This window comes from Ailuropoda melanoleuca, chromosome 3 (assembly GCF_002007445.2).
Source record: "Ailuropoda melanoleuca isolate Jingjing chromosome 3, ASM200744v2, whole genome shotgun sequence".
In the NCBI taxonomy this organism is placed as follows: Eukaryota; Metazoa; Chordata; class Mammalia; order Carnivora; family Ursidae; genus Ailuropoda; species Ailuropoda melanoleuca.
In genome coordinates, this window is record NC_048220.1 from 16462296 (window position 1) to 16750653 (window position 288358).

A 288358-nucleotide genomic window follows, 5' to 3' on the forward strand; every position below is an offset into this window, starting at 1 on the left:
ACATGAAGTTTGAGATGTTTATTTAAAATGGGAACAGTCAGGGGGGAGTTATGAGATTTAACAGTCATCAGCATATGATATTATTTAAAGCCTAGATAATATCCTATAAATATCATATCATATAAATATTATTTAACAGCTGGATAATATCACCTAGAGGATGTGTACAGATAGAAAAGAGTATCAGGGACTAAGCCCACTGACTCCACATTGATGCTGTCCTTTTCCTCTTTCAATAAGACTGTAGTGGTTGTGAAAAAATATGATGCCATTAAGATCAATATTGGTGAGAATAATAATATTCCATACGGTACTGCAAAAAATAATTAAGGGGGGGTCGCCTGGGTGGCACAGCGGTTGGGCGTCTGCCTTCGGCTCAGGGCGTGATCCGGGCGTTATGGGATTGAGCCCCATATCAGGCTCCTCCGCTATGAGACTGCTTCTTCCTCTCCCACTCCCCCTGCCTGTGTTCCCTCTCTTGCTGGCTGTCTCTATCTCTGTCAAATAAATAAATAAAATCTTTAAAAAAAAAAAAATAAGGGGGGAGCTGCTGAGTGGCTCAGTTGGTTAAGCAACTAACTCTTGATTTTAGCTCAGGTCATGATCTGGGAGTCATGAGATCGAGCCCCCACATCAGGCTCTGCACTGGGTGTGGTGCCTGCTTAAGATTCTCTCTCTCCCTCTCCCTGTGCCCCTCCCCCCTCACGCTCACACACAAGAGTTCTCTCTCTCTCTTTCTCAAAAAGAAAAAAAAAGAAAGAAGGAATACATAAAATATCTAAGTGTTTGACACAGAGCAGACAATCAAGAAAACATGATATTTTTTTTCCTATTTCCTTCCTGGGTAAAAAGTGGACTCGGCAGTAAATTCCAGTGGAACCAAAATCTTTCTATTAGTTCAGATGTCTTTACAGTCACAGGAAGTCATGAGAATCATCTGCCTCCACATTTCCAAAATGAGATTCTTCCTTTAGGGTCTCAAGAGGTTTCCCGGATCTCTATTAAGCCTGAATTAATAACGTTGAGAAGATTTCTTGAATGCAAACCTTCACAAAGGTCTCTAAGGGACAAACCTTGTATGCAGCATTTCCCGACTTTCACGCAGGCTAGAGGAATTGTCCACAGACCACAGTTTAGGAAAGCACTAACTGACCCCATGCGCACATTTTATAGATGAGAAAACCGAGCACAATGGGGGAAAAAAATCACTTGGCCTGGAGCTCATTGTTATAAAACATACTGTTACTAAGAAACTGTTTGCCCCAACTTTCCCATCTGAGTGCCTATTCCTGCTATTTTCCTTAAAGCTGAGTTAATGAGGGGTCAACAATAGGTTTTCAGGTTGATAAGATGCCTATGGTAGGCCTCAAGTTCCTTCCTGGAGCTGAAGGGCTCACACGTGGTTTACGAGAACTGGCCTAAGAATCACTATTGTCACATAGCCATAATATGAAGAGGGAGACAGATTTTCGATTTTTTTCTAAAGTACAAACTATTACTATATTTAAGGCTTTGCTTCCAGTCATGTGTGTGACTTTGGATCTAACCACATCTTGTCAAATCTCTGAACTTCCATTTATCTGGCTGTTAATAGTAAGGGCAGTAAAATGAGAGTTAATATTTGCCAAAGCTGTGGCCCATAACACAACGTTTCTAAATCACAGAAACTACCGCCAACAATGACCAAAAGAACTTTGGACTAACTTTCTCAAAAGCGATTATCTTCCCCATCACCATTTTGCAGGAAAGAAAATTAGAGTACACAAATACTAAACCCTTAGTGGGTCAGAGGGCGTAATGTGTGAGGCATGAGGCAGGGTTGGAGGTCAGCTTTGTGGCTGCTGCCCCTTCAATGCAAAGCCCTCTGGTGTAGCTGATAAAAGGGTCGAAGAAGGAGTTCCGTAAAAAGAGCCAAGGAAAGCGAATGGTGGGTACGGCTGTCAGCTGCTCCTTGGGGCCAAACAGGAGAGTGGGAGCACTGTCCCAGAGGGTGGGTAGGATGGTTTGGGGATGTCATGGCAACAGTTTGTAGGTCTACCAACTACACTTTGAGATCTTTAAAAGACGTCATCTACCTGATTTCAAGACTTTTTTTTTTAATTTCTAATGATAATAGCCTTCTGAAGTGTATGGGACTATTATCCCGGGAAGATTCCACGGCACTCCCTAAGTTCCCCACTATCACTTACTGAAACTGAAGACACTCTCAAAGTACATTCATTTAGCTCAACCAACTGACAACAGTTAAAATATAATAGCCCCTGGGAGGAGCTACAACTATCTTATTCCATTAGTATTATGAATATAGGATGTGAAGCATTTAGCTATGACTGCATAACCATATCAAAACATATGGGTTTAAAAAACTATTGTTTTGGGATGCCTGGGTGAGGCAGTTGATTAAGTGCCTGACTCTTGGTTTCGGCTCAAGCCATGATCTCAGGGTCCTGGGATCAATCCCCACTTCCAGCTCCACGCTCAGCGTGGAGTCTGAGATTCTCTCTTTCTCTCCCCCACCCTCTGCCCCTTCTGCTCTTGTGCTCTCTCTCTCTAAGTAAATAAATAAATCTTTTTTTAAAATATTGTTTCTCCAGAGGCTACAGGTTGGCAGGTAGTTCTACTGATCTAGTCTAGTCAGATTTTTGTGTGGGCTCAGTCTGTGGTAGACGGCCAGTCCACTGGGAGCCAAGTGTTTCATGATGGGTAGAATGACTCAGCTCCTCTCCATGTGGCCGCACATGGAACGTGCCCCAAAGTCAGACATGTTGTCATCATGACCAGAGGGAAGCCAGAGAGGTATCAGAAACACACAAGGCTTTTTTGCGGTCTAAACTCAGAATCGTCGCATCATCACTTCCGCCGCATTGTACTGGCCAAAGCAAGTCAGAAGACCAGCCCAGGTTACAGTGGGCAGGACCTACAAGGACAAGGAATACGGATAGAGGCCATTAAACTGAGATCATTGATGCCTTCAATCTAACACAGGGTGGAAGGGGAAAATTTGATTCAAAGAATAGAAAAGGGAGAATAGAGAATAAAAGCTATCTGACTTCTTAATAAACTCATGCCTGGAAATCTCATTCTGTTATTGAACCTCAAACTCAAACAAATTGGACTCTTCCTTGTCATTTGTAAATCTTCGTCTCAGTTTTTCCTATGCAAGTAAATCATCTCCACAGATTTTGTTTTACAATGGTCACAGATTAAAATTCATTAAGTACTTAAAAATATTTTATCACTTGAGTTTAGCCCAATGATTTTGTTTGGATATTTGTTTGATACAGAGTAAAACAAAAAAACCTTTAATGTCCTTTTTTTATGCTTCTAATTAATGAGGAACTTTGGTATTTGCATTAGAGATATGGTGAAACACCTAAAAAAAAGAGAATAAAAAAGATCAACTTCGCTGTGAAAGAGTCTTCTCTAGTATGACAGATTTATCATCAGTCAATATTTATTGAACCCCCACCATGAGCAAAGAACCATGGCGAATACAGTACAAAACACATTTCTTTAAAAGTATATTCTGAAAAAAATAAAGAAAAATAAAAGTATCTTCTGATTATAGAAAGCGCAGATGGGGCAGGGGTGATAAAAACATTGATAATACTGTTTAACAATGAATATCAAAGCTGTTGTGTTGGGCATTTTGCTCGTTTGGTTGGTTTGTTTTTTGTTTGTTTTAAAGATTTTATTTATTTATTTGGCAGAAAGAGAACACAAGCAGGGGGAGGGGCAGAGGGAGAAGAAGGCTTCCCACTGAGCAGAGAGCCCGAGGTGGGGCTCGGATCCCAGGAATCCGGGATCATGACCTGAGCTGAAGGCAGATGCTTCACTGACTGAGCCCCCAAGGAGCCCTGGCATGTTTAACTTAACGAATGTATAGTCATACAAACAGGAGGAAGCTGAAGCCCATTGAGGGAGAAAGAGGGCAGAATCTCTAAGGGAGCACAAACTCACTATCTTCTAAAGGGAGGAAAGACAACAAGACCGGAATACGACATAGGTCCTCATGAGGTAGGGGTCAATGTAAGTGACCCCATACCAGCATCAAGATAAGATGAAGCTATTGAGGGAGTTATTAGGAGTCACATAGAATGTCGCTGCGGTATTTGCTCAACCACACATGTGTGTTTCAGGTGTGGCTGATCATATCCTTCTGAGCAGAGTCTGAAAGAGAAACCTTCTGTCCTAACACCTAATACAGTGAGGCAAGAGCAGGCCACTTGGCTGAAAGGGCTCTCATTGGCTAGATCAGGAGTAAACTCCAAGTTCCTTCCTGGTACTCCCCAGAGTTTCTCGAAGATCAGGTGGCCTCTAAAAGATGTGGAAAAGGCAGCAGGCCCTGCCAGCAAAGAGGAGCATCCAGCAGACCTTTCAAGCACAGATCATGTCCTACAAGAGCTTGCTCCAGAGGAGGGAAGTGAAGCCAACAGACCCAGACCCAGAATTGTAAGTGTCAGGTCTCAGACCTGGGGGAAAAAATAGGTGAGAAGGAAGTGTTGCCTCTTTGTATATAAAAGGACCTTTAACATCTCAAGGACAGAAAGCCTCCCAGCAGGGGAGGTCTTGGTTGCCCACTGGGAGCATTTTCCTTCTTTATCATCAAAGGCTTGAGAAAAAACAAAAGTGATCCCACACGCTTTAGGAACCTAGCACCTATTAATCTAGGATGCAACTGTATTTTGCTTATAGGGTTACTGCATAGACAACTGTCAAGGTTTGAGGGTTTTCATGTTATTCAAGCTGAAGAAAGAGAACTTAAGCAGAGGGGGACAATAAGCAAAGCTAGGAAAGCCTTGAAAAGCATGGCTATGATCCAGGACTCAGTTTGCTCAAGAGAACTCAGTATTTTTCCAGTGAAGGGAAAATGGGATTGAAAGCAAGAAAGAAAAGAAAGAAAGAAGGAGGAGGGAGAGCACCGAATCCTAACCACGAGACCACCAGGGAGCATTGGAATGAAGGAAGGAAGGAAGGAAGGAAGGAAGGAAGGAAGGAAGGAAGGAAGGAAGGAAAGAAGGAAAAAAGGAGAAAAAATACAATTAAAAACAAGAAAAAAGAAAGAAAATGGGATTATAACACACTTGCGCTGTCCTGTCACACTTACCGTGTCAACCTGTAAGTTTTGGTTTTAAGTTCCTTTTAATCTAGAAAGATAGGTTTGGTTTTGGGTTAGATTTCTTTGACTTCCTTGTAAGCCTGAACGATGTCTGAGGCTTTTGGTCTTTTGACTTCTGCTTTGTTTTCTACTTTAAATTTAGCAAAACCTCTCGCAGAGCACCAATTACATGTAGAGGAATTTAATTTTTTTAAAAATTCCTCAGGAGTTCCAGCTATAATTGCTTTAAAATCCCTCAAAGAGTCCTGTCTTAAAAAGAAAGAGAATTTTATGGGAAGGTTGTTAGGCTCAGCTCAGACCTAGAGCAATAAAGAGAAAGCCTCCAGAAACCCATTTAAAGGCATCACCATGGGTACACACAAACACTGTGAAGACAAACACTGTTCCTGAGATGTGACGGGAACAGAAAACATAATATAAAATGTAAATGGATTGAGGAGACAAGAAACCATGTGCTTTACTTTACTTTACTTCCAGGAGACTGTGTGTAATAATGGAAAGACACAGGGCTTCGGATTCCACAAACCCGCCCTAAATTTCAGTTCCAAAACCATTTCACTCAATGTGTGGGCTAGGAAAAGAGACAATGTGTTTTTTGGTTTTTTTTTTTAAGATTTTATTTATTTATTTGACAGAGATAGAGAGAGCCAGCAAGAGAGGGAACACAAGCAGGGGGAGTGGGAGAGGAAAAAGCAGGCTCATAGCGGAGGAGCCTGATGTGGGGCTCAATCCCATAACGCCAGGATCACGCCCTGAGCCGAAGGCAGACGCTTGACCGCTGTGCCACCCAGGCGCCCCAAGAGACAATGTTTCTTGACTTTGGTTATCTTATCTACAAAATGGTGAGAAATATGCCTATTCCCTAGCCTTATTAAGAGGGCTAAGTAAGAAACTTAACAATGATTCAATTCCCTTCCAGTCTTTATCCTCTGTCCCTGAAAACTCAACAAAAACACTAGAACACAGTTTCTCAAATAAACAGTCTATGCGTCTCCGCAGCCATCAAGAGATAGTTCAGTCCAATCACCAAACTCTACCTTAATTTACAGCGTTTTCATGGGTGTGTCAGGCAGAGGTAGAATTCAAACTCTGGTTTACCAGCAATCTCAAAATGACATCTGAGCTGTCTGGGCTAAACGGTCACTGTGCCTGCAGAGGAGATGGTAAGCATCCGGATCTGCATTTGAGTCTCAGCCTTGCACTCACAAGCTAGGAGACACGAGATGAGTTCATTAAACTCTCTGAGCCGCAGCCTTCGTCTCTGCAAAATGAGGACAGTAACTCCCTTCCAGACTCACTTCCAGCACTGCACACAAGCATGTGAGGAAGGCGAACACTGTCACCACAAATGTGGTGGCCTCTCAAAGACTCTGCCCCCAAAACCAAAAAACAAACAAAACAAAACAAAAAGCTGCCCACTGGTCACCCAACTGGGTCACCTTCTGCATTGTTTGATAACTAGTAGGGAATATTTTTATTTCTTAGCCATGTGCATTTTTTCTTCCACACATTGCACTCTTATGACCCAACTCGTATCTTCAAAGAGCCTATGAGCTCAATTCTCAAGACCAAACTATTACAGATAGCACTGTCTCCATCACCTTCCGAAGTCGGCCCAGTCTCACCGCTCTGCACTGTTTTAAAACCTTGCAGAATGAATGGTAAATTGAAGACATGTAATCAACAGTAACACAGAAATGCATTAGCATAGGAATCTCTGTATCTTTGCCTGTCCTTACGTGATGGTAATTCATGCTCTTCCAAATGCCTGAAGGTTCTGTAGGGAGGCATCATTATTAGTGTTCTTTGTTATTGTCTTTGTTTCAAACAGGTGAAATAAACAACCATCTAAAATACATGATGTCAGGATTATCAAGAACGATAGCGGGAAGATACTAAAACTCTGGCCCTGGACTTACTTAGAAATGCATAAGAAAGATAAAAGTCCATGTCTTCAAAAGGAACAGTGATGACCAAATTCACCAAAGGAGAATAAGTCGCTACTTATATTGTTAAAATTAATCAGTTAGCTAGAAATAAATCCTAATGTTCGTGGTCAATTCATTTTCAACAAAGGGGGCAAGACAATTTAATGAGAAAAGAACAGTCTTTTCAATAAGCGTGCCAGCAAAAACTGGCAAGAGTCAAGTACCAGGACAATGTACAAAAGAGTGAACTTGGACCCTACCTCACAACACACATTAGAATCCACACAAAGTAGATCCAAGACCTTATGCTTACATACATGTGAAAACCATAGTACTATTAGAAGGAAACGGAGGAAAGCTTCATGACCTCAGGTGAGGCAATTATTTCTTAGGTATGACACCAAAAGTGATAAAAGAGAAGATTGATAAATTGGACTTCATCAGAATTAAAACCTTTGTGCTTCAAAAGACACTATCAAGAAAGTGAACAGATAACCTACAGAATGGGAGAAGATATTTGCAAATCACATTTCTGAATAGAGACTTATATCCAGAATATATAAAGGATACAACTCAATAATAAAAAGACAACCCAGTTTGAAAATGGGCAAAGGATCTGAATCAGTTTTTCTCTAAAACAGATAAGCAAATGGCCACCAAGCACAGAAAAGATGCTCAACATCATTAGTCATTAGGAAAATGCAAATCAAAAACATAATGAGATACCAGTTCACATCCACCAGAAGGGCTATAACCAAAGAGGAAAAAAAAATAGTTAAATGTTGGCAAGGCATATGGAGCAACTGGGACCCTCCTCTATTGCTGATTGGAATGCAACATGGTGCAGCCACTTTTGGCAGTTCCTCAAAAAGTAAACATAGCAATTTCACTCCTAGTTATTTAACCAAGACCACTGTGGACCCAAAATCTATACACAAATTTCCATAGCAGCATTATTCATAATAGCTAAAAACTGGAAACAATCCAAATATGCACCGAATGAAACATGAACCCATACAATGTGGCATATCCATACAATGGAATATTATTTGGTCATAAAAGGGAAGTACTGATACATATTACAACATGGATGAAACTTGAAAACATGCTAGGCGAGGGGGTGCCTGGCTGGCTTAGGCGGCAAAGCGTGCAACTCTTGATCTCGGGGTCATGAGTTCAATTCCCACATTGGGTGTGGAGCCTACTTAAAAAACAAAACAGGGGCGCCTGGGCGGCACAGTGGTTAAGCGTCTGCCTTCGGCTCAGGGCGTGATCCCGGGGTCCTGGGATCGAGCCCCACATCAGGCTCCTCCGCTATGAGCCTGCTTCTTCCTCTCCCACTCGCCCTGCTTGTGTTCCCTCTCTTGCTGGCTGTCTCTATCTCTGTCAAATAAATAAATAAAATTTTAAAACAAAAACAAAAAATCAAAAGCCTGCTAGGTTAAAAAAAACAGTTACAAAAGATCACATATAGTATGATCCCATTTATCTGACATATCCAGAATAGATGCTTTCTGCCTCTATCTGCAATGTTGCATCCATAGACACAGAAAGCAGTGATTGCCCAGGGCAGAGGAGCTGGGAGGTAGGAGGAGGGAGGGTCACTGCCAATGGGTACAAGGTTTCTTTTTGAAGCAATAAAAATATTCTAAAATGAGACGATGGTGGTGGTTGCATACGTCTGTAAATATACTAAAAACCACTTAGTTATACACATTAAAAAGGTGGACTTTATGTTATATAAATTCTATCTTAAGCTGTTTTTTAAATCTTCAAAAACAGTTACTTTAACTAAGACCCTCTGATTTTATTATAAATGTTGGTAACAATAATTATAACAGCTTACTGAGTGCTTATTATGTGCCAGGCAATATTCAAAACCTTTACAAGTACTAATTCACTTTTCTGACAAACCTGTTAGGCAAATACCATTATTATCCCCATTTGACAGATTAGAAAACTAAAGCTATTAAGCAGCATCTAAGAATTCAAACAGAGAGAGTCTGTGTTTTTAAATAAAATATGGACCTGGCCCTGTAATCCAACAGCAAAATATGGGGAGGAAATCCCTGAAATTCAGAGAGTTGGGGAAATTTTAAAATATTATAAACGACAAGGTCGCCTGACTGGCTCAGTCCGTGGAGCGTGCAACTCTTGATCTCGGGGTTATGAGTTCAAACTGCATATTGGGTGTAGAGATTACTTAAATTTTTAAAAAAATTTTTAAGGGACACCTGGGTGGCTCAGTCGGTTAAGTGTCTGCCTTCAGCTCAGGTCATGATCCCAGGGTCCTGGGATCAAGTCCCACAACAGGCTCCCTGATCAGCAGGGAGTCCACTTCTCCCTCTGCCTCTGCTGCTCCCCCTGCTTGTGCTCTCTCTCCCTTTCTCTGACAAATAAATAAATAAAATCTTTAAAAAAAAAACTTTAAAATAAAATATTATAACAAACGACAGAGCCTAAGAGGGTTAATGACTAAGCGAAAAATAATTTTGTGGGGGGATGTTACTTCATACAATAGCAGTGGAAAATGAAAGGCTATAGATGACATGGCCATGGCCATCTCTTTTCCTATAGGAAAATAATATTAAACACAGGTGGGCCGTTGCTAGGAATCCCTGAGGAGGGAATGGGTACAGCAGCGTGGCAAGAACGGAAGCCAGACTAGCAGGCTAGAAGCGAAGACAGAGTCAGGAGAGCAGCCCTTCCTCCGGCACTGATAATTCATGTGGCCTTCGGTAGGTCACCTGACCCCTCTGGACACAAATGATAGATCTCTACCATGAATCATCCTCAACTGACACTTCCGAAAGCATCTGTGTGTTTTAAAATCTCAGCATCTAGCTCCTAGTTTCTAGACGGTTTCAAAAACATCTTGTCCAGCGTAATGCTTACTCTCTAACAAATCTTTCTCAAATTGGTTTCATGCAAGTCTCAAAGAAATTCTGTGTGTTTCTATGTCAACTCCTCCAGCCCCTAGGGCTCCGCGGGTGGGGAGGGAACTGAGATGTGTCTGTGTGTTCCTCACTTTGAATGGAAAGGCCCCTTGAAAATTATAAACACGTAGTTAGTAAATGTCGGCTCTATTTCCAGGATTACTAAGCTATTTTGACAATCCTTTGGACTAAAACATAATTTTGATAATGCTAACAGTGTTAATTGTGATTATCTCTGGAGGCTGAGGATTATAGGGGTTTTCTTAATTTTCTTTTTTATATTTTGTGTATTTTGTCTTATAAACAAAAAAAGTGTATTTTAAAAAGCTATGGCCCAACATTATGAACGTAGTTAATGGCATTAAACTGTGCACTCCAAAACAATTACGATATTATGTATATTTTACCACGATAAAAATCTCCCCAAAAAATCCATTATGGAGACACTAAAAATAATACAATGTTCAAATATTTCTCTGGAAATAATTATCAATTTGTATAAAATCAAACAAGGCAGAATAGACAAAAACTATGCAATAGGTCTGAAGATATTGATATTTAAATCGAGGAACACAGTTTCTTCAATCTGGTAACTCTGGAGCCAAATTCATACGTTTTGCCAAATACTGCAGCTGGGATGTCTGAATGTCCACAGTGGTGTGAGGAAGCCAGCTCCTACAAGCTCACAAGAGTTAACTATCAGCATCTCTTCCCAACGCCATACTCAATGTCGCCATGTTGGTAGCTTAAAATCAGCCATGGTGGGAGCATTTATACTCTGGAACTTGGCAAATGCTACAAACCCAAGCTTTGTTTTTCCTAGAAAATCAGCTTACCAGCACATTGTTGTTTAAATAAAAATGTAAATAGAAATATATACTAACAGAAAGTCAATGATTTCAACTCATTTTATAAATTTATTTTTTTTTAAGATTTTATTTATTTATTCGACAGAGATAGAGACAGCCAGCGAGAGAGGGAACACAAGCAAGGGAGTGGGAGAGGAAGAAGCAGGCTCATAGCAGAAGAGCCTGATGTGGGGCTCGATCCCATAACGCCGGGATCACGCCCTGAGCCGACGGCAGACGTTTAACCGCTGTGCCACCCAGGCGTCCCAACATTTTATAAATTTAAATACAGTTAGGAGCAGTGAAAAACATGTCCAAGTCAATGGCAGGGCAGGAATAGGAATCTGGGTTTCCAAATTTCTTTCCCTTACATCATAAAGACCAAATACCCAAGGACAAAGGTTGCCTTAAATTTGATACTGCCGTGTTCACTAGGACTGCAAGATCAATTTTCTCATCTTTCTGGGGGAGAAACTCCCTCCAAAGTCACCAAATGCTGCAGATAGTAATGGCTTTCTGTCAAAAGCTATACGTCACCTCTCTGCATCCTCTCAGACAAGAGCTCATGACTTCAGAGGAGGAATTAACCTCCTTTCCAACTGTGATCATGGACGCCACAGACCAAAGGAGCTTGACGAAGGAGGAAGGGGCTTGAGATAAGATCTAGTTCACTAGTTAGACTGAGCATTCCAGTCTGCTGGTGGAGCCGTTAGCACCAATGTCAACACGCCACGGGCACAAATTGTTCATACTTGAGCTTTCTCTGAGACGAGGTCTTCCACAAGCCACATGCAGGCACACAGCTGACATCACATTCAGAAAAGGAAATTATATCTTTCGATTATATTACAATAAGACTCCACTCAACTTTAGTGAAGCTATGACCAGGTCAAATCATAATCTTCCTTCTCCTCCTCCTCATCAATGTATTTTCTACATGCTGACTACATACAGGCTTCATGCTGGAACTGTGCATATCATCCGGTTCTCACCTTTGAGATGGATACCATTATTATTACCATTTTTCCAGAGCTCTGGAACCTTTCTAATGTAACACAGCAAGGAAATAATGGAGCCACCCTTCCAATGCAGACAACCCACCCCCCGAAGCCACATTCTAAATCACTCTAGAAATGTGCATACATTCATAATACACCCAATATACCATCATTCCATGAGGAACTTGGAATCTCCAGGTAACTTCACCAGAACACACACTTGTTTGCCCAAATGGCAGCAGCATGTGCTACGAGTATAAAACTAATTATATCAACACTAACCTGAACACAGCATAATACATCAGATAAATCTTAAAGCACAAATTCCTGTAACATTGCTTAATTGTAGAGGAAATTTCGTGTATTTTTAAGTGGAAATTTACATTCCGTGCCCCTGGGAAGCTCAGTTTTGAAGCTCTGTTTTTTATCTGGTGTTTTCAGTTTGGTCTTGTGCCTCAACATCCCATTCCCACATGTCTAGGAGGAGGAAGAAGATATACAGGCATGAGTTCCCCACCCCTTACCTAACTGAACACCAGCAGGCATATCAGGTCCATATTTGTGGACTTCAGAATGGCTGGATATAATAACCAAAGATTATCATCATTGCACAAGACTAAATTCCTAGAACTACGGACCTCATTTCCCTGAAGAAAGAAAAAAATTGTAGGGCACCTGGGTGGCTCAGTCAGTGAAGCATCTGCCTTCGGTTCAGGCTATGATCCCAGGGTCCTGGGATCAAGCCCCACATTGGGCTCCCTGCTCAGTGGGGAGCCTGCTTCTCCCTCTCCCTATGCCTGCCGCTCTGCCTACTTGTGCACTCTCTCTGTATCAAATAAATAAAATCTTTAAAAATTTTTTTAAAAAAAGAAAAAAAAATTCTTGCAGTGAAACTTAAGAGAGTCGGGTTTAAGGAGCTAGAGCTACAGAAGACTTTCAACATCATGCAGGCTGGGGGTTTAAAACCCAAAAACATATTTTGAGAACCCAGTGAATCAAAGCAGGCGGAATGAGCAATGGGGAGGGTTGAGGACAGACGCAGACTGCAGAGATCAGCCCTGCCACAAGGGGGCACTACTACTTAGTATCAGTCAACTATCACCACACGGATCCTATTTTTCAGGCAAGGTCAGATAACAATGTTTTATATGAAATGTTTAAGAAATTTCTTAATATGAAACATGGCAAAGGCCAAACAGAAGCTGTCAGCAAGCCAATTCTAGCCTAATATCTTTCATTCGGTAGAAGAGAAAAAAGTCCAGAGACATTAACTCAACTTACCAGGTGAGATCGCCCAAATTCATTGTTCTGCTTTTCTAGGTCACAAGTTCTTTTACAATCTCTACTTATAAAGATATAACATGTGACTTACTGGAGAGTATCAGCAAAATGAGACATTTGAATCCTTGGTGGTCTTGCTTTAAACTGCTTGCTAATTGTCAATTTCTGTCTTGTTTGGTTTCCATAATCTCAGTTTCCACGGGAGGAGATAATAAGGTCTCTTCTATCTTTATTTTAGTTGTATTCTACTTATTATCATTTTTTTGCCAGTGTGTATGCTCTTTTTATAGCTACATTTATATAAATGTCCTACTCCAGTTGTTTATCTTTGATCGCCTGGCCTTTGTTTTAATCTTAACCCACAAAAATGAAAGCTGCCGCAAAGGCTAGGAGTGCCTTGAGCAGAGGCCACATCTAAACAGTTGAGGGGGTCAAACAGTGGTAGTTCGGGGCCTGTTGATGTGGATTGCTGCCCAGCAGTCAACTGCCATTAATCTTAAAAATAACGCATCAGAAGTCACATTTTTCTTTCTGTGGTCGTGTGCCTACAGAACTTCATTCCTGTTTGAACATAAGGTGCAAAACTAGCAAACTTTGAAACATTTAGCACCGGCAGCTCCTATCGGAGGGGGCAAGGCACACAGCTGGATCCTGTTCCTGAACAGGCTTGGGTTGCCCGTCCCACCAGCCTCTGGCCACTTAAAACCTGAAAGTCCCTGATTGATGACGACATTGAATGTCTTTTTGTGTGTCTGTTGGCCATCTGGATGTCTTCTTTGGAGAAATGTTTGTTCCTGTCTTCTGCCCATTTTTTATTTGGATTATTTGGTTTTTTGGTGTTGACTTTTATAAGTTCTTTATAACTGGTGGTTACCAGAGGGGAGCTAAGTGGGGGGAACGGAAGAGATAGGTGAAGGGGATTAAGAATATACTTGTTATGATATGAGCAGAGTAAGGTAAAAAACAAAAAAATCGTTGAATCTCTATATTGTACACCTGAAACTAATACAACGCTGTATGTTAACTACTGGAATTTAAAACAACTTGAAAGTCTCTGGGGAGAACATACACACTGCCCCTTTCTACCCCCTTCTGCTGGCTTCTATCCCCACCTCACAGTCCTACTTACCTTTCTGGCTCTTGAAGGTATTTGAGTTCATGACCCCTGGTCTAGACTTTCAGCAAACCTCATGTTGACACAATTTCTTATGATTGGGGATGAACTCAGCATCGTACAAAAGAGTTCAGTCAGTACTGTTTCAACGGCTTCAGAGTGCTTCCCATAGACTGGGAACTGCCGCCTCAGTGAAATAATCCTATCAGATGATTGCAGTCATTTTCAGCTTTCAAAGCATCATGCACACGGCCATGAAATTCAGCATTCATCTGTTTATTACTCTTACCTGTAAGATAAAGCTTGACCTAGCCACTGGCATTCGGGGTCCTTCATCATCCAGCCTCTACCTGAATGTTCAAAGCTACTACGTTCTTTGCCAACACAAAGTCTCCACTTACACACACACACCTGGCCTGTGTACTTACTCGCTCGTGGACTCCCCTCCTTTCCTTCTCTGCTTTTCCAACCTCTCCTCACTCTTCAGAGTTTAACTCGAACTCCACCTTTTCCTGTAGGCTTTTCTAAATCATCCCGGATTCAAAAGATCTCGCCTCCTTTTAAATGTAAATATAGTCTCACTTCTGTTTAAATGCTCAATAAATGTTTGGTGAATGAATGAATGAATTCCAGCATGACAGCATTCTTAGGGCCACTTAATTATGGCCAAGTTGCTTAACCTTTTTAAGGTACAGTTTCATCATCTGCAAAAATGTGGTTTGGGCAAGAGACCAAGATAGTGTTTTGAAATTACCTAGCAGAGAAGCTACAGAGTCAAAAGATATTAGGCAGTACAAAGACTGGAGAAGTACTAGCCTCATTTACTGCCTCCCTCCATCCTGCGTTGTGAATTAACTTTTCCATTATGTGTAGTGTCTCTTCCTAGCTACATTATTGGATCAAGGACCCATTGCTTAAATTTTTTTTCTGTCACTCACTGTGGCTAGCACAGAGTTTTGTTAACAAGATATTGTTGATTAATCAATAGCTTCTCTATTGAAAAATATGTCCAAAGATAGTCTGGTAACACTGGAATTCCCTCCTTTAGAGAAATTCTCTCCTAAATTAAGCATTGCCCCAGCTAAAATCCAAGCCTGCTTGGGAGATAGTAACAAATTATGTTGTATTAGTTATTAATATATGCGCTGGTTAGACTTTTTGTTTACAAGTAAGAAGCAGAAACTAGCTTGCAGATTGTTGCTAGTATGCGAAGTATGATATGGTTTTAACTCAACACTTTAGTAGAACTTACTTTATTTAATGTCTTTCCAACATAACTGCAACATAGAAATAAGGGGGACAAGAGAAATACAGATACGGCACTATCAAGGACAAGGAGTGAAGCGGGATGCAGTGTGGCATCAGAATTGTGGCAAGACGGCACCAGGAAGCACAGTGACCGGCTGTCGAAGTTTGCCTCGAGCTAAGAAGTTCCAAAGATGCAAGGCATTCAGGGCTAAAACCAGAAAATCCTGGACAAACTGGGATAAGTTGGTCATTCTATTAGGAACCACTAATTTCCCACCAAAAGACACACTTCCCCCAATTCCAAAAGTGCACTTGGAGTCAGTACCGCACGCCCAGCAGCACAAACCCGAGTCTGGCTGGTTATCAGCTGGTTAGAGCAAAGAGATCACAAGGCCAAGGTTGAAGGTTTGATTTCCCAGGAAACTTTGCTCTCTTCCACAGACAGAGTGGGTGCGCTTCACTTAAGCCAGCCATCCTCCAATGTCACTGACCAATCACAGGGGAACAAGGAGAGAGAAAGCGCAGCTACTTTGGACCAGATCCTTCGCCGCTCCTAGTAACGCTGGTGGAGGGACGCTGATGTCTTCCTGGGGCATCAACACTGAGTCATTGAAAAATGTCACATAAAGAAACTCACCTTCTGAACTTCCTGCTTAAATGCGTTTGAAGTAACAATAATACATAGCCGAATCTCCTAGATTTCGTTCTAATATTGTGAGACAGGGCTGGCAGGCAGCAAGTTCAGCAGGTTGGGGATCACCTGCCGTGACAGCACCAGAAAGCAGCGAAGATGGAGCTGGAACCCTCTCCTCCTAGAGATTATTTGTTTGTCTTTGTGGTGGTGGTGGCGGTGGCTGTGATAGAGGTCACAGCTGCCTGTAACCCAGCAAAATACACGACCTGGACGTTGAGCTTGACTTTGTACATTTCCCTTCCCTGAGAATTCCAGAACTCTTCAGGTCCCAAGAACTACGCGGGACATCCAGAAAGCTCTTGTGCGTCTTGCCCCACGTCAGCCATGGCGTGCTTGTGGGCTGATTGTTTTCCTGCATGTGTAAAGGCTTTATAAAGCCCACCCCCATTCTCCACTCTGTTGCTCAGCCCCAGGGGGTCCAAGAAAAGCAACCCCCTTTTAACATTGAGATGGTGCAACTTTCTGCACCTCACTCTTTCACGTCTTTACCTTCCCAGAGACATTTCTGCCTAAATCCACAGTGTCGCGTGGTGTTCGTATTAGTACACTGGGAGCTGCATTTCCCAAACATGTTATTTTTCCTTTAGAACGAGTGTGGGTAGGATGAAAACCACTCTGTGTCATACCTACATGTTACTCATTAACTGACTTAAAAAAAAAAAAAACCAGCTTCGGCTAGATTAGGAGTCATGTGAAGAAAGAGTTTCCTGCAATGTGGGAATGGAGCAAAGCTAAAACGCAGAGTTTTTCACATGATTGGGGGGGATTCAGAAAGGAGCCTTTGAGCTTCTTTCCTGACTTGGCGATCGACCCGTGCACCATGGCGAAGAAAAGTCTGTCTCCCAGCGACACGGTGTTCCGGTTTGACATTCCGGGTAGCCCAAGAAAGGCAGGCACCGAGGCCCCACACAGCTCCACAGACAGTCCCGGCTCTGTGTTTCTCAGGTGGGTACATCCCGTGTGTCGCCCTGGTGGCCTCAGCCACCTGACCGTTGTTCTTTGGAGAGCTCTGTCCTCATCCCTGGAGGCTGCAATTGGCCAGGGGGAAGGAGAAGGCACAGCCTAGGCATTTGGGCCAGTGCATTTGAAGAGGGGTACATAGCAAAGAAAGTGACTTGCTGAGCAAATCGAACTATTACCACTATTAAGGGAAAATAATGGTTAGCGCCTTCTTTAGGATTTTTTTTAGTACTGGATGACTGCCCAACTCTGCCATTCTTTTATTCTTGATCACTTTCGGGTTCATAAGAAATGAAGTCAAATAGTTAAGCCAAAAACCTTACTTGGGTGTTGGAATTACCTTTGTTATTATCAAAAGCATAAATGTGAGGGCTTTCTAAATTAATTATCAAAATAGTATTAGCTGTATTGTGGGTTCAACTATTTATTGTACGGTGGTTTAGGGCAGCTTTGGCCTGATTGAGAACACACTCTTAGCTGTAAGTTTTAATATCTATATAAACTCACTCTGATAATTACATATTTTTTTAAATTTTTATTTATTTATTTGAGAGAGAGAGAGCACAATTAGGGGGAGCAACAGGCAGAGGGAGAGGGAGAAGCAGGCTCCCTGCTCAGCAGGAATGATGCAGGGCTCAATCCCAGGACCCTGAGATCATGACCGGAGCCAAAGGCAGACACTTCACCGACTGAGCCACCCAGGCGCCCTGACAATTACATATTTTTAATGAAAATTCATGTTATCAGCTCTTCATTCATTTTGGCCTCCTAATAATTCTCTAGGAACTTACATAATGTAGAAATCAAATCCAAGTGGAAATCAATTACAAGAGAAAGTTTCTCACCCAACTTTGATGTAAACTTCAAGGTTACTCCATGTGGACCTCCAAGTGGAGGCAGAGGAATGACCTCCACGTGGGAAGTTTACTTCAACACAACACCGTAGCCGGAAAGTTGATCATTTGTTTTGTGTTTTCATCATTTTAAATCATTTATACAAAAAGGTGCTCCTCAAAGTGATAGCTTTTAAAAATTAAATGGAAACCAAGAAATCCCATTTCATTTAACTGTGTTTGCATAGCAGAATGTCAGGTTATAAAAACAAGTGAAATAATTTTAAAAAGAAGTTTTGGGGACAAAGAGTCTGAATTTATGCAAAATGTTGCATAATACCTCTATTTTTAGGTTAGGTTAGTTTATCCATCCATCATGAAAACGAATCTATCTGACTTGAATTGTCTGAGCAAAAGCACAACTCCTATGACTGAAAATGTAAAACCACTGTATTATTCCTATATTTTGCTGAATTTCGAATGTTTCTCAAATATTTTGTCTGCTTAATCCACCTCTTCTGTAGATAATGCCAACTCTTCTAGGAGCTCAAGTTCTAATCAGGAAAAACGAAATTAGAATACAAAACAAACAAATATTTAACATATATAAAATACAGAAAGTATAATTTAAATAAACATATATTATTTAAATAAATTTAAATAAATAGAATAAAAATAAAATAAAAACCTGCATCAACCTAAATTCAAGCCTCTTTCAAAAACAGCCCAAGCCTATTTTACCTGCCTATTAGAATATTCAATATCAAATGTCTATATTAGTATCTATAAATGGTTTTTTTAATGTGTATTGGAACCCACCTAAAAACATTACATGTATCTCCAAACAGTCTGAGCATTGCAGGACTTTTAGTTTGGTTGAAAAATCTACTTAATGTATTATATATTAAATCATTCAAAATAATTCATGGAAGCATTAGGCACATGTTGGTTAATTATTTGAGGTAAAAAATGAGACCAGGTACATACTTCCTTTTACTTTCTAAATAAATACTAAGAATTTATGTGGCTGATGTGGTATCCCATTATCATTTCCCAAACCAGAAGTAATAAAATATACTCTGAGATCAACAAACCACTTCAAATAGGCACAGATACAATTTATGCAGTGCTCTTATCAATCATTCAACAAGGATTTATTGAGTGACTATATTAAGCCAGGCTATGTGGAACACACAGTGGGTACATTCACAAGCAAGACAGACCTAGTCTCTGCCCTCAGAGAAGTTATTAGTTTAACTTCAGAGACAGGCTAAATTTACGTATGCATGAATAGACACACCCACATATACATAATTCTTACATTAACATTTATAAGCATGGGAAACAATTCCAAGGCTGAGAAAGAGAACCAGATAGGGAATACTAACTTAGATGAGATGGCAAGTGAAGGACCCTTTAAGGAAGTGATAATTCAGCTGTATTAAAGGAAGAGAAAAGAGCCAACCATGGAATGACCTTGGAAAGGACACGTTGCCCTGGGCGGGGGAGGATCTTACATCTTGAGGAACCCCAGGGAGAGTGGCATCTGATGAAACTGGAGAAGGGTTTTAAAATTCTCACTTAACTGCACTGGGAAACCACTGGGTGGTTTAGAATAGGGGAGTATCACATGTGTTGTTCCCTTTAGAAGGGCATTCTGGCCCCTTTCTGGGTGATTTCCAGGTTTCTGCTCAGCTGAGCAATACTGCATCTTGCCCACATCTCCCTGGGAGCTTGGATATGCCTGTAAGGTATGGACCCAGCAGGGGCATTACTGGGTCACAGATTACAGGCTCGATTAACCCTGCTCATGATGTCAACTTGTGTTCCAAACTGTTGTGTCATTTAAGCTCCTACCCTCAACTATTCTGCTGCCTACACAACATTGGCATTATCTGACTTTTTAATTGTTTCTAGTCCAGAAGCTGTGCAATTGCATCTCGATGGGGTTTTAATGTTCGTTTCCCTTATTAATACAAAAGGAGCATCTTTTCAACATGTTTATTGATTATTTTCATTTCCTCTTCTATAAAATACCTGCTTATGGATTTATGACCCTTTGGGGCAGAAGGCGGGCAGGAAAATGGGTTACTATCTTTCTCTTATTTTTAGATAGTTTTAAAAACACTCCGGATACTAATTTTTTGTTAGTTATATGTGGTGTAAGTATTTTATTCCAGCATATGATTTGTCTGTTCTCATTCTCTATCATACCCAAATTCTTATTTTTAATTTATCAATGCCTTTACCAATTCATCCATTTCCCTACCTCCCTCCCCTCTGGCAACTGTCACTTTGCTCTCTGATTCTGTAAGCCCATTTCTGTTTTGTTTTCTTCATTTTGTTTTTTAGAATGGACATACAAGTGAAAAACTATGGTATTTGTCTTTCTCTGTCAGACTTCTCTCTCTTAGCACAATACTCTCTAGGTCCATCCACGTTGCCACGAATGGCAAGATTTCATTTTTTTTAATGGCTAGGTAATATTGTGCTGTATGTGTGTGTGTGCGCCGTATCTTCTTTATCCATTCATCTAATCATCATCCATCTATTGATAGACATTTAGTTTGTTTCCATACTTTGGCTTTTGTAAATAATGCTGCAATGAACAGAGACATGCATACATCTTTTCAAATTAGCATTTTTGTTTTCTTTGGATAAATACCTAGAAGTGGAATTGCTGGATCTTACAGTAGTTCTACTTTAAATTTTTTGAGGAACCTCCACACTGTTTTCACTAGTGGATGCACCAATTTACATTCCTACCAAGAATGCACAGGGTTCCCTTTTTCCCACATCCTTGCTAACACTTCTTATTTCTTATCTTTTTGATATTAGCCATTCTAACAGACACGATTATCTCATTGTAGTTTTGATTTGCATTTCCCTGATGATCAGTGATGTTGAGCATCTTTTCATGTGTCTGTTGGCCATCTGTATGTCTTCTTTAGAAAGATGTCTATTCAGGTGCTCTGCCCATTTTTTAATGGGGTTGTGTGTTTTTTCTGTTATTGAGTTGTATGAGCTCTTTATATATGTTGGATGTTAACCTCTTGTCAGATATGTAATTTGTGAATATCTCCTCCTATTCAGTAGGTTGCCTTTTCATTTTGTTGATGGTTTCCTTTGCTGTGCAGAAGTTTTTTTAGTTTGATGTAGTCCCATTTGTTTGTTTTTTGCTTTTGTTGTCCTTGACTGAGGAGAAAAATCAAAGGAGAAAAAAAAAAGATCCAAAAAGATGAGGCAGCACTAAGCTTGAATGTGGGACCAGGGTGGGACTAGCCCAGGCCTCCTTAGACTCCTTCAGTGCTCTGGTTTGGGGATCACCCCAGGCTGCAGTCAACAATGACCATGGCAGGTCCAAGGTAGCCCTGTAGTCACACTCATGATGCCTCCACCCAGTGGTCCCACTGATTCTGTTTCTGTTCATCTACTGTCGCAGCTGCCACCAGTGAACGTCAGAAGAAATGTTGGTCCTTCTTCTCTCCTCTCCCAACAGCCTTGATATTTCTTAGCCACACCCACTTCTCCCGCTAGTAGGGAAAGAACAGAGCACTTTTTGGTGCGTCAAGAGGAGGAACACGTATTATGACCCATTTTCACTAGATAAGCCCATCATCCCAGCTCCTGTTCACTGGCGTTGTAGAAATAGGGTTATATTTAGAACCTGGAGGGAGCTGATTTCTGGGAAATGGGTTTCCTTCTCTAGGAGAAGGGATGAGGAGGTAACAGTCAAAGAGAACAGGACTGTATTAAGAGAATATAGTAGTAGTAGTCGTCCTAATGTCCTAAGTGTGGAGTGGGTATTTCAGTGAATGGCGTACCTCTATTCTTAGTGGGCAAGGTTCACCGGCAGGACCTGGGAACTCTGTTGAGCCTCAGAGGAGAGCGAAGAGCAGGTTGTCAGAAAGCAATGAGATGATGAATTACCCCAGGATGTAGTGAAATGGGGCTTGGAAGTTAGAATGAGGAGGTACAGTACACAGGAATAGACATCTCTGATAGGAGAGTCAGAATTTTCCCAGCAGGAAAGAACAGAACTCCCCAGCAGCTAACCTGGCCAGGAGAGAACGGACCTGCAGTCTCTTTCCCAAACCTCGCCAGACACTTCCCCACAGTCTACATATACCAAGCACTCAACAGTCTCTCAATACACATGTTCTATTCTCACACCAGACTTTTGAACATGCTGGGAGCCCCCCCCCCCCTTGACTGCCTCAAAAATTCCTGCTCATCTTTCATGATGCACCTCCAGAAAGGTCTACTCTAACATCTGGGGAGACTTACTACCTCCACCCCTCAGAAGTAGTTGCCTTTTTTTATTTCTTGGCACTTTATCCAATATTAACCACTTATCAGAATAGACTGTCAGAAGGGGTACATTTATTACAACATCAGTGAAGTTTAAGCTTCCACCCTCACTTAGACAAGCCCTTTCCAAGGCCCTGGGAGTGCCTGTAGCAAGCTCTTCACATAGTCATACCTTTCAGTAAACCTTTCAAACAATATATTAACTACAATTATGACTGCTCTCTCTCTTTACTCCAATGTTCTCTCTGTCACACTTGCCCTCCTGTCCGGTGGGCAAGGGATTTTTTGACATTACGAGATAAGGGGAAGTTGTTTGGAGATACATTTAATTTGGGATTGCTGGAATTTGTCTATGTGATTTGTCATGTGTGTGTAAATTATTGCTAGCCAACCTGGCTTCCTGGAATATTCCCACCACCCATAAAGGGCCAGAGATGATATCATGATAGGAATACGTCCTCCCGGTACCCGTTATCAGCAGTATATAGGCAGTGAAAGAAAAACAAGACTGGAAATGTATAGGACCAGAAGCTAGTTTCTGGTAAATTCTTCCAGTCATCTGATGTGTAAATTTTAAGTGGTGGACTCTGTCCTCATTAATGCCAACACAAAACAGAAGTTCTCTTCTGTTAGGACCATAAACTCGATAATGCAGCTGATATCATTTTAAGTACACCAAAGGTTTTTTTTTTTTTCTTCTTCTTCTTCTTTAGTGGTAATTGCATGATTTATCAGAATTTCTGTGTTTATGGGACACAAACCCAAGGTAATACTAAAAACAGCCACTGCCTTTGTGAGTGTGTCACATAATAGATCACATCTTAGTATGACATTATTAAGAGGAGGTTAGAATACAAAAGAAAATATCAATAAAAATTAAGTTTTTCTAGAGAAAAGGCTAAATTATCTCTTTATTGAAAACATTACAAATCTGTTGCCATGTGAAGACATTAATGAGTATCTTCTAAAAATTATAAGGAAGTATCACATAGTGTATCAGGCAGTTAGGTCATAAGAGTGTTAAATTACTTCTCTGAATTGGGAGATGTTTGTGGAATTTGTTGGCTTTTTCAAATTAATAATTTGATTTTTTTTCTGCATTCTAAAGATTTTATTTATTTATTTGTCAGAGGGAGAGCACAAGCAGGGGTAGAGGCAGGCAGAGGGAGAAGCAGGCTCCCCACTGAGCAAGGAGCCTCATGTGGCTCTCGGTCTTAGGACCCTGGGATCATGACCTGAGCTGAAGGCAGATGCTTAACCGACTGAGCCACCCAGGTGCCCCTTCTTTCTGCTCTAAATAAATATTCACTTTTGTATCTAATTTCTTATTCATAATGTTTCTTAAAGAAGACCCTAAAGTTGTATTCGCTTCAGGACCACAAAACCTGGATCTGCCCCTGATTCTAACTACCTCTGTACCTGCGTTCTCCAACAGATCAGAGCTTCTCTTATCTGTAGATGTTGACACAGGCTATGTACTTGTAGTGCTAAGCGAAGGTATGGAGGTGATTCCCTGGGAATGAGTCCCTGAGTGGAAGGCGTGCTGGCTTATAAGTAACCGCCTGTTAGAAGTTTCCCATTTGGGGCAATTTTGAACATATTTATAGAAAAACTAAGTTTATAAAAATGTTTCTCATCAGTGTTCAGTTCATTAAATATTTCACAACACCCAAACTTGTTTTTAAAAAACAATTTAAAAAATTAATAACCTATGTTTAAGCTCTGACTCACTTTTTAAATGATGTTTTCAAAAGTCGTGAAGATCTATTTCAGATGAGCTTACCTTTAAGTCGCTGCTTTCATTAAAAGCTTTTTATCATAACAGGTTTTTTAAAAAATCAATCAGGTTCATTTACATCCATTTCTCCCACACACACACACACCGTTCCGCCATGTCTAACGTTAAGCCAGGGAAGTGAGTGTACCTGCGTTGCAAGTTCCAGGAGTTGCCTCCATGGGTAACTATGTGGAGTTTCAAGACGGCAAATTGGCCATGCCTGCCAAGAAGTACAGGAGTGATGAATGAGGGCTTCTTTATAGCCAACAGCACTAACATAACCTCTGCTGTTTGCACAGTGGCTTACTCATGGGAACTTTTTACAGATGTGACCTTACTCACCTTAGTGGCTTTTTGCTATGGTGGATGGATTACGATAGTTACTCTCTATAGTGCTTAGATAATGATGAAAAGAACAGAAAAAGGAAAAGAAGTTTTCTGCTGTGGCTGTATGATAAAATTAAGCTAATGAAATTAGGTCAGGTAGTGAATGCCCAGCCAGACAGGTGGCCAAAAAGGCATTATCCAACTTCATTGACCAATTGATTCACCTCGAGGGGCTTCAAATTATGTGGGCTATTTCCAAAAAAAAAATCAAATCCATCTTCAAGGGTCATTTAATTCAGTTCCTTCAGCCCACCCAGGGTAACTTTTACAACCTCAGAGCGGCACTGGTTTTGGAAGTAGGCATGTGACTCTCTTTGAAAGAACAAAGTTAAGGAGACCAACCTGGAATTCTCTATTCTATATTGACCCATGCTGTGATTCTGTGGGTTTTGGTTAAATTTATTGGTAAAAAAGACAAGGGTATTTGTCCTAGATACTTTTCAGGAGCGGTGAAAGAACAAGTATGATGGGTCATTTCATTTAACAAACAGTTATGGGATACTTTCTACAATCTCTGTATAGAGATATCTTACATGGAAGACTGCCTGGTGTGTATCTGGTAGATAATATTCAACAAGATAATACATAAAGTTCTTGGGAGCACAGCAAAGGTTCTAATGAGGTTATTATAAGGCAGTAGGGATGATGCACAGAGGAATCATAGTATATTCACTCACCACCTAGAACTGTTAGAGGCGAGAAATACGTCCTTTCCTCTCTATCAATAGCATGTGGCACAGAGAAGAAACTCTATAAAGAGAAGAGAGCCTTGCAAAGTAAATAAATGGCTGCAAACCCAGCTCCAATTTCTGTTGGTGAAGGACACACCTGCAGGCTACGATACAAGGAAGGCAATGTGCATGTATTATGAAGATTAAATTATTAGCTTAACTCTCCAAACTATAATTTCCCTCAGCATGTTTACGGCTGATCCCCACATTGCAAAACTTACATCTAGGAATAACTGCACATTTCAAGCGCTTAGTGCCACAAAATAAACCTTACCTAATATGAAAAACTAACGGCTGTCAGGACTCTCCTGGGAGGAGGAAAAAAAAAAAAAAACCCTATTTCATTACTTCCAATAAACCTGCAGGGCAGAACAATGTGCCATGAATAAGCCTCACTCCAAACATGCTCCTGTGAAAGGGAAATAAAACCAGAAGCAGGAATGGTGAAGTCATACCAGTGTGTGCATTTATCTCCCAGACTTGTCCTTTGGACACTGGGAAATACGGGCTGTGACCCCGCTGGCCTCCCTGCTCCAGGAAGCCTCCACTCCAGGCATGCACACTAGTCCTGCCTTTGAACCTTCTGATCTGACCACAACCCTCTGGCAGAGTAAATTCTGTATGGTCCTTCAGATGGGACCAGACATCCCTGCCTTCGGAAAGCCTCCCTTGACACCTTTTTCTGGGCTATGTGTTATCTTTTGTTTACTTCCATGACAGCATTTATCACACGCCGCATTACTCTTGTTATGTTTGTCTTTCTTTTTTCACTTTGCTGCTGCCTTGTTTCTAACCAACCATTCAGCAAAGTTCCTGGCACAAAACAGACAACAATAAATGTCAGATGGTGCTGGGCGACAGAGCAGTGAAGAGCTCCCCTGAGATGACAGGCAAAGCTGATCCTTGCTGGGGTGCTGCTGACCTGGCCCCAGGAAGGCCGGGGCTCAGAGGAACAGTGAGGGCACACAAGGGAGGAACCGGCTCGGCAGGAAAGCAGCTAGACGCAAAGTCAAAGGTTGGATCAGACCTTCTGGCTCACTGTCCTGGACCCTCTCGCTGTTCTACAGTGATTTATTATTAGATCTGAACTAGCACTGTTTTATCCTTGCAACTGGGAAAAGAGAGGGAAAGAATTACAAGGAGCCACTAAAGCTGAGATTTCTGTTTCCATAAATTGAAGTGCAAACTTGATTTTAACTCATTTTCACATTGAATTTAGTTTACAAATAAACGTGAGTACTGTAAAATTGAATTAAGCTCAATATAAAAGAAAAAAGAACGTAACAAAACATCAGTTTTTAATTTAATGAATAATCCCTCATGCACGCCACATGCTTTCCTAACCTCCATGCCCCTGTGCTCGCTCTCTCTGCCTAGAATACCATCTCCCTCCAACAGGACTAGATCAACAAGTGTTTCTTGTGCCGCACGTCACTAGAAATCCAGCGGTGACTACACCAAGAGTGGTCCCTGTTCTTACGCTGCTTTCATTGGACGAAGTCACATATGAACAGGGTTTTGAGCATCTTGCGTAGAGGAGGACAGGGCACAGTTAAACAGAGCAAAGGGTGTCAACCCAGACTCCAGGCCATAAAGCAATGGCAAAGGAGACACAGTTCCCAGCACGAAAAGGAAAGGGTGATTCTGTGACATCATAAGGTGTTAGCTAACACTACTGCAGTAATCACATTGCAATACAGAAGTGTCTCAGGTGAACAGGTTGTGCACTTCCAATTTACACAATGTTATCTGTCAATTATATCTCAGTAAAAATAATAATATTTAAAAAAAAAAAAAAGAAACGAAAGATAGGAGGTGAGCTGAGCATGAGGCAAGGGGGCGGCAAAGGGAGAAAGAGCTAGAACCCAACATTGAAGAAATAGCATTTTGCTACTCTCTGGGGAAGAGAAAAATGTATTTCAAACTGTTGACAGAACCCTGCAATCTGGAGCACACAGGGCGAGGGAGAATCAGAGGAAAGGATGCAGAGCCCAGACACACTTTCCTCAAAGAGTAAAAATGAAACTCAGAAGCTTAATCTTGTCCCAAGTTCCAACAAAATAAAATGCCCTCCAGAAATAATACTATCCCCATGTCTCTCCCTGTCAGAGATAGTATCCAGTCGATACGAACCTTGAGGCAGCAGTTACCGTCTCCCCATGCCACCTTTAGAGAACAAAAGATATTCATTTCTCCTTTTTGGCTGTGCCTCCCCATCAGCCCCCAAGCTCTGCCCGCTGACCCTTGCGTGATTCCACGCCACCCAACATCCAAAGGCAAATCCAACTCCAATCTAGTCGTTTGTGTGAACGTGAAGTCAACCAGGAGGCTCACTCCAAAGGGAGGACGATTGGCCAACAAAGGCTGTGTGAGTTACCAAGTGCCTCACAGCACGTTACACCAAAACGTTGCCTCTTAAAACCATAAGCATTTACTATCTCACACAGTCTATCTGTGGATTTTGAATCTGGAAGTGAAGAGCTTGGTGATTCTAGCTCAGGGACCCCGGTGAGGTTGCAGTCAGCCATCAACCACAGTTGCCATTATCCAAAGGCTTGCTTGACTGGGGCTGGGGGGTGCATTTCCAAGTGACTCACTCACACACCTGGTGGGTGTGTGTCTGCAAGAGGCTTCAGTTCCTCTCCAACTGGAAAATGGGTTATTTACAACATGGCAGCTGGCTTCCCCCAGAAGCCAGAGCGAGTAATTCATGAGACAGGACCGTGTGACACAATGTCCTTTATGACCCAGTTCCTGAAATACACCATTTTTGCAGTATCTTGTTGGTGAAACAGGTCAGCCTGTGTATTCAGTATGGAAGGGTACAATTCAAGGGTGATAATACCAAGAGAAGGAGATCATTTCGAGCTGTCTTGGGGGCTGGTGACCACAGAGCTATGCAGGTGACACCAAGGTTGCCACGTATTTCTAATCTGAAGGCCGTATATGCTGGAAGGACAGCTTAGAGTTGCACAGGCCTGTGTTTGTTTGGTTTGGTTTGGTTTGGTTTGGTTTGCACAGGTTTGTATTTGATCACAATGCTGGCATGTGCTGTGTTACCTTAGTCCAGTTACCTGAACTTTCTAAACCTCAGCTTTCTCATGTGTAAGATAGAAAAATAACACCTACGTCTGAGGACTGTTTTGAGGATTAGGTGTGGAGAGCCTATAGGCTGGCCAATACAGAGCACTTGAGAATGGTTAACTGTTAACAGTTACTAAGTAAACTAAATATTACCATATAGCAACACAGTTGGAAGTCCTTACCCACACAACCCTGTATCAACTCCAAGGGTTTGCTTCCATTTGTTTCTTTATATTTGTTTCTCATATGTTCTTTTATAACTTATGAATGACTTAAAGGTAAACCCAGGTGGGGGCAGTGTATAAAGCTAAAAAACACATATTTCTGTTTATATATTTGAAAAGAAGTAGAAACCACGAAAACTTTAAGATCTAAACTGGAGCCAAACAGCTGTCAGGCTATTGCATTTTTCCCAGATGGCTGAAGTCCATACTATAATGACCTTAAAGAAATACGGACAAAAGGTAAGGGCGGGGAGGGAAGTATTGCACTCAGTAATTTTCTTAAAATTACAGTTTTTCTGGAGGGAAAAAAGGTGATTATTTCTAGAGAAAAACACAAGTTCTAGTGGTTAAGTTGTGTCTCATGTCAAAATGAAACGTTTTTTCAACAGGGCTACTTGTTTATAAGGTTAAAGTATATTCTTTACTCAGAAATTTGAGAGTTTGGGTTTTGCCTTTGATGCAAATTTCTCCACCCTTAGCTTCTTCCCCAGTAAAATAAGAGTAAAGACACTATGAGAAGAAGCTTCGTCATGTGTGTACTCAGAATATTAACTCTCTAAATTCATGCACCAAAAGTTTAAGTGGAAAGAGCCCAGGCTTGGCCCCTACGTTCCTCTGTGACCCAGAACAAATCACTGACCCTCTCCTTTTCCTCATCTCACAAAATGGAGAAACCCACCAGTAAAAGGATTTTTCCAGACAATGGAGAAGTTAAGAGGGGGGAGGGGATGAAATGAGGTGAGGTAAATAGATATATAGAGAGAAAGGTAGATATATAGAGAGAGGTAGATATATAGATATTAATTATAAGCTCTTTCCGGAGGGAAAAAAGCGAAGAATTCTTTTCTGGGAATCCTTTATTCTTACGGTATCTAAAATTTATTTTAGTTGCTATCTGAAGTGGCGGATTTACCACAAAGCTAATGAAGCTGAACTTTCAGGGCTGATCACCTGAATTAACCTCTTCTAATTCAATATTCTCTGTCTGCACCTAATTTTCACATTTTTTTTCTTAAAGGAGTCCCCCATATCCTATAAGCTGCAGGCCCTACAAAATTGAATCTTCCCCAGTTGCTGCTGGTTTTTGTTTTTTTGTTTATGATTTTATTTATTTATTTGACAAAGAGAAAGACAGCCAGCGAGAGAGGGAACACAAGCAGTGGGAGTGGGAGAGGAAGAAGCAGGCTCCCAGCAGAGCAGGGAGCCCGATGCAGGGCTTGATCCCAGGACCCTGGGATCACGCCCCGAGCCAAATACAGACGCTTAATGACTGAGCCACCCAGGCGCCCCATGAATCTTCCCCAGTTGCTGCTGTTAATATAAATACACATTTTTCAACCAAGATCAATTTTCTAATATTATCATTGGTGTCTCATCATTATCAGTAAATGAGATAATATCCTACTAACAGCTTAACAAATCTATACCAGAAGCTACTACTAGAGTATGAATGGGTATTTCCAAAATGACTGATTTCTGAAATAGATGGAAATAAAATTGTATTCCCTACAAGTATATATTATTTTTCAGAACATTCATATTGTCGTTTATACAGGATGATCACATCACATAGACCATATAATTCATGAACCCCATATACTAGAGTACGTAACATATTTAGCGTAGGATTTAATTTTAGTATGAAACATACAGGTGGTAGTATCTTTATTTTCCTTCTCAAAAGAAAAGAAAACTAGTATCGAATTTTTTATTTATCTACGTTATTATATCCCACATTTTGGGGGGTTGAAGAAGTATAGATTCCAGAAATTCAAACGTTGCTGCACCAACACGAATTCCTGTCTGAGCCAAGAAGTAGCACAGGACAGTAGTCAAGAACAGCACCTCCACGGGGCGCCTGGGTGGCTCTGCCAGCGAGTTTTGATTCTGGGTTTCAGCCCAGGTCATGATCTCAGGTCCTGAGATCCAGCCCCACTTTGGGCTCTGCTCAGCTCAGCTCAGAGCAGGCCCGTCCCTTTCCCTCCCTTCACTTGCGTGCACACACACTCTCTCCTTCAAATACAGAAAAAAATAAAATCTGAAAGAAAGAAAAAAAAGCTTCATTTAAATGTCTCACGGCATGGGATTATTATGTGTTTTTATTCCAAAAAGGGTTTTTAATATTTGCTAAGGTGTCCACATTAGGAAATATAATTATGAATTAAAAAGCATATCTCTATTGGAAGGTGCTTCCTTTGTCAGCCTGTAGGAGAGCTGACTGAGAAGTTGACTTGACTTTGAACTTTCAACAATATCTGGGTTTACAATAATAAAACAGAGTGTGTTTTATTGTGGCCCTAAACCAGTCTGTACCTGTGGACACTAAATGATTGGGTCATTAACATGTAAGTTCTGAGGTAATATTATATAAACATGGTAAATATTTAATGGAAATACCAAGCCATCTTTCTTAAAGTCTTATTTCTGAATGGTAGGGAAGGAGTTTTGTTAATTTCCTTATAATTCTATCAATAGCCCTTAATTAATGATAACTAAGAGAAAAGTACACATTGTGATGAAACATTCAGTCATGCTGATACCAGTTTTTTGTCTCTTCTTTGGATCCCAAAAAACAAAAACATTGTTTATTTTTTAATTCAAAAAAAATAAAATTTTCCTACTATGTGCCTATCAGGTTTTTCCATGATTCCAGAGGCTATATAACCATAAGCAAACCTACAGTTTAATGTAACTTTTGCAGCCTTTCAAAAATGCATAGTTAAGAGCTCGGTGATAACCATAGTTCTACTAGGTAATTCTTAACATGGGCCAGCCTTGGTCCCACCATCCTGTCATAAAAATGACAATAACTTAACATTTATTATATGCCTCCTGTACCAGGTACAGTACTAAGCCCTTTTCACAAATCAGCTAATTGAAACTTCACAATAACCTTATGAAATAGGAACTATTATTACTGCATTTCCCAGGTAGAAAACAGAGGTTTAAAAAAAAATGAAGCACTTAATTCCAACAATGCAAGAGTTGGATTCAATCTTAAGACAGACTCTAAATCCCACATTCTTCCTACTTCACTGTACTCCAGCTCTTGTAACCCTTAATCTCTTTCCTTCGTGGAGTAACAGAATTGGGCTAATGGATGCAGACATTCTAAAGTAACTGCGGTGCTTAACATCTGATGTGAGAGTTAGATGTGACACCAAAAGCAGAAGCCGCAAAAGAAATAATAAATAAACTGGACCTCATCAAAGTCAAATACAAAACTCACCAACAAGAAAGTGAAAGACAATCCACAGAATGGACAAAAATATTTGCAAATCATGTGGCTGATAAAGGTCTAGTATCCAGACTATACAAAGATTTCTTACAACTCATTAATGAAAAGATGGGTGGCTCAGTCAGTTAAGCCTCTGACTCTTGATCTCAGCTCAGGTCTTGATCTCGGGGTCATGAGTTCAGGCCCCACATTGGGCACCATGCTGGGTGTGCAGCCTACTTTAAATAAACAAACAAACAAACAAACACACAAACAAACAAATGCAAAGGATATGAATAGTTTTTTTTCTTCCAAAGACATGTAAATGGCCAATAAGATGCAATATGGTGTTCCACATTAGTCATAACGAAAAAGAGAGGTAAAACAACAATGAGAGAAAAAAACCCATAATGAAGTACGACTTCACAATTACCAGAATGACCATACTCAAAAAGACAGAAAATGACAAATGTTGGCAAGCCTGTAGAGGAATTGGAACCCTTCTACAAAGTTGGTGGAAATGTAAAATGGTGGGACCATTTTGGAAAACAGTTTAGCAGTTCCTCAAAAAGTTAAACACAGAGTTACAATATGACGCAGCAATTCCACTCCTTAGTATATAACCAGAATTAAAAACCCATGACCATGTGAAAACCTACATGGATATCATAATAGCCATCAAGTGGAAACAACACAAATGTCCATCTACTGATGTATAAAATGTGGCTTAACCACAGAAAGGAATATTAATTGGATAAAAGAAAAAAGGAATGAAGTACTATTCTATGCCACAATATGAATGAAAGAAACTAGTCACAAAAGGCCACATGATCCCATTTTTTTTAGAAGATTTTATTTATTTATTTGAGAGAGAGAGGGAGCTCAAGAGAGAGCATGAGCCGGGGGGAGGGGCTGAGGGAGAAGCAGGCTCCCCACTGAACACAGAGCCCAACATGGGGTTCAATCCCAAGACCCTGGGATCATGACCTGAGCTGAAGGCAGACGTAACCGAATGAGCCACCCAGGCATGTCCACATGGTTCCGTTTAAATAAAATGTCCAGAATAGGCAAATCCACAGAGATAGAAATAGATCTGTAGTTCCCAGGGGCTAGAAGAGAGTACAATGAGATTGACTACTAATGGTTATAAGGCTTCTTTTTTGTAGTGATGAAAATGTTCTGGGGGCACCTGGGTGGCGCAGTCGTTAAGCGTCTGCCTTCAGCTCAGGGCGTGATCCCAGCGTTCTGGGATCGAGCCCCACATCAGGCTCCTCCGCTAGGAGCCTGCTTCTTCCTCTCCCACTCCCCCTGCTTGTGTTCCCTCTCTCGCTGGCTGTCTCTGTCAAATAAATAAAATCGTCAAAAAAAAAAAAATAGAAAGAAAATGTTCTGGAATTAGTGGTGATAGTTGCACAACTCTGAACCATTGAATTGGAGACTTTGAAAGAGTAAATTTCATGGTATATGAATTACGTCTCAACAAAGCTGTTATTAAAAAAAAAGCTAATGAAAGATAAATCATTCCTTTTTCTTAAAACTCATGTTCTGTAAGTACAAAGCATAAACATAATTTTTCCATGACTGACAAATTGGCCTCTTGATTTTCAAAAGGAATGACACATTTTTATTGAACTAGATATTCTATATCAATATTTTCTTTATTCACTATTTAACTTTTTTTTAAGATTTTATTTATTCTTCAGAGAGAGAGAGAGCATGTATGCACTGTGTGAGGGGCAGAGGGAAAGGGAGAGAAAGAATCCCAAGCAGACTCCCCACTGAGCACAGAGCCCAACACAGGGCTCGATCTCACCACCCTGAGATTGTGACCTGAGCCAAAATCAAGAGTCAGACGCTTAACGACTAAGCCACAGGTGCCCCTAAGATTTTATTTTTTTTAAGTAATCTCTACCCCCAACGTGTGCCTTAAACTCACAATCCTGAGCTCAGGAATCGCACACAACATTTAACTTCCCGAAAACCTTTCCCTTTCATCTTTGCACTGAAACTGTGCCAGATTAAGGTAAGGGTGTGAGAAAATAAGTTAATAATAAGAAAGGGTTTGTGTCAGGGGTCCACGAGACCACCCCACACTGAGAGATTCACTAGGCGCACTCACAGAACTCAGCATACAGTAGTACACAAGGCTAAGATTTACAACAGTGACACAGTAAACGGGGTCATAATGGAAAAAGGTGCAGGCGGAGTCTGGGGGATCCATGTATAAGCTTCCTTATGCCCTTTCCGTCCCATCAAGAGTCACAGAGAATAAATACCCTCTTCCCCCAGCAAAGAAAATTTAACAACAGATGTACAATGTTTCTGACCACAGAAGCCCTTCAGAGAGGTGAGATCCACAGTGCTTATTGGGGGCTGGTCACATAGGTACCCTCCAACTGTAATCTCCCGGAAGGAAAGCAGATGTTGAGCACAAATCATATTGCTTGCACAGCGTAGGCCCAATGAGCCACTTTTATCAGCCTGGGAAAAGTGGGAATGCCCCCAAAACCTAAGTTCCAAAGCACCAAGCTTGCAAACACGTCTTTCCAAAAAGACCTGTGTCAGGACTGCTACGGTAACTCTGTTCTGCACAGGGGTGGAAAACCAGGACCTCAAAACCACCATCCAATGAAACACAGATTCTTGAGGGAAAGACAAAGAGGACTAAGAGGTGCTGGAAGGGTTAGCAGGGTTAGCAGGGATTCAAGGCCAAGGGGACACCGTAAGTTTTGGCTCCTAGATCACAAGTCTACCCACATCCATGACCTGAGAAAAATTGGACTGGTTCAGGGAATAGCCTTAGAGCCAGTTGGGTCTGATCGCTTTGAAGCGATCCCAGGATTTTCTAGCCTCACTCCTAGCTCCTACCACCATCATGGCCTTCCACTCTATGGTCCTCCGGGTGAAGGCACCGCCCCCCCACCCAGTGCTTTCCTGGAATCGGTCTGTCTTTCACAGGAGAGATAAAAGGACACAGAAATGAAGTGCAAAGGTCTCTGACCTTTGCCTTCCACCTGTGGTATTCAAGAAAGAATTCTCACAGATGTACAGATGTTGAAATGGCTTATCACCAAGAACAGAGTTCATGAAACACTTACCAGCCCAGCTGTACCTGTAGCCCAGATGTAAAGGTCACAGAGGCAACACTGAGAAATAACCCTGAACAGGAGGGACTTTGTGTCATCCTCTTCTCTACTGCAAATGCTTAGTAAGAATTTATCTCACAGAAGACTGGAAGGGTCTACCTGCTGTCTCAACTCTTTTGGACAAACCACAGATCGAGTAGAATATATTTGAAAAATAAAGTGGAAGGGACGTCTTTTGTTTTCCCTAGAATATATTTCTGTTACATAAGAATTGTTTAACTTTGACCAGTGAGTTACAAAATGCATCATTACGGGGCAGGATTCAAAGTGCATGCCATGCACGGAAACAGTTTAGGCTTCGGCGGCTGCTTGGAATTTCTAAGACTTTCTACTTTCTCTGTACCTTTCTCTTTTATCACGGGTTCCTCATTTTCCTTTTACTTCTTCCACCCACCAGTCTCCTTCTCTTTTCCACTTCCCATCATTCCCATCTCCCCCAACAATTAGAAACTGTAATTTCGAAGGTTCAACTATCTGCAGCCAGTTGTTTTCTTTGGCAATTTTATTTCTCTGATTACCCAGATGTAAGACAGTATCTCACTAACAGATGATTTCTAATAAAAAAATTCCTGCAGGTGAGCATATGCGTGTACCTGCACCTTCCACATTCATATTTTTTTTAACTGGTACCTTCCATAAATATTAAAGTTCGTGAATATCAGTAAATTCTTTTTTGCTAAGTTGTACTTTTAGCCCTATGACAAAACAGACAGTAAATTCATATTTAGCAACTGCCTTTCAAAATCTTCAACGCTCTGCCTTTAAGATCAGGCAGCTACATAGGAAAATCAGAGTTTCCCAGAATCAGACTGGGTAGCCCTGATGATTGGCTTGACAGAGAGGGAGGAAACATTCCTGGCAGAGATCAGTCACCCAGGGAGGGACCCTGCATCTAACTATCCACGTTTAATCTTCACAGAGAGTCAAATTGTCTTGAATCTAAGAAAGTCCACTTAGATACAAGACACAATAGATGAACCATTATCAGGTGAGCCTGTCCCCAAGATAATAATAGCCTTCCCTTTCATTTGCAGGCCATTGAGCCAGGGTTTTACTAGGACAAAAAGAGAAGTTTTCTCTGAAAAGCTGAAAAAATTGCTTCCTCCAAAAAATTAAAAAGTTAATTTGATATCAAATAGCATAAGTAGACTTTAGGATAGGTAACTATCCTGTGTGTGTCAGGCCCTCCCTGAACCATCGTGGGGTTCTATGGAAAGGTGATAATCTGGAGCATACTCAGAGATCCGAGAGCATGAGCAAACATGCAGATCTATGTCAGCTGTGCAAGAACTAGGACTATTACTTTGCAGAAGCAAGGCTCAGAAGCCAGGTGGGGAGAGTAGGGCATGAGGGTCAACTCAGATATTTAAAGGTTTGTCATGTGGTCAGTATACATGGCCTGTGGGGCTAAAAAGGAACACCTAAGAGAGATGACATTCCAGTCATTATAAAGGAGAACTCGGAACAATCAGAATTCCTAAGGATGAACTGGGCTGCTCTGAATGGTAATGAGTTCCCTGTAGCCAGAGGTATTCAAGCCTTTGATAGATTAATTCAACATTCTGCTCCTTTATCAAGTGTTCACTCTAGAGGCTCAACACTGGCTACACAGATGTGAATGAAATGGTTATGATTCCTGCTCTTATCCAACGGAGAGTCTGGTGAGGTGATTTGCTAAGCGGTAGACTGTTGAGGGAATTGCTAGAGAAAACTCAAACATACAACCAGATAAGATTTGTCAGGTTTTTCTCAATCTCAGGAAACATTCCAGGAAACAAAGCCATAGGTTTTTCTACATTTGAAGAGTCCCAAATGTAGAATGAGCCAGCCAGATTAATAACTCTTAGCTATGGAACAGTTTACAGCTAGCTTAAAGAATATTTGGGAGACTGCTGAGATTAGGGCTTTAAACTTTTGACTGTGGGTCTCCAAAGTACCTTAAGGAAGAAGCCTCAAATCCATTTTCCTAAAGAGAGCTCTTAGAATCATCCTTTGACTCTTGGTGACAGTTCTTATGACTTAGAGTTACGTATGCTTTACGGTTAGAAGATAGCTGGCTTTCGGAAAAATAGAATGATGGTATTTTATAATTAGAAACGTAACATAAGGCTGGTATACACTCAAGAAACAGATGAAAAAGGATTCTTTTTAATGGTTTGTATTTATTCTCAGAATTAATTCCTTAACACACAATGCTGATTAAGTACAATCTAGTCTTGCCTATTAGTTATAATTAATGAAGTTCATTTTCTAATCACTTTGGTAATCAACACATTTCAAGATAAGATCATTTTACCTTAATCTTAATTTCACAACTACGATCTTAGACTGGATCACATGATGATTTGGAAAGATAACCTGCTGTAGCAACAAGGCTCCTTCGGGTTTGCCTAACTTGACCAGGGGGCAGAGGTGAGAAGCTCCGGGAAAATTCCAGGAACTTCACTTTAGTGAACCTCTCAGAATATCTCCAGGCAACACAGGATTCACAAACAATTCTTCACGGAAAATAAACTGGCACTAACAAAAGCTCCTTTCACTTCTATTTTTTTTGTAAGCTTTTTTTAAATACTAAAATTAATCCAAAAAAACCTATTAGCAAATTATGTATTAATCTATGCTAGAATGCTAAAAGTTTAAAAAACAAGAAAAGAACAAGGTCAGGGACTGAAAAGTCATAAGCAGCAGGAAAGAACTTGTTACTCAGCTTCTAGAACAAGAGGGAATGTTTTATAGAAACTTCTAGATACAGACCTGTTATACCTAGTACTTAAAGAGAAAGATTTACTATCAAAAAGAACCATGATACTTTACATTATTATACAGTTTTTTTAATTTTATTTTATTATATTATGTTAATCACCATACAGTACATCCCCAGATTCCGATGTAAAGTTTGATGCCATTAGTTGCGTATAACACCCAGTGCACCATGCAATACGTGCCCTCCTTACTACCCATCACCAGTCTATCCCATTCCCCCACCCCCTCCCCTCTGAAGTCTTCAGTTTGTTTCTCATAGTCCATAGTCTCTCATGTTTCATTCCCCCTTCTGATTACCCCCCTTTTCTTTATCCCTTTCTTCCCCTACCGATCATCCTAGTTCTTATGTTCCATAGATGAGAGAAATCATATGATAATTGTCTTTCTCTGCTTGACTTATTTCACTTAGCATTATCTCCTCCAGTGCCGTCCATGTTGCAGCAAATGTTGAGAATTCGTTCTTTCTGATAGCTGAGTAATATTCCATTGTATATATGGACCACAGCTTCTTAATCCAGTCATCTGTTGAAGGGCATCTCGGCTCCTTCCATGATTTGGCTATTGTGGACAATGCAGCTATGAACATTGGGGTGCATATGGCCCTTCTCTTTACTACGTCTGTATCTTTGGGGTAAACACCCAGTAGTGCAATGGCTGGGTCATAGGGTAGTTCAATTTTTAACTTTTTAAGGGACCTCCACACTGTTTTCCAGAGTGGCTGTACCAACTTGCATTCCCACCAACAATGTAGGAGGGATCCCCTTTCTCCACATCCTCTCCAACAATTGTTGTTTCTTGCCTTGTCTATCTTTGCCATTCTAACTGGCGTAAGGTGGTATCTCAGTGTGGTTTTGATTTGAATTTCCCTGATGGCTAATGATTTTGAACATTTTTTCATGTGTCTGTTAGCCATTTGTATGTCTTCATTGGAAAAGTGTCTGTTCATATCTTCTGCCCATTTTATGATTTGTTTATTTGTTTCTCGTGTATTGAGTTTGAGAAGTTCTTTGTAGATCTTGGATACCAGTCCTTTATCTGTGGTGTCCTTTGCAAATATATTCTCCCATTCCGTGGGCTGTCTCTTAGTTTTTTTGACTGTTTCCTTGGCTGTGCAGAAGCTCTTTATCCTGATAAAGTCCCATAAGTTCATTTTATCTTTTATTTCTCTTGCCTTTGGCGATGTGTCGTGAAAAAGGTTGCTCTGGCCGATGTCATAGAAGTTGTTGCCTATGTTCTCCTCTAGAATTTTGATGGATTCCTGTCTCACATTGAGGTCTTTCATCCATTTGGAGTTTATTTTTGTGTATGGTGTGAGAGAGTGGTCAAGTTTCATTCTTTTGCATGTAGCTGTCCAATTTTCCCAGCACCATTTATTGAAGAGACTGTCTTTTTTCCACCGGATGTTTTTTCCTGCTTTATCAAAGATTAGTTGCCCAAAGAGCCGAGGGTCCATTTCTGGGTTCTCTATTCTGTTCCATTGGTCGATGTGTCTGTTTTTGTGCCAGTACCATGCTGTCTTTGTGATCACAGCTTTGTAGTACAGCTCGAAATCCGGCATTGTGATGCCCCCAGCTTTGTTTTTCCTTTTCAACAGTTCCTTGGAGATTCGGGGCCTTTTCTGGTTCCATACAAATTTAAGGACTATTTGTTCCAGTTCTTTGAAAAATGTCCTCGGTATTTTGATCGGGATAGCATTGAAAGTGTAGATTGCTCTGGGTAGTATGGACATTTTAACTATGTTAATTCTTCCAATCCATGAGCATGGAATATTTTTCCATCTTTTTATGTCTTCCTCAATATCTTTCAAAAGTGATCTATAGTTTCTAGGATATAGGTCCTTTACGTCTCTGGTTAAGTTAATTCCAAGGTAACGTATGGTTTTTGGTGTTATTGTAAATGGGATGGATTCCCTAATTTCTCTTTCTTCAGTCTCGTTATTCGTGTATAGAAATGCAACTGATTTCTGGGCATTGATTTTGTATCCTGCCACCTTACTGAATTGTTCTATAACTTCTAATAGTTTGGGAGTGGATTCCTTTGGGTTTTCCATATAGAGTATCATGTCATCTGCAAAGAGAGACAGTTTGACTTCTTCTTTGCCGATTTGGATACCTTTGATCCCTTTTTGTCTTCTGATTGCTGTTGCAAGGACTTCTAGTACTATGTTGAATAATAGTGGCGAGAGTGGGCATCCTTGTCGTGTTCCTGATCTTAAGGGAAAGGCTTCCAGCTTTTCCCCATTGAGAATAATGCTTGCAGTAGGCTTTTCATAGATGGCTTTTATGAGATTGAGAAATGTACCCTCTATTCCTACACTCTGAAGGGTTTTAATCAGGAAAGGATGCTGTATTTTGTCAAATGCTTTTTCTGCATCAATTGAGAGGATCATATGGTTCTTGAGTCTTTTCTTGTTGATATGATGTATCACATTGATTGATTTGCGAGTGTTGAACCATGCTTGCATCCCAGGTATGAATCCCACTTGGTCATGATGGATAATCCTTTTAATGTACTGTTGGATTCTATTAGCAAGGATCTTGTTGAGGATTTTGGCATCCATATTCATTAGAGAAATCGGTCTGTAATTCTCCTTTTTGAGGGGGTCTTTGCCTGGTTTGGGGATCAAGGTAATATTAGCCTCATAGAATGAGTTTGGTAGCTTTCCTTCTGTTTCTATTTTTTGAAATAGCTTTAGGAGAATAGGTATTATTTCTTCTTTGAATGTTTGGTAGAATTCCCCAGGAAAACCGTCTGGGCCTGGAGTTTTATTATTTGGAAGGTTGTTTATCACTGACTCAATTTCTTCATAGTTAATTGGCCTATTTAAGAAATCTATTTCTTCCTGTTTCAGTCTTGGTAGTTTATAGGTTTCCAGGAAGGCCTCCATCTCTTCCAGATTGTTTAGTTTTTTGGCATATAGCTGTTGATAAAAGTTTCTAATAATCCTTGCAATTTCAATGGTGCTGGTCGTGACCTCTCCCTTTTCAGTCATAATTTTAATAATCTCAGTCCTTTCTCTTTGTTTTTGGACAAGTTTTGCCAGTGGTCTGTCAATTTTATGGATTCTCTCAAAGAACCAGCTTCTAGTCCTGTTGATCTGCTGTACTGTGCTCCTGGTTTCTAATTCATTGATTTCTGCTCTAATCTTGGTCAACTCCTTCCTTGTCAGTGGGTTAGGCCTGTCCCTCTGTTGCTGTTCCAGTTTCTTGAGGTGAGAATATAGAAACTGCATTTTAGATTTTTCTATTCTTTTGAGTGAGGCTTGGATGGCTATGTATTTCCCCCTTAGGACTGCCTTTGCAGTATCCCATAGGTTTTGGACCGTTGTGTATTCATTCTCGTTGGTCTCCATAAATTGTTTAATTTGTTTTTTGATTTCCTGGTTTATCGAGTCATTCTTGAGCAGGATGGTTCTTAGCCTCCAAGTGTTTGAGTTTCTTCCAGGTTTTTCCTTGTGGTTGAGTTCCAATTTCAGAGCGTTGTGGTCTGAGAATATGCAGGGGATAATTTCAATCTTTTGGTATTGGCTGAGACCTGTTTTGTGTCCCAGAGCATGATCTATTCTTGAGAATGTTCCATGGGCATTTGAATAGAATGAGTATTCTTTGGTTCTGGGGTGTAGTGTTCTATATATATCTATGAGGTCCAACTCGTCGAGTATGGCATTCAAAGCCTTTGATTCTTTGCTTAGTTTTTGCCAGGGTGTTCTGTCTATTTCTGATAGTGGGGTGTTGAGGTCCCCTACTATTACTGTGTTCTTATCTATATGTCTCTTTATTTTGGTTAAGAGTTGGCTTGTGTATCTTGCTGCTCCCCTGTTGGGGGCATATATATTAATAATTGTCATATCCACTTGTTGAATACTTCCTTTAAGAATAATATAGTGCCCTTCTGTATCTCTCTCTATGGCCTCTAGTTTAAAATCCAGTCTATCTGATATGAGAATTGCTACTCCAGCTTTCTTTTGAGGTCCATTTGCGTGGAAGATGGTACTCCATCCCCTTACTCTAAGTCTGAATGCATCTTTGGGTTCAAAATGAGTCTCTTGTAGACAGCAAATGGATGGGTCATGTCTTTTTATCCAATCTGCAACCCTGTGGCGTTTTATGGGAGAGTTTAAGCCATTTAGATTGATAGAGATTATTGACAGATATGATTTTAATGATGCCATTTCTCTTTAAAGTCTTTGTATCGGTTGTGACTTGCTGCTCTGTATCACTCTTGGGGCCTTTTTACCTTTATAGAGCCCCCCTTAATATCTCCTGTAGGGCTGGTTTCGTGGTTACGAAATTGGTTAATGATTGGCGATTTTGGAACGTCTTTATTTCTCCATCAATTCTGAATGACAGCTTTGCTGGATAAAGGATCCTTGGCTGCATGTTTTTCTCTGAAAGAGCTTTAAAAATGCCCCCCCAAGCCTTTCTCTCATTCCAGGTCTCTGTAGACAGGTCTGACGTAATCCTGATACCTTTGCCTTGGTACGTGAGAAATTTCTTTGCCCTGGCCGCTTTCAATACTGTATCCTTGGATCTAATATTTGCGAATTGCACTATGACATGCCGTGGCGTAGGTTTGTCCTGGTTGAGCTTGGATGGGGTCCTCTCTGCCTCTTGGACACGAATGCTTGTTTCCCTTGCTAGATTAGGGAAGTTTTCAGCTACAATTTGTTCAAATATCTCTTCTAGACCTCTGTTTTTCTCCACCCCTTCAGGGATGCCGATGATTCTGACATTGGATCGTTTCATAGAGTCAGTAATCTCCCGTAATCTACATTCGTGGGCGTGGATTTTTTTAAGACCAGCTTCTATTTTCGTTTTTTCTTCTACTAACCCATCCTCCAATTCGCTAACGCGTTCCTCTGCCTCGGTGACCCTGGCCGTCAGAGCCTCTAGTTTTGACTGCATTTGGCTCATAGAATTTTTAATTTCTGTCAGATTCGCTCTCATTTCTGCCCTTAGGGATTCTATATTCTCAGCAACGCTTTCTCTGATGCTTTTTTCAAGTTTACTCATCATCTTGACCATTGTTGCTCTGAATTCCATTTCTGATAATTGGGATACATCCATATGTATTAATTCTGTGGCCGAGGCCAATTCTGTGGCAGAGGCCACAGACTCATTATCTTTTCTTTGCTGGGGGGGACTTCTCCTTCTCGTCATTCTGATGAAGAGAGATTGCAGGGTTGTCCAGAGCCCAAGTGTTGACTGGGACCCAGGCCGTGCGCCCTTGTTTTATAGAGATCTTAGGGATGTGGGCTTCTTCCTTAAAGAGTTTATTTATTTATTTGAGAGAGAGAGAGACAGTCAGCAAGAAAGGGAACCCAAGCAGAGGAGTGGGAGAGGAAGAAGCAGGTTCCCGGTGGAGAAGCCCGATGAAGGACTCCTTACGGAGCGTTGTGATCACACCCTAATCCGAAGACAGGTGCTTGGTGACTGCGCCACTCAGGCGCTCCGGGTTGTGGGCTTCTTGATTTTTCAGCCTGCCTTCTGGGGGAGGGGCCTGCCTGCAGGTACTCAGAAAACCCTGTTTGGGTAGAGTCTCTGTGTCCCTTGCGAGGGGGGATGGGGATGGGCACCCTGTGAGCCGGTATTTCCGGGCTTTTGTTCTCTGGCGGCTTTCCCTGGCGGTTTGCTATGCCTCTTCTGAGAGAGCAGCAGCGGCTGAAATTCAGCCTCTGTCTCAGAACAGAGGGATCGCGGATCGTTCTCCACTGATGTTCTGGCCACTTTAACTCTGTTTCTGTTGGTGCTGCTCAACCCTGCAGCATCCCGGGCTGTGCGCCCCACACCCGGCGTCCCAGCCCTCACTTCCAGGGCCGGCACGTCTCTGTCCTTTGTGTTTCCAACCCCGCCCGCCGCCAGCCGCCCCGCGCGGGCTCCCGGAGCTCCCCGTCTCAGTCTGGTGTCTCACGGGTGCTGACCGCGAGTCCGCCTGCTCCCCCGTGCAGGTGGCCCTCCAGCCGCCAGCCGCCCCGCGGACGCTCCCGGAGCTCCCGGTCTCAGCCTCGATCCAGTGAGCACACCGGAGCTCCGGAGCTCCGTGAGATGCTTGGTGGTGCACGCTCCCGGCTCACGGACTCAGTCTGCCGTTTCCAGAGTGCGGGTCCGCGGTCCGCCCGCTCCCCGGTGCAGGTGGCCCGCCAGCCGCCCTGCGCGCGCGCTCCTGGAGCTCGCGTTCTAAGTCTGTTGTCTCGCGGGTGCCGTCCGCGAGTCCGCCTGCTCCCCCGTGCAGGTGGCCCGCCAACCGCCAGCCGTCCCGCGTGCGCTCCCGGAGCTCCCTTCTCAGTCTGCTGTTTCCAGAGTGCGGGTCCTCGGTCTGTCCGCTCCCCCGTGCAGGTGGCTACCGCTTCCCGGCGCCCTGACACGGCGGCTCCCTCCCCCTTCTGTTTAGCTTCCGATATCTGTGCGCGGTTTCACGGCTCCCCGCTTCGTACCTCGATACTCAGCGCTGGAGATGTTCATTTGTAGAGATCCATATGTATCTTCCTGCGTCTCAGGCTGATTCTGTGGATGTTCCTGCTGGTCTGGTACCTATCCAGCTCAACTCAGGGGACCGGCTCTATTATACAGTTTTCTAACCATATTCTTGAGCAGACCATATCTCTGCTGCTGGTTAGGCTCAGACAATTAAATACTGAGATAACCCTATGACCCCTAGTCATACACACGTGTGCACAGGATCACAAATGAATAAATCACAGAAGTAAGATAATAAGGATCATGGGGCTAACAGTAAATTGGCAAGTTTTCAGTTCATTGCTAGGCTTTCAAATTCTAGTAAGCCACTGGATGGCTTACTTAGCTGAGGGTCACTATTTACTAATAGGGGAACCAGGCAGAGAGAAAATCAAAAGTGTAGGTGGGGTCCTTGAATCAGTGTTCAGGCCCAACCCTGTCCCAGCATCGACCCCCTCCTCCAGTCTTTTCCCTTGCATCTTACCCTTTCCTCTATCCATGGGGCTTCTGCCGACACGTCCATGGGGGCTCCAGGCCACCCATGGGCCTTCCTATTGCCCCTCCCCAAGGGGAAAGAAGTCTTCTCTCCTAGTATGACAGTTCTTTCGGCCAACTGAGAAAGCCTGGTTTCATGAATGAAGAGGCCCACAAATAAGAAATTTACAGCTAATGAACCTAAGAGTTGGCTGAACCAGAAAGTGCTGATAAATAGCAGAGAGAAAGATATTCTCAGCCATCTGGTCAAAGGAGGTGATTCTCCCCTAACCCTAGAACCCATCCAACATGCTGAGACTAGGACAACCTTCCTTGTTTTCTTCTTTGAGGCATAATCTCTATAGTATTACAGGCCCACAATCTACTACCAGTGAATCTGAGATAGAACGAGCTCTGAAAGCCACACGACTTTTATAACGTTGCTAGTAAAGCCTGAACTCAAGTGATATGAGACTCTTAGCCACATATATTTGTCTCAGGTAGTGGGAATAATCACACGTTTAGCTGAAGAAATCTTACCCGATTGAATCACAAGCTGGGAATATTTTGTAACGTGCAGCATATGTGTCATATTACTTTCCTAAAATCCAAAAATCTCTCTGTATCCAAAACAGATCTGGCCCCACCGGTTTTGGATCGAGGCCTAGGGATCTGTAGTAGCTTCAAAATTAATTCCAGAGTTTTCTTTCACTATTTCTCTCAGGGGCTTGAATGAATTATACAGGATATTGTGGCTAAAAGGAAAAGGTCACATACAGAAATTAGAAGTCCTCAAAATTTAGTGGGGAATTTAATGGGAAGAGGGTACTTTTAGAGAGCCAGGGGTGGAGTCTTCCCCAAAGCCCTAGAGAAGACAATATTTGCCCCTTAGTAGTCTCTTCTCTTTGTCTACCTTTGGCTAATATTCACCCAGGAAGGAGAGACCATCGAGGGAAATCCATTCCTGAATTCAGTGGGGAGCTCACCGTACGGTAAGAACTGCCTTCACTATACAAACAAGTTTTTAAATGATTTGATTCCCTCACTAAGCCAGAAAAGCTTGCTTATGGAGTAGCAAACACAATAGAATCCACAATAGGAATAAGCTCACTTTTATGAGCCAGTCTTGGAATCCAAATTCTCTTTACGTTACTCCTCACATGAGAAAATGTTTTCTGCATACAAAATGCCACGTAGCACACAATCCACTTCCAAGTTGCATACTAGCTGTAATATGTAGTGTTCTTCTAAGCATCATCACTTGTCCAAGAAATATTTATGGGGCACTTACAACAGGTTCTAGGAATAGAAGGTTCAACAGGAGACAATGAACCAGTCCTCACACTGTTCAGACACTAGGGAGAGAGATGAGAGGGGGAGAAATGTAATACAGATTAAAGTAAACCCCTCTCAATGTAAAACCAAATACCCAATAAAGTCACAGTTTTCTAGTTGTAATTCTATACATCCAAAGTCTCCTATGATGAGTTTCATCTTACTAAAAAGCAGCTGCATATTTTCGGATACAGAGAGTTGGACACACTAAAAGTTTCACACTGAGTAACATAAAAGTCTCCAAACCTTCACAAGTGTAAGAAACGTTCTAATTACAGATATTTATCCTCCAAGTTCTGCTAGTAAGAAAGAAGCCACCCGGAAAAGAACAATTTACAAAGACTCAATAGGATAAAAGCACCATTTTCCAAAAGTGAGACACGGAACACTATTTGAATCTTAAAACAATAGTGCTGAAGTTCGTCATTAAAAAAAAAAAAGTCCCAACTTTGCCAAAAGAAGATGGAATATTAATGTCTGATCTGATAGCTGCAGCCCACATTTTTAGAAAACCTGTCTCAAGATTCTGCATATCAACCTTCTGAAAACAATAGTCTAGCACTATTGAAATGTCAAGGCTAAATTTTCTAAGTGGAAACCAAAAAATAACAGCTACTTTCCCTGAAATCAGGAAATCCCAGTATCCCACAATACATCCCAAGGAAACAAAGCCTTGGACTTACACGCATTCTTTTCATGATAGCGCTATTTGGTAGAGGGCATGTGTGAAGGGAAGCAAAAAGAGCAAAGGCCTTACCTCTCTGCAAGGCAGCTCCCGGGGGCGGGGAGGGGGGTGGCTGAAGGCAGGAATGCCAATAGAAATAGGAAGCTGTAGGTAGAAAGCAGATAGAAGAATTACGTGCTTGTTACCTTAATCCAGATTGCATCAACCACGTAATGCTAAGGACAGAAAGTCAGTCTATACTTGATGTTAATCCCCTAAAGGAACAACAAAGAAATAACTAAGTCTTGAAATGACTCAAGGGCATGTGCAACTCCCTCCCTACTTTCAGATTTCTAAATGCAATGAGAAATCCCAGGGGATGGAAATACCAGCCTGGAAAGCAATAATCAGGATCCTCAAGAGTAGCAGAATAAGGTCTGGGAGGTGTGGATTCTGTACTTGATGAGTTCTTTCACTGGGGAAATTTGGACAATGTGGAAAATTTGGAAGGTCATTAACTAGGAAAGTGAAATCACTCGAGTAGGCCTTTGTTCAGTGTCTCAAATTATGAGATACTAATCTGGGCACCGAAGGAAGAATTACAAAGATGTGCAACACATCACGTCCATCTCCTTGGGGAGGTAAGCCTCTACACATATAACCATAAATTGAGTATCATGCGGCATAATAACAAAAGCTAATTTTTAATACACACAAGACATCCATTACATGCCATACCCTATTCTAAAGGGGTTTCCATGTTTTATTTCATTTAATTATCACAACCACTCTGTGAGACAGATACTATTATTCTGTTATTTTACAGTGAGAAAACTGAAGCTCAGAGAGGTTGAGTAAACTTACCTAATGTCACACAGCTTCTAAGTGGTATATCAGTAATTTAAACCCAGGCTCCAGATGTCACTTACTCCTGCCCACCACACAGTATAGCATGCAAAGGATTCTAATTCTGTCTGTGGTGAATTATGCGGACAGGATGAGGTAGGGATGTGGGGAGAGAAGGGGGAATGAGGAAAGGGCAACTGAGTTGCGTGGTACCTCGATGAACACGATATGACCTCCCGCAAAATAACCAGGTCCCGTAGACCTGGTTTCCTTATCTCCGAGCAAGACTGATGAGCTTCTCTCTAAGGTCCCTTTGAATCTTTTAATCACTTCAGAACTCAATGTGTCACCTCCTGTGACATCACCAGAGACCTACAAAAGAGCAAGCTTTGGAAGAAAACCAGTGAGCAACAGCTATGTGACATTAGGAGAGTTGTGCACCTTTCTGAATCTTAGTTTCCTTCATTGATACGATGAGATAATCTTCATAAAGTCGTTGTAGAGGTTCAGTAATTTAGACTCAGTGCCTGGCACATGGGGGCACTAGGTTAAATTTAGTCTCTACTTCCCCCTTCCTTTTTCTTTAATTGCATAAAGATCTCAGCTCTTGAACTCTCTTAACCCTTAGATGAGGGACTTGGATGTGCAGCTGGCTACACCCTTTGGAGGGAGATTAAAAAAATAAAAGATAGGATATTTGAGGTTCTCAAATGTTTTCCAAAATATCTGCAAGGTTTTAATTTACAGTGCATCCATTTTATATTAAAACATTTGTCCTTCTCTTGATCTCTTTCATTACACAACTTAACTACCTTAGTGAACAGTCACGTGATAAACTGGAAACCAAGAGGTGAAGACGCGTACTATTTATAAGCCATGATTCATATGGCCTAGGAAGCTTTCAACATTCCTTAAGTCACACAAAAGTGCATAGTTAAAAGGATGAAAAACTAGGGGCGCCTGGGTAGCGCAGTTGTTAAGCGTCTGCCTTCGGCTCAGGGCGTGATCCCGGTGTTCTGGGATCGAGTCCCACATCGGGCTCCTCCGCTGAGAGCCTGCTTCTTCCTCTCCCACTCCCCCTGCTGTGTTCTCTCTCTCGCTGGCTGTCTCTCTGTCACATAAATAAATANAAAAAAAAACTTTAAAAAAAAAAAAAAAAAAAAAAAGGATGAAAAACTTTATAATGTTACACACTGAAACACGAATGGAAGTGGGTAATAAAGTCTTATCTAAAAACACCTGCCATAATTTGAAGTTTTATTATCAAAGATTAAATAAAGATAGAGATCATGAGGCATAGCCACAGAAAAGAATAGACAGATACCATATTGATAGCCAAGAGAAAAAAAGAGTATATAAGCAGATGTTTTGTTTCTTCTTTCATTAACTCAGAACACATTTTTTTTTAAAGATTTTATTTATTTATTTGACAGAGATAGAGACAGCCAGCGAGAGAGGGAACACAAGCAGGGGTAGTGGGAGAGGAAGAAGCAGGCCCATAGCGGAGGACGTGGGGCTCGATCCCACAATGCTGGGATCACGCCCTGAGCCGAAGGCAGACACCCAACCACTGTGCCACCCAGGCGCCCCCAGAACACATTTTTTTTAATCAGCGCTGGCTCGAGATTTGAGACTTTTCCTCCCTTTTTACTTCTTTTTAATTAAGGTTTAACTTACATATGTTAAAGTATACCAATGTCAAGTGTACATTCAGTTAATTTTTACATATGTATACACTGATGTAACCATCTCCCAGATCAATATATAGAACATTTCCAGTACCCCTGAACGTTCCCCACCCCCTTTTCAGATACCAAAAGGTAACATCTATCCACGCTTTTAAATACAGTACCGTAACAAAAAGAGGCAATAATCAATGAAAAAGTAAAGTAATTTGTGTCTTCTGGTATGTGCTAGAGTTTTTCATTGCAAAGACTACTCGTGGGCAGTGTAGTAACCAAGAGATACTCAAGGCTCTAAGGAATTCACTCACTGGATAATAAACTGAAAACCACAGCCTGGGACGTTCTTACTCTGAAAGAGTCAAATGACCCATTTCTTTCTTCTGGAGGAAAATGATTAAAGAAATCATTGGGAGAATTAAGCCAGACTGCAAACTCCGTGTCAATATGAATGACTCATAAGTGACTCAAATTCTGCTTGGTGGTTATAGCCAAGCCAAGATAGGTGATAACCATGAGTCAGTTAGGACCAAACTCTTGATTGGATCATGAAGTGCACAGCGATGCCTCTGATTTGACATCAAAGGAGCATGAACTTTGAGTTGTTTTCTAACTGTGATAATCTGACATTCTTGCATACATTTCTTTTTTGCAATACATTTCTTTTCAAATTTTTTATTTAAATCCTAGTTAGTTAACATACAGTGCAATATTGCTTTCAGGAATAGAATTCAGTGGTTCATCACTTACATTTAAAACCCAGTGCTCATCCTAAGTGACCTCCTTACTACCCATCACTCATTTAACCCATCCTCCCACCCATCTCCCCTCTAGCATCCCTCAGTTTGTTCTCTGTCGTTTAGAGTCTCTTATGGTTTGTTTCTGTCTCACCTTTTTTCATTTTCCCCCTGCCCAAATGTTCACCTGTTTTGTTTTTTAAGTTCCACATATGAGTGAAATAATATGGTATTTGTCTTTCTCTGATGGACTTATTTCCACTTGGCATAATACACTCTAGCTGTATTCACATCATTGCAAATGGCAAGATTTCATTCTTTTTGCTGGCTGAGTAACAGTCCACTGTACACATATAGCACATCTGCTTTATCCATCAGTCGATGGACATTTAGGCTCTTTTCATAGTTTGGTTACTGTTGATGCTGCTATAAACATTGGAATGTATGTACCCCTTCAAATCTGTACTTTTGTATCTTTTGGGTAAATACCTAGTGGTGCAATTGCAGGAATGTAGGGTAGTTCTACTTTTAACTTCTTGAGGAAGCTCCATACTGTTTTTCAGAATGGCTGCACCAGTTTGCATTCCCACAAACACTGCAAGAGGGCTCCCCTTTCTCTGCATCCTCGCCAACACCTGTTGTTTCTTGTGTTGTTAATTTTAGCCATTCTGAGAGGGGTGAGGTGGTATCTCCCGGTGGGTTTGATTTGTATTTCCCTGATGATGAGTGATGCTGAGGATCGTTTCATGTGTCTGTTGGCCATCTGCATGTCTTCTTTGGAAAAATGTCTATTCATATCTTCTGCCCATTTCTTAACTGGATTATTTGTTTTTTGGGTGTTGAGTTTGATATGTTTTTCATAGATTTTGGATACTAACCCTTTACTAGATATGTCATTTGAAAATATCTTCTCCCATTCCCTAGGCTGCCTTTTAGTTTTGTTGATTGTTTCCTTCGCTATGCAGAAGCTTTTTATCTTGATGAAGTCCCAATAGTCCATTTTTGCTTTTGTTTTCCTTGCCTCCAATGACGTGTTAGTAAGAAGTTGCTACGGCCAAGGTCAAATAGGTTGCTGCCTGTGTTCTCCTCTAGGATTTTTATGGTTTCCTGTCTCAAATTTAGGTCTTTCATCCACTTTGAATTTATTTTTGTGTATGGTGTAAGTAAGTGGTCCAGTTTCATTCCTCTGCATGTTGCTGTCCAGTTTCCCCAACATCATTTGTTGAAGAGGCTGTCTTTCTTCCACTGGATATTCTTTCCTGCTTTGTTGGAGATTAGTTGGCCATAGAGTTGTGGGTTAATTTCTGGGTTTTCCATTCTGTTCCATTGATCTGTGTCTGTTTTTGTGCCAGTACCATACCGTCTTGATGATTACAGCTTCAAAATGTGGCTGGAAGTCTGGCATAGTGATGACTCCAGCTTTGCCTCCCCCGCCCCCACCTCCCACTCAGGATTGCTTTGGCTATTCAGGGTCTTTCATGGTGTCATACAAATTTTTGGATTGTTTGTTCTAGGGCTGCAAAAAAATGCTGGTGGTACTTTGACAGGAATTGCATTAAATGTGTAGATTGCTTTGGTTGTATAGACGTTTTAACAATGTTTGTTCTTCCAACCCATGAGCGTGGAATGCTTTTCCATTTCTTTGTGTCCTCTTCGATTTCTTTCATAAATGTTCCATAGTTTTCAGTGTACAGATCTTTCACTTCTTTGGGTAGGTTTATTCCTAGGTATCTTAGGGTTTTTGGTGCAATTGTAAATGGGGTCGATTACTTCATTTCTTTTTCTGCTGCTACATTATTGTAAAATAGAAATGCAACAGATTTCTGTACATTGAGTTTATATCCTGTGACTTTGGTGAATTCACATATAAGTTCTAGCAATTTTTTGGGGGAGTCTTTCAGGTTTTCTACAGAGTATCATGTCATTCACAAATAGTGAGAGTTTGACTTCTTCCTTGCAATTTGGATGCCTCTTATTTCTTTTTGTTGTCTGATTGCTGAGGCTAAGACTTCCAGTACTCTGTTAAATAACAATGGTAAGAGTGGACATCCCTGTCTTGTTCCTGATCTTGGAGGAAAAGCTCTGTTTTTCCCCACTGAGGATAATATTAGCTCTGGGTCTTTTCTATATGGCCTTTATGATGTTGAGGTAAGTTCCATCTATCCCTACTTTGTTGAGGCTAAGAAGGCATGCTGTATTTTGTTAAATGCTTCTTTTTTTTTTTTTGCATCTACGGAGAGGATTATATGGTCCTTATCCTTTCTTTTATTAATGTGGTGTATCATGTTAACTGATTTGTGAATATTGAACCATCTATGCAACCCATACATAAATCCCACTTGACTGTATTGAATAATTCTTTTAACGTGCTGTTGGATTCAATTGGCTAGTACCTCGTTGAGAATTTTTGCACCCATGTTCATCAGGGATATTGGCCAGTAATTCTCCTTTTTTAGTGGGGTCTCTGTCTGGTTTTGGAATCAAGGTAATGCTGGACTCATAGAAGGACTTTGGATGTTTTCCTTCCATTTCTATTTTTTGGAACAGTTTGAGAAGAAGAGGTATTAACTTTTTTTTAAATGTCTGGTAGAATTCCCCTGGGAGACCATCTGGCTCTGGACTTCAGTTTTTTGGGATATATTTAATTACTGATTCACTTTCTTTGCTGGTTAGGGGTCTGTTCAAATTTCTTCCTGTTTCAGCTTTGGTAGTCTGTAGGTTTCTAGGAATTTGTCCATTTCTTCCAGATTGCACAGTTTGCCGGCATATAATTTTTCACAGTATTCTCTTATAATTGTATCTATTTCTGTGCTGTTGGTTGTGATTACTCCTCTTTCATTCATGATTTTATTTAGTTGGGTGCTTTCTCTTTTCTTTTTGGTAAGTCTGGCCAGGGCTTTATAGATTTTATTAATTCTTTCAAAGAACTTGCTCTTAGTTTCATTGATCTGTTTTTTTTTTAAGATTTTATTTATTTATTTGAAAGAGTGAGCGAAAGAGAGAACATGAGCGGGGGGAGGACCAGAGGGAGGAGCAGAGGGCGAGGGAGAAGCATACTCCCCAGTGAGCAGGGACCCAACATGGGGCTTGATCCCAGGACTCTGGGATCATGACCTGAGCTGAATGAAGGCTTACACCACCCAGGCGTCCCACCATTGATCTGTTCCACTGATTTGTTTTTTGTTTGTTTGTTTCTATATTGTTTATTTCTCCTCTAATCTTTATTATTTCCCTTCTTCTGCTGGCCTTAGGCTTTATTTGCTTTTCCTTTTCTAGCTCCCGTAGGTATAAGGGTAGGCTGTGTATTTGCGACTTTTCTTGTTCCTTGAGGTAGACCTGTGTTGGTATATACTTCCCTCTTAGGACCACCTTTGTTGCATCCCAAAGGTTTTGGACTGTTATGCTTTCATTTTCACTGGCTCCTGTTTACTTTTTATTTCTTCTTTAATATCCTGGTTAACCCGTTCGTTATTTAGTAGGATGTTCTTTAACCGCCACGTATTTGTGGTCTTTCCAAATTTTTTCTTGTGTTTGACTTCAAGTTTCATAGCATTGTGGTCTGAAAATATTTTTTGCAACGCGTTTGTTCTGGTAACTTTGAGGTCACTTAGTAGAAGTTGGGAATACAATGAGTGACAGAGGGTACTCGACTGGGCAGCAAGGCAATCAGATCCAAGAGTTTGGTTCACGCTTAATCTAAGCACCTGAACTAATACAATATTTTAATTTGGTCAAACTATAGATGGACGGTCAATAAGTGTTCCAAACAGGGACACCTTTAACAGGGGACCCTACTATAAATACACCATAATAGTGGGACTAAATAAGGACTCTCAGGCAAATGAGAATGTACCATCACCCTAACTATCACAAGCCTCCATAAGCCTCAGAGTTCATATTGATTACCTCTTAATTCCAATGACTTCTTTACCATTAAACTAAAGCTCTTATGGTGGCAAAGACATTTGAGAGAGGAAAAAACCCAGGGCACACGAGAGATTACAGATGAGATCTAGCCAAGTAAACATATCAATGTCACTGATCTAAGGATGGAGTCTCAGCTTCTGATACAAGGATATCAGCTTGAAGAGGGTTGAGGACTCAGGGGAGAATAGATATTACACCTTCGACAGCTTTAGTAATGCCTTCTCGCATATGACATAATACTCCACACACTGTGGGTTGTCATTAAATAATCAGGGCTGATGATCTAAGGAAAGGCAGTAGCCCCCATTTGTTAAAATATTATTCTGGTCAATAATAACATGATGATGATAATCAATAATTTAAATGAACTGAGTGTTTACTAGGTACCTGGCATACTTTACTAATTGCTTTACATGCATTAGCTTTCTAAATTTCCCAGTGATCCTATAACTTCGATACTACTGCTATTCCCGTTTTTCACCCCAGATGAGGAAATGGAGGTTTACAGGAGGTAAGCCAGGTGTCCAAGGTAGTCAAGTACACATGAGGACTCTTAGATCAGTCAGGATCTCAATCACTTGACCTCACCTCATCCCTGCTCCTCCCCTCCCGGGACTCTTTGCTGCAGGACAATTCCCTGAAGGAGCTCCAATAAGGGGGTTTGTTTACTGAAAGGACAGCATGGACAACCCCTCAGACAGAAGGGGCAGAAGAGAAAATGCTGTAGGACTGCATGAGCAGTGCATCTGAGAGGCCAGGAATCAGACCACTGCCACCAGCTCTCACCTCCTGTTTCTTTGTAGTATCTACGCCTAATTTATACATGTTCTCAAAATCTGGAGGCTTGGCATTCTATAGGACCAAGCATTTCCAACGTCTGTATCCCTCTCTAATGTGTGTTTTCCTAAAGAGCTTATTGTTTATTTTTGTGATAAAAAAGAAAGATGAACTTTTGTTTCTTGGACTACTACTAAAAATAGAAAATAGATTCTGATTTTAATCAGCCTGGGATCATAACACAGAGGGAAACAGTCTGTTTTCATCTGGTGGGCTTTTAAAGGTAGAAGCCCATACAAAGAAGCAGAAAGCCCTACAGGAAGGTGGTAAATGCACTTAGTTTCCCAAGTGAATAGACTTGACTAATTACTCTCGCCTCATGAAATGTATTTAAGTGTCATTTCACGATAGGTACTTCCAACATTTCTGTGTAAAAAAGTTTTTCCCCCTTCACTCTTTTAGTCTCTATAAGACAGACAGTGATACAGCTGTAACCATGAAGTCTAGAGCCCTTCCCTTGAGGCCAGCATTCTCTTACTTCAATGCTGTATTCCATTAATAGATGCACATTCCAACACAAAGCACAGTGCCTGGACTAGAGCCCAGTTCTGACTTCCAGCCTAGAGCCTTCTCAACAAGTTGTGCGGATATGTAACGGGGCTAGGTGGGGAGTGGGTATGACTTGTGTGTAACCCAAAACAGAAGAATGTGAAGCGTCCCATGGCCATCCCCTGCCCCTTTCCACCATCTGACACCCAAGTGTCTGCTTGTGATATACAAATGTGGTAGGTTTTGACTCAAGTTCTGGGTATGTATATTTTGTAAATAACCATTTACTGAACTCTTTCCCAGTGGACTATGAACTCACTTATAGCACATAGGTGCTTATTTATTTTTACATCTCCATCACGCAGAATATAGCTTGGTACATGAAAGGCACCAAAAAAAATATTGGTAGGAAATAAAGAAGGAAGGAAGGAAAGAAAAAAGGAAGGAAGAAAGGAAGGAAGGAAGGGCACAGTTTACCTCAAATGAAGGGTCTATTTATAAAATTCAAACAAAAGCAAAGTAAAGCTGTGGTTACTTGAGGGAAATAGAAAAACTTTCTTATTTGCCTGAGGTGTTTTCTGCATTCGCTCCTCCCCTGTTCCTCTTTTGCTATCTTTTTTGTTAAATGATTCTTTAAAAGGAATAATATTAGAAAACAAATTGGAAGAAAGGATAACAAAATTCTAACAGGAATTGTCAGAAAGGAATAATAACATGAAAGTATGTAAAAAGGAATGAAAATTTTAAAAAACAATAAAAAGTGTGCAATAAAGAAAAAAATGTAACATGCAGAAACTCCTTGAATAATTAAAGCAGTATTAACTGCTTCCAAACTGTGTATTTTTATTATTATTATTATTTATTTTATTTATTCGACAGAGATAGAGACAGCCAGCGAGAGAGAGAACACAAGCAGGGAGAGTGGGAGAGGAAGAAGCAGGCTCATAGCAGAAGAGCCTGATGTGGGGCTCGATCCCATAACGCCAGGATCACGCCCTGAGCCGAAGGCAGACGCTTAACCGCTGTGCCACCCAGGCGTCCCCCAAACTGTGTATTAATTGCACCATGCAGAATGCATCGTCAGAACATCTCACAGGGAGGAAAAGAGAGCACGCAAAACCAAGGTGCAAGGAAAGAGAAGGGCCAGTCCTCCTAAGCATGGCATGATCATTAGTTCCCAAAACAAGGAAAGGAAGTTGCTGTATGAATGTTTCTCTAAGAAAACATGAAAGATTCCCTAACTTTAAACCACTGCCTGTGGATGATAAACAGTGATTCTTGGACTTACTTCGGAGCCAGACCATCTGGGAGTCTTGGGACCTCTCTGATCCGTTTGAAACACTTGCAGTCAACTAGCAGACAAGTGATAAGTGACGTGAACTACTTTTCTGTTTTTAGTTGGGGGTTTGAGGTAGGAGGAATTTGAGTTAAATTTCGTTTTTTCATTCACTCTCTTTTTTCCCTGCAAATTGCAAAAAAAAAAAAAAAAAAAAAAGAAAGGGAAAAAGAAAGACTGATGCTACTGAACAATAGAACATCTCAGGTCACCTAGAGTTCCAGAAGATCATGGTTGAGCAACATTGGTTCAAACAACTATGCTATGATTCCTTCATTCATTCAACACATATTTACTGAGCATCTAATAGGAACCAGGTACTGTGGATAGAGTGGCAGACACAACACACAAGTCCATTGTTTTAGGGAACATTCCAAACTTCTGGGAGAGGACAGATAATAAACAAACGGACAGAGAAAATAATATCTATGAGACCATCTCCCACCAACCTCCTCTTCCCTCCTTTTACTCCAGGCACAGTAGAGAACAAGGGCCTCCCTGCTGTCCCTAGAATGGGCTGAGCTCAGACTTGCCTTGACACCTTTACCCATGTTCTCCCCACTGGCTGCCAAGCTTTGTACCCAGACTTCACATGGCTCCCTCCTTCCCCTCCTTCCAATCTGACACATCACCTCTCAAAGAGGCTTGCCTAGACTTCCTGTGTATAATAGACCTCCTTCGTTCTCCACTGTTTTCTATTTTATTTTGTTTGTATCTTTATGTGCTTACATTTCTCATTTTCAGTTCCTCCACTAGAATGCAAGACCCACGAGCACCATGGGTCTTGCCTGTATTGTTCACTTGTATATCTCATGTGTTTAGAACAGTGCTGCTAGAAGTGCCCATTTATCCACATCCACATGGACAAAGCATCTAAAGTCAGAGGGCCTCATCTATTATCCGCACTGTGGTAGCTGGTGTCCAGAGACAGTCCCCAGGGAACTGAACTCCTGCTATTCACACCTTGAATGTGGGCTGGCCCTGTGGCATACCCTTGACCATGAGAAAGCAGCAGAGGTGAAGCTGCCTGACATCCAAGGTTATCCCATAAAAAGCCTTGCAGATTCCCCCTTAGCATTATAGAACACACGCTCTAGAGGAAGCCAGCCACCAAGTAAGAAGTTTAAGTATACTGAGATGGCCATGTTGTAAGGAAGCCCAAGCTGGCCGTGTGGTAGGCCATGGAGGGAGATAAAATGCTCAGCGAGTCCGTACCTGCTCCGGGCATCCCAGCTGAAACAACAGACGTGGGAGCACACCTGTAGCTTAACTGAGTCTTCAGATGGTGCTCCAGCCCTGGGCACCATCTGACAGCAACTGCATGAAAGACCCTTAGTGAGTACCATGCAGTGAGATCCCCATCTGCCCCGCCCCCCAAACCATGAGCAGAAATAATAAATTATTGTTTTAAGCCACAAGCTTTGAGGTACTTAGTTATGCATTGGCCATTTCTCAAAATACGGGTGCTAAGCTTGGTTGGCACGTCATCCCTAGAGAGAGGAAAAGAATACTTCAAATTTCCCCATCTGCAGTTTAACCTGACTTGGGAAATACTGGTTTACAGCCATTCTATGTGTTTTTTTTAATATTATTTTGAAAAGCATACAGAGTAGGAGATTCCATGCCCTATTATAGATTCCCACTGCAATGTTTAATGGCTATACTCATCAGGAAATTATCCTTCATCTCAGTAAAGTTCCCCTTCACATAATGCTTCTCAACTTTCATTCTTAAAACATGTTTTAAAAGTCTTAAAATCAAATTCTTCAGTGTCCCCATACGGCTCACTTCTGAACTCTGTTTTCCCATTTTCTCCTTTGGATATTGAACTTCAGTTGAAAACAGGAACGGTCTGATGAGTACTCATGAAATTCTTTGACTTAGGACACTGACACATTGAATATTATGCATCATTAAATGATTACAGGTTACACCTTGCTAAGAGCATCAACCACCTTCTTAAACACGTCATCAGACAACAGGCACAAAATCCCAGGCATGTGATGACACCTGATGTGTACCTATATTGGCTAATAAGTACATAGCCTGCCACGTGTTATAAATTAGGCAATCATTTGACCATACATTGCACCATTATCTCCACTCAAATCTCCAAGCTCATGTTTAAACTCTACCCCTGAGACTATGGGCAGATGTACAGTGTATCTGATCAATGTGAAAAAGAGACCAACTTTGATCAATATTCCAAGCTGTTCAGTAGAAGTCTCCTACCTCCTGAAAGGTGATGGATTAGGCATTTTCTACTGCACCTGGTTCGGTAACTGGAAAGAGTAACAGCTAGAACACCTCTTTGATATTAGGAACAAGAAATGATGTTCCCAGAGGCTAGAAGGAAGAAAAGTAAAGGGTCTTTTACTAGAGAAAATCAAAGAGCCCCCTAAAATATATTGTAGACATAATTCCACGTCTCAATTTTGTCATACTACAGTGAAATCCCCTAATGTTGGCCGCTGCTGCCTTTTAAATATTGCATTCCATTTTACTGTATAATAGCCCCATGAATAAACAAATTAGGAAGCAGTCTGACAATGTCTTTTAAATGCAGGCAAATGTCACTAAGTAAAATAATATAGTTTACTTGCTCCTTTTTTTTAAGATTTTATTTATTTATTTATTTATTTGACAGAGAGAGAAAGCACAAGCAGGGGGAACAGCAGGCAGAGGGAGAGGGAGAAGCAGACTCCCCGCTGAGTGGGGAGTCCAATGTGGGGCTCGATCCCAGGACCCTGGGATCATGACCTCTGCTAAAGGCAGATGCTTACCTGACTGAGTCACCCAGTGCCCCTTACTTACTCCTTTCTAATTCCTCCCCACTGTAGGAAAGGACTCTGTGCTATTTTCTTCACCTGCCCCTACACCCATCCTCCTCTCCTCGTTTCTCACTTAAGACCACATTTATTTCACACACTACAGAAAAGTTCCAGGGCACTCATTAATTGAGCTGTAAGCCCATGTCAAGGAAGTTTTGAACACTTGTCCTTATTCATGCATCCAAAGGGGTCTGACTGAGGTTTCTCAAAAGGTTAAACACGTAACTACCATCTGACCAGCAATTCCACTCCTAGTTATTTACCCAAAAGAATTCAAAGCAGGGGGTCAGACAGACATTTGTACATCAATGTTTACAATAGCATTATTCACAAGAGCCACTAGGTAGAAACAGCCCAAGTATTCATCAACAGGTGAACAGATCAACAAATGTGGAATATACATACAATGGAATATTATTCAGCCATAAAAAAGAATGAAGTACTGAGATATGCTACAGCTTGGATGGACCTTGAAAACATTATATGTAGTGATACAAGCCAGACACAGCAGGAAAAATATTATAGGACTGTATTTGCATGAAGTATCCAGAACAGACAAATTCATAGACACACAAAGTAGAATAGAGGTTACCAGGGACAGGGAATAGGGGAGGAGAGGTTATTGTTGAATGGATATAGAGTTGATATTGGGTATGACAAAAGTTTTGGGCATAGGCGTAATTGTTATGCATATTGTGATTACATTTAATGCCACTGAATTGTACATCTAAAGAAGGCTAAAATGATAAATATTCTGTTATGTATATTTTATTGCAATAAAAAAGAAAAAACTTGGGGGCAAAAACTGAGCTCTCCTTTGAGCTGTAGCAGGTGCTGTTAGGAAGATACCCGACATTTAGGGAAAGAGTCACTACCCAGAATTTACGAGCATGTTCATCTGTTTTGTTTCTTAAATTCCACATATTCGTGAAATCATATGATATTTGTCTTTCTCTGACTCATTTTGCTTAGCATAATACCCTCTAGTTCCATCCATGTCATTGCAAATGGCAAGATTCCATTCTTTTTGATGGCTAGGTAATATTCCCGTGTGTGTGTGTGTGTGTGTGTGTGTGTGTGTGTGTGTGTGTGTGTATACCACATCTTCTTTACTCATTCATCTGTTGATGGACATCTGGGCTCTTTCCATACTTTGGCTATTGTGAACATTGCTGCTATAAACACTGGGGTGCATGTATCCCAATAAATAAAAATTTTTTAAAAAATAGGGAAGAGAGAGCACAACCTATCAGGCCAACTCTCATGGAATTTACATAAACATATTTCTTTTACTTTTATTTTTCAAGTGTCAACAGAATCAATTTTGGCACAAGCAGGCTACAAAAAGATGCTTTTGTTCTCTTCAGACTAATCATATAGCTAATAAATGGAGAGGGAAAAAGAAAACTTTGGAAGGGACTTGATCCCCCAAATATTTGCAGTTATCTGAAAGGGTAGTTGTTTTCTTTTACACACACCACACATACTCACATATGCATACGTACATGTAAACACTACCGTTCGGTAGTCTTAATTATTCTGAAACCTAAAATCAATTTTACAAGAAAAATGAAGGACTTACAGCCCCAGACAGAGCAGAGAGCTACTGGTTTTTTCCCCAGCCAAGTCATGAGCTACCGTTGTCCCTTGTCATTGCTTTAAAGTAAATTTGGGTTTCCAATAAGGAGGGTTTACACCACTCTTACTCTCAACTACTTTGTAGAAAAGTAGAAAACCACCAACACATACTCTACTTGGGATAATCAGGGCATGTTTGGAATAATACCTGGAACACGGTAGCTCTCAAAAATCTATGAAATAAATGATGCTTGAAATGCAAAACTTCAGACGGACTCACCACGTCCAAACCTCACCAAAAAGCTGGCAGAAGAGGCATTCAGTTTACTGGGCGGGGGCGCAGTCCCTGCGGACTTGCTAAGGAGGTTTTGATAAATGCCTCCCCACTCCCACCCCCGCCCGGGGAAGGGTTAACCCCACAACCACTGGACACAACCACGTCTCACCACCTTTGTCACTGAACTGACGTATTGTTGAAGCCCCGACGGAGCAGTCCCCAGTGAGGCAACATCCTGTTTGAATAATTTAGGCCAGGACCCAGGCCAGCCCACACAGCGCATCTGTGCGGGAGAGCGCCTCGCTCCGTCGCAACCATTTCCTGGAGCTGCAGCGGGCCGCCCTTTTTCCAAACCCCAGGGTTACACAGTCGGGGAGGGAACCAGCCCCACTTACCGGGAGGCTAAATCTACGGAGCCTAGTCAGGCAACTGTTTCACCTGCGTGGCCAATTAGCTTCCTCGGCCCCGCCGGACTAGTTCAACAGGTTTGCTTGCGCGCGGCCCGGGCCTCCCGGGTTGGGGCAGGAGGCTGTCACTTGGCTTCGACCCTCCCCTTCCCTCCCCGGCTCGCACGCCGGCGCCGACCAATCGCTGCCGGCCGGACGTGTCCAGGTTGGCGGCCCCGCCGCGCCGCGCCGGCCTGTGCGCCGGGCGCCCGAGCGCGCGGGGGAGGGCGCGGGGAAGGCGCGGTTCGCAGGGCCTGCGCCCGGATCACTGGCAGCCGCGAGGGGACGCCTGAAGGTGCCCTCCGCACGCGGCCCCGATGACCGAACTACAGCAAGATGTGGAAGACACGAAGCCTGCCAAAGTGCTCGCGAAGAGAGAGGGCAAAGTTGGCTCAGCCCAGTGAGTATGCTCCGCGGGGACCCAGCCCCGGCGGCCGGAGCGCGCTGCCCAAACGTCTCTGCCGGGGACCGGTTTGGAGTGGAACTTGACCGTGGACAGGCCGCCCCGTGGCTTGAATTCTTTCGGTGGCGCCCGGTCTCTCTTTTTTTCTCCCTCCGATGCTGTGTTAGAGAAAAAGGCAGGGCAGCGTTTCAGGAATGTACTGCAGCTTGCAGTCCGGTGGGGATGTGAAGGGTTGGAGCCGAAAGCACGAGTGGAGGGTTCCCATTCCCTAGGGAGGTGTGGGGCAAGCATTCAGATCTCGAAGCCAGGTCAGGAAACAGCGCGACGTTTATTTCTGTTGCCCTACTTCTTCGTGACGTGTGTGAAGATGAAGTTGCCTCATAGGTGTCATCTGGTCTTTACCTTCACGGTGATGTGTGTTTCGTCATTTGATTCAGAGCTTGAGGGTGTCCTTCTCCTATCGCCTTCACTGTTTCCCCTAAAGAAAGGGGAAAAGCAGTGGAAGAATGAAATATGCTTTATCTTTTGCCTCAAAGACTGTCTGACTTTGCTTGGGAACTTGACACAAACTTGTTAAACACTTTTTTTTTTTGAGAGAGAGAGAGATGGTGTAGGAGTGGGGTGGGGGAGCACAACGGATATATTATAATATAAAGCACTTCAAATATTGGGTTGTGACTACCCTCTTAAAAGATTCATGTTCATAATAGGATTTGCACATTGTTGGGCCTATAAAGGCTTCTGGTTTCAGAAACTGAAAACTGAAATATTTGGATCACAAGGATTAGCTTCCTATAATAAAACTAATTTATCTTCCCCTGTACTACTTTTTTTTTAATCCAAAAGTATTATTTCCACGATTGTTATTCCCATTCTTCTTTGAAAAAGGAAAGGAATCTTTCAGTATTCGCTTTTCTATATCACTGTAACTTTAAGTGGTACTAAGATAAATACATAAATTGTTAAGATGAATAAATAAGCCCATTTTTTTTTTGGTACCAACCTGTTGGGGGTACCTAAAAAATAGTTAAAATTGTATCTCCTTCATTATTTCAGCATTTACTCATTTTTTTTATACCACGGCCTGTTTCCACATTAAGACTTGGGTTTATAAAGGTATCTTCCATCTGTGTATCAAAGTTTGGGCTGAAGTTTTGGAAAAAGAATAGCTTTTATTAGCTGCTATGATTTGTTATTTCAAAGGCTTTGGTCATATTCTCTTCCAGTGTCTGCTTTCCTTGGCTACCCTTTCTTCTGCCCCTCCAGCTTTGTCAACTTAAGCTGATACTCTTTCCTCTTCGGTGATAGATAACAGATGATAGAGGGGAAAAAATCGCGTAGGTAGAACCCTCACAAAATGATTTTGTTTTCTTAGCCCAAAATAAAATCCTAACTCTATTCTAATCATTCAAGCCCAAGAAAAAGGTAAACTAGCAAAGGACATCTATGTCCTTTGCCCTTAATCTTTCTTTTATATGCTTCTCGTAAAAAGAGGTACTGTGGCATTCTTAAGCAGCCCTTGATGGATGTTTGAGGTGACAGGAGTGTTAAGGGGCACAAACAAAGCTGGAGGCCAGGACTTGTGAACCCCTAGTCCAGAAGTCAGCCCCCCAGGCGGTGTTAAGTTCCAGTTACACAAAGCAGAATGATTTAAGTCCACCCAACGGCTCCTAAATTTTTACAACTTCACATTCCCAACAGTCTGCTCAGTTAAGGAGATCGTTTTAGTAGATGGAGAAAGTCTGTTATCTGTTTAGATGAATTCTCTAAACTTAAAACTCTTCAGATGTTGGGGAAATAATTTTATAGAAGATAATCATAACCATATTGAAGCAGAAGGCCCCAAACAGCCAGACCTTCATCTGGAACAGCTAGTTTCACAAATTCATTTCAGTTCCACAAATGTTAGAATACCTACTATTGGCTCCATGATGGTGAAGAATACAGAATGAAGGTGGTGTGGTATCTGCCCTTCTGGAACCCAAGAGCCGTGTTGAGGAGAGGCATACATATAGATAGAAATAGGGGCACCTGAGTGGCTCAGTCATTAAGTGTCTGCCTTCGGCTCGGGGCGTGATCCCAGAGTCCTGGGATCGAGTCCCACATCAGGCTCCTCCGCTATGAGCCTGCTTCTTCCTCTCCTACTCCCCTTGCCTATGTTCCCTCTCTCACTGGCTGTCTCTCTCTCTGTCAAATAAATAAATAAAATTCTTTTTTAATAAAAGATATAGATAGATATAGATATCTACATATATCTATACCTATTGCTATAGTTCAGAGGACGTTGGTATCCGTGGCCACATTCAACACATAAACAAGATACCACTAGAAAAAGTTTGGCCTATAACTGAATCTTCTCCACAGTACGGATGTTTGCCCATTTGGCAGTCTTTGTTAAATTTTTCTTGGTTTATGGAGATTTTTGTTTGTTTTGTTTTGTTTTGTTTGTTACAAAGTGGTAATTTCCAGGCCTGCTGAAGTCACTTCTGAGTCAATCGAAGACTTTAGACACTCTCCACTTTGTGAGCTTTTGAACTTACAGAATAAGAGTGATTTTAAGAGGGAGGTACATAGATACATTATCAGTGTTATATGTATTGTGATAATTGCATGTTCGAAATCATTTGAGGAGCACAATTTTGATGCTTAGAAACCCAGTCTAACTTCTTTATTTTGAACTTTGTAACTTAGATTAATTATCACTAACCTCAGAGTCATTGGAGTCCAAGTGTCCCGATGGACGTTTTCTTCTCAAGTATTAGAATGGCTTGCTTTTCCTACACAGCCCTCATCACCTGGAACCCAGCCTCGTAATTAATAATAGCTGGCATTTATGAGAATCCTTGCTTTGTGACAGGCAGTGTGCTCAGCACTTCACGTTCATTTTCGTATCGAATTAGGCAGATACTGTGATCTCCATTTTTACAAATAATAAGAACATGGAAGGTCTGAGAAGTTAAGCAACTAGGCAGAGACCCAGTTAATAGAGAACAACTCAAATTCAAGGCCAGGACTGCTCACCCTAGAGCCTGAACTTGAATACTTTAGCCCTACTTCTGTACTCCAGAATTTATGACAGCCCTCCATGACCTCCTCTCCTTTGTTAAGAAGTTCAGGCCTTTCATAATCTGAGCACATGTAGGCCGTTTCAACCTTATTCCTAAATACTAACGTGCACGTCTTTTATAGCTAAACAATTGCTCTAGCGGCCCTGTACTTAGGAGGTGATGATGCAGAAGGATAAAGAACAGGTGTGCCAAATGTACTGCTGGGAGAGATTCCCTTCATTCTCTCCTTCTCACCGCTTGTCCCTTTGCTCAAGCAATTCCCTCTCTTCGCTTCAGTATACTTCTACAAATCAACTCAAAATTTCTTCCATTAAAGCCTTTCCTTGTCCCTGGCCATACTTAGCTCTCCCTTATATGGGCTCACCTTGCATGTATGTGATCAACCCCAGAGAATTTAGCTGCCACTATTACTGCTGTTAATTAACAGTTAATGTTTATTGAGCATTTATTATGTACAAAGTACTATTTTGTTAACAGATATTAACTCACACTCTAGTGCAGGGTATATTAGTTAACCTTAAATTGATTTTTTCTTACTGAACTTCTCAGAGGGCCCGACAAATAATGTCTTCCGATAACCATCTGTTAGTGAGGGAGGGAGGCTGAGACGCCAGCCCCCTAATTAAGGTATATAATATACTTGTAACTGACATTCTGCTTGACTATCTCCAGGGAAATGTTACTCTTCTAAAATTTCTTAATCAAATTTTCTATCCGTAGCAGTTAGAATTTTTAGGTACATTGACTTGCCTGAGAATTGTGACTTATTCATCTTTGCGTTAGCAGTGAGGTGAGGCTGCAGATTTACTCTACCAAAATGCATAGTTGACTTAAAAATATTCCCTTTATTTTTTTTTTTAATTTTATTTATTTATTTGTCAGAGAGAGAGAGAGCAAGCGGCAGGCAGAGGGAGAAGCAGTCTCCCTGCTGAGCAAGGAGTCTAAATGGGGGACTTGATCCCAGGACTCTGGAATCATGACCTGAGCCTAAGGCAGACACTTAACCGACTGAGCCACCCAAGCATCCCCCAAAATCCCATTCTTACCAAGATTTGTTAATTTAGCTGCATATTTCCTTTTGAAATCCTAGTTTTCCCCTTTCAGTACTTTTTTCATTCTGAATATTATGTTCCCCATATATAGACATTTCTAACAAGCCTAACTTTTTTGACACACATTTTCTGAGATACACTTTTATTTCATAAACTCTCTTGTGGATCTGATTTAAGTTATTTTCAATGAATTGCAGAAAGTATCTAAAATGACTGATATATTTCTGGGCAAAAGTTATCTTGATTCATATTTTAAGTAATGAATTTTATCATATATAGTGTATTTATACGCAATTTTAATTTTTAACGTACTTTAATAATTTGAGATCTAAGAATTCTAGACATATATTCAACTCAATATATATGGAGAAAGAGAGGATGGATGTGGACAACATAAACATTTACCTTAAAAGGAAATTCTTGTATTAGCAAGAAGTAATAATGATTTTAGGGACATATTTGACATTAGTGAATTCAAGTAAAAATAAGTGACCTGCCTTGAGAGCATTTATGATGCAAACAGAAGAGGGGTTGAAGTTAAGAATTGATCTAGCATTGGAAGCAAGAGGAGCAAAGACAAATAATGTTTGAGGATAGCTTGATTTGTTAGTGTTTGCTTAATTCTAAACTTCCAAAGTGCTCATTTAGAGGAAAAAAAAAATCTCCGTATTGTATATTACCTATGTATTATCTATCTTTCTGTGTTTGTATGTGTGTGTCCACGTTTTTCTAAAATTCTAATTTCCAGGTCACCAGTTCTGACAGATGATCTGATGTACTTTTTAATAGAAATTTTGGAATAGGAAGAAAAAATTTTAACATTAGAAACTATTAAAATTGTATTAAAGTGAAACAGTTGGAGAAGTTTGTAAAGATGGAGAAAGATTAAACAGTGTGCTGGTCTAAAGTATTTTGGGAAAGGAATTTAATGAATCAAATCAGTCCTCTGGCTAGAGGGTACTACCCTAGGAAATCGCTGATTTATCACGGTAGTTCATAAAGATGTTGAGATGGAGGCTCGGGCCTACTTTACAATAAAAAAAATAGAGCAATGATTTAAAAAGAAATCCTAGTGCAACCTACGCATGTATCACAATTTTGAAAAAGAAATTTTTTTTAAATTGATGCAGAAAAAAAAAAAAAGGCTCTAGGAAACAAAGATTTGAAATCTGATTTTCCTGTCTCCTGAAGTGTGACCCTGGCCAGTTACTTAGCACCACTTAGTCTCCCTTTCATCATCTGTAAAGGGGAATGCTTCAGTCAGCTGTTTCTTAGATGCTTGCTTTCGTGTTTGAATGAAAAATGTAAGAAATTCACTTTACCTAGTGTTGACATTGTGAGCTCTCAGTAACTATAGCTATGTTCATCTTCGCTGTTGAAGGTGTGGGACTTGCTGTGGAGTGGGGGGTGAGGGAGGGAGGCTGACGTAAGAGGTAATTAAATTAGTCAAAATTCGGGGCGCCTGGGTGGCACAGCGGTTGAGCGCCTGCCTTCGGCTCAGGGTGTGATCCCAGCGTTGTGGGATCGAGCCCCACATCAGGCTCCTCCGCTATAAGCCTGCTTCTTCCTCTCCCACTCCCCCTGCTTGTGTTCCCTCTCTCGCTGGCTGTCTCTATCTCTGTCAAATAAATAAATAAAATCTTTAAAAAATAATAATAAATAATTAGTCAAAATTCAACAGGCCTGACTCTGACAGTCGCATGCCCCTGTGTTGTAGTCAGTGAGCCTCTTTTATATCGGCTAGACCTTGAGGACACTCGGGACGGCCCCTGAGCAGTCCCATGAAACCAACATGGCACCTTGGTTTTTAGTTTATGCTAAGAGGATCTCCTATCGTAACTGTTTAGTGACCTGCCAGCTTATTTAAATATTGCTTATTGCTTTGGTGTTATCCCACCTGTCATCCAGGACTGTTATCTAGGAGCCTTTGATTTTCACATCCTGCTTCCTGGCACTGAATTTTATCTCGTGACTCCTCATCTTTAAACTGCTGATTGTTTTTCATTTGCTATACTCCAGTAGAACTCTCCCTCACCATCTTTCTAATTCTTTAAATGCTCAGCTCTAGGCATTTCACACGTTTTCAAATTACATAAAGCAGAGGTCCTCGAGAGAGACTCCTCCACGGTCACCTTAATGACTGTTCTTTCTCCTTAAAGGGAAGCGGGTGTTTTTATCTGAACTTAAATTTGATTATTTACTCCTAGCAGAGAAGCAGAACCAACTTAAACTGCATTCCGTAAGGGAAACTAAATTGTATGCTGTCATTAGTCACTCCGTGTCCCATGCAGAATGGGACATGATGTCTCAAGAGGCAGATTATTTTTTTTATCTCAATAAACTTGAGATATATATAATGTATCATAAAATTTTCCCATTTCCAGTGTACAATTCAGTAACTTTACTGAGTGGTACACCATTGGCATACCTGGCTTTAGAGCATTTTCACCACCCCCCCATAAGATTCCTTAGGCCCATTTATATTTAATCCCCATTCCCACCTAGCCCCAGGTAACCACTTGTCTACTTTCTGTTTCTACAAATTTGCCTTTTCTGGGCATTTCATATAAATGGAATCATATAATATGTGGTTTCTTTCTCTTTTTTTTTTCCCCCAAGATTTATTTATTTATTTACTTATTTATTTGAGAGAGAGAGAGTCAGTGAGAGAGAGCACAAGCCAGGAGGAGAGGCAGAGGGAGATGGAGAAGCAGCCTCCCCACTGAGCAGGGAGCCTGATGCAGGGCTCGACCTTAGGACCCTGAGATCATGACCTGAGCTGAAGGCAGGTGTTGGACTGAGCCATCCAGGGACCCCAATATGTGGTTTCTTGTATCTGCCTTCCTTCAGATCAGGTTTTTGAAGTTCATCTGTGAACCTCATGTCAGCAGTTGATTCCGTTTTTTGCTGAATAGTATTCCACTATATGGATATACCACATTTTGTCTGACTCTTCATTTGTTCATGAGCGTTTAGCTTGTCTCCACTTGTTGGTTATTATGAATAATGCTATGAATATTTGCATGCAAGTCCTTGTGTGGACATATGCTATTAATTCTCTTGAGTGTATACCTAGGAGTGGAATTGCTGGGTCATATCGTAATTCTGTGTTTAACTTTGGGACGAACTGGCAGACTTTTTCCAAAGCAGCTACACCATTTGATGTTTCTCCTAGCAATGTATGAGGGCCCATGGTTTAGATTTAAGAGAAAATGCTTTCACAGTGCAGGGAAACAAGATTGTTAGCACTTTAAAGGTAGATGGGTGGCTTATACTTTGTAACATAATGAATATCTGTTGATTGCTAACTAAGGAACATTCATACTTAGGATTTTGAAAACTCCTCCAAACTGCAATGTTATCAAAGATGTGAACAGAGTTACAATGTTAACAAAGATAACTCCGCCTGTCGTACTTGGGTACATTTTTTACAATCTCTTAAAATTTTGCATGTAACGTTTATCACTGTTGTTTTATGACAGAGTAGTACAAAGAAGAAATTTTAAAACTGGACCATAATCTCCCCCATCTGTGTTGACATATTTTAAAGCAATATGTGTATAGTGTTAGAAAAATAAAACAATGTAAGCTGTGTACAAAATGAAAAGTGAGAGCTTTGTTACATGTCCTTGTGTCAAACAAAGGTAACTGCTTGCTGAGGTTGTTGTTTTGTTCTTTCCCTGTTGGCACTTAAGGCCAGAATCAAGTTTTTTATTGGTTTGATTTGTTTGAGAACATCCGCCTCCCAGCATGCATGTAAGTATGTTGGACTTGGTAAAACTAAAGACCGTGGGAGGATTCAGAGTTACCATACTCTACTTGGAAAGCATACCACACGAGCTCCGTGAATGGCGGACGGTATTCTCATAAGGCACTGTTTTCTCCAACTTCTTTGCAAAATGGTCATCTGTACCAGTAAAGTGGCCTCCTTGGTTTTAGCAATGAAGGATAAATAAATCCATCAGAACGTGCCTTTCTTGAGTGGACCTTAGCAACATGGTGTTAGGTGGAGGGTCTGATGTCTGACCATGCCATCCTCCAGTTATCAATTCATCTTCTCATCTCTTCTCTTCCCCTCTCCTAAATGAGGGACCCTAAACAGGCCCCTGATGAGATGAGGTAGCAATACCTGGGCCGCCATGTGAACAACTAGATGGACGTCAGAGTGGTGATGAGATGGGTTTAAAAGAGAAGAGATCGAGCAGAGAAGTGGAAATGTGAAGGTGGCGACAAGGAGTAAGGAGATGGGGAAAGAAGAAAGAGAAACCGAGGAGGGATATCGAGTTACATGGAAAAGAGAAAAAACGATGATATACCATCAATGTGTGCGATCTTCTACTTGTTTCCTGGTAGATGTTTCTCCTCCTCTCTCCATATGCTGTTCTGTAGCCTGTTAGTAAAGTCACTGGCACTGTGATGGGTAGCAGACATGCCTCTTCTTCTCTTCTGGAGATACTGAGCTGTGTATAAATGTTGGTGATCTCTTTAAGTCCCTATATATCAGGTTTATGATTATACCCGTGTTTGTTGTAGATTTTTCAAATTATGTCTTCCATCTTATGCAGTGAGTTAAACACTGGGAAGAACCTGAGACATAGGCTAAATTTTGTGTCATTTGCTATTAAGGATTATTACCTGAAAGGCAGTGATCTTGGAATCCTACAAATTATTTTGAAACCCCTAAGGTGTAGTGCCGTAAAGGGTGTATTGCGAGTTGAGTTGCTGTAGGTTAACAGTGATGAAAAACTAATTCATCATGACAGTTTTTATTATCACAGTGTTGTTTCTATAATTCTTTGGAAAATAGCACCTCATTTGATCCTAACTTAGCTTAAATTATGCTACATAACATATAATGTCTTCTGAGAGCTTATAGGAAACACCAAGAAGATTTTCCTTTCCTCTTATAATAAAGTCCGTAGTATATAAACTTAGACTAGTTTTGAGATGAAGCTCGTAGGTTTCTGACACTTGTTCTTGATTTGATCACAATCTTTTCTAAAAATTTTACAAAGAATTACAACACTTTTGTTGACGTCAGATACTAAAATCTCAAAACATCAGACTTTTCATCAGCACCTGAAATGAGAGAATAATCAGTGGCATCTGAACTGGGAGAAAGGCAATATGTAACAACTGATAATGACCGGAGAGATTTGCTTATGTTCTCAACTGACATTGACTAAGTAGTGGTGTATGTGAGTCGCCATATTGGATGTCGTGGCAGTCACCAAATGAGGAATGGAAGGCCTTTGTCCTTAAGGAAAATAAGAGCAGAGGAAAGGAATATTTTGAAATTAGAGCTTGTTTTCGAAGAAAAAATGAGGTAGCTTCAGAAAATATACATCATTCAGAGTGCTTTTACATATATACATGTGATGAGGCAGGTAGTTTTCATCACATGTTATGCCTAACAGAGACTCAGTGATTTACCCAAGATCATAACAGCTCTTAAAGTGTTGAAGCCAAAATTCAAATGCCCTAGCATTCTAATCTGAACCAGCCCCCTTAGATCGTTACTTACACAAATAACCTCAGTAGATTTAGGAAAAGTAAAGACAGAGAAGGCAGAGTACCTCCATGAAGTGTTTCTGATCCCTGAGTTGATCTCTTAACGTTGGTTGGTGTGTTTTCTCACCTCTAAATCCAAGATTCCCTTCCATTTGACACTTCTAACATTGAAAGGATTTCTAATGTTATGTAGAGGACAGGGTGGAGGGAGCACCTTGAGCTAACTCTGGGGCACTGGGACTTTCTTTGTGTGTTGTCAGACACAGGTATCCCTCTCTGGCTCCTTCTCAGACCTGACCACAGGGAACTTGATCATTGCAGTTTCAATTTTATACCGTGATTTGTGCAGCAGTCATTCCTAGCTTCCAGTTATTAAAAACCGTGGTTGGGTTCTTTGCATAAGCACAGAGTGTTTCTACAAAGTAATGTGACTGCTTTGTTGTAAAAACGTGTGAATGTTGTCTCTTTAAAAGTAGTCACCAAAGGAACCCAAGAACTTTTCCAAAAATGCTGCAATTGCACAAAACCTTTTTGAAACTCTTCTTAAAGAGTTACTTTCAAAGCCTGGAGCCCATTCTTTGAATAGTCATAAGGTTGGCAAATCCTCGTCCTTTGAGAATGAATTCAGTTTCTGGAAACAACCTGAAGCCAAATGTGGTGAATAAGGTGGATAAGAATAATTTAAATACCTTTAAACCAATCTTGGATAGGATCATTTTTGATCCTAAAATAAACTGACTATGAAATAATAAGACCGAGTTTCTAGTGATATTTATGAACTAGTTTCTATATTTCCAAGTTCAGGTTATTATTTTGTAACCTCATTATGAAAACAGAAAAATGTTACAGTTATTATTCTGACCTAAAGTCATTTTTCGTTTATAATATACCCAGGTAGGTGTTAGACATATCATAAGTATTAAAAAATACATTGAGTATGCAGATGTAACATGTGATAGCTTTTCATTGAAGTGTATTCCATATGCATTTGGGAAAACAATTTCTGAAAAACTTGCCCTGAGTTTTGACGGTTAAGTAAGCGAAGTTCAGGTGTCACAATCTTCTTGTATTATCTTGTCCTTCATTACAGATTAAGGGCATTTGTGTGTGCATTACATTTTTTTCCGGCCCTTTCTCCGTATCAGAGCTTGACACCAGATGGACTTTTTTCACATATGCAAGGTATCACTCCTGACTTTTTCACAGGATGGCTATCAATTATCAGCGTGAAGCTTTCCACTTTTGTCTAAGTGTCACCTGTTAGTTAACATCTGTGAGATGATTGATCTACTACTACCTGTTAAGTCCTAGAGCCTTCTTAAACACAAGCATATTTTCTTGTTACCGGCTTTTGGTCCAAATGGATTTATTAGCATAGCAGTTTTATCTGAGTTCGATTTTAGTGCTACAAGTTTGGTAACTCATATGTGCTTTGTCTCCGCTCTTCTCTAATCCACTGGAATTCAAAAAACATTTCCCTACGGCTTTCTGTCTGCTGGGCATACAAGGCTAAATGACATGTGTGCATTCGCCTTAGGAGCTCACAGTCTGGGGAGAAGAGAGTGGGAATATGGATGTACACACATAACTAATACCATGTGATAAAAATTTCACAGTAGTTGTCTACTGCTGATGGGAACAGAGATGTAGGCAATTTCTTTTCCTTGAGGCGAGCTGAGGTAAGAAGTGATGTTGAAGTGTGGTTGAAGGGCAGTAAAGAATTTGGCCTCAGCTGAAGGGAGAAAATTATTCCAGGCAGAAGGAAGAACCATGATAGGTTGCTTGAGAGTTCACACTCATGTTTTTGATGTGTACATAAGGGTCTCCTGCGACTCGAATGGTGCAGGCCAAGAGAACTAGGAAGAGCAGACTGGGGGCAGAACTGGAGCCCCCATTGAGAATGCTCTTCCTTGCTTTGTTCTCTGTCTTCACTTTCAGCTTTGGCTCTGCTACTGATTCTTTGGAACTTTAGGGAAGTCATTCACTCTGGTCTTCACTCTCCTCCTCTGTGAAGAAGGAGGGCTGAATGACCTGATTTGTTCAGTTCTTTCCAACCTTAAGAGGAAGAGTCTTTGCAGAAACTGCCCTACTTCTCGGCACTCTTCTGTAGCCTTGGTGTAAAGAAGTCTATCAGACTGAACAAACCAAGGAAAGCTTTTTGAGTATGAATAGAACCCTTGCTTTCTTACTTGGTGTTATGCTTTTTTATTTTTTTTCTTTCCTTTCCCTAGGTAAACTTACACCTGGTTAAGGCAGAATTGCCATGGAACATACCTAAATTGTCCTCTCACAAATTTGTAGATACTTATCAGCATTCATGTTGCATTCAGACATCCTTTCTTTGCCCTTTGGCTGCAGCTGACAGGGTCACAATGCCTTCTGGACCAGTTATAGAAGAAATGTCAAATCAAGTAACTTAATGTCAAACCTATAACACACATGCAACCAAGCTTCTTACCAGTATAATTGCAAACTTCCCAGCTATAGTTCAGGTCTGAAAATAATGGTATATTGCACGTAATACAGATGACAATTTAAGGTTAAAAGACCTTTTTCCTCAGAAATGAAGTCAGGGATATTTGCTTATCACTTCAACTTAATAATTATTTTAGCATTTAAAACCACTTTATATGAAGGGAGGGTAGAAGGGGGAATGAACCACAAGAGACTATGGACTCTGGGAAACAAACTGAGGGCTTCAGAGGGGAGGGTGGTAGGGGATCGGGATAGGCCGGTGATGGGTATTAAGGAAGGCACGTATTGGATGGAGCACTGAGTGTTATATGCAAACAATCATGGAACACTACATTAAAAACTAAGGATGTACTGTATGGTGACTAACATAACATAACAAAAAATTTTTAAAAATTAAAAATTAAAGCACTTTATTTTTTTAAAGGACTTTTATTTACCCTAGTAGTTGAATTTAACACACATATTCTGAGGACTTACTATTTTTAGGGACTGTACTGTCCACCTTAAAAGTAAAATAACCAGTTCTTTTACCATCAGAATGGGTTTACTGGGGAACAGCAGAGAAATTGCAGTCTGGAACACACAAGCTATAGCAAAAGCCACAGGCAAGTCCAGATAACAAAGGTAAGGAATGCTGTTTTATAGAGAAAAAGGGGGAGTTGGGAGGGACTGTTATAAACAAAAAGGCCATTGGTGTAAACTGGGAATTTGAAGTGTAGGGGCTTTTCGTTGGCTGAGGGGCTACAATCTCTCATTGGCTGGGCTGTTGCCATGTGAAGAGAAAATCTTCCTTCCTCCTGTGGTGGTTAGTACAGTAGGCTTTTTCCTTTTGGGAATGCAAAGTCTGTCTCTTTCTGTTGAGTCTGCAAAGTGGGGCAACTAGTGTTAGAAACTTGAGCTTCCCGCCTTCTGGCCTCTGGACTCCATTTTCCATGAGATTTCCTTTATTCAGTTTCACAGTACTGGGTTATAAGTATATTAGGTTGTATTAGTCATGGACCCTGCCCTCCAGAGCAGATTTCACTCTAATTTGAGCAATATCTTAATATGACTTTAAATATGAATTTCAATCTATTGTGATAAGTAAGAATATGTACAAGTTATTTTTAAGAGAATAGCAGAAGGAGAAAGTAACCCAGTGTGAAGACTGAGTAAATAAAGTAAATCATAAGAATGGTTGGAATTTTCCAATGGAGAGTAGAATAGAGTTCCAAAGAGAGAGCCTAGGAATGAGTTTATGTTACAGTGAAGGACAAAAGAAGAGGCCACAGAGGTGATCGAAAAATAAATGGCACAGCAGAAAACAAAGCAATAATAATATTAAAGGCATGGAATAGAATTGTGACAAAATGATCAAGGGAAGGAGAATCTCAAGACATAGCAGGGACAGGTGCTGCCAATAGCAGCATTAAGAGAACTCCTGAAGGGCCCTTGGCATTTAACAACACAGAGATCACCAGGGAACTCTGCCAGAGAAATTTTAGTGGAGCATTGAAAGTGGAGGCCAGACTGTCATGATTTGGGTTAGTGGGAAATGAAGAAGCCGACACAGCGTGGGTGGGCTATAGCTTCAAGAGACTCCACTGAGAAATGAAGGAAGGGGAGGGAGGTAACTAGAGGAAGTGAGGTCAAAGGAAAACGTTGTGTGTGTGTGTGTGTGCAATATAAATTCTAGTTAAAATACAGAGTAAGGTTTTGAACACACAAGGTTTATGCAAACAAAGATATTAGAACTTTATTTTGATAAAAATAGAAAGATAATGACCATCCTGGGGCAGTGACATGATCAAAACTGGGCTTTTGTTGCCACAGCTGTTTATGACTGAAGCTCAACCAAGACTGAGCATCGAAGAATCATGTAGATTCAGAAGCAGGGCCTGTGATTGGGAACCGAGGGCTTAATGTGATGGGCTCAGAGATGAGCCTTTCTTTATCTCAGCTTCATCATGGGTGATAGGTCCGTTTATTTTTTTATTTAAATTCAATTAACTAACATATAGTGTAGTATTAGTTTCAGAGGTAGAGTTAGTTCAGTGATTCATCAGTCTTATATAATACCCAGTGCTCATGACATCACATGCCTTCCTTAGTGTCCACCACCCAGTAACCCCTTTTCACCACTCTCCTCCCCTCCAGCAACCCTCAGTTTATTTCCTATGGTTAAAAGTTGTCTCTCCTATGGTTTGTCTCCCTCTCTGATTTCCTCTTGTTCTAATTTTCCCCTCCCTTCCATTATGAGCCTGTGTTTCATTTCTTACCACATATGAGTGAGATCATAGGATAATTGTCTTTCTCTGACTGGCCTATTTTACTTAGCATAATACCCTCTAGGTCCATCCACATCGTTGCAAACAACAAGATTTCAATTTTTTGATGGCTGAGTAATATTCCATTGTGTGTGTGTGTGTGTGTGTGTGTGTGTGTGTGTATATATATATACACATACCACATACCACATCTTCTTTATCCATTCTTCTGTTGGTGGACATCTGGGCTCGTTCCATAGTTTGGCTATTGTGGACATTGCTGTTATGAACATTGGGATGCAGGAGCCCCTTCAGATCACTACATTTGTATCCTTGGGGTAAATACCTAGTAGTGCAATTGCTGGGTCATAGGGTAGCTCTATTTTCAACTTTCTGAGGAACCTCCGTACTGTTTCCAGAGTGGCTCTCTGCACCAGCTCGCATTCCCACCAACAGTTTAGGAGGGTTCTCCCTTCTCCGCATCCTCACCAACATCTGTCTTTTCCTGACTTGTTAATTTTAGCCATTCTAACTGGTGTGAGGTGGTGTCTCATTGTAGTTTTGATTTGTATTTCCCTGATGCTGAGTGATGTTGAGCATTTTTTCATGTGTCTGTTGGCCATTTGTAGGTCTTCTTTGGAGAAGTGTCTGTTCATGTCTTCTGCCCATTTCTTCATTGGATTATTTGTTTTTTGGGTGTTGAGTTTGATAAGTTCTTTATAGATTTTGGGGACTAGCCATTTATCTGATAAAACATTTGCAAATATCTTTTCCCATTCTGTCTGTTGTCTTTTGGTTTTGTCTCCCTCTCTGTTTCCTTTGCTGTACAAAAGCTTTTTATCTTGTTGAAGTCCTAATAGTTCATTTTTGCCTTTGTTTCCCTTGCCTTTGGAGATGTATCTAACAGATGCTGCTACAACCAAGGTCTCAGAGCTTGCTGCCTGTGTTCTCCTCCAGGATTTTGATGGATTCCTGTCTCACCTTTAGGTCTTTCATCCATTTTGAATTTAATTTTGTGTATGGTGTAAGGAAATGGCCCAGTTTCATTCTTTTGCATGTGGCTGTCCAGTTTTCCCAACACCATTTGTTGAAGAGACTGTCCTTTTTCCATTGGATATTTTTTCCTGTTTTGTCAAATATTAGTTGACCTTGGAGCTGAGGGTCCATTTCTGGGCTCTGTTCTATTGATCCATGTGTATGTTTTGTGCCAGTACCATACTGTCTTGATGATTACAGCTTTGTAGTAGAGCTTGAGGTCCGAAATTGTGATGCCACCAGCTTTGGTTTTCTTTTTCAACATTCCTTTGGCTATTACGGGTCTTTTCTGATTCCATACAAATTTTAGGATTACTTATTCCAGCTCTGTGAACAAGTTGATGGTATTTTGATGGGGATTGCATTGAATGGGTAGATTGCTGTGGGTAGCATAGACATTTTAACAATGTTTATTCTTCCAATCTATGAGCATGGAACATTTTTCCATTTCCTGTGTCCTCCTCAGTTTCTTTCATAAGTATTCTATAGTTTTCTGAGTACAGATTCTTTGCCTCTTTGGTTAGATTTATTCGTAGGTATCTTAATTGTTTTGGGTGCAATTGTAAATGGGATCGACTCCTTAATTTCTCTTTCTTCTGTCTCATTGTTATTATATAGAAATGCAACAGATTTCTGTACATTGATTTTGTATCCCACCACATCGCTGAATTCCTGTATGAATTCTAGCAGTTTTGGGGTGGAGTATCATGTCATCTGCAAAGAGTGAGAGTTTGACTTCTTTGCTGATTCGGATACCTTTTATTTCTTTTTGTTGTCTGTTGAGGCTAGGACTTCTAGTACTGTGTTGAACAACAGTGGTGATAGTGGACATCCCTGTCGTGTTCCTGACCTTAGGGGAAAGGCTCTCAGTTTTTCTCCATTGAGAATGGTATTTGCTGCGGGTCTTTCGTATATGCCTTTTGTGATATTGAGGTATGTTCCCTCTCTCCCTACACTGGAGAGTTTTAATCAAGAAAGGATACTGTACTTTGTCAAATGCTTTTTCTGCATCTTTTGAGAAGATTTTGTGGTTCTTGTCCTTTCTTTTATTAATGTAGTGTATTACATTGATTGATTTGTGAATGCTGAACCACCCTTGCAGCCCAGGAATAAATCCTACTTGGTCCTGGTAAATAATCCTTTTAACGTACTGTTAGATCCTATTAGCTAGTATCTTGGTGAGGATTTTGGCATCCATGATCATCAGTCATATTGGTGTGTAATTCGTTTTGGTGGGGTCCTTGTCTGGTTTTGGGATCAAGGTAATGCTGTCCTCATAGAATGAGTTTGGAAGTTTTCCTTCCATTTCTGTGTTTTGAAACAGATTCTGAAGAATAACTATTCTTCTTTAAATGTTTGGTAGAATTCCCCTGGGAAGCCATCTGTCCCTGGACTCTTGTTTGTTGGGAGATTTTTGATGACTGCTTCAATTTCCTTGCTGATTATGTTCAGGTTTTCTGTTTCTTCCTGGTTCAGTTTTGGTAGTTTATACATCTCCAGGAATGCATCCATTTCTTCCAGATTGCCTAATTTGTTGCCATATAGTTGCTCATAATATGTTCTTATGATTATGTTTCTTTGGTGTTGATTGTGAACTGTCCTCTTCCATTCATGATTTTATTTATGTGGCTCCTTTCTCTTTTCTTTTTGATAAGTCTGGCCAGGAGTTTATCAATATTATTAAATCTTTTGGAGAACCAGCTCCTATTTTTTGGATCTGTTCTGCTGTTCTTTTGGTTTCCGTTTCATTGATTTCTGCTCTAATCTTTATTAATTCTCTTCTCCTGCTGGGTTTAGGCTTTATTTGCTATTCTTTCTCCAGCTCCTTTAGGTGTAAAGTTAGGTTGTGTATTTGAGACCTTTCTTTTTTCTTGAGAAAGGCTTGTATTGCTATGTACTTCCCTCTTAAGACCACCTTTGCTGCATCCCAAAGGTTTTGAACAGTTGTGTTTTCATTTTCGTTTGTTTCCATGATTTTTTAAAAAAATTCTCCTTTAATTTCCTGGTTGACTCTCATTCTTTAGTAGGATGCCCTTTAACCTCCATGTATTTGAGTTCTTTCCAAATTTCCTCTTGTGATTGAGTTCAAGTCTCAAGACATTGTGGTCTGAAAATATGCAGAGAATGATCCCAGTCTTTTGGTACCAGTTGAGACCTGAGTTGTGACCCAGTATGTAATGTCTTCTGGAGAATGATCCATGTGCACCTAGAAGAATGTGTATTCTGTTGCTTTGGGATGGAATGCTCTGAATATATCTGTGAAGTCCATTTGGTGCAGTTGTTATTCAAAGTCCTTGTTTGCTTGCTGATCTTCTGCTTAGATGATCTGTGCATTGCAGTGGGGCACATTAAAGTCCCCTACTATTATTGTATTATTATCAATGTGTTTCTTTGATTTTGCTATTAATTGGTTTATATAATTGGCTGCTCCCATGTTAGAGGCATAGATATTTACAATTGTTAGATCTTGTTGGACCCTATAATTATGAAATAGTGTCCTTTCTCATCTCTTATTACAGTCTTTGGTTTAAAATCTAATTTGTCTGATATAAAGATTGCCACCCCCTTTTCTTTTGATGTCCTAATGGACCTGTTTACACCTCTACAAATAGAAAAGCGACCACTTCCTGCAAGAATGACAAGATGGAAAAACTCACCTCAAAAAAGAGAACAAGAGGCACTACTGACTGCCAGGGACCTAATCAGTATGGACATAAGTTGTCAGAACTAGAGTTCAGAATAACAATATAAAGATACTAGCGGGCTTGATAAATGGTTTTCCACTCCCTCACTTTCAATCTGGAGGTGTCTTTAGTCTAAAATGAGTCTCTTGCAGACAGCATATTGATGGATCTTACTTTTTTATCCAATCTGATACCCTGTGTCTTTTGATTGGGGCATTTAGCTAATTTACATTCAGAGTACCTATTGAAAGTTATGAAGTTAGTGCCATTGGATTACCTGTAAAGTCACTGTTTTTGTATATTGTCTCTGTTCCTTTCTTGTCTATGTTACTTTTGGGCTCTTTCTTCGCTTAAAGGATACCCTTTAATATTTCTTGTGGGGCTGATTTAGTGATCACAAATTCTTTCAGTTTCTGTTTGTCTTGGAAGCTTTTTATCTCTCTTTCTATTTTGAATGACATCCTTGCTGGATAAAGCATTCTTGGATGCATATTTTTCTCATTTAGCACCCTGAATATATCAGGCCAGTCCTTTCTGACCTGCCAGGTCTCAGTGGGTAGGTCTGCTGCCAGTCTAATGTTTCTACCCTTGTAGATTACAGACCTCTTGTCCTGAGCTGCTTTCAGGATTTTCTGTTTGTCTCTGAGATTTGCAAGCTTCACTATTATATGTCAAAGTGTTGACCTATTTTTATTGATTTTGAGAGGGGTTCTCTGTCCCTCCTGGATTTGAATGCCTGTTTCCTTCCCCAGATTAGGGAAGTTCTCTATTATAGTTTGCTCCAATATACCTTCTGTGTGCCTCTCTCTCTCTCTCTCTCTCTCTCTCTCTCTCCCCTTCCTCTTCTGGGATCCCAGTTATTCTAATATTGTTTCACTTTATGGTATCACTTATCTTTCAGATTCTCCCCTCATGATAAAATAGTTGTCTCTCTTTTTCTCAGCTTCTTTATTCTTCATCATTTTGTCTTTTGTATCACTAATTCTCTCTTCTGCCTCATTTATCCTAGCAGTTAGAGCCTCCATTTTTTATTGCTTCTCATTAATAGCCTTTTTTATTTCAACTTGATTAGATTTTAGTTCTTTTATTTCTCCAGAAAGGGATTCTCTAGCATCTTCTATGCTTTTTTCAAGTTCATCTAGTATCTCTACATTTGTTACTCTGAACTCTAGTTCCCACAACTTATATCCATACTGATTAGGTCCCTGACAGTTAGTAGTGCCTCTTGTTCTCTTTTTTGAGGTGAGTTTTTCCATCTTGTCATTCTTACAGAAAGTGGTCACTTTTCTATTTGTAGAGGTGCATCTATTCATTCCTTAGATCTCTGATTGAGTTTGCAGGTGTTCGGAATTCAGCTATCTAGCTGGATTCCTGGGACCAGACAAAACTATGGTCTTCTCCTCTGCCATCTTGGACTCTTCTCATAGATTTGGTTTTTAAATGAGAGAGCTTTGTGAGGTTGTACATAAACTTGCAGAAAGCCAGCAGAAAGGGGAAGGGTGAAGATGTAGCACAAAGGTGGACTGATAGAACAAGCCCAGAGGTGTGGGAACATGGGCTTGAACGTCACTAGGAGAGAGCCCTTGTCTTCTGAAACTGGGGGAACACACAGATGCGGTAGATGCAGGTACACACCATTGTAGGTCAGGGGAACACACTGGCGGCGCTCCCATGAATACTTCAGTTTTCCGTTCTCCTAGCTAAGTAGTGATGTGCCCCCTTTCTTCCAGAGGGTGGGTTGTGTGTGGCTAGGGGCTTGGCAGCATGGAGAGTGTTTAGAAAGCAAGCTGAGGAAATAGGTAGGGAGGATGGCCAAGGGCTGCCAATGGGCCTGGTCTCACCATCTAGGGTTGAGAAAGTAAAAAGGCTGATATTGAGCTGATGTTGTGGTGTTGATGCTGGCAGAAGGACTGGCATACCTGGAAACTGAGGGTGAATCTGTCACAGAGGTGGTCTGCCCTGCTTTCAGGAAATAAGTCCAGAAGGCATTGATCAGCTTAGGAGAACATGGAATATCAAAGACTGTTATCTGTGTCTGACGCCAAAAAGTACCGGGTGGGAGTGGTGACAGGCGGGAACTAGGAGGATAGAAGATCACAGGCAGACAGCAAGAGAGAGCATTTTTATATGGAGCAATCTGAGCAATGATTTAATGGAGTTAATGCCAAGTGGTCAGATGCCATTCACATGGACAATGAAGGATCCAAGTTTCAAAGTTCTCAAGAAAAGGAAGTGGTCCATATGTTGAAGGATGCAGGCAATAAGGAACATTAAATGCAACTCTGTCAAGACGAACCCACAGAAGGTTGGACTTTCTGTATGCTGAGTAGAGGTGAAAATGAACTTTAATTTTTAAACTAAAGTGAACTCACACAGTTAGAAACAAGAGTAGTCAATAGGTTAACTGGTCATCAGACAATATTTTAAAATCAATTACCTTTCTTACCAACAGTCACAAATTTAAAAAACAAATTGGAGGAAAATGTACAAACCACAAGAAATATGAAATAACCAGAAGTAAATTTAAGAGGACTTAAAAACAATGCAACTACTACAGGAGACAATTAATGGAGAGGTTTACCTTCTTTGAAAGGAAAGAAAAACTTAACATCGTAAAGATAGTTGTGTTCCTTTAATTTTACATTCAAACAGAATTTCAGTGACACTCTGCAACGTTACAGACAGAATCTAAAATTCCTCTCAAAGAGTAAGCATGTAAGAATATCCAGGCTAACTCTGGAAAACAGTGTGGAGGTCCGTTTAAAGTTAAAAATTGAGCTACCCTGTGATCCAGCCATTGCACTACTGGGTGTTTACCCCAAAGATACAGACGTAGTGAAGAGAAGGGATATGCACCCCAGTGTTCATAGCAGCAATGTCCACAATAGCTAAATCGTGGAAGGAGCCGAGATGCCCTTCAACGGATGACTGGATTAAAAAGTTGTGGTCCATATATACAATGGAATATTACTCAGCTATCAGAAAGAATGAATTCTCAACGTTTGCTGCAACATGGACGGCACTGGAGGAGATAAATTCTCAAGCTCTAGGATTTAACTGTAGCACATCTAATCTCTTAACTCCTGATCTCATCGCCAACCACCTTCTTTATTTTATTTTTTTTTATTTATTTGAGAGAGAGAGGGAAAGAGGAAGAGCAAGCACAAGTGGGGGGAGGGGCAGAGGGAGAGGGGGAAGCAGACTCCCCACTAAGGACAACCACCTTCTTTAACTGAATATTTACATCACTCAAAATTTTGAAACAAACCCCGTCAAAACCCTATTTAAAATGTATTTTCCAAGGTGTATTCAAATTTATGGGTTATAAAACATAGAGATTTTCCTATGAGCCTTGTACTAAAAATTCCTCCCTAAACATTTACTTGAAATTGGCTCTGGTTTAAGACATTGAGCAGAACTCGTGTCCCACAATCCAGTGGGGTCCCTTTTCTCCTTTTTTTAAAATAGTTTAAACAAATTAACATATGTGATTAGAACAAGCTCACAGTAATAACCTTGACCACCACAGATCATAGCAAAAAATAAAACAAAAATCATGAGTAATTTTACCTCCAAAAGAAAATTCAAACATGGTTTGTATTTCACGTTTGGATAGTGCATTTAACTAATACAGAAACTTCATTCTTGAAGGTACCATTACATACTCATCATTAATGGGGATTATTTTTCTAGGAGTACTAGCTTGTGCTGATAAATTTAGCACTTTTTGCTAACCCGCATTATAAGATCACTGCAAGAAAGAATCAAAACTAACCAATTTGCTTCTCACTTGGCCTAATAATCTTTGGCTTGGTTTCCATTCGCCCCAGTAGTTCCAAGATTTTAGTGGGCATAAGACTTAAGTCTTAAAATGGCCACCTGGGTGGCTCAGTAGGTTAGGCATCGGACTCTTGATTTCGGCTCAGGTCATGATCTCAGGGTGTTGAGATCGAGCCCCACTGAAGGCTCCACACTCAGCATGGAACCTGCTTAAGATCTTCTCTCTCCCTCTCCCTCTGCCTCTCCCCCACCCCTCCCTCTTAAAAAAAAAGAAAAAGAAAAGAAAAACGGTTTGTGGTAGGTTTAAGTATGTTCATTTTTACAGCCCACCCACCATCTCCCAGGTGGTTCTGACATAGAAAGTGCTTAGCCCCACTTTCAGGACCACTCATTTATGGAGTTCACAGACAGATCTTACCAGAAACCATATGGCTCAAGCCTACCCAAAATGACCTGTCACGGAAGAGAAGAAGGTGCTTCAGCTTTATTTGTATTTTCTGTCCTGGTTTTGGTAAGTGTTGTTTCATTCTGTGTGTTCATGTCTTAAGCCAGGCTCCCGTTAATTAGTAAGAAAACAGGGCCCCCCAGGCATAAGCTTGAGGCTGCAGAGTCTGCTCACACTCTTTCACATCTTCCTCCTCCTCTGTCTCCAAAGACACCCTGTACTTGGTCACCTACTGCTTCGCACCCTCTGTAAAACCAGTTTTCTCTCATCCGTGGTGGGAAGACACCGCCAGTGACTTCAGGAGTTGGTGGTGTGACTTCATAAGGGTAAAAGAGAGAGATGCCTTCCAGTAGCCCCACCCCAGTTCTGGCTTACATGTTCAGAGATGGTTCCCAAGAAATATAGGGGAGCATAATAGGGTGGCAGTTGGAGGAGCAAGCAGGAATGGTGGGAAGGAGATTCAGGTGTGCTACAAAAGACGGGCTGCCCATTTTCTCCCATGATTGAGCCAACTATACTGTGCAGGGAGCTGCTTTTAAAACAAGCTAGGCTTCAGCTTAGAAAAGACATTTCCTCAGCATTCTTTCTAAGATAACCTGACAGTTTAGTATCTGAAGCTGTTCAAGGAGAGGGTAGGAATTACTGTTACATGAAAGGTCTTTCTCATGGACAGGATTCTAAGGTTCTAAGAATTGGCAAGAACTTCTTGCAAAGATAAGGGGGCGGTTGTCATGTGTAGCATATATATATAATTGGCAAAGTCTGAGAACTGAATACCTTTGAGAGAGAGCTGATCTTTGCACCTAGAATGCCATATTTTGTTTCAAACCCGCATACTGCTTGCTTTTTAGATGCTTACTTTCTATCCCTTTCCTGTGCCCAGGAGGGCTGACCTAACCCTGCCAATTCTCAAAGGCCAATGAGTGCATCTGTGGGAAAGCCCAGACAACCTCAAGTACCAGCACCGCCCAAGGCCTCACTGACAAATAATGTTGAAGGGCCAGAGGAAATGGGTGGTTGTGCTGTCACATCCCCATGTGTGTCTGCTGAGCAGCAGGTTTCTCTCAGGAAAATCCTTGGGTTTTGAAAGGCAGGTTTGGGGGTGTTGGAGAGGAGCAGGCAGGAACAGATGTGGTACTAATATCCCACCTACTGTCATGGTGGCTCATCCATTTAGATACAGTCTGCTCACGATGATAACCAGCTTCTTGTTGGCCCGTGTAATTCCACATCTCTTTTCCTTCATCCCCAAGAAGACCTAATTTGGCCCAGGTGTTGAGATTAGGGACTATTTCTGTTTCTTCTCCCCAGAATATCCAGAGCAGCTAGGCCCCCAAGAAAAGAGACCCCAGCACATGGAAATACCAGAGGGTTAGCTCCTGTTGCCAAGCTGGTGACAACCATGTGGATTAATGCAGGGAATGTGAACTCTTCCAAGTCCCGTACTGGATACTCTGAATATCTAGCATGTGTCCAGAGATGATTTAGTTCACTGTAACCCTAAGTACTGCAGAGGAAGAAAATAATTTTCCTTCTACTCTTCTGAGCTCTTAGCTGAGATTTCCATAATAAAAGGTAGATTCACAAGAGAAGAACATTATTAACACGTTTGCCCTATGTATATGTGGGAGCTACCCAGGGAAAAATGAGTAACTCAGAGAGGTGGCTTTAAACTCAGTATTAAATTCCATATTTATAGGGAGAAGAGAGGGAGGACGTGGGCCTCTCAGGGAGAGTAAATGATTTTTATGAAAGATGAAGGGCCTGAAGAAGAATAGGCAAGAGGTATGACAATTTCTGACCATTTGTCTGGGTGGGTGTGGTGGCAACTTCTAGTCTACTCTTTTGTGATGAGTCAGTCCTTCATGGTTGATGAAACTCCCAGGAAATTCCTTCTGGGAGAATCTGTCTTAAGGCAGGGAAGGGGTGTTCAGAGAAAGCCTATCCATGCATTTGCTCTCCTTCAAATGCCTACAGGTCAAAATAGCCCACACACCGAAATGGCATCTTTTGGGGAGACATGTCCTGCTACTCTTCAATAATAATACATAATGTTAATACGTTCCCTGAATAAGAGCTAGATTTCACTTATTTTTTTAAAAGATTTTATTTATTTGTGAGAGCTAGAGAGAGCGCGAGTGGGGGGAGGGGCAGAGGGAGAAGGAGAAGCAGACTTCCCACTGAGCGGAGAGCCCCATACAGGGCTCCATCTCAGGACCCCAAGATCATGAGCTGAGCCAAAGTCAGACACTTAACTGACTGAGCCACCCAGGTGCCCCTCACTTATTTTTTTAATCAGTTACAATTGTTAATCCTTTTTGGGTTTGATATTGGTATTGTATTTATCTTTTTTATTTATTGAACTTCTAGCATGCATACTGCAATGATTATAGATGCAGTGATAACGTAAGGATTTGCTTCAAAATAAACGGGAGCTGGGAGGAGAAGAGATAGATGAAACGAGATTGGCCAAGAGTAAATAATCATTCTTTTGTCTACGTTGTATGTATCATAAAACTCATAATTGGAAATTTTTCTAATCATTTATGAAAATAAGTGGGAACTTTTAATTACTCAGTTAGCTGTGATGTAAACTAAGTATTAATCCCCAAAAGTAGACCAGCCTTAGTTTTTCTAATGAGATCTATGACAGATCTTCAAACGTTGTCACTATTCTATGAACATCACCAGGCTTCATTGGTCAAATAGAAAATGCATACACTACCCTAATGAGCTTTACCCCAAATTCTTAAAAATGGAAAATAAAAAAAATCTAAATTCAAGTATGATAGGACAGAGAGCAGCTCTGTGCCGTGCAGCTCTGTAGTCCATGCTGTGGGAGCGGGGACCTGGTGTGGAGGCAAGAAAGCCAGAGTCTCATTCAGGCACTGAAATGTGATAAACAATCTTTATGAAGATGCCCCTCCCAGAAACCACGCATTGGGCTGCTCTTAGGAAGCCACAGATCCGGGAATAGAGTCTTTTCCTTGAGCCTTACCCATTGCAGAGGTATAAAATGAAATAAAAAGCAACCTTGTGTTCTTTGGGTTTCTTGGAATCTGCAATATCTAAGCATTGCCCTTTAGACTCTTAAAAAAACAAAACCAACAACGGTGTGATGGCCCCTCCCAACAGCAATGATGAGCTCATATGGGCTTAGTAAGGCTGACTCTCCTACCTTTCACCCAGTTTCCTGGGAAGAAACAGTAAAGCTTCCTCAATGGAGATGTTCCTTCTTGACCCACAGTATTTGCTGTGTCCCTTTGTCAGATCTTTGCCTGGAAGAATTGGAAGGGCAGGCCACTGCCTCACTAAAGCTGCCCGTGACCAGTTTGGTCCAAGTTTGCCAGAACAGGATCCACCCTCTAGTAGAAAATTTCTCTGGCCTTTCCCATGCCAGTCTTCCCAAGTCCAGGAATCCCCAGTGAAGTACATCCCTTCCTGTTGCTATTTATGCTGTCTGGTGTAGCCAGAAAGGGCTCTGGGCTAGAAATCAGAATGCCTGGCCTCTAGTGCTGAGTTGAGGAACATGAAGTACTCAAGGGAAACGAGTAGAACCCTTTCCCCCAAGGGGTACAGAAAACCCTGGACCCTGCCCTCCAGGGGCTTATGATCCAAGGAGAAAAAGGCAAGTGAACTGTAGGCATTCATAATTTTAAGACAAACCCCCCATTAAAGCATGCAGTTGCCATGGCAGACCTACCTTATAGAGTACTGGGAAGGAACATTCTGAAAAGGAGGGTCAGTCCTCTAGGCACACAAGGCACTGGGCAAGCTTCCCTATAGGACGATGGCCAGCCAGAGCTAAATCTTGGAAGATAACCAGTGCTTGCCAGGGCCAGGAAAGATGTCTTAGGCAGCCCAAGCACGCAATTGGGGCAACATGATGGAAAGTTAAAAGCCAAAGAGGGAGGTTCCAAATTGCACAGGGCCTCCTTAATTCATCTTCAGCTGCATCCCGTAGGCATTGGAGAACCGGAAGGATTTCAGTGGGATGTGGGTGAGAAGATAATGTAATTATCCTATTTGGGTTTTTCCCAGATCACAGCATAAAATGATCTAATATATAGACAGAAGGTGTTAGATGGAGGAAGTGTCTCTCAGAGCTCAGATGAGGTAGGGAGGTACAGTGGTCCAGGCAGAAGACCTTGAGGATCCCGGCAAAGCCAGCAGAACTGGGAAAAAACAGGGTGGGGGCATAACTGGAGAATATTAAGGAGGTAAATTCCACAGGTCTTGGGGTCTGAATGAGTTTGGTGGGAAACAGGTAGTCAATGTATGGGAGTAATGGAGGTTCTAGGCACTCAGATTACTGTGTGTCAGTCCCTCGGTGCTCTTGTTTAGGTTCCTTACTCGTGACGTGGATAACAGGTGTCATACATACTCTCCTTGTTCAGGTTGTCACGAGCAGTGGGATGGTCTCATGCATGGTATGGGTGTGCGTGCTCTTTGCAAACAGCCATGCAAATTTAAAGTCATTTGGAACATCCAGTACAAAGGGGTGGCAAGGGAGAGGGAGGAGGCAGAGAACAGGTGTTTGGCCAAGCAGTGTATTTTCAGCACAGGTAGAGAAAATGCATATTTGTGGTGGGAGAAATTAAGAACAGGAAATAAGGATGTCAGATGTAAGATCTGTTAAAATGTATTTAGGGGCACCCGGGTGTCTCAGTCGGTTGAGCATCCAACCCTTGATCTCAGCTCGGGTCTGGATCTCAGGTACTTGAGTTTAAAAAAAAAAAACCTATTTAGGCTTACTGCTTATATTTTCTTGGAAGAGGTACTAATTTTCATGATAAATTACACTAATTCTAATTCTTCTATCCTGTGCAAGTTACTTATCTTTAAAATACTGGGATAAACATTTCTTCTCAACAACATATATTGATACATACATATATTGATACATGTAATAATCATGATATATCATGTATTTGATTAGATCACGATATTGACAAAATGATACATGCTATATTGTTTATATCACATGTGATATATTATGATATAAATATCAATAATTCTCTGACAATAATACATATAAAACACAGGGATAGATTCCAGGGGAGAAAAACAAAGATAAGAGACAGTTAATGGGTTTACTTTTGTGAGCAGGTTACATTAATACTTTTGAATCTTACAACTCAAAATAACCAAAAAAGTACTCTTTTATAATTTTTTGCCATAGGATAACATGAACTGTTCTTTGCTTAAGTATCTAGTTTCAAAGCGTTTTAATTAAACCAAAGCGTAGAGAAAACTGTTTTCTGTAATGTATGGATACTGCATTTTTAAAAAGTGACAGAGGAGCCTGGCTGGTGCGGTGGGTTAAGCATCCAAGTCTTGATTTCCTCTCAGGTTATGATCTGAGGGTCATGAGATGGAGCCCAGGGAGTGGGGGTGGCACTCTGTGCTCTGCGGGAGTCCGCTTCTCTCGCTCTCCCCCGCCCCTCCCCTTACTCACATGCTCTCTCACCCTCTCTCTTTCTAAAATAAATAAATCTTTTTAAAAATTAATTTATAAATAAATAACATAAAAAGTGACAGTGCCTTTCTTGTCTAGTGGTTGAGTCCCATTAATTTTCATTAGAAAGAAATCCTGAGTCTTAGTAATACAAAGCATTTAAGCAAAGAGAATGTCCTCATGCATTGATGACATCCAAGGGGCCCATGCCCGCTTGGATCACCGGGGGCAATGTGGCAGGAAGTGTGGAGCCGACTTCTGGAAATTCCTATAGGGCATAGCCCGGGAACATCCTGAGCTGTCTGCACACACATGCTGTTCTGAGCCATGAGATCAGAGGACGGAAGCCTGAGAATGTAGCACTGCCCAGTTCGAGTGGGGGGAACGGAGGAGAGACAGTTTTCTGGAGCTCTCTTCGGTGCTATGTTGGAGTCTTGAGGCAACTTTTACCTCTGCTGCAATGGCCATGTACCTGGGTCTTTCAGCTCTCGGGCTTTTGATGTTTTTTGTTTTTTTTTAAAAATCTGCATAGACCAGAAAGTGTTCCAGGAAATGAAGGGTGTAAGAGGAAAGAAAGCCCTTTAGTCATCACAGATGACAGCCAGGGTGGCAGGAGACAGCTCCTATCTCCTGTCTCTGTCTCCGGTGCTTCAAGTCCAAATGCCTCCTCCAGCAGCTGAGGGCCTGTTTCCACGGACACAGTAGGGGCTCCCTCAAAACAAGAACAAACACTGCTCTTCGAGTCAGCTTCCAGTCGCCCTGAGTTGGGGGTGGGTTTTTTTTTTTAATTTTATTTTAAATGTTACTGTGCTATTAATAGGTAAAATATTCCCTTCTGGTTAACTGCATGTATTTCTGGCATGATACATTCCCTCTCTCTCCAGAATAAAAGTTACTCTCATGCATGGTAACAAGAGAAATGAAACTTTACTTCAGGAAGCACTGGTATTCACATAAAGACATTTTCTGCCCATGTCGTTTATTAGGGAGGTCCTACTTGGGGGTGGGGGGTCTGCCTTTTCCCCTTTCTCTCTAACCGCCTGGTCCTCTAGCTTCTCTTTGCTGGAAGAGTGCCTATAAATATAGACTCCCCCACATTCCTCTTGTCCAGAACCCATCTATCAGAGGACAGAATGTCATTTTCTCAGTAGTATCATTTTTTAAAATATTTTATTTATTTTAGAGAGAGAGTGTGTGTGTGTGAGTGGGGGTCAGAGGGAGGGAGAGGGGGAGAGAAAGAGAGAGAATCTCAAGCAGACTCCCTGCTGAGCACAGAGCCGGTCTCACCGGCTTCAATCTCATGACCGTGAGATCATGACCTGAGCCGAAATTAAGAGTCAGACGCTCAACCGACTGAGCCATCCAGGCGTCCCCCAGGAATATCATTTTCAAAAAGTTGTGCCTCATTTTAGGGCAGTATCCTGTTATTTTCTCAAAATCTTGAGGCTCCTCTGTTCAGCAGCACCTTTCTGCCTTGGCCACTTGATTTTTTATGATTCCACTCACCTCTCAGGCTCTTCTGCTAAAGACACCTTCTCTTTGGAACTCCTCATATCCATGGTCATTGTTCGTTTCTCTTTCCTCGCACACTGTAATGTTTTATGACTTCTGCCTGAAGTCTTTATCCTCCCAATTTTGTACTATCCTTTGTCCTCTTTTCCTTTAAAATGTGGTTCCAAATTGATACTCTGTGATGGAACCCCACACAGGCATTAACATCTTTATTCTGGGTTTTAATGAGGTTGATAGAACAATGGGTTTCTTTTTTTTTTTTAATGTGTGCCAGTTGTCTTTATTTGAAGTGTAAATCTGCTGAGAGCAGAAACTGTCCTTAAGTATTTGTTCTTCCCTTCTTCCTGGCCGTGTTCAGGATGTGATAGGTTCAAAGACTATGCATGTGGCCCTTTATCTTGGATATCAGATCTCTTTTGGTATAGAGGTGTTTAAAATTGTGTCCCTCCCCAAAGCTCATTGAAAGAACTTCTTAATTTTTCTTAAATTCTAGCATTCCTGCTCTGGGCAATAAGCACATTTATGGATTTGAGTAGTTACAAGTCCAACTTATGTAAAACAGCTTTGCTTTTATCATTCAGAATTGCTTATAATTACAAATGGCTATTTTATCATGTGGCATGTTCTTTTTCTGTATTATGGCCTGTAAATACATTCCCAATGATCCAATTGCTCTCCATAATCCAGGTTTTAATTTAGTTATTTCTCAAGTACCTGAAGTCCTTTCTGATCTTATTGAATATTTTTGATATTTTTTAGTATTTTCCATAATAGCTTAAGATTTGTTAATATTGTACTTTCTCTAAGTATTTTTTTCCTGAATTTCATACCCTTTTCTTTTGTATTCCTATCTTTCTGTTTTGCTAGGCTTTTCATTCTGCTTTTAAAATTTATTTCTTCCCCAAACACATCCTTCATACCAATGCTTTAATAAATGTCCTCGAATATATCTTAGGTACATGAAAATGGTTTATTCTGACATTTAGCAATTGCTGGTACAGGACAACTTCAAAAAAGGAGTGGAGATAGAAATACAAAAACTATTTAAAGTCCTTGCCCCTGAGAAAATCATGTTCTTGTTTAAAGGAGCTGTATTAAACTTATTTTTAGAAATTTTGGTAGCACGGAGCAATGCAACATAGAAAATACTGTTTACATGCTGAGGGTGTAAATAACCAAAGGGAATTCACCGTCAGCAGCCTCAATTTGCCCTTCCTGGAAATTGGCAAAGTCAATTGCTGTCTCCTTGATGTATTTTTCTTGTCATTTTATTTTGTCGTTTTCCATTTGTGCTTGGCCTCAGAGTACCCCTACTGAGAAGTTACTTAGTTTGATTATAATTTTCCTTGAGATCGTTTCTTCCAACAGCAAAGTCAGTCTGAGTTGTCACAGGGTTTCACATTATCGCTCACCTAATTAATGATCAGTGTGAGGAGTAAGTCTGTACACAGTGCTGATTCAGTATAAGGGAAAGTGGAAAGACGACTTTTTCTCCCCTCTCACACCTTCAACATGGCCCCCGTCCGCTAGAAGTTGTAAGGCACACCTGGGAAGGAGTATAGGATATAGGCTGAAAGAAAATGTAAGCCCACGCTCCTTTTTATTTTTATTTTTTTATTTATTTATTTTTTAAATTTCTTTATTCTACAGAGATAGAGACAGCCAGCGAGAGAGGGAACACAAGCAGGGGGAGCGGGAGAGTAAGAAGCAGACTCATAGAGGAAGAGCCTGATGTGGGGCTCGATCCCATAACGCCGGGATCACGCCCTGAGCCGAAGGCAGACGCTTAACCGCTGTGCCACCCAGGCGCCCCCCACGCTCCTTTTTAAAATGCTGATTGTCGGGGCGCCTGGGTGGCACAGCAGTTGGGTGTCTGCCTTCAGCTCAGGGCGTGATCCCGGCGTTATGGGATCGAGCCCCACGTCAGGCTCCTCTGCTATGAGCCTGCTTCTTCCTCTCCCACTCCCCCTGCTTGTGTTCCCTCTCTCGCTGGCTGTCTCTATCTCTGTCGAATAAACAAATAAAATCTTTAAAAATAAAATAAAATAGAATAAAATAAAATGCTGATTGTTGGGGCACCTGTCTGGCTCAGTCAGTAGAAATGTGACTCTGTATCTCCGGGTTGTGAGTTGAAGCCCCACATTGGGTGTAGAGATGACTTAAAAAAAAAAAAATGCTGATTTTTGTCCTGTACTACAAATATACTCAAGGTTGTCTGGTCCGTAAGTATTAATTGCACAATTTCGTATTTCCAGACACTGAAGCTAAAGAGATAGGAGCCAGTATCAGAAAGGTCTATAATTAGACATGCCCAGGGCATGGAACAGTGTGTCCTTGTGGGGAGTTGGGAAGAAGCAGAGAGGATGGTCCAGGCTAGAGCCAGTACACAAAGGGAGGATGGAACACGATGTAAGCGAGGCCACGGGGAGTTGACCAACATGGCTGGAACGCAGAACTCTTTTTGAAAAGTAGAGGAACACGGCAAAACTCTGGCAGGTCTTGGCTCATATTCAGACACCACAATCCGAGGCCCAATAGAAAGCCATTGTTGGTTCTGGAGCAGTGACGTGACGCAATGGAGGCGGTGTCCCGGGAGGATGAATTGGGCATTGATAGCCTGGGCGACTTGCAGAGGGAGACCCCGAGATGACTGCTGTGTGTTCAGAGGTTGAAGGGAAAGGTCTGCAGCTGCAGCTCTTCTGCACTCGTGACTTCATCTTGAAGCAGGGACAAAAGCCCTTTCGGGGTTTTTTTTTTCTTCTTTTTTTGTAAACATAAGCTGGTTTGAGTTGGGTTTCTGTCCCTTCCGAATCAGAATCCTGACAATTAAATGCTTTTTGGAATTGAGTCACTTAGGCTTCGAAAGCAAAGCAGAGATGTGGGCAAACGGAATGAGGAGAAGGTAGAAAGGTGGGAGTGACTGACGTGATGGGTCCTGGGACATACGCTTGTCCATTGGAATGCGAGCAGAAGGAAGCTCTGTGGGACCAGTCTAAAGAGGTGTGTTGGGGCCCGTTGGTGGCCCATGGTGAGCCATTCCTCCATGCCTGGGATTGCAGCAAAAGCTCGAGCTGTTGCTCTTGGCTCTAGCCATGTGCTTGGGGCTCAGCAGAAAGAGTTTCCAGCTGGCAGGACTTCTCCTCTGCAGTCGGATACTCTTTTTGCTGTTGTTCTTTTGGGTTCTTTGAGTTTCTTAGATACAGCTTTCTCACGATATGTTAGATTTCTATTGCTCACAATAGACGTCTGTTATATCTAAAACTAGGTTTGCAAAAACCCTCCCACCCAACTACATTTCCTCTTGCGTTCCCTGTAGTTGTTGATGGCAGTCCTATCTTCTCTGTCCCCCAGATAACCTTGGGGGTATCTTGGATGTTGCTCTCCATTGCTTGCTTTCTTCTCTCTTTTGTTGTTACCGCTGGATTCATCCTCCTGTGCGGTCTCGTGCTTCTTGCCATCGCACTCAGCTCCCCACCCCCACCCTGTATGTGTCTGCTGATGTAGTGTAATCGCCCCAAAGTCCGTAGCTCTTTAGACCCTCATGATGGCAGTGTGGGAAAAGATGGGCACTTAATTCCCTGCCACTTCATTCCTTCTGCTTAAAAATGTTTCATTTATCCCTGCTGCCAACCCAATGAAATCTAAAAGCAGCTTGCTCTCATTAGGAATCAAACTTTCCAACAACGTAATTTGCCACTTCTTTCTGCTGCCTATACGCCAGAGAAAACCAGACTGCTAGATTTCCTTGCGCATGTATGACTCTTCCTTGTCTGCCTGTTTTTGTTACTGCCTTTCCTTGTATTTCTGGTAACCTTTTAGTATCTCTACAAGTCTAAGTTGTATGTATCCAGCTCAAACACCGATCCTTCCCCCATGATGGTTGCACAAATACAGTGTCTCCCTGGGTAGAGGGGTGGCAGAGATGACTACAGTGTGGTAATGGAAGGGTTTGATTTTCTCCATCCAAAGGAACGGATTTATTTTTTTAGTTATTTTTATTTATTTACAACACAAATAGAAATATAATTTACACTTCTGGTTTCTTGTACTGAAATGTATTTCTGACAGCTAAATGAGAAAAGAAATATTGCTCTCCCCATACATGCACACGATGTCATGCTGATTTCCTCCACAAATGTTCCCTGATTCTCTTCTTCACAATTAGATTTCTGAATTCCCAAGGCACTTTGTGTATGGTCGACATCCCTTATAACCTGTGCTTTATTTAGGTGCTAAAATAAAACTCCCGGTAGAGGCGACAGCCCTGGAGAGGGCAGCATCTACCAGTATGTTCTACACATTGCAGGAACTCAAACATCTGAAGACAGCAAATCCACCTATTTTTATGATCCGTGCTATATTTTACATCTTCTTTCTAAGGATGATAACATGTTTTTAAATGTTCACAAAATAATACAGTGCATTAAAATTTATAGTGAACTCAGTTCCACCTCTCCCATTCTCCATCTGCCTCCCCAGTAGCTTCTTCTAACTGTGCCTGATTTTAGTGGCAGTGGTTACTTCATTATCTATAAAAATGTTTGCATCCTGCTCTTTCTTATTAATTTTAAACCTTATCTCTTCACTTACTGTTTTTTTTTAAAGATTTTATTTTATTTATTCGACAGAAATAGAGACAGCCAGCGAGAGAGGGAACCACAAGCAGGGGGAGTGGGAGAGGAAGAAGCAGGCTCACAGCGAAGGAGCCCGATGCGGGGCTCGATCCCACAATGCTGGGATCACGCCCTGAGCCGAAGGCAGACGCTTAACCGCTGTGCCACCCAGGCGCCCCTTCACTTCCTGTTTTGATGGAACATAAGAGTCAACTCAAACTAACTCCCTGCCTCCCTCTGCCTACTCCTAATATTACATAGGCAGATTCCTCTAAGTCCTGCTTTCTCTCTTATCTCTTTAAAGAATACATCAGCCTACATTTGGTGAACAGCCAGTGCACAGATTTTCTCGTGAGAGCTTGAGGCTGTGGTTGGAGGGAAATGAGTGAGGGGGTCAGGAGCTGAGGAGGGGTGGACAAGACAGGTCACCAGGTGCCTTGTAAGCCACTGAGGACTTGGACTCAGGGAGAATTGAGGAGTCCAGGAAGGTTTCCCTTGCCATAATACTGTGATCCATTTCATGGGTGCCACCTTCTCTCTCTGAAGATATTCATTAGAAGGCTTTGGGGTTTTGTTTTTCTTGTTTGCTCGTTTGTCTTAAGTTTTCTTCTGTTCTCTGAAGTCAGTTTCCTAAGGATTTTACTTTCCTGTTGGTTTATCTCAATCTTTTCATTAAGACTTCAGACTTTCTTCAAGGGTCTGGCAATCCTTTGTTGCCATTTCATGTTTCAGAAAGAGGGACAAGAGAGCTCTTCTGGGGTCTATGGAAGGACATGGGTAGTCGATTGGCACCTAGCCTGGGGATTACTGATTCCGCATGGGAGGATGAGAAGGATTTACTGTAGGGCTCCACCCTCCATACTGGGTACCCTGGTTTTCTCCACATAAGTTGGCTCTGTCTTTTCACCAACAACCGTTCTGATATTTTACCCCCGTGGCTAAGTGTCTGCTTGCCTGATAATGGGTCTAATGATGGGGGCTAGGGTGAAGAGGAGGCAAAAATCTCTTACTCACATACACCTTTAATTTAATCTAATGTATTCATCAACTTCTTAGTCTTTCTCCTATAGCACCTCATTGGACTTTGACAGACCAGATTACTGTTCTCATATCTTCCACTGATGCCCATATTCTAACTATAGCTTCTTTACTTTGCTACATGAGTTAATACTGTACTTTCTACTTCCCATATTTCAGAAATTTGGGAACTGACTCTTCTGTTGATGGTTTCCCTCCATGATTATAAGCAGGAGTATTACTTCTTTTATACTTATTTTAATGGGCCTTGGAAAGGAGAGACAAACATTTGTGCTCCATTCCTCTCTCTAGAACTAGAAACCTGTCAGGTTTCATTAAAGGTTTTGCTGAAACCAAAGAATGCTATGTTTTTGGCATTTTTTTCCGTACCTGCCAGTAAGCCTATCCAAAAAAAAAAAAAAAAAAAGGTTAGTTTGTCATTGACATTTTATTTTAATGTTAGGCCAACCCCTAATATCCACTTAACTTCTGATTATTTAACATCATTTATTTAAAAAGTCAGTTCTGGAATATTGCGAGAATCAGTGATATAGTTGTGATAAGAAGTGTTGCTCTTGAATGTTTCAATCAACAGCCCAATAGAAAAATTGGCAAAATGTGCATACAAACAGCTAAATCACAAAACAGAAATTTTAAAATACATAAAAATACACTCAACCTTATTCATAGAGAACAGTAAATCAAGACTAAAATGGATTTTTTTTTTTTTTTGCCTCTCACATTTGCAAAGATCAAAAATTTAACACTAGTCTTCATTAAAAGTATTCTTGTTATTTTACGTGCCAGGTAATCTGCTAGGGACTTGGAAAAAAAAATTTTTTTGTTTAACACTTTATTATTAAGAATGTGTAAACACTGCTTTGTATTGTGGGTGTGGGTTACAAAACCTCTACTGAGGGCAATTTGGCAATAACTATAAGTTTTTTTAATTGTGTATGTTTTGACACAGGTGTTCCATTTCCAGGAAATTATCCTATGGATATACTGACACACAAAATAAATATACAAGGACATTTGTTGCAGTGTTATTTGTATTTGTAGTAAGACTGAAATCCACCTGAATGTCCATCAAGAAGGAACTGGCTAAATTATAATTTATCCATTTCAATGGAACTCTATGCAATCATGAAAAAGAATGAGGAAGCTCTGTGTCTACTGATAGGGAAAGAGCACCAAGATATATAGTAAGTAAAAAGGGAAAAAAAAGCAAGCTGTATGATAGCATGCTATCATTTGTGCTTAGTACCTACACTCATGTGTACACAGAATCTTGCTGGAATGACACACAGGAGCTAGGAACAGTAGTGGGTACCTCTTTGGAGACAAACAGGGCCACCATGAAACAGGGATAGAAGGGAGATTTGTTTTTTGATTTGTAACTTTTTAACTGAAGTACAGTTGATACACTGTTACCTGAGTGGCAGGTGTACAACATAGTAATTCTGCAGGTCTGTACCTTATCCTGCGATCAGCAAGCATAGTTACCATACAATATTACAGTACCATCGACTATAGTCCCTATGTTGTACCTTATTTATTCCATAACTGTAAGCCTGTATCTCCCACTCCCCTACATCCATGGTGCCCATCTTCCTACCCCTACCCTCTGGCAGCTATCAGTTTGTTCCCTGTATTTATGGGTCTCTTTCTGCTTTTTGTTTGTATTTATTCCTTTGTTTTGTTTTTTAGATTCCAAATATAAGTGAAATCATAAGGTATTTGTCTTTCTCTGACTTATTTCACTTAGCATAACAGCCTCTGGGTCCATCCATGTTATGAAAAATATCAAGGTCTCGTTCTTTTTAACGGCTGTTTAATATTCCATTGTGTGTATAGACGGCGTCTTCTTTATTCCTTCATTTATCCGTAAGTGCTTGGACCACTTCCATAGCTTGGCTATTGTAAGTAATGCTGCCGTGAACATAGGAGTGCAAATATCTTTTCAGATTTGTATTTTTGTTTTCTTTGGGTAAATACCCAGAAGTGGAATTACTGGGTTGTGTGGTATTTCTATTTTTAATTTTTTAAGGAGCCTCCACACTGTTTTCCACAGCAGCTGTCCCAAATTACATTCCTTCCAACAATGCGTGAGGGTTCCCTTTTCTCCACATCCTCACCAACGCTTGTTATTTCTTGTCTTTTTGAGTCTTAGCCATTCTGAGGTATGAGATGGTATCTCATTGTGGTTTGGATTTGCATTTCCCTGATGAGTGCTGATGATTAGACACATCTTTTCATGTGTCTGTTGCCCATCTGTATATCTTCTTTGGGAAAAACGTTTATTCGGGTCCTTTGCCCATTTTCTAGTCAGATTATTTGTTTTTTGGTATCATGTGAATTCTATACATATTTTGGTTATTAACCCCTTACTGGAGATATCATTTGCACATAGCTTCTTGCATTCAGTAGGTTGCCTTTTCGTTTTGTTGGTGGTTTCCTACACTGTGTAAAGGCTTTTTATTTTGGTGTAGTCCCCATAGTTTGTTTTTGCTTTTGTTTCCTTTGCCCAAGGAGACATATCTAGAAGAATGTTGCTAAGATCAATGTCAAAGAGATTATTCACTATGTTTTCTTCTACAAGCGTTATGGTTTCAGGTCTCACATTTAAGTCTTTAATCCATTTTGAGGTTTTTTTTTTTTTAAGATTTTTATTTATTTGAGAGAGAGAGAGAGAGAGAGAGCTCACATAAATGGGGGAGGGACAGAGAGAGAGAGGAAGAAGCAGACTCCCCGCTGAGCAGGGAGCCTGACATGGGGCTCTATCCCAGAACCCTGGGATCATGACCTGAGCTGAAGGCAGATGCTTACCGATTGAGCCACCCAGGTGCCCCTGAATTTATATTAGTGTATGGTGTAAGAAAGTGGTCCAGTTTTTGCAGCACCATTTATTGAAGAGACTGTCTTTTCCCCATTGTACATTCTTGCTTCCTTTGTCATAGATTAATTGGCCATATAAGTGTGGGTTTATTTCTGGGCTCTCTATTCTGTTCCATTGATCTGTGTGTCTGTTTTGGGGCCAGTACCATACTGTCTTGATGACTACAGCATTGCAGTATATCTTGAAATTTGGGATTACGATACCTCCAGCTTTGTTCTTTGTCAAGGTTGCTTTGGGTATTTGGGGTCTTTTCTGGTTCCATGCAAATTTTAGGATTATTTGTTCTAGTTTTGTGAAAAATGCTGTAGGTATTTTGAAAGGGATTGCACTGTGTAGATTGCTTTGTCCATACTAAGGCTATTGTAACAATATTCTTTCAATCCATGAGCACAGGCTGTCTTTCCATCTGTTTGTGTCCTCTTTGATTTCTTTCATCAGTGGTTTATAGTTTTCAGAGTTGGATTTGTAACTTTTGAATTGGGTACTTCTGCTTCTAGTACTTATTCAGAAATGAATATGTAGATAGATACATAAAATCTAAACTTTCTAGACAAAGATCTGTATCAAAAGTGTAAATGAAAGACTTTTTTCTGGCTTACAAAAATCTAGATTGGGAGATTTCGCATTTACTTTGCAGTTGGAGAGGCTGAGGGATCTTCCAGAGGCCCTGGTCTCCATCACCACCTCCTGCACCTTTGTGCTGCATTCTGCAGCCTTCTTATGGTTACCATGATGTCTCAATTTGTACTATGGCTGCTGCCCAGCCACTCCCAGAGCCCTCCTCTGTCCTTGTAGTCCATCTCTTTGTTCCCTCGTAGTGCCGCCCATGCCTGCCAGCCAGCCTTGAAGCCACTAAGCAAGCAACACATCAAAAACAAGGGTTTGATGGGGTTGCCTGGGTGGCTCAGTTGGTTAAGTGTCTGACCCTTGATTTTGGCTCAGGACATGATCTCTGCGTTGTGAGATCGAGCCCCCACTGGGGTCTGTACTCAGCAGTGAGTCTGCTTCAGATTCTCTCTCTCCTTCTCCCCCACCACCCTCCCCTCAAATAAATAAATCTTAAAAAAAATAAATAGCAAGAGTTTGGTGCCCTAGGTCTTGGCTTGCCCAGGTGTACCCTAGTTTCCAGTATAGGGTTTTAGCACAACACTGTATTGTGACAGACCTGGACTTAATCACGATAGTCCCATTTCCAGGATTTGATCCCCTTGAGATCTTCTGGTGAAACATAGCCTATCTTCAAGTCACTTCCAAACCTTGTTGGTCAAGACTGTGGTTTCAGCATACGGTGATCAGGGACTTTTTTTTTAAGTGATGATGGATTTAAAACTACCCTCATCCATACTACCATAAGGGAGTTGGTGACATTTTCTATGCTTTAGCTTAGACTGATTTAACTTGAAGGTCGACTCAAACGCAGGGATCCACCACTGTGATTAGGAAGGAACACAACTACCTGGACTGAACCATAGGAGGCACTTGTTTTCATTTACCTGAGACGCCATTTAATCACTCACCTGAGATGCAACTTAATCATCATTCTGCCCAATAGCTACTTACCTTGACTTGCTTGGGATGATGGCTGAGTACAGCTCATTCTCAAAATGAGGGACACAGCGCCTCAGAGATGAATGGGACAGGAGAAAGGAGACCTGAGTTTACCTTAAACTCAGAGAGACTCTTTCCAGGAGGAGTATAAGAATTCTAATTCTGAAAAATTGTGAAATCTGAATCATCTTGTCAGATTAATAAGGTCTGGGAACTGACTCATATTGCACTCTCAATAGGGATTGTCCAACCTGTTCTTTATTTATAGATTGTGTAACAGTGTGGGACAGTGTCTTCTGAAACCAGCACTTCCTAGCTGGTAATAAAAATGCATTCCCCCAAACGGTAACATCAGGCTTGGTTGGTATAGGCAGGACAGTCTCACTGCTCTGGAGTTCCTACTGAAAAGCTTTCAGGGCCCACAAGTGATACTTGTGTTGGGTTGGAGATGGGAGAAGAAATAACTTGCCAAGGCTGAGTGAAGGTTAATCGTATGTTTCCAGCATCTGGTTCTTCTGACCATACTTAAAACTGTCAGTCACTTATCTGTGTCACCTGCCCAGCTCAGCGTCCTGCCCTGCCAGCAGGGACCCTTCCAGTAAACATTTGTTGGAAGAGGAAGGTTGTAACACCTGCCATTAGGGTCTCCACTAGCGGCCCTGCAGAACCATCCCGATCCCCTCCCACACTCGGCCAGTCTTTGCTGTTTGGATTCCGTACAGTTTCAGTCCACTGCCACAACACCTCAGGGGGGATGGGTGCTTGTGGGAGTGAACTCTCCTGTGTCAGGAATTCACTTGCTTGAGTTTCCGTGGCATCTTTTTTTTTTTTTTTAAGATTTTATTTATTTGAGGGGCGCCTGGGTGGCTCAGCCATCAAGCGTCTGCCTTCGGCTCAGGGTGAGATCCCAGGGTCCTGGGACCGAGCCCCGCATTGGGCTCCCTGTTCCGCTGGGAGCCTGCTGCTTTCCTCCCCCACTCCCCCTGCTCATGTTCCCTCTCACTGGCTGTCTCTCTCTCTCTCTGTCAAATAAATAAATAAAATCTTTAAAAAAAAAAAAAGAAAGAAAAAGACTTGAGAGGGGGAGCAGGGTAATTGGGGAGTTGGGGAGGGGCAGAGGGAGAAGCAGGCTCCCCACTAATCAGGGAGGCCAATGCGGGGCCCTATCCCAGATGCTTAACCGCCTGAGCCACCCAGGTGCCCCCCGTGACATCAAGTCGACAAAACTCTAAAACTGAATCAGCCCCTACATGAATTTCACTTCCTGTGTGAGACACAGCAGAACAAATCCCACATCAGTCAACACGTATGAATGACCACTAGGAGCCAAATGCGGAGCTGAGCGCCGTGGAAAAACACAGACACTCCCTGTTTGTAAGGAAGTTAGTCGAGGAGTTGGATAAATACGACATTTGCTGAGCTAGGGGGACCTTAGCTCTGCCAGGCCCTGTAGCAGTGGGGCTACGTCCAAACAGAGGGGCAGGTTTCGGTGAGCGCTGCTCGGTGGGAGGGCCCGTTCTCGGTCCACAGGGGTGCTGTGCGGGAGAGCAGGGGCCGCGCGGCTCAGTAAATACATGAATAAATGCTGAGGGTCCACACACACTTACTCTCCTTACGGAACGAGGGCCTCACAAGTGGATTCCCGTCTGATGCTTTTGAAGAATGGGAATAATGTGTGTATCTTGGGGAAGACGGGTAGACGGAGGGGTGCTCTGAAGCCCCTTCACCGTTCTAAAATTCTCTGAGTCTATGGACTCCACTTGATCCTAAAATTAAATAAAATGGTCTACTTCAAACCAAAGCAGTGATTTCCTAGTAATATTGCAAAGACTTCCATGTGCCTTTTATCACCTAACGCAATTCCGTTACAAACTGAGCTCTTTTCTCGATCGTATGTAAGTGCTTTTGAGTACTTTGTGAATTGAAGAAGTGGAAGGTTGGGGAAGGTTTATGTACTAAGAGAAGAGAAATGCTAACTACGATGTAAGAACATGCACCATCTGTCGGGATTGTTAATTGGCTACCTTGTCAGATACACTCGATCTTGATTTTGACACGACTGCAGTCTTACTGGAATGGGCTGGAACTGTCACACACTGTGAAAAGTGGTAAGCAAGCAACCACAAAGCTTCAGCTAACCACTAACATTTCCTGCCTGTGCAGTCATGTGCAGGTGAAGACACCAAACGGTGGTAAATTAGGATTCCTATCAGCCAGACTGTCATAGCAATGCTATCCTAGTATGTTTTCCTGTATGTTCGGCAGCCCTGTCTCATGAATTCTGTGCTTTGCAGGCTTGCATGGAAGAAGGTCTACTCCATGTAAAATACCATGCAATCTCCCTTCCCATGTTCCTGTCCCTCCTCTTTCTTTCCCAAATTGGAATTCGTGTCCCCGGTCCCTAAGATTGAGGAAGCTCAGCTCCTGCATCCACCCCACCAGTTACCTCCATTTGTTAGCGGTGCCGTGTGCAGAGCCTTCTGACTTGCTTTCTCCTCGGTCAGCCTGAGGTCACCAGGTCAGCCTGAGTTTTCTAAAAGCCTGTTGATGATGATTATATACCAGCACTCACCTAGACCCTGTGGTCAGTATAAAAATCCCTAAGACCCTCACCCCACCCTGGAGCTCTCCCGCTGAAGAGCTAATGAGGGGGGTAGATGGAGGGACAGGTGGTTGGAGGCATGGGGTGGGTGGATGGCAGGGGAAAGAGAGAGAGGATATGAGGATGGGTGTGTACCCAGAGGCCTCCTCGACGGACAGACCTAAGCTTGAATCCCAACTCAGACAGATGCTGGTTGTGGAACTTGGGCAAGATGGGTGATATCTGAGAGCCTGAGATTCCAGATCTGTTAAGAGGGGGTGTAATAATTCCTACCCAGCCTGGGTGGCTGTGAAGATTAGAGACTGTAAATGGCTTAGAGAAGTGCGTGGTTAAAATATCAACAACCCAAAGTGGGACCTATATATAACTACAACAGTGGGTGGTAAATGACACAAGAGAAATGCAAACAAAGGGGTGGGGGCTCGCAGCAGGAAGGCTCACACCTGGCAGAAGGCCATGCGTGAGCGTGTGTGCGGAGCACGTGTGTACACGGGCCCTCCCACCTCCGGGTGATCTGTCGCCCCAGCACGCAGCCGGCAGAGCTGAGCAGTCCGGGGCCCAAGGGCGCACACCTGGGAGCCACCCATTTCCCACAGATTCCGACGTTTACCTGCTGCAGCAGGCATGTCCTGGAGCTCATGCCCTTGAGAGGCCAGCTGAGAGGTGGCAGAATGGAGATCTGGAAAGGGCACAGCCGTCCGGATTGACTTCAGCCTGCTATGGGGATTGAACATCATTCCCTTCTCCAGAAACCAAGGTGTTTTCATCGTTTTTCCTTCCACGCCCTTCCCCGGATGTCTAAGGTCAAGCGTTCTTCTCTCTTCTCCAGCTCAGAAGCTGAGAATGGTGTGGAGGAGAAAAAGAAGATCTGCAAGTCGCCAACAGTCCAGTCCCCAACCCCGTCCAGCGAGACCGAGTCCCCAGACCAGAAGAGAATCATTTCCTTGCGGTGAGTCCTCACGGTGACGCTTTGTTCTTTTTGGGCCTTTGGGGAGGAGGGGTTACTGGGAGGAGCCCGTGCTTCTAGTTTAGTGGTGGTGGTGGTGAAGAGTCAGGATCTCCTGTAGGCAAGTAAACCTCCGAGAAAGAAGTGGGGTGTCTGTCTTGATATCCAGGCACTGATGTTTGCCTTCCTGTCTCATCTCGTGTGGGCAGCATCTTTCCTCCTTCCTGCCCCAGCCGACTCCAGAACGTCTGCCCCTTGCTTCAGGGACGGATCTTGCTACCTGATAGAGCCAGGACAGCCCCCTGTCTGGCACAGACTTCCGAAGCACCTGGAAAGGCTGGCCAGGGAGCCCATGGGGCCCGCCCAGGTTGGAGGGCCTTTGCATGTGCACACCTGCTGTCTCGCTTTCCTGGCAGCCACGAAAAAGCCAAGAGGATCCCTGCCTGGGATCCCCGGGCAGGCTGTGCCAGTCTCGGGGGGCCACCGGCTTCCTGGGGGCTGGTGCTGGGAGACAGCGGTAGTTTGGTCATGAGCCTGGGAGGGGACAGGCAGTTTTGAGAGGAGCCACAGTCCCCGGCACTCTCAGAGACTCTAGTGACGGGCTTCCTTTCACACAGAAGGAAGTAGGAACTTCAAGTTGCTTTTTTTTGCCCTGAAAAGACAATGGCTCTACCCATGGTCAGTTACGGGGAAGTGTGGCCAGAGTTCTGTACGGAGCAGTGGAGGGATTGTTCTCCTTTCTCCGCCGTTACTAGAACTGTCAGAACTGCACCTTCAGGGTCTTCTGGCCTCGGCTGAAGGGTAATTAAGTAACTCCTGCTTTTCCCTTTCCTTCCTGGCTACCCAGCCCATTCCTTCTCTCCAAATCCTTACTTCCTTCAAGATCAAGCGTAAGTCTCATCTGTCTCCCCCAGATTTTTCTTTCCTGTCGCTTCTAGTTCTCTCATCATCGATTCTGCATGGCTGGCTTGACACATCTCACATTTAACCCTCCTTTCTAGAGCCATTTCCTGTCTGAGCATCTCGCCTCACTCACCACAGGAGTCTCTGGGCAAAGGCACAAAGCACGGCCTTTCTTGAATCTTTCCCCATTATTGGCAGGCTCCAGCGGGCACTTTAAAAAGCTGGTTTGACTCCGCCTCCCCCAGGCTTCAGATGAGAATAACACACTCATCGTGAGAGCATGCTTGTTAAACGGTGTGGGCGTGTCATCTGTGTGGTCACAGAGAGCCCCACGCTTGCTTTACTGCTCTGTTCTCGCTGTCTGGAAATTCCTAATTTTTGAATAAGAGGCCCGACGTTTTCATTTTGCACTGGGCTTTCCATCCAGCTCATAGTCACCTGTGAGAAAAGAGAGTACCAGAGTTCAGAAGAAACAAAGATAGCAGTCCTGTGTCAGTCAGCACCCCTCCCACCCCTTTCACAGAGCCCTGTGCCATGCAGACAAGTCCGTTCTGCTTGTGGCTCTTGAATTCATCAAGGATAGAGCTGCCCTCCTTGTCACACCTGCTTACAGTCCTTCAAGAAGTCATTGCCTTGGCAATTCCATTAATGTTTACTAACGTGAATCAGTAGAGGTGATTAAATCAGGTAACTGGATAGTATAAATAGGCAATTTGATATTTGTAAAAATAATTTTATTTTTGAGTACAGTGTTTACTGATAATTTCAAAGAAAAAAGTAATCTCTAGAATTCAAAAGGAATTTACATCTGTGAATAGGTTCAGTGGTCAGTAGCTAAATCCAGATCTTCACCTGTGGGTAGGGCAACATGGACCCAAACTGTTGGGGCTGGCAGATAGCCTGTCTTTTCATAACTGAGAGACCCAGAGTCTAAAATCTGACTTCAGTCATTTCTGTCTGCATCATGCCCTCATACCACCTGAATTACTCAAGACTCTTACATCTGCTTTGAACCAAATAGTAGTTTTAACTGAGCTTTCTAAGGAATCATATTGTGGAATCATGGATTTCATGTGCCATTTTTCCCAACAATCAAAAAACTACCTAATTGCATCCTAAAACTCAACCATATATAGACTTCTAAAAATTATCCATGCGTTCCACTTTGAAATGCTTCTGTGTGTCTGTAGGGCTGCAAACAGGTGCAAATTCACACATGGACTCAAACGGAGAGCCAGGACCAGAATCACCTTAGAAACACATGCGGGAGCTCTGCCCTCTGTCCTTACTAGAATCAAGGAAGACTTAACTTTCAAACACATTCTTCATTTTTATCCTGATTTTACTTCTGTTCTCCCCACTCTGGGATGTTTTCTCTCTCTTTTCCTCGTACCCACCTCCTTCTCATCCTCTGAGGCCCAGTGTATTAAACCCACATTGTGCTATCAGTCTCTCCTCTTCTCCTCTCTCCTGTTGGACTTAGTGTCTCTATTCCTCCTCCTAACACCCATGGTATGTATTATGTTGTGCTAAATCTTGTACTCCCTTTTTAAAAAGATGTCTGATGAATTCACAGGGTCTTTGAGGATAAAGTCTCTCTTGTGTGCCTTATGGCTTTAATACAATGCCCTCCTCAATTAACACATGTTAAATAGTAATAGAATTCTGGAACAAAAAATATTCTTTGATCGAACTATAGCTGTAGTTTTGTTGTAATAATTTGCCTATACGACTCTTCTTTTATTGCTTAAAATATGTTTGAGATGGTATAATGACCTTCAAAATTCAGCTGATACTTCTCCCTTCGACAAGTCCACATTTCTGCAGTTTGAGGTTGCAGCCTGGTGAAACCATCCCGGTCTCCTATACGCTATACTCTGTAAATGCTCCTGGAGTATTAGGAGTGATCACTGAGGTCAAGAAGGGAAAAACAAATGTCAGGTTTTCTCGTGAGATGGTATAATAATCCAGATTTATTACAATGCAGTTAATGAGTAGCATAAAAAATTCATCTTACAGACTGCCTTGATTCTCTTTCCTCAGGTCAAAATCCAGTTTTGATGGTGCCTCTTTAGCAAGCGATAAGAATGACTGTAAAACAGAAAGCAAAAATGAATCTAAGATGGACAGGAAAAAGTATTCATCTTCCAGCCAGGTAACTTGGGACGGCGGTGTGTGTGTCATGTCAAGGTGGAGGCCCTAAACCCGACTGCCTCTTCCTGCTGGTCGGGACTCACATAGGCAGAGATGCTACGTAGAGAATCTGGAAGAAAAAACAGGATGCAGTTCCTTCAGTTGATTTTTAATCAATATCGTATTTCACCACTGACGTTTCAGTATATCCTGGCCGGTGGTGAGTTCCATGCTGTGACCCCTAGCTCCGACAAGCACCCTGAGGCAGGGACCCACACCGTGAAGTGCTGGTCGAATAATTAGCCGAGCCCAGGAGAGCTGTGATAGCCTTGCACTGAAATTAGAATCTGATTCGGCACCCGTATGAAGAGAAGGCACACGGAGGGGGGCAACCTGTGAACAGGGTCATTATTCTCATCCAGGAGTAGTTTAGTTTTGCTCTAAAACACACCCAGATGGTGTCAAAGCCCAGTTCTGTGTCTTAGAGTGTGGCATACTTACTGGGGTCAGTGGTTTAAGGTCGTTATTGACACTTTACCCCTAAATACTTGAATACGTGTTTCTTAAGAACTAGAACAACCAAAAAAAAAAAAAAAAAAAAAAAAAAAACCCTGGACACACACAAGAAATGCAACTAAATAGTAAATATACAAAAATATTAATATAAAATCCATTTCAGATTTCCATAATTGTCGCAGTAGTGGATGCCTTTATAAATGTTTTTTGCTCCCCCCTCTCTAGAATCCAGTCAGGAGGCATGAATTACATTTATCTGTCGCTTTTAATATAGATCATTCCCACCACTTTTTTTTTTTTGCCTTTTATTGTATTCACATTTTTGAAGACTCCATGTTCCAGGTTTTTTGTTTTATGGACTTTTTTTTTCTTTTGGGCCCAGGTTTTTTGTTTTTGTTTTAAGATTTTTTATTGATTTATTTGTCAGAGAGAGTGAGCTCAAGTAGGGGGAGAGACAGAGAGAGAAGCAGGCTCCCTGCAGGGAGCCCCATGTGGGACTCGATCAGAGGACCCTGGGATCATGACCTGAGCCGAAGGCAGACGCTTAACTGACTGAACCACCCAGACGTCCCTGGCCCTGATTATTTTTAAATCAACTCATGGCAGCTGATTCTCACTGTAGCCATTAAAAACAAAAACAAAAAACGCAAGAAATCTGAGGAAAGCGCCCACGGACTATCTAGCTTTACTCCAGGTAACATTCCAGATGCAGAATGTACTTTTTCGGAAGCAGCATGAGGTGACCTACTTTACGTGAGGCGTTCGTAAAATAGCTGACTTGGGACCGTCTTTGATCTGCGTGACCTTTCTAAACTCTTCCTTAGAGCAATACTAGGGCCATTTCTGCCACTGAGACCACTCCTAGTTTGGATAATAAAACATGGAGGGCCTGCTTGTACTGTCTCTCGGTTCTGTTCACAAGACTTTATCAAAAGCATCCTGTCAGGCAGAGGTCTTGTGGAAGGAGGACCAGTTCTACCTCTTCGCTGTGTGGCGCCAGTTCAGTGACTCAGTTTCCCTGAGGCACACTGTCCAGACCCATGGAATGGGGACATGAGTTCCCCAGGTTATTTTGAGGATGGTATTTGTGAAGGCAGTTTACCAAATGGAAATTGCTGGCTGTCCATTGTTGTCACAGCTGTCTAAACACATGCCTTCTCCCGCCCTCGAGAGTTACCTCCCCCGACACTGGCTAAGGAAGTGCCCTCCCAACAAAAGTAGTGAGAGTGACAATACCAGCTGGTGGGTCTTTAGGTGAATTGTCCCATGTGAGCCGTATGGCAGCCCTCCGAGGCAGGTAGCGTATTTGCCCTCTGGTACAGAGGAGGAACCCGAGGCTCTAGGAGCCTTGGCCACAATCACACACCAAAGGACAGGTGTAGCCAAGACTTGAACTCAGGTTTGTCTGACCCTTTAGCCACTGCCGTCCCCTGAGAGCCCTTGTATCTGTAATGCCCTGGGATCTGCTGCCTTCCCTGCTGAGATCGCTTGGAGTTTCATGTCATTTTTATTAGGGGACATCCTCGTCGAGCCCCCTGGGCAGAACGGTGACCACCAGCTGCAGTGTGGTCACAGATGTCTGTCCCCCCAGCAAGTTACTAATTCTTGTTGGAAAATGAAACCTTTGTGCCCTGCCCACTCTGAAGGGTTGTGCTGAAGACTGTAAGATCAGAGAAAAGGAATTCCTAAAGAGACTGTATTGAGGGAGGGGAAATTTATTGTGTAATTAATTAATTTATTTATTTTAAAGATTTATTTATCTTAAAGATTTATTTATTTGAGAGAGAGGGCACATGAGCAGGGGTAGGGGCAGAGGCAGAGGAGGAGAGAGAGAGAAAATCCACAAGCAGACTCCCAAATGAGCGCAGATCCCTCCTCGGGGCTCCATCCCAGGACCCTGAGATCATGACCTGAGCCAAAATCAAGGGTCGGACGCTTGATGGACTGAGCCACTAGGCGCTCCTTGTTATGTAATTTAAATTGAAGTTAAAGTGTGCACTGTTTCATCCACCAATGTGAGCAGTGACGCCGTGTTGTGTTCTCATTGTAGTACAAGGCAAATATGCACTTCCACAAGTTGTTCCTTGATGTCCCAACTGAGGAACCACTGAGGCAAAGTAAGTTCTGGCCTGTTTGACTTATTTGAAAAGATGCTTATTGGTTTGGGGGTAGAAAGCGGGCTCCGTCTCGGGGCTGAAGCCCCCAAAGGAACAAATTTTTTGAGGGTCCTGATGTAACAGTGGTGCCAGCTTCATTCAGCTTTGACCAGGCACCTTGAAGGAGAGTAGAATGGGACATGACGGGGAACCCCCCGAGATGATTCCCAAATGATCGCCTCACCTTCTGTATTGACTGCTGAAATGCCCTGTGTGGGGGTTGTCCTGAGATTTAAGAAAACGAGACTGGAGGAAGAGAGAACACTGGAAAGGCTGAAAGGAAGCGCAGATCCTAGTTCACAGACGTGTCTATCCCTGTATGATGTGAGGTGCAATGATCACCCCCAAACATCCTGCCCAGCATGCCACTGAAAACCTACTCTGCTCCGCTTAGTTTCATTAGGACCAGGGTTCCATTCGGGCCTCTCAGTACACCCATGTTAAGCAGGAGGCTGGATTCCTGCCATGATGGCCTAAACATGTGGGTCACAGGCTCTTCCCACACTGAGACCATCAATTTCAAAAGGAGTCATTAGTGACAGTCCCAGGGTAGAATGGGCAGGAGTGCCATCATGAGCTCAAGGTGACACACCTTCCTAAACAGGAGATTTTGAAATTCCATTCTGGAACTCTCGTTTGCAGTGATAGACTTGCCTCGCCGTTTTGTTTTTTACACTAAAGCGTGTAAGACTTTGAATTAAAAAACAAACTCTCATCCCCATAGCTTTACGCCATGAAAGATGGCTGACAAAGAGGTGAAATATCTTTTGAGTATGAGTGTTTTGTCTCTGCCAATCCTGAGCCAACCACATGTTTACAATAATTTTTATTTCATATGAAAATTCTCAGCGCTCTTAAACCTATGTCTGTTTTCCCAGGTTTTACCTGTGCTCTACAGAAAGAGATACTATACCAGGGGAAGCTCTTTGTATCAGAAAACTGGATTTGTTTTCATTCCAAGGTCTTTGGAAAAGACACTAAGGTTGGTATAATTTTTTAAAAGAAAGCTATGCACTTTATTCTATGTTGTGAATATCACTTGTTTGAAGCGTAGCTATGTTGATATTTACTCTTATTATACCTTTTTATCTTTATTTCCCTTATCATAGTTGCAAATATTACAGGATCTAAATGCCTCTAAGTGACACTAACTTCCCTTTTTCCCCAAAGATCACTCTCAGTTTATTTCCTTATATACATAGATCTCTCCCACAGCCCTACGCTAAATCCTTTCTACCCAGATGTCACCAGAGCACTCTCAAAGTTGTCCATTTGGAGAGCATGCCATAATTTGTTTCAAAGACATATATTAAACTGGAGACCTTTTTTTTAAAATAAATACCGATTTTTACACCATGTTCCTATCACTTACATCAGACAAGTAGAAAAACAGGCTTAAATATAAGCCAGCTATTAGAGCTCACTTTGTCCCATCACCAGCACCAAATGAGCATGAATTGGAACATTTAAGGCCTGGTCTGAGAGTCACACATCCACATTCCCCAGTGGACAATGATTGACAAGTTCTCATTCTCATTAAACAGACTTGGGGGAGCACAGGCCCAAGACACCTGAGCTGTTAAGTATGACAGCCTGGAGGAATTGGCAGTTTTCCCAAGCCACTGCCTTCCAAAGCAAGGACCTTGGGACTGTGTCATAAGAAGGAAAAAGATAATTCCATCCCACTGACATTGTTTCCCTTTGACCTCCAGTGTCACACCACAGCTCATTCAGGCCACCAGAACAAGGAGTCCAAGAAACTCCTTCTTAGGTCTGCATGACCTAATGAGTTTTTTAATCCTTCTGATTCATGATTGTGAATAAGCAGCTTTTATATTCATGAAGTCGCTGACTGAAAACTTTTTGTTTTGAGTGGTAGTTATGTTTTATTTAAATATTCTCCCTAAAGCCCCTGGCAATCTTTTAGATAATGACTTTGTAACAAATACAATGGAAATTCTTGATTTTGTTGGTGATGGGTCAGCCGACTAGCACGTTGTTCTTTGGGTCAGACACGTTATTTTAATGTTGTTCTGTAATTATGTAGAGTTATGTTTAGACAAACATATTTTGATGAATAGTATCACCTCAATCAGTATAACGCAAAGCAACATTAAGCAGTATTTCACCGTATTTCTAGACTTCTCAGTTATAAGAATTGTCCATGGAGTAGGGAAGGGTTTGGGTAGCAGGGATCTCCAGTTCAATATGTTAAGATGATTCTCAGGAATTTACAGCCAACGCCTCCTACCGAAGCAGCAGGGTTGGAGATATTAGTGAACAAAGAATGAGTCTTTGTTAAGGGATGGGGGGAAATTCTAAAACTCAGTAAGTGCACTTTGAAGCTAATATGATTCTAGCAATGGTTTTAAAATCCATCATCTACCTAAGAGAGAACTGACCAGACCAAAAAAGGGAAAGAGAGTGGCATAACACACTGGTTTTTTTAAAGACGTAACATGGTGGGGTTGCTTTTGCATCTGCAATAGCTAATCCAAGAGACGAGACAAAAAATTTTTGGGGCGGAGACCTAACAACTGTGAGAGTGACTTGTATGCTTCTTCCCCCCTGAGGATGGTGTCGGGGAGGTTGGGGCCTTAGACCTGTGGCAGAATTTCCGTACTGCCAACAGAACTGGGTCCAACATGATCCCACATGAACCAAAGGCAATTCGAACAATGAATTCACTCCAGGAAGGGAAATATTCTAAGCACCCTACCCTGGAAAAATAATAACAAAGTGCAGCTTTAATGTAATCAGGACCTTTTGGTCAGTGTGACAGCATTTTCAGATGCTGTAAAATTAGATCCCATCTCGGCTCAAATTGAAAAATGATTTATGCTGTATTTCTCATATGTGGTCTGGTTGTGATTTAATACTTACGAAGAGGTTGACTGAAAACTTCTTACGAGTGTTCCATGCCTTAGATTAAGAAAAAAACCAAGTCCTTAGCCCCTAGTCTCTGTGTGTTTGTGTTGTCACTCAGAAACAAAATTAGACTCTTTTTTATATCATCATCCATCTTGGTAGACCTTAATTTTCCCCCTAAAGTTATCCCAATGTATAACTTCTGAGTTATTTCCTACAGTTTGAAATTTGGGGCAGTAGAGTTCTTTGGCAAAATAGCTTTTAGGAAATGTCTCATTCAGATTAGCCCCTCATTCTTCCATAGCCTTCGTATCTGGAACGCGGAGGGGCAGTAGAACATCTCCGTCTCATAAACCTCTATATATGGAAATGCAAGTGTTTGGAATAAAAGCTCATATTTCTTCCTTCAAGATGGCAGTACTAACTTAAGGCCCTCCTCTTCCCCACTGACCTTGTTGCTCTCGTTTAGAACATGTAAAGCGTTTTTACAAAATAAATGTTCAAGGGAGTGTGTGTTCCTGTGGAGGGAGTCAGGTCATTTTACCGTGGACGTGTGTGACTCTGTTTTCCAGGATCAAAGTGATAGGATCCATTTCTCTTTGAAACCTGGCTTGGGGGGATATAACAAAACTACTGGAACATCTATTCTTTGTGTTATCTGGTACAGGTTTGTAATACATTGTATGAAAAAGAACCCACATTTTGGATTGGATTTGGATACAAATTCCATCACTGTAACCTATTTATGACCTTGGACAAGTCACCTACCTCTCTAAACACATGTCCTAATCTCTTAGAATATGTACTTCATAGGACTATCCTAATTAAATGACATTCTCATCTGTTGTAATTCTTTATTGTTTGAACCAGAAAAGAAGTTAGAGTTCTTTTATTTCACCCATCTTCTTTTTATGAGACGAACGAGGAAATGAATGACTTTTTTTTTTTTAATATGTAACACTTCATGAATTTGCATTCATCCTTGTGCAGGGGCCATGCTAATCTTCTCTGTATCATTCCAATTTTAGTATATGTCCTGCCAAAGTAAGCACAATACATCACTTTCTTAATGAGTGCTAGGCATTTTCCATATGTTACCTCACTTAATCCACAGAAAATCCTGGGAAGCAGGGAAGATTATCTCCATTTTACAGTCAGGAAACTGATGCATAGAAAGGGTAGCATGTAAGTTTGAGTAGTTCACGTAGATAGTGCGGACCATATAAAGTAAAACAGCCAGTTGTTTTATCAGCAAAATGGGTTTATTCAGGAATAGGAGAGAAATCGCAGTTTGAGCCATGCAAGCTCTGGCAACCCAAAGGCAAGTTGACATGAAGGAGAGAAATGTTAAATTACAGAGAAAAGGAGGAAGTTGGGTGGGGTTGCTTTGGAAAACAGTCCATTGGAGAGAAGTGAGCGTTCAGACCTTCTCATTGGCTGAGCTTGTTGCTGGGTGAGGAGAAAGCCTGCCTTCCTCCCGCTGGGGTGAGTAGTCCAGGGCTTCTTCCTGTTGGGGTCTGCAACTGAGGAGCAGAGGTGGTGCATGAGAACGCCCCCTTCTGGCCTCCAGATGCCATTTTAAATGAGGTTTCCTTCATTCACTTTCCAGAACTGAGAATTCAGGTCCCAGACTTTCTGTCCAGTGGTGGGTCCACTACAGCAGTGCCAGTCAATGTTTTCCCTACTCGCATGTGCCTTAGAGGAGAGCGGGGTGTGCAGGCATTAGCCCTAAATGGAAGACCACAAGCACACAATTTCCTTAGAGCCCTGGGCCTATCTTTAAGATGACTGCATTTTGCGTTCACTACCTTGTCTCAAGATAAAGGTTTCTCGCCAAGCCCTCGAGTAGAATTGACGATGCAGATTTACTGTCTGGCTTTGGAAACAGAACTTTGAGGAGACTCGCTTTTCTTCCTGGAGGCTGGAGAGCTCACTGATGGTTTTGATTTTGTCGTTAAACTTTAAAATTTTTTTTTTCCTTCAACATGAAGATTTGAAGTCGTGTTCAGTGAAGCCTGAACCCGTGTGAACTGGTTCTGTTTCAGATCTCTATTCCGGCGTTCTCAGTCACCCTAATAAAGAAAACCAAAACTGCCCTCCTGGTGCCAAATGCCCTGATTATAGCGACAGTCACGGACCGGGTGAGTCGGCCTCGCAGCCAGAGCACCTTCACTTTGTCCTGTTTGTGTATCGTTTCCTCTCACAATGTGCTTGATTCTAATATAATTGTTGACAATTTTGTATTTCCTGCTGACTTAATTCTACTTGCTCGACCAAGGTCAAAAACAAAATTCTTTCCCAACTTCCCTTTCCCTTTTATCTCTTAGAAGAGGCTAAACTGATATATTGAGTTTAATATCTAAAACCACCACCACCACATTGTGGAGGGGGTGAGGCAGGTGAGTCTGAAGAGTCTCTGGGGGTGGGGTGGCCACCCTCCCCAGAACCTTACTTAATGGTCCCTCTCCAGAGCCGTCCCAAATACATCAACCCGGTGCTTGCCCTGCATGGTCAGCTCAAGGACCAGTTCCTAGCCCCTCTTTGCTTCCAGCTTCTTTAAGTACCGTTCTTCTATGTAGAAATTCTAGAGCTGCTCCTTACTGTTGGGCTGCCCCACACACATGCAATATTTGCATTGAGAGTGGTGTTTATTTCAGTTAGGCCAGAAGGAGGGAATGGAATAGTTCAGTTACTCATTTCTCACTTGAAAGTAATTTTTTAAGAGTTTACCTACTATTTCTATAAAAGCCTAAAAGGGGCATTCCATTTCTAACCCTAGTGGATAATTTGAAGAGGGAAGGAGGGTGGAGGAAAGATAAAAGAGAATATTCTGATGAGGTAGTAAATAGGTTAATATTTGGGGGGAAAAATAGTTTTAATACTAATGGCTAACAAGCATTAAGTGCTTCTCCCCAGGCATAATGCTAAATGCTTTCCTTCTGTTTTCACATTGATTTCACACTGCCAACTAGAAGGGGTAGGTGTTGTTAACTGAAGCCAAGGGTTGCTTGAGTGTCCGACTCTTGATTTCAGCTCAGGTCATGATCTCAGGGTCATGGGATTGAGCCCCACATTGGGCTCTGCACTCAGCACGGAATCTGCTTGAGATTTTCTCTCCTTTGCCCCTCCCCCTATTCACGTACTCTGTCTAAATAAATAAATAAAATCTTCACCAAAAAGAAAAAAAAAACTGAAGCCAAGAGTGGTTGAGCAGTTTGCCAGTGTCACCCACTTCTAAGTAGCAGAGCCAGAACTAGCAACTAGGCCTAATGGCAGAACCCACCGTGTTAATTACTTCGGGATACGAACTTGCTGGGAAAGCCTATCAAGTGCTCTCGTCAATGAGTGAACGGGATAATCACAAACTTCTGGAAAGGGGCTCTGTAAAGATTCTGTGGCTCAATCAGATGGAGAAAGAGTGAGTTTTAATATTTTCTTAACGTACTGTTCTTGGTAAAATCGTTTTTCCTTATGTCCTGTGTCTCCAAATTCCTTGTCTAGTCTGATTTCACTTCTTTCCCATTGCTTACGTATATGCATCCACTGGAAGATCTCCATATTTGTACAAGGGAGAATGTGGAAGTGGCTTGAAAAAGAACGAGCCTGTGAAAGCCTCTGGGAAATTCTTAGTGGAAATCTAGGTCAGAACAGAGAAAGAGGACCCTTGGGAATTGTTAAATACTTTAAAAGAAAAGGGGGTGTGGGGAACAAGCTTTAAAGAGGATCTAGCCAATGTCAATAGCCTTTTTTTAATTATTATTATTATTATTATTATTTTTAAGCCTGCCTGTGTTTGGGACATCCATGTCAGTGTATTAGAGCCTTCACATTACTCTCTGTTGCTTTATTAGGGGTTTGAGGGTTTTGTTGCCGTTGTGGGGGAAGAGGTTTGTGATTCCAGAAATGGATTTTAAAAAAATGTGTGGGTGAATGAGACTTTAAGACCAAAGAACAGCCTCCATCATTTGGAAAGGAAAAAAAAATAGATACAGATAAACTGTGCACTCTGAACGCTCACTTCTTTCCAGGCAGTATTGCTAATACTGACTGTCTTGCTTTTCAGTACATATTTGTCTCCTTACTCTCCAGAGATTCTACTTACAAGCTACTGAAATCTGTGTGTGGACATTTAGAAGTGAGTCCAACCTCCTTGAACCTCATTTGCTGTCTCTCCTTTGTATTTCCTCTGGTTTCTTAGTTGATCTGGTTTTTCATTTTGTCACATTAATTTCAGAACACGAGCGTCGGGAACAGTCCCAACCCGTCTTCTCTTGAAAACAGTTTCCGGGCAGACTGCCCTTCATCTCTGCCTCTGGTGAGTTGCCTGTGTAACTATCTAAATGAAACAGAAAGGGAACGTGTCCCACAGTGACCCTTCTCCTTACACCAGGATCAGGGGACGGAAGGCGTACAGGACCTTACTATCTGAGGTAAAATTTGAAGACACAGGGCATTTCTGTGCTGAAGAAGAGGGGCCATAGGAGGCCATACGTTTTTTTCAAGTAACTAAAGAGCCATCCTACAAAAGAAACAGGATAGTGGGCTGTCTGGGAGAGTGAGTGGTCAGTGGAGGTGTTTGTAAAATCTTGCTGTCTTTGTTTGTCAGTGTTGTTCTAGCGGGATTCACCAGTCTCTTTGGGCAGGGGGATGATCCATCCCCACGAATCGTTGACTGTCTTCTATGTTCCAGGCACTGTGCTAGTGTATGCTGTAAGGACACCAAGGAAAAAACTAGTTCTTGCCTTCGGAGACTTTATAGCTTAGTAGAAAAGAGGAATACCCAGAAATCACTGTAAAAGAAGAACTCTTTAGTGACCAAGTGAAAGATTTTTTTTTTCCCCTTTAGATTTTGTTGACTATATAATAAATCTCCAGGGGAAAGTAGTTCCCCCCGTTTGTACAAGATTTATACCTATGATGCTATAACGTTGGCCTGAGAGAGTCCTAGCTGTATTTATTCGTTATTTCCAAACTGATTACTATTAAAGGTTGGAATACCTTAGGTGCAATGGTATGAGCCCGTGGTTTTAACATCTAAAAATCTTTTTGAGAGGTGTTAAATAGTACAAGGATTGAAAACATGTACCCATAAAAAGTTGCCCAAGAATGTTCACAGCTGTCACGCTTGGGTGGCTTAGTCGGTTAAGTGTCTGCCTTCAGCTCTGTTTGTGATCTCAGGATCTCGGCATCGAGTCCCACATCGGGCTCCCTGCTCAGTGGGGAGTCTGCTTCTCCCTCTCCGAGCCCAATCTCTCTCTCTCTCCCTCAGGTGAATGGATAAAATTTAAAAAAAAAAAAAAAGTTCATAGCTGCACTGTTCGTAATAGCCAAAAAATAGAAACAATTTTAATATCCATCATCTGCTGAATGGATCAATAAAATGTAGTATGTCCATACAACAGAGTATTATTTGACCATATAGAGGAAGGAGTACTGACACATACAACATGGAAGAACCTTGAAAACATGACGCTAAGCAAAAGCAGCCAGACACACAAGGCCACATATGGTACAGTTCCATTTATATGAAATGTTCCAGACAAACCGATAGGGAAAGTAGATGAATGGTTGCTAAGGAATGGGAGGGTAGGAGGGAGGAATTAGGAGTGACTGCTAATAGGCAAAGAGTTTCACTTTGGGGGTGGGGGAAATGTTCTGAAATAAGACAGTGGTGATGGCTGCAGGACATTGCGATTATTCTAAAAACCACTAAATTTTATGCTTTAAATGATGACTTTTATATTACATGAATTTTATCTCAATTAAAAATAAATACCCTGGGGGGAAACAGTAGTGGGAAGTAGTACAAAATAAAAGCAAACACATATGACTTGGAATCCAGCAAACTTGGTTTCAAATCTGGGTTCCACCCAGCTGAGTTATGCCATCAGACAAGCTCTGTAACTGCTGTGACTTAGTTTCTTCATCCAGCAAAATGCCAACCTCCTGATGCGGCCACGAAGATTAAGTGCAGTCATCTGTCTAAGGAGTTTTGCATACTGCCTGATCCATGATAGGCATTTAGTCAATACTTATTAAATCGAAAAGACTTGAATTCTTCAACTTTCTATCCCCTATAGACTCTTGCATAAAATTGAAATGAATTATTGAAATGATCAAAAGATAGCTAGTATAAGACACCTGTGGTCCCTTCAGTTCTTAAGCATTTGGAGGAAACAAGTGGGAAATAAAGTAAAACAACAGTGCCTTTTCCCCACTGATCACCCCTCGGCCTCCCTCTGTAATTCGAAAGTGATAGCCGGACTCTCTTTTAATTTGATTGGGGGGAAGCTAAAACTTTGCTTTCAGTGTCTAATTTGTTAAAGCCATTTTTCCTTTCATTTCCAATACCTTTTTTAAACTATGATTTAAAGAATACCTTCACATTTAAAACATGGACTTAGAAAACTGGGCATCTGTTTTTTTCTCGTATACATCTGTGTCGATCACTTTTTCTCATTACACAATGCTAATGAGACTTTTCCAGTTTGACCCTGGAAACTTTTCAGTCATCAGCAGTTCTTTTTCTAGACATCTGTTGTTTCAAACAATTTGGCCACTGTTGACAAAATTTTAATTGCCCAGAAAAATCTGTTTCGATCACCAGATACTCCCATCTGTTGGGGAAATCCCAGTGGTACGGGATAATCCTCCCTTCTTTTTCATTATTTTATAGGTGAGGCCTAAGTGAAAGGGCTGGGGGTTACAGAGGCCTGTCTGTTTAACGTGGGGAATGGGACTCTGTATTCTTCCTTGTTTCCCTTTAGGATTTCAACGATGAATTCTCAGATCTGGATGGAGTAGTTCGACAAAGAAGGCAAGACATGGAAGGATACAGCAGCTCCGGGTCTCAGACTCCTGAATCAGAGAACTCTCGAGGTCTGAGAAATTTCTGTGTTAACTAAAATGTAATGCTCCAAACATCCTCATCTCACCCCTATAAGACAAAACAAAACCAATAAAAACCACCTTGTCGATTAACTAAGAAGGGATGAATTAACAACAATTGAGAAGGGACTCTGGAGAGAGGGTAGTCTGAAAGTTTCAGGGAAAGGAATCGTCTACTTGGTAAAAAGAAAAAAAATTTTCTCTTTATAATACACATTTAATAAATATCTCTTAAATTGACACCATGTTAGAGTGGTTCAAAGAGAAAAACACAAAATGTTGGGTTGCTTTTGTTTTTTACCTCTTCTTACAGCCCTATTATTCACTGTTCTAGCTGAATGGTCCCCATGAGTCAGTGGGCAAAGGACAGACTGTCCTTCTACCATTTTCTTACTTGCTTAAGCATTGAATTTCAATACCTAACCATTGAACCAGCTTTTGAGAAGATCCATTTATATTCTCAGCCATTATGCATGTTGTGAGATTGACTGGCTTTGTGGTTGATGCTGTGTTTTTAAATGCTTTGGGAAGAAAACTTAGCATGCCCCATTTTGGCTTGATAGATTTTCATGTGACAGAATCCCAGACAGTTCTGAATGTCTCCAAGGGAGAAACAAAACCAACTCGGGCGGATGCCCATGTGAACAGAGTGCCTGAAGGAAAAGCCAAGAGTCTCCCTGTCCATGGTAAGGAACTGAATGTCTTGGGTAAAGGGGATGGTGGCAGATATGCTTGTAACTTGTAAAGGGCGCTCATATTTCAGGGCCACCTGGGTGGCTCAGTCAGTTAAGCGTCCCACTCTTGGTTTTGGCTCAGGTCATGATCTCAGGGTCCTGGGATCAATCCACGCATCAGGGTCCGTACTCAGCATTGAGTCTGCTTAGGATTCTGATTCTCTCTCTCCCTCTCCCTCTGTCCCTCCCTCTACTTGTGCTCTCTCTCTCACAATAAATAAAATCTTCAATAAAAAATAAAAGGCCCTCATATTTCACTTTATGACTGCCTTTCATATTCCCTCTCCTCCCTTCCTACTGTAGGTCTTTGTTCTGTGCATATTAATTCATGTACTCATTCACCAAACAATAGCCAGTTCTGTGCTTTATTGTGAGGGATACAAAGGTGAACAGCCTTTCTGGAGGTCCCTTCAATGTTTTTAATATTTTGAGATTGTTATTCACAAATTGGTGATAAAACTCAAATTTTTAAATTGTTGCTTATTTAGTAAGTATTCTAATAGCTGTTTACCAATTATACTGGTAAGAGAGCAAGGACAGACACCTGGAAGGCTTCAGTCAATGTTTTCTTCAATGTCTATTATCCGGGAATAAAGACCTCTTTCAAGTACCTCTTCCCCGTAGGGACTTTGCTGGATGGAAGGAATGTGTTGTAGTTTTAAAACTGTTTTTCCCCCCACAACAGGTCAGTCAGAAACCATTGGAGTCTTACACAAAGTCAAGTCTCAGACATGTACAACTCTCCACCATATTCTTATATTTTACGCAGTCGTGTAAGTAGATGAATTGACTATGAGTGACTTAAGAAAATCATTCAGTTCTCTAAAAGAATAATCTGATGATTCCAACCATCATTCATTGTAAATCTCAGTTGTCTCTCATGTGACCCACATCTTTCCTTTGACAATTTTTGTCTCCTATTCCAAATTTTTTTTTCCTTAGGCTTAGGTCACATTTTCCTGTTCATCCCCTTATTTAAATAAATAGAAGAGAGGAAGGAAGACCAAAATGGGCCAATTCCAGCAGGACTAAATTCTGAGTGGATACTATTAGTAAGAAAACTGTTCTGTGAATGATGAAGCACCTTTGGCCTCACTATTTATTTTCTCATCTATCCCATGTCCTCTGGACAGAGGCCAAAACAACTTTAAGACATTCCCCCTTAGTTTCCAGGCTTTAACCAGTTTTTCTGAAAAACGGCTGACCCAGTTCTAGGCTGTTCCTTACTACCACGGAGGATGTGCCCAGTTTTGTTTCCAGATAAAGAAGGGAACTTGTGAGTCACCAGAGAACAAGGCTGGGGCCTCACTAGCCAGGCCCTCTAGGAAGGGACACAGCACCACACGGGGGAAGGAGCACAGGCTTGGTAATCCACCTTGGGCATGGCCTTGAGAAACTCTAATAGAATGGCCATTGTTTGTAAACCGAGGAACCTGGGCCAGAAATTTTAAATCCCGTTCTGTCTCTCAAGTTTTGTCACAAGCCATCCACCTGTTGAAAAAAGACCTTTTTCAAGTCCCTTTGGCAAGTTAATTTTGGAGAATATCTTCCCTTAAAGGTACAACACTGGCTCTAAGTTGATGGTTTCATGAACGTCAGTTCATGAGCTTACTGAGAATTTCTCTTTGATCCCTTTCCAGTGTCTGTGCACTAATCATCTCGACCTTCTACATGAGATACAGAATTAATACTCTGGAAGAGAGGCTGGGGTCACTGACCTCCATTGTGGACACGCATCATCATGAGTAAGACGATTCCCTGCCCTGCCGTCATCTGCTTGCTACGGAGACTAGTCTAATACCGGGCACGGACCCCCCTTTTTAGCAAACATGAGTTGAGGTTACGTTCTGCGTGAGACATTTTGTGAAGCGTATCTGTGGGAAGTAAGGGGGTAGGTGGGAGGGTCCTAGAAATGAAGGCTGTGACTCTGAACTGTTCTTGATAGAGTGTTGCCAGTTTATCAAGAAACAAGCCTGACTTTACATTATCTTGTTCTGGTAGCCTAAGACTCAGTTGTGACCTTGGCCCATTTTTTAAAATATACCAGTTTATCTTAGTAAAAGGGCAGTGGGTGAAGACGTTAATAGAAAAGAAGCAGTTGAAGTAACGCAGCTCATTGATCATGTATTAACTCTATATTAACGCATACATTGATGAGACTCTTGACCGCTTTTAAGGTCTCTGTGACTAGTAATCAGCTGAATGCATCTGTCAGGATTTCCATCACAGTCGTTTTTAACATGCCTGACCTAATTAAACCCATTCAGACAAAGAGCTCCCTTCTTCAAATCCATATACATAAGGATTTTGATCCATTACCTAAAAAGTAAAATAAATTACTCCATGTTACAAAGCACACTTTTAACCCAAGTTCTTTTTTTTAAAGGCGTTAGGGTTTTGTTGTGTTTTGTTTTGTTTATTTAAATAATCTCTGCACCCAAGGTGGGGCTCGAACTCACGACCCTGAGGTCAAGAGTCTACATTCTCTTCTAACTCAGGCAGCCAGGTGCCTAACCCAAGTTCCTAAAGTAGAGATACTGGTTTACAGAGCTTGTACCACGTGCTGGAGACTCAATTTCCTACAGTTTCAGCTGCTGTAGGACTCCGGTGGGCTCCGGGGAAGAGCCCACGCCATAAAGAGTTCAAAGAGTAAATAATGACCACCTCTGTTAGATTAGAAGACAAGCGCAGATACCTGGGCATGGCAAGTCTCAAAAAAAAAAAAAAAAAAACTACAAAAGTCTCACACTTCAGCAGCAGTTTGACTAAAGACGTTCCTACACATTCTGAAACTTCCTGGGTAAATGCTCCCTCCTCCTCTAAAAAAATAAGTCTGTGACTAAGAAGAGCAATAATTCTTGCCCATTTCTGCTCTGGTGGGGACAGCGAGGATCTGAGGTGAACAAGAGGTCTAAGCAGCCATGTGCTTGAGCGGAATTGCCTGATTTTTTTGTGTGTGGAAGCCAAGGCACAACACGGCCACTTCCACAAAAAGAGCTTAAGAGACGTCCAGCTGAGTTTTTAAGATACAGTCCTCACTGTCCAGTCGGGAGCGGTGGCATTAGCACAGGGCCTTTCCAACGTTAACAAGGGAAATGCTCACGCTCGACAAACCGAGGTTTCTGTTCAGATAAATTTAAAATGCATGCATCCCACTTCCTTTGCCACTCCTGCCCACAGTCATTTTTCTCTTTGTTCTTACAGACAGACAGCACCATCCGGCCTGGGGTCACAAGTACAGTTGAACGTGGAGGTCCTCTGCCAAGAGCTGACGGCTAACATAATGAAATTAGAAAAGGTGACTCATTTATTCCTGGGTTGGGGCAGGAGCTGTAGTGCCTGCTGATGGCCTGAGAGCAGGGGTTACGCACGCAAACACCTTTGCGGGTACAGCAAGCAGCCTCCATGACCAAACCCAGCCAGGGGATGTCACAGTAAATGGGAAAGAGGTTTTTTTGTTTTGTTTTTTTTTTTTGGTTCCACCAGGAAATAGGTTTCAACCTCATCTCCTTGTGGGTGTGTCTTTGGCTTTTCCTCCTTAGTGAGAAGTATTTCTCTCTACCACAAGGGCCTGGCGACCGGTGACCGCTGACACAGGGCCCAGCAGATGGACACAGCAGGGAGTGTCCTTACCACAGAGTGTGGCCGACTCCACCCAGGCTGACATGTTGCCATACGTGAAATACTGTGTTCATTCTCTGTTAGAACCCTGCCAGATGGATGTCGCTTTTCTGTCTGACAGAGGAGGAGTCCAGGTTTCCAAGTAACTCACTCAAGGAGACATGCAGAGCAAGTTGGCAGATCTGGAATCTGAACCAGCTCTGATTCCGGAGTTGTGTTCGCGGCTTCTCACCATCCAACCTGAGGCTTTGCCAGTAAAGCCACTGATGTACTTTACCCTCTTCAGAGCATCTAACAGTAGGGCCATTTTCGAGCAAATCTGTCCCGAAGCCTGTGTCATTCTCCAAAGCCAGGAGGAGGGCGGACAGGAAAATGGGCACAGGAGAAACGGCCCAGAATCAAACCTGATTAACATTTCTTTACTTCTCCTTCCCGTATGTCAGTCTTTTCCATCTGGTGGTCTGTTTTGGCCCTAAACCTTCAGGAAAGGTTTCAAATGCAGGGTTCAGTTTAGACCGTTACCACGAATGCCCAGCATTCGATGGCTCTCTCCCTACCAGTGCAGTCATGCTTACTTGGTAAGAAACGTGAAATACAAATGAGCCAAATGAGGTTGGTTTTGATAGACTAAATGATAGTTCGCGTTCAGCTACTCAAGTACTGAGAGCCAAGGAGTTTCCAAAGTTCAGTTCTAAACCTGTCCACGGCAGACAGACTGCTGCCCCCGTCCTGTGCATTCCGGAGCCCAGCTCTTTGGCTAGGAGGCCTGCAGTACCAACAGCAGCCTCGGCCCCGAAGCAGTAGCAGTAAAACGTGGAGTCAGGGCCCCAGTGCCTATGTCGAAGTTCTAAAAAGTTGGAAGTTGCACACACTGCTCCAGGGACTCTGCGTAAACAACCCTGTACCGTCTGCCAGGTCTGCCCCGCGCCGCAGAGGCCGTCTGGGGCCGTGTGGCACAGCCTCGGGGTGCAGCAGCAGCTGCCCTGCCCCCCCCAATTTTACTTTTGGGTTTCTGTCTTTGAAGGTGTGTTTCAGATGTTTTGGTCATCAGTGCTTTGTGTGATCTCTTTTTCTTCCTTCCCACGCCTGCTTTGCTGCTCGTCTTTGGTCCTGTGGGATAGGCAGGAAAGAGAGGACGGAGGAACAAGGTGGGGATGAAGGCAATGCCTTTTACGGGTCATGAAGGTAAATGCTTATTTTCTGAGCACCACAAATGGCATTCGTGGTGGAGCAGAGAAGCAGAAGCGAGACCTCTCCCTCCTCTGCCACCTCGTGGCTGTGTGGCTGGTCTGGTTTCATGACCTCCCAGTTCCACGTGTGGAACCTTCTCTGCGTGGCAGTGGAGTGTGGTGAAGGGCAGCACACATGAAGCTCCCGGCACAGACATATTAGATCTTTTCCTCCTCGCCGACCGTGTGTGCCTGCGGGACACCACACACTGTTCTACAAAAATATGCATTTATTATCAGTCTGTGGAATGTCTGACTCTTGGTTTCAGCTCAGGCCGTGAGATCGAGCCCTGCATGGGGCTCCGTGCTCAGTGGGGAGTCTGCTTGAGATTCTCTCTCTCCCTCTGCCCCTCCCCCAACTCACGCTCATACCCTCTCTCTCCAAAAAAAAAAAAAAATAGATATAAATAAAGATACAATCTTTCTTTTGTTCCATGGGGTTCACAGGATTGCTTTTTGAGAATTCCTTGCTCAGAATTCTTGGAAGTTCACTTAACAAACATCTACTGAGCACGTCTAATGCCCAACACTGTACTGTTGTCTTGAGATCCAAAGATACGTCCTGGACCCTGGGCCTGTGAAACTCGGTCTTCTGGGAAATGGGCAGTATCTAGCAGGAGTGTTAAACACTGATGGATCGAATCAGACACCACATGACACACAGGCTTTGTAAGGATCAGTTTCCCGTTATCTGCATTTAGGTCACACTTGGTGCTGCCAAGCTTTTGTTCTTTTCCTTCCATCTGATTTCTCTTGTCTCTCCAGACGTTTTCATCTTTGTGCCACTCTTTGTTTTTAGCCTTTTTTTTTTTTCAAAGTGGATTATCAACAGAGTTCGATTCCATTAAGCAGCATTTGCCTGATCTAAACTGAACCCCGGGGGTCGCTTCTCATTCAAGGTAGAACAGATTAATCTCAAACATCATACAGGTCATGGCAAACAGACCCTTGATAAACTCCCTTCTCTTTAACAACAGGAACCTCTCTTTCATTATTTCCAGATACAGAACAACCTACAAAAGCTGCTTGAGAACGGTGACTGACAGACGGGAGAGCTCAGGCCAACACGACACCTCGCGCTTCCCTTCGAAGAAGGTGCTCCCCTAGGCGTTCTGGTGGGGCGCTCCCTGCTGGCCAGAGGAGCGAGCAGCCCGGCATCCCCGGCCATGTTTGCACGTGGAGGTCTCCAGCTCAGGAAGGGGGAGAGGGGGAGTAATTCCGGTTCCTGTGCAATAAACACTGACCCTGTCTCTCTGAGGAAGTTTTCAGTGCTGCTGCCTGAACAAAACAGACCCATCTCTGGAGGTCTCAGGAAGGGCCTGGTGGACACTCTCTCTCAGATGATTGTGGTTCCACAGTTCTCATGACTGTGTCAGCAAACACACTCCACTCCGTGCCTTTTTAGTCCTTTCCGTGCTCCTTTTCTCTCCTTTACACCCCTCTGAACCAACCTTCGAAGTAAGGGAGAGATCCTGTGCCAAAAACTTGATACGGTCCTTTCAAGAATTAGCCCTGACTCTCCAAAAACAGACTTGCCTCAAACAACACCAGCATTTTTTCTTTTCGCCCTTCTGCTGTTCTGTTCTGCTTTAAATCACCCTGTGTATCTTCTCAATTCAGTACGGGCAAGAATATCACAAAGCAGATTAAAAACATCCTGTTTATGTTCTGTTTTGTTCCTGTGACTAACACTTAATTGGACTGAGCGTCAGCCACCCCAGATCAAGAATCTATAACACATGCGACTGAATTACTAAATTAAACTTACTCTGAAACCAAAACTAATCTTTAAACCAAAAAGTACAGTATGATTTGATACTGGATGGAAAACACCGATTTTTTAAGTTTATAGGTGGACTGTGTTAGTTTTGAAACAGGATGCCTCTGTGGAATGCTGAGACCCCTCTCAACGTGGCCAATGCATGCTTCCCTCTTTTGCTGACTAAAAGAAGTAACTGGTGGTTTCCTAACTTCTATTTACCATATGGGTTGGCTGGTTTTTATTAATAATTATTTAGGTACCATAAGATCTGTAATATAAATGATATTCTGTTTCTACTGGCAATGCATTTTATAATCATTTCTATGAAATGTATTTTGTTTAATCAGATAAGCTAATAAATGAATTGGTTACATCATTTGTATTTGTCAGCCTGCTGGACCAGAACTGTGCCTGGTGCACCCCCCTGGCTTTTAATAAATACTCATTGGTTACAACGCCCTGCTAACACTGTGTTTTGTCAGTTTGTAAACGCTTTCAACTAAGACAACATGGCCTTTTTAACTGCTGCTCACCTCCTCTCTACTTCCAACTCACCCATATTTCTTTCCTCCTGAGGACTCATTTCAAAACTCAAAAATGATTTAGATTCTGGGGTTGCACTGATACAAGGGGGAAAAAAATGAACTTTGAAATCAGAAAAATGATGCTTTATTCCTGGGCCCACATTTTATGAGTTGTGTGACCTGAAGATTTTGGGGCATTTTCTCCCATTTTATTTACGTGACAAAGTACCAGCATAAAGTGTCTTTGGGATGATCAAATGTGATGATGTCTCTAGAACACATCAGTGTCACGCAAGGAGTACACTCTCATAACAAGGGCCAAATTCGTTATTTTTAGAAATGTTCTTGGGTCTGACATTCCAGTTTCATAAAAGCTCTATGTCAGTATAGTCCAAACCCATTAGGGATTCAAGAATGGGTAAGCCACCTATACAGACAAATTTTAGAACATGAAAAGCTTTAAAAGGTTCAAATTTCACAGCAAAGGAAACAAACCTAAAAGACAACCTTCAAAATAGAAGATATTTGCGAATGACACATTCAATAAAGAGCTAGTATCTAAAAAGATATAAAGAACTTATACCCCCAAAACACAAATAATCCATTTAAATGGGAAGACATGCAGATGGCCAAGAGACACAGGAAAAGATGCTCAACATCACTGATCATCAGGAAAATGCAAATAAAACGAAAATGAGACATCACCTCACACATGTCAGAATGGCTAAAATCAAAAACACAAGAAATAAGTGTTGATGAGGATGTGTAGAAAAAAGAATGCTTCTGCACTGTTGGTGGGAATGCAAACTGGTACAGCCACTCTAGAGAACAGTATGGAGGTTCCTCAAAAAGTTAAAAATACAACTACCCTGTGATTCAGGAATCGCACTATTGCATATTTACCCAAAGGATACAAAACACTAATTCAAAGGGATACATGCACCCCTATTTGTAGCAGCATTATTTACAATAGACAAATTATGGCAGCAGCCCAAGTGTCCACTGACAGATGAAGAAGTGATTATATTTATATATATATTATAAATACATAATATTTAATGATATATATTTAATATTAATATATTTTATATAAATATATATTTAATAATAAAATATATAATATATAAATATGTATAATTGTGTGTATACATAACAATGGAATATTTTTCAGCCATAAGAATGAAATCTTGCCATTTGCTATGACATGGACAGAGCTAGAGGGAATTATGCTAAGCAAAATAAGTCAGATAAAACCGTATGACTTCACTCATATATGGAATTTAAGAAATAAAAGAACAAAGGAGAAAAAAAACAGAGAGACAAACCAAGGAAAAGACTCTTAACTCTAGGGGAGCCTGGGTGGCTCAGTGTAAAGCGTCTGCCTTTGGCTCAGGGCATGATTCCAGGGTCCTGGGATCGAGCCCCACATTGGGCTCCCTGCTCTGCTGGGAGCCTGCTGCTTCCTCTCTGACTCCCCCTGCTTGTGTTCCCTCTCTTGCTGGCTGTCTCCCTCTCTGTCAAATAAATAAATAATCTAAAAAAAAAAAAAAGCCTCTTAACTCTAGAGAACAAACTGATGGTTACCAGAGGGGAGGTGGGGGGGTGGGGGATGGGTGACATAGGTGAGGAGGATTAGAGTACACTTACCGAAAAAATAAAATAAAAGGCTTGAATTTCAGGAATTAGTTATCTGCTCTCTAGGAATTTATCCTGAAGCAATAAGCAGAAATCTAATCTAAGATTTATATGCAAGAATATTCTTTAAAGACTTATGACAAAATTTTAGAGATTCTAAATATTCAATAGAACAATTAAATGACATAACTATTTAGAACTGTATTGCTGAAGAATGGCATTAAAAATACCATTAAAAAGGGAGGCACAAAACTATACGATACGGGGGCGCCTGGGTGGCACAGCGGTTAAGCGTCTGCCTTCTGCTCAGGGCGTGATCCCGGCGTTATGGGTTCGAGCCCCACATCAGGCTCCGCTGCTGTGAGCCTGCTTCTTCCTCTCCCACTCCCCCTGCTTGTGTTCCCTCTCTCGCTGGCTGTCTCTATCTCTGTCAAATAAATAAATAAATAAATAAAATCTTTTAAAAAAAAATAAACTATACGATATGATCCCAATTTTATGAAGAAATTCCTACATATATGCGTATACACACATATATGTACATACAAAGCACACACATTTTCTGTATTCTCTAAATTTGGTACAATGAGCACTTACTACCTTTTTTTTTTTAATTTTATTTTATTATATTATGTTAATCACCATACAGTACATCCCCAGATTCCGATGTAAAGTTTGACTTCATTAGTGCGTATAACACCCAGTGCACCATGCAATACGTGCCCTCCTTACTACCCATCACCAGTCTATCCCCTTCCCCCACCCCCTCCCCTCTGAAGTCTTCAGTTTGTTTCTCATAGTCCATAGTCTCTCATGTTTCATTCCCCCTTCTGATTACCCCCCTTTTCTTTATCCCTTTCTTCCCCTACCGATCCTCCTAGTTCTTATGTTCCATAGATGAGAGAAATCATATGATAATTGTCTTTCTCTGCTTGACTTATTTCACTTAGCATTATCTCCTCCAGTGCCGTCCATGTTGCAGCAAATGTTGAGAATTCGTTCTTTCTGATAGCTGAGTAATATTCCATTGTATATATGGACCACAGCTTCTTAATCCAGTCATCTGTTGAAGGGCATCTCGGCTCCTTCCATGATTTGGCTATTGTGGACAATGCAGCTATGAACATTGGGGTGCATATGGCCCTTCTCTTTACTACGTCTGTATCTTTGGGGTAAACACCCAGTAGTGCAATGGCTGGGTCATAGGGTAGTTCAATTTTTAACTTTTTAAGGGACCTCCACACTGTTTTCCAGAGTGGCTGTACCAACTTGCATTCCCACCAACAATGTAGGAGGGATCCCCTTTCTCCACATCCTCTCCAACAATTGTTGTTTCTTGCCTTGTCTATCTTTGCCATTCTAACTGGCGTAAGGTGGTATCTCAGTGTGGTTTTGATTTGAATTTCCCTGATGGCTAATGATTTTGAACATTTTTTCATGTGTCTGTTAGCCATTTGTATGTCTTCATTGGAAAAGTGTCTGTTCATATCTTCTGCCCATTTTATGATTTGTTTATTTGTTTCTCGTGTATTGAGTTTGAGAAGTTCTTTGTAGATCTTGGATACCAGTCCTTTATCTGTGGTGTCCTTTGCAAATATATTCTCCCATTCCGTGGGCTGTCTCTTAGTTTTTTTGACTGTTTCCTTGGCTGTGCAAAGCGTCCAACTCTTGATTTCAGCTTAGGTAATATCTCAGGATCATGGGATCAAGCCCTGCATCAGGCTCCACGCTCACAGGGAATCTGCCCGAGACTCTCTCTCCCTCTTCCTTTGCCCCTCCCCCACTCTCTCTCTAAAATAAATAAATAAATCTTCAAAATAAAATAAAATGTCAAAGATTGAAGATAAAAAGAGAATTATAAAAGCAGCAAGAGAGAAGCAACTATTTATGTACAAGGGAAACCCCATAAGGCTATCAGCTGATGTTGCAACAGAAACTTGGGGGATCAGAAGACAGCGATAATGATATATTCAAAGTGCTGAAAGGAAGAAACCACAACCAAAAATACTCTACCTGGCAAAATTATCATTCACAATGTAAGGAGAAATACAGTGTTCCCCAGAAAAGATAAGTTAAAGGAGCTCTTCACCACTAAACTGGCCTTATAAGAAATGTTAAAGGAACTTGTTTAAGTGGAAAAGAAAAGACCATGTTTAGAAGAAAATTATGAAAGGAAAAAATTTCATGAGTAAAAGCAAACACACAGTAAAAGTAATAGACCAATCACTTACAAGGCCAGTATGATGGTTAAAAGACAAAAGTAGTAAAATCAAATATATCTAAAAAAATTACTTAAGGGGATTCATAAAAGATGTAAAATATGGGGGATGGGGAGTATAAATGAAGTTCTTCAGAACATGTCTGGGGGTACCTGGGTGGGTCAGTCAGTTGGGTCCAACTCTTGATTTTGGCTCAGGTCATGATCTCAGAGTTGTGAGATTGAGCTCCATGTTGTAGACTGAACTCCACGTGAGCCTGCTTGAGATTGTCTTTCTCCCTCTCCCTCTGCCCCTCCCCACTCACATACCTCTCTCTCTCATTAAAAAAAAAAAAAATGTGTCTGAATTTAAGTGACCATCAACTTGATATAGACTGTTATATGCTTGAGATGTTATATATGAACTTCATGGTAACCACAAACCAAAGACCTATAATACACACACACACACACACACACACACACACACACACAAAGAAAGCCAAGCATAACAAAACAGAAAGTCGATCACAAGGAAAGAGAGCAAGAGAAGAAAGGAATAGAGAAGAACCACAAAAGCAACCAGAAAACAATTAACAAAATGGCCATAATACCTATCAATAATTACTTTAAACGTAAATGGTTTAAGTGCTCCAATCAAAAGTCCTAGTGTAATGAAATACAAAAAGAAGACCTACCTACATGCTGCCTACAAGAAATGAACTTCAGACCTAAAGACACATATGGACCGAAAGTGAAGGGATGGAAGAAAATATTCCATACAAATGAAAGAAGAAAAAAAAAAGTTAGGAAAGCAATACTTGTATCAGATGAGATAGATTAAAAATGCTGTAATAAAAGACAAAGAAGGGTATTACATAATGATAAAGGGATCATTCTAACAAGATGATAAAACAATTAAGAATATCCATACACCCAACAATGGAACACCTAAATACATAAATAATAAGAGACACAAAGGGAGACATTGACAGTAATACAGTAATAGTAGGGGACTTTAACATCCTGCTTACATCAATGGATAGATTATCCAGGAAGAAAATCAGTAAGAAAACAGTGTCTCTATACAACACATTAAACCAGATAAACTTAACAGATATATACAGAACATTCCTTCCCAAATCAACAGAATATACACTCTTTTCAAGTGTATATGGAACATTCTCCAGGACAGATCACACATGAGGCCACAAAACAAGTCTCAATAAATTTAATGAGACTGAAATAATATCAGGCACATTTTTTCTGACCACAACATTATGAAACTAGAAATGAATTACAAGAAAAATTGGAAATTAGAAAAAAACCCACAAACACCTGGAGGCTAAATAACATGCTGTTAAATGACTAATGGATCAATAAAGAAATTAAAGAGGAAATAAAATACATGGACAGAAATGAAAACACAATGGTCCAAAATCTTGGGGGCACAGCTAAAGCAGTTCTAAGAGGGAAACTTATAGCAATAGAGGCCTTTCTCAAGAAACAAAAAAAGTCTCAACCAATCTAGCCTCACATGTAAAAAAGGAAGAAGAAGCACAAAGTTAGTAGAAGAAAGGAAATAAAGATTAGAGCAGAAATAAAGGACACAGACACTAAAAAAAAAAAAAATATATAGAAAAGATCAATGAAACCAAGAGCTAGTTCTTTGAAAACTACTACAAAAAATTGCATGCCAACAAATTGGACAACCTAGAAGAGACAGATAAATTCCTAGAAACATACCATCTTTTAAAATTGAATCTGGAAGAAATAGGAAATCTGAACAGACTAATTTCTAGTAATGAAATTGAATCAGTAATCAACAAACTCCCAACAAACAAAAGTCCAGGACCAGATGGATTCACAGGTGAATTCTACCAAACATTTAAAGAAGAGCTAACAGCATTCTCAAGCTATTCCAAAATACAGAAGAGGAAGGAAAGCTTTCAAATACATTATAAGAAGACAGCATTACCTTCATACCAAAACCAAAAACACTACAAAAACAGAAAACTATGAGCCAAAATTACTGATGGTAGACGCAAAAATCTTCAACAAAATATTAGCAAACTGCATAAAACAATACATTAAAAGTATCATTCACACAATCAAGTGAGATTTATTCTGGCGATGTAAGGATAGTTCACTATCTGTAAATCAATCAATATGATATGCCACATTAACAAAATGAAGGACAGAAATCATATGAGCATTTCAATAAATGCAGACAAGGCATCTGACAAAAATCTGACATCATTCATGACCAAAAAAAAAACCTCTCAAAAAATTGGGTTTTGAGGAAACATACCTCAACAACAAAAAAATCAGCATATATGAAAAACCCACAAATAACATCATACTCAGTGATGAAAAACTGAGAGCTTTTCCCCTAAGGTCAGGAGTAAGACAAGGATACCCACTTCACCACTTCTATTCAACATAGTACTGGAAGTCCAAGCCACAGCAATCAGAAAAGATAAAGAAATAAAAGGAGTCCATACTGGTAAAGAAGAAGTAAAGTGTCATTATTTTCAGGTGACATGATACTATACACAGAAAACACTCAACCAAAAAACTGCTAACAGTAAATTTAGTAAAGTTGTAAAATACAAAATCAATATACAGAAATCTGTTGCATTTCTATACACTAATAATGAAGCAGTGAAAGAAAAATTAAGAAAACGATTACATTTAAAATTACACCAACAAGAATAAAATACCTGGGAATAAACTTAAACACACAGGTGAAAGTCTTCTACTCTGAAAATTATAAAACACTGATGAGAGAAATTAAAGACAACATAAACAAATGGAAAGATATCCCATGCTCACGGACTGGAAGAATTAATACTGTTAAAATGTCAATACTACCCAAAGCTATCTACATATTCAAGCCAATCCCTATCAAAATACTACCAGCATTTTTCTCAGAACTAGAACAATACTAAAATTTGTATGGAACCACAAAAGAACCCACATACATAACCAAATCAACATTGAGAAAGAACAACAAAACTGGAGGTATCATAATTCCAAACTTCAGGATTATTATAGTACTATAATTATCAAAACAGTATGGCTCAGGAACAAAAACAGACACATAGAGCAATGGAACAGAATAGACAGCCCAGAAATAAACATACACTTATATGGTCAATTAACCTATGATTAAAGTGGCCAGAATATACAATGGGGAAAAGATGGTCTCTTCAATAAATGGTGCTGGGAAAACTGGATGGCTACACATGAAAGAATAAAACTAGATCACTTTCTAACACCATACACAAAAATAAACTTAAAATAGATGAAAGACGTAAACTTGAGACTTAAAGCCATAAAATTCCTAGAAGAAAATAAGTCAATAATCTCTTTGGCACTGATCTTAGCAACATGTTTCTAGATAATGGCTCCTCGGGCAAGGGAAACAAAAGCAAAAACAAACTATTGGGACTACATCAACATTAAAAGCGTTTGCTCAGTGAAGGAAACCAGCAACAAAACAAAAAGGCAACCTACTGAATGGAAGAAGCTATTTGCAAATGACATACTGGATAAAGGGTCGCTATCCAAAATACGTAAAGAACTTACACAACTCAACACCAAAAACTCCCACATAACCTGATCAAAAATGAGCAAGGACCTGAAAGGACATTTTTCTAAAGAAGATGTACAAACATCCAATGGACACATGAGAAGATGTCTAATCATCATTAATAATCAGGGAATTACCAATCAAAACCACAATGAGGTATCACTTGACACCTGTCAGAATGGCTACTACTAAAGCCACAAGAGACAACAAGTGTTGGTGAGGATGTGGAGGAAAGGGAACCCTCATGCACTGTTGCTGGGAATATAAATTGGTGCAGCCACGACAGAATAGTATGGAAGTTCCTTTAAAAAAAGAAAATTAAAAATAGACATAGTATATATTGCAGCAAATTCCACTACTGAGTATTTACCCAAAGAAAACTGAAACACTAATTTGAAAAGATACATGCACCCCTATGTTTATTGCAGCGTTATTTACAACAGCCAAGACAGGGAAGCCACCCAAGTGATCACTGATAGATGAACAGATAAAGAACATGAATGGCCCTAGATGGTATGGTGTTAAGTGAAGTCCGTCAGAGAAAGACAAATACTATGATTTTACTTACATGTGGAATCTAAAAAACAAAATAAATCAACAAAAGAAGCAGAAAGAAACCCACAGGACAAAATGGTGGTTGCCAAAGAGGGGAGGTATGGGGAGATGAGCAAAAAAGAGTGAAGGGGAGGGGAAGTACAGACTTCTAGTTATGGAATGAGTAAACCACAGGGAGGAGACGTACAGCACAGGGTATGAAGTCAACAGCATGGTAATTCCATTGTATGGTGACAGATGGCAGCGACACCCGTGGTGAGCACAGCCGAATTTACAGCGTCTGCTTTTCACCTCCTAGAGAGCCATTACAGGGCTAATTCTACCTTGTAGGGAAGTATTTCCTCAAAGAACAGTTTATTTTTTTCCCTCCAAGAACATTTTAAAAAGCAGCAAAGAGATGTTTGATGTTCAACTGCTTAGTGAAAAAATGCGGGTGCAAAATCACATGACAACATCTAAGTAAAAATATTCAGCCATATGGACAAATCCTTGGAAGGGAATACCAAGTCATGAAAATACTTGCTTTTGTTAAGAAGATGAAACTGTCCATTGCAGAACAGTTTCTTTGAATATTGCTGTTATTTGATAATTAAAGAAGATAATTTTTTAAATGCTAAGTTTCCTAACTTGAAAAAAGCACAGATCTGACGGTTGTCACTGGTTCTTATAGTTTCTCTTATTTCTTTATATTTCTAACCACTTTATATAGTCTATCTTCACACACACACACACACACACACACACACACACACACTGTTCACCTTATCAATAATCCCAAGTATGTGGTAATGAAAAGTGGGAGGGGAAGATGGCCCTTGCTTGCCATACACAAAACCACTATCTCAATGGATCTTGGTGTCTTTAAAAATAATATATACATATACACACACATATATATATACACACACACATATATATATATACATATACACCTAGTTTTCGTTTACTACAAACAAAACTGCCATGAATATTCCTGTACAAGCCTCCATATGGGCATGCATTTTATTTCTCTTGGCTAGGCACCTAGCAGTGGAACGGCTGGGTCAGATAGAAGGTATACGCTTCACTGGTTAGGAAACTGCCAAACTCGTTTGGAAGTGCACTATCTGACATTCCCACCCGCGGTGCATGAAAGGGCCAGTTCCTGGGCATCCTCTCCAACACTTGATATGACCCGTCGTCACAACTGCGGACTTTCTATTATCCGTGTACTGTGGTACCTCATTGCAGCTCTACTTCTCATCTTCCCAATGACTACAGATGATGTACATCTTTTCACGTGTTACTTGATACCATCCGTGTATCTTCTTTGGTGAAGTCTGTTCAAATCTTCTGTCCATTTTTATAGAACCGTTTTCTTATTATTGAGCTTTGACGTTTCATTATATATTTTGGATTCAAGTCCTTTATGAGATACATGATTTGCCACTGTTTTCTTCCAGACTGTGGTTTATCTTTTCCTTCTTTTTTTTTTTTTTAAAGATTTTATTTGATAAAGAGAGAGAGTATGTGCACAAGCAGGGGGAGGGGCAGAGGGAAAAGCAGACACCCCGCTGAGCAGGGAGCCCGCTTGGGGCTTGATCCTGGGACTCTAGGACTCTGGGATCATGACCCAAGAAAGGCAAATGCCCGACTGAACCACCCAGGCACCCCTATCTTTTCCTTCTCTTAATGCCTTTTAAAGAGAGATTCTCTACCTGCCAGGGCTCTGCTCTGTGAACTCTACCGACCTGGGCCGACTCCCAGATCCATTTCAGCAGCTCGTTTCTGGCTAGGTTCTCCTCCTGCCACCACAACCTGAAAACTGTCTCCAGGCAGGGAGCCGGACCAAAAGTAGGGCTCACCTCTCTTGTCTCCCTCCTCTCAGGCATGACTGTCCTTCATTACCTGCTTTCCAGAGTCTTTAAAACCATTGTTCCTATAATTTGTCAGGATTGTTTGGTTGTTTCAAGTGTTAAAATCAAAAACAAATGGTGACCAGCCCTGAAAATTCCCTGAGTCAACAAAACCAGTTTAGTCACACAGGCAAAGCGTAACTGAGCTTTTTTTGCAAGACTAACTTCACCTGGATCATTTCTTGTATATACCTCTGAAAATCAGAGGCACAACTTGACCTGTTTCCCAAGGTTGATAAGAAATAACCACTGACCAATTCCCTATTCCTTAAGAAAATTCTAACTTTATAACCAATCACTGTGAAGAAAAAACAGTCACTGCCTTCTCACCACATAACTTTAAATACTTTATAACACCTGAGCCTCATTTCATGTTTAGTCTGAGCACTCCAGGTTTCAGTCTTTCTGGTGTAGGCACAAATAAATTTTTACTTGTAACTACTTTAGTGACACAATGGTTTTACTTCGGCCATTGCTCAACGTTTGACACTGATGAGAAGTCAAATCTCGACCCTGTTAAGTCCATCTTGGAAAGAAATGGAAGGCCCACACCAGAGAACACCCTATCCCAAGGACTATGAAGCAGGTTTAAAGAACTGTCAACTTGGTAACAGAAAAGGGAGACGGAACACCAAGACAGCACACGGGTAGCAAACCTAGGCTCTGGGGAATAAGAGCAAAGTGGCTGAAACCATTATAAAGCTTGGACGCTCAGGAGGGGCTCCAGGGAGCTGAAAGTCAGCCATCTGAGGAAGGGGCACACGGGTGGCACTCATGGCTCAGAGGGGCACAGGGAGGCTGGTTCTGCAAATGTGGGGACAACTGCAAAGTGGGTTCAGCAGCTGCTGTAGAAACCAACTGCCACCGTCGGGGTGAAGAAGTGAAAATGAGGTGACACTGGCACAGAAAGAAGTCAAGGTCTCAGGAGCAAACAGGAAGGAGCAGTCCCTTCTTCCAGCCTCATGGCTCTCGCTAGTGCCTCCTATCAGCTGACTCTAACGCAGAGGGGCTGGAGACACAGAAATGGCTTCTAGAAGTTTCGACGCCAGCACCACAAAGCATAATCTAGAAGGGCAGGTTTCGTGCCGAGGGACCACAGCTTCATGACTGGCTACTAGCCACCCGTCTGGCTCCTCAGGAGCCATGCACGCTGTTCTATGCAGACGTGGGCGCCCGCGCAAGAAACTCAACTGCGGGTTCGCGGACAAGGCGCAACTAGACTTGACATGGAGAAGACATCCTTGCCCTTACCTGAAAACGATGCGACGCCAGGTCCCAACCTGCGCGGGGTCCGTCTCGTCGGTAGGGCGACTCCGGCGAGCTGCGGGCCGACCCGGCCTCCAAAAAGCGCCGCCGCCGGGAGCTTCCTGCTCCCCGGTACCCAGGTGTGGGCAATTCCTCGCGATCAAAGACTGGAAAGGCAGGGGGCCCTGGCTCTGCTCTTCGTGGGAGCACAGAGGCGCCCAGTTGCAATGCCCCCCGCACTGAGGCCGAACTTGTCCTCTTTCACCCCTTCTCCAAGGAAGAAGGGGTGCAGGCCCCAGTCACGTAGATGAGCGGGCAGCGATGCGGGCAGAGTCGGAGAGGCTGGAGGAGGAGTCTCGAGGGCCAGGAAGGCAGGAGGAGGAAGAGGAAGGAGGACCTGCTCTCGAGGATCTGCGTCCAGCCTCAGAGCCCATCAGCCAGAGCCTGCCCCTCTGGAGGGCTACCGGGACAGGTGGAGTGCACAGGTGCTTTACGGAATTCCGTGACACATCCAACACCTGCCAGGTACACCTGAAGCGGGCAGAGGAAATCTTGCACCTGGGCCTCTCTAACTCCTGCCCTGAGCGGGACTGGGCCCTTCCCCAGGACTCCAGCTCCCCCACTGCCCGCCACTGCCTTGCCCCTGTCTCCTGGTCTTATCACTCCAGGGGGACATTTCTGTGTGTAATTAGACCAAACGGGGGGGGGGGGGGGGGGGAAAAAAAANGGAGAGAGAAAATAATGAATTCAAAGCTCCCTTTAACAATAATGAGTTCCTTTTAAATGATTCGAAGTAATTAATATTATTTTTATTAATTATTCCTCACATTTGGTCACAGCCCCATCAGAACAGTCTGTTCCTTAATGACTATATTCTAAACTTAGCCTCCAGCAAATCTTAAATAAAATATTAAAGGGAAGGATGAGAGAAACGAAAGAAAAAATCTGTTACTATATACACATTTATGCTAATGTACCATACAGATATGTTTGTACACACACAAGGCAAGAAAGAAAATATGCATAGCTGCTAGTCTTCATTTCTGTAAATAATCACAAAGATATTTTTATAACCTCCTTTCACTACCCATTTCATTTTTTCTCTGCCTTCATAAAGAACCACAGCTGTTCACTATTCTTTATGAGGTTAGGTGATCTAAATCTCTATTCTTAAAGGATCTCAATTCCCAGAACCTTTTTTTTCCCCTTCGTTTTTTGTTGTTGCTGTGGTGGTTGCCTGTTGGTTCAATGGTGTTAGTAGACCAAAATGGGTATTTGGCAGTGTTCACTTCCAGGTCAATGAAAACAGGTGTCCCTTGGGAACCACAATTTCCAAACCAGCAGAGCTCAACACTGGAGAGAGAAAAGGCAAGAGCTCCATACGTGAGTTATTGTAATAGCGAAAGGAGCCACTTCTATCTCCCACCTGGGTTGGGAGGCTACAGGAGAGACACACATACATGGACTTTTACTTCAGAGCGTCCGCTGCATGCTTTAACATAAAATCCCCATGCTTTCAGGGTGTCTCTCCTAATGGGGAGCCTAACAGGGTCTTCAGCAAGGCCACACCATGAATTAAGCCAGCAGCTCTGACTAATGGAGTATGTGGTTAAAACAAAACAAAACAAAAAAACCAGTGGATTCAATGGACACTAGCCCTCTGCTGAAAGTCTTTTGCTGAAAATGAGCTGAAATGAGCTTCCCAATCAGAAGTGTTATGGTGTGGAATCACCCTGACAGTGAATAAAGCAGAACCATTATGGGAAAGGAAGGCAGGTCAATATTGAGAACACCTATCTATTCCAAAGAAGACAAATCTCTTTGCCCTCTGTGCGGGAAGAGATCCACACGAAGAAGAGTTTTGCCAGCAAGGGGCTGGCTGGTCTGCAGGGGAACGAGGTTACATCCAACGCTGGTGCCAGGCTAGGTCTGCAGCGTGTCAACCACGGTGAAGGAAAGTTCGTGTGACTGAACCCAGAAAAAAAAAAACTTAACGATATCAATATTCTCTATTTTTATTTTTAAGATTTTATTTATTTATTAGAGAGAGATAGAGACAGCCAGCGAGAGAGGGAACACAAGCAGGGGGAGTGGGAGAGGAAGAAGCAGGCTCTTAGCAGAGGAGCCTGATGTGGGGCTCGATCCCAGAACGCCAGGATCACGCCCTGAGCCAAAGGCAGACGCTTAACCGCTGTGCCACCCAGGCGCCCCTCAATATTCTCTATTTTTAAAGATTAAAATTTGAATGTGTTATTTTAGATTGAACACAGGATAAGGATTCTAGCCCTCAGAGCTACCCTTCCAAAAAAAAAAAAAAAAGAGAGAGATTTACAGGCTCCAATCTGCCTCCCCATCGGCAATGGACTTGTTAAAATGCCATTTATTAAGTGAAAGCTCAGTTAGGAAGCCAGTCAGAGCCAGTCGGCTGGCAGGGGAGGGGTGTGGAGGAATTTCCTAGATTGCTAGGCATTCAATAGTTCTACAGACTTCAGGAGAGCACAGCAGTGCATGAACAATTGCGTTTCTTCCACTACACATCCCCGCATTTTTAAGGCTATAGCAGATTTCCGTTCAAGGGTTAAACTCACCCACAGGAAATTAAGCCGTTTTGTGCTACACTAAGAACAACGGTCACATGGTAACGCTGGGACTCTGACACGGCTGATCCGTGTAACGTTGCGTGGAGGCTGTGATGTGCTGTCGGCTTTACAGACAAACATATTGTGACCAATTTGTTTGCCCGGCAGTTGTTCCAGAGAGGTCGTTTACTGACAGCAGAAAATTGAAGGCAGAGTACTGATTGGACCATCAAACCCGAGTGTCTGCTCAAGTCAATAAAACGCTGTGTAAATCCAGGAGGCACCATGGAGTGAAGAAAATGAAATAACAAGGAGGAAGAGGGATTAACTCATAAGGAAATGTGAGATTTCTACCTGCCTCGCCCTGTCCAACACTGATCTAGTGGGCTCGACCCCGTCAAGGCATCCCTGCCCAGCAGCTCACGGACAGAATCCTACTGGCAATCTTGGCAAAAAGAAGTCAATCAAGCTTTGGGTCAACATACACCTCCTTTTGCTGCCACTGTTTAACTCTTGAAAAACCTTCAGAGAGATTTGCAATTGTATTTTACATCCTTTTGCATGCTTAAGGAGCCGTGTATGATTTTCAGGCTTTCCTCGAACACTATTTTCTGTGATGCCGCCACACAAAATCCAGCGTAAGGCTGGTCTGTCTTGAAGGCCTGTGACCCTACTGCACCAACGGACTTGTGAATGGTGTTTCGGAAGAAAGTGACACTACGGATGGACTTTCTGAGGGGCCTGAGCCCCCTCCAGGTTCCTGAGTTTTTCCCCTTGTACTTTCAAGTTCAGGAATAATTCATTTCCAAGAATAAACAATGTGAAAACAGGTCTGTAACAACTGTAAGCCTTCTCAAGCAATGGAATCGTTCCTCCTTTTAAGGGGCAGAATGTGAAATTAGGTAGGAATCCAAATCCTATGTCAAGCTGCCCTCTCCAGAAGATGATTCTTTGCAACATAGCCTCCCCTGACTTAGCCAGGGAAGGAAAGAACATGACTGGGTCCAATCAGAACTAAAGTGTCCCCCACCCCCCAGAAAAGAGAACTGAAGTCACCCATTTTTATATGGAGCCTAAGGGTAGGTTAAAAGTTTTAAATACCATCTGTGGAAATGATGGTGAACAGGAAGTAAGGGAACCTGAAAAGCCCCTGAAGCTATAAAATGGCACAGACGTTCAATATGGTGACATCAAGGAAGCTGCATTAGTATTGAGATGGGGACCCGTGAGGGCTTGAAGAGATTTGTGTGAAAGGCGGTCTGTCAGCTTCCTATCTGGTTCCCTTCCAAGTAAATATTCCCATGTTACCACACCTGCTACTGAGGTGAGCACAAAGAACCAGGAACACGGTCTTCCTGGAAAAAGAGGAGGTGTATCTCTATCTAAATCAATATTTTTACAGTCTTTTGTTTGGGTACCATCAGGCTTTTTACAAATGAAAGACTTCCTGGCATGTGGGTAAATATTAATAAATCAACCTGTGACGTTTCTAAAGGACAAAACATGTTGCTCCCATCCTCTGCTTCCAACTTCACAAACAGCACCTGAGATGCTGAGGTTAAATAATTTTCTGGTGGCCAAGCAGCCAGCACTGAGCAGAGGGGACTTGCTGTAGAAGGTTTTGCTTCCTTTCAAATCTGGGAGCTTACCGTGTGGATGTTTTTGTTCACACACACCTGTACTGGTTTGAGGAGATGAATGGGTGGAAGTTAGCGCTCCCTCCCAGGAATATGGTTTTCATCACCGAGCTAGGATCCTATAAACACTTTATTTCACATTTGATGGTATTATTTATATTTGTTATTTGGCACTACTAATGAACACACCCTCAAACAGTATAACTAGACACTGTTAATTCCCTGATGAGACCCTAATTTAGTCAGCGGGGACAACACTGCCCCCGGTTGAAACACTTGGAAGCATTAGCTGCTCATTTTCCTAGGAATTAAGCTGCATCTACCTTTCAAGCTGTCATGGGGACCCTGCTCCCTAACCTTGTCTCGTCCTGGAGAAAACACAGGCCTGCCTCAACACACCTTCCGGAATTTGATGAAGCTGAGACCATGGGCCTCACTCTGAGGAGGAATTTCTTGATTTGGCTTCCAGTCAGTAACTATGCACTTTCCCAGGGATTAACTCACATTAACTCACATGATGCTGATTTTAACAGCATCGGCCGCCCCCCACCCCAAAACAGTGCGGTCCAAGGAATGCCTACAACAGAACCCTTGGGAGGGAGATGTTCGTTGAAACAGATCCCGAGATCTTTATCAAAGCTCCTGAAATCTCTAGAGCTGGGAGTAGGAATCTAGCGTCACTCACTTACTCCAGTCATATATTAAAGCCAAACTGACCCTGGTTGGACACCATGAGGTGAAAGCGCATTCAATGCAAGCAAAATCCAAGTCCAGGGGTTCTAAGCAGTAGGAAACGGCAGCCAATGTTGCATTCAGCTCAGGTCAGTTCCTGAATTCCTTTAGGCCATCCCATATTCCTTTTCAGGGCTGAGGATGTGACCCAGCACTTGCCTTTACGGTTACCCAATACACTGGTTATGCCTACTGCTGATTTATTTATGGCAAGACAGATATCTAAACCACCAACAGTACAGAGCAGGAAAAAGAATGTTCATTGAGGGATGTCAGAGGACATCTCCAACCACAAATTTCCCTGATGTAAACTCACTAGCGCACGTCGCAAGCAGAGCCTGAGCGGAGAGCATCTCCAGAGGTAAGGAGATGTTTGTTTCCAAACCAAAGGAAGAGGTCCTCAAAATACCACATTGTTGGCTCCCAGGATGGGGAGCCTCTCAGGGCCTAGTGGGTGAATCACATCAACTTGTGCTCCTTTGTCCTCCTGAGGAGATACAAATACAGTGGTGGTGAAGTTTAAATTTAAATACACTACATCCGCATCAAGGATATTTCTTGGTGTACGGACGTGTGAGGAATCCCGAGACGCGTGCTCTTCTGAACAGAAATGAGAACGCATGGAAACAGGAAATCAGCCTCACAACGGGGAGGGGCCTCAGAGAAAAAGGACTCAGACTTTTCTGACTGCTCTCCATCTGAGGGGACTAAGTCCCCCACAGCCTGCCCACCTCAGCCTTTCCAACTTCCCATGGGGGAAAAAAGCTTGGCAACGAATGAAGAGAGGAACAAATCAGTCAAAACGGTAATAATGGAAAAATTACGCAAGACAGTTACCAAAAGAAAACCATAATGATGATTTTACAAATGCATCATTTAATACAAAAATATCAACATCTCCAGATCACGGCCATCATTCACAGCATGATGCTTCTGAGAGTAAAAGGTGGTTTCACCAGGACAGAGGGTGTAAACGGCAACTGTCCCAGGACATCCAGGACGTATGGTCACCCAAGTGATCACACGCCAACATATCCTTCCAGAAAAGTAGGGGTATTCCCAGTATCCGGTACTTACTCGGTAGAGACGCTGCAACATCACTGGTGGTAAAATACTGCAAGTAAAGCCTTGGAATTCTCTAGCAATAGGTTGATTCTAGTGCCCATTCATATGACAGTTTTGGTCTTCTTGCACCTTAGAGATCTGTCAACCTGACTTCACTCCATGAGGGTCCATATCTGCAGCTCTCATCTCTCATGTCATTTGATTCCAAATATTTCTTTTTTTTTAAAAAAGATTTTATTTATTTATTTGACAGAGATAGAGACAGCCAGCGAGAGCGGGTACACAAGCAGGGGGAGTGGGAGAGGAAGAAGCAGGCTCATAGCAGAGGAGCCTGATGTGGGGCTCGATCCCATAAATCCAGGATCACGCCCTGAGCCGAAGGCAGACGCTTAACCGCTGTGCCACCCAGGCGCCCCTGGTTCCAAATATTTCTTGTATTTATTTCAGTTCTTTGTATTTTTTTATTTATTTTTAAGTTTCTTTTTTCCTTCCAAATTTTTATTTAAATTCTAGTTAGTTAACATGGAGTGTAATATTGGTTTCTGGAGTAGAATTCACTGATTCATCACTTACATACAACACCCAGTGCTCAACACAAGTGCCTTCCTTAATGCCCATCACCCATCTAGCCCATCAACCCTCTGTTTGTTCTCTATTGTTAAGAGTCTCTCTCAGTTTGCCTCCCAGTCTCTTTTCGTCTGTTTTGTTTCCTAAAATCCACACAGGAGTGAAATCATATGGTATCTGTCTTTCTTTAAATTTGAGTTCTTTTTAAATCTAAGATTTATTTAGTAATGTTATTTGGTTTCCAACATACGAGATGTTTAAGTTATTCTTCTGTTACTGATTTCTAATTGTACTGACAAGTATGGTCAGATAACATACTCTGGATGATATTGTTCCTTCTCGAATTTATTAAAGTACCCTATATGGCATAGTGTATTATATTAGAATTTGCCATAGAAACGGAACCGATAGGATATATCGAGATACGTAAGTAGAAAGTAATTAGAGGAATTGGCTCATGCAATTATAGAGGCTGTGAAGTCTCATACTATGCCATCTCCAAGCTGGACAACCAAAAAAGCCTGAGGTATACTTCAGTCTGAGTTTAAAAACCTGGGAATATGGAGCTCTGATGTCCAAGGGCAGGAGAAGATGGCTTTCACAGCTCAAAAACAGAGAACAACTTTGCCCCTTCTCCCCCTTTTTGTTCTATTTGGCCCCACAGGGCTGGATGTCTACCCACACTGGTGAAGGAGATCTTCACTTGAATCTACTGACTCAAATGCTACCCTCTTCCTAAGACACCATCACAGACACGCTCAGGTATCTGGGCAGCTCTTAACCCATTCAGACTGACACATAAAATTAACCATTATATGTGTGGTTTGTTGTGTTTTTCTTTAGTATTAGCTTTGCTCTAAAAGAATGCATTTTTTTGTTTGATAGGTTTACTGTCCCCATTTTTTACTTCTTTGTGGTACTTGTGCTGCCAGTTCTGGGTCCTGGACACCACTGTCTTCATCAGTTTCCTCAAAAGATCCAATGTAAGTTCCTAAATATACAGATTTACCTGTGAAGTGAGAAGTCCAGGGGAGAGCATTTATCATACACCATCCAGCCTTGGGCTATCACACTGCTCTCCCACCTGCCCCCTCTCAATCGCTCCGAGTCTCCCTTTTGCCAAGGTCCTTGCTCGCACCATGTGACCTTCGCAGGAAGCAGCCCCTCCAGCCAGCCAGCGTTCCCAGCCTGCAGGCCTACCTTCTGTCCCTGAGGGGGCTTTTCCATGCACTGCCTCCACAGAGATGAAGCCCTCCCTACAAAGGATTTGCTTACCAGCTGCAAAGGGAGTAAGACTGTCTTCACAGATTGTGCCAAGGGATGGTAACTCAAATATCCCATTTGTATGTGAACTGGAGAACTTAGTTCTTAAACAGACCAAAAGAGATTACAATATGCCATCCCAAAATATGTCATTTGGACATAAGAATCATTTTGAGCTGCAGGCTGGAGTCCCTGAAATCCCTTACCTACTTAAAAGCGGAGCTTCCCAAAAGAACTCAGTTTGTCATTAATACCCTCCCTGAGAAGATCTCTAAATTATCACACCCAAACAAGGCATTGTCACAGAACAGCACATCTCTATCTAGTTCCCTAAGGGCCTCTTTATCTTTCCAGAAAGTCATTTGCCAGAACTGCCTTTTCTTCCACTCCTTTTTTCCTACTAAGTTAGGTATATAAGACTCCAGTCTAACTGTTTCTTTGGGGTCTTCATTTCTTTTCTGTGAAGTCTTTCATACACGTAAAATTACTAACATAGTATATTATAATTAATTATATAATTATAATTATGTTATATGTTATAATTATATATCATTAATACCTATATTTTTTTCTCTTGTTAATCTGCTCTTTGTCAATTTAATTCACATACCACAATTACTGAAACTAAGAGAGTAGAGGAAAAATTTTCCTTCCTCTTAAATATCAGGTAAAGTCCATAAAAATTTGTGCTCATCCATTAGAATGACAATAAGAAGAATTTTCCATTTTTAGAGCAGACCCGGCCCAACCAAAGGACCTTGATATTCTTGATATTCCCAGGAGTTCTGGGAGAAGAGATGCACCCATGAAGACAATATTCCCAAACCTGGTGACTTGTGAGTTCAAAGGCAAAGTTATCAAGTGTTCAGAGTATGGATTCTGGAACCCAACTCTCTAGACTCAAAATTTTTCTCCCGCTTACTAATAGTGAGGTTTGGCCAAGTTTCCTATCTTTCTAAGCATTAGTCCCATCACCTGCAATGGGGATAATGACTCACAATTCTGTGAATTTGTGGGGAGGAGTCAATGAGATAATGAGCACAATGATGCAGTAATAGTGTCACCAAGTACTGGGTGCTGATGTGCTGATGGCATAATGGGAAGAGAACCTGAGCCTCACCTACCAGAATGCTGTTCATATACTTCTCCCTTTTTTATTGTTTAACTTGTTTAAGGATCGCTTGTCTCAGAGATAAGCACTGTCATAAATGAATGGAATTAACAACAAATTTGCAGTTTCTCCTTATGAGGGACAAATCATATGAACATTCCTCCTCATACAATAGTAACAGGAACTTGTTACACAGCCCTTTTTTATACAATTTGCCTTCAAGCTACAAAAAAAAAAAATTGGTTAAAAAAATGGAGGCACGTATTAGTATTACCATTTTACAGACGAGGAAGGCAAAGTCCAAGCTAAGGGACTTGCCCAAGGGATTAAACTGCAGAGAAAAGCACTAGAATCAGGTTTTCTAATTCAAAATCCCAGCCTCTTCTTACCACACTCTATGCCTTAGGAATGTGTTCTAAATCCAGAGTATAATACTAAGAAAAATCTCATCATTAGTAGGGGAAAAAAAACTAACTCCAAAGACACCCCAAAATAATCAGAGACTACATGTTATATCACATCTCATTAACCATCAAACATATCACAGACTATTAATGGACAAGATGAATACAACCATTCTTTAACTCAGTTTGCAATTTTGTTAAACATAACAGAAGCTTGAGAATTTACATTTTGCCTCAGGTGATGCAAACCTTCCCCAGAAACTTTGAAATATATTTGATTTTGATCTTGTTGGAAGGACTCGCCTTTGCTTGAGAGCAGAATGTTTTGCTCAACTGCCTTTCAAAACCCGTTTAGCACTATGATCCTAAGACTTCGTGGAGACATGAAGTTTAGGTTCAATTGCAGGACCAGTATTTGTGATTGTAGGGGCCAGAGGCAGGCTGCCCCAGTAGGTACTCCTTTGGCATATTATTTTAAATAAAAGTTATACAACAAGGATCCTCATAACCTCCTCTGTCCCCCTGAAAGCAGGAAGTCAGTCTCCCACATGAAAGGTACCTTCCTGTACCAGGAGGTAAAGAAACATGCTTATCACCAGAGATGGGAAATTTAGAACCAAGACGGCTGTTTAAACAACCCTGATTATTTTTTTTTTTACTGACCTACTACCACAGCTCAAATTCTGTTTAGAGTTCCTTACTAACTGAAGCTCTCAAAGTGAAGTTTTTTCTGTCCTGTCAACTCCTCACAGATTTATTGTCTCTTTGTCTAAAAGGTATAAAAACCGCCCACCTGATCATTTCTTTAGGTCTCAATTTCATTGCTGGGCCTCTGTAAGAATATAAAATCTTGGTTTTTGCTCATGTTAATCTGTCTCACATCAATTCAATTCTTAGTCCACCCAGAAGACCTTGAAGGGTAGACAGAGATTTTTCCTCTGCTTCTGATTATATTTTTGCCACGGGTAATTTTCCTCTACCTTCAAGGTTCTTCTGGCTGGTCTATGAATTAAACTGACATAAGATGGATAAACAGGCAAAAAATCAAATGGAATTACACATGCACAGGGAATCCACATAAACATGGGAGATTTCAAAGACAGTCAGGCAAAATGAGGTTTATATGTCAATCTGGACTGAGGAAGGGAGGGTATAGGTCTGATGCTATAAAGAGAAGGAAGACAATTTGCAGGAATAAAGCCTAAATGTTTTGTAAACATTTACTGGGCCATCCAAAAACAAAGAGATAGAGAGAGGACTTTGATCAAGCAGACACTGCTAGAGGTTCCTTCTGTCTACCATACCTAGTTCATATTATACTATAGCTATCTATGGTGATAGCTTCTTTCCTGGAGAAGATTCTCTATCTAGGTTTTTTTTTATTTTTATTTTTTTAAAGATTTTATTTATTTATTTGACAGAGAGCCAGACAGCCAGTGAGAGAGGGAACACAAGCAGGGGAAGTGGGAGAGGAAGAAGCAGGCTTCCCAGTGGAGCAGGGAGCCTGACGCAGGGCTCAATCCCAGGACCCTGGGATCACGCCCTGAGCTGAAGGCAGACGCTGAACAACTGAGCCACCCGGGTGCCCCTATCTAGGTTCTTTAAGACAGTTGAGGTGGAAGTGAAAGGTTCTTCCTAAGCCTGCTCTTGCTTAAAAAGAATCAGCTTAAAATAATCCACATGCCAAAGAGACACATTTTGAAGTGGCAAATTTTGCTCCCCCTCATTTGCACCAATGTAGGAAGTTTAATGCATATGGAAGTTTGCTATTATTAAGGCGGGGGGGGGGGACAAATTCATTACAAAGTCTTCTTTGCTGAAAAATAATTGATGTTCACATAGTATTTTGAAATTACTATTTTCTGGGTCTTAGGGAAATGTAAATCAATTAAAGTATTACTGTTACTGAGAATCTCATATGACTCTGGTCCTAAAACAAGATTTAAACATCCAGATTCTATTCCAAGTGTCCAAGGCATTTTGTTTTGAGCTTAAAAATTCTCTCCTCCTCAGTAACAATGAAATGCCTCGTCTGTCCCATTGGTCTCTACTCCTACATAATTCAGTTACATCACCTCTGTTATCCAGATCAAAGCTCCAGAATTCTCAAGCAACCAGACTACTTCAGAACCTAATAGTTCAAAGGAAAAGCAAGCAAGAACTAGTGATAAAAAAAAGAATAGGAAAACAATTAAAAAGAGAAACAGACCAAAGAAAAACTTGAAGCACAACTTCTGGAGGCTTGCCAGAGGGAAAAGAACATTCTGGTTTTCTGATGACCAGGCCTGGCTCTTTGTACAAGGCCATAAGACAATGGGGAAACAGAAGATGGTAAGAAATAAAGCAGAGGAGGGGCGCCTTGGTGGCTCAGTTGATTAAGCATCTGCCTTAGGCTCGGGTCATGATCTTGGGAACTGGGATCCAGTCCCAATGAGCGGGGGGGGGGGGGGGGGGGGGGGTGTCCCCACTCAGCAGGAAGCCTGCTTCTCCCTCTCCCTCTGCCCCTCCCCCCTACTTGTGCATGCACTTTCTGTCTCTCCCAAATAAGTAAATAAAACCTTAAAAAAAAAAAAAAAGCAGAGGAAAGAAGAAACAGGCAGTAACGAAGAAAGAGCGATGGGCAGGGAGCTAAGAGAGCAGAGCCCCTCTGCTGACAGGGTCACCCTCTCTGCGTGGGTTACTCAAGCTTCACCACCTGCAACAGACCACTCTGTGTCGGGGAGATGACCTGTACCTGGCACACAGCCTGGAGCCCAACCGGTCCCCACGGCCACCTCAACAGCAAGGCTACGAGACCCAAGGAGAACACATTCAGTACCCATCACACCCTCTGACTTTGATAAAAACCACTAATTATCGAGCACTTAGTATGTGCCAAGCCAGCTCTAATTACATCTTTTAGTGATTCAATTCTACCTCAGAGGTGGGTACAATGATTAGCACCCTCAGATGCCAAGACGGGAATTAAATGTCCTCTAATTTTTGGCCAGATAAAATATGAGTCTACTAAAAGTTAAGGTATACCTTTCAAAGAAATTGATTTGTCGTTTATCTTAAACCCCCATCTAACTGGACACTGTGATGTTTATTTGTTGCTTAACCTGACAACCCTATTATCAGGGGAACTGCTGATAATGAGGGATAAGAGGGAGGGAGCTGGATTCAACTGCGAGAGTCCTGAGACCATGATGCCATGTGAGGCCAGGGAGGAGACAGGCAGCAGGTTGGCTGGAAACATCACAAAGGGACAGTGAGGCAAAGCCATCAAAGAGTCCACAAGCCACAGCAGTAAATAAAGGAGCTTCGTGTGGCCCAGGATTGGATCCACCTTAATATCCCCGCCACACTGAATAGGCTAGGAGCCACACTGAATAGGCTAGGAACAGCCGCAGGGGCCTGGCCTCAGGGAACCCCAAGGACAGGTATCAGAGCACAGGGCCTGGGGCCCTTGGTCAATTATAGCTGAAGGTTAGCAAAGCACATCTTAATGGACACCACACCCTCACAATTCATTTTATAGTCAGTGAAACGGAGTCACGGAGAAGTAAAGTAATTTATCTGAAGTCAGGGCTAATTAGTACAGCAGCCAGGATTTGATGCTCTGATTCCAGAAGCCTCACTGAAGCCTCGCTAGGCTCCTCCTAAGTCCACACTTTTTGCAAGTTTAGAAACTATCTGACACTCACGACTGTGTATTTAACAAACAGCCACATGTTCACTTGGTGTACAGTGTTGAAGGGAAGGAAGGCTAGACAGTTTAAACAGATGTTCACCAAAGCACAGTATGTTGACAGACTACCAAAATTAGGAGATCCATTCCCAAGCCTAGCTAAGTACAGAGCAATGTGAAAAGAGTACAGAGCCAGGGGCACCTGGGTGGCTCAGTCTGTTAAGTGTCCGCCTCTTGATTTTGGCTCAGGTCATATCTCAGGGTCATGATCTCAGGGTCGTGAGATCCAGCCCAGGGCTCCATGCTCAGTGGGGATTCTGCCTCTTTCACTCTCTCTCCCTTTGCCCCTCCCCCACCACCGCTCATGCTCTCTGAAATAAATAAAACTTTAAAAAATTACATAGTCAGAATGATTCTTGGGCCCACAGTGTGTGGTCATTAAGATTATTACTATTTCTTTTCAATAGCACAGCACCGGTAAACTCTATTTCATTAGGTCCCTCAATTGTAGAATGCCTGCACTATGTTTCCATTTTCTGGCACCAAGCAAGCCCGATGTGTGGATGAGATGCCAGGTAAACAATCCCGTATCACTGGTTGAGGCTTTTCTTAACAGGCTTGGAAATACATCTCAACACCTTAAGTTTAATTTCCTACAAAGAAACAATTCCAGAAAACATTCGCTTTTTCAGAGAAGGGACTAGAGAACTGAAAGCCTAGGGAACAAAAGCTGCCTGAGGCCATCCAACAGGCTTCAGAGGCTGACCCACGTCCTTCTGGGAGCAGCTGGAGGTTTAGGCGGGGACGCCTAGCCCCTGCATGAAGACAGTGACCTCAGCTAATTCTTGAAGAGGTCAGGACCTGTGCAAGCAGCACCTGCTGTCCTGGAACTGACGACCCAAGGGACCGAAGTCACTTCTAATCTCAACCCCACACACAGGAATGGCAGGGGCCCAAACTTCCCATTTCTGAATCATCTCCTAGGAATAAATCCATTACACTGTTCAAGATTTGTAAGACCAGTCAAAAACACCCTGGACTTTTGTAATGATGATTTGCAGTGTATTGGGCATGGCCTCTAAGTTATTCCTACTAAAGAGGTCCTATGTTTTGAGAAGCCCCTCAGGGAAGAAAATCCACACACCGACTTCCACCCATCCATTCAAATGCTGCACCATGACAACCCACGGGGGAATCTTAGAGCTTCCCTACATCCTCAGTCACAGAGGGTCATTTTCTTGTCCTCTCTGTGGACCTTAGACTTGCTTAATAAAACTTCCTCCCTTCCCAGGTGACAGAGGACCAGGAAACAGCTTAAATGTGAAAAAAAATCCATTAACTGCAATAACCTATTTGTATGAGATTTTCCCTCCTCATGATAATTTAGGAAAACAACTGCTAAGTATAATGGCCCCAAATCTCCCAAGTATCAGGCCGGTCTGAAATGGCAGTGTACGTTGCCCGCCCCCATACACACACATACACACACTAATCATAGAATGTTCTAGGCGCATGGGATGAGAGCCGGAACCAGTTATCACATCTGCTCTTTGAATTTTACCATAAAGTGGATCGAGTGGGGAATTCCAGTTGGGTGGGGACTGAAGGTGGTTTTTCCCTCAGATTGGGTGTGAGGATGCAGGGGTGTTTTCTCATCAGTCTCACCAAGCAATGTTTTCCAGTGCACAAACCTGAAAAGAAATTTCTCTTCTTTGGGGCCTGTGCAAATTCTGGGAAAGTACCCAAGCATAAGCTGGCCCCTGGGCTTGTTTTCTTTCTTTGCTTTGTCTTGGGGAAGCCTGTCCTCAAATACCACCCAACATATGCCAAACCACGTTTATTGTACTTGTCTCTCAAAACCTTGTCTTTTTCACTTGAGCCTATGAGATGGATCTGTCGGGACCAGATATGGTGACTGTCAGTGTTGCAACTAGAAATAACTCAAGTCCCAGCACTGGCATGTGCTATATTCCCTCACCGATTATCAAGGAAAAATACTGATGAGGGCCAAAAATAGCACAGTGATTAAAAACAAACAATCTCTCCAAATGCCCCACAGAAGGGCAGAGGAGCGTATGAATTTCTTGGAGAAATCAGAGTGTGGCTCTGGTTGAACACCGAGTTTTGTGAGACTCGGAAGAAATTAAGAGCAGATAGATAATGTGATTCTAAGGTGTTACAATTTATTTATTTTTTAAAAGATTTTATTTATTTATTCGACAGAAATAGAGACAGCCAGCTAGAGAGGGAACACAAGCAGGGGGAGTGGGAGAGGAAGAAGCAGGCTCATAGCAGAGGAGCCTGACGTGGGGCTTGATCCCATAACGCTGGGATCACGCCCTGAGCCGAAGGCAGACTCTTAGCCGCTGTGCCACCCAGGCGCCCCAAGGTGTTAAAATTTAATGATGTTGGCACTGTGCACAAATTTGATTTTTATCCTCTGCCTGGGCTTCAGAGTAACAAAAAAATATTTTCCTAGAAGGAAAATGCCCATTCGTGGGTTTTACTCAGTCCCAGGGACCTACTTTCATAGCTGTGTATACCAGCAAGTGGCAGTGTCCCTTTTCCTAATTTATATTACATCAGCAGGAACAGATAGCCTAGTCTTCTCTCTCACAAAGGCAATGAGACAGCAAGGAACAGGCAAGCTTACCCAGGTAAGGACACATGTGCGTCACAGACTACACACCCCAAATCTGTGTGTTGATAATGAAGAAAAAACAAGTGACAATGACCACGCGCACAGAATTACTCCATTTTTGTTCCTAAAATTACGTGTATAATTAATAATTACATGGGATACAATTCCAGCTCTCTTCCAAGCCCTATGGAAATGTGCACCTCACTAGAGGCCAACCGCCCTGGCCTCCTGTTCCTCCTCCTGGAAAGTCAGTCAAACGTGCCAGCCTCCTTCCTGCTAGAGGGGAGGAGAGACTTCCCCTCGGTGCTCTCGGGTTCTGTGGCTAGGGCCTAGGAATTGAACTGGCAGGAGAAAAAGCATATAGATTTTTCTCATGTTACTATCTCTCCAAGGCACGGGCAGTTACCCACACAGAAGTGAAAATCCCAAAAAAACATTTAGACCCGAAGGCTCATATATCACATTAGCAAAGAGCAATAAACTGTGGAGATGTGACAAGATAAAGGCAAGGTGGCTTGGGGCTGAACGCAGTGACGTGTGGCAAGGTGACCGGTATCTACATGAGGGAAACTACCACCAACTATGGCTTGTTGTCCTCAGGTATTTGTGTGTAGACTCATCTCACAGTGACTCCCTGTGTGTAATGGTAAGAATGTGCTCCTCTTCCTGGTACGAGGGCACCTGTCCTGCAGGAGATCTACACTCTACTTTTAGGCACAAAGCGGGAAGTCCAAGAGCCCTTCCTGCATCTGCTCTTTCTCAAGTGCATTTTGCTGTAAATATTCAACATGCTGAAGAAGGCTTTTCTGGGGAGGCACGTTCTGATCCCCCTCACCACGCTGACTTTACCTCTGCCAAGACACTCGGCAATTTGTATCACTGGCTACTTGACCACTCTCATCTCTCCGGAAACATCTTCTCCTCAACAAGGCCCTTCCTGACCTCCCTGTCTAAGTGAGCCTATTCCTCCTTCCGCTTTCACACCAGAATTCTACCCGCTCTTTTTTTAATGGCACTTTGTGCCACACTCAATGTGTGGCCGAAGTACTTGTTGATGAACTTGTTTATTGACTTTGGCCTCCTCTAGACTGAGGGCAAAGACTACATCTACTTGTTGTCCAAACCAGCCCAGCACTTAGCACAGTGCCTGGACAGAGAGGGTGCTCCATCAATGTTTGTTAAATAAACGAGCACAGAGAGGTAAGGACAAACACCCAAGTGTTAACCGTGCTTCTCTCCAGGTGCTGAAATCCTGGCTGCCAGATTTTTTTTCTGCCTGTGTGTACTTTTTTTTCCCCCAATGCCTCGCTTCCATTCTAAGAAAATAATTTATTCATCCATTTCTTAATATTAACAACATACTAAAATGCTTTTTTAATTTTAAGGGGCCACACCATTATATAGAAGCTCAAGGCTTTTTAACAGCTCCACAATAAAAGGCGGCTCATTTCTGCAGCGATGACTTGCTTCTCAACTTGACCAAGGAGGTTACTACACTGAATCCTAAGTGAAGGGGCAGTGAGTATTCGTGAAAAGATCACAGGCTTCAGGTTCAGCGAGATCCAGGTTCCCATAATGCCTCCTCTAGCTCTCAGCTCTGGACATGTGGACAAATGATCTCTACTCTCTGAGCCTTATTTCCTTATTTACAAATTATTCTTTTAAAAAAATCCATTTTCAGCTTTATATATAATATTTCATTTCTCATAACATTTATGGTCACAGTTCTAAATTAACTCCTCATGAAAACTAAAACCTCACGTGTAGGTTGAGCCAAATAAACTGCCAATATTTTACCTTTTTTTTTTTAATGTAAAAACAAAATGGCAATTTCCCATGATTCAACATAATGGGTGTTTTTCAACCTGAGGGCTCCGGAGGACACCTAACACTTTGTGAACTGTGCAGCCGGCCGATGCAGTGTCCAAACCACTGAGCTTCCCCCAAATGGCCCAACCTGACAGGACCTTCTGCATTTTGACCCCTACTAGTTCAAAGTGCATGGGCATTTGAGAGCAAAATTTCTTATTTTAATGTCCCGTGACTCCAACTAGAACTTTTATCAAGTTCCCAATTTCATAAATGCCTAGGTTTAATAAGAATTCCTATAGGAAAAAAAAAGTAGTATTCACTTAACAATGAAGGCAAAGAATATTTTCATAAAGCCATGGCTCACAGACTTGAGTTATAGCTCATTAATGGCCCCTCGCCCCACCATCTGCACGTCCTCCACAGCCACCACTCCTTTGAAAAGAAGGTAAGCGGAACAAGGTTTAGACAACCAACGTGTATAGGAAAGAACTGGTTTAAGAAGGAAACATGCCCTGGCAAGGAAGTGCTTATTCATGTGATGTAAGTTAAACGAGACAATAAAGAAATTTAGATCTTTAAAGGAAACAGGAAAAAGAAACTGACTCCAGCGACATCAAAATAATAAGGGAGGGGCAGCAGGCTGGCTCTGTGGGTAGAGCATGCAACTCTCGATCATGAGGTTTTGAGTTCAAGCCCCACATTGGGCATGATGCCTGCTTAAAAAAAAGGAAACAGTAGTAATAGGGGAAATTTTTTTTAAAAAAAATGCAATCGGCTGCCTTTTCCTTACGTCTAAGAGTGAAACAAAATACCAAGCTGGGCACAGCAAACTTCCTGCTCTGTTGTTGCCAGTTATCTGTGCACACGTACTTTCCACCTACCGGAACACATTAAATATATCAATGTGGGTTTTTTTTGTTTTTGTTTTTTTAAAGATTTTATTTATTTGAGAGGGAGAGAGAGCATGAACAGGGGAACAGGGACAGGGAGAGGCAGGCTCCCCCCTGAGCAAGGAGCCCAATGTGGGACTCGATCCCAGGACTCTGGGATCATGACCTGAGCTGAAGGCAGATGCTTAACCGACTAAGCCACCCAGGCATCCCTATATCAACATTTTAATGTACTAATCTGTTAATATTTCTAAGTCAAGGAGTGAGACAGGATGAGAGGACATGTTCCACATTTGTGAGCAGACAGATATGAAATAAACTGGCCAAGAAAAGCACCTCAGCTAAGGCTGTCATAAGATTCTGAACACCTGAAACCAGCATAGTTTTCTATGGTCGTCCCAGCTAGATTTAGATTTTTAATCCCAACTGCCCCTGGTCCTCAAAAATGCAAATGTTAAACCGACATATCTTTTATGATTAGGCGTGGCTACATGTAACAGACAAAAACACCAAAATTACAGTAGCATGAACAGGATAGAAGGTTCTCTCTCCGCCTTGGAAAAGCCCAAGGGCTGGCCATCCAGAGGTGGTAATCTGCTTCTAGAAGTCCTCAGAAACCCAGTCTATTTTTTTCACAGGCCACATCCCACAGCAAAGAGCTGGGAAGATGCTGTCTTTACTCCAGGTAGCCACATACCCACTGTATTAGGAGAGAACGGATGGCGGAGTTGGAAATGAGGCTTCTCTACCACAACCAAATTTTACCAAACAATGAAAGGAATGAGACTATGCCATCCCAAAATATGCCACTTCAGCATAAAAATGACTTTGAGCTGAATGCAAGTGAGAAAAAGTAGACAAAGGGAAAGCTTTCCACCTTCCCCCAATCCGCCTAAAAGTATAAACTTCCCTTGTAAAGGTATCCCCCTCTCTTGAACCTGGGAGAGAACTTTATAACCAGACATGGAGAAAGTGCTGAAAGAGTCTGCATATAGCTTACTACTTAACTTTAGCTTCCATTAGTTTCCTCCATATGTTCACCTTTCCACAGTCTACCACCCTGAAAAACCCAAGCCCCTTTTCCTTTGTCTTGTCATTTCTCTATAATTTATCGCCCTTTGTTAAAATAGTATGTAAGCCCCCAAGTTCAACCACTTCTTTGGGTCTTTACTTCATTTGTAGAAGGCATCTGTGTATGTAAAAATTAAAAGATTAATAACAAAAATAATTTGTATTCCTTTTCTCTTGTCAATCTATCTTTTTTTCAGTTTGACTCATAGGCCCCAATTAATGAACCTAAGAGGGTAGAGTAAAATTTTTTTCTTCTCCTACACATATAAAAAGAAGCCAAAACCTCTGTAAAGCACCTATTTATTTGCTTATTCAAAAAACATTTACTGATTCCATGCTGTGTACCATGAATCTCATTAGATACAGGAGAGAGAAGGAGCTAGACAAGATCTTGAATAAGCCAGACAAGGTCTTGACCTCAGAGAACTTTCGTTTACTGAGGGAAACAGACAGTTGAGAACAACAATGCATAGTAATTGATGGGGGCAAAAAAAGAGAGAAGTCAATCTGGCTTCGGGGTGTACATCCTCATAAAAAGTTTTCCATAATCTTCCTTATTTTTAAGGGATACTCACAGAAGAAAAAACAATGAACCAGAAGTAGACTTTGTAAGTCCAAGAAGAATCCTAAAGCGAATTTCCTGTAATGGTTATTTGAGTATGAGTCACACTGTGGCTGGTACTACGCTCCTTGATGGTGAACAGAGGTCAGCCAGGGAGTCTTCGCTGGAGGGAACAGTTGGACCAGTAAGAAAGCCCCTTTTCTTTCTGTAAGCTCCTAAAAATTCAAGCCCTTCAAGTCATTTAGGCAACTCTGAGGGAACAATTAGGCTTTTGCCCACTTCAGAGAAATCATGTTACAGAGAAGCATCCTGTTGGGGGGAAGAGGAAATGACACACTGACGAGGTTATTTATAAAGATGCAAGACAATGACAACTCCAGCCACTTAGCCTGAGAGGCACATAGGCGGTAAAATCTCAATGGTGGGGCACTTGCCCTCTTGTGGTGTGGAAGTTCTCGAAGGCCAAAGTGGAGAGAGCTCCTGGGAAGGCCAAACCACCTGCAGCCAGTGTGGCTGTGTTTTCTGTAAGCAAGAATAAAACAAAATCCCTGAAGGGGGAACGGAGGCAGTGTGATCATGAGAAAGTCATCGCTGAACGTGCAGAGGTCAAAAAATACAAATGGGGAATGAGGCTGGGAGGCCCTCAACTTACCTGAGCTCACAGAAAACACTAGAATGATGTCATTTACTTGGTAGCTGAGGAGAATGGCAGAGGGAGGCAGAGTCGAGAAAGCGTCTTTCTTTGACTCTTTGCAAAAAGCAAACAATGAGAATAAAAATTCACTAAGTCATTTGATGCAGCATCAACAGCCCAGAGGCTATAGAAAATGTCCTGATACTTTTTCTTTAAAGGTTCTTTTTCATCTCAGGAGATTAAAATCATTTGATCACTCTGCTTTGGGTATCTGGAGTCAGGATTTAAACCACCATGGAAACACTGCAATGATTATGCCTCATTTTATAAGTTGGAACAGGTCATTACTACAAGGCAAGAAAAAAAAATTCAGTGACTCATCTTGATTATTGATTATTTCTAAAACAGTTTGTTGTATTTTAACATTAAGGCTGTTACTACTGAGGGATATGAGTATCTGATTCTCCAAGCTGCAGTACAAAATACAACACGATGCGTCCCTGAGACACGGTGCCCCTCGTGTTATCCCCAGAAAAGATACGGCAATGTGACACCCAGGCTCTGAAAAAGGACAGAGGCAAAGCTCCTCTCACACACACGGTCTGAGATTGTGTGCAAAGCTCACCTTCCTAGCTCACAGCGGAATGTCCTCAGGTTGACCGCACACTTAAATGACACACTGTTAAATACAAACTATCTCCTCATTCCACGCAGGGAATTTCCACAGCTAAAAACCAACCAAGTGCATATGAGTTCACCAGCTCAAACCAGGTCAAAAGCAGAGACGATCAGTTTTATGGTGTGTGACTCACAGTAATCCAACATCGGATGAGTTCAAGCCACGTTCCCTGGGCTGCCGCACCCATCAGAGGCAGCTCTGGAGATCCTACCACGACGGCCTGGCCCAGCCTGAGGTGTTGCTGACTGTACACCTGAGACGTCTCCACCTCGCCAGACAGGGAACTACTCTGAAGCCCAGGTCCTGAACCTGACAAAGAGGGCCCCAGCCCCCCAGACCATGTGCTCTCCCCCAACCCTGTCTGCTGCAGGAATGACCTTTTGATCAGGGTGACCCTGCCTTAACTAAATCCATGCCCCTGGGTCAGCCCAGGCCTAGACAACTCCCACACAGAATGCAGAGAGTTCTACCACTTCTATCAATATCATCCTTCTATTAGACTGCACACACAATTTTCCTATTTGACACTGCATTTGTATTTCATCGTAGTGCTGGGAAAAGCAGCCTGGTAGGAAGATCATACCCATTTTATGGAGGATAGTGGGTCTTAGAAGAGATGTGGATTTCCCAGCATCACATGGCCCAGAGCTGGGAATTTAATCCAGCCCTTCGGAAAGCCCCAGTGCGATGGGTTAAGAATCCGCTGAGCCACAGAGCAGAAAATGGAGCAAAGAGGCCACACTAGCGGAAGCTCACGTCCTGATTTCTGGGTTCTCTTGGATTTCCCACTTCTCTTTTACCAGCACCACCTTCTCCCAGGATTTGCGCTTTCCCTTCAGCCGGTGTTGCCACAGGGTTTCCCAGCCACCTCTGCCAACCCTGGCTCCACTGTCCCATCTGTCCAAGCTTCTCCGTCCCACCTCCCGCTCTTTCTTGAACGACTTCGAAAGTTTCCTCATCAGCTGCTTTGGGAAGCTCACCACCTTCACTTTTTACTAAGGGAGAAATAACGGAAAGCTCTCAGGGATGGAGACAGAATCTAAACGGGTTCTTAACTGGCCGATTAGCCACATAAAGCAAAATGACATGCGACAGAGGATATTCCAGACAGTAGGCAGAGGGGATTATTTTTAATAAATACAGAGTTGGAAGGTGTTACTTTTCCAGTATCCCTTCTGTCCTCTCTCAACATAATGCCACACCCAAATTCTGACTGGATTCACGGCTCCCAAGAATAAAGGTCTGGGGGCGCCTGGCTGGCTCAGTCAGTAGAGCATGCAACCTTTGATCTCAGGGCTGTGAGTTAAAGGGTAACAATTACTTAAAAAAAAAAAAAAAAGAATTAAAGGTTTGTTTCTCAACCTCTCATTGGTGTGTCTGCTGTGTGATTAAGTTCTGCTTCTGTAATGTGAGTGGAGGTGACATGTGCAACTTCTGGGTCACATGGTTCAACGGAAGAGCGCCTTCCTGGCCCCTTCCCGATGTATACGAGATGAAGTATGAGGTGGCAATGACCCACCTTTCAGTACATGGAACAAGGCCTCAGGCCTGGACACCGTGGGTCACTGACCCACTCTGGACTATTTACACCCGAACTCTTAAATCAGAGAAACTATTTTGTCTAGCCTTTCCTCTTTGTAGTCTCTGTTCAAGGAGCTAATATCCTAGTCCCGACTTAAGTCTATGTACTGCTCCACTCTTGGTAGAAAACCTGTGCTTAGCCAAGAAGGACTTTTTGAAGTATGCCTCATTCATCACAGTTGAAAGAATAAAGCCACTGAGGCCCTGGGCTGGAAGGAAATGTGAGAAGCCGGCTAAGATCACAGTTGCAGCCATCTGTGGAGAATTACAGTGCACCACCTACACTTTCAGAAATTTCAATTTGATTTTTATAAAAGCTAAATTCTAAACAAAACAGGAACCGGCCCAATTTTGGCCGAGGCTCCAGATCTCGAGAGCAGATTTCGTCCAGCTCATTCACTTCACACACAAGACAGGGCCAGAGAGATCAGGGGTTTCTCAGAGCCTTCACCCCACTAGAAAGAAAGCAGTGCCGAGATTCGAGCGTTCCACCTCCCAGACCCCTACCTCCCTGTATGACCAGCTGAAGCCCCAGGCATCTCTGCTCCCTGGTAGGCAGGGTGGGGGGCACCCAAATACCATTTGGAATTGTTCTCAAAATTGCACATGTAAGGAAAGGTCAAGTCCTCTTTGTCTCTTCCTCAACAGTGCAATCCTAAAGCCATTAGATGGCTAAGAGGGACATCCTCATGTGGGAGCAGTTGTGGATGGCAGTCTGAGGCTAAGCTGGGTGAGGAAGACGTCCATGGTGGGGGTAAGCCCAGCACCCTGAGAACCAGGATGAAGTGAGCAGGGCATCCTTCAGTGAATGGGAGATTAGTGAAACCAAACAGAACAAGGATCAAGGGTACCGGGAGGCAGGTTTCTGACTATAGACAAGAGAAGCAAATCCTGGAAGGGCAAAAATTGAACAACCACTGTGATGCTGGACCAGACGTGAAGTTCTGCTGTGGCCTCATGGTCGTCCGTATGCAGTAAGGTTGTATACATGTGTATTTCCCAACTCTGCCCACTGTGAGGACCTCACAGCACTGGAATCTTCATGTTGATACATCTCGGCTTCTAAATAGGTTTCTTGACTAACAGGAATCAGGGCTCTTCAGAGAAAATGGCTCATTCCTGGGTTGGGGCAGTTAAGTACAAAAACCATCCCAGGGTGCCTGAGTGGCTCAGTCGTTAAGCGTCTGCCTTAGGCTCAGGGCGTGATCCCACGGTCCTGGGATCGAGCCCCCACATCAGGCTCCCTGCTCCCTGCTCCGCTGGGAGAGCCTGCTCCTTCCTCTCCCACTCCTCCCGCTTGTGTTCCCTCTCTTGCTGGCTGTCAAAGAAATAAATAAAATCTTTAAAACAAAACAAAACAAAACAAAACCACCCCGAACATCTTGCTCCAAAAAGAAAGCAAGGGCTCAAAGAAGAATGAGAACATATCAAAAGAAAACAGAAGCCAGTTTCACAGGAATCGTGTTGGCCAAATCAGGTATCAAAGTTTATTCTGAGCATGTAACTTACTGGCTGAAACAGGAAAACATAAGAACATTATCATATAAATAATAAAATCTGAGGCAAAACAGGCCATGTAGGTAGTTTCAAAGTACCTCCCCACGAAAGACATTCATTTACAAAGGAGAAATGATTTTACAATGGAGAAAGCCAGCAGACATCACCCTATGAGAGCGACATTAATATCCTCAGTAATGGACAAATGGCAACCACCCACCACCTAGCAAGATGCAACAAGGCGAACACAGCATCGCTTCTGTGATTGTTCTGCTCTACCGCAAAAAAATTTTTTTTAAAGATTTTATTTGAGAGAGACAGCACAAGCATGAGCAGGGGGAGAGGCAGAGGGAGAAGTAGGCTCCCCCGCTGAACACGGAGTCGCATGCAGGGCTCGATTCCGTGACCCTGAGATCATGCCCTGAGTGAGCCAAAGGCAAACACTTAACCCACTGAGCCACCCAGGCATCCCTTAGAACACAAATCTTAAACCTGAACCTACTCATGAGCAAACACCAAGTTCAGGGGCATTCTACCAAGTAAGCTGTAATTCCTGAAGTGTCATGGTTGGGGCGCCTGGGTGGCTCAGTGGGCTGTCTGCCTTCGGCTCAGGTCATGATCTCAGGGTCCCAGAATCAAGCCCCACGTGGGGCTCTCTTCTCAGTGGGGAGTCTGCTTTCTCCCTCTGCTCTCCCTCTCTCTCAAATAAATAAATGAAGTATTAAAAAAAATAAATAGAAGTGTCATGGTCATAAAAGTGAAGAAAAAAGAACAACACAGCTCCTTTTGGTATAAAGGACATTACTGATACAAGGGGCTAAAGTTGAACGGGATCTGAGAATAAGATGTAACGTATGGATAAATCCCTGATTTTGATGGCGTATGACAGTTACGTAGGACACTGTCCTCATTTGTAGGAAATACTCAAGGATTCAGGGCGATGGGAGCGGTCAACTACATACTCTCAAACAGTGAAGGGGAAAGAAGTTCTTTGTACTGCACTCCATTTTGAAGTTTGTTGTATCAAAATAAAAAATATAGAAAATTATAGAAGAAAAAATGAAGGGACAGCGATTAAAAAGAGAGGTAGGCAAGGAAGGAGAGACTAATTTTAGATGACTCATCACTAGAGCACTAACTCTGAAGCCAGGCCGCTTGGGTTCAAATTTCAGCCCCACTGTTTATCAGCTGGTTGACTTGGGATAAGTTACTCAACCTCTCTGTTCGTCTACTACCTTGTTAATAAAATGAGGGTTATCACAGAACCTAATTCACGACTTGTTAGGAAAATTAAATGGGTTTCTATTTGTTAAGTGCTGTAAAAGTGCCTGGAACATAGTATCATAAAAGTTAAGTAAAACAAATAAAATGTCCCCTGGGTTGTTCCAACGGGAGTAAACTCACACGTATGCTCCACGAGGGACAGGGAGAGTAGATGGAAAGTAAAACAACTCAATAATGTTGTTTTAACTTAAAAGACACTCATCTGCAATTTACAGCCCAATACTATTTTTTTGCTGACACTCTGGGGCTTAGATTTTACCCAAAGTCATCCATCCACGGAACTCAGGTGATCTGTGTCGTTAGCAAACCAGAGGTAGGAAATGCGGATTACCAGTGGTGCTGGAACGTAAAGCACTCCATAAAAGCAGGGCATGGTGCTTAGCACATCTGTCTGCAGAGTAGAAAACCTCTTCCATGGTGACCTCCTGGATACCACAGTCAACAGAACTCCCTTCCCTGCGAAACTCAGGCGCTTGCTCTGAGCAGCAGCGCCACCTACAGCTCAACACCGTAAAGACAACTCCATAATACCGGAGTCCTGGCCAAATATCCCCAACTCTAGCGTTGAGGGGCTAAAAGACATTCAACCAGCTAAAAGCAAATGTACAGTAGTGATAGGATCTGTGTTTTCATTTTCAAACCTAATCCACCTTACAAAGTAAACAGTCTATGTAATAACTTACACATAAGGAAGGGGAAATCTCATTTACAGCTCAATTTTAAAATATAGGAATAAACTTAAAAGACACATGAAATGCATTATGAACCTTTACGAGGAGTCATGAATATAGGATCAAATCAACAGATATATAATGAGATCAAAAACAATCTGAGTACTATGAATTAGTTCTCTCCTAATTTATTTATAAATTTAATATAATTCCAATGAAAATCCCCCCAGAACTTCCCTTTTCAAAAACCTGAAATATGCTTCTACATTTCTTTTAGGGAAATATGGAGAACACTCTAATAACAATAGTCAATATCTATGGAGCCCTCATCATGTACCAGGCAGAGTTACTTTTGTAATTTTTCTTGTCTTCTTTAAAATTGTGGCAGGTATTATTACCACCCTGTGGAGTGAAATGTATTGTTTTAGCAGACCAGCACCCACATTTCATTCTCAGGATAATTCATTATTTCCAAATCCAGGGAATTATGCTCCCTTGGTTTCAGCATCTGCATATTTAATACACTTGTCCTGCTCTTCCTTTAAACAACGAGCAGGAAAAATACCTGACAGGCAAAGGACCCATACCAGGCCAACCACCTTCTGCTTCAAGATTTTCATTTTTAGGGGCGTCTGGGTGGCACAGCAGTTAAGCATCTGCCTTCGGCTCAGGGCATGACCCCGGCGTTACGGGATCGAGCCCCACATCAGGCTCCTCCGCTATGAGCCTGCTTCTTCCTCTCCCACTCCCCCTGCTTGTGTTCCCTCTCTTGCTGGCTGTCTCTATCTCTGTCGAATAAATAAATAAAATCTTTGAAAAAAAAAAAGATTTTCATTTTTAGTAAAGGAAATAAAAGGCCTAAAAACAGCTGAAGTTCATTCATTCTAGCAGAATGACAAGGTAGTTCATTACTACCTGCTTTCTAGCTAGGTCCAGGGAATAAGGAACTAAGGGAGGTGACAAAACCAGGAAGCATCAACACAATGCCATTCACACCGGGAGAAGGGCGGGCAAGAAAACGCAATGATGAGGGCAGACTCCTGTGTCACCACAGCAGAGGGGACACCTGACAAGCTCTGTAGTCACAGAAAGAAGATTAAAGTCACTGACAAGTTAACTACCAAAGGCTGGCAGGGAGGGAGTGAGGAAATGGATACTCTGACCTCTGTGCTTTGACGTTCTACCACTGACCAAACACAATCAAAAACCAGAACACAAAGCAAGCCCAGGTGAAGGAGTCCAGAGGTCACCCCTGAAAGACACACTGGGGAAGAAATGTTGGAAAATGAACCTGCGGGAGCCAAGCGAGTACGACTACCTTTCCAATTTTTGCTAAAGGCAAACTTGTTTTCTGCAGCTTCCAACAAAGCAGCCAAACCAGTAGACCCCAAATTACAGTTAAGAGAATGAAGTTCAAATAGGTTAGCTGCTTCCTGAAGGTCAAACGGGTAATCTGTACAGGACTCTAAAAATAAAACAAAAAACTTTAGTAACAGGAATTTAAAGGCCTGGGCCATAGCAAGAATTGGGTATCTGGGTGGCTCAGTCCACTACACGTCAGACTCTTGATTTCAGCTCAGGTCATGACCTCAGGGTTGAGATCAAGCCCCACCTTGATTTCTGTGCTGGGTGGGGAGCCTGCTTGAGATTCTCTCTCCCTCTCCCTCTGCCCCTGCCTCCACTCTCCCCTTCTAAAATTAGATAAAAGCCACAAGAATCAAATCAGTCCAGTACCCATGTGTGTATGCCCAACCACATATATAACCAATCCCTGAATCAGAATATGCAACCTACAGACCAATCTTGGTATCCATAAGAATGCATCATACTATAAAAGGCATCAGTGAAGACAGGGAAATTCAGTCATCACATCTGGGCTGCGGGGGTATTAAATATTTCAAGGGGAAATCAATTTACATCAAATCATAACATACACCCTAAGGCCAAATGGATTAAAGACCAACAGCCAATCCCGGAAAACACTTATGGGCCTTTCCAATGGAAAAAATAAATAGTCTATTTTTAATCCAGAACCCTGTATCAAATCTTCCATTCAATGTGGGGACAAAGCCCTTTCCTTCAGAAGACTCTGCAAAAAATACCTCGGAAACCACCAGTCAGGAAGCTTCTGCAGGGTATGCTCCAGCAGGACTAGAGTATAAAGCAGTCAGAAGAAATACAAGAGTGCCAGGAAGCACGTCTCTCTAATGTAGAAGAGCAAAGGAAAGGGAAATTCACAGATGTCACTCGTATGCTAGCAAAGAGCAGCCAGTCTCACTGCAGTAGAGGACAAAGACCACTGGGACAGGGGATTCCAGGGAACATAAAAACAGCTTCCTGAGTAACTGGAAAATATTAACAGGCATGTGACAGGATCCAGGCATTTAGAAATAATTAGTAATGGTCTATTTTTTGAAATGTCCAGAATAGGCAAATCCCAAGACAGAAAGCAGACTGGTGGTTGCCAGGGACTGGAGAATAGGGCAAAAAGGGGAGTATTGCTCAGGGAGTATGGGGTTTCCTCTGGGGGTGACAAAAATGTTCTGGGACTAGACAGTGGGTGATCGCTGCACCAATGAGTGAACGTACCAGATGCCACTGAGCTGCACACTTTAAAATGCTTATGCTGTATTTTACCACAATAAGAAAAAAAATAGATGAACAATTTAAGCAGTGAGGGCAATTACAACCTCCAGGAAAAAGAAAAGTACACATGATTTTAAAGTCGGATTTGTTGCCTTTTGCATAGTCATAATTAAGTCATGACTAGACTCAACTAGATGCTGTGGTGTGAACAGATGAGAGGAATGGAGGAAAAGAGGCTTTATGTTTGGGGAAGCGCTAATAAGAAAGTTAATCCTCAATGCACTGAGAACTCTGCATTCACTATTTAAACTGATTTACTGAAAAACAGCAGTAGGAACTTATTACTTAGGAAAAGGTGGTCAGGGGCGCCTGGGTAGCACAGTCATTGGGCGTCTGCCTTCGGCTCAGGGCGTGATCCCGGTGTTCTGGGATCGAGCCCCACATTGGGCTTCTCCGCTGGGAGCCTGCTTCTTCCTCTCCCACTCCCCCTGCTTGTGTTCCCTCTCTCGCTGGCTGTCTCTCTGTCAAATAAATAAAGTAAAATTAAAAAAAAAAAAAAAAGAGGTGGTCAGCAACAGTAGAAAAGGTGAGGGAGGTCACTTCAGTAAGTAGGGGGCAGATCAGGAGGGAACAGGAATAGTGTTTTAAGCATTCTAAGCCTGCTGTATTTTTAACTGTGTACCAAGTATGACTTTTTTACAAAAATATGCTTTAAAAAAAAAAAGCAGAGGAAAACTTTATAACCTAACTTTCTAAACTTAAATTGGAAAAATTAGAAAAGATCAATAGATTTGGGGCATCTGGCTGGCTCAGCTGGTAGAGCATGTGACTCTTGATCTTGGGGTTGTGAAGTTCGAGCCCCACACTGGGTGTACAGGCTACTAAAAATCTTTAAAAAAAAAAAATCAATTGATTTGATTGCATGAGAAGTCCAAACTTCAGAATATCAGAATCTATCAACACTTTCTAGGACTGAAGAATAACATCTTGGCACCTAATGTCATCACACTTCCCCTAAAGAACCTTTAAGGCCAACAAACATCTAGGAAAAAACCAAACATAAGCAGTTAAGTGAGAGAGGGGATAAGTATGAAAAGGGTAGATACCGCAGATAGTTACCAGTGCAAATGTCTACAGCAAACAGGCGAGTAAAGTTAGAGGGAAGCAACAAGAGAAAGATCTGAAGCACTAGGGAAGGGCGGAAGAGCAAGGACATGGAGGATACGGACTCCTCAGTCCATTCAGCCTTCCCAGGGACAAAGAACGCCACAAGAATGATATCTGCTTGCAGAGCAGGGTAAGAGAGGAGTGAAAAAACAGCACCCCTGTTTCCTTTGAGAAAACTGCCCCATCTCCATTATGTGAGGTCTTCGTCGTGAGTGCCTGCCTCCCAAAATGGTGGCCAGGTCAAACAAGTTTTCCAATGCCTGCCTCTGGAACTACAAGGGTCAGGATCCTAGGATCAGCCGGTGGGATGCTTTCGAGACTGGAGAAGTACAGCAAGATGCTAAGACACTTAGGGTTCACTGCAGTGGTGGAAGCTGGCATGCTGACCACAGCCTCTTGTCCACAGTGGGGGCTGGGAAATGGCAGTATGGCTACAGTACCAGATGCAAGCAGTCAGGAGGGGCTCCACGGAGACAGTCACCACGAAGCAGTACAGGGCCCCTAGCACCTTAGAACACACGACCCTAACAATACAAACAAACGTGCATTTCAACTTCCTTCGTTAAAAATACTAATAAGCAACGTTTATTTGTTGAGTCACTAAAAAAGAACAAAGAGGGACAATTTAAGTGCAAAATTTTTTAATAAGCATTATGACAAAAATTTGCCCTCGTAACTGTTAGAAACATATATAGAAAAATTACAAATTAGTTTCCAAAAAAGCGTTTAGAATCAGTTTTACTCAATTTCTATACGTTAAGACTAGATCTGCCAGTCACCCCAGCATGCTAGAAAATTGGCCACCGTATCATGGCTTTAACAGATACACGGGAGGATGGAAAGCCTCCTTAAAAACCTAAAAGAGAAAAATTACAAATGTAAAAAATTTTAAGTTAAAACAAACACTGAAAGAGCTTATATTTTAGAATATTTGTTTAAAAATAATATGCTGGGAAAACCCAGGATGTAAGGAAATATTTCAATCAAAAATCACCTTGCACAATTTCACTAAATAATGGCCTATCAGTATGTGATTCCTAAAAGTGTTTTAAATGGTGCTTTACTTTCTTCACATAGTAATACAGTCCCTAAGACAGAGCTAAACATTTAAACATTGTGATTGAAAATTAAAAAAAAAAAAAAGGGGGGGGCAAAACAAAGCCACAGCAAGACTTTTAAAGTTAATGCCCAAACTGCATGATTTTCTTAAGCAACTACTTATTTTAAAATAAGAACAGATATTTCAATACAGCATAATCCAGTCTATTACGAACTTTAAAATATGGGGAAAATTTCGTTTTCAGCAGGATCATTTCATGAGATGTTTCAAGGTTACCTAGGTTAATACGAAACATCCAAGTGTGCGTGTGTGTGCCGGGTGTGGGGGTGGAGGTAAAATATGGGGAAAATTTCGTTTTCAGCAGGATCATTTCATGAGATGTTTCAAGGTTACCTAGGTTAATATGAAACATCCAAGTGTGCGTGTGTGTGCCGGGTGTGGGGGTGGAGGGAAAGGGGTCTGGAAATGCACGATTCGAAGCACCTCATTCTCCAACATCATTTTCTTTTTTGTGGATTTTAATTTTTTATCAAAGTTATACATTCTCCAATCAAATAGTTTTCTAAGATATGTTCTGAAAACAGCCATCCCTCCCATCTCCACACATGACCTCCCATTTGCCCTCCTGAAACAATGTGCTGCTTTCAGAATTTACCTATCTCCAGCAACCTTTGGTACTATTTCTTACTTCTGTAATTTTAGGCATTACTGATTTTCCACTAGAGAACAGTAACTGTTGACCTCTTTGATGTAACCCCGAATTTTTCCTGCCAACATGCTCTCAACAGGTCACCTATCACTAGCATTTTGCTTCATTAATGTTCAAGGTTGACAACAGCATGCCTTGGTAAGCACTAGCCCCAGCTACGCCATGGCACATATGAATACCTTTCCCACCCTGATACATTTTTAACTGCTTCGTTTTATCATTTGCTTCCTTCTCTGTCGTAACTCAACATACTCTTTGCCAGTCGTCCAAATCCCTGCACACATCCTGATGCATCCGACTGTCTACAAACGTCATCTTGGAAGGCTTCTGCCCAGGTCTAACACAGCCGGGCAGGACACACTGCCAGGAAGACAGGAGACCTTCAAGAGCCAATGTGGGCCCCACAGGCAACCTTGGGCTGACCCACTCCAAAGGCTGTTTCCCAAGAGGAGGCAGCAGATTCTCAGCCACCAACAAGTGAATTTTCCTCCTTTCACAAAAGCCACATGCTGCCACACACAGTGGTCATTCTCCCCGAACAAATCCAAGGGCAACTGCACAAATGTAAGAGCTATGAAGAAAATGGTCTACGGTTGTGTAAGAAACCCAGACACACTTTCCATAGACATGGGCAGGGTCCTTGGCAGGTGCAAAACCTATGTCCACCACGCCTATCTTTTCTGTGGTGACACAAAGCCAATATGAGCAAGAGAGGCCATAATGGTGATGAAGACCCTCTCAGTCATTTCATACAGAGCGAGTCATTCCACATGGATGTTGTGCTAATCTACAAGCAAGAACACACACACTCCCTGCAAACACACGCCAGAGGCTAATGTGAGTCAATACTCACTATGGCAAACTTTACTCACACTCTGGAGATGTTCCTGCATCTCCCGAGAAGACTATTTTATTCTCCATTCTATTCTGTTTTTTCCAATTACCTCCTATTGCATCTACTCTCTTCTTCCCAATTATAAAAAAAAATTCTTGAACTCAGGAATTACTAGTAACAAAAGAGTCATCCTATCTATCTTTTACTAAATAGGGCTATGTCATGACAATTAAGCTTTATTTTTTAAAAAAATTAAGTCTCCTGATTTACGTGGGGCCTCAGGCTTAAGAGGCTAGCCACTGTCATAATCAAAATGATGCATTTATTCAGGTCAAGTCTTAATTTTCTTTGTCTTCTTCAGAAGAAAGAGTTGCAAGAATGCCTATAAGATCTGAAGTAACGTCAATTTATTGTCACCTTTACTGAAACTTGATTCCTTGAGCCAGAGGAAGGTCCTTACTGTAGTTGATGGTACTAGAGGGAGGGAAAAAAAAAAAATTCAGTGAAGGGCAGAACATACATAACATAGAATATTTTATGCCAGTAAGAAAAGCTAGCATATCTGTATACGTAACATCTGTATATGTCTAAGATATAAGTTGGTAAAGAAAAAAAATTAGTATACAGAACAAGGTTAGTACAGATCCAGTTTTATAAAAGAGAAAAGACAAAGGAAAAGACACAGAAATCTGGAAAAAGACCTATCAAATATGTTATTCATAGTCTTCAGGGTGCACGAATAGGGGGATCTGCTCTAGATGTCAGGTGCGCAAAAAAGTGAAAGGAACTTTCCTGACTTCAAAGAAGAGGAATCAGGGAAAAAACAAAACAAAACCCACAACAAAGAATGGGAACCGGGAAAATATGCCTGTGTCTGGGACTTAAGGCACGCCAGGAGCACCTCAGAATTTCCAGACAGACCTCAAGTCACTGAGGCTCTAAGGCGTTGCGGTTGAGAATCCACCCAAGGTTACAGGGGTAATGAGAAGCAAAAAATGAGACCAAGATGAGTGTCCTTCGATCCCCAACCTGTGTTCTTCCTATAACATAGTTATCATATGGGCCTGACCCACATACTGTTTTAATACACTTGGGTAAAAATATTTCTATTAAAGGAAAAACAGCATACAAGTGGGGAGCCTGAGTGGCTCAGTCGGTTAAGTGTCCAACTCTTGATTTCGGCTCAGGTCATGATCTCGGGGTCATGAGATCCAGCCCTGCGTGGGACTCTGCACTCAGCAGGGGTCAGCTTGAGATTCTCTCTCTCCTCCTCCCTTTGCTCCTCCCCCAGCTTGTGTACCCTCTAATAAAAAAAAAATATTAAAAACGAAACAAAACAAAACCCCAAAACAGCATACAAGTAAAAGAACCAACTCCTAGGAAAATTCTCCCTGAAGCAGGCTCCTGCACCAGCCACCCGGTGAACGAGCTGATGCATCGTCAAGAGCCATGCTCACTCCTCTGGCCCGCAGGGGCCCTGCACACCTCCCCTCTGCCTCTGCTCTGCGTCTGCAAGAGTGGTGGCCGCACCCAAGGAGCAAATTGCAAGTACAGCTTCTCCCACTCCCTCCTTCTGGTTCACCCTCCCATGTCCTGCTCTTCTGCTGTCTCCAGACAGAAACCACGACCAAGACTGTTTCACAGTCAAGTCCTGGGCACTAGCTGAGGTGGGACAAGGGGGAGAAAAGTAACAGTACAGGACGGATGCTCTGGGAGGGGCAGCGGCACTTCGTCACAAAACCAAACAGAAGTGAAGCTGTACAAAGGCAGAGCACACAGAACAGCGGAAAAGCACATTCCAATGGCTTAAAGCTCAAGCCCCCCCTCCCAAAGCCTTTTCTTACCAAGTGGATCTTCTCATGTATTGTTTCCAGGCATCGCTACCGGACTCCCGGCCACCTCCAGTGTGCTTTTCTCCTCCTACAGAAATACACAAGCAGCTCACATAACATGAGTGGTTCCTCTGGGGGCAGCTCCTACATGCTAGCACGGAAAGACGCACACCAAAAGGAGACCGGAGCTACCTGACCAATAAGTTCACGTTTAGCTCAGAGTATCTCCTCTACAAACCAGAAAGACCAAATAAACAGGAAAAAAGAACTATGAGGGGGGAAAAAAAACACAAAAGGAATAAGGAGGCAACAAATTTGTCAGAAGCAGAAGAAAACCAACCTCACCATTACACCAGATTGAGATGGGGACACCTCTAGGCGGTGGAAATGTAATTTTATTTTCTCATTTAAGCTTAGCTATACATAATTTTCAGCAATATATACACACTTTTATAATATTCTGAAATGTTATATTAATGTGCTTATATTAATAAGAAGGTAATGATTCCTTAAAACAAGAAAAGGATACTATATACAAGCATACCATCAAAGTTCAAGAAGTAAGTCTTGGTAGTGTTTTTAGTAGCAGCACAAGAGAAAACACTTAACAGAAGAGCTAGAAGAAAAATCTGAGAGGTGCCTGGCTGGCTCAGTCAGTGGAATATACGACTCCTGATCTCGGGACTGTGAGTTGAAGCCCCATACTGGGGCTAGAGATTACTTAAAAATAAAATCCTAGGGGCACCTAGATGACTCAGTCAGTTAAGCATCTGACTTCTGATTTTGGCTCAGGTCATGATCTCAAGGTGGTGAGACCAAGCCCTGTGTTGGGCTCTGCACTCATCGGGGAGTCTCCTTGAGATTCTCTCTCCCTCTCCCTCTCACCCAGCACACATGTGCCCTCTCTCTTCTCTCTAAAATAAATAATCTTTAAAAAGATTAAATTTTAAAAATCTTAACAAAAAAATCTGAGGAACTCTCCCATATTAAAAAAAAAAAACAAAGAAACAAAACAGATGGAAAATAGGAGGGGAAAGATAACAAAATCAGACAATTCTTCAAGAGATAACACTCAAATAATAGTCCCAGTAATGAGAAAAAGAGAAAAACTGGGGCGCCTGACTGGCTCAGTTGGTAAAGTACATTGACTTTTTTTTTTAAAGATTTTATTTATTTATTTGACAGAGATAGAGACAGCCAGCGAGAGAGGGAACACAAGCAGGGGGAGTGGGAGAGGAAGAAGCAGGCTCATAGCGGAGGAGCCTGATGTGGGGCTCGATCCCATAACGGCGGGATCACGCCCTGAGCCGAAGGCAGACGCTTAACCGCTGTGCCACCCAGGCGCCCCAGCACGTTGACTCTTGATCTCAGGGTTTTAAGTTCAAGCCGAATATTGGGTGCAGAGATTACTCTGGGGGGGGGTGCCTCGGTGGCTCAGTCGATTAAGTGTGTGACTCTTGGTTTCAGCGGCTCAGGTCATGATCTCAGGGTCGTGCTATGGAGCCCCAAGTCAGGCTCAGCATGGAGTCTGAGATTCTCGCTCTCCCTCTCCCTACGCCCCTCCCCCTCCACATTCTTTCTCTGAACAAAAGCTTAAAAAAGGGGGGGGGTAAGAAAAAATGACGGGAAAAAAATTGTCAAAAAACCACGCTACCAAAACAGAACTGGCAAAAACACCCAGGCACTGAAAACTATGAGCCCCAATACTCTCAAGTTAGTCACTGGCCCAACGTCCAAGAAAAATTTTTTACAAAGATCTCCACTGACATATATAGGAGACCCGAAGTTTTTCGACGTAGGAGAAAAAGAAAGATCGGAAATTGAAGTGGACTGGGCTCTTCAACCACAATACCAGAAACCATAATGCAAATGAGTAACAACTTTCAGGAGGAAAAATTATCGCAAACCGTGCAGGAACGGCACAGCAGGTCTGCTTGCAATGTCGCTGCATGTGGGAACTCGGCTGCTAAATAGTTCCCTGTATGGATATAAAACTTCCCCAAATGATAGAAGTCTCTGCTGGGCGTCAGCTGTTTTGGTACAATGTGGTTTATGTTAAACACCTGCATTCCGGCAGGGAGTCTGGAGTTTTGGTAGATGCCAGGGAAAGGAGGCCCAGGTGACCAGCCCCCACAAAAGCCTTGGATGCTGAGCCTCTCCTGAGTGTTCCTGGTAGGGGACATTTCACGGATGGTGTCCCAATCCGCTGACGGAAGAACGAAGCAGACCCCATGTGACTCTGAGGGGGAGAACACTGAGAAGCCTGGCTGGGTGCTCTGGTTTCCTCTTTGCCTCACCGAGCATGGTAACATCACACCACGCACACAGAAAGAGGAGGGAGGTTTAAGAAGGTTCATCTATGCTAACAGAGGGTCAACAAATAACGTCTAAATTGAAGAACAGACTTTGAACAACTGAAGGAGGGGCGCCCGGCTGGCTCAATCGGTAGAACACGGGGCTCTGGATCTCAGCGCTGGGAGTTCCAGCCCCACGATGGACAGAGAGATGACTCAAAACTGATAAATAAAAAATTAATTCAAAAGTAAATTTATTTTTTTTCTTTTAGTAATCTCAAAATAGTTGCCTCTGGGAATGAAGCCGGAGGAGGAAAGTGGGAGAACCCCCTTTCCCATTTAAAAATTAACCTGTGCAGGCTCCAAGGAAGAGTCTGGTACACAAAGCAGCGAGGGCTACAAACAGGGGATAAAGGGCCGCAGGGGGACAGACGGACACTGGTGCACACAGGTCACGCAACAGTGCAGCGCAGGGTGAGCCTGAAGAGCAGGAACCTTGCATCAAAGTCGGCACAGTGAATCTAAGTGCAGCAAACACTGGTCGAAAACACTAAGAAGTGCCTTGAATTATTTCAACTGTTGGAAGTACGAATGCATGTGTGTCCTGCTCCACACAGACAGAAGTATATGTAAGTAATAAATCATATTGTAAGTAAGTTATATAGTAAGTATATTGTAAGTAAGTAACCAAGATAATCTGTTTTCACTATCGCTCGTTTTTAATTGTAATGCTTCATACACCATTGCTGGTTGGGATGGCTTAAACAAAAAGAAACTATTACTCAATTGAAGCATTAAGAACTCAAAGCTCATTGAGAGAAAATACAAGCAGAACCCAGTGGGAAAAAACCAACTTAGTATTTTATCTAAAATAAAAGCTAATGTTTAACACTTAACCACACCCCTTTAAAACTAAAAACCAGAATTTTTCGTGTGACAGAATTTGGCTTATCCCTAAAGTCACGGGTTAATATTCTTTGGGTTGGAGACCGTCCCCCCAGGAAAGAGATGCCACCATTTCAAGGGTCATATCTTAGGCTAAGGGCCGCAGCTCAACTGTGATGCTGCGTTTGAGAATAAAAAGTCGGATTTTGGACAATCTGAATATGGCACATAAGCTCCTCTCAAGCATGTTAGACCAGATTCTTACTAGGTTCTGTTATTTCAGTTTCTTGGTCTAACTTTCTAAAAGCTGCTCCTCCTTTTCTTTTGCCGCCTGAACCGTGTCTCCTCCCCAAATACCTATGCTGAAAACCTAACTTCCAATACTTAGAATATGGCTGTATTTGGCAAAAGGACCTTTAAGGAGGTAATGATGGTTGAATGAAGTCATAAGCCAAAAAAAGAAGTCATAAAGGTACAGCCCTATAACAACAGGACTGGTGTCCTCCTAGGAAGGGAAGAGGCACCAGGGGTGTATGAGAAGGCACAGACGAAAGGCCTCATAATGACTGCAAGCCACGAGAGGCTGGCCTCAGGAGAAGCCAGCACTGCCCACACCTTAACCTTGGACTTGCAGCCTCTCCAACTGTGAGAACATCAACTTCTATTGTTCCAGCCACCCACACCACGGTATTTTGTTATGGCAGCCTGACCATCTAACATACTGCCCCCAATGTGGAAAAAGATTCTCTACATACCGAATGCACCTCCAATCTCAGCCCCACTCGTGGGGATGTTGACGTTCACAATGCCACAGTCTGATCCTTTTGGTCTGTGTGTAGAAAGGGAAGCATGGGTGAGAGCAGCACAGAGGAAATTAAGAAACACAACAAACAAACAAATCCAAACAAAACCTCTAAGACTCTCGATGCTCAGAAATGGTTTTTCAACTATGATGGTTTCGTTTTCTTTTTTGTAAGCCCATTCACCACACAAATTAGGCTTATGTAAATTCTCAAAATAGACAAATTATACCCAAGCCAGCGGAAGATCCTGCCCAAATCCTTGGTAAAGATGCTACTTGAAAGTCCCTGTTTTACTTCATTATTCCAGGCAAAGACTTCTTCTTCATTCTAGAAGGACAGACAATGGAAGCTGTTAGAGGACACAGCGTTCAGGAAAGTTCACGATGATACATTTCATGAGATGTACCAGCATAATTTCAGGGCACAAAAGGAAACTAAAAACTCCATATCTTACTAATTCTGTTTCTCTTATACAAAGTTTTGTGGGATTTTCCCTTAATTATACTCTGAGAAACCGAGATGAGGACATGTTTCCATTGAAGCTCCTACATCTAAGAGCTAATATTTACTGAGCTCCTGTGATGTGCAACCCAATGACCTAAGCACTCTGCATGCACTGAGGTATTTAATCCTCATCCAGTGATACAGGTTTTATATTATTCCCAATTTACAGATTAGGCAAGACACGCTAAATAATTTACTCAAAAATTCACTCACATACACGCAGTACAAAACATGAAATTATCCTCTCTAGTCACACGATGTGAAACAATGCGAAGACAATTTAAATTGAAGTTTCTTAAAAAGCAATCCTATAATTGCAAAAAGATGTAATTCTCATTAATATTTTTTAACTTAATCATGGCACATTCCAACCTTGGTTTGATCACTGAATATTTGCTGGCACGGCTCAGGCCTGTCTCATGGTGGGGAAGGAGACCTTCTAGTTCTTTCCGTCTGCTAAAACCTCCAGTCTGTCTGCAGATACAGGTCACAGCTGTACATCTCTATTGCTCACATAGCTGCTCATTTGTCTGCTGAAACTCAGCACTCAGACTACGGGACGGCTTGGTCCCTTCCGTGCAGAAGCTGACCATACGGCCTACGCAACTCAGGACGGGTGACACATGAAGGGAGCCGTTCTCCATAAATTCCAACCCTGGTCCTCAGCCTGCCTCGGTTTCCCTGGCAGCGGGCCTGACATGCTCTCCAGTACAAAGTGTTCATGCTATCATGGTTTAGCCTTCACCTTCAGACTCCTACTGTCAGACTGACTTCCTAAAACCTCCTGAAAGGCTAACCGAGTGTAATTTCATAAACCTTCCTTTTCTTTAGCCTTCTCCCTTGTTTCAACATCAAAACCCAGAAAAGGGAAACAGAATCCATTTTTACCTTGAATTTAAAGACGTAAAGAATTGGAGCAAACGTCTCTGTGTGTGCAATGGACGCGTCGTGGGCCAGACCTGTCACAATTGTCGGTTCCACGTAATTGCCAGGGCGATCCATGGCCTTCAGTAGAGAAATCAAGAAAGAATGAAGGCATTTTGTTTTCTGGTACTTTGGGTCAGAGGATACCACCTTCCTCTCTACTTAGAAGAAGAAAATAATAAACACCATTTTTACAGATAAATTATTTCCCCAAAGTAACTTCCCATCATGAACAAAAATATTCTCTCTCCTGTTGATACTAACTTAGCTGGTCAGAGAAAAATAGAAAAAGTAGTGAAGGAGAAAAAGCTGTGACATGTGACACGACCAAATTACACTGAAAAAACACTGTTATAGGTGGCTTTTTAAAGTTTATATAATGTAAAAATAAGTTATCTACACTGTGTTTGAAGACTGTATTACACCCCCTATTCCTAAATTCCTACGTGGCAGCCTTAACCTCCCCAGTGTGACTCAAACTAGAAACAGACCTTTAAGGGAGTAATTAAAGTTAAATGAAGTCACACGGGTGGGGCTCGAATCTGACAGAACTGAAGTCCTTCCAAAAAGAGGAAGAGACACCAGAGACCTATTCTCTCCACACTCAAATGGCCTTGTGAGGACACTGAAAAGGTGGTCATCTGCGTGGTCTGTGTGCCAGAAACACGGGCCTCACCAGAAACCAACCCTCCCAGCACCCTGACTTTAGACTCAGTCCTAAGAACTTAAAGAAAAGTAAACTTCTACTCTTAAATGACCCAGTGGGGGTCCTGGGTGGCTCAGTGGGTAAGCATCTGCCTCAGGCTCAGGTCAGGATCGCAAGGTGCCGGGATCAAGCCCCGCAAGGGGGCTCCCTGCTCAGCGGGGAGCCTGCTACTCCCTCTCCTTCTGCCCCCCCCCCGCTCATGCTCTTTTTCTCACTCTCCCAAAATAAATAAAATCTTTAAAAAAAAAAGTGTGTAGGTTAGTCAGTACCATACAAATAACTAATTTTGTGGATTGTACCTCACACTTGTCTTTAAATCTCTCACTTATAGTGCTACACATTTTCTTGCTGTTTGATTTGACTCTTCATTAATGTCGTACTTTTTTTTTTTTGCTAAAATTTCCTCCTTCGTTAAGAGAGGTACTAGGATGCCTATCTCTAAATGAGCTTTGTATTGTGCTGTGAAAGTCTTCTACCCTGTTATTTGTGCTTGGCATGTTTTCACGTGTCTGTTGACAGACATTTCAAAGTTCAATGGGAAATGCAAAATTCAGTTCTGTGGGAAACCAGTTCAAAACTCTGCACCACTACACAGACCATCATGAGGGCTACGATTTATATAATATAAAAACGGGAATACTACATCAATGCAGAAATGAAACCCAACTGTCAACCCATGGATTAGACCAACACACTGACCAACTGAACGACCAATCAGTTATGCTCATTATTTTCATGACCCTTTATGCCAAAATTCCCTTTATAACCAATTAGTCATGCAACAATAATGTCTTTGGTGAAAAGGCTGGCAGCAAAGATGTCTATTATGGACAAACTACCTAGTATCCTGTTTTTGATACCCTGCCTTTTAAAAGTAACCACTAAATACGGATTCTCACTCCTCTGACTACAAAGTCTTGTACTGTCCCAGGAAAAGGAGGTCTCCCTTCCATACCAATTCCCAGGGACTCAATTCAACAATTCACAGCTCTGAGTTTCCTGTGTGTCCTTTCAGAAATGTTCCATGCATTTTATGTTGTCACTCACCAAAACACTGATTTTCCCCTTACAAAAAGGATAGAAAAAAGACAGACAGCAGGATACCCTTCACTCATCTGCGCGGAGCCATGCTTGTGCCTAAGGAAGCAAAAATGTGTCACTACTGAGCTCAGGTGTCATTACCTTGCCACCATAGACCACGGTGCCACCTTCTTTCTTTGCCTCCTCCACTGCTCCCAGAAACATGCTCACTGCCTGTTTGGTGTGGAGTGGCCCATAGAGAACGCTAGCTGCAGAGAAAAAGGAATGCTCTTAATCTCACCCTGAATGGCATTATTTTATTATTCTAAGAGCTCTCCCAATGAACAGCCCCATCTCTTCGTACAGCTCCCCAGCATAGAGCAGGAGTCAGCAACCTTTCCCAGTAAAAGCACAGGAAATAAGGAAGGCTCTGCAGGATGTGGCCTGCACCGCAACCACTCGTCTCTGCGAGGGGAGCGGAAGTAGCCACAGAAGACACAGAGACCAGGGGGCAAGGCTGCGTCCTGACGAAGCTCCTTTACGTGAACGGGGGCAGGCCAAATGCGTCAACCCCTGGGTTAAAGGAACGGCTATCAATTCATCAGAGCACTGCATTAAAAATGTAAGATACGTTTATTTGTGACCACGAGATCATTCTGTAAAAACTTCACAGGCTCAGGAGCTGGCGTGGAATTTAAGGGGAAAAGAAGGATGCTGTTGGAATCCAGAGCCTTAAAGGTAACCGGGGGATAGAGGGAGAAGGGAGATTCCGATATGCCTCAGTGAGGAGGTGGCCTTAGAGCACCAGTCATGGGAAAAGCGGGGTGAAGAGCATTTCTGGTGGGAAGGGTAGCAGGATGGAGCCTGGGACACTCGCAGCTCTGTGAGCTCAGGGAGCAAGGAAGCAAATGGTACACACGAAGTCAGGTGGATAAGAGGAGGAGGCAGAGGTCCCATCACGAAAGACTGAGCCAGAGCCAGAGGGACTGGGAAGGAATCCAGGTTTTAGCTTAAGAGCAATTAGCAGTCACTGGAGTGTAGGAAGAAGGAAAGTGAATTATTTTTCACCTCATTGCATTTTTTATAAAGATCACTCTGGCTTCTTTGGGAGGCAGAAGCAGAAGCAGGCAAGTCAGCTTGGTGACTACTGCAGCCTTTCACGAGGACCGTGGTAGCTTGCACAAGCGTTTTAAGAGTGAAAAGAGAGAAGCTCATTCCAGTCATCCCATGTGAACACCACGTCCTAAGCTCACCCACCAGCTGACATCAAGTACTCAAGATCCTAAGCTAGGAGCAGATGTAATACCCCAAGTGCCCAATAACCCTGCTTCTAATGCCCTCAGGTCTCTCAGGAAAGGAAAAACAGAAAGTGTAAGATCAGAACCACTGGTAAGACCAGCTGTCAAAAAGAACATCTTTGAAAATAAACCAGATACTCACAGTCCCATGGGTTCCCCACACGGATCTGCGCATAGGACTTTTTAAGCCTATTTACAACTTCATCATGGATGCTTTCGTGTAAAAACTAAGTGAAAAAAGAAACATTCAAGCAAACAGTCAAATATACAATTTTGTAACAATGTGCGATTTTCCATAATAGTACTGATTTACAACTCATAATGGCTTTTAAACACTGTGACCTCTGAAAACATAAGCAAATAAAGTATTAGATAATTTCTAATTTTAATATTAACCACATTAAAGCAGTAATTTCCACCGGGTGGATGTTGAAAAAAAAATTTTAAGCCATGCCTTTGGACCTATCTGGCCAAGCTTCACATGTTAATTAAGGCTGTTTTTTTTCCTAGAGCATTCCACATCTTAACTACTAGAGAACACAGTTTATCTGTCCCAGTTGTGACTATACACTACAGCTGAATGGTCAGCCCACTGCCACTGTGAACACGCCCTTAGCCTCAGGCCAAGTAGGGCTCCAGAGGGAGGCCTCAACCAGGAGGACTGCCCTTGGACTCCCTTGAGGGAGGACGTAAGCTCCACGCTATGTTCCCAACGATGGAGCTGAACTTGTCAAGCCATCCTTTCTCTGGGTTGGTCTCCATGTAGCAAATGGACTGACAGTCATGGAGAGGTCCACAGTACTGGAATGGACTCTTTCTTCTACATACCACTAACTGTCCCTGTGGAAACCACTCTGGGCAGTGAATGATCGCAGCCTCTAACATTTAACACTAAATATAAAGCCCGATTATGCACACTTGCCACAACACACAAAGGAAAAATAACACTCAGCTAAACAGACAAATGCTTGACCTCCATCTCATTTCAAATGTCACCATGTGATTATCTTTTGCAGAACCGATTTCCTTCTCAGCATTAGCACGGTGAATGCTTAAAGCAAACAAATGCAATACACTATACATGTTCTATGATTTTTTTGAGAGCTTCAACGATGGAACAAAGGAAATACAGATAATCAATTGTTGTAAGATACATGAAAAATGAATACATGAAAAGTTACAAAAAAAGGAGACTTACTTTCCAGATATCTTTAATTCTAATTAATTCACATTATGTCAACCTTATGAATAATGGGTTCATTCTCACTATGGGTGAGAATAAAAACACAAAGTCACGAAAGTCAGGGTTGTAGCCCACACAAAATTGAAATCTAGCTCAAATCTACGTATGGAAATTAAACGTTCCAAACCCCACACACAGATGCTAAACCACACCTCCCTATATGCTCTCAATACTGATGTGTTCTACACACTGGTGTGCAGACTGCATATTCATACAGAGACAACAAAGTCATTTGCTTTTCAATAAACCATGCATATCAAGTATAGATCTAATACCAGACTTACAGGCCCAAAATTAAAATTTTAGTATTTTACTACTTAAAGTGTTTTTATGAAAAAACCAAGGCTATCTTTTAGCAAATAATTTTCAAATTCTCCAAACTTTTAGCTGATTTTATTCTCTAAGTGACATTGCACTCTGTCCGTATTTTCTAGGTTTAAGACTGGAAACAGGTCTAATCCGCCAGTCAAACTCCAATCAAGGAGCATGAGTCTGCCTCTGGTTTGGAGTGGAGGGTGAGGCCGAGGCCCTGGTTGATCAGCGCCATCTGCCCTGAGCAAGGAAGAGAGTAACAGGACCACAGAAGAGCCAACCACACCTGCAGAACACATTTTTCTAACAGTACTTCCACACCACGTCCCAACAGTACGATGTGATCCTAAGTGGGGTCTGAAGACGTCATTCGACGTCATGTGCCCTCGCAGATACACTCACCAAGCGCCTCGCGGTGGTACACCTCTGGCCAGCCGTCCCCACAGCTGCGAAGAGAGCTGATGGAACAACTAAGCTGAGGTCTGCATCCTCAAAAGCTGAGAGAGACAAACAGATACCCATCAGTGTCGCCAAGTAGACTTGCTAACCAGTACTAAATGATGCTGCCAGAAAGCTCAGTAGGAGACTACCAGCATTTCCCCTGTGACAGAAGCACGCTCACATTGCAGAGGCAACTTTTCTTCCAGGGAGGATTACATAAGAGCAGAAAAATGAGCTCTAAGGTCTTTACCCCAGTACAGATGTCAAAGGAGAGTAATAATGGTGTGTACCTCATGGGATTACTGTGGGGATTAAAGGAAATAACTCACATGAAACAGATGAACACAGTTATCTGTGAATACCCAGTGCTCGCTAAATGCTAACTCTATTTTAAAATGAACGCTCTTTAACTAGATGGGTTCAACCACAATAAAGCCATCACCACATACTTTTTCCGAGACCAGACGAGACTGGGCACGTTCAGGGTGGTATGGCCATAGACATCATCACCACATACTTTATAACTTCTGGTGTACACCACAAATATGTAGGAATTTATGGAAGATGATAATGATGGCAATACACAAATTACCAAATTTTGCCTTTTATCACAAAATCCATGCTTCTATCAAGCAATCATCCTACTGATGTTCTTATCCAGAATAGGCCAGTAGCCTATTTCCTTTTTCCAAAAGAAAAAGAGAATCACGTCAACTCCAAGCCTATGGGTAAACGATACAATGCTTTAAGGAAGGGCTCCCGCCCAATATAAAAGCACTCAATATTACAGACAAGCTAATTTTTTAAATATAAAGGAATCAGGAAGTCATGTTAAGAATTACTTACTTATTCTAGAGAAATATGTGGCCAGTTTTCAGGAAGGAGGAGAAGGAAAAAATAAGAAATCACGCCACACCAGAAAGTCTCAGGCACAGGCTCTAAGCCCCAGGTAGCATTTCCCAACATGAACACCTGTCCTTCCTAGTCCTCTCTGCCTTCAAACCTTTGCGTCCTATCTCATAAGTAAATCCTGAAAGCTAAAACTATGTCTTAGACACACACAACGGAGGAGGAATGAGTTTCTATGCGAGTTCTGCATGTTCATTGTGGCTACGGAAAGCTATTCCGAACAGAAAATAAACGAAAGGCAGCCTTACCAATAATGGCATTGTTTCCTCCAAGTTCTAATAAACTTCTCCCTTTAAAAACACAAACACACATTAAAGCCCATTTCAGTATTTAACGCACACTGCAAGACGGCCTGAAATGACAACCTATTTCAATTACATCTTAATTTATTTTTGGATTCCAAACGTCGTCCATGTCAAACTTCATTTTCATAATTATACCATGGTTATATGACACAATGCCCGTACTTGTAAGACATACACCAAAATATTTAGTGGCAAAGAAACACAATGTTTTCAACGTTTCTTTAAAGGTTAAAGAAACCAATATGCACCCACAATTTATGTGCATGTGTTCATGTTGCTGGCGAGAGAATGATTAATGGAGCAATGCATAAGCCACTGGGTAAATTTCATTAAGGGTATATAGGAATTCCCTGTGTTAGTCTTGTAACTTTTCTCACTGTGAAATTATACCCACTGAAATTCTCTAAGTCTGGGAAATTGTGTAATTTGCCAAGATATTAAACACAGATTTACCATATGACTTAGCAATCCACTTCCGAGTCCTTAACCAATAGCTAAAAGGTGGAAACAACCCAAGGGTCCATCAAAAAATGAGCAAATAGGGGTGCCTGGGTGGCTCAGTCGTTAAGCGTGTGCCTTTGGCTCAGGGTGTGATCCCAGAGTCCTGGGATCTTCCTCTCCCACTCACCCTCCCCCTGCTTGTGTTCCCTCTCTCACTGGCTGTCAAATAAATAAATAAAATCTTAAAAAAAAAAAAAAAGAAAGAAAGAGCAAATAAACAAAAAAAAGAAGAAGATTCTTACACACGCCACAACATTAAGATATGCTATGTAAAGGAAGCCAGTCACAAAAGGACAGATACTGGGTAGTGACTCTACTCATAGGAGGTTCTTAGACTGGTCAAATCCACGGAGAAAGCAAGCAGAATGACGGCTGCTAAGGGCTGGAGAATGGCAAAAATGGGGAATTCGCTTTTATTTGGGGTAAAATTGGGAAAACAAAAAAGTTCTGGAGAAGGATGGTGGTGATGGTGGCACAACATGAAAATGTACTTAATGACACAGTATACACATAAAGCAGTTAAAATGATAAATTTTGTTGTATGTATTTTATATATACATATATATACACACACATTTTTTACCGCAATTAAAAGAGTTAAGAAATTTTTTTAAAAAATTTTTTAAATCAGAAAATCTTAAATGCGCAAAAAGCTATGGCTCATAAGTCACCATGAAATCTCTCCTCATCAGTGCCTTCAGACCTCTTTCCAGTACATTTATATTTATCTGACATCATAGGAAGTAATTTGCTCTTACACCTTTTCCCGAAGTTGTTAAGAGCTCTTTGAAAAACCACTGCATACTATTTCGACAAGATGATGGACCAAATTTTACTTAGCTACTGCTCTAGGGTTGGATAATAATTGGCTATTGATTATCTACCTCCTGATTATCTACTTCAGTCAGGGCCGTAGGTCTAACAGAGCTCCTGATATACAACGCCAACTTACATTCCACGAAAGTTCACAGCAGTCTACGAACACCACTCTTACCTTACACACCTCAGCAATAAAGAGCAGAAATTTGCCTCAATTTTAGAGCTGTGTTTACTGCTGATCTTTTGAATATTTTTCCTTAAATGCCCTTTAAAATCAGGAGCGCCTGGGTGGCTCAGGTGGTTAAACGTCTGCCTTCAGCTCAGGTCAGGATCCCAGGGTCCTGGGACCGAGTCCCGCATCCGCATCGGGCTCCTTGCTCAGCAGGGAGCCTGCTTCTCCCTCTGCCTCTGCTGCTCCCCGCTTGTGTTCTCACGAGCTCCCACTGACAAATAAATAAAATCTTTAAAATCAGCTTCTACGTTCCAATTTTAGTGTATGTGCTGCCAAAGCGAGCCCAACTCAACTTCTACGTGAAAGTTTCATTTATTTGTGGTATCAGGAGCACATGTGCCAGCAGGAGAATACGTTCTCTCTCCACTGCTATGAAACAGTTAAGCATCCAGGGGACAGGAGGAGGACATGGGGCTGTTACGACCAGTCACTGCTACTATCAGCTGTAGACTCTGCTAGGAAGAGGACTGAATGATAGCTTGGCTGCCTACAGCAGAGGATGATGGTACCTGCTAAGAGAAGGAAGGCAACAGCAGATTCCACACCGAATATGGGCTCCTGCCACACCGCTTCAAGGGACACACCGCAAAGAAGGGACCTAAACATTCCGTACCCTCCCCATTCTCTACGTGCTCCCTAACCCTACTCATAACCACCAATCCCCTCCAAGTAAAGAACCTATAACTGATGAGAGAGGGTACACATTTTTGAAGACTGGAATCCTTCTACTCAATGGTACTACTTAAGAGAGAGTAACAGACTACAGCTTTGAGTAAGAAGAAGGGGAAAGGAGAAGGAAGAGATGAATCTGACCCTGAGCACCCCGCACAAGCTTCTCGGGCCAGGTGGATCTTCGAGCGAGTATCTATTCAAAAGCTTCACCCATTTTTTAGCTGGGTTGTGTTTTATATTGTTGAATTTTAAGAGTTCTTTATACTACGTACAAATCTCTCATTAGATAAAGGATTTGCAAATACCTTCTCCCACTCTGTAGGTTTTTCCTTCCACTTTTTTGTTAAGTTTCCTTGGAAGCATGAAAGTTTTATTTTTTATAAAGCCTACTTCATCTTTTGTTGCTTGTGCTTTAAGTTATCACATCCAAGAAACCACTGCCTAGTCCAAGTTCACAAAAGCCTATTCCAACCTTTTCTTCTGCATTTGACAGTGCCGGCTCCCACATTCAGGTCTTCAGAACATTATTTTTTGTGTAGGATGAAATAGGGGTCTAATTTCATACCTACGTACACGGATATCTAGTTGCCCCAGCACCCTCTGTTGTAAAGACAACCAGTTCTCCATTGAAATGTCTTGGCATCCTTATCAAAATCAAATGACCGGGACACCTGGGTGGCTCAGTCGGTTAAGCGTCTGCCTTCAGCTCAGGTCATGATCCCAGGGTCCTGGAATCGAGTACCACACGGGGCTCCTTGCTCAACGGGGAGCCTACTTCTCCCTCTGCCTGCTGCTCCCCCTGCTTATGGTCGCTCTCTGACAAATAAACAAATAAAATCTTAAAAAAATAAAAAAAAAATCAATCAAATGACCAGAACTGTCAGGGTTTATTTCTGGACTCTCACTGTTATTCCACTGATCTGGACGTCTATCCTTATGCCAGTACATCATCTTGATTTTTGCATTTTTTTTTAAAGATTTTATTTATTTATTTGACAGACAGACACAGCCAGTGAGAGAGGGAACACAAGCAGGGGGAGTGGGAGAGGAAGAAGCAGGCTCCCAGCGGAGGAGCCTGATGTGGGACTCGATCCCAGAACGCTGGGATCACGCCCTGAGCCAAAGGCAGACGCTTAACGACTGCAACACCCAGGCGCCCCCTGATTATTGCATTTTTGTACCAAGTTGTATTATCAGGGAGTACGGGTCCTCCAAATTGTTCTTTTTAAAATTATTCCAGCTGCTTGGGGTCCTTCACATTTCATCTAAATTTTAGGATCAGCCTGTCAAGGTCTCCAAAGAAGCCAGGTGACATTTCGAAAGGGGCTGCAATGAATCTGTGGATTACCTGGGCAGTACTGCTCATAGGCTGTAACAGTATTAAATTTTTCAAAATGTGAATGGAACGTCTTTACATTTACTTACATCTTCTTTGCTTTCTTTCAATGATATTTTGTAGTATTCTGTATAAAAGACTTCAACTTTTGTTAAATTTTTTTCTTTTCAAGATTTTATTTTTAAGGGGCGTCTGCGTAGCTCAGTCAGTTGAGCATCTGCTTCCAGCTAGGGTCGTGATTTTAGGGTCCTGGGATCGAGCCCCACATCGGGCTCCTTACTCAGCGGGGAATCTGCTTCTCCCTCTGCTCCTGCCCCCTGCTTGTGCTCTTTCTCTCAATTAAATAAATAAAATCCTTTAAAAAAAAAAGGTATTTTATTCTTTTTGACGCTACTGTAAATGGAACTGTCTTCAGAATTTAATTTTCAGGTTGTTCATCGTTAAGGTATAGGAATACAAGTGATTTTTGTATAGTGATCTTGTATCCTGCAACCTGACCTTACTTATTAGCTCTAATGGTTTGTAAAGTTCCTGTTTAAAAGCAACGCCTGGGGTGTCTGAGTGGCTCAGCTGGTAAAGCATCTGACTCTTGATCTTAGGGTCCTGAGTTCAAGCCCTGCACTGGGCTCCATGCTGGGTGTGGGGCCTACTTAAAAAAAAAAAAAAGCCACACCTTTGGGATGGGGAAAATAAATAAACAAAACCAATGCCTTTATAGCAAAACAGCTGGCAGATTTAGTAGTCAAGTCTCATTTTAGGCTAGGTTTATTCCAAATTCAGCACAACAGCCAAATAATGACAGTCAATATTATCCCTGAAAACCTCTTTAAGAAGCCATAAAGTGGAGTACACAAAATTCTGCGTATACAACCCTTGTCAGTCGTATATACGTAAAATGTAAAAGGAGAACAGACTTACGTCTTCCATTCCATATTCACTGCAGGTACTGTCAGTCCCTGCACCTATCTAAAGTGTGACTCTTCTGTGTTTAATTTGCCAAACACTTCCGACAGAAATCAAGAAACGCATTTGACAGGATTTCAATTTCGTCATTTGGGGGAAAATGACTTACTTTTCCAAACTATGCTCTTAAATTTGCAATCTCCCCATTAATAACTGTATCACTTTTCTCTTTTACTTGGACAGTCAAATAAACATGGCTGGCATCCCCAAAGAAAAAGGATCAAGGAGAAAAACCCAACTTTGAGATTTCATATCCATACCTGAGGGAATCGCAATCCCCGAGGAAACCAACACTTACCAAACCTCTCCTGCACCATCAGGGCCACCTGTTTTCCCACCTGTGTGCTCCCGGTGAAGGACAGCAGGTTCACCCGCTCATCTTTGGCCATTGCTGTGCTGCAGGGGAACAAACAAGGTCATCCAGGGAGAGAACTCCAGCAATGGTGCCTCCTACTGGCCCTGGGCCAGAGCACTCTGATGGCATTCCTCATCACAGAAAGGTACTCTGTCTATCCCAAGAGCGCGAGCAAAGGTCTTCATGAAAATGAACTAGATCTGCACAAGCAGAACCATACAGTCTAACAGGCTAACCTGGTTTGGGAAGCTCTGTGTAAACAGAAATCACCTTGAGGACACTGTTTAGGATGCAAGCTGTGGGGTGCCTGGGTAGCTCAGTTCGTTAAGCCACTGCTCCGGTTTCAGCTCAGGTCATGATCTCAGGGTCCTGGGACCTAGCCCCACATCAGGCTCCACACTCAGCGTGGTGTCCTGCTTCAGGATTCTCTCTCCTTCTGCCCCTCCTCCCACTCACTCTTGAGTGCTCTCTCAAATTATCTGTTTTAAAAAAGGATGAAAGTCTTTCCTATACATTATAACCTTAGCGTTTCCTTGATGAGCATCCCAATTAAGTTGCAGACTCCTGAACTATTCATTCCTCGATGAATTAAAAGTCTGAGGGATGCCTGGGCAGCTCAGCTGGTTAAGCATCTGCCTTCGGATTGGGTCATGATCCCAAGGTCTTGGGATAGAGTCCCGCATCCAGCTCTCTGCTCAGTGGGGAGTCTGCTTGTCCCTCTCCCTCTGCCTGCTGCTCCCCCTGCTTATACTCTCTCTGTGTCGAATAAAATAAATAAAATCTTAAGGGAAAAAAAAGAATTAAAAGTCTGAAGACTACAGGAAAACATCCTAAGTATCTCACTTAATAAAGACTATGCTAGGATTTCCATTTACCTCTAAGAAATATAGACCAAACACTATACATCTGAATCTCTTGGCTCCAGGCTTCAAGGGCTTGGTATGGGCCAAGCAGATCAGCCACAGCATGAGACTAACTGTAGGGCTGGAACAGCTTGATGGGATAATGCATGGACATGTCCCCAGGTTCAGCCCAGCAAACATAAGCACTGATACTCAAAAGTGGCTGTTGCTTAATGCACGCCTGCAAACACTCCTCCATCATCTGAGCTAGTCCAAGACCCATATGAAGGGCTGGATGCTCAAAGACCACAAAAGACTAGGTCTTCTGTTATAATGTTTAAATGACATGTAGATAATATTGCCCTAGGTGCTCTGCATGCATAAGTTGTATTTCCGATTATTTCTTCATTTTTATCAAAAGGACAAAAGTATTATTTCTTTCTGAGACTGACAAGTAAGTGGAGTAGTACAGTAAGTGAAGGAGGGAGACCAACGTTTCAACCAAACCAGTGTGGGTTGTAACCAAACCAGTGTGGGTTGTAAGGCCCGACTCCTACCAGAGCACAGCTAATTAAAGTCTAGGCCAGTAGTAGTAACTTCAGCTGTCATCAGGGATAGCTTCCGGCTTAAGAAGAGGCTCTGATATGATGGTGAGTTAAAGAAACCAGGCACAAAGCCCGTATGTTGTAGGATTCCATTTACATGAAATGTCCCCATAGAGACAGAAAGCAGATGAGTGGTTGCCAGGGGAAGGAAGGGGATGCTAAGTGAGTGCTAACGGGTATGAGGTTTCTTTCTAGTATAATAAAAATGTCCTTGAACACAGTAACAATGATGGTTGCACAACACTGTGAATATTCTAAAAACCACTCAACTGTACCTTTTTAAAGAGAGAATTTTACAGTATGTGAATTACACAGCAATTTTCTAAAAACGATACATTTTTTAAAAGATGCCCTATCCCCAGAGGCCCTTTTTTTGTTCAACTGAAGAACCTAGACAACTGGACAGGTTCTCAGCTGAAGGAGTGAGACACCACTGGACTGCAATTCCACAGCTTTGCTTCTAAGCAAGCTCCTCTACGAACTAGGTGGCAGGAAGCCAGACTTCCCAATGGTACAGGAGTTTCTTATTTTAGGTTATACACACTTCACAAAACTAGCTCCGGGCAATTAAAAACACAATTCTTACTCATCCTCTAACAAAGGCTATGCGCTAACAAAGCGAAGCCCAATGAGGTACATAATAATAACGATTCCAAAAAACCCCTCTCCCCTCCTCAGCTGTCCTGGGTTTCATTACTCTAATAAAGAAGATTCTAACCAATCGACATGTGATTCTTCAACAGAAAGCTGCTCTGGGCCCACTGACCTACCCGATGTCCGCGCCACCGCAGGTCAGGGAACAGATCGCACCAGGCAGCTGGTTGTCCTCCAGAACCTTGGCTATTATCCTAGAAAGGGAAAAACGATTACTGAGAAAGGGAACAATTTAATTTCTAAGGGTTGTTCTTTTTTTAAACTGGCAGTAACTTCCCACCACCTGACTTCCCTGTTTCAACTCTCTCCCCCACCTTGCCCCATACCNTTTTCCCCAAAATCTCAAGAAGAAAAATACATGGAGTGCCTGGGTGGCTCGGTTGGTTAAGTGTCTGACTCTTGATTTCAGCTCAGGTCATGATCTCAGGGCCGGGAGATCCAGCCCTGCATCAGGCTCCACACTGGGTGTGAGGGCTGCTTAAGATTCTCTCTCCCCCTCTCTCCCTCCCCACGCCCTTAAAAGAAAAAAAAAGACAAAAAAGGAAAATACACGCAAAAAAATAAAAGACACAATGCACTGGTCAGGTAGCTTAAGTGTTCATTGTCTCTGAACACATGGCTGGATTCAAGATGACAGACAGATCACAGGCATTTTTTTGGTATCTGGCCCCAAGTCCATTAAAATGAGGAAAAGAAAGAAAAAGGAATAAGGGCTGTAACCCAGAAAAATGAAGAAAAGGAAAGGCAGTTCCCATCAGCAAATGAGAAGTTTCAACATATTGCTGCGAAGAGACACCAGCCAGGGAAGTGTCAAGGATGGAACGGGGAACAGGCCCCAAACTTAGGGAAGCTGCTGAGGAGACAGAGCAGAGGGAGATGGACCTTCCAGGAGAACCTAAGTGAGTTCAAGATGGGTGTCCACTGGTCTCACACCGAAACCTTTAGTCTGGAAGTATCAGGAGCCTCCAGGCTACAGAGCTGTGGGCCAGCAGAACTTTTTCTTAAAACATTATCCTACAACTTAGGTTATTCGAGTTAAAATGATAAATACAGTTCAATGCCATTTCAATCTGACAATGAGATGTAAAAAGGGCTCCAGTAATCCAGGTTTCTCGGACACTGGGTTCTTTCAATCATTTTGAGCGTTCCGAGGCACGCGGGCCCAAACAGAGCCAAGGCTCTTTTCATCCATCACCCTAACCTTCTAGCGACTTTCTAATTTAAATTAAAAAAAAGAAAAATCCAAATCCTATAGCCACTTCCATAAAAAAGATACCGTTGTTACAGATATATTCTCCAACTGTCGCCCAAAATGTCCTTTATAGCAGTCTTCTTTTTTCCCTGTCCATCAAGGATCACATGTGCAGCTGTCAGGTCTGACACCAGAAGTCAGGCTGTACAATTTGTTCCAGGGACTCGGGGTGCATCTACTGTCTGCACAAGGAGACAGACTATTCTTCAAGGGTGGGGATTCTGCTTTGTGCCTAGGGGTTCACCTAACCCTTTCCCATACTGCATGAGCCTCTGACGTTGGGTTAACTCTCCAGTTCTGCTGCCCCGGTTGCCTGGTCAATGTTGGGAGTATCAACAAGGCTACAGAGACACAGTATGACTTATGCTAGAAATGACCCCTGAACTGGTCAACTCCATCTGGACTGGGCTAACAATGTGAGAACTGCAAATGAAACCCTCATGCTTTCTGGTCATCCTTGAGCACAGGGCCTCTGGTAACTTCATGTCCCTTCTGGGTAGCTAAAAGCTCCGCCTATGGAACTCTTCCAAGACATGTTAGGTCCTGTGGGTCAGCAGGCTTTTATGCTAGGGCACCCCCCGCATCTGCCCAAAGCAGATCTCATCTCCCTACTCCTGCATGAGCTGCTACAGAAACAAGGAATGAGGAGAAATACTGGATGCTATCCTCCTGGCCAATTGTGACCTTCCCTACATCCTTCTCTACGAATCTGAACGCTGGTTAACATGACAGCACCCGTGGTGAACTCAGCAAAATCTAGCATCATTTTACTTATTCTTTTCTGTAACAATATCAGGTAACGTTCTCAATTATCTAAAGAATCGGCCATGTTTCCCTATAAACATATCAAATCCTTCAGACTGTTAGAGCAAACACATAAATAAGCTCAAAGCAACAATCACCTAGAACATTTGAAACTATTATCAACATAAGTATTTTAAACTAGCTGCTTACTAACAACTGGCAAGTCTGTTCACTATGTGGACAGTAACTGTTTCGGATTTTGTTGTTGTTGTTGTTGTTTTTTAATTCCTGGGAGGCAGCTCTTTCTGCCCATGGGTCCTGTCCCGGTCCTTCGATAAAACCAACTTTCTGTACCAAAAAACCAAAAAAACCAAAAAAAACCCCCAAAAACAAAAGATAACAAAAAACAAACAAACAAAATGCCTGGGAACCTCATCATTTTTATAGATGTGTTCTGTCTCATGTGTTTTGCAGACTACAGTTATCTATAATATTTAAATATAATTTAAGTATAATTATAATCATAAATTTTAATTACTGTAAGTCAATAATTATTTAATTAATTATTCAATTTAATTATCTTGCCTCGGAGGATAAAGTTTCCTCAATGTCACATATTCCTTTCAAGTAAATACTAACACACACTACTCTCTTTTTCAGCCCATGTTTCAAATCCTAAGCCACTGTCCTTAAAAGAACTTCTAACATTAAGGAACCTCTTCCAGAGAGACTCCACAAGCTTTCCACGAGGAATTCTTCTATCAGAGAAGGCAGACCATGCAACCAAGGGAACATCAAGGAGGGTCAACAATCATCACAGCACATGGGAAGGCATCCTCTTCTATACAGACTCTAAATTCTACAATGACAGATCAGTACACTGATTTTATGACCTAATCAGAGTTGTCAAGTTCTCAAAAATGAAATCTGTAATCCAAAGATGAAATACATTTTAGACATTGCTAGAATCAGTAGAACAGTATTACCATTTCTTTCTGTTTTGCTAGCCACTTAGTAAACAAAAGCAAAAAAGTATTAGTTGGGTAGAAATCAAAACCATGAATATGTTCAGCAGTTGCTAAACACAGCTCCTAAGTTGCATGACCTCCTTTCCACTGGATTTGTGTTTCCCAAATGACATGAAGGTTTATAAGAGCTCAATTTCAACATGTTAATCAATATCTGGCATGTTGCCAAAGAGTTCAATGATAGGGCTCTGGAAGAGCTCCATACACTATAAAATGATTATCAAAATGTTATTACAATCGAAGGAGAAAGAGGTTATCCAAATTCCATCTTAAGTAAATGTGACCCTTTCACACCTAATTAAAAATCAGTGCCTACCAATCACCCTTTGAGATTATTCAACACTCAGGAAAAAAGAAAGCCACACATACTTACTTTGTGACAGCTACACTAATGAGCGAAGTTGTCGGAGCTCCTTTCCTTGAGAGGGTTATTAAAAAAAAAAAAAAAAAAGGCAACTTTATTTGGGGGAAATCATAAATACCTTTACTGTCAGGCAAAACCAAAAGTCTTTATGACAAGTTCTGTCCAATCAGACCACGAAGCCTCGTAACTGAAATCAGAACCTGTCCTGCAGCTTTGTGTCTCTGGGACCTAAGGGACTACAAAACTTTGAAAAACATAAAATGGCAATTTTAAACCTGCTTGCTGTACTGAACACAGGAACTGCTGTATTAACCTTCATCAATTATGGACATGAAAATCTATCAATATGAACTTCAGAAGTTCCCCAAAAGGCTCAGGGGGCTGAGAAAAACCATACGACTAGTCTTTATGGATTCAAAACCTGAAAGCGTGGGTCTCTTTGGCGACATGGTGCCAAATCATTAATCTCCCAACAATGCCTGGCTTTTGCAGATAGTGGGTGAATATGTGCAACTGGACACAACACTACAGTTAAGTGAATAACCAGTGGGACAGACGCCAGACAGGCCAAGACAACTCTCCTGACTTTCCTGATCTTACCATGGAAGCTAAAACCACACAAGTGTTCTGTCATCTACGAAACAGTCACTTCCCAGCTAAATTCTATAAGATGTAAAAGTTAATGTATCAATGGGAACACTGGCCAATGGCTGCAGAATCACTTGGGAATTCACTATGAAATTTTTACTGAAGGCGGGGAAAAAGTCAAATTTCACAAAGAAGGTTGTGACTCTTCCCAAGTTCTTTTTTCTCCAACTCTTTAACTTAGTTTTGTTTTTAGAGTGCGGCATAAAGAATGTATCAGGTCTGTGTTCCCAGTTTCTGAAACAGCATCAGAACCCCTTGGCATTTCCTGAGGGTTATGTGTTTTTGTTATGCTAACGAGGTGACTTGGGGTGAGGGGTGGGGTTTGCTGGACAGCTGCAGGATGGGAGCTGGTCACTGGTCACCATAAAATCCAACCATGTGATCAGAGGGTTGGAACTTTCAGTCCTCCCTGACTCCAACTATGGGGAAGGGAGGAGGGCTGACAGAGTCCAACGATTTAATCAACTGTGCCTTTGTAAGGAAACCCCAAGAAAAACTTAGACACCAAAGATTAGCACACCCTCTCGGCAGGGGAGGGTGACATGCCCCAGCTGAACTGGGAGAAGGCAGAGATGTTCTGTATCTGGGACCCATCTACACTTTACCCTACGTGTATCCTTTAAAGTCAAACTGGAACCAAGTGCCTGGCTAGCTCAGTCGGTAGAGTATGAGACTTTTCAAATAAAACCTCAATCATTAAATACAGCACTTTCTTGAGTCCCGTGGGTCATTCTAGTGAAATACTGAAACTGAGGATTCATGGGGACCTCCTAATTTACACACAGCTGGCTAAAGCTTCAGGTGCCCTGGTGCCCCGGGGACACTTGTGGCTTGTATCTGAAGCAGAAACAGTCTTGTGAACGACTGAGCCTTTAAACCCACAGAGCCTGACACTAACTCTTACAGTATACCCACCTGGGGTGGAAAGAGCTGAAAACGAGCATGGAGACAAGGCTTTGCCAAAAAAATAAGGCAAGAAATTTAATTTTACCAAGGGCAAAACATGTAATCGTAAAACATCAGCACTGGACAACTAGCAGGTGGGACTTACATGTTCATCAAAGAGTCGGACATTAGAAAACATTTCAATACATTTGAAATCCTTTCAGCAGTAGCTGCAAATGGCTACTGTGATCATCTAACTACCGTGTCAGAAAGTGAGGTCTTATCTTACCACAGGCAGACGTTCCCACAGATCATTGCGATGGCATTGTTCCAACCGTACACTGCCACGGGGAAGTTGAAGGCAGTGATGATGCCGACCAGGCCTACAGGATTCCACTGTTCGATGAGCACGTGGCCAGGTCCTGAGGACAGGGGATGGGGCAGAACACGCTTAAGCATACTGTCCTAATGCATTTGACGGTCAAGGTAACAGAGTCTGAAATCATTCATTCTGAGAACGAAGGTGCACCGGCCGCAGCGGGGGTTCCAGATGCCGTGCAGTGATCACTTTACGCAGCTGCTGGAGGGTGGTATGCTAATTAGCATACAATACAGCTGTTACTGCCACTCCAGGTTATACACCATACTGCTGCCGCTGTGCCTCTGAGCTGAGTGTGGAGCAGGGCAGCATCAGCACCCTGGGAGACAAGGAACATCCAAGAGAGATGAGAGGTGCCCTGGGGGATGTGACTATCAAGGGCATCACACAGGAGCTTTGACTCCTGTTTACACTGCCTGTAAAGCCCTCGGCCGACCTCTCCACAGAGACAAGGTGGCTCATTTATAAGAAAAAAAGAACAGCTCTAAGAAGTATATGTATGTTAAGTGAATGAAGTGCACAAGTCTTTATGTTCGTATAAGAAAATGATAATTACAAACAAAAATACGTATCTTATATACAACTTTTAAATGTAACATCACCCACCATCCCACAACGAGCGTATTTTAATCGAAGGCAGCCGGAGCAGTGAACTGGGGCAAGGAAGGTGACAGCTCACAAACTGAGTTAAAACCACAGACTGACTGGGAAGGCAGGGCTCCCAGCCGTCCATCTTCCTGGCCCTCTTTCGCTGCGGGAACAGGGAACCCCGCAGTAGCTGCCCTCCTTCCAGGCCCTCCTTTAGCTGAGGCACCTCAATCCCCCTGGAGACAAAGTGCTGACACAGCCTCCTCCTGGCCCCTCTCCTCATCGTCCTCCCCACGGAGGCCAGGACAGCCCTGATGCCCTCTGACCCCTGCTTACGATGCCCTCTGTCCCCTGCTTACAAACCTGTGGTGTCTGGATGATGACGGTGGTTGCCCTCAGGACAAAGTCCGAATTCCTCGCCGGGAGGAATCTCTCCCAGGACTCCATTAGCACCCTGTGTCTCCCCTTACACGGTGCCCTTAAGCTATGCTGAAGCAAGGCAGTTGCCCAAATAAGCCACGTCCTCCCACCTTAAATCACAGACTTCCTCCCAGTGTCAAAGCATCCCTCCCCCAGCACCCCACTGGTCTCTTCCTTGAGGCCTGACCCTGGATTACTGTCTCCTGAGGCATTTCCTGACTGCCTCACAAGGCTGGCTCAGGGTCACCATCCTCCCCTGCACCCCATCACAGTACCTACCACACACTGTTACAATTATCCCATGACTTGTCTCCCCCTTGCCTCCCACTCTAAAACTTAAGGTTATCTTTAAGCTTATAAATTCCTTCAGTATGGGGTGCCTGGGCGGCTCGGTTGGTTAAGCATCCGACTCTTGATTTTGCCTTGGGTCATATCTGAGAGTCGTGCAATCGAGCCCTGCATAGGGCTCTACGCGGGGCATGGAGTCTGCTTAAGATTCTCTCTCTCCCTCTCCTCCACCCTTGCCCCACTACTATGCATGCTTGCTTGCTCACTCTATCAATCAATCAATGAACTAATTAAGCCCTTCAGGATAAGGACAATGCCTTACTGATCAAGTATCACTAGCAGTTCACCTGGCACCTGGTACACACTCGGTAAGCATTACTACATTTATGAAATCCAAGTCACCCGCAAAGCCTCTGCATAGATGAATAACCTACTCTTCTAAAAAAGGTGGCAACGGCACGTGGGTGGCTCAATCGGTTAAGCATCTGCCTTCAGCTCAGGTCATGATCCCAAGGTCCTGGGATTGAGCCCCGCATCGGGCTCTCCACTCAGCGGGGAGTCTGCTTCTCCCTCTACCTCCACCTCCCCCCCACTTATGCACATGCTCTCGCTCTCAAATAAAAATATTTTTAAATATTAAAAATATAAAAAATAATGTGCCAACAACTGAAAAAGATTTAAACTGGTGAGACAGACATCTCAGTAGGTATAAATCAAAGCAGTTCCTTATTTGTACATGTATATTTGTCCTAACTGGCAACTTACTTTCTTAACTAGAAAAGCCTACTGAAAATGGTAACATAAACTCCATCTTGGATAATGGGAACCACTGTTCTATACCTAATTAAGGACATTAACTGTACTTAAAAAAAAAAAATCCCAATTCTTTCCACAAGCAGGAAATTTGCCAAATATGCCAAGAATAAGAGAAAAATGTGGTCTTAAAGAAAAAATATTTCTTTTCCTGATTATAAATGTAACATAATTCCCATTATGGAAATTTTTTGAAAACAGAGAAAAACACACAAAAACAACCATCAAGAATTCTGCCATACACAGCAACAACCCCATCACTGCTCTGGCCGACCGGCACCCCTTGGTACTTTTCTCTGCAGACATGCAGTCACCTGTTTGGCTCCATTAACACTTCAAACGTTACAGACCAAAAACCCCTATGCTCACTGTGGAAACCTCCTCCAAGTACAAGGTCGGTTCTTGCAACATAGAGTAACAGCAAAAAAATTGGAAATGCCCTACATACCCATCATTTGGCACTGGCTAAAAAACTGTCAGTGTCCTGACAACCAATAGAAAGGCATAAAAAAAGATGAAGTCCTTACTGGAACAATAAACAACGATCTTTAAGTAAAAAGTAGGTATAGAACAGAACATCTAGCTTGCTAACGTTGGTGTTCCTAAAGGACACGTGTTTGCCAGCACAACTGCAAAACCTCTAAAAAGATAAAGAAGAAACCAGAAACATTCACTGCTTCCCTGGGAATACTAGGGACTACCCAGGGAGGTAGGAAGAAAACTTTTTTCATCCTTTACCCTTTTACTCCTTTTCAATTTTGTGATATGAATTTATCACCTCTTAAAAAAAAATTAAAATAATTCAAAAGTAAGTAAATACAACTTTCCCATAAAAAGTGTGGGGTTAGGGGAGAACAATCTTCATTAAGTATGACTTAATATATGCTAATACTACCAAAATTAGCTTAACATTTGTCATATGATACGGCATTCATGTCATTCCAAATTTTAGCTACTGATACTATAAGAACACCTTTATATATAAAACTTTGTCATATTTCAGAGTATTTACTCAAATTGGAGTCTTGAAACTGGTATTAAACATTTCGGGCCCTTGGGATTTCTTTTCAAATTGTTTTCCTGATGAACTGGTGATTCATGTTACCGAAAATCCCCATAAAATTGACTTCATTGCTTACTTTCAGAAGGCAGGATGGGTCCTCCGATCATGCGCGATAAGCCAACAGCGTAATCACAAATATCCACGTACTCTTGAACTTCTCCCACACCTTCCACTAAGATTTTCCCCATCTCCAAAGACACCTAAAAAAAACCCAAAGAGCCAAGAGGCATTTTTCCCCCACAATTCATATTTTAAATACTAAATTTTTGGGGCAGGAGGGGGGTTAGCAAACCATATCTCGTGTCTATTTTGTGAAGGTATAAACTGCAGAAAGTCTGTTATTATCTTAATTTAAAACCCCACAAGTTGTCTTTACTCTTCCCTGTTCATTTTGTTCATCTTTCCACTGAAGACATTTATTAAATGTATGAACTATTCTCCGTTAGCATCACAATCATACAATCTTAAACACAAATGCACAGCAGCCTTATTCCCTAACTCAAAGGAATGTCTATTTACTATGAAAATACTTTACCAAATTTCCTAGTATTTGGATCTTCTCCCGCAAAGCATCCCCAATCTGTCTCACTACTTCTCCTCGCTTCGGAGCAGGAACCTAAGAAGACAATGGAATCTTAGCATCTGTTTCAAAGTGTAAACTCGTGTCTGTAACACAGTATTAGACAAACATGCTCTAAGAGAACTAAATACAAACCCATCAGATGGCTTTTGGATCACATCCAAACTGTGATTATGGCACATCCCTCACACTGATACCAGAGCCCCAGAAAACATCAATCAGATGACAGGTTTTTGGAGAGTAAGGGTCTGTGTCAAGTACAGAGAGAAATTCCGGCACTGAACACAATGATTCTAAAAAAGCTTAAAATACCTTAAATACCAGCAAACCTTTATGATTCCTAGTGATATTTTCTTATGGGTCACACTGACTGACTGCATACCCAAATCCTAGACTCAGCTGATAAAACTGTATTCCATAACCCATTCAAATTATGATTCACCCACTATTTTCTGAGCACTTACTATGTGACAGGAATAATGCCAGACACGGGGGCAAAAATAAACGAGGCGTTCTGGAGCTAATAATCTTCCTGAATCTGTTAAGTGCAATGGGAAGGCTTTAATGGTTTTTAAGGAGATGATTTGCTTTACCTTTCTTCCCCCACAGATTTTTTTTTTAATTAAGTAAGCTTTACGCCCAAACTGGGGCTTGAACTGAAGACCCCAAGATCAAGAGTTGCATGCTCTACTGACTGAGCCAGCCAGGTGCCCCTGCTTTGCCTTTTGTAAGATTGCTGGGTGGGTGGGGGGAGCAGGGGAGCCCAGGTGGCTCAGTTAATAGCAACTCAGAATGGCCAATACACATGGCCCTTTACATTGTATTCTGTGTATATAGTATTTGGTCTCTATCCGATAATTACTGCATACTTTCTATGCGCCAGATACTCTGTTCTTCCCCAGGGATACTAGGGAAGACAACTACAATTCAAGCCCACTAGGACCAACACCCCAATGTGGTGTTGGAGACAAGAAACAGGATTTCAATCTCATGTGGCGAGTGTCGTGCTGGATAAGCCAGACTGTACAAGGGGAGAACCTAATAGTGTTAACTTTTGTGTTGCTTGGGGTTAAGTGGGAGGGGAAGAAGGCGGCTTTCTGAAGAAGTTTGAGGTTGAGATCTAAAGACCTCAAGCATGACCGGTGCTTGCCAGGTAAAGAGGTAGAGAAAGAGGAGGAAAATTACGGGCAAAAGGAAACACAGCATATGCAAAGGCCAAAAGGCAAGAGAGAATATGGGGAATTTTAGAAAATTTAAAGGGATAAAAAGAGGCAGGAGAGAAAATTAGGGGCCACAAAGCAAAGGACCTTATAAAGGTTCCTCCAAAAAATAGTGGGAAAATCACTAGAGGGCGTTAAATGGTAGGGGGAAATCACAGTGCTTTAAAATATCACTCCAGGGGCGCCTGGGTGGCTCAGTAGTTAAGCGTCTGCCTTCAGCTCAGGGGCCGATCCCAAAGTCCTGGGATCGAGCTCCACATCAGGCTCCTCTGCTGGGAGCCTGCTTCTTCCTCTCCCACTCTCCCTACCTGTGTTCCCTCTCTCCCTGGCTGTCTTTCTCTCTGTCAAATAAATAAATAAAATCTTTAAAAATAGTAATAATAAAAAATAAAATAAAATAAAGTATCACTCCAGGGGCACCTGGCTAAGTCTGAACAGCGGGCAACTCTTGATCTTGGGGTCATGACTTCACGCCTCATGGTGGGCTTAGAGCTTATTAAAAAAAAAACAAAAACCAACTCTAGTTGTAGTCTAGAAAATCGATCAGAGGGAGACAAGATTCACATAGGAAGACCATTAGGCAAGACAAAGACGGTGACTTGTCTCAATTACAAAGACAGCAACAGAGATAAATATACTTTAGAATATTCAAGACTTGGTAACTAACAACTGGTCACTAACAGATTCTCAACTCTGGGTATTTAGCAGAATCACCACTCATAACTTTTGGGCTAGATTCCATCCAAGACCACTCAAATGCGGCCTCTTCATTTGCGTTCCAGCCTCCCAAATGACGGGATGGAGTAGCAAGAATTGAGAAAGCCAGGATTAGGTCTGGGGAGACAGAAATGAGGGCACAGTAGACAAGAAGACAACCCCATCTCCCAGGTGAGCTTGATTGGTCCCAGCCTGACAGGCCATTGACAACCTCATGCCCTCCTGAGATGGGCAGCAAGAGTGCTCATCCCTGCATGCTACACCTGTGAGGTCACATTTAGAACAGGCATCTGCACAGCCATGAGGAGGGAATTATGAGCACCAAGGGAATATTAGCTGAGCCTCTGGGGCAATAATACAAGGAAACCCATGTGAAAGAGCTTCCGTGTACATGGTATTCCTTTATTCAATTAGAGATGGCCCATTAACAGTGGCTCCTCCTCACCAGAGACGAACAAGAACAATGACACACAGGGGGTGCAGAGAAGCATAAATGGTGGCATTCAGTGTTGCAACCAGTTTATGAGAGCAGTGGAGCCAGTTTTCCCGACCAGGTTCTCTGTGCTTAGGTATAGTTAAGGGAAAGAAATCAGTGTATATAAACTACCTTCCTCTATTTTTACACTTTTTCCTTAAAGAACATTTCCTTTGAAAAGTTCCAGGCTTAATCCAAGTGGACTCAATGAAACAGTGGTTTGTCCTCACATAGGCAAGGCCGGCCAAAACCATCAGGGGGAAGCAGAAGCAGCCCCGCGGGAGTAAGGACCCAGGAGGGTAAGTGCGTAGGCCAGGAGGGCATGAGCTTTGCTCTGTTCTTGCTCGAGGCACCAGCAGCCTCTAAGTCACTGCCCCGTTGGCAAGAGCCCCAGAAGCACAGTTAGGAAAGGTTCTGCCGCTTCCCTCAACTTTGAACTCCATTGCTTAACTCAAATTCTAACAAGTGGGATTCCCTCCAAACTCCACCATCACCCAGGCCAACAACCCATTATCACTTAGCAACCTCACTCCACTGGGAGATCGAACAGCCCGGGAAATAGGAGAAAGCGTGGTAGGTGCAGAGGGGGGCACTGTTCCGTGAGAACACACTGCCAAATGTGATCCTCAGCGTGAAAATAGCAGTAACAGAGAAGTATGGCACGCTATCAAGGGAAGGCAACACAATGTCGGTGGCTAGCCCCTCGCACAGAGCCAAGACTGATTCAGAAGCCAGTTCAGAAAGACAAGATCATGAATCACACACACCTGGGTAAATACACACACACCTAAGAGATGTTTCTGGTCACAGGTTTCCCTGGCATTCAAAACAATGTATGTGAACAGCGAATCCTAACACAAATTATGGATTTTAGTTAATAAAAACTGATCAGCATTGGCTCTCCCACTGTAACAAAGGCATGGCACTAATATAAGAGGGAACGTGCCAAGTATGATGAGGAGGGACAGGAACACCCCCGCGTGAGGCTCATTGCTCTGTTAACAGGGCACAGACTGAGCCAGAACATGTTACTTTGGCATGAGGATCATTTTAAGCTGAAGGCAAGCAAGGCCCAACAGACTCAGGAAAAGCTTTTCTCCTCCCCCTTCACCGCCTAGAAGAACTTACAAAGGGGATCTGTGCCAAGAAGCGAGTTACTACCAGAGATCACTTTCATAAGGAGAGACTCATCTGCATGGCAGGGAAAACATGTGCTCCTCTCACCTTCCTGTGAACTGCCTTCGGACCACAAGAAGCCCCAGAGCTTTGAATGCATAGAAGCCTACATGTCTGGCTGCCTTTGGGTCTGGGATCTTTCCTCACTGCCACCCCTCCCTGCCCCACATGAGAAATTAAAATCTTTTTCTCCTGTGAATCCGTTTTATGCCAATTACTGGACCAGCCACAGAACACAGACGTGAAAAGCAAAAGATTTTCCCTCCCCTGTACCATAAACCTAAAACTGCTCAAAAACATAAAGTGTAATGAACTTCTTTGTAAATAGCTTATATACAGGAAAACAATGATTTTTAAAACTATGCGGCAACTTTAGGCTGGGAAGCAGTGCCACCATCGGTCATAAAATTTTACACGCCACGTTTAATAATCACAACTATGAACCACACAGAAGACTGGAAGGAAATGCACAGAATCGAACTCTAATAACCATTCTGTACAGAAGAGGGTGAGGTAAGGGGATTCAATGTGATTATCTTACTGTCTCATCCAATTTCCAGTGAAGAACAGGTTTTGTTGTTTTTAAGATCGTATTTATTTATTTGAGAGAAAGCGCGTGAGGGGTTGGGGGGAGGACAAGAGGGAGTAGCAAACTCTCCGCAGAGCACCGAAGACCATGGCCTGAGCGGATGGTAGCCACACAGGTGCCTCAAATATGTATGATTTATGATCAAAAAGAAAACAAAAATTATTTTGCAAACAATAAATGACACGTTTCCCTAATTAGGGTGAACTTTACTCAGCACACCATTTACTTTTGGAAGTGGCGTTTTACTGCTCAAGGGTCTTTTCCATTGTGCATAATGGAACCCTATGCCAACTTACAGCCAGATTTGATTAAAGTTCAGGAAAGATGTTCCTTCTGCTTTGCACAGAGGTGCTCTCCTGGATGACAATTAAAGGGCATCTGCATCAGGGCTCTCTAGGAGAGCCTGCCCCTCCCCAAGTCACCCTAGTGATCTTTGATTCAGAGAAAACACTGGCTCAGCAGTCCCAAACCCAGCAGCACGTGGTTGTGTAGCTCAAGTATAGAGGTTTCCAACTGCAAGGTTCTGCAGCAAGCAATTCCAATGATGAACCAATTTAACCCTCACCATAACCCCAGGAGGCAGGCAGGCCAAGACAAAACACACTGAAAGGAAGTCATTTACCCAAGGCTAGAGCTGGGTCAAACCATCCAGGATGTTCCTCTAGCCTCAGGCCTTCGGTGGTAGAACTAAAGGGGATACCGAGAGCAGGAGAGGGGACGGAGGATTGGGAAATGCAGGCTACCCCAGTTCTTCCCTCTCCTCTCCAGGGCCCAGTCCTCACCGAGTGACAGCTCCCTGTGGCCCAGCCCAGCTCCAGTCACAGCTCCTACACTGGCTCATATTATCCCAGGTGGAGATGATGTGGGAAACAAAGGCAGAAGAAAAATTACCAAATTTCGTTACTACCTAGAGCCCAATGACAAGTTCTTGAAACAGAGATGTTAATACTTTGCTAACGGCAAAAGGCAATCCAACCCCAAACCCACCCCCCCCCACCCAAGGATCCTGAAAGTCTACTTAACATATAAAAATTCCTTTGGAAACTGCCTTTATCTCTAAGCCCCCCCCCCCAATACGTGTTGGCAATCATCCCCAAGCATATGGCCCACTGATATACATCTGAAGGGTCTCATGACTAAGATTTTATTAGACTGTAACCAATGACCTTTACCCAACCATAGGTAGCCTCCTCAAGGTCCTGGAAACCTTGCTTCCAAAAATTCCTTAGAGATCTACGCTACCCCAAACCCCCTCCCAACTTGAAAGTATGTAATGGGCTACTCCTCATGACCCCAGGGCAGCTCTTCCAGCCCACGGAAATAAAACCACCTTTTCGCACCAAAGACATCTCAAGAATTCCTTCTTGGCTGTCGGCTTTTGGCTTTGAACCATAACGTTCTTTCCTACATCAGACACAGACAGAGGAGGCACTACCGGCTCCAATGCCTGATCAGACTGCAGGAACCCCTGCCCTTTGAACCGGAACTATCAACCAACAGCAGAAATGCTCCCTCCCACACCCCCAGCCCCTACCCCTGCATAAAGCAGGCTGGAAGCAGGCGGGAGAAGCAGTAAGAGGGTCTTTGTAGCATAGACAGTCCTTAATTTTTATCCAATTAGAAACGTAAGAAACTTCAATCGGAAAGCAGTGTTCACTGCTGAGGTGCAAGCTTTCTATCCACTTAAAATCACTATTTTTTGAAGGCTAAATATGGAAAAGGCACTATCCTGGGACTACAGCAGAGAGAGATTATCACACCCCCAGCAACTCCCACTGCAGGGAGCACAGACTGCTCTGAAGATTTTTCTCTTATCTCCCTGCAGTTACCATAGGTCATTGTGCCGTGACCTTCACACTCACCTCTGCCCAGACTCTCCAGGCTTCCTTTGCTTTCTTCACCGTTTCTTCATAGTCAGCCACACTGGCCTAAATTACCAATTAGGGGGGAGACAAAGGGTAAAACAAAGGGAAGTTCTGAGAACACCCAAGATTTTTGGAGAAGAATTGGAATATCTCTAGGTGACTCTCAGATTTCTAGTTTAGAATGAATTTCACAGCCTATGCTTCCAAACACTTGTAAGAACCCAGCAGTGCTTTTTATTGCTTCTAGAAGCAAGGTCCATTAGCCTCATCTGAGAACACCACCAGAAATACCAGAAATTCAGAACCGTGGGCTCCAACCCAGACTTCACAGGTTAGAATCTTCATTCAAAAACAGGTGATTCAGAAGCATGGCCTTAAATGGATCCCCCCGCCGACTTTCCTGTTTCACCTTTTCTAGGACACCCCAACCCAAACAGTGGGCAGTCTCTCCTAGACATTCTTAAATTTCATATGAAAAAGAACCACTTTATTCTTGGACTATGAGATTCCATACTGCTCTTCATCACTGGCACAAATCCCCTGTGGGCAGTTTGTATTTTGAAAAAACAACAAAACAAAAAACCAAAAAACTTACCTGTCGGACTCTTGCTATCGGTTCATTGTTAGCAGGACAATAGGTCGTGATAACCTTCAAACAAAAAGAAAATGAATGCTATCTAAAAAAATGCTATCTATAAAACAGACCAAATTGGGAGAGGGGGTGGAGAGGAAAAAAATAAACTTAAGATACCATATCCAAACCCGTAATTTTTACATTAACTTCTATTACAAATAGTTCACTTACAGAGCTGTCTTTCATTTTTGACCTAAACATTCAGAGCCACTTTTTGCAAAACCCAGCCCTGCCACCTAAACACTTGGATGTAAAAGCAATAGTCTAATGAAACCCCTTACTTCACCTTTTCCATTAATAACAGACCAAACTGACGAGTTTTACTGACTCTTCTCTTACTCTGCCCTCGTCAGAGGGTGGAATAGCCAACAGTGGACAACTATGGGAAAGGCCTATCTCCACACAAACTGCGGAAATTAGGAAGAAGAAAATCAAGGCGCAGCTAAAAGATTTTCAGGAGAGAGTAATTTATCTAGGAACCTAATAACATGCACAGGAAAAACAGGATCACACCGCCAACAGAAGAGGGGACTAAGAGTAATTACAGCACCCGCATCTCCTATACTCACAGATAACCAAAGGAGTCGGGGTTTCCTCTAACAAAGCAAGTGCATTGTATCACACTCCACAAAATCTGTGGCATGTTATGTAACATTTCCTTTTTGGTTTTTTATATAACATCTTTCTACAAAAGCTTTCTTTTGTATGCAGCTTTCAAAAAAAATCTGAGTGGTAATAATCTTTCTATCGTATTCTGTAGAACACTTAACCGAGCTTTTACTGGGTGCCAGTCATGGTGTCTGGCTCTGGAAATACAAAAATGCTAGATCTCCTGTCCTCAAGGAAGCTCAGCGCCCAAAAATTTCAACAGGACTTCACCAAGTCTGGGCCTGCAAACTCCAACAAAGGATTTCCGAAAAGACAGTATCAAACTAAGACAGTACGTTACCTGCGGACACGTCACATCAGAAGGCACACGTCACAAGGACAAAATTGACATAATTTCCCAACGCTAAGCGTGTGGCATGTCTCTGCCATAAGGCTGTAAGCGTGCGGGAAGTTCAAGCCCTATCAGCTACAAAATGACCCTGATTTTCCGAAACACATAAAACCCTAAAAATCTAAGCGCGTTTTTTAAGGCACCTTTCCCAAGCACACGTTTACAGCGGGTATTCAAAACTTGCCACCCAGCACAACCGTCCAAAGCGGCAGCGGGGCGGGGGCGGGGGAGGGGGCGNCAGCTTCCATTATACACGCCCTCGTTTTCCTCACGGAGCCCGAGCTCCTTCAGCCAAGCGTACTGGGCCTGATTGATGAGCAGAGTGGACATGAAGGCGGCAGGCCTATTCCAAGGGCCCGAGAGCTTGCTTCCCCTCGCAACGTGCACACACAGCTGGCGAGGAACGCGCCACATACTGAGCCCCAGACGCGCGGCGCGCCCGCGCCCCCGGGAGCGGCTGAAATAGCGCCCCGCGCCCCGCCCCCCGCCCGGGAGAGCCCATTGGGCAGGCCGGGCCCCGCCCCCCGGAGCACGCCCCCGCCTCGGCCCAGGCCAGCCTGGGTCTTCCGGAGGCGCGCGGAGCTCGCCGCGGCCAGAAACAGTGGGGTGCCTCTAGGAGGAAGTGAGATGGATACCGCCATCTGGTGAAAGACGCCGCAAACCTTAGCTCCAGCTAGAAATTCTTTCCAGCAAAATACCGCTTCTAAAGTATCCTAGCTTAGAGCAGGGCTTGTCCGGCGGTCTCGTGCGTGTACTCACCTGGCCGTCATGTTACATGCACATTCTGATTCGGCGGATCTAGCCTGGGGTCTGGGAATCGACGTTTCTAACCAGCTCTCAGGTGATGGTGACGCGGCTGTTTGCCCGGAGTAGCCAAAGGGCGTTTCTTGGTGGAAGGAGGGAGAGGGTTGTTTTCACTGCTCTGTTAAATTACAAATTCGAGTTTTCTAATTAATGAAAAATGTTAAATGATGACACTGCCTTCTAAATATCCTGCCAGGGTATATTCTTGCTTTTGAAGAATAAAGACAGTTTTGATCAATTCCCTTCATTCTCCATTACTTCAGTTTTCCTGCAGTAGTCTTCCACTCACTCCCCCAACCTCCCACCACGCGTAACCATCCCACCTCCCATCTCATTCCACCATAACTAGGCCCACCCTATATAACGGACATACTAACATCTCTATCAGCATGATTTGGATGTAGGTTAAAAATATATGTGCACTCTTGGGCGCCTGGGTGGCTCAGTCCATTGAGCATTCCACTCTTCATTTCGGTTCAGGTCCTGATCTGGGAACCCTGAGATCAAGCCCCATGTGGGGCTCTCCGCTAGTGGGGGAGTGGGGGGGGTTGTCTGCTTGGGATTCTCTCTCTCCCTCTGCCCCTCCCCCTGCACGAGTACTCTCTCTCTCTAATAAATAAATATTTTATATATATATCTATCTATATATATATAGATAGATATATATATGTGCCTGGGTGGCTCAGTCAGTTAAGCTGCTGCCTTCGGCTGAGGTCATGATCCCGGGGGCCTGGGATCAAGCCCTGCAACCAGCTCCATGCTCATCAGGGAGCCTGCTTCTCCCTCTCCTGCTCCCCCGCTTGTGCTCTCTCTCCCTCTGTCAAATAAATAAATAAAATATTTAAAAATACACATATACATACACATACACACACACACAAATATTCTCTGGAGCTCCTGGGTGGCCCAGTCGGTTGAACCTCAGACTCTTGGTTTTGGGATCTGGGGTTGTGGGATGGAGCCCCATGTCTGGCTCTGCACTCAGTGCAGAATAGGCTTGGGCCTCTCTCTCTCTCTCTCTCCCTCTGCCCCTCCTCCCCCCCAAATAAATAAATAAATATATATATATATATATATACACACACACATTATACACACACACACACACACACACACACACACACACCACTCTAGAATCAATTGAGTTAATAGGTCTCTCAGTGATTTCCAACAGACCTTTTGAAAATATTCCTCCAAACTGCTGGTGGCCTTCCACATTGCAGCCAGATACACTAAGTCCCTTTGATTCTATGCACAGCCTGTTTTCTTCCCACTGTGCTTTTGTCCTTTGCGATTCTCTCCACCTGTGAAACTTCCATCTCTGCATTCAAGCTTGAGCTTTATCCGGTCCATCCTTAGGGCTCAAATAATTGCAACAAATACTCTGGCATATCAAACACCTACCAGAAAGTAAAGTGGGCGCTGCATATACAAGAATGATGCTTCTGTTTGTAAACGTTACATTTTTTAATAAATATTTTTTTTAATTTTAGATTTTATTAATTTATTTGAGAGAGCATGAAAGGCGCGGGGGGACAGAGGGACAGGGAGAAGCAGACTCCCTGCTGAGCAGGGAGCCAGATGTGGGCGGGGCTCTATTCCAGAACCCTGGGATAATGACCTGAGCTGAAGACACACACTCAACCAACCACCTGAGCCACTCAGGCACCCCTAAACGTTACCATTTTTACCTGTCATCCTTGCATGGCTCCACAATTCCCAGCATTGTACCAGGCTCATGAACACTTACATGAATGAATGAACAAATGAACCATGAATACACCTGAGGAGCAGTAGGCATACACACCTTGTCCAGCACTGGTGATCTATCAACAGCCCAGCTGCTATCTTCATCCACCCCTAGGACTGAAGCCCTAATTTCCCTCGTTCTAAAGCTCAGATTTTTTTTCCCCCCTCAGACATTTAACTGAGAATTTAATGCTTCTCACTTGTGGCTGCTAGCAAGATTCCTTATAATTGATCCCAACACCACAGTCTTCCTTCTCTTCTCCTCCATTTAACTCAGGAAACATGTACAGATGCACTAAATTTTAGGAGCAATACATAATGCCCTCGAGGAAGGTTAGATTATTTCTCTTCACTGTGTCAAGTAGAGAAGTTCATGGCTGTCTCTCTAAACCAGTTCTAGCAAAAATAGACACCAGCAATTGCCTACATGGAAAATGGAGATTACATCTCTCTCTTCTACCTCCGTTTTTCAAAACTACTTATCCGTGCCCAATAGGAGGTCAGGAAAAAATTATAAGCAATGAATTTTGATGGGGCAGAGCAGGAAGAGATAGAATTAAATGATTCATGAGAGCACATTTCATATATGAAAGAGAATTAAGTGAATCATATATAAAAGCATATATAAAAACTGCAAAGCCCTACAGAAATGTCAGTATACTGACTGAACTCAGGGCACCTAGAAAGAATTCTGTATTAGAAGTGGCAGAGTCTGCAAAGAGCCAATCCTGCTTTCCAATGACTTATCAAAGGCATCGTAGCTTGGTGATTAAAGCAAGGACTCTGGAGTCACAGCATTGTAACAAATGAACAGTGCTTATGATGTGATGTCCTCAGTGAATGCTAGAAGCCTTCATTCTTCAAAGATAGCTACCAGGAGGCAGAGGGATGTGACCTGAACACACATGCTTCCCCAAGGCAGTAATACAGTAGAGAAATCACCACCACCCAGGATACAATTTCAGTTTTGCAAATGCAAAACCTGATTTATCAGAGCATGGGTGAGTGCCACTATTGCTCTGGGCAAACTCATTAATCACGCTCACAAAGAAATGATGCTACAGCTACAATGCTGGCATATTCTTTTACAGGGAAAATTATCTTCGGAAAGAACCAACAATTCACATCCTATAATCATGTCATTCTCTCCCAGGACACACGCTACCTATCTGGTTGTTTAATGAGCCCAGAATCAGAAGAGTTATTGATTAATAATATATGGTTCCAGATTTTTTTTTAAAAAATTTTTAAGGATTTTATTTATTTGATGGGGCGCTTGGGTGGCTCAATTGTTAAGCCTCTGCCCTCCGCTCAGGTCGTGATCCCAGGGTCCTCGGACTGAGTCCCACATTGTCCTCTCTGCTCAGCGGGGAGTCTGCTTCTCTCTCTGCCTGCCTATCCCCCTGTTTGTGCGCGTGCTCTCTCTCTCTCTGACACATAAATAAATAAAATCTTATGGGGAACCTGGGTGGCTCAATTGTTAAGCCTCTGCCTTCCGCTCAGGTCATGATCCCAGGGTCCTGAAATTGAGCCCTGCCCCACATCCCCTACTCAGCAGGAAGCCTGCTTCTCCCTCTCCAACTCCCCCTGCTTGTGTTCCCTCTCTCATTCTCTGTCAAATAAATAAATGAAATCTTTTTAAAAAAGGGGGGGGTTATTTATTTGAGAGAGAGAGAGAAGGGGCAGAGGGAGAGTGAGAATCCCAAGCCGACTCCATGCTGAGCACAGAACCCATCTCAGGGCTCGATCCCACGACCATGAGATCATTGCATGAGCTGAAACCAAGACCGGTCGCTCAACTGACTGAGCCACCTAAGAACCCCTGATTCCAGCTTTTAATAGCCTCAAGCTAAGATAGTCTCCCCAGCATCTGAATTAAATGATAGATTCAATGCAATCCCAATCAAATACCAGAATTGGCTAGCAGATCTCAAGTTTAAATGGAAATGCAAAGGATCTAGAATAGTCAAAACAATTTTGGGAAAAATGAACGAATTTACATTACCTAATTTTAACAATTATTATACAATTGTACAATTATTATAAACCTGAGTAATCAAGACAGTGTCACATTGGTGGAAAGATAGACATAAAGATTAATGGAATAGAATAGAGAACCCAGAAGTAGATTCTCACATACATAGTCAATTTTCAATAAAGGTGTCAAGGAAATTCAATGGGGAAAGTAGACCCTTGTCAACAAAAGGTACTATATTAATTGGATATTCACATGCCAAAAAAAATGAACCTTGACTTTCACTTCACATTACATACAAAAATTAACTCGAAATGGACCATGGACCTAAAAGTAAGAACAAAAACTCTAAAACTTCTAGAGGAAAACAATGGAGAAATTCTTTAGGATGGGGAGCTGTTCTCTGCATTTTATAGTATTTAGCTGCATCCCATACCACATAGCAAAATGTTAATTATAGCATGAAATTTGACTCCTACCTCACACCATTCAGGATCAACTCCAAGGGGACTGCAATTCTATGTAGGAAAGATAAAAAATAAAGTTGTCTAAGAGTTAGGAGACCTGGAGTCAAGACTCAGCTTAAATAGTTTAGCTGTGTAATCTCTTTTCATTGTCAAAAAGGGATTGGACTAGGTCTTAGATCTTAAACTCACATTTCAAAAATCTATATTCATTCTTTTCCATTCAGTCTAGAAACTTATCCCAAGGAAATAATAAAACAAGTTTGTAAAAATATTTGTCAATTGCAAAATTGGCTACAGCCTATATGGACACCATCAGGGACTAAATAAATGATGGTACTTCTATGCAACCAAATGCTAGTTGGTCATTAAAAAGGAGCTAGATCTTTCTATTTTGGTATAGAAAGGTGTCCAGGATAAATTGTTTCATTTAAAAAAATTTTTAAGATTATTATTATTTTTTATAAGTACAATCTACCCCCCCCAAAGTGGGGTGGGAACTCATGACCCCAAGATCCAGCTGTATGCTCTATGGACTGAACCAGCCAGGCATTGTTTCTTTTTTTAAAATTATATTACGGGGGCGTCTGGGTGGCTCAGCCGGTTAAGCATCTGCCTTGGGCTCAGGTCGTGATCCCAGGACTCTGGGATCAAGCCCCGAATGGGGCTCCCTGCTCAGCGGGGAGTCTGCTTCTCCCACTCCCTCTGCTGCTGCCCCTTCTTGTGCTCTCCACCAAATAAATAAAATCTTAACAAAAAATAAAATCAGATCGTAGAATAGTAAAAGGTACAAAAAATAAGATCCCCTTTATGTAAAAAAAAATCCATAAATATTTCTTGATCACCTATCATATACAATAAGTCATCGGGCTGAACACTGGGGAGAAACGACAGTCAGTAAAACAGACATTCCAAGGGAGAATGAAGACAAAAAAATATATAAAAATACACACAGGACTACTGACGTCATGAAGAAAAATAAGTGTTCAAGAGTGAGAGTAGAGGATCTTGTTTTAGTTAGGGTGGTCGAAGAAGGACTCTCCGAGGTGGCGGCATTCAATCGGAAAACCTAATCGGAAAACCTAATGGTGCAAAGAATGAGGTGTCAACTCCTCCAAGCAGAGGCAACAGCAACTGCAAAGGCCTTAAGCCTATGCAGAACAAAGGATGAATGCCTGAGGGACAGCTTGAGCAGCGCCATTGCTGCTTCAGAGCCAGAGAGGACACAGATGGCTGCACTTGCCATGCTGAGAACTCAACTTACTGTGTGGAGCGAAGTCCCTGGAAGGTCTGAGCAGGGGAATGACCTCAGGTGCTGTCTGAAAGGCCCTGCAAGAAGCTACAAAAAGAGTGGGTTGTGCAGGAGCAAGAACGAGAGCATCTTGCTGAGGAATGTGAGGCTAAGGGAGGAATCCCCGACCGCAGCTGTCCACGTGCAACTTTAGGTTTGCACCAAAACAGAGTTCGGAAGACAACGCGCCAAAGCGCTGGGGAAACAGGAGATTCATTTTCCCTAAGTGGGGCAAGCGGTGCACAGTTAGTCATGATTATGCGTATTGCTCAACGTTGACCCAGGCGTGCGGAGAAGGGCCGGCGCGGGCCGTCGGGGCGGGAGCGGCCCCCTCGCGGGGGCGCCCGAGCAGCCGCAGCCAGCCGGACCTTCCGCCGCGCCGCCGGAAGTGCTCTCCTGACCCGCCGCGCTTCGCCGCGGGAAGATGGCGCAGGACGCCGGCGACATGGAAGATGGGCAGCTTTCCGACTCGGATTCCGACATGACGGTCGCACCCTGCGACAGGCCGCTTCAGGTGCCGGTGAGTGTAAAGGGCAGGAGGGTCATTCGGAGCCGGGAGCGCGCAGCCCCGGCTGCGAGGAGGGGCGGGCGGTGGTGCGGGTGAGGGGCGGGCGTGCGGAGCCGGGACTGCAGGAAGGGGCAGGCGGCTGTGTGGAGGAGCAGCGGGCGGGTGTCCCCGGCCGGGTCGAGGCACGCGGGCCCCGGCGGCGGAGGGGAGGCGCTGGGCGGGGACGCGACAGCGGGCGGTCCGAACCCTGACCCGGCATGTTGTTGCCAAGCGGGACGGCGAGGCTTGCGGCCTTCTGCTGGCGGGCGTGCGGCCGTTTCTTCTCCGCCTGCAGTGTGCCGCTGTGGGTTTTCCAGACTTACGGAGTGCCCCCACTGTAGCGTGATTAGGTTGTCCCGGCCCGGCAGATGATGCCCCAGGATGTAGAACCTGGGGACAGCGGGCAGACACATCTTCGGGCGCTCCTTTTCGCCATGATCAGATAGGGAGACTGAAAACCGGGAATGAAGTTCATCATTTGCTTAAGGACCTGGCTTTCCATGTCCCCATCAGACCTAGTTTCGCCATGCAATAATGTGGCACCGGGTTTTGTATTAACCTCCCCGTTTTCTAAACGGGAGTTTGTCTTGATTGCCTGCTAAGTAGCACACACTATGAGCGGGCTTTGTGCCAACGTGCCCGCATTCGAAAACTGGCGCCTCCACTGTGTGACCAGTGGCAGGTTATTTAGCCTAGTGCCGCAATTTGTATAATGGGAATGATAAGATTACGCCACTGATAGGGTGTTTGTAAGGATTCAGTGAGTCATACAGTAATGCCTGACAAATCTTAGATGCTGTAGTTATTTGAAAATGGTAAGACTGCCTCTTTATTGACTTCAATCATTCCTCCTGCCGCCATTTCTAGCACATAATAGGAGCTCAGCAAATACTTCCTTTGGTACAAAACACAAAGGTGTTCCTCTCTTTTTTTTTTTTCTTTTTTTAAGATTTTATTTATTTTAGGGAGAGAGATGGGGGAGGAGCAGAGAGAATCCCAAGCCCACTCGGTGCTGAGGTGGAGCCCAAGGTGGCGCTTGATTTCACGGCTCTGAGATCATAACCTGAGCCCAGACCACAAGGCGGTTGCTTAACCAACTGAGCCACCCAGAGGCCCCAGGGTGTTCCCTTTTGCATATAAATGTCTTCAGAAATTGATAGGAAGTCTTCAGAAATTGATAGGAATTTAGTTTTTCAATCTTTTGCAGGTGGTTTTACATAGATTGACCCATGACTTGTTAAACGTAATGCCATGGACTGTGCAGTTTTAAAAAATAGTATGTCAGGGATCCCGTCCCATAGAAGTTTACTATCTATCTTAAAAGAGTGTGGTCACTAAACCGTGTAAAGGAAGTTGAATGTGTCCAAATGCAAGAAAGACATGTTTGGAAAGAAAGAGAACATACTCTATTATAACTGTGTTAACCTTTAAAATAAAACTTACCAGTTATCTTACCAGCAAAAAAGGGCTTATCCTGGAACAGCAGAGAATCACAACTCTGAACAAGCAAGCTAGGGCAAAACTATAGGCAAGTGGGAAACGAAGAGGAATACTCTTATAGAGGAAGTGGAGGAGTTGAGAGGGGCTGTAAAAAAGCCCACTGGAGTAAACTGGGAGTTAAAAGTGGTTTTTTTGGGTGCCTGGGTGGCTCAGTCTGTTAAGCATCTGCCTTCAGCTCAGGTAATGATTCCAGGGTCTTGGGATCAAGCCCTGCATCGGGCTCCTTACTCCTCGGGGAGTCTGCTTCTCTCTCTGCTCCTTCCTCTGCTTGTGTTCTCTCTCTCTCTGTAAATAAATAAAATGTTTTAAAAGAAAAAAGTAAAGTATAGTGGCTTTTCATTGACCGAGTTGGGACAGTCTCACTGGCTGGGCTGTTGCCAGGCAAGAAGAAAATCTCTTGCTGTGTTAGTAAGGTATAGGCTTCTTCCTGTGGGAGGTGCAACGTCAGGTCTTTTCCTTTGATAGGACGTGAGAACTCCCCCTTCAGGCCTCCTGACTTCGTTTCAGTGAGGTTTCCTTTTAATTTTCACAACTGCTATTCACAATTATTGTGCATGTCGTTTTCAGGCATTCTGACAATAGCTGAAAATACTGAAAATCTTCTAATGTGGGAATTAAAGAGCTTTTTAGAAAGAGGCTTTAGAACTAAGTTCTGTGTTAGCTTTAGAAATCGAATTTGTGGTTTTAAAATTGGCAAATTCCGTATGGAACTTTAGTAGGGACTGGATTGGCTTCAGAGATTCATTGAGGATTGTTCTGCTTCAATGGTCCAGCTGAATCCCTAAATAATTTTTTTTAAATAGCACATGGTGGGTGGATTTAATGTGTTTGGTGGAATTGATTGTATTTCCTTTCACTTGCAGAAAACGTTAGGTGGGGACAGCACAGTGAGGCCCTTTCAGGGCACTGCAACACCATGTGCGCCAGTATCACATTATCGGACTGTTAAAAATGTGGATTCAAGTGAAGAGAGTTTTTCTGATTCAGATGATGATAGCTCCCTTTGGAAACGCAAGCGACAGAAATGTTTCAACCCTCCTTCGAAGCCAGATCCTTTTCATTTTGGCCAGAGCAGCCAGAAACCACCTGTTCCTGGAGCAAAGAAAGTTAACAACATATGGGGTGCTGTGCTTCAAGAACAGAATCAAGATGCAGTGGCCACTGAACTTGGTATCTTGGGAATGGAGGGTACTATTGACAAAAGCAGACAATCCGAGACTTACAATTATTTACTTGCTAAGAAACTGAAGAGGGAATCCCAAGAACATACAAAAGAATTAGACAAAGAGCTAGATGAATATATGCATGGTAGCAAAAAAATGGGATCAAAGGAAGAGGAAAATGGGCAAGGTCATCTCAAACGGAAACGACCTGTCAAAGACAGACTGGGGGACAGACTAGAAATGAACTATAAAGGCCGGTATGAGATCACAGAGGACGATTCGCAAGAGAAAGTGGCTGATGAAATTTCTTTCAGGTGAGCATTAAAATTTGGCTTAGAAATGAAAACTTGACCAACTATCTTCCATTTATAGGAAGTAATTCCAAATGCATTAAGGATGATGTTTTTTTTGAGATTTTTTTAATTTTAGGAATGGGCTTATTTGATTATGGGAATATATCTGTGTTTACTTAAATTTGGACAGACCTGATAAAATAATGAATTTCGTAAGCTTTTATGAACTTTTTTTTTGCTTTTATGAACTCTTTTTTTTTTTTTAAGATTTTATTTATTTATTCATTCGACAGAGATAGAGACAGCCAGCAAGAGAGAGAACACAAGCAGGGGAGTGGAAGAGGAAGAAGCAGGCTCATAGCGGAAGAGCCCGATGTGGGGCTCGATCCTGTAACACCGGGATCACGCCCTGAGCTGAAGGCAGACGCTTAACCGCTGTGCCACCCAGGCGCCCCTGCTTTTATGAACTCTTAATGACTCTTGTTATTCAGTGCTTTGGAGCTCTTTAGAGCAAAGCATATCTTTTAAAATCATGGGCATTTGGCTTTTGCTTTGTTTTGTTTGTTTTTAGTGTTTTCAAATATTCATGACCTTTTATAACTTCATTGAGGCATATTGTACACATGATAAAATTCACCCATTTTGGGTCTTGTTTAGTAAATTTATCAGTTTTACGATCATCACCATAAACCACTTTTAAAAACATCACCCTAGTAAGATCCATCATGACTGTATGCCTGTTTGAAGTTTTTTTTTTTTTTTTAAGATTTTTATTTTTTTATTTATTTGACAGAAAGTGTGCACGCATGTGCACACAAGGGGCCGCGGCAGGCAGAGGGAGAAGCAGGCTTCCTGCTGAGCAAGGAGCCCCATATGGGGCTCGATCCCAGGACCCCAGGATCATGACCTGAACCGAAGGCAGACGCTTAGCCAACTGAGCCACCCAGACTCCCCTAAAGTTATTCTTTGTTCCTGTCCCAGATAACTGCTAATCTGTTTTCTGTTGGCATACATTTGCATTTTCTGGACATTTCATAATAATGGAATCATGCGGTATGTGGTCTGTATGTGTAATGTTTTGGAGATTTGTCCATTCTGTAGTAGTTATCAACACTTAATTTTTTTGGTTTTTGGACATATACAAACATCCATATTGCTATTCCACTTTTTGACTATCATGAATAATGCTGTCTGAGTTTTGACATGCAGGTATGAGGACATGTATTTTAATTTTTCCTTGATAAATACCTAGAAGAATTTCTTGGTGTATGGTAAATTGATATATATATATTTTTTTAACAAGTTCAGATTTTGTTTAAGTTTTTCTTAGCTCTAAGTTATAATGAACAGTGTCACAAATTTGAAAACAGATACGGTTCAAGAGTAATTATGCTAATACTGGACTTTAACCTACAGAGTGAGTTTCGAATTTGACTGTTGGAAAGGAATTTAGAGATTTTGTATACCAAAGCCTTCATTTTACAGCTAAGGAAACTGAGACCCAGTAGTTAATATGGCTTGTCCAAAGTCACAGTTTTAAGTGTCAGATTTGGAACTAAACCTTGGTTACTCTGTTCCTAGCCCAGTGCTCTTTCCCCGATAATGCACTGCCTTTTGTTGAGAAGGAGCAAGAAAACCAGGTGTAGTTAGAGAACTGGTAGAACTTCCATGTTAATCCTCCTTCATGTCTGTGGAGTGTGGACTGTGACGTGAGAAGTGTTAGTTAGGCTTCCTATGTTTTTACCTCTCAGTGGTAAGATGAAAGTAAGTACCTACTTCATAAGGTTGTTGAGATAATTAACTGAGATAATGCATACATAGTTTTTAGGATTGTGCTCGTCCCATAGTAAGTCAGCAGTACAAACTAGCTATGGACAATGTTCTGAGGCAGAGAGACTGAGTATCCGCTTTAAAGCTCCCACACATCTCTGGATTTAGGAGAACTAACTTGTAGGCATGGTGATTGAAAGTACAGTATATGTTTGTTACTTATTTTACAAGAGTGGACTTACCTTCTTTTGCTTTTAGGCTTGCATTCCTGTTGCTGGATGCACATTTATTTTGAAATTCACCGTAATCCATTAAGGCAAAATGAAGAGGCTAGTTCTGAGACTTGAAATGGGACCTTGAGTTTACTGTCTCCTTGGGTGACCCAAGGCGGTAGCGTTGGCATGTCAGTGATTCTAAGGTTAAATATTGAAGATTACAAAAAGGAGATGTTAACCAGAATAGGATTTTGATTCTACTTGGGGATTGAACTGGAGACAAAGGTAGATTTCTTCCACTTTATACAGCAAATAAAGAGATTAATATTACTTTACTCTATTTGTTCCTTATCAGGTTGCAGGAACCAAAGAAAGATCTGATCGCGCGAGTAGTGAGGATAATTGGCAACAAAAAGGCAATTGAACTTCTGATGGAAACTGCTGAAGTTGAACAAAATGGTGGCCTTTTTATAATGGTAAGACTTAACGGCTTTGTTGTTTCCATTTTATATTGTGTTTCATGTGATTTTTTTTTTTTAACAAAATAAACTTGTCTCTGTTGGATCTCTTATTTGTCAGTATATTACAGTGTGGCTCAGATTTTTAAAAACTGGGTTTAAAAAATTATGTATAGTTAGTTTTTGCAATTACTACTTTCCTTACAAAAACCATACAAAAATTGTATCCTGTTAGTGTATAGTCAACAACACATCTCTTATAGGTTTCATTGAGAGTAGGGGCTGAAATTTTAAGAAAACAGTCTGGAGGGAACTTGGAAACTCAAATTTTAAGAATACGGGTTTTAGAGTTTGGGATACCTTGTTTTGAATTCTGGGTCTGCAACTTACTAGGTGTGAGATGTGGCTAAATTATTCGACTTCTCAGAGCTTCTTTCTCCAGGTGCAAATTGGGGCCTAATCCTGTGTTAGAAGGATTGGACAAGATGATACACAAAAAATACCACAATGTGCCCAACCCTTAGTTAGCAGTGATGAACGGACATGTTGCTTTGGGTTCATTTAATTCATGCATTCTTAAAAATTGGTTCTTGGGACCAAAAAAAAAAAAAAAAAAAAAAAACCACCCACATATATATGTATAAAACCAGGTAGATACACAGTGTGAGTGTTAAAGTTCCATGGAAGGAGGAGTGAATAGGAAAAAGTCTGAAGGCTCCTGGGGTAGGGGAAGCAACAGTGAATAAAAACTTGAGAAACACTTTAGTATTTGTTTTTCTTTACACTTTACCATTTTGTTTTCTGTTGTTTTAACTGAAGTATAGTTGTCATAGGAAAATAATTTCAGCTGTACAACATAGTGATTTGACAATTACAAACATTACAGAATACTCACCACAATGAGCGTAGTTATCAGCTATCTCCATACAAAGTTATTACAATATTTTTTTAAAAATAAAAGATTTTATTTATTTATTTGAGAGAGCGAGCACAAGTGATTGGGAGTGGCAGAGGGAGAAGCAGACTCCCTCGTGGGCAGGAAGCCCAACTCAGGGCTCTATCCCAGGACCCCGGGATCATGACCAGAGCTGAAGGCAGACACTTAATCAGCTAAGCCGCCCTGGCGCCCCAAGTGATTGCAGTATTATTGATTATATTCCCGATGCTGTGCTTTCCATCCCTGTGACTTTACTGTGTCACTGGAAGTTTGTACCTGTTAATCCCCTTCATGTAGTTTGCCATTCCCCACCCCCTGCCCCTCTGGCAACGACCAGTTTGTTCTCTGTATTTATGCGTCTCTGGTTTTTTTATAAGCAAGTTTGTTTTGGTTTTTAGATCCTGCATATAAGTGAAGTCATCTGGCATTTGGCTTACTCTTTCTGGCTTACTTAGCATAATATCCTCTACGTCCATCCGTGATGTGAATGGCAAGACTTCATACTTTTTTTAATATGATATTTTATCATATAGGTATAGATATAGATAATCTTTAAGCATCATTGGACATTGGACATCATATTTTGACTATTTTAAATAATGCTGCAGTAAACATAGGGGTCCATGTTGTCTTTTCAGATTACTGTTTTTGTTTTCTTTGGCTGAATACCCAGCAGGAGAACTGCTGAATCATAGTGTATTTCTATTTTGAATTTTTTGTTTTCCATGCTGGCTGTACCAGTTTACATTCCTACCAGCGGTGCACAAAAATTCCCTTTTCTCCACATCCTCACCAACATTTGTTATTTCCTCTTGTCTGATACTAGCCATTCCGACAGATGTGAAGTGAGAAACACTTCACTGCTTGAGAATGACAGAAAGAGCACCCACTACTCTGGTTAGGGCCCCATCACAGGCAACGGTACTTTAATCCCATGTGGTTTTGGAGATTTCATTTAATTCAGCTTTCACCGCAGGGTAAGGGTGAAGTTTGAACGGCTCCTTCTTATTTGCTCCTCATGAATCCGAATGGTAACATCACATGAGAGTGAATCAGTATTATGCTGTGGAAATGGAGAGAAAAGAAACCAGTTAGAATTGATAACATTGGCTGAGGAAATGGTGTGTGAACATAGATTATAGAAGTCAAAACAGAACTTGACAAGAAAACAAATTACAATAATCATGAGTGTACTAGCACTCTTGTTTGTCACTGCTCAGGTATTTGGATTTTTGTTTAGTTGAGCCCAAAGTTGCAGATTCATTGATATCTTTATACTGAAGTAATAAAAGCTTTATATCGTAGTGAGCTAGTGGAAATCTGGTTGTTGGAAAGATGCAAATCCAAATTCACCTTCTTTTAATGGACATTTTTTTTTCTTTTTTGAAGATTTTACTTAATTATTAGAGAGCATGAGCGAGGTGAGGGGCAGAGGGAGAGGGAGAAGCAGACTCCCAGCTGAGCAGGGAGCCCGACATGGGGCTCGATCCCAGGACCCTGAGATCATGACCTGAGCTGAAGGCAGACGTTTAACCGACTGAGCCACCCAGGCGCCCTAATGGACATTTTTCTTGTCCAGTTATTTATTGCTGTGTACTAAGCACTGTTAGAGACACAGCAATCTTTCATTGTAGATGGGGGTGGGAGGGAAATAATGTATAAAGAATAAATGTATCTTCAGTTATGTTAGAAAGTGATAAACACTATGGTAAAAGAAATAGATCACGTGAAGGTGTGGAGAAGAAAGGACATTGCAGTTAAACTGTAGTGATCAAGGTAGACCTTATTATTTCTTTAGGTACCTTTCTGTTTAAAAGATGCTTTAGGCCATTCATAGGAACAGTCTATACAGTATCATTTTTCTGTTTCTTTTTGTAGAATGGTAGTCGAAGAAGAACACCAGGTGGAGTTTTCCTGAATCTCCTGAAAAATACTCCTAGTATCAGCGAAGAACAAATTAAGGTAAAAATTATAGTGTCCTTGGCTTTTAAGATCTATCATAGTTTTACTTCTTTTTGGGTTCTAGCTTCAGATTCTCTTAATTCGCACCACCTGTTCTGCCTTAGATGACCAGTTCTGTCATTGTCTTGTTTCAAGTAAAACATGTGTCTTTGTAAATTCTGTCTCCTCTTTTTCTTCCCTTTCTAAGCCAAGGTCACAATTTCCTTTGTCTCTCTTTTCCTGGTCTTTTAGCACGTAATTATTTTTTCTACCCTCCTCCTACTTTTTATTAATGAAAAATTTCAAACATGCACAAGAGGTGAAAGAATAATAGGATGAATTTTGTACACTTAGATTTAGGGGTTGTTACTACTTTGAGATTCTTAACCTTACAGTTGTTTTTCTGTACCGTTTGGTAATAATTAGCAAACGTCATGACACTCAGCCCTAACTTTTTTAATAAGAATCTGTCAGTAATAAGGATAATTTCCTACATAGCTTCACCTAAGAAAAAGAAAAACAATTTCATAGTGTCATCTAATATCTTGACCTTATTCCAGTTTCCTAAATTGTCCCAAGAACATATTGTCTATCTTTTTATCCTCCCCCAAACCAGGATCCTGTCTAGATTTCCACATTTCATTTGTTGTATCTCTTTTGCTCTTTTTTTTTTTTAAGATTTTACTTATTTATTTGACAGAGAGAGACAGCCAGTGAGAGAGGGAACACAAGCAGGGGGAGTGGGAGAGGAAGACGCAGGCTCCCAGCGGAGGAGCCTGATGCGGGGCTTGATCCCAGAACGCTGGGATCATGCCCTGAGCCAAAGGCAGACGCCTAAGGACTGCGCCACCCAGGCGCCCCTCTTTTGCTCTTTTTAACCCCCCACATTTTCTTTTGTAATTTAGACCTTTTGAAGAGTCTGAGGTGGTTATCTAATAGAACGTACCACATTCTGGTCATTGTCTCCTCGTGGATTTCTTTCATTCATTCATCTGTCTCCAGTAGTTCTTAGAAACTAGAATCTAGGCTCTTCAGGATTAATCATTTTTATGTTACCAGAATGTCCTATATGGAAGTTCTTTTACAAAGTGAGATTTTCATAGCTCAGAATTTATCTTTTAATTTGTTAATTAGGGAACATGATGACATTTAGCAGATATGATGAATTTGGAAAACTTGCCTCTTGCATAGGAAAGAGTGGTACACAGGCAACGCAGGTGCTGTTCGAGGAGCTTTGTATTCTCTTTTTTATAACAGTGGGTAATGCAGGTCGTAGGAACATTGCTGAGCCATTTATAACGCTGATGAAGACAGATAAAAGCCACTTCTCTTGAGCTGCCACTCTTTCTGAGTTTACTTTACATCTGCTCAGTGTTAGATTTTTTTCCTCAAGTTTTCGGCTGTCCACGTCCAGTTATTTTTAAAAAATCTATTGTTGAAATTCCTACAGGAAACGTTACTGTTACTGCACATTTGAAATCTCTTGTCCTTAACTGCCTTTTTTCCTCATTGGAACAGTGACTTTGGCAAATTCATAACAGTGTAATTTTCCTTCGGAGCACATCTATTGAGTAGTAGAACAGAGCTTATTGCTTACTGCGTTCTCCCTCCTCCCCCACTCTGATGCCCCACAAACACTGTGTACACTGAGAAGGAACATGCTTCTAAGGACCGTGAAACATTGTTTGATAGTAAAATGTCAGAAAAGTAGCATGATGTGTTAAAAAGAATTCTCTAACACTCAAAATCTGGGTTTTAATCTTAATTTTGCCATTTAGTAATCATATGACTATGAGCGGATCACTTTCTCTCCCTCAGCCTTAATTTTCTCATTTATAAAGTGGGGTCTTTAGTAAGTGCCCTGCCTATTGAATAGAGCTTTAAAAGGATTAAATAAAGTGGTATCTGGAAAAGCTTCTTGTAGGTAACTAAACTTTGGACAATTTCCACAAGCAGAAGAGAAGAAAATAATATTATTCACCATGTCCCCAGCACTGTGCCAGATATTTACAGGACTCAATCTGTACCAGGTTCTGGCAAAGTGGATGTCACCATGGTGTGCACATGAAAAGTAATAAAAATGATCTGCCTGGGATTGCGCAGAAAACTGACTTGAAACTGGTTCTTTGAAGTTCAGTTCTTCTAACTCATTGTGGAGAAGGAGATTTTAATGTTGGTAGGTTATGTTAAGCTACCAGAAACATTGCATTATAACAACAAACAGAAACATTTGGAATATCTAATAATAGAGGAGTGTTGACCAAGAGGGACTTTTTTTTTTTTTTAAGATTTTATTTATTTATTTGACAGAGATAGAGACAGCCAGCGAGAGAGGGAACACAAGGGGGGAGTGGGAGAGGAAGAAGCAGGCTCATAGCAGAGGAGCCTGATGTGGGGGCTCGATCCCATAACGCTGGGATCACGCCCTGAGCCGAAGGCAGATGCTTAACCGCTGTGCCACCCAGGCGCCCCAAGAGGGACATTTTTTAAATGAATACTAAATTTTTTAAAAAGGCAAAGTACAAATTTAGAACTAAATAGAGGCATGGGACAATTAATTGATACGTAAAACACCAAAAAGTTACCAGTGATTTGGTCTGCTCTAGGGGATTATAAATGTTTGGCTTTTAAGATATTTCTGTGTTTTTCCAAATTTTCTGCATGTGCATGAATTGAGTCCTTTTGTTATTAGAGGAAAAAACGTAAAGCAAATAGAATTTCATCATAGGTAATTTCAGATCATCTAAATGATAATGTTATAATTACTGTTTTGATCACTATAATGCTGACAATCATTCTGTAGAACTTGGAAGCCAGAACGGAACTGAGTGGGTTTGTTTGCGGTTTTTTTTAATTTGATTTCATTTTAGTATGTGACATACCATTTTGTTTTGGTTCGTTGTTGTTTAAGTTTTGTTTTGGAAAATACAAAGTTTGTGAGAGAAAAAAAGATTAAGAGTAGTTAAAAGTTAATTTGCTATATTTTTAAAAAGCTCAGCTATAATGGTCTCTCTCTGCAAATAGTATACCATTTAGGTTCTTAACTTGTAAAATTAATTCTGTGTGGGTAGATATGGATGGGAGGACAGCAAACTTCTCTCGGATTATCCGTTGTCTGCGTTTGTTGTAACAACAGGTTACAGCAGCGTTTCTGTGGGCCATTGCCCCAGTTCTGTCATGTTCATAACCTATGGAATGTTGTTCCTTTTCAATAAGGCTTGATGTATTTGGAAACAAAGGGGAAACTTTATAATTTTACTTAGTGTTGCCAAGCATTGTACTACTTAGAATTGTTTTTTTCGAGATGCTTGGATGTGCTTTTCCATGAAATGGAAATACTTCCCCTTGCAGCTTCTTTTTATCTCTCCCCTTGACAGGTAAGTAGACTCTTGAAAAGGCTATGAATTATCACAATTTTGTGAAGGCAACACGGTGGGTTTTGAGAATGTGAATTTGGGGAACTAATATATGAGCTTACACTTTATAGCTTCATATGTTGGCTCTGCAGTCTTGTGCCTTCCTTGCCTCGTCTGATTTTAGTCTGTGTGCTGCCGAAGCAGGCACTCACTTTCCTCATCTGAAAAGAAGGATAATCCCACTTCATAAGGTTCTGGTGATGAGAATGAAAAATCCTTAGCACAATACCTGGCATGTAAATGTGCTCATTCAGTAAATGCTGCCTAGCTGAAGTCACTTTTTTTTTGCCCTTCTTCCACTTCTTACTCACATGTGTACCCTCCTTACCGCCAATCTTGTCATTTCTTTAGCAGATGATTTTATTCCTCCTTTCCATCAAAGCATTCATCTTTTGAAGATTTCCCTTGTTCCCCAACTTTAGCACTCCTTACGCCTTCCTCTGCTGGTTCTCAGTGCTGCTTGTAGCTATCCAGCAGAAATATTAGGAGAGGCACTCCTTTCTTTCACCATCCCCCATAGTACTTAAATAAGAAGGGATTTGTGATTTGTGCGCTTTAAGAATATAATAGGGAGTGACTTGATTATAGCTTTTAATAGTCCCTTCCCAGAAGATCATGCAGTGTCAAAAGTGTGTCTTGCCTATCCTAACTTCTCTTTTATACCTGAACCGTCTCAGTTTTAGCATAGTCATTTTGGCCTTCTCTTTTGTGCCTCGTGGTATAAGTTTTTGACAGATAATACATTCTCCATGTTAGGTACAGTAACATTTTTTAAGGGGTGGATTTTTTCCATTCTGTAGGTTACGTGATCTTACTTGGTCACACCCTTCAGGCGTGGCTTGGTTTCTTAGCATGTGCAGTCACATATGGTTATGATGCCATTTCAGAGTTAGTAAACCTTTATTCCAAAGACTTCTGTTTTGTTGGGACAAATTATATTTTATTTAAATCCTGAACGACATGATTTTTCTACCGTATCTTCCCATTTAGGAAGCCTGTCACTATAGAGATGGTACGTTATGGTTGAATAAGCATGCTCCCTGGAGCGAACATGAGGTTGAGTTTGAATTATAGCTTCCATCCTCTGGTTGCAGTGGGGACTTCCCTGCTATCTCAGACTCTGTGTCCTATTAGAGTCTAATAATATTTGTTTGTTTTTTATGAGAAATGAAGATAATGAATGTAAAGGAAGGGCCTGCCTTCTAATGAAAACATTCAGTAAATGGCAGTTTTTACTTCAAGTCTTTCCTTTATCGTAGGACATTTTCTACGTTGAAAATCAAAAGGAGTATGAAAATAAAAAGGCTGCTAGAAAGAGGAGAACACAAGTGTTGGGAAAAAAGATGAAACAAGCAATTAAAAATCTAAATTTTCAAGAAGATGACGATACATCACGAGAAACTTTTGCAAGTGATACGAACGAGGCTCTGGCCTCTCTTGATGAGCCGCAGGAAGGCCACGGAGAGACAAAGCTGGACGCAGAGGAAGCCATCGAGGTTGATCATTCGCACGATTTGGACATCTTTTAGTACATTTGGAAGAATAAGCCTTTTTAGAATAACCTTGTAATAAGCCATTTCTACTGAAGTTGCTTTGTTTTACTTTGCACTGATACACATAAAAATCTGGAGAGAAAGAACTGTTTTCTTGTTTAAAATAAAGTTGAATCTGTAGGGAGATGAATGTTATTGATAGAAACATTTCTCATGTCTGAAAAAATACTTGTAAGTATATATAGCAGAGGATTTAATTTCTCAATCTGTTGCATGTGTTACTTCTTACTAGTTGATAATTACTTTTGTCCAGATCATTGTAACATGCCATTCAAAAATTTGTTTTCTTTTTCTGATTTAACCTTGCAGCAAATTATGATTGGTTTCAAAACATTCCATTAAAAGCTCCTAATAAGGCACATAAATCAGTAAGCTATTGCAGATGCATTCAAATTTAGTTTTTCTGTGTTTTAAGAACTTTTAGGCAGTTTTAAGGACAGAGACTAAAAGTAGGTTTATACTGATGGCTCTTTACCACTTATTTGTCCGGAAGTAAATTAACATCAGAAGCTTTTCAAAGAAGTACTGGTTCTTAACTTTAGTTTCATTTTTTACTTCTTTTTAATTACTTGCTCATACACTAAATACTGAATGTGATCCATATCTGTGTAATTACTATGGACATTTAAAAAATTCACAGTGGTTGCCTGCCTAAGACTGTTTACCTTATGTTAAGGAAGTTGGGTATTAAAAATGTTACATCTGCCTGAAATGTCAAGTTATTCTTTTTTTTTTGAAGGAAATAAGGGTAGTTAAGGTGTTCTAAGAGTTGACTATAGTTTACAAAATAAATTAAGCAAAAATCTGTAGGAAGCAATTATAAACTATTCTTTACAGACAATAGAGTCTTTCTGTAGTTCCTGGAATACATAGTCATTGAAGTTGGAACTAAGGATGTAAGTGAGAAAAGAAGAGGAAAATGGTTATTGGTTGCTTTTTATTCGTAAAGAATGCAAAAATAAAATTAGATTATGGGCAGTCCTTAATGCGCTTCAAATGCCTTTTTTTTTTTTAAGATTTATTTATTTAAGTAATCTTTATACCCATCCTGGGGCTCGAACTCAAGACCCCGAGATCACGAGTCTCATGCTCCTCTGACTCAGCCAGGTGCCCCTCAAGTGACCATTTTTTTAAATCTCAGATATTCTTGCATAAAATTGCTATAGCCAAGAGAAGAAAGTATTTTAAATAGGTAACTGAATATTGTTTCTGAGATTATTCACAAGAGGTGATTTTAAAGGTGTAATATATTGGGAAAGATAACATTCAGTTCACTGCCACTTTGGTGGGTTTTTTTTAAGATTTTATTTGAGAGAGAGTGAGTGAGAGAGCACGAGCCGGGGAGTGGAGGGATGTAGAGGGGGAGGGAGAAGCAGACTCCCCACTGAATGGGAGACTTGAATTGGGATTGCATCCCAGGACCCTGAGATCATGACCTGAGCCGAAGGCAGATGCTTGACCGACTTAGTCACTGAGGCTCCCCTGTCACTTTAAATGCCGTACATTTGTGTAAATACTGCTAAATTTTCTAATGAAAGTTAAGGTTTTTGAAGGGCATTAACATCTGAGGTTACATCACCTTCACTAAATGGTCAGTCCTGGTTCATTTTTTTCTTTCTTTCTTTTTTTTATCTATCTATCTATCTGTTGGAGAGAAAGCAAGTGCAAGTGACCAAACAGGAGAGAAGGGGCAGAGGGAGAGGGAGAAGCAGGCTCTCCACTGAGCAGGGAGCCTGACATATGGAGCGCAATGCCAGGACCCCCGGAATCATGACCAGAACCGAAGGCAGACGCTTAGCAGACTGAGCCACCCAGGTGCCCCCTGGTTCATTTTCCCAGTAGTTGTTGCCTCCCAGATTTCTGGATTACATCCTAATGTTAAATAGAAAGCCAACACTTGAGGTGTTTTGTTTTGTTCCTTCATAATCCATTACATTTTATTATCAATACATCTTGGATTCTTATCCTGCACTTTTACCAAAACGTACTCAAGTTTTGAAAATATCTAAATAACAAACAGCAATCAAAATAATTCTGCAGAGGGGCACCTCTTGGAGGCATATGCTGCGGGGATTGATGCAAAACATTCAGCAGGATTTTCGATGTGTCCCAGACAACTTCAATCATTAGTGTGAAAGAACTGCCTTAACCTCGCAGAAGAGACCCTATTCAGGGTCAGTATCTTGAGGTGGCAATTCCAGGGTAGGAAGCAAAGGCACCTCACGGAGCCCTGTGAGCTCTACCGAGAGCAGCCTCAAAAGAGAAGCACTGAGACATGGGTACTGCTATTGGCTGATAGCTTTAGCTGCCCCGTTAGCCAGCCTTCAATGTGCAGGCCACACCAGGACTAAGAGCAGATGTATGAGAAAGAATCTCACTGTGATGTTTCCTCTTTAAAATAACATCTTGGCCACCAGCTCCGCTGAGGATCTACCCATCTGCTCCTTGGTCAACTCAAAGCACCTGTAGATGACTTGTTGCTGCCTTGTGTCCTCACTCACCACCAGCCCCCCATGTACGCCCATGGCCAGATCCCCTGAAGGCATTTCTCCACGTCTCTGTACACTTCTGTAGTTTTGCTTAACAATGATTCCCACGACTGGTGGCGAACTTCTGCATCCTACTGGGGGAGATGGTATGTCCTCTCAAGACTTCGCAGAGTTTTGGGGTTCATGGTCTTCTCCAAGACATGCTCCAGAGGCCAAATGACCTGGTCTGAATGGAGTGAGGGTCCCAATGGGGCACAGGCCAGAGCCCGGAGTCCTCCCCAACACTTCAGTTTTTAAGGTTCTTTACATTAAAATTACTCGTCTTTAAAGCTTTCTGCCCATCTACATCTAGAAATGTCTATCCAGGGACGCCTGGCTGGTTCAGTTGGTAGAATGTGTGACTCTTGATCCTGGGACCCATGAATTCAAGCCCCATGTTGGGCGAGGAGATTACTTAAAAAAAAAAAAAAAGCCGCTCCTGGGCAGCTCAGTTGGTTAAGCGTCCGCCTTTGGCTCAGGTCATGATCTCAGAGTAGAGTCCTGGGATTGAGCCCCGCGTTGGGCTCCTTGCTCAGTAGGGAGTCTGCTTCTCCCTCTCCCCCTGCCTGCTGCTCCCACTGCTTGTGCTCTCTCTCTGTCCCTGTCTCTGTCTCCCTCTTATCTCTCTCTTCCTGTCAAATAAATAAAATCTTAAAAAAAAAAAAAAAAAAGGAAAATGTCTATCCAAACTATGGTTAGGTATATACTGAGTTAATTGTATCTGGCAGTAATTCTTGCGGCTCAGCCTAACTTCTTTGTGCTCGCTGGCTATGGGATTGACACGATAACCCTCCACCTCTCATGGTGATGTGAGTGTCATTCGCACTTGTAAGACACACTCCATGTATTCAGTGAGCTTTTATAATCTCAAATACTCTGCAGTGTAACTCAAATCCTAGGGGATAAATGGGTTAGATTGATTTCGGGTTTAGACATACTTGATTTCCACTCTTAAAGGGTGTGTCTAAGCAATGGATGGTGAAACGTAAATAAGACATCCAGCATGTGCAGTATATAAATAGGACAATCAGCTAAGGACAAATACAGAATGTTAATATGAAGGGGTACTTTGTGAATAATAATTGCATAGTCCAAAATGTTATCTAGCACGTTTGTGTCAAATTTGTAATATGGGGAACCTGGGTGGTTCAGTAGGTTAAGCATCTGCCTTCAGCTCAGGCCATGATCCTGGGGTCCTGGGATCAAGTCCCACGTTGGGCTCTGCTCAGTAGGGAGTCTGCTTCTCCCTCTCCCTCTGCCTGCCACTCTACTTGCTTGTACTCTCTCTCAAATAAATAAATCTTTTAAAAAAAATTTGTTACATGTCCACAAGCATTCTCATTTTTTTAATTGTTCATGATAAGAATGATGTTTTAGCCATAGGGGTATTAAAAAACACTAAAAATAGCTCTAAGCTCCATATTTTTAAAAAATATGTTTTTACGTTTTGTTTATTTAATGCCTACAGCCCATATGAGGCTTGAACTCACGACCCCAAGATCAAAATCATGCGCTCTTTCAACTGAACCAGCCAGACACCCTTTAAGCTCTACATTCTATTTGTTTTTATTTTTTTTAATTTTTATTTATTTATTTCAGAGAAAGATAACACAAGCAGAGGGAGCAGCAGGCAGAGAGAGAGGGAAAAGCATGCTTCCCACTGAGTGGAGAGCCCGACCTGGGGCTCAATCCCAGAACCCTGAGATCATGACCTGAGCCACCCAGGCGCCCCCCCCCGCCCCCCACAAGCTCTACATTCTTAATCAACTGCTGATGTAACTGCTCGGGGCTTGCTATGAAGTTAGCAAGACTGTTCTCTCTGAGGCAACGATGTCATCATAATTAGAGGAGTGAGTAAAGTTCTAGAAGAGAACTTCTAGCAGTGATGGCAGTGATGGCTTCAGGGAAAGACACTTGTCCTATCTTACCTAAGCTTGCCAACAGCTGTTCGGATGAGAGTTCATATAAGCCTTCTAATAAGTGAGGACTCGAGGGTTCTGGGTTTGGGGGTTTTAAAACGTGTTTTGTTTGCCATCTGGGAGGTACACAGATGAGGACAAACATTTTGTGCTTCCCTTGACATCTATCTAGAAAGCTTGATGTTCTAGGGGGAAACAATGGGCGGGCTGAGTCTGCCCTGAGTTGAAAGCAGGTACTCAATTCAGAAGCTGTGGTTTGGGGCTGGTCAGAGACTTCTTCAGTCATGGGAGGGCCTGGGGCAAATCATGGTGTGCTGACTTCTCCCTTAGTGTCAAATTAAATGAACACTGCAAGCAAGTTGTAAAGACAGCATGCAGGTGGAGGTACAGATCTAGGCTGGACTTTTTTTTTTTTTTAAAGATTTATGTATTTATTCGACAGAGATAGAGACAGCCAGCGAGAGAGGGAACACAAGCAGGGGGAGTGGGAGAGGAAGAAGCAGGCTCATAGCGGGGGAGCCTGACGCGGGGCTTGATTCCATAACGCCGGGATCACGCCCTGAGCCCAAGCCAGACGCTTAACCGCTGTGCCACCCAGGCATCCTAGGCTGGACTCTTGATCTTGGTGAGACTTGGAGTTTTAATGGGTTCATTATTAGATGAGCCTCAAACAATGTCATAGCTCTCTGTCCTGCAGCTGGGGGATCCAAACATCGTGGACACAACACATGAATAATGCTAAAACGATTGTCTTGGACTCACCAGATATCCTTCCTTCGTGTCTTTCTAATCTTCAGGTGTAATGAGGTTCATTTGCCACGGTTTTCATTAAAGCAAGGGATGATCCCAAGACGTTACATTATGCCTTGGAAAGAAAACATGAAATTCAGGAATATGAATCTGAAGGTATTTTCCTATATATGTTCATAATGAAAAATTCATAGTTAAATAGTATAATTTAATATCTATATGAATAAATATATATAACTATACAAAAGCTATTTTTAAATTTATATTTATTTTTTCCAGCTTTATTGGGAATAATAAACGTATGTATTTAAAGTAGGCAACGTGATGACTTGATAAACATACACACTAGAATAATTACCAGAATCAAGATTATCAACACATTCATCACTTCACATAATTAACTCATTTTTTCTTCTGGTGAGCTTAAGATCTCCTCTCTGCAACTTTCAAGTATACAATACTGTGTTATTAGCTGTAGTTACTAGGCTGAACATTAGATCTTCAGAACTTGGTCTTACAACTGAAAGTTTCTGCCCTCTGACCTATGTTTCCCCATTTCTCCCTCCTCTAGGCCCTGGTAACTGCCATTCAGTTGTCTGACAAAAACTATAAACTAGTTGATGCACTTTCACATAAACTTGCAAGAAGGAGTTAAATAGCAACATCTATTCAAATATTCAAGTCCAAAGATGACTTAAAATAGATACACCCAAAGATTTCAGAACTGTCTGCCTTTCTCTCCACATAATGCCAACTCGCAGTTAAGAATTAACTTCACTGGGGCTCCTGGGTGGCTCAGTTGGCTAAGCATCAGGCTCTTGATTTCAGCTCAGGTCATGATCTCAGGGTCGTGGGACTGAGCCCCCCACCCCCAGGCTCCACACTCAACGAAAAGCCAGCTTAAGATGCACTTCTCTCCCTGGGCCCCTCCTCACGCTTGCTCCCTCCCTCTCTCTCTAAAATAAATACATATTTTTAAAAAGAATTAATATTAATGAAATGTGCCATCAATATTAAAGCTGTAGTACAGAGTATGCGTTTTTAAAGCCACATTGCGTAGATATGGGTAGAGAGCTAAGGGAACAGTTTGGCTAGATTTACAGGTAAGACTTGCTGCCCTTCAGTCAGTCATTTCAGAACATTTTCCAAATGTAGTTGGACTGATCACTTGTGTAAAGGTAAGTCGTTTCTTCAAAGGAGAATAGAGGGTGGTTCAGCCGGTCAAGCCTTCAACTCTTTTTTTTTTTTTTAAAGATTTTATTTATTTATGCGACAGAGATAGAGACAGCCAGCGAGAGAGGGAACACAAGCAGGGAGTGGGAGAAGGAAGAAGCAGGCTCATAGCAGAGGAGCCTGATGTGGGGCTCGATCCCATAACACCGGGATCACACCCTGAGCCAAAGGCAGACGCTTAGCCTCTGTGCCACCCAGGCGCCCCAAGCCTTCAACTCTTGATTCCGTCTGGGGCTGTGGTCTTAGGCTTCTGAGATAAGCCCCAGGATGGCTCTGTGCTCCATGCGGAGTCTGCTTGGGAGTCTCTCTCCCTTTGCCTCTGCCCCTGCTCACGAGAGCTCTCTGTCTCTAAGATAAATAAATAAAATCTCTTTTTAAAAAAGTAGAATAGAATCTATTGTAATAATCAGACTTCAATAATCAGATTTCAAATTAGGATTCCTAGAAAGAAATGGGTTTGCACAGATTTGCAAATTTCTAACAGCTAAGGAATTAAGCTTGAATAAGAATATACTTTACCAAGAGATAATATAATAAAATATGAGTATCATATGATATATGAAATATATCACAAAAATATGGCTTATTTTCTTATAAACTATAAACAATACAGTAAATGAAGCTGTTTTGTCCTGAGATGATTATTTTTGTATGTACTTTTATCCGATCTTTTGAAAACAAATATAACATGGAGGAAATCAAGACTCAAAACATCACATTTTTCTGGTTATTAAGACTTCTCTGCAGGCTTAATAATGGGCTGTATTTCTTGTAATTCAACAGCTTGTCAGGTCATTTTTCGCGTCCTCATTAGCGTGAGCATGGTGACAATATTAGTACTGACTTTATCTTTTTCAGTTGCTGGAACTACAGGTTGTATAAACTTCGAGCTGAAGTCAATAACGAAAAACTGTTTTGAATGCATCTTGACCTCACTCTTGAGAGCTGTAATCTGGCATAATTTTCTCATACCGTTTCACTTGTGCAATTTAGATGACAGTGTTCCTAACAATTGAAAAAATAAAATTAGTGATTGGTGTAGAGGAAATTCTCCCTGACAGAGTAAAAATGAAAATTAAAAAGTGAGGGCCTCCTGGGTGGCTCAGTCAGTTAAGAGTCTGCCCTCAGCTCAGGTCATGATCCTGGGGTCCTGGGATGGAGCCCTTTCCCTCCACTCATGGGTACGCATGCATGGGCTCCCTCTCTCTCTCTCTCAAATAAATAAACATTTGAAAGAGAGAGGTGGGGAGCGGGAGGCAGAAGGAGAAGCAGACTCCCCGCTGAGCAGGGAGCCCGATGTGGGGAGCCACCCAGGTGTCCCTAAATACAAACTCTTTTTTTTTTAAAGATTTTATTTATTTATTTGACAGACAGAGACAGCCAGCGAGAGAGAGAACACAAGCAGGGGGAGTGGGAGAGGAAGAAGCAGGCTCCCAGCAGAGGAGCCTGATGTGGGGCTTGATCCCAGAACGCCGGGATCATGCCCTGAGCCGAAGGCAGACGCTTAACGACTACACCACCTAAGCGCCCCCTAAATACAAAGTCTTAAAAAAAAAAGAAAAGAAAATCTAAGTGAGAACTGAATGAAATGAATGTACCCTGGGTGAATGCTAGCTGTGCTTTCTTCCTTCTACTTACCTTCACCATTTTTCCTGCTGGAGAGGATGTAACTATGTAACAACATCACAGTGAGAACACAGCATAGTGGAGATGGGGCTGCACCCCAAGACCCGCTCCCCCAGAGTGTGATTCAGCAGAACCCAAGAACCAGACATAGATGCATATGTAAGACAGTAGCTCGAGTGGCTGCTATCTCTCCAGGCAGTTGCCATGGCAGCGGCATAGTGGATATTGATCTAATACTTTGTAGTTGGCCAAAGTCTTTTCATTCACATATAATGTTTTATTCAACACTCAAAGAATCCTTGACTAATACCCTTTACATATTTGAGAAAACCGAGTCTCACAGCAGGGTAAGTGACTTGTACAAGGTCACATAAGCACTGAAGAACTACATGGTTAGTCAGCACTCCACACCACTCTTCCTGGTGGTCCAGACACTAGCTAGAAACCATCGCCTTTAAAAAAGGGGATATTGAGGTGCCTGGGTGGCTCAGTCAGCTAAGCGTCTGACTTCAGCTCAGGTCATGATCTCAGGTTCCTGGGATTGAGCCCTACATTGGGCTCCCTGCTCAGCCCTCTCCCTCTGCTCCTCCCCCTCCTCTTTCTCTCTCTCTCAAATAAATAACAAAGAAAAATCTAAAAAAATAATAAAATAAAAATAAAAAAGGGATGTTATAGTGTTGTGTCCACTAGACCTTCCTTTTTTTAAAAAAAAAGATTTTATATATGTATGTATTTATTTAAGAGAGAGAGAAAGAGAGAGCACGTGCGCTCAGGGGATGGGGCAGAGGGAGAGGGAGGCAGTGCAAAGCCCATCGCAGGGTTGAACCCCAAGACCTTGAGCCCATGACCTGACCTGAAAACCAGGAGTCGGGTGCTTAACTGAGCCCCCCAGGCCCCCCTAAACCTTCCTTCTCAACAGGGGTAGTAGGAAAAACTACTGGGGAATCTCAATCCTCATCTAATCAAGTGCTGTTTGGTGTGAATTACAGTGGGATCTTTTTCCCCCTTAGCGTGCAGAAGTGTGTGGGATCCACGCTGGCCCTTTAGAAGACTCTCTGTTTTTGAATCACAGCGAAAGGCTTTGCCATGGGGAAGATCGGGAGGTTGTCCTGAAGAAAGGCCCGCCAGAAATAAAAATTGCAGATATGCCTCTGCATTCACCGCTCTCCAGATACCAAAGCACTGTGATCTCCCATGGCTTCAGGAGGCGACTGGTCTGAGGTTAGAAGAATAAAGTGTTGGAGTATTTCACTCTCAATCTCTTTCTCTCCCCACAAATTTAAGGCCATTGTACAATTGTATTTCACCTACAGATTCACTGTTTTTAAAGGCTGCAAGTCAGTTGTACTCTCGATCCATTATAAAAGTTTCTGAAAGCAAACAGGCTCTGAGAACATTGGCGATGAAGTGGGGGAGCAAGGCAAACTCTCAGTGAAATTAATTTCACACCAAATAGTTAGGACATTTAACTGATGGATCCAGTCCAACCACCTATCCTCATTGTGCTGCTCTTTCTCTTCTCCTCGCTCCTTTGTTGTTCATCACCTCCAAAACTCAGGGTCAGATGAGCCACACTGAGAAAGAGTGGCAGGATGTGGAATTATTTCTGCTGCTTTTCTGCCTGCCCCAACACTATCTATCTGCCCCCCCTCACCAACACACCTTCCCTCATCCAGGCTGTGGGTCCTGGCAACTATGCCACATGGTAATTTGAAGTGTTTGGCAGATATCTCTCTGATCCACCGCACAATTTCAGCTGAAGATTTTTTTGTGTTTTTTTTTTTTGTATTATGTTCAGTGTATCTAAGTATCAGTTTCCTGTAGCAAAGAACGGAGGAGCATAATTTAACCTAAAAATGACCATATACAAAATGGTGCACCACTGTGGAAGAGGGTATAGTGGTTTCTCAAGCAATTAAACATAGAATTACCTTAGGATCCAGCATTTCCATTTCTAGGTATATGCCCAAAAGAATTGAAGGCGGGGGCGGGGGGGGGGGGGAAGGGTTTTTGGGGTTGTGGGTTCCAGTCCCATGCTGGGTGCAGAGATTACTTTAAAAAAAAAATCTTAAAAAAAAAAAAAAAAGAATTGAGAACAGGGACTTGACACAGATATTTGTGTGTCAATGTTCCTAACAACATTATTCACAATAGCCAAAATGTGGAAACAACTCAAGTGTCCAATGACAGATGAATACATAAACAAAACATGGTATATGAACGAAATGGAATATTTTTCAGCCATAAAATATTGTGAAATTCTGATACGTGCTGCAACATGGAGGAATCTTGAAAATATTATGCTAAATGAATAAGCCACACACAAAAGAACAAAAATTGTATAATTCCTCTTATATGAGATATCTAGAATAATCAAATTCCTAGAGAAAGAAAGGGTAGGAGTTACCAAAACCTGCAGAGGAAGGGGGAATAGGGTTGCTGTTTAATGAGTACAGAGTTTGAGTTTGAAATAACAAAAAAGTTCTGGAGACAGACAGTTGCACGACAAGGTGAATGTACTTACTGCCATTGGCTTGTACATTCAGAAAGAGTTAAAGAAGGGGAGTCTGGTGCGGGAGATAAGCAGCAGCTGGAATGTAGCCAGCAATCCACTCACCGGGCATCTCAGTGCGTTAACGGGGGCCCTATTTGGAGACCATATAAAAGTATTCATTGCAACTCCTCTGGCTTTTACATGATTTATCAACAGAAGCCTGGCTATTGGAATACATCTTTTTCTTCTCTGAAACATATGGAAAGGGACACCTGGGTAGCTCAGTAGGTTAAGCGTCTGACTCTAGAGCTCAGTTCAGGTCTTGATATTAGGGTCATGAGTTCAAGCCCCATGTTGGGCTCCATGCCTAGTGGAGCCTACCAAAATATAATAATAATATGAAAAAATAGGTGTGATAAAACATTGGATTTATGCAGTTTTGTGGACAAAAAAGAATGTATGTCACCAGAAAACAATGCAGAAAGCCAGTGTATCAAAATGTTTATATAGTATAATTTCTGGACAGTACAGTTATGAATGATTCTTATTTATATCTTTGAATCTTTATAACTTATCTACATTAAGTACGTATTTTATCATCAGAAAAGAAGGAACACTTCCACTTCTGTACACACTGCTCCCTATGTGTGGGAGCATCCCTCTCTCTGTTCTGCTTGTCAGAGTTCGAGCCCCAAAGTCAATACCAACTCTTACGCAAAACCTGTTTCATGTTTCATCTTCTTTCCGCCCTTTTTCCCGGTTGGTTCTCCACCTAAGACTTCTGCTTCTTGACCAGAAGAGGTCTCTGTTGCATTGCTCAAGAAAAACCAATTTTTAAAAACATGTTTGTTTATTTAATGAATGAAAACTGTCTTTACCTGTTGGAGATATTATGATATTACAGAAGTTTGAGAGAAAAATTCTTCCGTGCCTCTGTAACACATTTCCAAACTATTTTATCAACAAAGGGGAACTTGAGCCCCGAGGACTAACCCCATTAATACCCAGCACTTTGCAGAGTCACAGAGGAATTTTATATGATATGTAAAATATTGAAAGTAGAAAAAGAGAAAACAAGGGAGTATGCATTTAAACAGGAAAACATACGTTTTCTAGGGACAAATTAAAAGCCATCAGGGAAGTGCTTTAGAAAGTATGGGCTTTATAGTTAGGTGGACTTGGGCTATATTCTGTCTTTGCTACTTACCGTGTGGCTTGAAGCAAGCTCCACGTCTCGAGCGCCCGTCATTCACTTTCCCATCTGGAAAATGGGGCTAGGATAGATGGTTCAGAGGGTAGTTGAAAATAGTCTATTAGATTACTTGTAAAGTCCTTAGCATGGCACTAAATACCTCATATGTATTTTTTTTAGGCCTGTGAATGGGCACATGGGTTAGATTGCCAGTTAAATTTTAGCAACAATGGCTGACTTAGTTGCAAAGCAGCTTTTTCTGGGAGGAAAAATATAGTGAATTCAGGAAATAGAAATTCCCTGAAAATGAGAATAAAAACATTTTCCTTTTCTTTTTTTTTCCCCCCAAGAAGAGGAACATATTTCACGTGCCATTTTGGTTTCAAATATTCTCGCCTCAGAGAAAACCAAAAAATTCACGCCTCTAATCTCTTTTACAGGCTAAGCTGGAATTCCTACTCCAAGCTGCATAATTCAAGTAATTGTCTCACCCAGAGTCTCAAATTCATCAGAGGAATGTCTCATCTTCCCTGCTCTTTTCATTTTGGGCCTACTTTTTTCTCCTGGCCTTGCCTCTTCCTGAAATTATCTAATACTGATAAATATCATAAATGAATAATATGTCCATATTCTCAGTTTTCTGGGTCTCAGAAATCACTTTAGACTTCTGCTCCCCTCCCCGACCAAACCGTTCAGTCACATCTGTCCTTGTAGGTGGGTAGTGGTGTAGACACGGCTATCCCCTCTTTCTATCCTGGGGAAAAAGTGCACCAACTGACTTACAATAACCACCTCATGTGTTCCTGTCCCATCTGTCACCTTCCCCATAAATATGTGAGGACAGCTCAGGCGGTCCTGCGAGGTGCTACGAGAGCAATTTTGCTAATGCCCTCTGTGATTCCTTCATGCTCCTGCTCAAAAAGCATTCATGGAAAGTTCTGGAGCTGGATGGTGGTGATGGCTGCATAGCAGTGTGAATGTACTCAATGCCCCTGGACCTATACACTTGAAAAGGATGAAATGGTAAGCTTTCTGATATGTCTACTTGACCACACACACGCACACACACAAACACATCCGTTAATGATCCGAAGACCAGAGCATGATGTTATATAAGGAACAGCACCATCCAAGCCCTGTCATCTTCATCGGTAGAGTGTCTGGCATCCAGGACAGTGAAAGGAGCAATGGTGGTTATCTTATTGCCCATGACCCGCGTACTACCACCCCACATGCTTGCACTCACTGTCCTTGCTCTGAGGTCGCTTCCCTCCACCGTTGCTGGGAATGGCCTGTGCTTTGTCCTGGATATAGCCTCTCCCCACCCCTACCCTGTCTAATGTAACCATGTACTGAGCTATCCATTTGAAGTCCAGCCAACTGTATTCTGTCCATGAAGCCTTCACTCTCGTATCTCTCATGTTGGAAGTGATCGTCCCTTGCTCTGGGCGTCCATGGCACTTTGTATTACTATTCTGCCTGTACAAATGTCCTGAAGGACAGAAACCATGCCTTAATCCTCTTGGTATTTCCCCTTGATTTTACTTCAGTGCTTTGCACAGAGCAGACTTCCAGTGAATGTTTATTGAATGGCTAAGTGAGAGACCTAAGGAGGCCCTGGAAAGGGTACCTCAGATCTTGGGAGAGCCTTGTGTCACGCCTGACCCTAAGCCCCCCCACCCCCTCCACCCCAGTAGTCAAAGGGCTTTATGTGCTTTTGTGCAATACATTTTGCCCTTTTTGGGGAATACTAGTTTTCCTGCTTCATTTCATTAGTCATTAGATTCCAAATTATGAAATTTCGTGTTAATGGTGGGGCCAAAATGTAATGGATTCACAGTCATCTTCCTTAGATTCCCATAAAACGTGTAACAAAGGAATATTCTGTATCTCTAACTCAACATATATACTGGATGCCCAGGCAGCGTTTTGCTATTGGGTAGTCTAAGGACATAATTTTTAAGATAATCAATCAATCTTGATAAAACCGTACATGTGTATGTACCATTATCTTTTGAATAAGCTGTTGCGAAGCAATATTTTACCTTCCAGGGAAGTAACCTTGGAAGAATATGTAGTCGTCCTTGATAGAACTTCGCCTCCGGCACTGCCAGAAGTTTATATTACGTCAACATCTCCATTATAAAGATATAACTTCATTGTAAATGATTTGTCTGGGTTAACAGTGGACTCTGGACTTCTTAACCATAGAGGAAAAGAAAGCTTTTTTTTTTTTCTTTAAAGAGAGGGAGTTGGGGGAGGGGCAGAGGAAGAGGAAGAGAAAGAATCCTAAGCAGGCTCCACCCCCAGCCTGGAACCCGACAGACGGCTCAGTGTGGGGCTGGATCTCACCACCCTGAGATCCTGACCTGAGCTGAAATCAAGAGTTGGACACTTAGCCGACTCAGCCGTCCAGGCGCCCCGAAAAGAAGTCCATTTTTACGTAGGGGGAAAATTTAACTCTTGAATAGCAAGAAAACAAAACCACAAGACAAAGAAACTTTGTTGTTTTTAAAACAAGCTTTAGTTCACTTTATTTTTCTTGTATAAAACTATGTGGTAAAAAAAAAAACAAAAACAACCAAAACCAAAAAACTATGTGGTAGCCACAGCTGGAGCCTGCGTCCCCTGCACAGAGACTCTGGTGTGGGTCTTTACAAGACGGTCCGTGAATCCCTCAGAGGGAGACTTGGTGAACACTGTCTCTTTCCAGAGGTCAGGGGCGAGATAGCTGGAGGTCTTGGAGATGGCATCCAAAGTAGCCTTGGCAACGTTGCCCAGAGTGGCAGTGTTCCTGGCCGAGGTGTAGCGGTCGTCGATATGGGCCGTCATCAGTAGTGTCTTGGGCTAGGGGCTGAGACAATGCCAGTGCCTCTGGGTGGCAGGGGTGGGACGCACCAACACAGAGCCACAGCGGCCCGCCACCTTGCCTAGGACAGCGTGGGGCCTACTGATCTTGTTCCCTCAGTAGCCTTGCGGCATGGGGATGATGGAAAGCTTGGCCAGGATGATGGCCCCACGGATGGAGTGGGTACCTCCTTGGAGCACTTGACATCCAGATCGACGTGTCCTCTGTAGTCTCTGATGGCAACGAATGCCTTGAACCTGGTCCACTGGCCAGCATGGGTCTGCTTTGCACAGGCGTGCTCTTCAAAACCTTATCCTTGAGGGATGCCCTCAGGAAGAAGTCAATGATCTCAGATGCCTTGACGGGAAGGGAGAAGAAATAGAGCTCCTCTAGGGACTTGATCTTCGTGTCCTTGACCAGGCGGCTCCGCTTAGTGACGGGGATCCACTCCCTGCCCTCGGTCTTGGTTCCGCGAGCTCCGTGCCCTCACACACTGACCACAGGCCCCCCACAGCACCAGCGTCTTCTGCCATTGGGTGTTCTCTCAGAGAAGAAGCACGACAAAGAGCTTTGACCACAGCTGAGGACTGCACTTTTTGTCTAATATAAATGTGAATTCTCTATTTCAGAAAACAGCGTTGTTCTCACAAAGACCTTAAAATATTCCAACCAATTATCACACTTGAAATCTGTAATTCATTTCTTAGAAAAAAGTATTCATTACAAGTGAAATAGACTTGCTTTTTTCAGAGACCTTTGCTTTAATAACTGGAGAATGGGGAACACATGCTGGCAACTGAATACATCTGAATAGCAAGAAGATTAAGTGTGGTTGGTGTCTGTTATTCAGGCTTCTGCTTTTATTCATACCCTGTTGATTTTGTTCATCAAACGTTTCTTGAGCATATATTAGGTGCCAGATACTTAATTTGGGGGACGAATGTCAAGTTGCTGGTTTATTTCTCTAAGAAATTTTATGCTGCCATGGTTCTTAAAATTTAGCATGTCTCAGTATTGTCTGGAAATTGTATTAAAGCTCAGATTTATGGGCCCCACATCCAGAGATTCTGATTCAGGTGGCCTGAGATGGGGCCCATGAATCTGTGTTTCTAACAAGCTTCCAGGTGAGGCTTACATTGTGCAGGCCACACTCTAAAGAACATCTTTCTAGAAAGGTCTGCTATGCAAGAAGATAGCTATAGCCAATCCGTCCTTCAATATGATAGTTTGTCCAAAGGTAATCAAAGCCACCGTCCATACAGCTAATAGAGACCTAGAGAATCCGGATTATGGGTAAATGGCGTTCACTCCCTACGAGCAGTGATGATGCTTCTGCTATCACTAGTTCAGGCTGTTCACCATCAGAGCCCATTCTGATGGATGGGTGTTAGTGCTACACAGTGTATTAACGAGGGTCATTACCATCCCTTCCTAAAGCCTTCAGACCTGTCTTTTGAAAACAGAATGTACTAAAAACAGTGAGAGAAGAGCCATTCTTCACCACCAAATATGGAGTGCTGAGTCTTCGGTGCCGGACCAGAAGCTGGTCATGGAGAGTATATTCTGGGGCAGAGACAACTTTGACTTGAAGAACTTGGAGTGAACAAAGATTGCTTAAACTGGGTATAAAAGCACTAACCATAAAGGAACGATTGAAATGTTGGACATCATTAAAATTAAAAACTTATTTTCATCCTAAGACTCCATTAAGAGTGGACAAGGAAAGAGTCACAGATTGGTAGAAGATGAAATGCATAAATCTGAAGACTTCCATTCAGAATATATAAAGAGCTTCTTCAAATCAATAAGAAAAAGATGAGGGTAGGGGAGGAAATTTTAAACTTTTTTCACATATCTTCCTAGGATCTTCTTCTGGGCCCATGTAAAATAGACTGACAAAGGACTGAGTAACAAGGCAAAAACAAACAGAAGGTTATTAACACATGCTTCATGTACACGAATGGGAGTACCCAGTGATGAGTAACTCAAAACGGTGGTTAGAACTTGGATCTTACAGCATCTTAACGGAAGAACAATAATAATAATTTTGTACAGAATCGACAAAACAAAAGGACTTAGAGCTTATAGAAGTTGCACATGGGGGAAGGGAATATGTGGAGAAATCAGTGGTAGATAAAGCCTAATTTAAGCAAGGTTTGTTATAGAGATTCCTCCGGGCTGGTAAGGGTGTAGAGTTTTCTCTGATGATTAACTTCTGTCCCCTGGTAGATAGGGGAGATGGGGACACCACTCCAAATGGATTTCCTGTTTTAGGCAAGTGGTAGGAAGGCAGAGAGCTTTTCTGTATTCACATCTTCTCAATTGCCTTTAGCTCAAAATAATCCTTATGCCAAAGTGACATATTTGGGAATGGCATATCCTGCTACACTTAATTAGCAACTCATTTTTAAAAATGGAGAAAAGATAAACAGCTATTAAACAAAAGGGAGTCCTCTCTGCTGTCTGGCAGCATGAGGAGAAAGTATGCTGTTTTTTCTCTACAGACTTCTTGTCTCCTCTGGCAAGGTTGGGCAAATACACACAGACACACACACACACACACACACACACACACACTCTCTCTCTCTCTCTCTCTCTCTCCTGTTAATGCGTTTATATTTTGACGTTATCTCAGACTCACAAGAATTTGTAAAAATAGTACAGAGAGTTCCCATGCACCCTTCACTCAGCTCTCACAATGATAATATCTTACATAACTGTAGTAATTGCTCAAAACTAGGAAATTGATTTTGTTAAAACACTATTAACTCAGGTATGGGGATATGGAATTTATTAGGATTTCACCACTTTTTACACGCACTCCTTTTTGTGAGGGACAGGGAGGGGTATAGCGTTCTGTGAAATCAGCTAACCGTCCTGACCATCAGCATGCGGAACTGTTCCATCACCACAAAGAAACTCTCTCACATTACCCCATGATAGTCGCCCCTTTCCCCTGGAAAACTACTACTGATCCATGTCCTGACATTGTAATTTCGTCACTTCATGAACATCATATTAATAGAATTCTACAGTACGCAACTCTCTAACTTTGGCTTCTCTAAGTGTAATCCTGTTGAGATCCATCCAAGTCGTGGCATGCATCGGTGGTTTATGATTCTTTACTGCTGAGTCCTAGTCCAGCATAGGGATGCACCACAATGTCTTTATCCATTCCTCCACTAACTTTGGCTTGCATGTTGGAGGTTCCCCAGGACCACCTCCAAGTTCAGTAATTCATTAGCAAGACTCATAGAACAGTGGATGGTTATACTCATGGTTGTTATTTATTTGGAGATGGCCTGTTCTGCTACCCAGAGCGAAATCAGTGAAGGGGAACAGCACATGGGGTGAAGTCCAAGGACAGTGGGCACAAGTTTCCAAGAATCTTCTTGCTGTGAGTCACATAGGACATGCTTAATTCCCCCAGCAATGAGTTGTGACAAGTCTGCCCTTTCTTTGCTCAGGGTAACAAACTCGTGCATCCTTTGCTGTTCCTGGGGGAGTTAATGAATTATTTGCAAGTACAGCAAGGCTCCTTCCCATCCTGATACTGGAAGACAAAGATCATGGTCACGTTCTAAGTTTCTCAAACAATTACATGTGCATTTTATCCTAGGTGATCGCTAGGTGACCAGTCCTTGACTGGTGCCACCTGTCAGAGGAGTGATAAGCTTTATAGAGTGAAAGGAATCAGGACGAATTCCAGGACTGTTACCCAAACCTGGGTTTGCCTCTTGGTGCGTGTAGAGCCAAAAGATAGAACCATGCCAAGGAAAAGGAAAAGGAAGGATTTCAGTTGCAACAAGTAAAGGAGAATGCCAGAGATCTTTCCCAAAGCAGGGTCTCCCCAAACAACAAAATCGGGGAAGTTTCAAGCTTAGGGTACATACGTATTCATGAAGGAACTTGCACAATGGGGAATGCAGCATGGATTTGGGGCAAAAGTCATCTTAAGGTGACTGAGTTCAAGTCAAGGTCACTGGTCTTACATTCTTTCACAAGATGGCTGGCGGCCTAAAATGACTTTTCTTACGTCAAGAAAGCTGCTTTTCCTGGGGACCCCTAACTCTCTCTGCTTACAGGAGTTGCAAGGTTTGAATAATGGGTGAGAGGTGAGCAGAAAAGAACCAGAGAGAACTTTCTACATGTGGGGAAAGTACGAAGAGAGCCAACGAGGAAAGGAAAAGCCATTGTGTTTATGGGATGGTGAGAATATTCTAAGCAGACCAGGAGTTTTCTATTGGGAAATAAAAAAAAGGGAGTCTTAGGAAAAGGGATTCAGCTTATTGAAGACTTGAAGTCCTAAAATGAAGCATTGAAATAGATTACTATGGAGAGTTATGTTCATGATCAAAATAGGGTTTCAGAAAAATGTATCTGTCAATAATTCAAAGGATGGATTGGAGATTAAGAGATGGGGACCCTTGTTTGGAAATACATCCAGGTGATGTAGGATTAGAATCAAAGCCATGTGAATGGAGAACAGGGAGTGGCCTCTCCACAGTTTCTATTGGTGCAGATGAAGGGCACAAGAGAGGCTTGTGCGTGCAGAGACAGGTTCTGGAAGAGTTCAGTGCACTTGGTAGTTACTTTATAAATGAGGTCAGTAAGGTGCTATTAGAGAGAACCATTCTAACCTCCAAGAAAAGTCATAAAGCTAAAAAACACAATACAAAGAGGAAAAAAATCAATGTGAGGTATGGGAAGTAGCAAGAGGTGCTGGTTTTTTTTTTTTTTATGGTGAAGTATTTTAAGAATGCCCTTTAGTGAGACTAATCTATTTTCCCTTTCAGAGACGGTTGTTAAAGTATAGCCTAATTAGGAAAGAATAGATAAGGCACCCAAGGTCAAGATCCGACCTGCTTTGTTACCTTATGAAAATTCATGAACGGGGCGGTACCTCAGATCTGATGCATTCCCAACAGGCTACGAGCCAGTGTGTGAGTGTGAGCTTTTCAGAAAGCAGGAATAGCATTTCTAACCATGTCGCTAACTCACATTTCCTCCTGGTGAATCACTCCAGCTCTTGCTTCTCCAATTATTAAAAAGAAAGTAATTCCTGGAGTGAACTATTTATTTATTTAGAAAACAACGTTATCTCCAAGCTTTAAAGATAGGGTGTCTTAAGGAAGTGGTCATCAGAGTAAAAACCTTTGTCCTGCTGCTCTGGCTGATTCCCAAACACCGTGTCTTGCTAGCACCCCTCTGTCATCACATTCTACTTACATTCCACATGGGGCTTGTTTCTGTACGTCAAACATGCGAAGGTGTGCCCCATCTCAGAACTATCTGGAATGCTCTTCCCAAGAGTTGCACACGGCTCACTCCTTCTCATCGTTCAGTTTTTAAAGGGACTGTCGTCTTCTCAGGGAGGTACAGTGGATGCTGTTGGGCGCCCTGCCCACATCCCCCTTAACTGCCTGTGTGTCAGGTCTTAGGGCTTTGTCCTTTTATGGAGCATTGCCCTTGGCTGATGGGAACCTCCTCACCCAGTGATGGTCCTGGAGACAACCGCTGAAGGTTATGACCCCCACCCAAGGGAGGGCCATGGCCAAAGACAAAGTGAAGAAGGGATAGAGCAGCCTCCTGTGCTCTGGGTGGGACAATTTCTCGGTGCTATTTATTTATTCATTTATTTAAAGATTTATTTATTCATTTGAGGTGGGGAGGGGCAGAGGGAGAGGGAGAATTCTGAAGCAGACTCGCTGCTGAATGTGGAGCCCAACATAGGGCTTGATCCCAGGACCAGGCGATCATGACTGGAGCTGAAACCAAGAGTCAGCCGCTCAACCGACTGAGCCCCCCAGATGGCCCTTTGGTGCAATTTATGATTCAGGGCTTCCCATGGAACCAGGCTGAGACTAGACTTCTAAGGAGTATAATTTGCCAGTCTTCACCCCCTGCTCTCTGCTACTCTTTTAAAAAGATTTTATTTAGAGAGCACATGCACGAGTGAAGAAGGGGCAGAGTAGAGGGAGAGAGAGAGAGAATCTCAAGCAGACTGCGCACTGAGCTGGGATCCTGATGCGGGGCTCAGTCTTACGACCCTGAGACCGTGACCTGAGTCAAAACCAAGAGTCAGTCGTTCAACAGACTGAGCCACCCAGGCGTCCCTGTCTGCTACTTTTCTCACTCTCCTTGAGATCACTGAAGCAGGAATTCCCATCTTAGGCTCTGTCCACAGGGAGCATAATTTAATTCGGTTTGCGCAGCCTTGGTCCTGGGAAGGGGAGTAGATCTAGAATTTCGGATTGGATAAATCAACCACTAGATGGCAGTGTGAACCCCATCATTGTCAGCCGATAAACAGTCTGACTTGCTGGAGGGGAGATTGTCAGCTGTGGTGACTGGGACAAAATACAGGTGTTAAATCGTGCAGTGACTCTGGCATTTCACATGTTTTGGGCGAACGGGGGAAGCTTGGTACACATGACTGCTTGCACTATTTTCGCGATTTCTTGTGTCTGTAGTTACTTCAAAATAAAAAGTTAAAAATAAAAACAAGCAAATAAACAGCCATAATGTGTAAATGATATTCTATCCTGGGGGAAATGGTAGGCATTAGTAGCGTCCTCAAGGACTTAGGGAATGCAGAGACAATGGTTCCCACGTAATTGCCATTTAATTCGATAGCTCGTCCTTTGCAAAAGCTAGATGAATTGTGGCAGATGACACGGACTCCTGAAAACTCAAGCAATTAGGATCCCCAACCGAAGTGGCTTGACTGAGCATGGTATCTTCACTAAAACAGATTAATAGAGCCCTTGGAATGTGGGGCTTAGCTGTAACTGGCAACCACTTCTTTTCTGGACCCATCAGAAACAGTTGGCTTTCACAAGGAAGGGATGATAGTATATATTTGTGACTTTGCCCCAGGGCTACTTTACTCGTCCTCTGCTCTGTGATAATGTAGTCCAAAGGGACCTGGATCGTGTGGACATTCCACAGAACTTCGCACTAGTCAACCATATCCATGTCATGCTAAGTGGACCTGGAAAGGAGGAACTGGGAAGTGCTCTGGGATGCTGGCAAGACGTGCGCACTTCAGAAGGTGGAAGATAATACTGGAAAGATGAAGGAGACTGCTACCATGTAAACATTTTTAGGGGCACAGTGTTCTGGGACATGTCAGGACATTGCTTCTCTGCTAAAGGACAAGTAATTGTGCCTTGTGTTTCCTGCCATTAAAAAAAGCACAGAGCGTGCAAGCATTTCAGAGGTAGTATTTATCACATTTGCAAAAGCCTGCTCTGACCTATTTATGAGGGATGAGGAAGGTCACCACTTTATGTGAGACTCAGAGCAGAAAAGGGCTCTGTCATGGATCCAGGTGACAGTCTAAGAAACACTGCTGCTTGGGTCATATGACTCCAAGGTTTCTAGGGTACCAGGTTAATCTGTGGTCAATAAAAATGCTGTGTGAAATATTCAGGACGCCCCAATGGGACAGTTGCCATGTGGACTTGTAGGGTATTTGGGTGAGGCCATGCCATCTGCAGCAGAGAACATATGCCATTCACACTAGAGCTTCTGACACACTCTTAGGACTTGGAAGGGACTCTCTGAGTATGAGGCATCAAGCAGTTAGGCAATTAGAGCTGCCCACCATGAGCTGGGCTTGTTGAGACACACCTCATCGTGAGACTGGGAACACCAGCAGCATTCCATCATGAGACGGAAACCGTATGTCTGAGACTGTGCTCACGTGGTCCCTGAGTTGTGAGTAAGCTGTACAAACAAATACTTCCAGTAATATACCTCTCACGTCTCTTTCATGAACTTTTCCTTGAGCTCATAGCTTCTTGAGGGCTCCCTAACACCAGCTGATGGGGGAGGACGAATCCTTAGGCTGAGAACGGGCTGCTGCCACACTACAGCCCACTTGGGCTCAAAGATGGTGGTGGGCACACATTCCGCCTGTGGGCATCTACTTTGTGTGGAGAGAAAATGGCCTCCCAAAAAGGTTACGTGCAAATTCACGGGCAGTGGCAAATGGCCTGAGTGGTCAGGCAGTGGGATGGCAAATAACGAGGTTAGAGAATCATGAAGTAGGTGTAGAGAAGCATGTGAATGGATTAGTGGTTGTGGGCAAGAAGCATTGGTTAACGTCCGCCAGATCCTATCTGTTACAGACAACGCACTGACCGACCAGGGGACAGGAAGAGTCACTCAGCAGATGCCAGCTAGCTTCCATCGTCAACCACACCAGCCCTTGCACAACTGGCTTCCGAACAGAGTAGCCGTGGTGGCCGCGATGGGGATTGCGTGTGAGTTCAACAGTACACTCTACCTCTCCTCAAAGCTGATCTAGCTACGGCTGCTGCCGTGTATCCCACAGCGGGAATGAAGAGCAACGGAGTTCTCCAGACGGTATGACCCCTTGAGAAAACCAACCAGCTTCTTGGTGGCTAAATGATGATATCAGACCCCCTCCGTGCTGGAAAGAGCAACAACTCATCCTGGGCATAATTGTATTTATCATAACCTGAGGACCCCCTCCCCCTGTTACAGTCAGGGTTTTGGTTTGTTCCAGAAACCCTCCTCTTGTAAGTACCCAGAACTGGCACCAGCCAGAATCTTGAAGGACCTGCCACCAGATGGAGTGACAGGAACACGAGGATCCATCAGCTCTGAGTGGTACAAAGGGTACAGACTGGAGCAGATGCTTTTGATGTCTTGCTAAATCCCCTTTATAGGCTGGAGTGCTGGGTTGGCTGCCAATGGCTCCCACCTATGCTATTCCCCAGAGGCTTGCATTTGGCTAAAGGAAACTGCCTAAATCACAGATGGCTGGGAGGTTAAGCCGCTTCCCGCCTGAGCTATTGCTTAGGGTCCGTGACCGACTGACTGGTGCAGGAATATAGACCCAGGGGCGCCTGGGTGGCACAGCGGTTAAGCGTCTGCCTTCGGCTCAGGGCGTGATCCTGGCGTTATGGGATCGCCCCACATCAGGCTCCTCCACTATGAGCCTGCTTCTTCCTCTCCCACTCCTCCTGCTTGTGTTCCCTCTCTCGCTGGCTGTCTCTATCTCTGTCAAATAAATAAATAAAATCTTTAAAAAAAAAAAAAAAGGAATATAGACCCAGCCCTTTCTCTTCACCAAACATTTGTACTCCCTTTTCCATAGTGTTCAGCCATTGACTACATTTCTCAGCCTGTCTTGCAACTAGAGGGGGCCATGGGAACAGTTCTCACCAATGCAGTGTGAGAGGAGGTAAGGTATATTCTCTCAAGACCAAGATTAAGAAGGCTTTTCTTTTTTTTTGTATAATAATTTTTTATTATGTTATGTTAGTCACCATACAGTACATACCTAGTTTTTGATGTAAAGTTCCATGATTCATGACTTGCATATAACACCCAGTGCACCATGCAATACGTGCCCTCTAAGAAGGCTTTTCTACTTATTTCTTTCCCCCATCCTCCTTCTGCACATAGATGACTTTACAATAGTGAGGGCTATCAGACGAAAGGAGCCCGGGTCTCTGAGTTACCTTGTGAAAGGCTGCCACCAATCAGCTTGTTTTGTTAGATGAACAAGTAGTAACTTTAATTGTGTTTAGTCATTGAAGTTTGGGATTTGTTTTGTTAGAGCAGCAGGTGTTACTCTCATACACCCTCTCCCTGTGAACTCTCATGGGATTTCTTTTCTTTTCTTTTCTGTTCTTTTCTTTTCTTTTCTTTTTTAGATTTTTTTATTTATTTGACAGAGAGAGAGACAGCCAGCGAGGGAGGGAACACAAGCAGGGGGAGTGGGAGAGGAAGAAGCAGGCTCCCGATGTGGGGCTCGATTCCAGGGCTCTGGGATCATGCCCTGAGCCGAAGGCAAACACTTAATGACTGAGCCACCCAAGAGCCCCTCAGGGGATTTCTGAAATGCTAGGAAGTTGAATGGGATGTTTCCAAAGGTCCCTTTTGGTACAGATTCTCTGGTACATTTCTTCTGAAAAATGGCGGAACGATGAATTCTAGTACTTGAATTTTATTTTAATAAACAGTGTCACTCAATTATTCTATTGTAAACATGGTAAAGTTCAAAACCACTGGATCAGATGAACTGGATTCCAGTTCCAGGCTCCTCTTCAGGCCTGTTATAGAGTCCTATAAAATATGACCTTCTCTCTCTGTGTCTCAGTCTCACCATCTGAAAAATGCAAATAAAATGGGCAATAGAACCTCTTAGGTCCTTTCTGGCTTTTGTGTTACTGATACTTTGTATTGTATTAAAATCAAATGTCTTCAAGGAAATATACAGCATCAGCTCTTTATAAGCTAAAAGGAGTGGGAGCACAGGACTCTAGGGCTTTAAATAGTATACTAAACTTAAGCTATAATAAACCCTTTAATCATAGAGTGTCTTTTATTATTGGACTTCAAAATTTGGAGATGAGTCAAAGACACTAGATTCTTTGCTTTTGGCTCTATATGCAGTCAAGTTGTCTCAAACAGCTCAAATACTCCATTCAATTAAGGCATAATTGGGGATGATTTGTTTCAGAGGAGTGGGAAAAGGGGCCAAGTGAGTCCAGTGGGAAATGGCTGTATTTGGCAACACCCAGAAACACTCTGGGTACCCGGCCATGACCACGGCAGTGACACATGGCCCATGCTGAGAATGAATCCAACATTAAGCTGTAGGCTGAACTAATTTGTTTCCTTTATAAACAAATAAGCATGGCTATGTTCCAATAAGATTTTGCTTACTGGTTTTGGTAATCTTTTTGAAAAAATTAACATACCCAAAGAAAGTTGTTTAGAAGGTACAAAATTATTAAAGAAATATTTCCATAATCTACTACAGATAAATCTTTTACCCTGGTAAATATAAAAGTTGGCTGACATTCTGTGTCCCTGAATCACATAGATTTTCTTTTTCTTTCTTTCTCTTTCCCTTCCCTTCCCTTCCCTTCCCTTCCTTTCCCTTCCCATTCCTTTCCTTTCCTTTCCTTTCCTTTTCTTTCCTTTCCTTTCATTCCACTGCTCTTTTCTTTCTTTCTTTCTTTCTTTCTTTCTTTCTTTCTTTCTTTCTTTCCTTCCTTCCTTCCTTCCTTCCTTCCTTCTTTCTTGGGGGAGCTGGCCAGGGCATTTAATTAACCTCTAGATGTTTTGGGTAAGAAACCTAGGTGAAGCGTAAATAAAGAAGGTATCAGAACATGTCTCGACTTTGACCTTTTATGGACTGCCTTTGTCTCACCCATTGTACAATATGCAAATTCTCTTTGGGCTGATTTCCCCACAGGTCAGGATGATGACCGATCCTTGGAGGTTGGAGAACTGCTAGATTCAATTCAGGCAGCATGCAGTTCGCTTTCCTGAAGAGCGAGGCAAATTTTTGTCAAATTCTAGGGCTTAGCAGCAGCTTGAGCAAGGACATTCCATGAAACACTTCAAGGGAGAGAAAAAGCAGATGATCTTCTCAGCCTGTTTACCCAGGTTTTGGCTCCATTCAGCTCCCCACAAACCTGTCTCCCTGGGGTTGGGCCGTTTATCCCTTGTACTCCTGTTACTAGTGTAAGGGCACAAGTACCTCCTTCAGCAGCTGGAGCTAGGGCACTGCTGGCTTTCTCTACTGAGGGTCTGTGGAGTAATCACAAGCCTCCTTACGCAAATACATCAAAGCACTAGAGGACGTGTTGAAGGATCCAAGACCCGGGTACATCAGGCGTCTAGAACATGCTTTAAGGGTCATCTACACTTAAAATTTTAGCACCGTCTGACCCCCGCCTCCTTTGACCTTCTGTAGCGAATCATGCGTCAGCTTACGTTTATTCGACACACTCAGGATTTTTCATGTCATTCCTTTCTAAGGCCACTGCCGCTTACCTCAGGCCCTCGCACTAACACGGTAAGCATTAGCTTCTAAGCTGCCTTTCTAGCCCCACCATGTCGTGGGCATACTGGGAGATGAAGTGTTTAAAACTCATGTCTCACCATATCAAGTCCTGCTCAAGTCTTGTCATGGTTTCACACATCCACCTCTAATATAACTACCTGGAAAAGCTTAAGCTTTCCTACATATGTGCCTTAAAAAAAAAAGAGAGAGAGAGAGAGTTTATCTATTTATGTATTTGAGAGGAGAGAGAGCAGGGGTAGGAACAGGGAGAGGGATAAGCAGACTCTATGCCGAGCGTGGAGCCATGCCCACGTGGAGCCCAATCTCATGACCCTGAGATCATGGCCTGAGCCAAAGTTAAGAGTCAGAGGCTTAACTGAAGGAGCCACCCAGGGATCCCATGTGTGTCTTTTTTAATACTTTGCCTCAATTCTTCTCTGAAACTTTTTCCATATGAGTAGAGTCTGGTGGGTTTTTTTCTCCCCTAATGCTCCAAGTGCAGAGCCATCCACAGCTACTTTTCAGTACGCTGTTGTGAAATCAAATTAAGAAATGAGATCCCTCAGGTACAATTCAAGATCCATTCTACCCTAGTTATCTGACAGGCACTGTTCTAGGGCTAAGGATATAAAAGTGAACACAACAGGAATAGATTTCTTCCCTCATGGAGATTAAATGTTTGGTGGCAGGGCTAGGGTATGAAGATATTAAATGAATAAATAAGCAACAAATTCAGAATGTCATATGAGATGTGAGCTATAGAGTAGGAAAGAGACAAAGAGTACCAGAAATGGTTGGAATGGGGGTTGGAGTTTTAAATGTGGTGATCACAGAGGGTCCCACTGAAAAAGTAATATTTGAGCAAAATACTAAAAAGGATGAGAAAATGAGCTGTGGCTACTGAGCATTCGAAAGATAGGCACAAGACATGCAAAGGCCCTGAGGCAGGAACTTTTAGTGGTCTAGGAATAAAGGGGAAAGACAACAGAGTGAGCCAGGCGGTGTGTGGTAGGAGAGAAGGTTGGAGGACCTTAGTGGACCATAAACCATTGGAAAGACTTTGGCTTTTACCCTAAACCAAATAGCTGGAGACTTTGCAGGATGCTGAGTAGAGGAGTTCAGTGATCTGTATTACATTTTTAAAGGATCTCTCTAAGTGCTTGAAAGTAAACGGTATAGGCCAGAATAGAAGCAGGGAAACCATTTAGGTGCCTCTATGATAATTTATGATGGTGACTTGGACTTTGTAATAGTGAAGGTTTTGAAAAGAGGTCAGATTCTACAGATGTTTTAAAAATTGAGCTGATAAGACCTGGTGATGGATTGAATGTGAGCTGTGAGTCAAAGAGAGAGCCAAGGATAATTCCAAGCCATCTTTGTGCATATAGAAGGATAAAGTTGGCACTTACTGAAACAGGGCAGACTATGGGAGGAACAAGTTTTAGAGGGTATGGTAGGGGGAAGCTCAAGATTTTTATTAGGTTATTGGTGATAATTTTTTTTGTTTTACGTTTTTATTTTAATTCCAGTTAATAGACATACAGTGTAATATCAGTTTCATGTGTACAATATACTGATTCAACAACTCCATACATCACCCAGTGCTCATACAGGAAGTGCCCTCCTTAATCCCCATCACCTAGTTCACCCATACCCCCTGGGAACCATCAGTGCGTTCTCTATAGTTCAGTCTGTTTCTTGGTTTGTTTGTCTCTCTCTCTCTTTTTTTCCCTTTGCTCATTTGTTTTGTTTCTTAAATTCCACATGCGTGAAATCATATGGTTTTTGTCTTTCTCTTAGTTCTCTCAGTATTATACTCCTTAGCTCCATCCATGTCATTGCAAATGGCAAGATTTCATTATTTTTTATGGCTGAGTAATATTCTATTGTATACATGTCACATCTTCTTTATCCATACATCTATTAATGGGCACTTGGGTTGCTTACATAGTTTGGCTATTGTAAATAATTCTGCTATAAACATTGGGGTCCGTGTATCCCTTTGAATTAGTATTTTGTATTCTTCTGGTAAAAACCTGGTAGTGCAATTGCAGGATTATAGGGTAGCTCTATTTTTAACATTTGAGGAGACTCCATACCATTTTCCACAGTGGCTGCCCCAGTTTGCATTCCCACCAACGGTGCACAAGTGTTCCTTTTTCTTCACATCCTCACCAACACCTGTTGTTTCTTGTGTTGTTGATTTTAGCCTTTCTGACAGGTTTGAGGGATGCCTCATTGCAGTTTTGATTAGCATTTCCCTGGTGGTAAGTGACGATGAGTATCTTTTCACATGTCTGTTGGCCATCTGTATGTCTTCTTTGGAGAAATATTAGTGATAATTGCAAATAGTTTGGGTCTTATCCACAGTTTTAATTAGAATGTTCCTTTCTAGCACATCCTGGGTTTTATCTCAAAGTCTTTTTCTCCTAGTACTCTTTAACACAAATCTCAGAAACTGGAGGTGATAAATTAAACTAATTTTAATTTTTAAATTTTAATTTTAAACTAATTTTTTCTAATTTTAAAAATTAGAAACCACCAAACTACCAAAAGAATGTCTAAATACAAATGACAAACCATGAAACAGTATTTGTAGCTTATACTAGAATATTGCATTTTCTAATATATAAAAAGCTCCTACAAAAAGATAAGAAACAATAAAAACCCAATAGAAAAATTAATAATGGATATGAACAGACAGTTCATTAAAAAAAGCTCATTATAAATGTTTTTTAAACACAAGACACTCACTATAATTCAGTAGCAAGTTAAAGCTATCATTAAATGATTTCCTCCTTATCAGATTGATAAAGATCAAAACTATGAGTAACTCAGGGCATTGGCTAGGGTATAGCATGTAAATATTCTCACCAACTTCCATGAAGGGCAAATTTGGCTACATCAAGCAGTATCTTATTCATTTATTTATTTATTTGAGAGGAAGAGAGAGATGTGGATCAGGGAGGAGGGACAGAGGGAGAGGGAGAATCTTACGCAGGCTCCATACCCAGGGCAGAGCTCAACGTGGGACTGGATCTCATGACCCTGAGATCATGACCGTGAGATCATGACCTGAGCTGAAATCAAGGGTCAGACGCTTAACCAACTGAGCCACCCAGGTGCCCCAACATCAATCACCATTTTAAATGCATATTCTCTGACCCAGCAACTTGATTTCTAGCTTTGTATGTTAGAGATGTAATCACATATTTATGAAGAGATACATGCCCAGAGTTATATCTTAGAGCATGTCATGTAATAAAAAAAATCGGACACAATCTATATATGCAATAATAATAGAGTTATGGTTAAATAAATTGTGGTAACTCCATAGTAAACACCCAATAAAAATAATAAGGCAGTCTTGCAAAGCATACTATTAAGAAATAAGTATATTATTAAAAGAAAAAAGCAAAGCAGAGAATGGTTGAAAGCTAGCATATGTTTAAGAAACATACGAGGGACAGAATATATGGATGTGTGTTTAGAACTACATGAAATGTCTCTGCAAGTACGTATGGCAAACTGATACATACGATTGCCTCTGGACAGCAATTGAATGGAGGAAGAAAACTGGGGGAGAAGCTTCTTTAACCAACAACGTTAGACGGAGTTTGCTGGGGACAGACACCAAGATAAAAATGAGTGCAGAAGGTTTATTAGGGAGTTCTCTCAGGAGATTCACCGCCAGGGAGGAAGATGGTGCTGCTGGGCAGAGGGAGAGGTTGGCCCAACACGTAAGTTGCGGCTGAGGCCCTGGCCTGTCCTCCAGTCATGTGGTGAACTCCAGAGCTCGTTTGGTCCTTCAGCATCAGCCCCAGCTGAAGCAAAGAAGCCAGGGCTTTGTATCCCTGCCTCAGCCGGTGGTTGGCCTGGGGCGGCCCTTGGGGACGGATGTCATCTTGGGAGAGGCAGCTCCCAGCAGCTGATGCCAACGGCCACTAATGTTCCCAACAGCAGGGCTGTGGGGTCCTCAGTCCTGAAGAGGGAATCGGGGCAGAATACCTTTGAATTTGTTACAAAGTAACTAAATAGAATAACTTGGGTGGCGTAAGCAGGGAGCCAGTACTCTGTTCTGAAAGTACAGGAGGCTGGAACAGGAATCATCCTCGTTTGAAGCTGCCTTTGGAGGCAGGTCTGTCTAAGTAGACGACTCTGACATTGGTTTGACCTCCTGGAGTTCCTGTCTCATCCCAGAGGGTCCTTCTTCCCTCAGAACCCCCATTCTCCCTCATGCGAAAGAGAACCAAGCAAAGTAACTGTGACTTGAGAAAGTAATTTGCCACTCTATTTTAAATGAAAAAAGCCCTATCTCATCCTCCCATCTAATTTTAGCTAATGATTGTTAACTACATCGAATTTGAATTCATTACATTGTTTTTAAAGATTTTATTTATTTATTTGAGAGAGAAAGAGAGAGCAAGGGAGAGAGAGCCTGTGAACGAGCACATGAGCAGGGGGTAGGGGCAGAGGAAGAGGGAGAAGCAGACTCCCTGCTGAGCAGGGAGCCCAATGCTGGACTCAATCCCAGGACCCTGGGATCATGACCTGAGCCAAAGGCAGACAGTTAACTGACTGAGCCCCTTTGTGCCTCTCTACTTAATGATGAAATTAAAATATTCATTTTTAATTACCTAGATTCTTCAATAAACAAATGTGATTAAGAGAGATTTAAGGGACGAGGAAAATCAGGGTAACTGATTTGAATCCCAAGGAACAGCAGGGTAAAGGCCACTGCAAATGAATAGTTTTGAGATAACCAGGGAAATGTGCACATGGACTAGGTATTACGTTACTGTGTACCAAGAATGTATTGACCATTTTATTAGATAAAATGTTAAGTCTTTATTACCAAGTCACGTTGAGTTACTTATGAGTGAAATAATATAATGTCTGGGATTTTTTAAATTGAAGTATGGATGACATAAATTATACTAGTTTCAAGTGTACAAAGTGTACAATGTAGCAATTTGACATTTATATACCTTCCAAAATGCTCACCATGCCGAGTGTAGTTACCATCTGTCACCATCAAATGTTATTACAATAACATTGACTGCATTTCCCATGCTGAACTGGGATTTGTTTTAAATACTGCCGCCGAAAGTGGGGTCGTGGGGTGACAGATAAGACAACATTGATAAAATGTTAGTAACTGTCGAAGTGGAGGGTGGACGCACGGGGTGTCATGTCCTATACTCTCGTCTTTGTTGTATTCAGTCTTCATAACGAAAATGTCAAAAATTCATGTATCTAAATACATCTATTAACTGGGTCATCTCCCTAAATTGTAGCATTAAAAAAGGGGAAAAAAGGAAAACAACACCTGTTCAAATGAGAATTCTCCTTTGGCTTGATAAAGCTGATGGATCATCAGACCTCGGAGTGTTCACACACCACTGGCTGTTTTGGTCCATTCTTGACATTCTAACATTGCAATTTCCTGCACACAAGCCTTTCATAGGTGACAGTCCAGGCTAATGATTGTTGCTATGAAAAACAACGCGAAAAAGTAAGTTTCGTGTTTCCCAGTATTTGTCAGAGTGAAGCCATATGATAGACTTTTTATCTGGTGGCAGAGTCCCATGTGTTGGCATATAATCTGGTCCTACTAAATTATTTTATTAATTAATTTGGGCAAGCTGAGGCTGCAGGAATGTGTGTCCCTGTTATGCTGGGCTGCTTCTTCCACAAACAAAACGAAACAATTCCTGATGCCCATTTCTAACAATAATTACGTTCACATGTTAAGCCCTCTGTGCTTTCTGAGTTCAGATCGATTATACTCTATGAAATGGTACTTCTCAAGCTTTTTGGTCTTTAGAACACTTTACATTCTTTTTTTTTTCTTTTTGGTTTCAAGTTTTTATTTAAATTTCAGTGAGTTAACACACAGTGTAATATTAGTTTCAGGTGTAGAATTGAGTGATTCAACACTTCCATGCACACCGGTGCTCATCACGGGGCATGCCCGCCTTAATCCCCATCACCTGTTTAGCCCATGCCCCACCCACCGCCCATGCCCCACCCACCGCCCTGCTGGTAACCATGGCATGTTCTCTAGAGGTAAGAGTCTATTTTTCGGTTTTCCTCTTTTTTATCCCCCTATATTTGTTTGTTTTGTTTCTTAAATTCCCCATATGGGTGAAATCATGTGGCATTTGTCTTCCTCGGACTGACTTATTTCTCTTAGCATAATACTCTCTAGCTCCATCCACATCGTGGTGAACGGCAAGATTTCATCCCACTGTGTATATGTACCACCTCTCCTTTATCCATCCATCCGCTGGTGGACATCTGGGCTCTTTCCATAATTTGGCTCTCGTAAATAATGCTGCTATAAACATAAGGGTGCATGTATCCCTAGGAATTAGTATTTTTTGTATCCTTGGGGGTAAATACATAGTAGTGCAATTGCTGGATGGTAGGGTAGTTCTATTCTTAACTTTTTGAGGAAACTCCATACTGTCTTTCAAAGTGGCTGCACTACTTTACGTTCCCACCAACAGCGTACGAGGTAGGACCCTTTACGGTCTTAAAAATTATTGAAGACCTTAAAAGAGTTTTTGTTTATATGGGTTCTATTGACACTATATTAGACATTAAAACCAAAATGAAAACTTCATTTTATTTATTTGAGAGAGAGGGAGTGCGTGAGTAGGGGGGAGGGGGAGAAGGAGAAAGAAAATCCCAAGCAGACTCCCCACTGAGTGGGGAGCCCCACACAGGGCTCGATCCCATAACGCATGAGATCATTAACGAGCTGAAACCAAGAGTTGGATGCTCAACCGACTGAGCCACCCCAGGCCTCCCTGAAAATGAAAGATTAATAATAAACTCACATGCTAACATAATGCTTAAAAACATTATAGTTAAGAAAAATAACTCTTTTCCAAAACAAAAAGCAATTTTATGAGTGATAGAATCTGTGAAATCTTTTTTTTTTTTTTACAGATTTTATTTATTTAGTCGTCAGGGAGAGAGCATAAGCAGGGGGAGGGGCAGGCAGAAGGAGACGCAGTCTCCCCGCTGAGCAAGGAGCCAGATGGGGGACTCCATCCTAGGACTTTGGGATCACGACCTGAGCTGAAGGCAGACGCTTAACCAACTGAGCCACGCAGGCGTTCCCGTGCATCTCTTTCTTGTCCTGTTTAATTGAAGGCAGCTGGAGTCCCCTAGCTGTTTCTGCTTTCCCTCTGCTGTGATACTACCTGCTACAGAGTTTTCAGTATATTCCAGTGTACACTAGTGTAAGAACAGGAATGAAAAAGCCATATAATTGTTTATATTGCAAATAGTTTTGACCTCATAGGCCCTCCCCAAAAGGTCTCCAGGAACCTCAGGCACCCCTGGATCACACTCAGAGAACCACTGCTGGACAGCACGTGTGTATGTAGGAGAGTTTGCCCACCTTGTGAGCGTTATAAAGGGAGCAGACCGCTGAGGCCACTGAGACCCCACCATCTTGGGCAATTGGCCACCACAACCCATAACTTTTAGAATTCTTCAGGAAATGAGCTAAGTAGAAAAACTTTACCTTTGCTGTTCTGGTCTGTTTGGGCCACTATGACAAAATACCGTAGACCCGGTGTGTGGCTGATAAACGTGAGAAATGTATTTCTCATGGTCTGGAGGCAGGGCAGTCCAAGATGGAGGCACCAGCAGATAGGGTGTCTGGTGAGGACTCCCTTCTGATTCACGTCAGATGTCTTTTCTTTCTGCTGTGTCCTTAACCAAGGAAGGGGCAGGGAGCTCAGTGGGGTCCCTTTCATTAAGGAACTAATGCCACTCATGAGGGCTCCATCCTTATGACCTAATCACTTCCCAAAGTCCCTCCTACCAAGACCCTCCACATTGGGTAATTCACATTTAATACATGAATTTAGGGGGAGGAGGGAGAATGATGGGACACAAATATTCAGTCAATAGACCTTACTTGAAAAAAACTGTAACTGAAAAATTTTTAAAGCTTTCTTACGTTTATTTATTTATCTAAAGATTTTATTTTTTAAGCAATCTCTATACCCAAGGTGGGGCTCGAACCCACAACCCTGAGATCAAGAGTCACTTGCTCTTTGGACTGAGATAGCCAGATACCCCTAAAAAGGTTTTCAAACAGAGATTGAAAGTGCTCTTATGACACAGAGTGTTTTGAAAGGAAAGGAAATTAGCTTTAAACTTAACTCTTCAGAGTGAAGTTTTTGTTTATAGACTGCATTAGGACTTTTATCGCCAGATATTTTATTTACCTGACATCTAAAACCTTCATCTTTCCCAGGTAACACTTGGCCCCGTTGGTGGTTTTATTCTTCCCAATGCATTATCTTTTCTGCCCTTCTTCTTACAGGGTACAATTTATTTCCAGTGAGGGACACATGTTTAAACAAGTTTGGGTCTATATTCTGCTAGTAATGCATTACATTTTTAAAAATAACTTATTCATTTATTTCTGATGATAAAAGTAACACATACTTAGTAAAAAATTTTAGAAAAAAACCCAGCAAGGGTGACTCGTGTGGTTCTGCCAGTTAAGCATCTGACTCTTGGTTTCAGCTCAGGTCATGATCTCAGGGTTGTGAGGTCAAGCTCTGTTTCGGGCTCCTTGCTGGGCATGGAGCCTGCTTAAGATTTTCTCTCTCCCTCTCCCTCTGCCCCACCGCCAAACCTTCCCCACTTGCAGGAACGTGCTCTCTCTTAAGAAAAAAAAAAGAAAAGAAAAGAAAAAAGAAAAATAAAGCCCCAGCAAAATATAAAGAAGAAAATAAAGATTATATGTAATCCCAGCTTCTAGAGACAAGCACGGTCAATGTTTTGTGGCTTAGTCCTCCAGATTTTATTCTACATACACAGTGGACAGGTAGATTATTTTACAGTCAGATGTGGCAAACCATTACGATGTGACCCAATTGCTCTAATGTCTGGAGTAAACTGAAGCCTGTGGGTGACAGGCATCGAAAATCGCATGGCTTTGACTTTTATTAAAAGACCATTTTGTGAATCTAGGAAGTTACTGTTAGAGTATTTTTTTTCATAGTTTTACTAGCTATGAAGAGTTAATTTATGGATGCTACTAATCTGTCTAGATTTTGATCTCAGGGGCAAATAAGCCAGTTTACCAATTCGACGGCGAGATTACAGCTTTGCAAATGATAGCGCCCGATACACACATCGGGTAATTTTATACGGATGCGATGGCAAGAGAAGTGTCTGATGAAATCTTGCAAAGATGGTTTTGTCGGTCTTGTTATTTAGCTTACCACATTAACTACCCTTTCACGTGTTTTCTCTCAAGTGTTCATCCAGTTATTTTCTGAACAGATGGTCCCCTGAAGTCACCTCATTCAGGGTAGGGTAATTAAGCATGAAAATTATGATATGAAATATGGCCCTGACTTCCGTAAGAGATGCTACGAAGTCTTGCAGGAGAGTTGAATTTGAACAATGTCTTCAGGTATGTTGTGTTTGAACAGAGAGTGAAGGAGGCCCATACTTGGGTAAAACAGATTATAAAAACAATGGAAGCGGTTGTTCCTGTATTTCCGGTTAGTAAGGGAAGAGCTTTCAGAGCTCACTGGCTATCCAACTACCTGTGGTTTTCTGTGACAAATCCTGAGTGAATATGTCAGATTTTTCTAGGGCTTGACCTTTCTGCATGAAACTTCTGGATTATAAAACAGTTCTGGAGCATTCACTGCTGGGGTGTATTTACTATCTTGGTTTTTAAGTCAGGCATCTGCAAGTTGCATTAAATCTTCAAGATATAGTTTAGTCTAGTCTAGTTGATGATCGGTACAGTGTTGGTCCACTTCCTAAAGTGTATTTTGGCATTTGTAGGGATCTTTTTATGCCTCATAAAGATTGGAGGCTGCAGCACTAGTATTGAATGAGTGGGAACCAGGAATGCTAAACCAGCTGGAGGGTGTTCAGCTTTCTCACACAATTTGTACAATTTGTCTCAATTTGTACAATTTCCCATGTTCCACCACAGTTAACCCACTACAAATATAAATCAATGGTAATTCGGTAGATTTTAATAATGAAGAGTTAATTGTTGTTTTACAAGAAGTTATAAAAAAGCCCTGTAGAAGATAGTATGGACAAGGAAACCCAAAAGAATTAAAGACGTAGTCTTTGGGGCGCCTGGGTGGCTCAGTCGGTTAAGCTTCTGCCTTCTGTTCAGGTCTTGATCTCAGAGTCCTGGGATCAAGCTCCTCGTGGGGCTCCCTGCTCAGCGGGGAGTCTGCTTCTCCCTCTACCCCTCCCCTGCATGTGTGCTCTCTCTCTGTCTCTCAAATAAACAAGATCTTAAAAAAAAGACAAAGTCTTTGAATAATTTACTAAATCTGAGCTGCTTCCTTATGTGATGTATGATTATAACATTAGAAATAATTGGCAGTAAATAAACTAGAAAGGAGGTTATTAGCGCTGATTGAATAATTTCCCTTTTTAAAAACATTGTATTTGTTATCACGGATGATACATGGTGGGCATCCCATTGTGTCATCTGTAGTAGTGTGGAAATCATGCAGTGGCATGAAAAAGTATTTTGCACATTTGCAGTTTGGGAAATCTGACAGGGCTGGTGGGGTATATTAACACTGTTCACTTCTTCACTGGGGGGGGATAGGAGACCTCCTCATTTTCTCCACTAAGACGGTATGTTGTCTTGGCATGTTATCCTTACTTCATTTGCATTTCTTTCTCTTATCATTTACAAATACGAATCACATTTGTTCCCCTGCTGTCTCATTTTTCTGTTTTTCTTGTGTGGAATCTCTTCTGATCCAGTTATTTCTCAAATCCAAACCTTTTGATTACAAGGAGGTGCAAGGCTCTGACTACTTCATATCTTGTCGTGCTGCACTGCTACCCGGAGTGTGGTCCCCGTGTCAGAGCATCAGCCTTGCTTGGAGCTGGGTATTATCACAGAACCCACATCCCTCCCCGAACTATTGAATCACAGTCTGCATTTTGGACAAGATCCGTAGGGCGTTCACAAATGCATCTAAAGTTAGAGAAGCACTGTGATAATGCAGCCAGGCCCTATGGTTTGCATATGGAACTATTTAAAAATTACATAATATTTTAAAATTTTATTTAAAATCAATTAATTAGCATATACTGTATCATTAGTTTCGGAGCTAGAGTTCAGTGATTGATCAGTTATATATAACACTCAGTTCTCATTCCATCACGTGACCTCCTTGATGCCCATCCCCCAGTGACCCCATCCCCACCACCCAGCTCCCCTCCAGCAGCCCTCAGTTTGTTTCCTAAGAGTCTCTTACGGTTTGTTTCCCACATCATATTTTAGCATAAATTTTGTTACAAGCTGAATCGTGTCCCCTCAAAATGCATATATTGAAGCTCTGACACCCTGGACCCCAGAATGTGATTGTATTTGGAGACAGAACCTTTACGGGGGTGATTAAGTAAAAATGAGGCCTTTAGGGTGGGACTTAATCCAATCTGGGAACAAAACCGTGGTATTGGCAGAAAAACAGACACATCTATCAATGGAACAGAATAGAGAGCCCAGAAATAAATCCACGCTTATAAGGCCAAATAATCTATGACAAAGGAGCCAAGAATCTACAATGGGGAAAGGACAGTCTGTTCAATAAATGGAGTTGGGAAAACTGGACAGCCACATATAGAAGAATGAAACTGGACTTCTAACCTACAAAAAATACATAAAAATAAACTCAAACTGGATTAAAGACTCAAACCGAAGACCTGAAACCATAAAACTCCTAGAAGAAAACATAAGGGGTAAGCTCTTTGACATTGGTCCTTATTGTCCCTTTTTCTTTGTACTGTTTTAGAAAGTAGACCTGCCATTTATTTTTCTCACTGGTAATCCCTAAAATGTAAATATTTATTATTTGACAAAGTCATAAACTAATGATTTTAACTGATGCACAATTCAAGAACACGTGTGGTTGCCTAGTATTTCAGCATATCCCTCTTGATCCAAGATGTAAGAGAATTTGTTTTCTTTACATGTTTGGGTAGAAGGTCCTTTATTTTGTGATAATGTTAGTAAGTCTAGCTTTATTGTATTGATTAGAGAATGTGGCCTGCATTATGTCTACTGTTGGAAATCTGTTCGGTTTTTCTGTGGACTCGTATATGGTCAGGTTTCAACAGGCACTTGAAATGCAGAGGTATTACCAACTCGGAGGGAACAAAATATACCATGTTTTATTGAATCTAAGTCACGATGTCTTACTTTCACATTTTAAAATTCCTGATTGAGATTCATCTTTCCATTTTGGCATCTTCTGATTACTTTTGGCCAGATGGCACTTGAGTGTGGTTGTTATTGCTGGCGCACGGACAAACTGGGTCCCAGCTGTGTATGTCATTGACTCTTCAACGGAGTTATGTTTGCATTGCTGGCTCTGTACGTGTTGGGTTTAATTACCATTTTGAATGTGGGTGAAAGATGATAGTATGTTTGGGCACCGACACTAAAAGTTACTGGACACAGAGAAAAGCTTGGAATTAAAGCAGAAAGGTATACGTTTGATGTTGGTAAGGCAAATATTGTTGATGGAAGAATTGCTATAATTCCACACTTCCTTGCAAAAACGACCAAAGGCCTTATTGAGCCTTAAAACAATCAAGGACAGTAACTATGAGTAGATGGATCTGTGTGGCTTTTTGTTCTTGAGATACGTACAGGAGTATACTTACTGTACACCAAACAGAGCAGCCAAATTCAGGAGAAATTGCCAAATCCCTCAAAAGAGATGAAATACATTTCACAATGAGCAGAGGATAGTGAGACATCATGTATTTTTCAGGGCTGCAATTAAGGCATCGTGTCGTACTTTGACAACATTTATTCTTTCCGTGCTACATAAAAGGTGTTATGTTTTACAATTGATGGCATCTTGTATTTAAAGAAATGTGATGTATTAACCAGTTCTACCTTATGTTATTTACATCCTCACATCCTTTTTAAAAAATCTATTTGATCTGCTTTGGACCTACAAGTGCAATTAGAGCCTCCTAGGGTAGGTGTGTCTAAGTCTCTGTGTCTCCTGTAGTATCTGCTCTTTGCAGACACTACCATGCTTTTGATGCATACCTACCCGTGACTGTTATATCGTCATCGTAAATTCCATCAATTAATATTGTCAGTAGCCCCACTTAGTCTCATTTCATGTGTTTTTGGCATAAATTCCTATTCCCTGATATTAAGATTGCAGTTACTGTTTTCTTTTACTTTGCATTTGCCTAGTTTACTTTTGTCCATCTTTTTATTTTCAACCTTGATGAATCACTTTGTTTCAGGCGTGTTTCTCTTACATACTACAGAGTTTGGTTTTTGCTTTGTAATCTAATCCGAAAATCTGTTAATTTGTGAAAGGTACATGAGCACATTTTTTTTTTGATGTGACAGGCATATTTTATTCTTCTCTGTCCCTTTCTTTTATATATTCTGGTTTTTGAAATTTTAAAATTCTTTTGTGATGTGATTTGTTTTCCTTGCTCTTTTGATAATTCTGATATTTGGTGAAGTTTGCATTTTTGGTGACTTTTTTTTTTTAAAGATTTTATTTTTAGGTAATCTCTACACTCAACTTGGGGCTCAAACTTAGATCCATGACATCAAGAGTTGCATGCTCTACGGACGGGGCTAGCAGGTGCCCCCATTTTTCATAATTTAAAATGTTTAGTTTAGAAAATATACACGTTAGCAAATCATACACTGATAAAAGAATTTTACCCAGAATATCTTTAAAAAACTCTCACAATTCAATTTAAAAAGACAAAAACCCAATTTAAAAATGGACAAAGGATTTGAATAAACATTTCCCTAAAAAAGATGCATGAATAGATAATAGAACACATGAAAAGATGCTCAGGTAGTTACTATCGGGCAAATGCAAATTAAACTCACAAGGAGATAGATACTACTTTATATTTTCTATGTTATGGACCAAATGGTTGCATCCTTCCAAAACTCGTATGTTGAAGTCCTAACCTCCTATGAGACTATATTTGGAGACAGAGGCTTTATGGAAATAATTAAGTTAAATGAAGTCATAAGGGCAGGGCCCCAATCCAATAGGATTACTGTCCTTATAAGAAGAGGAGAGACTATAGCTCCCTCTCTTTACGCACAGAAGAAGTCGTGTGAGCACTCAGCAAGATGATGCCCACCTACGTGCCAGAAATAGAGTTTCACCAGGAACCCAATTGGCTACCACCTTGATCTTGGACTTCCTACCCTCTTGAACTATGAGAGCTCTTTCTGGTATTTAAGCCATTCCGTCGGTGGTATTGCATGTAGCAGCCCAACCTCATACACCCTTGAATAGCTATAGTCACAAAAATCATTACCTGTATTGTTGAAGATGTAGAGAAATTAAAATTCTCATACATTGTGGGTGGGACTGTAAAATGATGTAAGCTGCTTAGAGAACAGTTCGTCTGTTCCTCAAAATGCTAAACCCACACTTCCTTTAAGATGCAGCAATTCCCTTCCTAGGCATCTACCCAAAAGAAACATACATGTGGAGGGGCACCTGGGTGGCACAGCGGTTAAGCGTCTGCCTTCGGCTCAGGGCGTGATCCCGGCGTTATGGGNACATGTGGAAAGCACATGTCCATACAAAACTTGCTCATGAATGTTCATAATGGCATTATTCTCAATAGCTAAAAAATGGATGTCACCCAAGTGTCCATCACCTGACGAATGCATAAACAAATGTGGTATGTGCAGACCATAAAAGATTCATCAGTGGAAAGGAAAGGGTACGTATTACAACACGGACGAACCTTGAAAACGTAATGCTAAGTGAAATGAGCCGGACCCCAAGGACAAATACCTTATGGTTCGGTTTATGTGACATACATGTAAGAGTCAAATTCATAGAAAAAGGAAGTAGACTAGTAGTCACCAGGGGCTGCGGGACGGAGGGGGGACAGGCAGAAAATGTGGAATGACTGCTGACATGTATGGTCTCTTTGGAGTGACCATAAAGTTCCAATATTATATTGTGGTGATGGTGGCACAACTCTGTGAAGACCACTGAATTGTATACTTTAAGTGGGTGGCCTTTATGGTGTAAAAATTATATCTCAATAAAACTTAAAAACCAGGGGTGCCTGGGTGGCTCAGTCAGTTAAGCGTCCGACTCTTGATTTCAGCTCAGGTCTTGATCTCAGGGTTGTAAGATTGATCTCCGAGTCGGACTACATGTTGGCCATGGCGCCTGCTTGGGATTCTCTCTCTCCCTCTCCCCCTCCCCCACTGCTTGCATACATGTCCACACATGTGCACAGGCATGCCCTCTCTCTCTCAGTAATAAAACAAAACTGCTAAAAACCAAAAGGAAAACTTTTTTCTTTATATATACACGCATGTATGTTTGGTGTTAGGGTTAGAGTTAACATATATACATGTTATACCCACACATACATATATATGTGTATATATATGTCATACATACACACATGCACATATATATGTTAGTATACATAGTATTGATATGTATATATGTGTATGTGTATATATACATAAACTATATATACATATACTAACATATATATGTATATGTATATGTGTGTGTGTGTGTGTATGTTTTTTTTAAGTAAACTTGAGCCCCAACATGGGGCTAGAACTCACAACCCTGATATCAAGAGTCACATGTTCTCGTGACTGAGCCAGCCAGCCACCCCGAAAGTTTTTTTTCCAATAAAAGACATGATTTAAAGTTCCATGCATTTCAAACATGGAAAAATATATGCAAATAGTATGTAAAAGAGAGAAAGACATAATACTATCAGGCTATAGTAATAAGCTATAAGGGGAAAAAAGCATTACTAGAGTTAAAAAGGATCACTACAGGGGTGCCTGGGTGGCTCAGTCGTTAAGCGTCTCTCTGCCTTCAGCTCAGGTCATGATCCCAGGGTCCAGGGTCCTGGGATCGAGCCCCGCATCAGGCTCCCTGGTCAGCAGGGAGCCTGCTTCTCCCTCTTCCTCTGCTTGTGTTCCCTCTCTTGCTGTGTCTCTGTCAAATAAATAAAATTTTAAAAAAAAAAGGACCACTACATATAAGGCTCAATTCAGATAGAAGATACATGACTTCTAAACTTTTATCTATTTACTAACATAGCAACAAATATAGAAAGCAAAATTTATTAGCGCTTTGAGAGGAAATGGGATAATTCCCTATGCAAGAAGGAGATTTTAATATCTCTCTCTCACTAAATGATCCTTCAAGCAGAAAAAATCATCAGGGTATAAAAGATTGAAACAACACAATTAACAAACCAGATCTAATGGATATATTCTTGTCAAGCACATATGGAACATTTTTAAGATTTGTTTCTGTGGTAGCCACAAAATAAAACACAAAACTATCCAAAAAAAGATCACCATCTCTGTAACACATAAAAATTTTAATGCAATAATTTAAAAACTAATACATTTCTAAGATTAAAAGTTAAATCTCAAAGATGATTCTTTGGAAAGAACAAGAATTTGACTACCATATACAAGATAGATCAAGAAAAAAAGTAAGACACAATATTATGAAAAGGGAGACATCAGTGTAGATGCAGGACAGATTAATAAGAAAGGACAAATTAGGGACAATATTATCCTAATGTATTTGAAATCTTTCCTGAAATAGATAAATTTATGTAAAATGTGACTTAATAAAATAGTTCAAGATGAAAAAGAGAAACCATATAGTTTTCTAACTATTAAATAAGTTGAATTAGTAGGTTTAAAAGCTTTAAACCTGGGGCATCTGGGTGGCTCAGTCGTTAGGCATCTGCCTTAGGCTCGGGTCATGATCCCAGGGTCCTAGGATCGAGCCCTGCATCGGGATCCCTGGGTAGCCTGCTTCTCTCTCTTCTGCTCCCCCTGCTTGTGTTCCCTCTGTTTCTCTCTCTTTCAAATAAATAAATAAAATCTTTAAAAAAAAAAGAATAAAAAGCTTTAAACCTTATAGGGGTGCCTGGGTGGCTACAGGGATGCCTGGGTGCCTCAGTTGGGTAAGCAGCTGCCTTCAGCTCAGGTCATGATCCTGGGGTCCTGGGGTCGAGCCCCGCATTGGGCTCCCTCTCAGGGGGAAGCCTGCTTCTCCCTCTCCTCCCCACTCATGCTCTCTTTCGCTATCTCTGTCTCTTTCTCAAATAAACAAATAACATCTTAAAAAAAAAAAGAAAAAGCTTTCTCTACCAAATGAACCTAACAATTTGGTCCACATAATTTGATAAGCAAGTTTTACCATAAATTCAAGTGCCAGATAATTGTAATCTTATTATCGAGCATAGAAAAAGAATAAACCCTTCTCAAATTATGTTAATAAACTTAAAAAACTGATTTTAAAAACCCAAAGCATTTTAATATACCAAATCAAGGTATAACTTTGATACCAAAAAGAAGTACGAGAGAAAAATACAATTTAACTTCACTCATTAACATAAAGATAATAAAAATTCTAAGCAAAATATTTACAAATTGAATTCAGCAGTATATAACAAATATCTCCCAGTGGATGTGGGTTGACTCCAGACATGCAAGGTTAAGCCAACAGGAGACAATGTGTTAGAGTACTTCACCATGCTGAAACATTTCAACATGTGCAGAAAATTTTTTCCAGATGCAATTCCAGATGGAAAGGTAAAACAATAAAGCTTTTGGAGGAAAGCATATGAGAGTATCTTCTTGATCTTGGAAGAGGGCAAGATTTCTTAAACAGGACATAAAATACACTAACCATAAAAGAAAAAATTATAAATGGACTATATTAATATGTGAAATTTTAGTTCATCAAAAGATACTGTGAAGAGATGATGAAAGCACTTCACAGAATGAGAGAAGATATGCAGTAAACATGTATCTGATAAAGGATTTATACTTAGAATATATAATAACTCCTACAAATCAGTAGGAAAAGGGCAGACAATCCTAATAGAAAAAATAGGGCCATGATGGTGTAAATAGTGACACCACATAGGAGGGTGTCCCAATAGACAACAAGCATACAAAAAGACATTGAACTTTATTAGTAGTCAGGAAAATGCAAATTCAAACCACAGTAAGATACCATTACAAACCCACACAAAAAAGGTAATATTAACGAGGCAGGAAACACCAAGTGTTGGCAAGGCTGTAGAGGGACCAGCATTCTCAGACATTCCTGGCAAGACTACATAGGTCATTCCAGCAACGCTGGAAAATATTTTGGCAATACCTATTCTCTCTGAACATACAGCGTCTCCTATACCAGAAATTTCACCCCAAAGTATATATGCAACAAAAATTCTTACATAAATCACCAGAAAGCATGCACCAGAATTTTCATGGCAACGCTAGTTGTAATAGTCCCCGGTTGGAAGTAATCCAAAAGCCTATCAACCGTAAAATGAAAAAACAAACTGTAGTATGTTTACACAGTGGACGACCATAGAGCACTATAAAGGATGAATCACTCACATACCTCTTCTCAGGAGACTACCAGACAATGTCGCTTTAATTAAGGGAGTAAACCAAGATAAAGGTATGGGTTCTGAGAAGACAAGAATCCAACGCAATGGACAGACTAAAGGATTCTCCAGAAAAGTGTTGACGAGAGATCCCAGAGTGAGAGCTGTTCAGCAGGGCTGGAGAGCCCCCTACCCTAACTGATCCCACTGGGAAGCTGCAGGAGGGACTGAGGCACAGAGAAAGGACTGAATACCTTATGTCACGGACCTTATTGAGAAAAGAATTTCAAAATGGAGGGAAAGTTGAGGGTTTGCTATGGTCGGAATGTTTGTGTGTCCCCCTCTCCCCCTGTGTTTGAAATTTCATTGGTGAAATCCTAACTCCCAAAGGTGTTGGTATCAGTAGGTGGGGGCTTTGGAAGTGATTGCGTTATGAAGATGGAGCCCTCATGAGTGGGATTAGTGCCTTTATGAGAAGAGGCTCCACAGAGCTTCCCAGCTTCTTCACCATGTGAGGATCCGATGAGAAGTCTACAGCCCTACCTGGACCAGGCTGGCGCTCTAATCTTGGACTTCCAGCCTCCAGAACTATGAGAAACAAGTAACTGTGGTTTATAAGCTGCCCAGTCTGTGGTATTTTGTTATAGCAGCCCAGGGGGGAACGAGGAAAAAGCTCTACACAGAGAAGATTGAGCAAATGGCAGGTGTGTGTGTGTGTGTGTGTGTGTGTGTGTGTAAATAATTATTAAATCTAGGTAGGGTAGGGAAATAGAGATGAGGCCGGGAGGTATGATATACAGAAAAGAGGGAATATTTAAGTATACCACGTGGCTAACGTTTACATAGGTATAACAAGGAAATACTGGATATTTATCTAAGTACTTTATAAAAAAGATTTTATTTATTTGAGAGAGAGGGAGAGAGAGAAAGCAAGCACAAGCAGGGGGAGGGGCAGAGGGAGAGGGAGAAGCTGACTCCCCGCTGAGCCGGGAGCCCAATGTGGGGCTCCATCCCAGGACCCTGGGATCACGACCTGACCTGAAGGCAGATGCTTGACCGACTGAGTCACCCAGGTGCCCCCTAAGTAATTTTATAATATAACTCTATTTGGAGTCAAGGGGATAAGAAGTATGCTAATTTCCAAGTGCAGTGTATGTGCGGTGTGTGTCTGTGTGTGTGTGTGTAAGAGAGAGGACAGACACAGACTGACAGACTGACCAAACCCATATTAATTCCTCATCACTCATAGCGTGAAATCAGTAGATAGTACCTAAAATGGGAAATTCAAGAAGTCATGTTATATGCACATGAGAGACTTGGAGCTCAGTATCACAAGAATGGGCAAAATTGGGGCGCCTGGGTAGCTTAGTCGTTAAGAGCCTGCCTTCGGCTCAGGGCGTGATGCTGGTGTTCTGGGATCGAGCCCCACATCAGGCTCCTCTGCTGGGAGCCTTCCTCTTCCTCTCCCACTCTCCGTGCTTGTATTCTCTCTCTCGCTGGCTGTCTCTCTCTATCAAAAAAAAAAAAAAAAACTGGGCAAAATTAGTTCAAAGCTCTGGGAAATGGGAAATGGAAGTGGGATGTGCGTGGGGTGACAGGTTGGAGGGGTAGGAACAGCCAGGATCGAAAAAAAATATTTTTAATTAAAATTCAATTAGCCAACATACAGTGAGTGTATCATTAGTTTCAGATGTAGAGTTCAATAATTCATTAGTTGTGTATAACACCCAGTGCTCATCACATCATGTGCCCTCTTTAATGCCCATCACCCAATTACCCCATCTCACCACCCACCTCCCCTGAAAAAAATTTTTAATTTAATTTTTAAAATAAACCTTTTGGAATCATTTGACTCTTTATATCATGTATATATAATTTTTGGTTAAAAAAAAAGAAAGAAAAGAATGTATGATCAACTGTGTTGAATGACCTCACCCCTACAGAAAACAGAAAAGAAGTGATTTTTGGGCAACATGGGCTCATTGATGACCCCTGAAAAGAACAAATTCATTCTACTACAGAAATTAAGGACAGATCTGGGTGCCTGGCTGGTTCATTCGGTGAGTATGCAGTTCTTGGTCTCAGGGTTGTGAGTTTGAGTCCCACGCTGGGTGTAGAGGTTACTTAAAAATAAAATCTTTGAGGGGCGCCTGGGTGGCACAGCGGTTAAGCGTCTGCCTTCGGCTCAGGGCGTGATCCCGGCGTTATGGGATCGAGCCCCACATCAGGCTCCTATGCTATGAGCCTGCTTCTTCCTCTCCCACTCCGCCTGCTTGTGTTCCCTCTCTCGCTGGCTGTCTCTATCTCTGTCAAATAAATATATAAAATCTTTAAAAAAAAAAAATAAAAAAAAATAAAATCTTTGAAAAAAATAGATAATGATAAACATTAAAAACACTTAGCCAACATTACTTTTCCGAAGAATGGCACATATTTTCATTAAGGATGTTATTTTTGTTTTTATGGGTTTTCTCTCATCTCACTTATGTGCAGAATCTAGAGGAATTACTCACATAAACACTTTAGTTTGTTATTAATTACAGGTTATCCATTGCCTTTCTCTCTAAAGTCATTTGGTTGTAGAAAACTTCAAAGGATAAATAATGTGTAACCTTCACCCCTTCACCGCCCACTCTGTGTTCACCGTAATTCTTTCCTTGCTCCTGAGGGCTTCTCCCTGGGGAACTCGTTTATGAGTCATTCTTTGCTTTCTGGGATGGGTTCCACTGGTCTAGGTGAAAGCTGAAAAATTAAGAGACATAGTTACAGTTCCCCCACACTCTCCTCTGCACCAACCCCTTCTCACCTTCCAACCAAGTTAAAATTCCATTGGAGAAGAGGAGGGAAGGAGGGGAGAGGCCACACAGGAAGAAGTGGGTGGAGGAAGGCCTCCATGCTCAGCCTGAGCAAGAAGGGCCAGTGTCGTGGAGGTCGGCTCCTAGAGGCCCTCCAGTCTCCAGCCGAGTGAGGATGCTTCGCTACCCTTATGGTTCACAGAACACCATCTAAATGCAATCTCCACCTCTAGAAATTCTATCCAGATCCCTGGACTCTGGGGACGGTGGAGAGGGAGGGCCAGTCCTCTACGTAACTTTATCCATCTGCACACCAGGGAGTAAAACACTTATCTTTTTGTAGGGTGACTACATTGATATCAATAGTTTTATTCTTTTGTTCAGCATTTTTTCAATGAGTCTGCAAATGAAGCCCGTTACCTTTCTTTGCTTTTAGAAAAATTAAATATTTCCAGAATATCAAGACCAAAGTTCGCCAAAAATATTTCGTAGTCTCCTCTTTACGGCATTACACGTTGGATAAAGCCATGAACGGCTGAGGCCAAATGTGATTTAAAATACATACAATTCCAAGGAATGATGAAGTATGAAGTAATTTGTTTTAAGCTATTAAACTAGTTTCAGCTGAAGTATTTGTAAGATTTTTTAAATGACCCAAATATTGTTTTCGAAAAACCTGGAAACTCGCATACTTGCAATGAACTTGGCAAATTCCACATGCTTGGCTAGACAGATATGAAGGCCTGGCGGTTCCAAGCACGGTCATCTTGCACTGACACTCCACTTGTGTAACAATGATTTCTGAGGTTTTAAGTACTTATCTAAGCTAACCATAGATAAAAGGGCAACAATCTCCTGCTTGAAAAATCCTGTAAGGTTTCCTAAACATTGCGAACACTGACTTTCATTTTAATCTTTTTTTCAAACCCTCGGAGACTACAAAGTGAATTATCATCATACATTTTAAGAGTTGGGCTTTAGGGGCGCCTGGGTGGCGCAGTCTTTAAGCGTCTGCCTTCGGCTCAGGGCGTGATCCCAGCGTTCTGGGATCGAGCCCCACATCGGGCTCCTCTGCTGTGAGCCTGCTTCTTCCTCTCCCACTCCCCCTGCTTGTGTTCCCTCTCTCGCTGGCTGTCTGTGTCTGTCAAATAAATAAATAAAATCTTTAAAAAAAAAAAAAGAGTTGGGCTTTAGGATGATAAAAGTGGCAATTTCCCTGACAGTCTGAAAGACGAGTCTGTAAGCTTAATCCAAACGCTAGTACATTTTTCCTAAGAATCCATTGTTTTAGAACTGAAAGAGTAAAGATATTTCTAAGTTAAACCTACATTTTATCTGAAAGCCAAAAAATGCCTATAATCCTTAGGCTGTTTCCACATTTGCATAGCGAAGCTTGATGGCTAAAACAAGAGGGCATCTGGCACCCTCTCCGGCATTTTAAGAGAGACTAAATCATTCTTTTAGAAGACGATACGACAGTGTGACTGAAAGCATGAGATTGTCTTACATATGGAAACACAGATTCAATAATATTGGATGGACTATTCCTTCTGTTGCTGGAACATACCCCTGAGGGCATTTGAGTGTCACAAGAGTACAGCAGCTGCCTCGAGCAAAGCAAAGCAAAAGGAGGGTTTAGAAATAACTCATGTGAAAATGATTTAGGGAATGTCGCCAGCAGTTATATCAATTTCCACCCATTTTGAGGTTTCCACCAAAAAAAAAAAAAAAAGGAGCAGCAGCCAGTATGCTTTTGGTCTGCATTAAAAGATGAGCATAGTTGACCATCACTCCCTACTTCCAAAGCAGGACATTTCATCGTGGATGTTGTGTTTTGGAAGGAAAAGAGACAACTGCCAAGTCCTCATGGAGAGAAGTCAGGAGCCTGACACGCTTTGACACTTGTCGCGCAAGGAACGGTGAAACTAACTAACCTGATCGTGTTTAGCTTTGAAAAATGTTGTCTCCCTTATGCCGGCTCTCCTTTCCGTGTGTGAACGGTGTTTCATGGAAGATTGATTAGACCTAGCCCGTATTGCGTCAGGAGGTAGAACCCAGACCGAAGAATGAACATTACGGGGAGATGGATTTTGGCAAAATTTTCAAAAGAGCATTTTTATTAATGTTTTCCAAACATGGGAGGAGGTGCTTCAAAAAACATTGAATCACAGGGGCGCCTGGGTGGCTCAGTCGTTAAGCGTCTGCCTTCAGCTCAGGGCGTGATCCCAGCGTTCTGGGATCGAGCCCCACATCAGGCTTCGCTGCTAGGAGCCTGCTTCTTCCTCTCCCACTCCCTCTGCTTGTGTTCCCTCTCTCGCTGGCTATCTCTGTCAAATAAATGGATAAAATCTTTAAAAAAAAATATTAAAAAAAATATTGAATCACAGTCTTGAGATCTGTCGGAATAGGCCTGACAACTCTTGGCAAGGAGATTCAAATACTGGGTGGGTTGTTAATGAGGCCATCTTTAAAGTCATCGCCAGTGCCCAATGTAAGATTTCAGAATTTCGGAGCAACAGTGTGAATGTTCTGTTCTCTTCAAAATGTAACTGAGGTCTCCCGTGTGATAATTTGCAGCGCAATGCTTCCCCTGTGCATATCCTCCGATGATCCCCCCATCCCCACACCCAATGTGATTAGGACTCTCTCAAGGTGCTTCTTCATCCCAAGGGGCAGTCCTTGTTCGTGTCTCACTGCCAGAGCCAAAACTCAGAGGCCCAACCTCCACCCTTCTCACTCCTGCCTTAGGGACATCCACTTCTAAAGAAGTTGCTCTAAGATTAGAAGGAGCCTCCATACTGTGATTGCTCCCTCCAGAAGGAGGGAGTCTGGTATCCAGCTGAAACCGGGATGATCAAAGCAATTCTCCACTCACATCTGCTGCTGTCACGTGGCAAGACGTTTCAAAGAGCAATGGAGAGTGGTACCTGCTCTGGTCAGTCACAGGGCCTGGACTCCCAGTGGGACAACGTTTCAGACTCAGTCATGCTGCCAGCCCCCCAGGATGTGAGCTAAGTTCCTGTCTATATGCCCCCAAAGGTTAACCTCTGTACACTACACTGGGCAGCCAGGAGAGAGATAAAGTTAGAAAATGTGGGAAGACTTGATGCATCCCCATGAAATTTGGCCAGTAAAAAGGACAAGGATTTCCATACCATATTACCAAACCAAGTTAGGAGAATGGGAGCCACTTTGACCCAAATAACTAGTTTTTAAGAGTCCTTTAGATTTCTAAGCCAACTGGGATATTGCCACTTAGTGGTTAGGGGTGTGGGCTCTGGTTCCTGTCTGCCTGGATTCACATCCCAGCCATCACTCTGGAAGCCTCCGCTCCTCATCTTTCTATTCAGGTTCGTGGGAGCATCTATCTCATTAGGCAGTTGTGCAAATTAAATCAAGTGATCCACATAAGAACAAGATTTTAGAAAATAATGAGCATTCAGTAAACTCTGGCTATAAACCAGATGCCTCTCCCCAAGGTCCAAGGTGCTGAAAATACTAAGATTCCCAGGTGCAACCGGGGAATACCTGCACAGAAGGGTTTATGTTAAAATCATATAATAAGTTCGTATAGGTTAGTATAAATCCGGTGATTTAGGGGCTAGTCTTCCACAGCATCTAGTTATCTCCTTTTCTTTTCTTTTTTTTAAGTTTTTACTTATTTGAGAGAGAGAGAGAGAGAAATCACAAGAAGAGGGGGAGGGGCAGAGGGAGAGGGAGAAGCAGGCTCCCCACTGAGCAGGGAGCCTGATGCGGGGCTGGATCCCAGGACCCTGAGATCATGACCTGAGCTGAAGGCAGACGCTTAACTGACTGAGCCACCCACTGCACCCCTCCTTTTTCTTTAGAAATATCTTTAGGATTCTATTTTTTCCTCATACTTCAGTGTATCTGTCCTCAGAGGCACTAAGCCTACTTTTTTTTCTAGCCTACTCCTTTCGACTGGCCCAGTACCTTCTCTCTTACGCCTGAGAGGCATATGAAGGTATGAGGGAGTTAAGGAGAGACAGAAAGGAGGACTAGGAGGAGGAAGAGAGGGAGGAAGATGAGGAGGAAGGGGAGGAGGAAGGGGAAAAAGAACTGGAGGGGTGGGGGGGAAGGCGGAGGAGAAGAAAGTAGAAAGGAGGGGAAGGAGAAGAGAAAGAAAACAGTTTCCTACTTAAAAGAGAGACCGCTTGTCATCTGTTGTGGCCAGGTGCAAATTTTCTGCCCTTTACACACAAGTCTTTGTTCCCAGCCCTGATTACTTTCTTAGGCTGAATCCCTAGAAGTAAACTTCTGAGAGAGAGAATAAACATGTTAAGCTTTTTCAGACATATTATCAAGTTCCCCTGCCATAATTCCTTTGGCCTGGTTTCTGGAAATCCCTCCTTGACTGGATTTAGGCATTCTACTGGCCACTCGGCTTGCCTTGCCCACGCTTGGGTTTGCAAGGTTTGGGTGGTATAAAAGTTGTTCCCTGACACCCTCTACTTAAAATTTTAAAAATGTAGAGACTTCTATGGTGGATGATCATAGAAATCATGTTTGCTTGTTGCTGGCATGCAGGGGTTTCTGGTGTTTCACCATCAAATATAATGTTGGCTTTTGGCTTAAGATAGACACTCTTAAAAATCAGGTCAAGAAAATATTCATCTTGCACTAGACACAATTCTTGGTTTCTAGGTTCTTTCCCACCAGAAACAGAATCTGGGTGACTTACTGGAAGAAAATTTCGCAAGGCTACTTGATCACTCGTGGAATCTCTGGTAAGACTGAAGATCCAAACTCAACCTATAAAAACAAGAAAGGCTGGGAATCATGAAATTGGGGATTCCCTTGAAGTTTGGGAGTTTTGCTTATTCCTTGAATATCCTATGGGAAGCGCCCATTAATAAATATGAGGCTTGCAAATCACCTGAAATCATCTGGTTCAAGGACCCATCTGATATTTGAGTCTTGGATGCAATGTTCCTACCAAATGGTGACCCATCCATCTCTGTGCAAATGCCAGTCATGGTCTTGCCAATTTTCTTTGACTTCCTGTAGCATTTACCCATTGTTTCTCTTTTTATCCCTTAGGTCATCAGAAAAAACCTAACGCATTCTGTTTGCTCTGCCTACATTGCTTTTTTACCACTTTTATAGGACACAATCATACTGATCTTTTAAAGGAAATTCAAATTTTATCTCTTATAAGAGATAAAAAGCTGGGAAGCTTGATTGTAGCCAAAATTGTTCCCCAAAACTAGGTAGGTTGAGATTCTATCAACCTTGCAGATTCTTGCAGGATCTTGCAGAGAATCTTGCAGATCCTATTGTCCCTGCTGTCTGCAAACGAAGTTCTAACTCACCCCTGCATCTTTGCATTACCCACTCCTGACCCTGAGTCCTGGGTGAGGGTCTCTCGTTATCAGGTTTGGTTAGTATTTGTGCTTTGGTTCCCAGGGTGAGGAAAACAAGTGACTGGCTTTTTAAGTGGTTCCCCTGTCCCACCAAGAGTCACAAAGCTCTATACCCCATAATAGGATGCTGATGCTGGATAGTCAAAAATAGAAATGTCAAAGTCTGCCACCCATCTATTCTGACTTTACTGAAGTATTTCACCGGGAGTCAATAATGATCACCCTTCCAGCATTTGAAATGACCATATGATTTTTTGCTTCAGACCTATTGCTATAGTAACTATATTCGTAGATTTAGTTGCATCATCTTCCCGTTCTTGGAATAAAAGCCACTTGGTTTTGACATTGTATTCTTTGAACGTATAGCTGGGTCCTATTTGCTGCTATTTTATTTATATAGGGTTTTCATGGTTGGTTAATTCATCGGTGACATAGGTGTGCATAATCCTTTTTAGGGTTTGATGCTCATATTTAAATTCCATTATGAAATACTTTGGATGATTTCCCTCTCTATTTCTTGGAGCAGTTTAAATACTTGCAAACACTTCTGTATCGTGTATTACATACTTCTAAGTGTAATGTAGTGTAGGTATGAAGTGTAGTCTATTATGTGTATTATGTATATTAACTCGTTTAATCTGTGCAACAACCATATGAAGTTAGTACCGTTATTTCCATTTTACACAAGAAAAAATTGGCAGAGTGGTTAAGTAACTTGCCCAAGGCCACAGTGTTTATCAGCATCAGAAGGATATGTTCCGGAACATTAGAAAACTTTTACCTGTGAAATATATCCAGGTATTTATTTGGATAAGAAGCTCTTCTACAATTTACAAAATAAAATCCTAGAACAATGGTTCTCAAAGTACGGTTCCCCGACCAGCAGCATCAGCATCACTTGGAAAAAGACATTGTGAACCAGAAATTCTGGGGTGGGTCCCAACGACCTGTGTTTTTACAAGCCTTCCAGGTGTGTCTGATGCTAGCTGCAGTTGAAGAACCACGAAGCCAGAAATATAACCGTATTAGTCAGACATTCAATGAAACACTGCTGAACCAGGAGGTAAGGGCAGTTTCAAAGTTCAGGATTGGAATCTTCAAGAATGCCTTCTGACGTTGTTTGCATAGCTCTTCTTCCTTTGCGGAATTGATTCTCTCCTACAGCAGTGAAATCGTATGATTTTTGGTGGGGCTGCTCAACCAGGACCCTGCTTAGTGGGCACAGAACATTCCAGACATTCCTAATATCCTATTTATCTGGTTTAGAAAGGCACGCAACCCAAGTCAGGTCACGAAAATCCCTTCTGGGCTTTACATTTAGAGATTGTTTTCCTTTTTGCATTATGGAGGTGAGGGCTGATGATAACTGGGGGATATTGTCTGGTAATTTCCCTGTTATATGTAGAAGGTCCACCTGCATAGAAAAGAATAGGTCCATAATAGTGGGGGGAAGAAAAAGTTGAGAGAGAAACCTGACAAGCTTATCTGAGCCCCTGGTTGTGTGATTCTGAAACCAGCCCTGCCCTGAATTTACCAGTTACACAAACCAATAAGCTCTCATTCGCTTGGGCTACTTTGAGTTGGGTTTCTGTCACTTGCAACGGAAAGGTCGCTGGCTATTGCCCTAGACATAGGGAGTATAGAGAGAGTGTTAACCTATTTCATCATGGCAATCTTTTAATTTTCCAATCTACCACTATTGTGACAAAACCAAAGGGCTTATCTAAATTATACTTTTGCACTCCTTTGTACCTTAAACATAATGTAGCCAGTTAAAGTAATTTGGCCTTTTTATGCTGTTGGTCCATAAACTTGCATTGTGTTTGAACCCAAGCCATTGCTTCCATCTGTCACCAGTCATCTATGACACTCTTGTTTCCCCACAGCTGGTAACTGCCACAGAAAATATCAATTCTGAACTGCCGACTCCTTGGGGAGTTTGCTCACTTGGAAAGAAACTCCAAAGGGCAAACCTTGGCAGCTCTCTTTCGTCTGTTTGGCTTACCCAGAAGGGAAACCCTAACACATAGGAAGCACTCAATAAATATTTATTGAATAAATGAAATGAAACTCAGGAGAAAATTTCGTTAAAATAATAATTAAAAAATAATAATATAAAAAGATAATTTTAAAAAAACCCCAAGGATTTTATTTCAGCAGCTCAATTCAGCATCCATGCATGGATATAGGGAATGTATTCACTTTGGCAAATCTTAAGTATCTGGACTTAATATCGTGCAATTACGGTAACAGAGGCTTGATCACGGAGCGTTCAAGCCTTAGGCCGGCACAACCAGGACACCTGTGCCGCACGGCCCTGGGCCTGGGCTTTGTCAGGTGGTAGGTGAGCTGCGAGCCTTTGCCAGGGCTACTTATCTGACCCAACTTTACCTCCTCAGCTGTCCAAGTGGATTACTGTATTATCTTGGCTCCTAGCCGAAGCTGGCTTAGATGTGTATTTCTGAAATGTTTATGGTCAGTGAGATTCTTGCCTGAGTTGTGCTCAGCACATGACTCTGCTGAGATATCCCCAATGGGATATAAATTCCAATGAAATACAACCTCAGGGAGACCTGTTCATTCCAGCTGGAGTACTGGAGGAATCCCTGCATACATTGTTGTGGTTTTCTTTGTGGTTCTGGGTCTTTTTTTTTTTTAATTAAATAAAAAAAAATTTTTTTTTAATTTATTTGACAGAGAGAGACAGCCAGCGAGAGAAGGAACACAAGCAGGGGGAGTGGGAGAGGAAGAAGCAGGCTTTTAGCAGAGGAGCCTGATGTGGGGCTCGATCCCAGAACACTGGGATCACGCCCTGAGCCGAAGGCAGATGCTTAACGACTGCGCCACCCAGGCACCCCAATTAAATTAAAATTTTTTAAATTTAAATTAAAAATTGACCTTGTTAAGAAAAAAACAATGAGGTCTCCCAGTAGATCATCTTTATTTATTTATTTATTTATTTTTCCCCAAAGCAAATTTGTTTAACCTCCAAATAGAAGTATCCTTTGGCTACCTGAGTCTAAAAAGTATGTACCTTAAAGAATGAACTCTATGGGTTTTTTTATTTTTTAATATTTTTTTAAAGATTCTATTTATTTGAGAGAGAGAGTGAGAGAGCACGAGCAGTGGGAGCAGCAGAGGGAGAGGGAGAAACAGGCTCCCCACTGGGCAGGGAGCCCGACACAGGGCTCGATCCCAGGACCCGGGATCATGACCTGGGTGGGAGGCAGACACCCAACTGACTGAGGCACCCAGGCATCCCAAGAATAAACTCTTTGAAAAAAATCTATAGAATTGCAAATTTCATATATTCCTGCTATAGTTTGCTATAGCTTTCTGGGTATTCTCGACATTCATAGAACAGAAAAATATGTCTCATGTCTAAAATCAGCATTCTGTTTTTTAAAAGATTTATTTATTTATATGAGAGGGAGAGAGAGCATGCGAGCAGGGGGAGGGGCAGAGGGAGAGGAAGAGGAGCAGACTCCTCGCTGAGCCTGGAGCCTGATGAGGGCCTGGATCTCACGACCCTGAGATCTTGACCTGAGCTGAAATCAAGAGGCCAACGCTAACTAACTGAGTCACCCAGGCACCCCTTCGTTTGAGTTTTGAAAGGACACAATTTCATCTCCCTTGAGTGGTTGAGAAATAAACAGAATCACATTGTTTATTATGGAAATATACAAGTTCCAATTTGCCAGAATAAAGTGTCTGACACATACCTGGGAGGTTTTGGCATGCCCTAAAGATGCTGCTTGTCTTTTGTCATTATACATTTACCAAATGATTGTGGGCTTTAAATAATACAGCAGGCACTCCCATTTGGGCATGGAAAGCTTCGAGAATGTAAACTAAAAAAACAAAAAGAGCACCTTTTCTTACAGAGTATTTTATGTGGGTATGGGCTTTTACAAAATAGAAGTCAGTTCCTTTTAAAAACCTCAAGTCACGGGATGCCCGTGTGGCTCAGTCAGTTAAGCATCTGTCTTTGGCTCAGGTCATGACCCTGGGGTCCTGGGATCGAGTCCCATATCAAGTCACATAATACCAAGGATGCTGATGAAAAGAAGTTCAAAGATGGTTAAGAGCAAAAAAATATATACTTTAAATACAAATATCCCAATATCCTTATTTCTCTGATCCTATAAACCAACTGTCAAGCAAAATTCAAGAGTTTTAAAACCACATAAAGAATATTTTCCAAAACTTACTAGAAGTTGCTGACTCAGCCCTCCCAAATAATTGAATCTAATTTGGGGGGTGGAGGATTGTCAGAGTCACCTGGCTCCCTCTACTTAATCATATCCTATGTTTTATGACATTGACCTAAAGCTCTTTTAACCTTTCTTGTTCCTTCCATGTACTCCATTCTAGAAGAGTCCAAAGCATCCAGCCTGACCAAGCAACATTCTATTAGTAAAATAAAAAGCTCAACTTTAGGCAATAACTAAAGCCTCTGAAATTGCTCTTCCTCTGCCCTCTGGGACGTTCTTTATTCTCATCTTCTCTGGCTCTGCACTTTCTCCTATTATCTGCCTCGGGACACTTGCTCGCTCTGATCATTCATGTTAGGCACACCTCTCTGGTTGATGTGCTCCGGGGTAGATTGGATCTGTGCACTGTCTCTGAAGGTGAAATATGCTCCAGCCCCCCACCTGACCCCAAGGACCTGCAGAACCAGAAAGCCAACCACGTGTGCGTGGCGGCAGGCCAGGCTTGCCCAGTTTTTTTGGGTGCTCCACCTCTGCCCTTAGTCGTGTCTAATTAACCCCTTCAGGCTTTCCATGAGTGATAGACTCAGATCCTCCCTTTTAAAAAGTAAGGCTGAGGCGCCTGAGTGGTGCGGTCAATTAAGAGTCTGACTCTCGGTTTTGGCTCAGGTGTGATCTCGGGGTTGCGAATAGGTTTCTTTTAGGGGGGATGAAAATGTTTTGGAATTAGTGGTGATGGTTGCATAACTAAAACCCACTGAATTGTACATTTAAAAAGACAATTTTAGGGGCACCTGGGTGGCTCAGCCGTTAAGCATCTGCCTTCGGCTCAGGGCATGATCCTGGTGTTCTGGGATCGAGCCCCATGTCAGGCTCCTCTGCTGGGAGCCTGCTTCTTCCTCTCCCACTCCCCCTGCTTGTGTTCCCTCTCTCTCTGGCTGTCTCTCCCTCTAATAAATAAATAAAATCTTTAAAAAAAAAGACAATTTTATAGTATGTAAGTTATACTCCAATAAGAAATCCAGTCCGTCCCATCTTATTATAAATATTATTTATTATTCATCCAATATGTCACCTAGAGAGGAGGTAAATAGCCAAAGGTCAAAAACATGGTCAGACAAATTTGGGTTTGTATTTTAGCATCAAGAGGCTCAACTTCTTTTTTTTTTTTTTTCCACTTTTTATTTTGGTATAAAATCAGGATTACAAGTAAGTTTCAGCAACAGCACACAGAATCCCCAAATATCTTTCACCCACATTTCACAAATGTTAATGTTTTATCACGTTTGTGTCCTTTTTCTTTGCATTTGTGTATGTACTAGTATAACATAATAATACATAATATAGATAAAAATATAACATAATATACTGTATAATAATAGATATACACACATGCTTTTTCTAAATTGTTTGAGAATAAGTTGTAAATATGATGCCCCTTTATTCCTAAGTACTCCAGTGTATACTTCCTAAAAATAACAGCATTCTTTTACATAACCACAAAATCAGACAATTGTCATTGATACAGTATTACTGCCTACTCTGCAGATCTTTTTCAGATCTTTCCAATTATCTGCATAATATCCTTTATAGCAAGAGAAGATCCTAGAACAAACGCTGCGTTCAGTTTTCTGTCTCTTTCGTCTCAATCGGTGGGGAAGAGTTCCTCTGTCTTTTTTGTGTTTCCTTATGTTTCAACTGAGATTAGGCGTTTGTGGCAGAAATTGCACAGAATTCTCAGTGCATTTTATCAAGAAGCACTTTATATCAGTTTGTGACTTATCTGCCGACTTTAGCTTTGATCCTGGGATGAAGAGGTCTACCGGGTTCCTCCCTGGGGGGGTAACTAGTTTT

General features: G+C 42.1%; 4 protein-coding genes, 1 long non-coding RNA gene, 1 other non-coding gene and 1 pseudogene across 9 annotated transcripts; 3 read left to right on the forward strand and 4 right to left on the reverse strand.

The window, feature by feature from the left end:
* The first annotated feature begins 16889 nt into the window (after window positions 1–16889).
* On the forward strand, window positions 16890–128083 carry GRAMD2B (GRAM domain containing 2B). 4 transcript variants are annotated; one of them, XM_034655946.1, is made up of 14 exons: window positions 16890–17111; window positions 104691–104810; window positions 107754–107865; window positions 110410–110476; window positions 111394–111497; window positions 115429–115524; window positions 117447–117518; window positions 117618–117698; window positions 120151–120262; window positions 120835–120957; window positions 121691–121778; window positions 122646–122750; window positions 124210–124303; window positions 126857–128083. In XM_034655946.1, the coding sequence occupies exons 1-14, from the start codon at window positions 16987–16989 to the stop codon at window positions 126896–126898; spliced, it is 1341 nt and encodes a 446-aa protein (XP_034511837.1). In that variant the 5' UTR covers window positions 16890–16986; the 3' UTR covers window positions 126899–128083. The 4 variants fall into 4 exon arrangements, with proteins under 4 accessions (XP_034511837.1, XP_002918119.1, XP_019653955.1 ...); XM_002918073.4 differs by lacking the exon at window positions 16890–17111 and adding an exon at window positions 61593–61913; XM_019798396.2 differs by lacking the exon at window positions 16890–17111 and adding an exon at window positions 94059–94084.
* LOC109489444 lies at window positions 104806–108058 on the reverse strand. The gene is made up of 3 exons (XR_002142440.2): window positions 107728–108058; window positions 107487–107620; window positions 104806–106148 (listed from the first exon to the last, which is right to left on the reverse strand). It is a non-coding gene; the product is annotated as an uncharacterized LOC109489444 (long non-coding RNA).
* Window positions 114330–114435, reverse strand: LOC117801730. Its single transcript, XR_004624465.1, has one exon. It is a non-coding gene; the product is annotated as a U6 spliceosomal RNA (small nuclear RNA).
* A 41907-nt stretch (window positions 128084–169990) lies between the features above and the next one.
* On the reverse strand, window positions 169991–209607 carry ALDH7A1 (aldehyde dehydrogenase 7 family member A1). Its single transcript, XM_034655728.1, has 19 exons — window positions 209241–209607; window positions 208115–208168; window positions 207517–207582; window positions 201433–201513; window positions 200974–201097; window positions 197636–197768; window positions 195823–195867; window positions 192542–192619; window positions 190268–190365; window positions 185390–185431; window positions 184194–184288; window positions 182379–182463; window positions 181101–181207; window positions 179177–179293; window positions 178014–178111; window positions 177737–177810; window positions 173815–173890; window positions 172388–172444; window positions 169991–170222 (listed from the first exon to the last, which is right to left on the reverse strand). The coding sequence occupies exons 1-18, from the start codon at window positions 209565–209567 to the stop codon at window positions 172390–172392; spliced, it is 1755 nt and encodes a 584-aa protein (XP_034511619.1). The 5' UTR covers window positions 209568–209607; the 3' UTR covers window positions 169991–170222; window positions 172388–172389.
* A 6193-nt stretch (window positions 209608–215800) lies between these two features.
* PHAX (phosphorylated adaptor for RNA export) lies at window positions 215801–230215 on the forward strand. Its single transcript, XM_002918075.4, has 5 exons — window positions 215801–215956; window positions 218347–218960; window positions 221280–221400; window positions 224198–224281; window positions 228936–230215. Exons 1-5 carry the CDS (start codon window positions 215861–215863, stop codon window positions 229203–229205), a joined length of 1185 nt encoding a protein of 394 aa, XP_002918121.1. The 5' UTR covers window positions 215801–215860; the 3' UTR covers window positions 229206–230215.
* A 3264-nt stretch (window positions 230216–233479) lies between these two features.
* TEX43 (testis expressed 43) lies at window positions 233480–241581 on the forward strand. The gene is made up of 4 exons (XM_002918076.4): window positions 233480–233737; window positions 234474–234582; window positions 238296–238506; window positions 241412–241581. The coding sequence occupies exons 1-3, from the start codon at window positions 233643–233645 to the stop codon at window positions 238503–238505; spliced, it is 414 nt and encodes a 137-aa protein (XP_002918122.2). The 5' UTR covers window positions 233480–233642; the 3' UTR covers window position 238506; window positions 241412–241581.
* Window positions 241582–243566: 1985 nt separating this feature from the next.
* On the reverse strand, window positions 243567–244461 carry LOC100473436 (annotated as a pseudogene).
* Between the last annotated feature and the right edge of the window lie 43897 nt (window positions 244462–288358).

What these genes read in the sequence shown, in the direction of transcription:
- GRAMD2B (XM_034655946.1), top strand. Translation starts at nt 16,987, where the DNA reads ATGGCGAAGAAAAGTCTGTCTCCCAGCGACACGGTGTTCCGGTTTGAC. An exon ending in CCCGGCTCTGTGTTTCTCAG is followed by an intron (nt 17,112 to 104,690) that starts GTGGGTACATCC and finishes TCTCTTCTCCAG; the next exon opens with CTCAGAAGCTGAGAATGGTG. An exon ending in CAAGAGTCTCCCTGTCCATG is followed by an intron (nt 120,958 to 121,690) that starts GTAAGGAACTGA and finishes CCCCCACAACAG; the next exon opens with GTCAGTCAGAAACCATTGGA.
- TEX43 (XM_002918076.4), top strand. Translation starts at nt 233,643, where the DNA reads ATGGCAGTGATGGCTTCAGGGAAAGACACTTGTCCTATCTTACCTAAG. An exon ending in TCATATAAGCCTTCTAATAA is followed by an intron (nt 233,738 to 234,473) that starts GTGAGGACTCGA and finishes TCTAATCTTCAG; the next exon opens with GTGTAATGAGGTTCATTTGC. An exon ending in TCAGGAATATGAATCTGAAG is followed by an intron (nt 234,583 to 238,295) that starts GTATTTTCCTAT and finishes TTTCCCCCTTAG; the next exon opens with CGTGCAGAAGTGTGTGGGAT.
- PHAX (XM_002918075.4), top strand. Translation starts at nt 215,861, where the DNA reads ATGGCGCAGGACGCCGGCGACATGGAAGATGGGCAGCTTTCCGACTCG. An exon ending in GCTGATGAAATTTCTTTCAG is followed by an intron (nt 218,961 to 221,279) that starts GTGAGCATTAAA and finishes GTTCCTTATCAG; the next exon opens with GTTGCAGGAACCAAAGAAAG. An exon ending in ATGGTGGCCTTTTTATAATG is followed by an intron (nt 221,401 to 224,197) that starts GTAAGACTTAAC and finishes TTCTTTTTGTAG; the next exon opens with AATGGTAGTCGAAGAAGAAC.